At 37.4% G+C, this 288358-nt stretch overlaps 1 protein-coding gene and 1 long non-coding RNA gene across 10 annotated transcripts; one reads left to right on the forward strand and one right to left on the reverse strand.

The window, feature by feature from the left end:
* Positions 1-19711: 19711 nt before the first annotated feature.
* Mef2c (myocyte enhancer factor 2C) lies at positions 19712-164400 on the reverse strand. 9 transcript variants are annotated; one of them, XM_021179835.3, is made up of 11 exons: positions 164042-164400; positions 112943-113135; positions 95411-95614; positions 62592-62729; positions 55058-55244; positions 52852-52899; positions 34224-34396; positions 32561-32584; positions 31547-31676; positions 30836-30971; positions 19712-25033 (listed from the first exon to the last, which is right to left on the reverse strand). In XM_021179835.3, the coding sequence occupies exons 2-11, from the start codon at positions 112994-112996 to the stop codon at positions 24712-24714; spliced, it is 1416 nt and encodes a 471-aa protein (XP_021035494.1). In that variant the 5' UTR covers positions 112997-113135; positions 164042-164400; the 3' UTR covers positions 19712-24711. The 9 variants fall into 9 exon arrangements, with proteins under 9 accessions (XP_021035494.1, XP_029324305.1, XP_029324307.1 ...); XM_085830920.1 differs by lacking the exon at positions 32561-32584 and adding an exon at positions 62790-62933 and having other exon boundaries at positions 19715-25033; positions 164042-164391; XM_021179834.3 differs by lacking the exon at positions 62592-62729 and adding an exon at positions 62790-62933 and having other exon boundaries at positions 19909-25033; positions 164042-164381.
* A 36982-nt stretch (positions 164401-201382) lies between these two features.
* LOC115029094 (uncharacterized) lies at positions 201383-247756 on the forward strand. Its single transcript, XR_003834669.2, has 4 exons — positions 201383-201474; positions 206347-206420; positions 243918-244063; positions 247645-247756. It is a non-coding gene; the product is annotated as an uncharacterized LOC115029094 (long non-coding RNA).
* Positions 247757-288358: the final 40602 nt, after the last annotated feature.

A 288358-nucleotide genomic window follows, 5' to 3' on the forward strand; every position in this document is an offset into this window, starting at 1 on the left:
GCTGCCAGACGCTTTCCACTCGGCCCCAGGTGGGCATCTAAGCCACTGACCCCACTTGATGGGGGCTGTGGGGGGGAGGGGCAGCCCCTGAAACCAAGGGGCCCTAGGGCAACAGGAGAGAGGGCTTAGGGAGAGAGGTTCCCACACAGGCGAGAGTCTGTGCAGCAGGCCATGATGTACAGAGACTGTCTACAGTTTTAGAGCTTTATTGTAGAAAGGCAGGGAGGAAGGGAGAAAGTAAAAGAGAGAGAGAGAAGAAAGGCTAGAGAAAAGACTGAGTAAGAGAGTGAGAGGAGAGGAGAAGACAGAGAGAGCAAGTGAGCAAGAGGAATGAGAGGAATAAGAGTGAGGAGGGGCCCAACAGCCCCTCTTATAGTGCTGCTTTATCTTATTGTTGCTAGGTAACTGGGGAGGAGTTTAGCCTGAAGGTCAGAAGCTTTGGACATTACCTACATGACTTCTAACCATGCTTCTCCTGTGGGGTGTGGTGAGCGGTAACTTTGACAGAAGACAGAGTTCCAGGAGACATGAAAGAACTCCTTCCGTCATATGTAGGTGAATTATCACCACTGGATTCCAGGAATCAACATCTCAGCTCGACTGGAGACCAGACTGTCTGTGTATAGCCCAATGCCCCACAGCTATGAACATAGTGGAGCATGTTTCCTTATTACATGTTGGAGCCTCTTTTGACTATATGCCCAGAAGTGGTATTGCTGGGTCCTCAGGTAGTACTGTGTCCAATTTTCTTTTTTTTTTTTTCTTTTTTTTTTTTTTTGTTTTTTCGAGACAGGGTTTCTCTGTATATCCCTGGCTGTCCTGGAACTCACTTTGTAGACCAGGCTGGCCTCGAACTCAGAAATCCACCTGCCTCTGCCTCCCGAGTGCTGGGATTAAAGGCATGCGCCACCACGCCCGGTGTCCAATTTGTGTCCAATTTTCTGAGGAACTACCAGACTGATTTCCAGAGGAGTTGTACCAGTTTGCAATCCCACCAACAAAGGAAGAGTGTTCCTCTTTCTCCATATCCTCATCAGCATCTGCTATCACCTGAGTTTTTGATCTTAGTCATTCTGACTGGTGTGAGGTGGAATCTCACGGTTGTTTTGACTTGCATTTCCCTGATGACTAAGGATGTTGAACATTTCTTTAGTTGCTTCTCCACCATTTGAATTTTCTCAGTTGAGAATTCTCTGTTTAGCTCTGTTCTCCATTTTAAAATAGGGTTATTTGGTTTTCTGGAGTCTAACTTCTTGAGTTCTTGGTATATATTGGATATTAGCACTCTATGCGATGTGAGATTGGTAAAGATCTTTTCCCAATCTGTGAATTGCCATTTTGTCCTATTGACAGTGTCCTTTGCCTTACAGAACCTTTGCAATTTTATGAGGTCCCATTTGTCAAATCTTGATCTTAGAACATAAGCCATTGGTGTTCTGTTCAGGAACATTTCTCCTGTGCACATGTGTTCGAGACTTTTCCCCAATTTCTCTTCTATTAGATTCAGTGTATCTGGTTTTATGTGGAGGCCCTTGATCCACTTGGACTTGGGCTTTGTACAGAGAGATAATAATGGGTCAGTTTGCATTCTTCTACATGTTGACTGCCTGTTGAACTAGCACCATTTGTTGAAAATGCTGTCTTTTTTTCCACTGGATGGCTTCAGCTCCTTTGTCAAAGATCAAGTGAACATAGGTGTATGGGTTTATTTCTGGGTCTATTCTGGGTTCTATTCCATTGATCTACCTGTTTGTCACTATATAGTACCAGGCAATTTTTATCATTATTGCTCTGTAGTAAACCTTGAGGCCAGGGATGGTGATTATCCCAGAAGTTCTTTTATTGTTGAGAATAGTTTTCACTATCCTGTTTTTTTTTTTTTTTGTTATTCCAAATAAATTTGAGAATTGCTCTTTCTAACTCTATGAAGAATTAAGTTGGAATTTTGATGGGGATTGCCAGAAAACATTGATACAACAGTCAAAGAAAATGTAAAATGCAAAAAGCTCCTAACCCAAAACATCCAGAAAATCCAGTACACAACGAGAAGACCAAAGCTAAGGATAATAGGTATAGTAGAGAGTGAAGATTCCCAACTGAAAGGGCCAACAAAATTATAGAAGAAAACCTCCCTAACCTAAAGAAAGATATGCACATAAAAAGAAGCCTGCAGAACTCCAAATAGATTGGGCCAGAAAAGAAATTCCTCACATCATATAATAGTCAAATCACCAAATGCACAAAACAAAGAAAGCAGTAAGGGGAAAAGGTCAAGTAACATACAAAGGCAGACTTACCAGAATTACACTAGACTTTTCTCCAGAGACTATGAAAGCTAGAAGATTCTGGGCATACAGACCCTAAGAGAACACAAATGCCAGTCCAAATTACTATACCCAGCAAAACTCTCCATTACCATAGATGGAGAAACCAAGATATTCCATGACAAAACCAAATTTACACAATATCTTTCCACAAGTACAGCCCTACAAAGATAATAGATGGAAAATGCCAACACAAGGAGGGAAATTACACCCTAGATAAAACAAGAAAGGAATCTTCTTTTAAAAAACCCACAAGATGATAGCCACACAAACATAAAAATAATATAAAAAGTAACATGAAGCAACAATCACTATTTCTTATTATCTCTGAACATCAGTGGACTCAATTCCCCAATAAAAAGATATAGACTAACAGACTGGACACAGCATTTTGCTGCAAACAGGAAACATACGTCAGTGTCGAAGACAAACACTACCTCAGAGTAAAGGACTGGAAAACCATTTTCCAAAATTGTCCCAAGAAACAAGCCATTATCATAGACTTTAAACCAAAAGATACCAACGTAACTCTTATAAGCACAACATTTAGTTGGAGCTGGCTTACAGGTTCAGAGGTTTAATCCATTATCATTAAGGCAGGAACATTTCAGCATCCAGGCAGGCATGGTACAGGAGGAGTGGAGATTTCTACCTCTTCATCTGAAGTCAGATAGCAGAATAATGGATTCTAGGAAGCTAGGGTGAGGGTCTTAAAGGCTACATCCACAGTGACACAGCTACTCCAACAGGGCCACACTTTCTAATAGTGCCACTCCCTGAACAGAGCATATATAAACTATCACAGTATCTGAATTCAAAATCTAAAATGTAAAAGAAAAATAAAACCCAATCACATAGCCACTAGCAAACATAGGGTAGTAATAATTCCTTAGTCTTATGTCATTTTCTTGAAAAAAGTCAACATTTAATTGAAATAAATAATATAGTCAGCTGTAGTTTACATGAAAACTTTCGATGCTAAAACCTATTTATCTGTTGAAGAGATACATTTTCATCTCTGCTTTCAGTCACAAAGACACTCAGTTATCTGAGGAAGTAGTAAAACCTTCCTCAACTTTTTGCGTTAGTTTGGTCCTCTATTTTGAATTTATGCATTTTCTGATGAAAAAATAAGAAAGTTATCAGGCCATTATATTAAATCCTTAAAATTCTCCATTGAATAATATTCTAGAAGAAAACTACAAAAGAACACATGAGTATGCACATTCATTTGTTTGCTGTTCTCATTTCATGTTTCGATGTATGGGTGGTAACCTTTATAAACATGCAAGCTAGCCAGTACCTGGCCTTCAACTTCTCACACATGAACATGTTAGATATTTTTTTAAAATACACGGAAGAACCTGGAAGTGGAAACATCTGGTTTCTTTGGAATGTCAGTTATTTATGTTAAATGATGTTTTGCTGGGGAACACAGGTGAAAGGATCTTTTGCTAAAACAGACACATGAAAAGACTCCTGCTGCTTAGAAGAAACATAAGTACGTCCCTACAAACAATGGGACCTCGGACACTGATTGGTTTGCTTTGTCTTGCTATTCTTCCCTGACACTAATGTCGTGCATGTGTTCCACAATCTTACATTGCATTGCTAAGCCCTGCTTGTGGTGATGCCATGGAGAGAAACTCACCATTCTCTTGTGAGGTTCCTCTGACTTTTTGCCACTTCCATGGCCTGGGGCTGGTTGGTGAGCCCATTTTTGGTTTCTTCTGGATTGAACTTCCCTTGCTGGCTCCTGTGTGGTTACAGAAGCTGCTGATGTGTATTGAGTGTTTGCTCCTGGAATGAACTGCTGATAACTGGGTAATGGAAGTTTGACTCACTCCAAAGATCTATTTGTAAACAAGTCTACGTCCCCCATGTCCTAATTACTTTTATTTTCTACTACCTCTGGTGGGTGGTGGGCTAGAGGCGAGGGTGAACGTTTATTAATGTAGGTTTGAAAAAAAATAGTATGCTTACAGAACCCTGTCTCAGAAAACAAAACAAAGAAGCCAACAAACAACAAATCAACATATGAACTATGGTTGCATTCTGCTTGTATGTTTGAATTCTTACAGCTGTGGTATACAAACATTGTTAAGACTAGCAGAGACTCCCTCAGAGCAGTTCTGGATGGGACTCAATAAAGTCAATTATCTGCTGCTCTTTTAAAAGGCAGTGGTACACACCTTTATTTTATTTTATTTTATTTTAATTTTGTTTTTATTCTTTATTTTTTATTAAACTAATAAAATTTATTTTAAAATATACAACTCAGTATTGACATTTTTAAGTCATCAAAATTGTTTACAATAGTTAAATGCCTCTTAAATATGCATGATAGCTTCTGAAACTAAAAGTAATATGTACTCAACCAGTTTTTAAAATCTATTTGGAACATTAAACATGATAGAAGTAGAAAAAAAAATCTCTTATGAAGTCCTCTATGAAAGGAAATTGTGACAGGTTCCTGATTATACAGAAACCATTCCATCTCCAAGGGAGAATCCTTAGAGTAACGGAGGCTTCATAGAATGAATTGAGCAGTGTTCCTTCTGTTTTTATTTTGAGGAATAGTCTGAAGAGTATTGATATTAGGTCCTCTTTGAAGGTCTGACAGAATTTTGCACTAAAACCATCTGGTCTTGGTCTTCTTTTGGTTAGGAGACTTTTAATGACTGCTTTTATTTCTGTAGGGATTATGGGAGTGTTTAGATTGTTTATTTGATCCTGATTAAACTTTGGTATTTGGTATCTGTTTAGAAAATTCTCCATTTCATCTTGATTTTCCAGTTTTGTTGAGTATAGGCTTTTGTAGTAGGATCTGATGATTTTTTGGGCATTTCTTCTGTTTCTATTGTTATGTCTCCCTTTTAATTTCTGATTTTGTTAACTTAGATACTGTTTCTGTGCCCTCTGGTTAGTCTGGCTAAGGGTTTATCTATCTTTGATTTTCTCAAAGAACCAGCTCCTGGTGAAGGACCTCCACATAAAACCAGATATATTGAAACTAATAGAAAAGAAAGTGGGGGAAGAGCCTTGAAATGTGGACTATCATAGCAATGATTATAATTTCTTTTTCTTTTTCAGTTTGTCACCCTGCATTTATTCTTGGAATCCTGTTGTCTCTCACAAAGGTCTGATGCTTAGGGCATTGAATACAGACCAGGAGTCAGTAAAAGCATATCTTACCTAAGGTTTAGAACTATTGTCTAAGGGAAGGATGATAACTTCTTGTGCAGGTCATTGTGGTTATGGGTCCTAAATAGAATTTCCCAGGCTTTCATTGAAAATAAACAATTGTTACTTCCCATTGTATACCATCAACTCCCAATGCAGCTAGGAAGCTAGGCCCATACATACATTTAGGGAAAGCTGTGTGAAGAAGGTCTGACTGAGTTATTAATTTTGCTTCATGTGGCAGAGTTCAAGATAGCAAGGCATCCAAAAGATGACTGCTACATTTCTCATGTAAAGTCAAATGATTTTTTTTTCTTGAAAGTTTAATAATTTATATAATACATACTGATCATGGACATCTATCAATACTATGGGTCATATTCATCTACCAATACCTCCCTCATCTGTGCTCCTGTTTCATATCCCCATCAACTTCCTCTTTTTCTTGTTTTAATTTTATTTATTTATTTATTTATTTATTTATTTATTTATTTATTTGAGGGAGAGTCTCACCTTGTAGCCCTTACCATCCTGGGACTTAAGTTATAGACTAGGCTGGCTTTGAACTCACAGAGACTTGCTTGCCATTGTTTCCTAAGTGCTGGTATTTCAGTTTTATATCCTCTTTAAAAATTTTTTGGATGATTTTTACCTTTGATGACTATGAAGTTCTCCTCCTTGTCTTTTTTGATAACTTTGGGTTGGAAGTTGATTTTATTCAATATTAGCATGGCTACTCCAGCTTGTTTCTTAAGACCATTTCCTTGGAAAATTGTTTTTCAGCCCTTTACTCTGAGATAGTGTATGTCTTTGTCTCTGAGGTGGGTTTCCTGTATGTAGCAAAATGTTGGGTCCTGTTTATGTACCCAGTCTGTTAGTCTATGTCTTTTTATTGGAGAATTGAGTCCATTGATATTATGAGATATTAAGGAAAAGTAATTGTTATTTCCTGTTATTTTTGTTGTTAGAGTTGGGATTCTGTTCTTGCAGCTATCTTCTTTTGTCTATTCTCCAAATGCAAGGGCATTCACAACCATTAAAGAAACTTTAGTAAAGCTCAAAAGACACATTGCACCTCACACAATAATAGTGGGAGACTTTAACACCACACTCTCATCAACGGACAGGTCCTGGAAACAGAAACTAAACAGAGACACAGTGAAACTAACAGAAGTTATGAAACAAATGTATTTAACCGATATCTATGGAACATTTTATCCTAAAACAAAAGGATATACCTTCTTCTCAGCACCTGATGGTACCTTCTCCCAAACTGACCATATAATCGGTCACAAAACAGGCCTCAACAGATACAAAAATATTGAAATTGTCCCATGCATCCTATCAGATCACCACGAACTAAGGCTGATCTTCAATAACAACATAAATAATAGAAAGCCATCATTGATGTGGAAGCTGAACAACACTCTACTCAATGATAACTTGGTCAAGGAAGAAATAAAGAAAGAAATTAAAGACTTTTTAGAGTTTAATGAAAATGAAATCACAATATACCCATACTTATGGTACACAATGAAAACAGTCCTAAGAGGAAAACTCATAGCTTTGAGTGACATCAAAAAGAAACTAGAGAGAGCACACACTAGCAGCTTGACAGCACACCTAAAAGTTCTAAAACAAAAGGAAGCAAATTCACCCAAGAGGAGTAGATGGCAGGAAATAAGCAAACTCAGGGCTGAAATCAACCAAGTAGACACAAAAAGAACTATACAAAAATCAACCAAACCAGGAGCTGGTTTTTTGAGAAAATCAGCAAGAGAGATAAACCCTTAGCCAGACTAACTGGAAGGCACAGGGACAGTATCCTACTTAACAAAATCAGAAATGAAAAGGGAGACATAACAACAGAACCTGAGGAAATCCAAAGCATCATCAGATCCTACTACAAAAGGCTACACTCAACAAAACTGGGAAACCTGGATGAAATGGAGAATTTTCTAGACAAATACCAGGTACCAAAGTTAAATAACAGATTAACGATCTAAACAGCCCCATATCCCCTACAGAAGTAGAAGCAGTCATTAATAGTCTCCCAACCAAAAAAGCCCCAGACCAGATTGGGTTTATGGCACAGTTCTATCAGACCTTCAAAGAAGACCTAATTCCATTTCTCCTCAAACTATTTCACAAAATAGAAACAGAAGCTACCTAATTAGGTAACAGAAGCCACCTAATTAGGTAACAGAAGCTACCTAATTTATTCTATGAAGCCACAAGTACTCTGATACCTAAACCAAATAAAGACCCAACAAAGAAAGAGAACTTCAGACCAATTTGCTTATGAATATCGATGCAAAAATACTCAATAAAATTCTCACAAACTGAATCTAAGAACACATCAAAAGGATCATCCTTGGGAGGCAGAGGCAGGCGGATTTCTGAGTTCGCGGCCAATCTGGTCTTTAAAGTGAGTTCCAGGACAGCCAGAGCTATACAGAGAAACCCTGTCTCAAAAAAAAACAAAAAAAGAAAGAAAAAAAGAAAAAGGATCATCAATCATGATCAAGTAGGCGTCATCCCAGGGATGCAGGGATGGTTTAATATACAGAAACCCACCGATGTAATCCACTAATCCACTATATAAACAAACTCAAAGACAAAACCCACCTGATCATCTTGTTAGATGCTGAGAAAGCATTTGACAAAATCCAACACCCATTCATGATAAAAGTCTTGGAAAGATCAGGAATTCAAGACCCATACCTAAGCATAATAAAAGCAATATATAGCACACTAGTAACCAACATCAAACTAAATGGAGAGAAACTTGAAGCAATCTCACTAAAATCAGGTATTAGACAAGGCTGCCCACTTTCTCCCTACCTATTCAATGTAATAAGTGAAGTCCTAGCCAGAGCAATTAGACAACAAAAGGAGGTCAAGGGGATACAAATTGGAAAGGAAGAAGTCAAAATATCACTATTTGCAGATGATATGATAGTATATATAAGTGACCCTAAAAATTCCACCAGAGAACTCCTAAACCTGATAAACAGCTTTAGTGCAGTAGCTGGATATAAAATTAATTCAAACAAATCAGTGGCCTTTCTCTACACAAAGGATAAACAGGATGAGAAAGAAATTAGGGAAACAACACCCTTCAAAATAGTCACAAATAATATAAAATACCTTGGTGTGATTCTAACTAAGGAAGTGAAAGATCTGTATGATAAGAACTTCAAGTCTCTGAAGAAAGAAATTGAAGAAGATCTCAGAAGATGCAAAGATCTCTCATGCTTATGGATTGGCAGAATTAAAATAGTGAAAATGGCATTCTACAGATTCAATGCAATCCCCATCAAAATTACAGCTCAGTTCGTCACAGAGTTAGAAAGAGCAATTTGCAAATTCATCTGGAATAACAAAAATCCTAGGATAGCAAAAACTATTCTCAACAATAAAAGAACCTCTGGTGAAATCACCATGTCTGACCTCAAGCAGTACTACAGAGCAATTGTGATTAAGAACTGCATGGTGCTGGTACAGCAACAGACAGGTAGGTCAATGGAATAGAATTGAAGACACAGAAATGAACCCACACACCTATGGTCACTTGATCTTTGACAAGGGAGCAAAAACCATCCAATGGGAAAAAGACAGCATTTCCAACAAATGGTGCTGGCACAACTGGCCGTTATCATGTAGAAGAATGCGAATTGATCCATTCTTATCTCCTTGTACAAAGCTCAGGTCTAAGGATCAAATAATTCCACATAATACCAGAGACACTGAAACTTATAGAGGAGAAAGTGGCAAAAAGCCTGGAAGATATGGGCACAGAGGAAAAATTCCTGAACAGAACAGCAATGGCTTGTGCTCTAAGATCAAGAATCAACAAATGGGACCTCATAAAATTGCAAAGCTTTTGTAAGACAAAAGATACTGTCAGTAAGACAAAAAGGCCACCAACAGATTGGGAAAAGATCTTTACCAATCCTAAATCTGATAGGGGACTAACATCTAATATATACAAAGAACTCAAGAAGCTGGATTCCAGGAAATCAAATAACCCTATTAAAATTGGGGTACAGAGCTAAACAAAGAATTCGCAATTGAGGAATACTGAATGGCTGAGAAGCACCCGAAAAAATGTTCAACATCCTCAGTCATCAGGGAAATGCAAATGAAAACAACCCTGAGATTCCAACTCACACCAGTCAGAATGGCTAAGATTAAAAATTCAAGTGACAGCAGATGCTGGCGAGCATGTGGAGAAAGAGGAACACTCCTCCATTGCTGGTGGGATTGCAAGCTTGTACAACCACTCTGGAAATCAGTCTGATGGTTCCTCAGAAAATTGGACATAGCATTACCTGAAGACCCAGGTATACTACTCCTGGGCATATATCCAAAAGATGCCCCAACATATAATAAGGACACATTAACCACTAAGTTCACAGAAGCCTTATTTATAATAGCCAGAAGCTGGAAAGAACCCAGATGTCCCTCAACAGAGGAATGGATATAGAAAATGTGGTACATTTACACAATGGAGTACTACTCAGCTATTAAAAACAATGAATTTATGAAATTCTTATTTAAATGCATGTATCTGGAGGATATCATCCTGAGTGAGGTAACCCAATCACAAAAGAACACACATGATATGCCCTCACTGATAAGTGGATATTAGCCCAGAAACTTAGAATATCTAAGATACAATCTGCAGAACACATGAACTCAAGAAGAACAAAGATCAAAGTGTGAATACTTCGTTCCTTCTTATAATAGGGAACAAAATACCCATGGAAGGAGTACAGAGACAAAGCGGAGCAGAGCCTGAAGGAACTATGATACAGAAACTGCCCTACTTGGAGATCCACCCCATAAACAACTACAAAATCTAGACACTAGGCAGATGCCAACAAGAGCCTGCTGACAGGAGCCTAATATAGCTGTCTCCTGCAAGGCTCTGCCAGTGCCTGGCAAATACAGAAGTGGATGCTCACAGTCATCCATTTGATGGATCACCAGGTCCCCAATGAAGAAGCCCAGCGAGCTGAAGGGATCTGAAGCCCCATAGGAGGAACATCAATATGAACTAACCAGTACCCTAAGAGCTCCTTGGAACTATACCACCAATCAAAGAAAACACATGGTGGAACTTGTGGCTCTAGCTATATATGTAGCAGAGATTGGCTTTGTCAGTCATCAATGGGAGGAGAGGCTCTTGGTCCTATGGAGGCTCTATGCCTCAGTATAGGGGGATGCCAGGATCAGGAATGGGAGTGGGTGGTTTGGGGAGCAGGGGGAGGGGGGAGGGTATAGGGGATTTTCAGAGGGGAAACTATGAAAGGGGATAACATTTGAAATGTAAATAAAGAAAATGTCTAATAAAATATTTTTTATTAATCACAAGCCCAGTTAATGTTGCCCATATGCATGAGGAAATTTGTGGTGACCCTCTGGTTAGGGGTAAGTCATCCTCTAGGGTCTAAGATTTTTTACAGTGGCTATGTTTCCAAAGGAGAGTGACTTCTTACCCAATTTCCAGCGTCCTATAACTCTTCCAGTATGGGTGGAATCTCTGGGACACTTTGTAGATCCATCCCAGAATTCTGACTGGTTTTTATCTTGTTCAGGTTTGGTGCAGGTAACAGCATGCCATGTCTAGAAGTCATCACTTCACAGCTTTCTTTCCATTTGTTGGCTCTTACATTCTTTCTGCTCCCTTCTTCTACATGTATTTGCCCAACTGAGCAAAATCCTCAGGACACAGATTTCTTTTTTTTTTTTTTTTTTTTTTTTTTTCGAGACAGGGTTTCTCTGTATAGCTCTGGCTGTCCTGGAACTCACTTTGTAGACCAGGCTGGCCTTGAACTCAGAAATCCGCCTGCCTCTGCCTCCCGAGTGCTGGGATTAAAGGCGTGCGCCACCACGCCCAGCCAGGACACAGATTTCAAACACTAATCTTTTGATTGGCATCCCGTTTTTACTTCACATACTATAAATGGCACTGTGAAAATTTATGACATGATTTTCTTTTTAAAATTTCTTATTCATTGAATTTGGCTTCTAACAAATTTTCCACACATTTTAGATACATTTCATTCTCCAGGTGTACACAATGCTCTTCATCACTCTCAATCCCTTTTAGTTCTGTCCCACTTCCCTCTTCCTACAAATTCCTTCCTCTCCCCCACATTTGTTTTGTGATGCGCCGAGTTTAGCCAGGGTTCTCTAACTCTGAACCCATAGTCACTTTGAAAGCCCTGATCAGGGGTGTTAATACTTTATAAAAAAAATGCATGATGTAATTTAAAAATAATTAAAGATTCAAATGTCAACTCTCTCCTAACTCAAGTGTATTTTCCTCTATTGATCATGTGTGCTTTCGCCCTGAAGTTCATATCCTCATGAAACCCTACTGGTAGTTTCAGAGTACCTAAGTAGGTAGATCATGGACTTAATTTCACTAAGTGAGATGCCACTCAATCTGCACCCGAGCCTTTTACTTTCACCTGTGCTTTCCTCTACTTAACCCTTATAGATAGGTGGATGGATGACCAACCTTGTAAGAAAGTGGATGAGTAGAACTGGCTGCAATGACTGTCACTTTTGCTATTGCACATATTGAAGCTTTACTTAATTTTTCTGGGAAGAAAAATAAGTGGCCTTTTATTTTTTGTGACAATCTACAGGCAAAGTTAAGAATCCTCACTTTATCATTCTCTTTTATATTTTGAAGTTTAACATCATATTGCACAAGAGTTGATAAGAGTATGGTATAAGGGCTTCGATAGCACAGTATTCAGTATTCACTCAGTATCCTGGAGCAAACAATACCACTGTTCCTGAAGTAGCTGATTGATTTGATGTGTGTCAATACAAGATGCATCACTCTCAATGCAATCATACTAATTTATTTGTGTTAGTGTGTCTGATAATTTGACTGGGAATAAACTGACATACTTTATTAGTGGTAAAATAATAAGACAGCAGTGGAAAGGGACTATTTCCAAAGCATTTATGAAAATTGTCTCTCATTTTCAGAGAATGTTTTTTTTATTGGTGTATATGAATTGTGTGAAGAGTTTCACTATGACGTTTCTATACATTCATATAATATACTATGATTTTAACCACGCTGCTTATTATTCTTTTTTGTATTCTTCTTTCCACACTTTTGTAGTTCTCCCTTTTTTGTCATTCTTTCCACATTCTTTACATTTTGTCAACTTCCAAACATGCTTGAGAGCATCTGCTACTTTTGGAGGGATGTGGCAGAGGCTTGTGGTGGCTTTTCATGTAACATAATGATCTCCATTAATCCCTTTGATACCAAGTGAGATCATTTCTTTTTTTAAATTTATAAATTTCATATGCTGTTCTAGACCAGAGGGCTCACTTCATGAATGCTTTTAAACTTATTCTTTAAATTTTATTCTTTATGTGAATGGGTGTTTGTCAGCACATATGTATATGTATCACATGTGTATCTGGTGCCCACAGTGCCCAGGTGGAGATAGAATCCTCTGTAACTGAAGTTAGACAAATGGACTCGTGTCTCTACCTGCATATGTAGCAGAGGATGGCCTAGTTGGCCACCAATGGAAGGAGAGGCCTTTGGTCTTGCGAAGATTCTATGCCCCAGTATAGGGGAATGCCAGTTCCAGGAAGTGGGAGTGGGTGGTTTGGGAGCAGGGATTGGGGGGGGGAATAGAAGATTTTCAGAGAGGAAACTAGGAAAATTGAAATGTAAAGAAAGAAAATATTTAACACATTTGAAATGTAAATAAAGAAAATATCGAATAAAAAAAAAGTCATGTGGGCGCTGAAAATCAAACTCAGGTCCTCTGGAAAAATAGCCAGTGCTTTTGGCTACTGAACTATCTCTTCAGCCTTGAATTTTTTTAACAACTTTTTATTAGATATTTTCTTCATTTACAATTCAAATGCTATCCCGAAAGTCCCATATACCCTCCCCACCCCCCTGCTCCCCAACCCATCCACTCCCACTTCTTGGCTCTGGTGTTCCCCTGTACTGGGGCATATAAACTTTGCAAGACCAAGGGCCTCTCCTACCAATGATGGCCGATTAGGCCATCTTCTGCTACATATGCAGCTAGAGACACGAGCTCAGGAGGTACTGGTTAGTTCATATTGCTGTTCCTCCTATAAGGTTGCAGACCACTTCAGCTCCTTGGGTACTTTCTCTAGCTCCTCCATTGGGGGCCCTGTGTTACATACAATAGATTACTGTGAGCATTCACTTCTGTATTTTTCTTGCATGTTTTTAACTGAGGAGAATCATAGAGATAAAAGCATAGATCTTAAATATGCAATTAAGTAAATAAAGAGTTTCTTTCTGCATTTTCTGCACAATTCTTTGTCCACAGGCATCCACTACTCCAATGGCTGTAAATACAGATTAGATTTGTGTGCTCTTGAGCTTGAACAAAGTGAACCATGAAGTGCATTCTCACAGTACCTGGATCCCTTTGCTCACTCAACAGAGTTCTAATACAAACTAAATATGTGACATATCTTTAAAAATTCATTTTATGTATATGAGTATTCTGTAGCTGTCTTCAGAAACACTAGAAGAGGGTATGGATCCCATTACAGATGATTGTAAAACACCATGTCGTTGCTCAGAATTGAACTCAAAACTCATGGGAATAGGAGTCAGTGCTCTTAACTGCTAAGCTATCTCTCCAGCCCCAAAGTGAGTGAGTTTTAATAATTATAATCAGAATTTGTACCCTCATTGGTTATATTCTGGCATATGCAACTAGTCTTATATAAAATTCTAAATTCTATTCTTTGTATACAAATTTTTAATTTTGTAAAATTATAAATCAGAAGTACAGTGAAATATGTCTCCTATATTTTGAATCTATATTTCACAGTAAGTTCTCTTTTAAAAATGTACTTGTTTGTTTGTTTGTTTGTTTGTTTTAAGACAGTTTTTCTGTGTAGTCTTGGGTGTCCTGGAATACTTGCCTTTGATTCCCAAGTGTTGCAATTAAAGGCTTGTACCACCTCTGCATGGCAACTTCTTTTATAGTTCATAAAATGTGTTATTAAAGGAAAGAAAAGTCAAGGCTTTAGCAAATTAGGTGAAGTTTAAGGTTTGATGCACATATTAAAGAAGATACTGTAGAGAACATACTATTAGAAAAATGCAAAGAATTTTTATGAGCTTTTTTTAAATACTCAAACTCAAAGACACATACGGTAACAAGCTGATCTTTCAGGGAAGAGGAGATAAATGTAGAATTCTGAAGCAAAGAAGGTATATTTTGATTTGGTCACGTATGGTCTTTAGTATATTCTAAAGGTCAAGTTTTGCACACACTACGTGCAGAAACCAGGTCAGACATAGAGGCCAGGACAATGCTTAAGAACCAAACTCATTTTTGAGCCTTCTAATCTTACTTTGAAAATGTAACATGCAAACTGTGAAGTATCAGAGAGTAACATCATCTCTCTTACTATTTTATCTGATGACAAGGACATATAAGTTGAAGAAGATGACATATTTTAATGCTCAAATAGTAGAACTCAGTGGGTTACCTACAGGAGTAGGTTGCAAAGACAACAAAAAAGACAGCTGTAAGTTCAACAGAAATCTAGCTAAGGTCTGTATGTTTTAAATTCTTAATATCAATCAATTAATATTATTAATAGAGGGTGAATTGATTCTTGAGTAATGGAAGTAATTAAACCTCATAGGATGAGTTCTGAATCCAGGTTTTTAAAATGCAGAGAGGTGATTGGGAAATATTTGTGATTTCATCAGAAGAGATTGATTAACTGAGGCTCTTGGATCCACTGCTGTAGTCAGTGAAAAACTCAAACCCCAGTCTTACGGTTGGAGGTCTGACCAATCTCAGATGACAGCTGAAGCCTTGGTCTTTTGAGATTTTAGGAGGCAAGCAAGCCATCCATTGTGAGCTTTGCTCCAAGCACAGCACCTCCCAACGCCCTTTTCCAGTGTGAGGAGAGCTTTCACTGGATGAGATAATTTGTGGCTATTGGGAAAACTATTTTTCTCCCTTAAACTGGAAGCCTTTTCTGAAACTAAGCAGCATATTCACACAGTGGAAGAAACGAAAGCTCCATTTAACAGTGAACACCATCAATCTCTCTACCCACTTTTCCCCGCCACTTTGGTAACCACTGCCTAGTCTCCTTGTGTATCTTCCTAACGTTTCTTTATGTAATAGTTTTCCTTCTCCCGTTTCTTGCCTATAATGCAATATGTATATATATATATATATATATATATATATATAGCTTCAATGTGCCAGATATGTTGCAGCCAATTTATAATCCCAGCACTAGGGAGGCAGGAGAATCTCTAAGTTTGAGGCCAGTTTTGGTCTACAAATCAAGTTGTAGGACAACCAGGGCTACATAGAGAAACCCTGTCTTGAAAAACAAAACAAACAAACAAGCAAAAACCACATCTAGCAATGTGTTTTCGTAATTTTTCATGTCAACTTATAGAAGTTTCATCTTTTTTTCTCACTGCAGATTATTCCATCATATAGATACATCATTAATATATGCCAGCATTCCTCTATAGCCTGGCCCCTTCCTTATACTCTGATAAAAATTAGTACATGTTCAAACTTTAGGATACAAAGTGGTTTGTGTCTTTAAGTAGGATTCTTATGTGTAAACAGCAAAACTCATAGAATATTTATGTAACAAATTCTTAAGGACATAATTTTCTTTCTAAAAGGTTGCTTCTAGAAATGATTTTGTGTATGTAATGCATTTAGCATCAGTGGCAAAGATGACAGCATGACTTTCTCCATGAGCATAAGGATTACATCTTGAGCATCACTATAGCAAGGGCCTACAAAATTGTCTTTGTAGAATGAATGTAGTATCCCTAAGGAAATAAAAAGAGCACACTGTATTCATCTTGGGAAATTCCAACTATGCTCTCCACTGGGCTTTGGAGTGTAATTAAGCAATATATAGGAAGAGGAAAGACCCTGAACTTTATAGTAATTAGCTCTTATCATGACCTCACTTGAGCATCAGAGTGAGCCACGTGAGTCAGTGACAGGAAATCAATGTAGTAATTGATTGTATTAATTTAGTATGACTTCACTTGTCAGGAACAAAGTTGGTATGACTTTCAATCAGGGTGTGGGAATATTGCACAGTATAACTGTGTACCAAGGGAAATTCAGGTTGGGTCCATTGCACAGAAAATAGATGGTACATGTAAATGTCTTCTTGTTACCCAGCAGCTTCTCTTTTGCTTTCCCAGGTTGTCATTGCCACTGTAACGGTGAAGACAGCCTTGTTTTCTTTTTTATAGAAGGGAGGGCCAGACAGGGGATATGACGAGGGTCCTAAGCCCCTCACTGACTTTGTAGGATCTGAAAAAGCTCTCTCCTAGTTACTATTTATCTGGGAGTTGTCTCTCTACTCCTCACCATTCCTTCCGTTTCAACCTGGTGTTTGCAATGAAGGTTCTCATCATCCCCATTTGTCCAAGGACAAAAATTAGCTGCTAGGCATGGGCACATCAGGGCTGTGGGTCATGAATACAGATGTTATGGAACTGACAATGACCTTGAGGCCAAGGCTGTGTCAAAATCAGAAACTAAGTGTTAGGCCTCCAACTATGACCTTCAAGCTTTTTCTTAACCTTTACTTCTTAATCAAAGGTGCCCAGGAAAGCACCTATAATGGGAAGATTAAAGAGTAGCCTCATTTTGGGTGATGAAAATATTTATTTCAGGAAGTAGAGAGACAGTCCTGAGAAATACAGAATGAGAATGGAGATTACCTTAGTTTTTTTTTTTTACCACAACAACTGATTACAAGTCCCTCTGTAAAGGTAACCCAGAAGAAAATGCCATAGTAAATTTTGAAGAAAATTGAAAAAAAATATTTTAAATTTACAAAATAAAAATTCAGATATTCTGTGCTGGATATACTTCCATAGACAATACTAATAACTGTATTTAACCACGATAGCCCAAGTCATTGACAGAGAAATTCCATCTAGTCTGCACTTTGGGGGCACATGGTACAAGCTTCTATCCATTGGTAAGGATGGCTTCTGTTTGTCTTGTTTTCTGTCTCCTATGCTATATACACTGCTTAGACATGATCTGATGTGTAAAATGTCCTTCCTTTGGTCCTTGAGATTGCTAGCCACTCAAACTATCTTTCTGTTTTGGTTTATTTTTGAGACTGGGTCTCTCTTTGTAACACTGTGCTGGAATTTGCTATATAGACCAGGTTAGTATCGAACTAACATAGATCCACCTGCTTCTCTCTTGTGAGTGCTGGGATTATGCTAGCTTTTACTTTAGCTACTAAAACTTTTTAGTTTAATTCATATTTGCTGCTTCAAATTTGGTAATACCTGCCAGATAATCTCATTTGGTCTTCTTGTCTCCCACAACAGTTTGTCCAAATGGCTATCTTAGCTATTCCCCACGAAAGCAAAGTGCTTCTTGTTATCTTCTTTGTCTGCGGCCCCCATAAAGTCCTGAATGTTGTTGTTGTGTGTAATATTTTCTTATATCCTCTCTGACCTTGGCAGTTTCTGTTTTTCTTTTGTCTGACTGCTTATTCTTGAAGTGTTCACTGTTTATTTTCATCTCTGCAGATCTTGTCTCTTCTACTTCCTCCCCTAGGCTCCTTCCATTCCTCTGCCTTCTCCTGGACAAGCTCACTCACTGGTATGGCTTTGCTATTACACCTTCTGGTAACAACCAAAATGTTATCTTCAACATTAACTGAGTTTAAGCTTGTGTTTATAATATTCTCATGGATCTAAATCAAAGTCAACATGCTGGAGTAACTATAGTCTTATGAAGCAATGACTTGTGTTTTCAAGATCACCAGGATCCTAATCATTTAAAGCTTAATATTGTAAACTTTTATAATTCTTAATGTAACATGGACCAACCATTATCTAACCATTTGCTGATTTCTCAAAATTCTTTTTTATAAATTAACTGATTTTCTTTTTTTTCCTCTTTTTCTTTTTTGAGACAGGGTCTTACTATGTAACCCTGGCTGGCCTGGAAATAACTATAAGTAGATCAGACTGGCCCCAGACTCACAGTTGTTTCTGACTCGGAGTGTTGGACTTTAAAGGCATAGACCTCTACACCACTAGTTAACTGGTTTCTTAAGTACACAGGTATGATCTAATCAAGTGCTCAGCCAGTTCTTCCACTATTATCTCTCATCTCTGTTTTTATCCATTTTATTTTATTTTATCTATTTTATTGAAATAGAAGGGGCTACAATTCCTGAGTATTTGCATCTGCTCTTTCTCCCAAGTATCTCTGTGTATGCTGCTCCTTCCTGAAGGCTTTCCTTATCATAACAGCAGAGCCCAGTGGAAAGTGAAAATGTGGGGGTTCTTGTAGTAAAAGCAGAAAAAGTATCTCCCTTTAAAGGTATTTAACCCTTTGCCCTTGTGTCTCTTTGGCTTACAGAAATATTCTACTGTTTCACTGCACTTTGCCTATAGAACACAAGCTCACAGACAACATTATTATGTTCCATGGAGGTGAGAACAGAACACTAGTGTCAACCCAGGGCAGGGCTATGGGCCACAAAGTCAGCTTGCTTGGTCCTTTTGAGCCTTTCTTAACCCTGATCATCGCCCAAAAGGAAAGGCAAGGCTGTGCTAGCCAAGCAGATTTTAAAGTCTGCACACTCTGGGCCTGTTCTTTGCTGTACTCACAAGATGGCCAAAGTCTCTGAAGACTCTTCTGACAGCTTTCAAGCTCTCATTAGTTCATGAGTTTCCTGAAACAGGGACTGCATACTCATGCAACTTGGAAGTTACCACAGAAGTCACAGATAATTATTGCTTAATAAACCATTGCTGGAAATCAATTAAAGGGAAAAATTATACATCCAAAGCCATGTGCAAAGTCTCCAGGATGCACTTTCATTTTTCAGACCAAGAATTATTGCTGATGTAAAGTCCAAATCATCTAACTGCCTGGTAGCATTGCCCTTTTCTTCCTGTTAGTTTTCTGTATCAGTTCATATTCATTTCTTAAAGACACTCATATAAGAAATTAAAATTGGATTATGGTAATGTATATAATGTATAGTTTTAACAATGTATGTATGACTCTGCTGTTTAAATATCAAATATTTAGATAAAGACCTATGTTTCCAACTTTAAAAAAATATTTATTTAGTTAATGTAAGTGAGTAACTATAGCTATCTTCAGACACACCAGAAGAGGGCATCTGTCCCATTACAGAGGGTTGTGAGCCACCATGTGGTTGCTGGGAATTGAACTCTGGACCTCTGGAAGAGCAGTCAGTGCTTCTAACCACTGAGCCATCTCTCCAGCCCACTTCCAACTTTTTAAAACAAACATTTTGATTAAAAAAAGAAAGGCTTCTGAAAACACTTTCTATACGTTTTAGTTAAAACAATGATTTATTTCACTGGAGTGCTTCTCATGAAGAACCTGGCAAGTTTTGTCAATAGACAAGCAAAGATCTTCATGGAGCTGCTTGGAGAAAGAAGCTGAACTAGTCTGTAAAGAGCTTCAACTTCCCAAACTGGCTGAATATTATCTTAAGAACTGTTACCCAATTCACACCTTCCCACACATACCCATCTTTCCATACATTTTGAGCTGAAAACTGAGAAAGCTCATTTGTACTTGGGGGAAAAACTGCTTTAAAAAACATGATAAAGTGGAATAAATTTAAACAGCAAAACATTAATTAAAAAAAAAAACGCACCACAGACACTGTATCACTAAGAAAGCCAGTAACTTTACTGAATTGTCTGCAAAATACAAATTATACCTTATTTCCAGCAGGAGAAACTTTTGAAAATTTCCCACTTGAATTCACTACAGACAGCTGAATTTAAGTCCCTTGAGATACACACGTGTGGTTAGCTTAGGTATACCATCTTGTCATCTAGTGGCGACAAAGTCCAGCTTATGCCGCTGTGAGCCTCTATTTGAATACTTGTTGCAAATGCTTGTATGCCCTCATTTACAAGCTATTTTAATTGTCATTGAATGGAAACAAGTCCCCAGAAAAGGAAAAGGAAGAAAAACGATACGGCAAACCATCTGAAGCAATCCAAGCTTCATGCCTGCAGTGACCCTTGTCTGTTTACTTCAAGGGTACACTGTTGCATTCAAACCACAACGAGAATCCAACACTTAGCAAAACCTCTCTGAATTAAACTGAGGTATCAATCAATTTGAGGTATGGACAGGGAAGGCAAAATGCAATACCCGATTATGAATGACCAAATGGACAAATTTAATGCAGTAGATATGCGGCTTGGATTGCTCCACATCTTTGGTTAAAACATAGTAAGAAAAGCCTTTAATTACATCTGTAGTCTGAAGCATTCTAACAGACACCAGCATTCAAGCAATCTTCAAAATATCTCTAGTGGCAGGAAATTAACGCCATACAACTGACGACACCGTAGCAGATGGCAGAGGCGAGAACAGATGAAGTACGCCATGCTTAGGCAACAGCCTTTATTGAAGGTTCAAGTGGCTTCTTCTTTAAAGTAAATTTTTAAAAGAAAGAAATACAAAGCATTTAGTTTTCGAAGGGACAAAAAAGGGGGGATCAAGGGAGCAAAATGCTATCTCAGAAAGGGTGAGTGTGTCGATAAACAAATACATAGAAGTGAGAGAGGGCAGACACGCTTTTTAAAAGTGTATTGGAATTTGCTCTGAAATTCCCATGTTAGTTAACCTTTCAATAATGTAAAGATGACAGGCATTTTCATATTCATCATTACAAAACATTAAATTCCACCTTTGGGAAAAAATAAGCAATTTTACTAAAAAACACAAGTTTAAAAAGGTTGAAATCAACAGCCTCCACACATCAATGTGCACAGTCCACAGGCTGCATGGCTTGCGCCTGCTGCTCACCATTATCAGAATTTCTCAGCTCACCGTTACTAAAACTCTTTTAAAATAGGGTTCGGTATAACAATACTTGCAGTCATGTAAAATGCCATTTACGGTCCTCCTACTTGCAATGATGACTGTTGTTTAATATGCTACTCTAGGCCAGGTAATGTAAAATAACGATCCCCCAGAGCTCTGCCCTAGACGTCTCAATACAAAGAACTTTGTGTGATCAAAACCCATACTAGATTTGTAAATACAATAAATGGTGAGTTACAGAAAAGGCAGGGGCAAAGACAAGACAGTGCCTGGTGATAGAACGTGACTGGTCACAATAAAAATTGTGCTTCTCATTAAATCATCTCTACAAGTCTCAGATTGTCCCTTCGCTATCTGCTACGACAGTAGTGGGAACCAGGTGACTGGCATCCATTTTTTCAAGTGAGTCTGTTCTTCTTGAGTTTGTAAAAAAACAAAAACAAAAACAAAAAAAACCCAAAAAACCCCACAAAACCTATTGTCAGAACTGCTATAAAGAGAGGAGGCCTCTGCTGGCACATGAGTTCACTCTAGCTTCAGCATTACACACTTACACTCGCTTTGTTGCGGAGGCAAATGACAGCTAAAAATTTAATATGGCTATTTCTTCATATTTTATATGACCCTTTCCTACCCACTGGTAAGATTCTATTGATCTTGATGAACAAATGCACTTTGAAAGGACAAGGAACATTTGTGATATGCTTGCATATTTAACACACATTTAATAATAAACATGAATTCTCAGGATGGAATCAAGTCTGGAGTGAAATAATGGCTGATTTTCTTTATCACTTTATGTGCATGTTTGAATGTACACATGACCATGCAAACAGATGTGCAGGTAAGCATGTTTGTAAGGATGGTTTCCTGTTTTGCTTCTGCCTAAATACTCATCTTCATGTTCCATTGATACCTTTAGTAGTAGAATATATGTGAAATGGTTGATGTCTTTATTTTGTTTTTAATATATAAAACATTACTACAAGGCAGGCTAGCATTCTATACGGATACCACCAAAGGTGCATTGTGGTCTAATTCTGGATTGCAGATCAAGTTAAGAAAAATATAGCCTCGTTAATAAGGTCTTTTGGCTTCTGCCACCCAGCGGCAGCCTTTTACAGTGAGAAACATGTAGCAACTATGCAGGTAAAGGGGAAAAAACTGGATAAGCACGTCCTACCCTTGACCTGGCAGGACTAATGTTACTGCATTCTTTGTTCTGTATGCCAGGATTAATGACAGGATGATCGACAGATCTTCACATTCCAAGAGAAGGGAATCATTCCTAGCCTGAAATATCACTTCAACACTATATATTGACTCTTTATGGCACTCACTTTTAAAGGGGCCTGAAAATTAATCCCTTACACAAGAATATTAGACAAGAGTTAAATTATCTTGAAAATTAAAAAAAAGAGGGGGACATAGAGAAAGGTTTCTTTTAAAGTGGGATTTCTTGAAATGGCTGTTAAATTTCTTTATTGAAGAAAAAATAGGTGACATACATGCTTTATGCAGAAGTGACATTTGGGGGTCCTGACACATCAGGCTGTTCAACAGTCCTATACTGCTGACAACATTGTTATGGGTCAGTTAAAATCATGAAGGTGGACGCCAAGTAACTATCCTTTAACTGTTTTCTTCCTCTCCAGCACCCAGTCTTTCACCTTGTTCTCCTCCAGAACTCTGTAACTTATCCATGAAGTAAAGCAGGCCAGTCGCCCCCAGGACCCAGCTTGCAGGACTTAGGCTCCAACACAGCTTCTTACTCTGGGCATATTTCTAAAAAACATCAAACTCAAGGCTGAAAATGAACTATGTAAATTTAGAATATGGGCAAGTTAGGATACAAACTTACAGAATTCCAAGATGTGTGGTGAAATGGAGGGATCTGAAAGGGGCCCTGCTTTTGATAAAATGAAAAGAAACCAACAAAAGAAAACAAAACCAAAAAAACAAAAACAAAAATAGTTTGAAAGAAACCAATTAGTATATACAATGGATGTCAGTTGACCCAATAGTTTGCTGACGTTTTAAAAACAATTTAGGATGTTGCAATGTAATATGTTCTAACCCCACAGCTTATCCTTTTGACAGCTGACCTTGAACTTATAAAATGTATGCAGAGTAAAAGAAATCAGAAAGAAAATAGTTACTCAAATGTGCAACTGCACAAATATACCCCCCTCCCGCTATTAAGAAAACAAACTTCTGCCATTACCATAATATTATATATATTAGAAAGCTATACACAAGCATGTTAATTTCACAGATTTTTAAAAGATTCTTAATATTTTATATAATTAGAAATACACATTTCAAAAACAAAACTTCTACAAAGAGAAAACAGTTATCTTGGTTAGCAAAGCATGGAGATCCTCATGGCTTAGGGTAGTGCTTTCTATACAAAAAGTCCTTGGTGGGTTTTTACAGGACTGTTTAAAATATTAGCGAAGCTATTGAGGGAAAAACACATTTTGGCTTAAGTAAACTACAAAAAGCCACAAATGCTTTGCAAACTCTTTCTTACCTTTTATATGAAAATAAGCAAAATGTAATGTACATATTTTTATATTTTTATTTAATAAGAGATGCAGACCCAGATTTATTTAATTAAATATGTTAGCTCTCAAACGCCACACTTTTTTTCCTTTCCTTTTCTTTCCTTTCCTTTTCTTTCCTTTCCTTTCTTCTCTTTTCTTTTAAGGTAGGTATGGTCCTCTCTGAATGGTTTCTGATCCTTTTGAATGAGTGCCGTACGCCAATGATATGCCTGCAGGTTTGTGAGCGTGCTTGGATGTTAGGTGACCGGCATGTTCCTACAGTTACCGTTGGTCACCACTTGCCGGGTCTGTCCAAACTTCTATACATTTTTCTATATGTTGCATAACAGCTGCTCTCTCTTTCAGTAAAGATCTGCCGCTTTTGGCAAATGTTTCCTTTTGTCTATTTACATGTAAATAACGTTGAACCTGCAACATGACACTATCTATTGTAACATACATTTTGCAAAGGGTCACAACAGTGAAAAGAAGTTAGCCTTAAAATCTATTTTGTACAAGTGTTCTGTTGTACAACTCAAGTGCTAAGCGTATCTCAGCATTTCTGTTTATCTTTATACTGTATCACTGAGGCAATTTAAAAGTACTTTTACAAAACAGAGTACCTGACTTTTTTTTTTTCCACACACGGCACATATAATGCATATCGACCCCCCCTTCCCCATTAAGGTATAGCACACACACACACTGCAAGAAAAAAAAAACTATTAAGTAATAATGTGATCATGTTGCCCATCCTTCAGAGAGTCGCATGCGCTTGACTGAGGGACTTTCCCTTTCGTCCGGCGAAGGTCTGGTGAGTCCAATGGGGGAGTGGAATTCGTTCCGGTGATCCTCTCGGTCGCTCCCATCATAGGAACTGCTACAGCTGCTCAAGCTGTCAACAGGAGATCTCCCCGCCTCGTGGCGCGTGTGTTGTGGGTATCTCGAAGGGGTGGTGGTACGGTCTCTAGGAGGAGAAACAGGTTCTGACTTGATGTTGAGGCTTTGAGTAGAAGGCAGGGAGAGATTTGAACTCTGAGATAAATGAGTGCTAGTGCAAGCTCTGTAGGAGGAAAGGAAACCCAGTTACAGATGGAGGAGGCCTGCAGGCCCCGGAACTCACATTACAAACACATCAGCTTAAAGACTTGCATAGACTCTAGTGCATGCCCCGCGTGAGTGCAGCTAGGCACTAGGGGCAGCACAGCCTAGAGCCATGGAGAATGTCTGTGCCTGGTGGTAAACACACTATTTAACTGGCCCAGGCCTCAGGAATCATCTCCAGCTCCTAAGAGACTCTGTAACTGTATAGATTACCTTTTCATAAAGGATTAAGACATGGTACAACAGTCGTTCTGTGTTCACGGAATTTTCCCCTATACTATTTCCAACCCTTAATTTTCTGAACCTGGGAAGATGGTGTTTGATTTTTGAATGGGACTTTTTTTTTTTTTTTACCAATGCCTGTATTTGAGATTATTTTAAAAAACGTGTCATTTAAAAAAATTTCTCTCCCTTCAACCAATATGCCCATATAAATGGAGATAGATACTACTAAGGGAAAGCAAACAGCTTGAACCTCAAATGAACAGAACACATCAAACACTGTATAATTATATATAACTGATGAAAAGTTTGGGAGGGGGAAGGCGGAGGGAAAAGACTGAATATTATTTGCAGAAAATTTAAAAACTGGTTTAAAATCGTTTCACTAAAACTGATCCCTAGCTGGATTTTCTCTATCCTTTGCAGCTGTGTCTGCAGTTCACAATTCCTTTAATCTTAACATGGCTAAGCAGCAGTAACAATGGGTGCTTAAGGTAACACTTCTCTTATTTATAACTAATATTAACGGGTGAATCTGTTGTTACTGAAGGAAAGAGTGTGGCAAAGAAGGATGGAGTGTGCCATTGATCTTCACTGAATGAGCGTGCTCTCTGGGAGACTTAGGACAACCCTTAACCTAAGAGAAAATCATTAAGCCATTAAGTGTGGGTTGGCGTTCAGTGACTGTGATCAGGGTGAACCGTGCTCTGTCGCTGTCATCAGTGCTGAGATTTTTTTGCGTGCTTGTTTGTTTTGTTTTGTTATTGCTTCCTGATCGCACTGACATGCACATCTAGTCAATCTGATCCAATTGTACTGTCAAGAAAGTACTGCCGTCTCTTTAATTGTGGGATATTCACAGAAAATAATTATATGTACAGAGACACCAGCTTTAAACAAAAGGAAGCAAGCCTACCTATTAATGTATGCAATTATGCAGCTCTCTAACAGAGAAAACTACGTGTGGGCAAGTGTCTTTCTGAACAGCGAGACAAGGAGAGTGTATTTTAGAGACAACAGTGGAATAACTTGGGTCTGGCCTTTTGGGAGATGTGACACAGGGTTAAGATGTACAGAGATAGAAAATTAGTCAGAAACGAATTTATCTTTGAGTAATATTTTATACAAAAGCACCACCTACTGGTGAGGAATGACTCTCCCCTTGTTAGTGGATGCAGTAACATGGAGGACATTAGAGAGGGGGCTCTGTACTGCTTTAAGAGCCCTTCTTTTTTAGGCAGTCTGAGCTCAGCTATAGATGTCAATCACAGTGCACATGGTTTTCAAACTCTGTTTATTCGTGGAACTACTTATCTGAAGCTTACTATTTTAGTCTATATTAGATCTCTGATTTTTCTAAGACTTTTAATTAAACTGTCTTTAAATAAAGATTATATTAAGATGGGCGACAGGAAAACACCTGTATTTCAAAGGCTTCATAATGGTGGACTATTTTATTCTGGTTCAAAGTTACTTAATGATTCATTTTGATGTTTGAGGAAATCCTCTTTTGATTTCAGGAAGAAAGAGTTTTCCTGGCTCTGGGTAAGAAAAGCCATTCACTAACATTTAATTAAGTGCTTCTGCTGTGGATCATACAAGAGCTTAATAGTAAATGCAAATTAAGAGCCTTGAAATGACACAGCATATCAATAAATACTTTTCTTCACTCTTCAACATTTAGCTTCTATTTCTCTAAATACAGTAGAATGGGAAACTAGTGAGTTGGGTTACATAGGTAACTTGTCTATATAAATTAATTTAAAGGTAGTATAGACAATATGATGTGCCTTTAATGTTACCAGAAACATGAATTATCCTTCTATTTGTTTCAGTTCCCAATATCACTGGTCATGCAGAAGTTTCATTGCATCTTGCTCCCCACAAAAGATAGAGTATGTATTTGTTGATAACTTTTTTCCATGACTGAAACAACTTATCTGGTGGTGGGATTTCACTTGACAGTACACATGTACACAAGCTGAGCTGGGTAGCTGTTGGAATTAAGTCTGCAGCACAGAACTCTATATGGTGTCTCCATCTCAACTTCATTTCACTTTACTACAGTCCGCAGCATAGACTGGCTAATCTCTGCTATCAGAGGTACTTTCTTGCCAAGAGAAGGCAGCTTTAATACTACTTAACTGAATATATGCTAGCTTGTTCTTGGGAACAAAATATAGCCGTAGATAATTGTGAGACTACAGGTGTGAGTGACTGAGAAAGAGGTAGGAGGAGGGGCGGGGTCAGGCACTCGGGTAATTTGTCAGGCCCTCTGAGCTACTTCTAATCCACTATACAGGATTTTAAGCCGAGAAAGCTACCCTTCCTTCAAATTTCTCAGAGATAAAGTGTGAATAGTTTTATTTAAGTTCCTGTCACTCTGCACCCCAATAAAATCAGGTTTTCTTACTAGACTTATCTTTTCCCTATCTGTGAGGCAAGAGGCTCATTACATATACCAGTCTGGCCTCAAACGTTTAATCCTCCTGTCTCAGCCTCCTAAGTGCTGAGATGATAGGTGTGCATATAGCACTCAATTCAATCCTTTTTTTTTTTAAAAAGAGATCGATTTGTTTTATTTATGTGTATATGCATGTGTGTCTGTATGAGCATATGTGTGCAGGTGCCTGAGGAGGTCAGGAGAAGGTGTTAGATTCTCCAGAGCTACAGTTACAGGCATTTGTGAACCACCTGACATGGCTGCTGAGGCTTCTGCCTGACTAGTAAACACTTTTAGTTGCTGAGACACCACCTGCTCAGGCAATGCAGTCCTGGCTGGCCTGGTACTTACTATATAAGGCACTTGGGACCACATCCAGTCCTTGAGACTAACCTTTTAAGAATAACATTTATTCCATGCCTCCTCCACCCCCAACTCCATTTTCAGTATGGATTGAGTCCTGTCATCAACAACAACAAAATGTCCCTTTTCTGGAAAATATTGTCAATAAAAACAAAACAAAACAAAAACACCTAAAAGTCAAGGGTTGTTCCTCTAAAATGTCGAGTTCCCCTCCAGGCATGTCTCATTCTACACAAAATTAACACTGCTTCTCATCTAAACTCACTGGATAAAATGCATGCTGCATAGTTTAAAAAGCCTAGCTTTGAAGACAGTGCTTTAAGGGGCAAAGTGCACATGTTTTTCACAGACAAAGAAGAGTTCTATTATACTTTTGCAATTTGGAGAGAGAATTATAGTAGCCATTTTAGGCTTCTGGGAGGACCGACTTTAGTGGAGCTAAAAATCTCTCCCTTTCTTTGCTTAAACTACAGTTCCTATCCAGAGGACAGGCACTCAGTGCAGGTGTCTGTGGGTGGTTTGACTTGCGAAACATATTAGTCCCTTTCACCATAACTGATCCATTCTCTCGTAAACTAAAGCAGTTTATATACTTTATTTTACAGAAACATTAGAACTTGGGGGTTTTCTACAGAATAGTTTGTAAGGAGATGAGACAGCTTGTCTGAATCCACCTTTAAGGAAGCCACCGTCAGAGAGAACTAGGGAGAACATGTATGGTGACAGAAGAGGTGGTGTTGACAGTGTTTCATTCTGAGATGTAGGGACGTGATGAAGATCAAGTGCACACCGTACACTAAACTCAAACTATGCACACGATGGTTGGCTCTGAAAGAAATGGTAGGAATGGAGTCCTCAGCTACTTCAATTCTAGTTTCTTCTAGTCGGGGTCTCCACTCACTCCCTTTTCATTTAAGCCTTGTAGAAATTATGTTTCCTCCATGTGATAGGTTTTTAAATTGTGGGTATGGTCAAAATAACAAATATGTGTATAACCTCATAACTAAAGATGATCTGGTGTTACAAGCAAAAGAGATGTGGCATTCTAATGAAATGGTGGTACTTAAATGTTTATTGTGTATTTGTTTATTCTGTGTATGTGAGTGCAAGCACCTGAACACCTATAGTAACCGATCCTCTCCTTCCACCACGTGGATCCCAGCAATCCAAGTCAGGTAGGTTGTCATAGTTACTAAGTGAGGTTTGTTGACAAGCAGCTTTAGCCCTTGAGCCACCTGGATGGTGTGATTATAGGGCTTTTTGATATGGATAATGTCTTTCAGGGGAATGGAATTTAGTGCTATGACAGATGAATTTTGTGAAAAATGAGAAATGAACAATTCATTTTCTTACTGACAAGAAGTAGTATAGTATTGTGAATATGTATGTAAACTCCTGTGGATGGTATTTTGAACTTGGTGGCAATTTCCAGGAAAAAAAGTTATTGCAACCAGAATCTACTTACATAATTAGCACTGGAGGGAAAGTTTAAATGTCTTAAAAAGAGAAACTCATTGTATAAAATGTAAAATATGTTAAAACCCTTGATACATCTTCAATGTCAACTCTCTTTCAAGAAAGCACAACCATAATGCAATGTGGATTTGCTTCATTGCACACACAGAAGGCTAGGTTTCCCATGGCAGTGAGTAGTCAGTGAGGTGGCCGTGGCAAGTGCTGACTGCTGAATGGTATCTCAGAACTCTGATCTATGCTCTGCCCATACCAAATGATGTTCAGTGGGAGAGGGGAGACAAAGGGGCAAGAACAGTGAGTGATAGTAATGATTAGTGATGCCTGTTTGCATCACTACCTCCCTAGGCATACAAATACAAGACTAGTTAGTTAATATTACTAATTGGTAACTAAAATGGCTTAGTAGAAAACTGAAAGTGGAGTGAGTACGTAGGATGTTGCTAAAATATGATAATTTATCTTCAAGTAGTTATATTCCACTTTCTTTTGAAGATGAACTGAGTTCTGGAATTATTAGTTCAAATTAAAGTGAGGTGTCTGGTATAACTCTTGTATGAAGGGGTGCCAATTCAGGGCATTTCTGAAAACTGCTCTATAGATAAAGGACAGAAGTCATCTATGACAAAGATATACCTCAAAGCAACCACAAGGGGGCAGAAAGATACATACTTTGACCAGAAAACAACAAAAGTTATTTTTATGCCCAATATTCAGTAATTAGTACTGCATGTGCTAATTAGTATTTGTGCATATATTTTAACACAATGGCTATAACTAGACAACCTATGCTATTATATATGTTACACACATTTAACGCCTGTCTAGAAATTCAATAGTTGATTCTATGTACAGTAGACTCATATTAGAGGAAATCATGTAGTTTGTACTAAATGAGAACCTCAGCTCAAAAATGTAAAAAAAAAAATTTAACTATAAATACTTTCAATTTCCCATAAAAACTTCAGAAACCTCACCCAAACCTCCACTACTGACAGAAGGAGGAGGAAACAGACCCTAGAGTATTACGGAAAGGCTATATATAAAGAGTATGCCTAACTGTTAGCACTTGCCCTTCACCAACAAACACGGGAAGGAATATTTAAGCTACTTGAAATATGTGATCGGAAAGTGGCTTTCCCGGCAATCAAATGTTATGCCCCTTAATGGACTTGAAAGCGCATTGTTGAAGACAGACTTTTATCATGTAAAAGATACAATCTCTGATTATGATATAAAGAAGACATAACTATTGCTTACCCCAACTGACTGAGGGCAGATGGCGGCATGTTATGTAGGTGCTGCTGCTGCCAGCCAGTTACAGAGCCGAGGTGGAGCGCACTGGCAGTGTTGAAGCCAGACAGAGATGACAGATCTGCGCTACTCAGAGAGTACTCTAGATGGGAGCGAAGGAGCGGCAAGGAGAGAGAGAGAGAGACAATTAGAAGACTGTCAAATGGTAAGCAAAATCACACAGATTCAACCTCTAAAACATACTTTGAATCAAAGTTTTTGATTTAGGAAAAGAAGAAAATAAAACACCAGGGATAATTTGAATTTAAAAAGAGAAAGATATTATCCATCTGAGTAAGGATGTCACAATAGAGCCACAGTAATAGATCCTGAAACCTTAGCACATTATGCTAGCTTTGTTTAAAAGTGTAAAGTATCTATATATTTTATGATCTAGAAATAGGTTTTACATCAAAAATCTTCAAGAAAGTGAGTGTTCTAGTACATTAAAGAGATAGTAGCTCAGTTTCTTTGAAATACTGAATTTGATTTGAGTAAATAAAACTTCCCATCACTTAAAAAGGAGCACTGTAGATCACTGAGTAAGACAGAGGTGCTTGTACCATGCATTCTGGACACAGGCCCCACATGAGCTCCCAACAGGGCAAAGAAAATAACTTTTAAAATATGCTTTTTAAAGTGTTTACTGTAATATTTGCACATAGCAAAGCTACTCACCAGTACCATATGTTGTTGAAATGGCTGATGGATATCCTCCCATTCCTTGTCCTGGTAAAGTAGGAGTTGCTACGGAAACCACTGGGGTAGCCAATGACTGAGCCGACTGGGAGTTATTTATCCTTTGATTCTTTTAAAGTAAATAAAAAGACATTATTGGTGGCAGATTTTAAAAAGTTAAAAATATTAGGTCTCACTATTAGTTTTCCACATAAAGAAATAAGTTGGTACAAAGCTCATGAAATTAATCATTTAACATGTGTCTCTATGAACTCTGCCAACCCTATCATTTACAATCCTTCAAGAGACCAGCTGTTGCCATAGTAACCCATTACATCAGTATCTCCTAGGCAACTGAACTAGTAACAAGTACCATAGCTTTATTATGGGTAAAAACAGACTACGTTGAGAACTGATGAAATATGTATACTGTACTGCTATTGTTTCAGTTTTATTCAAATGCAAATTTAAAAATTAAAATCAACCATAGTGGGTTTTTGATCAGTTCTATGTACAGCAGATCTGATAGGTATGATTCAGGCTATGTTATGACCAGCAGGTGGCGCTAGGACCACTTTCTTCTGCTTCGCCTTCCTTGCAAAAGGATGGCAAAGTAGCTAATGCCAGTATTTAACTCCTAATAGCCAGGAGGTAAAAGATGCATGCGCTCAAAATACTGGTATTTTAAATCTTGAAAGAATAAGTGTCTTACTATTTAATAGCTAAAGATGCATTTTTGTGTTTTGGTTTTAGAGGAAGTTCAGTCTTAATATTTAAAACATGGTCTTTAGGTAAAAGGTGGGGACAGAAGAAAAAGGCCTACAAAAACCAGCTATGCTTTCCACAGGCTGTCAATGATCCTAGAAATTAATGGTGTTTAAGCATAATCAGTACCCTCATTTAGTGAGGTAAGTTTTAAAATCTTTCTGTTTGGTCACAGCTAGCACCTTTCACTGAAGTAGTTCTGTTATCTTCCCGAGCATGCCCTTCAAGGGACGCGTCCTTCCCACTTACCAACAGCAGATCCACATCCTCAGACTGAGAGCATGGGGAAGGAGGGAAGGAGTTTATTAATTAGTGTCTGTAAATATTTATAACTGTGAAAATCTTTCTAGCAAAAGGAGATGCATCTTCTGATAGACGCAACAGTTTAAACAGCTTGGCACATGGGATGCCAAAGACAACTGCTTAACAAAGACATTCTTTGTTTCTCTTAGTGAGGTGTTCCTTGTCTCAAACCTGAAGACTGTCTATCTGGTTTGCAGCACAGGTCAGTGTCTCTCTGTTTACTGTTGTGCACCGTACTTTGATAAAAAGATAATAGGAATGTACTTTAAACCCTATTTGCTAGAGGAAAAGGGAGTCATACCTGACGAGAGAGAGAGAGAGAGAGAGAGAGAGAGAGACAGAGAGAGAGAGAGACAGAGAGACAGAGAGACAGAGAGACAGAGAGACAGAGAGACAGAGAGAGAGAGAAGGGGGGATGATCCATGGGAATGTGTCAGTTTTAAGGGATGTGGGATAACTGTGCTGAGAGACACTGTATGCCCTGCCTGACCCACACTCACAACATCACTGTGGGAGGTTTTATTTCTTAGACTCAGGCTTTTCTAAAGGGAATGTCACATGTTATTTGATTTTAGCTAGATGCACAAAATAAATATATAATAAACAATGAGTTCACAGGACTATTTCACTCCTAGGCATGGCACAGAACAGAGAATTCTAAAACAAAGCAAAACAGAAAGAAATGTCTGTGGGATAATTTAAATCTATCTACTAAGTCTTTGTTATATATGTTCTCATTGTTAAGTTTTGCTGATTTGGAGAACACTTTGTCATCTATTGATCTATCTATCTATCTATCTATCTATCTATCATCTATCTATCTATCTATCTATCTATCTATCATCTATCTATCTATCATCTATGTACCTACCTACTACCTATCTTTGTTTTTTAACTTGATACGACAATATTCTTTTCATCTTATGCACAAGTCTCAGAGCAAGAAAATGATACAGCATGAGATTTTATATATGCTTAAATTTACATTTCACATCTATATTTTTACTTAAAAGCATTTTACTACTTGTTTTGGTTTAAAATGTAACATCGGTTCTCAAAATTTCTTGGGTTCTGAGAGTTAGATATTTTCATAAACTACAATAGGCAAAGATTAACTGAGGCAATGCAAAGGCATATGATATATTAGATATTAAAGAAGTGATATGTAAGAAAGGATTCTCAATTAATGTAAGAAACTTCTTTGAGGAATCAGTGAAAGTATTTTTCATTGTCAGTCAGCATCCTGAGAACATAAGTAGCTCAATAATGTAAATATTCTCTCATGAAATACCTCACATAATTATGGAATTCCTATGGAATATGGTTTGATCAGGGTTAGAATTATTTTTCTAAGTATAAACAGACAGTCTTATGAAGGAATGTTTTTTTCTTATTCTAGAAAGACTATCCAGAAGAAGAGCTTATTGGAAATTTTTAATATAGGAAAGGAAAATGCAAAATCAGTGACTACAACCCCATCAGTACGATTAAAACATCCCCAGTCAGTAGTGTTAATCGTCTGGGATGTCCTAAGAAATTCCTATCTAGACAATTAGTAGGTACAGATAAGATATCATCAACATGTATTAAGAACAGAGCTGTGCATTACCACTGATGGCATCGTGTTCTTGCTGCCAGGTGGGATAAGAACGCGGAGATCTGGCTTACGATTATTCATTCCTAGATTCATAGGGGGAGGAGATTTGGCTTGTATATTCTTGTTCAGGTTACCAGGTGAGACCAGCAGGCCTGGTGAGTTCCGGGGGTTGCCGTATCCATTCCCTGTTAACACAAGAGATGACAAAACTCAGGGAGAAATTGAGGCGCATGCATGTTTTTAAAGAACAGCTCATATGAAGATAAAAGGGTACGCCTAGCTGTGAGTCATACAAATCAACACATGAAGGCTGACTGATTTAACCTCTGTGTGAAAGGCAGCTTGCCAGTTAGTTGTTTCATATACCTCCAAAAGGATATTACAACCTTTTTATTTTTATAAGAAAGCAAATCTTTAACTTGATCAGAAATCTGCATATCATATGCTTTTAAAATGTATTATTGTTATCATTTGTTATTATTATTATTTTCTCCTCCCTCCCCCACCCCCGGAAGAGATTCAGACAGCCAGTTCAGGATCTAAGAAAAGCACATAACTGATCCTGCACTTAATTGATGAGTTTGGCGGAGGCTGGCTGGAGTGACTCACTCTTCCAGTTCTTTGGTTTGGGTTTGATTCTGTGTCTGTGTGTCCTCAGATGAAGAAGGGGCAAGGCACCAAGGCTGTAATTTCTAGAGCGGGCGGGCGGGCAGGAGGAGGAGGAAAAGCTGCATGCGCATTTTGCTCTTCAGTCTTCTCCACTCTTAAGTGAACACTCTCTCTCCATGGCCTTTCTTACTTCAAGTTTACTCTCCTCACCAAATTCAGCGCACGGCCTGAAGCCTTGCACACTTCCTGCTCCCGAGAATCTTCAAAAGTGGCAGTCTTCAGGCACAGAAGCCCTGGTGCCTCCAGGCAAGTGCTGACTCATTCCGACACAGGGAGAGTCACTAATCGCTAAGAATTATGGCTCTTCCAGCATCTGATATTTAGCCTCCTACTAACAAAGTAGGTATTTGAAAGCCTCTGTTTCCCACTTTTTTTTTTTTTTAGAATTAAATTTTTTTTATTAGGTATTTTCCTCATTTACATTTCCAATGCTATCCAAAAAGTCCCCAATACACTCCCCCCCACCCACTCCCCTACCCACCCACTCCCACTTTTTGGCCCTGGCCCTGTACTGGGGCATATAAAGTTTGCAAGTCCAATGGGCCTCTCTTTCCAGTGATGGCCGACTAGGCCATCTTTTGATACATATGCAGCTAGAGTCAAGAGTATTTCCCATTTTTAAAACACACTACCCTCACTGATAGAAGCAGCTGAGGCGTTGTTGGAAAGGCATCTTGAAGTGGAGTAGGAGCCAACCTGGGAAGCTATCTGTTGGTTTCCTGAGGGATAATAGGAGAAACCCACTGCTGGATTCAGTAATGCTTCCTAGAAAACTAGCCAGTCGTCTTCCAAGCACCATTAAAGGAGATGGTTAATTTTTATTGTTATAGTCATTATTATCATAATTATAAAACACAACTATCTATTACTCTTAGAAGAAGGAGACCATGTGCTACTCAACAGGAAGGCAAAGGCAGCCTTGGAGGGCTCTGAGATGTCTTTGCAGTTAAGCAGTGCACACTTGTGGAACATACACAAACAAACAAGAAAACCAAGGGCAAAATGGTTGGTTGTAGAATAATATAGATTATACATTATTCAATATCTATGGGAGAAGAGATTACCTAATGCAGGTTTAGGAAGAGGTAGGAACTAATGTGTATTTCAACAAAGGAGAAGAAGAGTTAAGTTAGGCAGCTGACTTGGGTAACTGGGTAAGAGGAGGGCTGAGGGAGGATTTCATCTTTAAGAAAACTGGGAGGGATCTGCTTACAAAGGAGCCAGTGAAAACAGGGTTCTCTTCGTAGGTGCTCTTTGGAGAAGATGGTCAGTGGGGACTTCAAATTTTATGATGATATGTTAGACGTGGAGAGTACCCAGAGTTTCAGAACAGTGATAGAAACTGGTCCCTGAATGGTTAGACATCTACAACACTGGAAAGGGTGGTCTTGGGAAAGCCTATGTGTATGGATCTTTCTTGAGTCTATGGCAATGGCTTCAGAAAGAAAACAAGGAGTTGGGAAGGGAACGCACAAGCATGTTTCAAAGAGATACTTACAGAAATGTTTTGCTATGCCAATGCTAATTGTACGAAGTCATGGTTTCATTATGACATGCTCGCACACTTACACAATGCACTTCAATATATTCACCTTTTCTTGTTCCTTCTACCCCACGTTGGCTCCTTTCTTCCCAAACTGTCCCTCTGGGGACTCTTTGAATTAAAATATATTTGGGTCATGTGGTCCAAAACACACTTGTTCTTCATATCCAATTCATTTACCTGCCTTGTTTCATGAATAAATGAATAGGCTGAATATATAAAAACTCGCAAGGTTCAATCTTGCAACTGGATCATGGTAAAAATTAACAAGTATCTTGAGGCAAAATGAAAATAAAACAAATGAAACATCCCCCAAAACAAGTGCCAACTACAAAGTCGTTGTTTAAGAAATTTGCACCGAATTTGAATACAAATTAGTCTTCTATAATAAAACATCAAGAAAAGTTGCTAAATTATAGCTAGCAAAATATGTCAAACCCCAAATTATCTGTTACAGTTAATTTGGACAGTGTTTGATGGTAAAAGTTCTTACATGAAACAATACATTTGCTCTTTCTCACTAAAAGAAATATAAACAAATTGTATTCTTTAAGAAAGATAATGGGTGAGTTAGGATGCACAGAGGAGTTCTGTGTTTAATGGGTCTCCTTGGAACATTATTTTGTGTTAGGGCCTCTGACAGAATTGTAGAGTCCCTTCACGAAAAGGAAAGGAGGAGACCAAGATATCTGCAGCATGCATTCCAGCCTGCTGAAGTTCCCATGCGCGAGCGCACACACACACACACACACACACACACACACACACACACACACACACACACAGCGACACACATCACAAACATGTTAACCCTCTGTGAGATCTGGTTTAAATAAACCATCAAATGGAAAGTTAGCCAAGTAATTTCAAAAGAAGAAGAAGAAGAAATGTCAGTTAAGCAGTGCAGTGAAGCCTGAACGGATGAGAAACTAAAATCCTGCCTGGGTAGATGCTGATGCTGGTTTGCATGGAGGAGTAATTCTGCTAACAGGAAGTAAAACCACGTCATGACATGTGCTGCCCTAAGATAGGACAAGCACGGGGCCAGTGTGAGAAAGTGGAGAGCTTCACAGAGGCTGTGCAAAAAAGTCTCTTCAAAAACAGTTTCTATGGTAAACTCAGAGACAGTCCAAAAAAAGCCCCAGTCTTTCTGCCCACATTTTAAAACAGCGCTTTGGAGCGGCAGTGAGCAGGGGAAAAGGAAGCACACATACGTGGTTTTCCACTCAGTAAACACCTCAGAAGCAAAAAAAATGGAATCAAAAGCATTCTATGTCTCTCTTGAAATATGTGCTGCTATTTGGAAATTACACCATTTTAGAAGATTAGTTCCATAGTTTTAAGGTGTCATGTACATGTTAACCCTGTGTGAGATCTGGTTTAAATAAACAATCAAACGGAAAATTAGCCAAGTAATTTCAAAAGAAGAAGGGTAAATGGCAGTTAAGCAGTTAAGCATGACATTTTTACACTTATATTTTTGGATCTTAAAATTATTTTTTATGAACAAATAAATGCTATTTTTTATGAGTGAATTTCTGCTATTTTTAGAATATTGTGCCAGCTAGCATTTTGGAGAAGTATAATAACCATTTCTGTTTCCAGCCACCAAATTGTTATTCTTTTGGCATAATATAGATTCAGGAATGTGAGGCTGTGGACCCTAGACCAGTGATATTGAAACCTATCATTTGGAAGTCAATGATGAATGCATGTGTGTGGCTCATTGCTAAGAAGAGCCTGCATTTAAGTTGGCTGGGAAACCACAGCCTCCTTCTCACTCAGAATGCTTTGGCCTGTGTGGAGGCTGAGGGCCCACCTTAAGATAAATTCACCAGAGAGCATGGTCACACTTAACTTCAGGGACCCAGGAGGTGGGAAACACCACTGCTCAACAACCTTCTAATATACAGATTCAACTTTCTTGATGCTATGTTTTAAAATTATACTCTACTTGGACAATTATCAATTTAGACGTGACCGTATGCAGATGTCACATTCTTCTGACCACTTGAAAGGACAAAAATTATAACGTATGGTAAATGGATTTCCTGATTATAGATTATAGGAAAATGAGGTACAGACGGACTTTAGAGTTCAATGAAGCTTTTATAGTTTCATTTGATTAAAAATATTGTTTCTTATGAACCATTTTAGACTTTTATGATGCAGTCACGTGAAGGAAAACAGGTTCTACCTCTGCTCCTACAAGTATCTAATAAACAACAAAAGCAGTGTCAATAGTCAAGATTTCAAATATAGTGGTGATTTTCCCCCACAGTTAACTTAAAAGCACTATTCTGCCTTTTCTACTTCATTTGACTTCACTCACTCCTACTTTAGGAAGCTGTAAATTTAGGGAACACCCTCCTGGCTGCAAACGTTATGAGGCAGGTTCTTGGCTTTGTTGCGCAGTGCTCTGCTGAGCGTCCTCTCCTCTGAGCCCATAGGGCCACAACTTTCTTGGACGTTTAGGCATTAGGAGCCTTGTCATTTATTCTTTGCTTGTTTTAGCTTTCAATTATAAATAAAAGCACATAATATTAATAAGCACAAGGCTGAAGCTAATATTTGGGCTTGTCAATTCGTGCTCTCTTCCTTCCATCTCTACCTTGTACAAGATACCAAATCTTGTCCAAATGTCTTACGAAAAAAAAAAAAAAAAGGCCGGCTTGCATTTTTTATTTTTAACCTTTTTTTTTTTTTTTTAATGTAGGCTTCAATCCCCATTTGACCAAGTCTTTCAAAGTCCTTCAACCATTCTTTATTCGCTGGTTGAAGGACTTCTCTCCATATCCTAATTTCAGCTTCAGGAAAGTCTGAGCTGTATGCAAGCTTCTTTGTACATGTGTGATGTTGGTTAGCACACTTGGGGACATCATTCTGTCTAGTTCTGATTCTCCAAGTACTGTTCAACACAGCTGAATCAGTATCCCTGCCTGTCTCTCATGGCTTTCTATAGACAACTCATGATGTCTAACCTAATTTCCAATGGCCTCCATCAGTCTCACGCCCTCTGAACATGCCTGAGTCTTTCCTCTGTTAGTTCAAGGACTGGCAGTGTTCACTGTCCTGTTTCATTCGAATTTGTCTTTTAAGGAGCAGCTATAGTGGCAACTGTTTCATGGTGCCTTTCAGATAATTTCTGTCTATATTGCACTAACCCTTCTCCAACTTTCTGCTGCAATTAGAGGCAGTGATACTATATGATGGGTCATTTGTGTAACATTTCATATATTGGAGAAACATGCAAAGTAAGCTAGAGGGTTAAAGATTACTCAGAAATGGCACCAACAAGTAAGTTACTAGGGAACAGGAAGTAACAACTGAAGATGCAATAAATGACTTGTTAAACTTAGTCACTGAGGGTCTCTCCTCTCTATGCTACTTGTGAAAATTTTCTATTTAGATCCTCATTATACTTTGGTGGTCTGTACCAATAAAACAAGCTAACAACCATATGGCATGGATTCGCAGAAGCAAGGTGACTATCCATCTGCTGAAGGTCATTGAACCTTCTTGTCAGTTTGTCATGCCCATGATCCATTCTCTAGTGCATGGCAATGTGTACCTTGGGGCAGGATGACCTAAGGTGGGCATTTCCCCCCAAGGAATCAGAGACTTTAAGAGGACTGAGCTTTCCTACTGCCATAGGATCTCTCTTAATGTAACTCTCAAAGATTGTCTTAAGTAAAACTTGGTTAAAAATGGTGGACAGTAATACGGATACATAGCATGTGACTAAAGCAATGCTATTTGTATTCCTGTGATATTTTGTTTCTTGTAAATAAGTTTTTACTATTAAAAATATAAAGGTTTCAGTATCTAACAGAAGAAACATCAACATTAGATGCCCAGTATTTCTTAGTCCTCAATAAAATATGTGCTTGAAAAAAAATGGTGCACAGTGCCCACTAAGGGGATATAAAGTTAGAAGGTTAAGAAAGACTTTTCAGACACAGGGAGCACAAAACCACAAGGTTGCTGGATCCTGACAATTTAAGAAGGAAAGTGTTCTGTGAAGGTAAAATACTGGCTGTTTTAGGATATACAGTTTTCAATATTTGAAAAGGTGGGATTAGTCAATGCCATACCTTGGAACATGTTAACTTCATACTAAACTCTTACTGTCCTATAGGAAATGTGCAGCCAAGGAAAGCTCCTGAGTCATTAGCACTGGAAGCATAACTTGGTGTGTTATGAGACAAATTCTTAAAATGGGTTAGGCTGCTATTCGGGAAGCTGGTGCACAGAACACACTAAACACACAGATGAGAAGAGACAGCAGAGATGGCTGGTTTACTGGCAGTCAGGAGCTGGCTGGCCATGAAGAGAGCCCAAGCCCAAGTAGGTTAACTCAGGTTCTAATGATGCTTAGTTCCTTCAGCCGGAGAGAGCTTCTGCCTTCTCAGTATTGTGAAAGACAAGAGGAGCCTCAGCGTAATGTGAGTCCCAGGCACATTTTGTCAACTGGCCATGCAACAATAGCAACAATAGCAAACACCTCAAAGCTTCATCTGTCAACCATCTGACATCAAGCATACACATTCTCTCCCCACAGCAGTACCAGGTACCCCAAAATTGCCATGTGGCTGGCATGAAAGATGGACAGAAAAGACCATTAGTCCTCACAAGAATAGTCCTGTGAGATGTTAAAAGTATCTTATCATTTGCATAATGAAAAAAGAGCCAAGAACAGGGAGGCTTAATAACCTGCTCAACATCAAAGAACCAACTATCTATGGAGGCATAATGTGAACTCAAGCAGCATGTCCATGCACTGCATAAGCTGCCTTGTTCACTGAAGATCAGGATCTAGATTTGAAAGGCTTTTACATATTGTCTCATTCTGAAGTATTACAAAGGAAGAGAACTGTGAAGAGTGGGGACAGGAGCCTTAGCTGGTCTAAGCCAAAGGAGATGTGGAACTTTGAAGGCCACATTACAGGACACTGCAGATAGAAACAATGATACTGCAGAGGGTAACCTAGGAACAGAACTCTTGCCTGGGATTGGAGAAGCCTTGGGTTCAATCCTTAGCATTGCAAGATAAAAATCAAACAAGGTAAAACAAGGTAAAGCAAACCAAGCCATGTTAAGACTGGTTTGGGAGACAATTTATATAAAGAGACAGAGAATGGCGATGCAGCAAGCTATTTCTGGTCTCCCAGAGAGCACTTACAGTAGACAGGGTATGATGTGTTTAGATGCCAGGTGTGCTGGAGAAGCTACTCGAGTGTATTGTATTGGCGGATGACTAGATATACATTACAATGAGACTTTGTAAACTTTTTATCAAGACTAAAGATATTTACCAATTTACTGTCAATCAAAAGGAGTAGCTCTTATTAGAGCCACTTAATACAACAGAAAAATGTCTAGTATCTTATGGTACCTATTATTAGTTCTTTGAAAACAATTATCAGAATTTAGAATTGTCTTCTGTGGTGATTTGTTAGTAGCATCTGATTTGGGCACGTTTGGGGGAAACTGCCACAGGGAGACAGTAAGATGAACACACCACTAAACATGTCATGGATCGATTTGTTGCCTTCTCCTCTGCTAAGTGTTTAAGCCACTTAGACTTCTTGTAATTTTAATTTGTTTTATGCTGGTGATTGAACCTAAGACCTTCCATATGCTGAGCACATGCTTTTCTACTGAGTTATGCCCATAGCTCCTTAATTTTTCTTTTATTAGAATCATTTTGAAAATACTTTCCATACATTGACTAGTTAAATAGGAGCGGCCATATTTATGCAAACACTTTCACCACCATCAACTCAATTTACATTTGACTTTTTAAAAGTTTTAAGACTGCAAGTTAGCTTTGTAACAATCGGTGGTGCCATTTTACTTCTCAAACCTGCATATATCTTTAAATAATGATCTCAAACTGTATATAGTCAATTTGCAAGGACTACCCCAGAGTTTGCTGACAAGACATTCTTAAACCATTCGTTTGGATTAGGATTTGACTTTCCAGATTGCAGTCATATTACTGTGCGCTGAATTCCTGAACCCCACTAAGAATTTGAAATAAAATGATTTTCAGCTGTTATAAATAAAAATAAGGGTTTTTATTTTAATTAAAAAAAAGAGTTCTTTTTTTATGGAAGGCTCTAAGAGAAGAAACCACCTGGTGACATTTTGGGAATGAAGTCAGGAAATGATGAAAGTTTCAGCCTGCTGTAGATGGATGAACTCAGATCTCTGGTTCTTGTCCTACTAAAGACTCCTAATTACAGAGTCTATCCTCAGAATCCTGTTTCTCCTTTTTCTGGGACTTCTCAGTGAAAGTATAATAGCCTTGGACTGTGAAGAAACTATTGTGAAGTCCTGTTCCCTCAGTGGGTTTCAGTGAACTATGCTGAGATAGACCACCTTGTGGATAGCATATGATCGGAGAGGACTCTGCTTCATTTTGTTAGCTGACGGCCAGTCTTGAGGACACCACATCTAGCCTGCTTGACTTTGATGTGTCTGTTTCATGTTGTGTGTGTGTGTGTGTGTGTGTTTATCTTTAGGGGGCAGAGGCTAACATCATGTTTCTCTCCTTGTTTTAAGAGAGGGTCTCTTACTGAGCCTGGAAACCACTGAGTTGGCTTGTTGCTTAGCCAGGGATCTTCCTGTCTCTGTCATGCAAACACTGGGGTTACAGGCATGCACTTCCAAGGCTGTCCTTCATATAGGTTCTTTAGGTCTGTCTTGGCTTCTCATGTATGGGTACCAAACATTATGTACTGAGACTTTGCCCCAGCACGGCACTGTGTTTTGCTAAACACCTTCTGTGAAATTCCTGGGTTTATCAGTGAAGGAGGGATTAGCTTCCACAGAGCATGTGCTGTTTGTTCAAGATGTTGAAGCAGAAGCACAGGGCTCCTACTTAAACAGAGTGGAGTCGCCAAGGAGAGGGAGTCCATGTCAAAGCATGCCTGTGCTTTCTCCTGTCCTTATCATCATGCAGGCCTTGCTTTGCCACCCAACTTTTTAATGATTGAGGAAACTGAAGTTAAGGAGGCGTCTGCAATCCCTGGGCAGCAAATGTGAGAGCTTTGGTACATATCCAAATGTGGGCCTCCACTGCTTTACTACAAAGGCCAGATGTTTGGAATTTAGCATGCCCTGCATATTTCCCGCATCTCTGAAAAAGCCCTCTTTTGGGAGGTAGAAAGAGGAGGACAATCTGACTTTCCCATGCACTCAGGCTCTCAGAAGATCCTCATGCTCTGACTTACTTGAAGGATAGTTTTTAATGGCATTGCAAAAATGGCATCAAACTTCACTATCTTAAAAAAATTCCATTTAACCATGAATGATAGATTTATGACTCACTTAACTGTTCACTTTTTGAGAATTTTTTTTGGGGCTGTCTCTTTGAAAAAAATGAGGGGGTGTCTTCATTATTGACACAATCGTTCATTCTTTCAGTCATTTTTTCTAAACAAAAATATTGAGACAGTATAAATTAGGGAGAACGTGACAGAAGAGAAGGAATAATGACTTGTGGTTTTAACATTTACACAACTGCTTTGAACACATCCGAAGTTCATAATGTTCAAAGAGAACTGCGTGGCACTGTGCTGGCTGCGCTCGCTCACACGCTGCCTCAGAGTTAGGAATGTACTTGCTTCACCCACACTCTCAAGGATGTAGCCTAGACCTGACATCATGTATATTTAATGAAGTTGCACTTTTTCCTGGTTAGAAATCCAAGGATATGGATAACTGTGACACTAAGTCAACATTTATTAACAAGAACTTACTCTAGCATAGGAAGTGTGTTGGGACTCTGTGCTATCTCATGAGACTGGTTCCTACATCAATCTTGCACAATAAAATATTACACTTTTTAAAGACAAGAATGTCAACTTTAGAGAAGCTTGAATATCAGGTGTTTCCTTGGGTTATTTTTATTATTTTCAATGTATGCCAATGTATGCATATTTTTCCAAAGCAAGTAATTTCCAAGGCAAAACTCTGCTTCATGACCTTATTGTTTTCATTAGATTTAATACTTGTGCTAATTAAAAATTGTTTTTCCATGTTTGCTATGAAAATGAGTACTATCATATTTGAATACGTAAATTAGCCAAAGATAGACTTGCTCCTGCTCCTGTAACAACTGTGTTAGTCCAGCAGGTTCCCCTTCTAGTTCAGAAAAAAAGCAGAATCCATTTTTTGGCATAATGTGGATGAGAAATTCTGAAAGAATGACATCATGCTTAGGAAGACAGTTGAACACTTCAATGCTTGAGTTCAAGCAATTGGAACAGTGTCATCATAAGCAAGCTTATGCATCCTTAGGACCCAGGGACACTTTGATGTGAACTAAAACTGTTGCTCAAGATTTTAGTGTCTCCAGTTCTACAGCCTTAAAATAACTAATGTCTTCCAAACAGGAGGTGCCATGATGGCACACTCATTGAACTGAAATTCAACTGAAATATATTATGTAAGTCTAACTACAAAATCTAAGTTCTTGGAAAAATAAATTTTTCCAAATATAGAAAACTATGCTCTTGGCAGTCTCATAGCCTCCAATGAAGAAGCCCACAGGAGGTAAGGCATTGATTCAAGAGAGGTACGTTTGAGCCACATCCTCCTTTTCAGCAGCTGCTGTCTAGTTATGTGTAATATAAGTTCCTCATGGTCACATATGTGTGTGTGTGTGTGTGTATGCTTGTATGTTTTACTGTGTTATCTACAAATAAAATTTCAGTGGGTAAAAGTGCCTACTGCTAAGCTTGCCAATCTAAGTTCAGTCCCTGGGATCCACATAACTGAAGGAGAGACTCAATTCTTTCGAGTTGTCCTCTGTAAACCAGGCAAGTTCCATGGCATTCCCTTTAATGCACAAGTAAATAAGTAATTGTAACAAAATTTATATAAAAACTAAATACAAGCTATGGAAAACAAACAAACAAACAAATATTATGGTGATGTCATAATAGAGCAGAGAGAACCAGGAAGACAGGGTAGTGGACCAGATAACTTAAAAGGCATTCATGAAAAAGGAAAACTCAGCTTTTAAAACTAGTATTTGGAAGGGCATATTAACTGTTTAACCTTAAAATAAAAATTACCAAAGTTTTATTAGCAGTCACCCTTTTATATCAAATTTATAAGATATGCATGAAGATGTAAATTTTTACATTGTTTTACAAAACATAAATGATATGCGGGTGACTAAAAACACTCTGAAAGCTGAGCAGAGTGCGACATACACATCTGTAGCCACAGCTAATCAGAAAGATCAGAACTGGGAATCACTTCAGTAGGTGAGCTCTGACTCTCCTGGGTAACACTCTAAAACTGCCTCAAGCAAACAAACATAGTTTGGGAAGGTAGAACTACTGATTAAAGAAGGGCTCCAACATCTGCTTGAAGATGCTAGAGCAGTGATTCTCAACCTGTGGGTCATGACTGTGGGGGGTATCTAATAACCCTTTCACAGGGGCCTCCTAAGACTATCAGAAAACACAGATACTTAACATTATGATTTAGCAATAAAAATAACTTTATGGTTGATGGTCACCACAACATGAGAGTCACAGCATGAGGAAGGTTGAGGACTGCTGTTCTAGGAAGCTATACACCAAGAGATTTTCCTTTTCTTTCTATGCAAATCAAACTCCTTAGGTGATAAATGAGAGCCTAGTAATTGAAGGTGGGTCTTATGTGCTGAGATAGCTTGTGCATTTTCTCTCTCTCTTTTTTTTTTAATTTTTTATTTATTTATTTTTGGTTTTGCTGAGTAATTCTTTCTTTCTTTTTTTTATTTTTATTAGGTATTTTCCTCATTTACATTTCCAATGCTATCCAAAAAGTCCCCAATACACTCCCCCCGACCCACTCCCCTACCCACCCACTCCCACTTTTTGGCCCTGGCGTTCCCCTGTACTGGGGCATATAAAGTTTGTGTGTCCAATGGGCCTCTCTTTCCAGTGATGGCCGACTAGGCCATCTTTTGATACATATGCAGCTAGAGTCAAGAGCTCTGGGGTACTGGTTAGTTCATAATGTAGTTCCACCTATAGGGTTGCAGATCCCTTTAGCTCCTTGGGTACTTTCCCTAGCTCTTCCATTGGGGGTCCTGTGATCCATCCAATAGCTGACTGTGAGCATCCACTTCTGTGTTTGCTAGGCCCCGGCATTGTCTCACAAGAGACAGCTATATCTGTCTTTCAGCAAAATCTTGCTAGTGTATGCAATGGTGTCAGCGTTTGGAAGCTGATTATGGGATGGATCCCTGGATATGGCAGTCTTTAGATAGCCCATCCTTTCGTCACAGCTCCAAAGTTTATCTCTGTAACTCTTTCCATGGGTGTTTTGTTCCCAATTCTAAGAAGGGGCACAGTGTCCACACTTTGGTCTTCATTATTCTTGAGTTTCATGCGTTTAACAAATTGTATCTTATATCTTGGGTATCCTAAGTTTTGGGGCTAATATCCACTTATCAGTGAGTACATATTGTGTGAGCCTGCCTTCCTCAGACTAGCCTCAAACCTTGGAGAAGGGTGGCAGGGCTTTGTTTTATATATAAAACTTGTAAGGTATGGTACATGGACAGTGAGACACTGATTTTCCTGGCAGTAATTGTGTATCATGTGTTCTAGATTATCAATTAGCAAACCATGTGTGCCCCCCCTCACTTAATAAATCTTATTAACCTTGGTTAATTTTAGGTTAAAAATAACACTGGTATTTAGTTTCTTAGATAATAATAAAGCAAGGATGTAGGATCTTTATTTATGTTTTGGAAACTTCCAAGGTAAAATTGAAAGTGAATTTAGAGTTTCTTTTTCTTTCTATTCCAGACAATACAAGCTAACAGAATAACAGTTTTATAGCAGAACATAACAATTAGCTCTTTTTTTCCTCATATGCTACCTAATAATATTTCTAAAATACAAAAGTATGGCTGGTAATATACCTCAACCTTCAAAACAAATTGAAATGCAAATTATATACTTATACTAAGATTGGTTTTCTTATTTGAGAGCAATCAGTTGGTATATATATTTTTTCTGGAAACGATGGAATTTGAATTTTGTTGTTGTCGTTGTTGTTGTTTTAAACAAAATGCCAACTTATTAAGCCATCTTTGTCATTTGAAATTTTATTCACTTCATCAATTTTTAAACATGCTTGGGGCAATAAAAGGCCACCTCAGGACTTAAGCACTCCACGTTCATGACTATTCTAAGTCAGTTCTATATTGTAGTGTGTTAATTCTTTTCTTTTCACTGCTGTGTGAAAAACCGTTTTTCAAGAGAGCTTCTCTGTGCAGGCCTGGCTGTCCTGGATCTCACTCTGTGTATAGACCAGGCTGGCCTCAAACTCAGAGATCTGCCTGTCTCTCTGCTACATACATTTTATGAAGTATAAATGTTGGTGATTATGCCCACAAAACATTGTTTGTAATTGGATTATAACAATAACTGTGTCTTAGCTTCATTGTGAGTACTCAGCTTAAGAGGCCTATCTATAGCCTGGAAAGCAGGTCCTGTTATTTGTCTCTCTGCGTATCCATGGCAGTACGTTGCAATCCACATATCTCCACCTATTTAGCTGATGTAAATTAAGCATTCCAGAAGTGGCAGTGCTTGACAACCAAATGCATAAAATAGTAAACAATTGACAATCAAAATAAGGAAACAGCTGTTGGTTTCTTTTTATAAAAAATGATATGTAATTTACAATGAATACCAATTAAAATTATTAACCAATATACATAAATTTTCTTTGTCTTATTGTCAAGTAGCTATGTGGATTATCATATTTTCTTAATTTTTCAAAATGATTTCTGAAGCCCCCCCTTACCCAGATTAAATCTTAATCATGAATCAGTTAGTATGTGAGCCTTCTGCTCTGTAAAATGTACGCATATTAACGAAGTAAAATGAGAAGATATTCATGTGATAGTGCATGATCCAGCACAAGGCACTGCTGTGCTAATGGTTATTTCCATTAAATGTGATGATTACAACAAAACTTCAATGGAACTTGATCTTGCAGTCATCAATAACCACTTAGATTAACATGGTAAGAGCTTTAATGTACAGAGACATGACAAGATGTGATTTTTAAAAGCAGTGACGTCTCATTTTGGTTGTTGAGAGGAAAGAGAAAAGTCGTGGATGACTAGCTGTCAACTGAAAGCCAGAAGTGTCACTGTTACTAATGTATTATAATGACTTGCTGTATATATCTCTTGCATGAACCTCACAAGCCCATTTCACTACTGCTTCGGTACAGCTTGCCTTCCTCTTGGTAATTATTTCAATATAAGCGATGATGAGGGATTCATTGTTTTAAGCAGTGATCTGTGATGGTATGAGGTACCAATCCACATTTTCACTCTCTGCTGCATATTAGTTATTTCTTCCTCCCACACCAAAAGTATCAGAGAATGAAGTAAAACCTTGCTCTCTCAGCCAATGGGGCTCAGCCATTTTATCAACATTCACTTCATATTAAATAAATGCATTTTCGTTTTAAAGAACATATCAAGGGTTTTTGTGTTTAAAGTTACAGTTAATTTAAAGTAGTCTCACTTTTAGTATTACTACTATAGCTCTATATGTCAGAGATTGGTGCTTTTATTCAGTGAACAAACATTTACTGAGCATCTTCTGTGTGCTAGCCATTATGTATTGAGCAGAGACACAGTTAAGATTGGTCTGCCCCAGACATCAGTGTCCAGGAGAGAAATGTGCAGAGGCTGAAATCACAGTGCAAAGAGAGGCATTGAATGTCAGTGCAGGTTGTGGCACAGTGCACAGAAGGCAGGTGCAGGACTCTGCCCAACAGTACACAGGAGCTCAAAGCAAGGAACAGGAGAAAGAGTTAGGAAATTTATGATGTATTGGGAGTGCCACTGCCCAGGACATGACAGCATAGCAAGGCAGTTAGAAAAATAGTTTCTGCTGATGGTCTTCTTGGGTTCTACCTTAGACCATTAACTACCTGCCCCATGCCTTGACTTACCCATCTGTAGAGATGAGATGGCACAATGGGAGCAGCTATTTTAAAAGAAAGCCATGAGGTTGACTGAGGCACTTTCCTCATTTTGTAAAAAAAAAAAATGCCTGTTATGAATTATTCAATTGCTTGTTACTAGTATAGGTGGAGTAGTGATGCTTTGGCTGGCAGTGGCAGAAAAGGATGCCAGCCGGAAAAGTAGGAGGGGTCAAACAGACATAAGTGGTTCAGTTAATCCTCAGAACCTATGCCATAGGCAGACTCCTTATATTTAAAAATAGAGTGACTCGGGCTGGGGTAGGGCTCAGTGGGCAAACTGCTTGCTAAGCATGCCTGACAATCTGAGCGTTGAGGCTTCTGTAATTATATCATGTTCCTGTAGAGAAATGGGAGGCAGACACAGGACGATGTGCTCATGAGCCAGTTAGTTGGATATATATATATATATATATATATATATATATATATATATATATATATATATATATAAAATGTGACATGGAACAGAAAGATGGAAACTCTTGAGAGAGCCTAGGAGCAGTGCTGCTAGTCTGAACCAGGACACCAAGAGGGGAATGGAGAGAGAGGAGCTGTCCTAGGAAGTATCCTGGAAATCCAGTTATTGAGGCTAGGTGGATTGCAGGATAATGGCACAATGGCTCAGAGAGTAGGTGGGAAATGTCTATATGTAAACAAGCTGAGCTGAGAAAGAGAATGCTTGTCTATTTGATTGGAATTGTTCAGGCACACAATAAATGTTACTTCTTCCCCTTGTGAAACTATATCTTTTTTTTTAACTTGTTTTTTTTTTTAAAACAAACAACAGAGTGTAAGAAGTATATAATTTGGTTGCAGTCTTGTCATTTGGGTTTATAGTTTCTAAGTCTGAGATATTGAGTATAAGTGACAATGTCAAACATTTGGAAGCTATCTTTTGGTAATTTTGCTTTAGGTTTCTTCACTGAGAGTGCAGACTTTCTGACTGGCCTTGGTTCCCCTTGGTGCTATGTGATTCTCTGACATCCGTACAGATATATCCAGTCTTGACATATGATACTGGCTGGCATCATACAGAAGGCAGAGATGAGTGAGCTTACAAGCAGGACATGGCTATGCTCAAGATTAAATGGCATCTGCAACAGGTGTCCCTTGGAACCAGGGTCAGACAGGGATTCTTGCTCTGTCTAAAGGAAATTATGAAGTGGTTTTTATGCAATGATGTAGAAACTATGAAAATTATACATGTGTGACTATGACACACCAGAAAATTATATTTAGTAAGAGGCTACAGCTATAGACTTTCCTTTTGCTTCCTTCTCTTTCTGTATCTGTGTGTATGTAATGTATGGATGGATGTTTTTGAGTAGGCATGGTCATGGGGTCAGTGCCACAGCCAATGGTGGGAAAACAACCTTGAGCATCAGTCTGGCCTGAAACAGGGGCTTCACCTGTTGCTCAGTGTTTTATATATATATATATCCAACTAACTGGCTCATGAGCACATCGTCCTGTGTCTGCCTCCCATTTCTCTACAGGAACATGATATAATTACAGAAGCCTCAACGCTCAGATTGTCAGGCATGCTTAGCAAGCAGTTTGCCCACTGAGCCCTACCCCAGCCCAAGTCACTCTATTTTTAAATATAAGGAGTCTGCCTATGGCATAGGTTCTGAGGCAGCAGGATGAATTTGCTTAACTTCGGAGATCTTTTTAATGATTCTACACTCTGTATATGGTAATTTTTATATTTAGAAGACTGAATATCTTCTTTATTCTGAGGGAATGATTACATTTAGTAAGCTGTCAGGCAATTAACCAAAACAGCAAAACTGAACAATCAAACACCTTTTATTTTCAACATTAGATTTTAAAGTATTGTTGCTACTTAATAGTAACAAAAGACCATTTGCATCCCAATTTAGTTACCCAAGTTTTTTTTTTTTTTGTTTGTTTTGTTTTTTACCTACGTTTATGAAACAAAAAATTGAAAAAGTTTTTTATTAACCTTTTACTTCCATTACTGACTGTTCCTTTAATAGTAACCAGAGTGGTTTGCTGAAATGCCAGACAGAGTCATGACAGGGAGACTGCTCTTCTTGGTTATGCTTTGGTCCTGCCCAACCAGTAGGTGAGTGTTGATTACCCAACTAATCCCACCACTGATCGTAACCAATGTGTGGCTAGGATTTCAGTTCAGGAAAAACCTGACTAGACTTGTTTTGGTTCTTGAATTTTGAGCTTACTATTTTCAAAATATTTTCTGAAGAGAAAAAAATTGAATATGACAAATTCATTGTCTAGAAAAATGGTATTGAATCTCTTTACTGGTTTGACTGTACCTAAGTTTTTATAAACTATGTAAAATTGGGAGTTACTGCTACTCATCCTTTCGATTTACTTTCTGTGTCGTTGTGGCACTTTTTCTGCATCATTAACTGAAGCAGTAAAAACACTAATACCCAGAAGAGATACCACCTCCAGCAGATGTATGTATAAAAATGTTTTTATATGCCAATTTTCCTTATCTTCTTTCTTATAATTAGCAGGCTATTATATTTGACCTGAGCAAAATGTTTTAATTAAGCTGTCCATGCATATTTCAATAAACTTGATTTTTTTGACACTTCAAACATAACCTTGTGTCATTCATGCCTGCCTCCTATTTTAAATTTATAGCATGTTCCAGCTGTAGAATTACCATGGTTACTTCTATGCCTCATAGTAAACCAGAGTTGGCACTTAAAAGTCCTGTGCTACATTATGTATTTGCACTGAAAAGAAAATCAACATCTCAATAATTCCAATATTATAAATTTCTTTGCGAATCTGAAGACATATGACACCGGTCAGTGTTGAAGATATCCTAAGAGCTGAAGTTTATTTGAGGGGTTTTGTGGTAGCGTAGTCTACTGATATTCTCTGAGGCATCAGGTTAATGCCAAGTGTGATTTTTATTACCAGTAGTTTTGGATGATTGCAATCTTGTTTCTTTATGTACGCTTCTTTAGAAATACATAGAATATCAGTTTGTTGTGTGGACATCCCTGACTCAATTAGGGACTGATTAAAAGAAAATGTGAGAACCATGGCCTCCATATGGCACTATAGTCTAAGAGTAGTATCAGGGGTTGATCAGAACCTGCACCTCTTTGCAGACCAGCTGAAGTTATTTTAATTTTAGACTTCTTTAAAATATCTAAAATATTTACTGCATAAGCAACACAAATAAATTCCCTTCATTAACAAACTGAACATAACAGTTCCTGTTGATGCTGGCTTTGCCTCCGTTGAGTTTTATTAAGGAAGACTCCAGTTAGTAACTAGTGCTTTTGTAAGTTACTGTTTAACTATTCCCCATTCAGAAAGAACTGTAGAATATCTTGGAAATAACCCAACAGACTGACCCATAACCCATGCTGCAACACCGAGGTCTGCACTTACCTGCACTGGTGCCTGCACCGGATGTAAGGTCTCCACCCATCAGACCACCTATGGAGAAGAGAGGAAGATCAAAAGGAGAAAGGCTAGGGGCCCACAGAACAGAGCAGGAGCCTTCAGCACTCAGCATTTGTCCTCTTCTGAAAGACATCCGTAAAATGTGCTATCTTAGTTGCAGGGCTGACATTTGTTTTATTGTGACATGCTGTGTTCAAATGGTAAAAATACCTTCACTTACTGACATTTTGCAGAGTTTTTTTCTCCACCCCTCACAGGAAAGATTACAATAGAAAAATACTGTCTTACAATAGTCTCTGAATTTTTATTATTTCCAGGTCTGGTTTTCTCCTAAAGAGATACTCCACAGGAAAAAAAAATCTCACTTCATTTCTACCATATGCCTTGATATCCACATATTTGATATCTACATTTTTTCTAAATATATTTTCTAACATTTTTCAATATTAATCAACTAGAAATTTTATTTTCTCATAATTGACCACTATATCTAGCTGAATTTCACTTAATGACACAATGAATAAGTTTTCATTGCCACAGGTTTACAATATACTAATTAATTGTTAATTTAAGAACAACACAAAAATTTGTACTGGCAAGATGGCCCAGCAAGTCATAGCAGTTAACACCAAGCCTGTTGACCTGAATTCCATCCTGGCCCTACCTGGTGGAAGAGAACTGACTTCTTCTCATTGTCCTCTGATTACCTCACAAGGACTCACATGTTACAGTGACAAATAGATAAACAAATGGATAAACACAATAATGGCTATGTTTCTTTGTAAGAATTGTGAATTTTCAGTAAGATTGAAGATAATTATTTAAAAAATTACAGAGAACAAGATCCTGAAAAAATAGTTGAGAATGACATCTAATTGAGATTTCTTAGTTGTTCATAAGCAATACTTAATTGCTATTAATTGTTTCTAGCTATTGAAATCAGAAAAAATGCTTATTATATTTTAAGAAAACGTTTCCTATTTCCCAGCAAATACAGTTTTGAAGACAAAATATCAAATTAAAAAATGAATGAACATGAGTTATCAAATAGGATATTCAAAATTCTAAATATGAACTGAAAGAAATCTATATAACTATTAAAATGTATATTAAAAAATTCAATCATATTATAGAGGAGAGAATGGCACAGTAAAGTCCTTTGAAGATATTTCCCTGGTTCAAGATTTATAAAATCTTCTAGAGGAAAATGTCCTTCCATCAATAAGCCGCTCTTAGTACAGTTAAATGTACCTAAGCTATTGAAAGCACCCTGTGGAGTACTTTCTTTAAACCAGGATGTAAATACACAATAGACTGTTGTATGAGATTTAGAAATACAATTATTTTTGATGCTGCTTCTAGAACTATGAAGGAATGGCTTAGTTATATTCAGTACACACTGAATTAGCTCCCACTGTGAGCTTGGCAAATCAAATGGGCATTCTTCCTTTCAAGGTTCAAGTCCAGTGGAGAAAAGCCATGTATTCAATTCAGGACATCATAACATATTTAGCTGGATTCACATACTAAGAATGTCTGATTTTTTTTCTTCTGAGCAATAATTTCTTGTCTTTAGGTCACTGTGAATTGAACAGCAGCAGGGATACTTTATAATGTTGAGACAAATCTGTGGCTAGTGGGTGTGAGTGCGATGTCCCATCAGCTGCACTTGTCATTAGCTGTGCTTTATTTCATACAACTTATAAATCATGCTAGTGTACTGGTAGCACAAGTCTTTTCTACTGTATATCCTTTCTGGGATAAGTTGTCTTAAACAAATAAACAACCCAAACAATTACAGATAGGGGACAAATGCTGCTGGAGAAGACAGAGGACGGTCTCACAGTGACAGTTTAGTAGGAAGAAGAGAGAAAAGATTCTTTATGCAGAAAAGACTACAACAAAAGTGTGTAGACTAGGTATTTGACACTGTTGGAGAAAGTTAAGTGCTTAAATAGCAACTGGAGGAGAAAATTGACCTCCAGAAAAGACAAAGTGTGGGTTATGAAATGCACCGAAAGATAATCTGAAGAACTCAGGCTGTGTCACAAAGAGTATTTAGTAACGGGTGGATGTTGAGCAACAAAAGAATACAGACAGGAACCAAAGTGCACTTCCTAAATAAGGAAGCTTTCGATAGATGTGGATCCTTCCAACACCTTGTGATCATTAAGTCCTCTTAAGGACCTACCTGTGTTACCTGCACTTGGAGGTCTATGTGTTACACCAGGAGACATACTATTCCTCTGCAGAGACGGGTGGGCCAGTGGCAGAAGATTGGGGTTTCCCAGTGTGCTGACAGGATTGCTGTATACCAAACTGTTATGGCTGGACACTGGGATGGTAACTGGCATCTCAAAGCTGGGAGGTGGAACAGCCTGTGGGGGCAGAAACACAGGGAAAGCCATGGAAGTGAGACAGAAGGATTCAAGGACAGAAAGCATTAACTTCGCCCAGGAAAATTCCAAATTCCAAATCGTGCAGTGTGTAGATTTATGCCCAGGAAGGGGGTCTCAAGATGTGTGATCATAAATTGATTTCTTCCCTGCACTTATAACTCTTTCTCTGCAACCGTTAGGAAACGTTTCATTTTTCTGTGAAACAAAGCCCTTTTTCATTAGACTCCATTGTCTTTAAATTCCATTCTATGAAGTAATAATTATTCATTTGTGATATCTGAATCGGTTGCCAGAAATGACGGTAAGATCAAAGGTACGTGACTGTGATGACTTCACAGAGAAAAGGGGGATTAAAATGCAAAGCTGATCCTTTGGTTTAATTGCTTATTGAAGCATATTTATGCAGAAGTTTAATGATATAAAATCATCTTCAGGCCTGTGAATAGCACATATAGTTTAATTATTATTTTTAAAAATCTGTTTTTTAATCGCAAGTTAAGAGACAATAGGCGTTTTAAGGTACAGGTTTCAGCGGAGTATGTATTATTTAGTAGCTCACATCTTAAAGTGATATCTCAGAAAATATACAATGTTTCACATTTTGCTATATAGGTACTGCCCCTGCCACATGGCAAGATCTATATCTCAAATGAGAGAGTTGGCAAATATTTAGTGAGCTAAAGCTGGGCGGATGTCTAATTAGTGTGATCCAGGTTCCAATTATTGATTTTTGCTATTATTTTGGCAACTTAAGCGAAACTATGTTTTTGTTTCTGCTTTCAGTAACTCATCATAGTTGTAAACACTCTTGTCTTTCTCCTTTTGTCAGCATTACAAGTGAAAATACTGTTCAAAGACATGCCAGAGGACTCATGGTATCATGGCATACAGCCTTTATAATGAAAAATTGTGCTTGTGTGTATATACACACAACAGATTTGTATAAGCCCTCTGAGATTTCCAGTAAGAAGTTGTCCAAGTTTAAATGTGTGTTTATTAGTGGCTCACATGTGGTTTGTTCTTATTGCTTTCATTATTACTAGTTGTTTTCTTTAGAGTTTACTGCAGCTATCTGTGACTGGTTGACTGGCTGGCCTGAATCATACATGTGTCTGCAGTAACTCTGTGTTTATGTTGTTGTTAACTGTAATATGTTGTCTGTTTATGTTTATGCTTTCATAGTCTTCATTTCATGTTTTTATTTTCTTCCATGTTATGAAAATTCTAATACTGGTAAAAGCAGTTCTCTCTGTGTTCTCTCTGTGTAGCCCTGGCAATCCTGGAAGTCTGTAGACCAGGCTGGCCTAGAACTCAGAAATCCACCTGCCTCTGCCTCCCAAGTGCTAGGATTAAAGGCGTTCGCCATCACCTCCCAGCTGACTTTATTGTTTTTCAGGGAAATAAAAATGTTCACATGAATGATAACATGTTTGTCCTTTTGGTCCTTTGTGAAGTGAATACAAAAGAACAGAAAATGATTTTTGGATAAACTCTATAACCAAGAAATAAAAATGCATAGTAATATTAACACATAACCAAAGACTTGTTCAACAAGAAAAATATTAATGTATGCTGCAAGCGTCTGTAGAGTAATAAATATATCCATTCAATGACATGCCACATGAGAATTGAAGTCACCTCTGAAAAGAGTACAGTCATAGTGCTCAGCAGCCTCCACCATTAACAGTCTCCACTGTCAAATCTTTTTTCTCTGCCCTGATCTCCAGATATCTCAACCAGGCCTTCTAGCCACTGGTGCAGGAAGTAGCAGCAACTCAAGTGGAGCAGAGAGGCCAAGTGCCCATTTTGCAGCTGCATCCTTCTTACTAGATTCTTGCAGGGGCTGAGTTCGACCACAGAATGACACCCTTTGAGTGACTCTCATTTGCTGAAACAGGGCTTTCCCTCCTCTAGTGATTTCTTGTTCCTCTTGTGTCCTTAGGCCTGCAGGTAATAGCACCTTGTAGGCACCAAGCACCAGCATACTGTCCTACTCCCTCAGATTTCCTTTAACTTGATCTACATGTGTAGTCCATTTAATGAGCCCTCTTTATCTATATTTTGAATTTGGCACCTGTTTCTGACTATGACCTTGGACCATAATATTAGCTCTGCCGATTTTAAATGGGGACATTTTGAAATTCTGGGTGGGCATGTGAACACCCTCATTCCCAGCAACATCGTGGTGATTCCTGAGGTTGCTTCCCGATAGATCAAGCCACTCTGGGCTTTGCCTTCCTGATTTTTACTTTCAACAGACAACACTGAGAAACTTGATCTTTTCAAAGCTCACATTAGATGACAGTACCCCTCTCTCAAGTTCTCACAAGTGTACCCATTTTACCTAAAGGAAAAACCCCACTTCCTCCAATGGCCTAGAGATTCTTTACCAACCTCCAGTACTTATGCCTGTCAGCCAGCCCTGGCCTACTTTTCTCACTTTTTTTTTTTGAGACAGGGTTTCTCCATAGCCCTGGCTGTCCTGGAACTCACTCTGTAGACCAGGCTGGCCTTGAACTCAGAAATCTGCCTGCCTCTGCCTCCCAAGTGCTGGGATTAAAGATGTGCACCACCACTGCCCAGCACTTTTCTCACTCTTGACCAAATACAATGACTAATCCCAGCACTACATCCAAAACTCTGCTCAAAGTCTGGCCATCTGGAGGGCATCCACCTTGACCCTTTTATTTGATCAGACATCTTGCTAGCTCCTTACACTCACCTTTAGATCTCTTTCTCTTTTATTAAAATCAAAAACAGTTTTGATGTTGGTTGGTAATAGTACTTCCTCAAAGCACTCAAGATGGTTTGCTACAGACAATTCAAAATGTATTCTCCTTATTATAGTATTTGAATCTTTTTCTTTGAAGGGGAATTTTTAAAGTGTACTGCATTAATATAAGAGTGTAAGATTATCATTTCCTGCATATTTTCTATTGAACAGGCTCTAGAGGTGTAATTGACTGACTTGATATAATTTAACTCTGTCAGTATCCCTTCATTGTGCATAATTTTTCTTTTTTCAAAATAGTAAGATTAAAAATGGCCGAACATCAAACTGGTGACTGAATCTGGTTTTGCTCCTAGTTCACTGTGCAATGCAGATTTTTATTTTGGAGCAAATGAAATCTTGTAGTCAGTGATCATATAATTTATACATACACTAGTAAACCTAATGGCCCACACGACTAACAGTTAACTACTACATCTCAGGCTGTGGGGAAGGTCAACTTTAAAAAGTACATTCTTCTGTGTTTATTTAAAAGCCCATATTTTAAAACTACCCTTTGGTTGTAAATGTTTTAATCTGTAATTATCATTCCTACTCAGGCAGCCTCCATTCTCACTGGGTCCCTAAGACTTGCTACAGAACTCATCTCTCCTCATATTAGAGGCACTTTCACAATATAAAACATGTTAATAATTATGCAATGAATGACCAACTAGTTCAGTGCAAGTCAGCAGACTCCTTTTTCCTTCTGAGCATTACCCTGAAGAGTTAATGAGTTTCTAGCACATTGGACCATAATAACTTGAGGAGGATTGCTATAAAATTCATTTGTGATTGGCTAAATGGGAGTCAGGTATATGTTGATACCAGAGCATGTCAAAGAATGGTAATCTAGCAATTGAAGATTATCCTTTCCTCAAGAAATCTCAGCTGCAGCCCCAGTAGTGGAATACCTTGTCACTTAATCAGGAAGCCATTTAATGTCCCCTGACCCTGATCACCTTATCCATGAAAAAATATAGTTGCATAGATAAAGGCACTAAATGTCCCTAAGTACTTGGGAAGCAATGTAGAGGATAGAGCAACATATATTTAGAAGAAATTTGCATTATTCTTTTCCATTTTGACTTTTTAAATTAGGAAGCTTTAAAAGATTTATATAAATTTTTTTTCTGGCTCAAAACCAGAAGCCACCCCTAAAGTTAATTATTGTGTGCCAGTCTCTAAATGTTTAGTAGAATTTGGAGTGATCGCATAAAGTGCTGTAGGTAGGCCTGGCTATCAGGAAGACAAGGGAGCTGGGCTCTTGTTTTTATAGTGAAATACTTGGTGACAGCAGGAAATAATCCCAAGCTCATCTACAGGAGAGGAAGCAGGTGGTCCCTATCCTAAGTGATGCAGGAATGGTGGCTGAGAAGCTCATAGCTGCTGTCTTTGAACAATGATCCTGGTTCTTGAGGTATGATATCCAAGTCAGGAGGACTTGTGAACCCTTGATTTCCCCCAAACTTTCCATGAAGAAAAGTCCAAAAAAAATCAAATAGTATATTTTTGATAAAATATTAATTTTAGTTAATGGTCCATATTTTGTTTACATGAACAACTGAACTGTTTTGCCACTAATTGAACTACTCCTACCAAGCTTCAGAGCTCCTAGTAGAGGAAAAAATATTATACAGGTCTATTGACAAGTGATGACCAATTGCTATTATCTCTGTCTGCTCTTAGCTTCTTAGTGGCTGTAGCACAGATCACGTCTGCCCATCCCTTTATGTCCTCAGTGTCCAGACTTTCAGCCTATCTGAGCTCTTCTGAGAACCTGTTCTTCCTTCCCCTGTATTCGATACCTACACAATTATGTACAAGTGATAATGTGGCCATCCCAACCTAATTTACACTGCTCACTTCTCACCTTAGGCCTCCTGGGACCTTATCCAGTCTGCTACTTTATCATTTCTCATAGTCTCCACCCACCTCCTCTTTCTTGAGCTTTCCTCTTTGGTCCTCCAGATATGAGGTCATTCTTTTCCTTTTTTTAAAGCATTCTTCCTTTGCATATGAATCAAGTCATTTTCAAATTCATTCTACTGCTAATTCTAGGTACATCAATGTTGCTGTCTTCACAGTCTACCCTTCTGAAGAAAATAAAGACATTTCTGTCCATTTGCTCTATCCTCATTTCCTCTCAAGCAATTTTGCTTCTACTTCTGATCCACTTGGGTCTTTTTGCTAATCCCTGGCTCCTCCAATGGGGTTGTTTTTGCCATGATGCCCAGCATTAACTGTAGCAGAACCAGCAGGAGGAACCAATGGTCCACAAGATTCCAAATCACCCATGAATTATTTAATGTAATTGAGGAATATGGGCATAAATTATATTACTCCAACAGGTGACTTCAGTATTAAAATTTCTATTTTAAAAGGGGAACGCTTCACGCTGGTTCTTTGAAAGAGAAAAACAGTCTTGTAATGTTTTGAAAGAGTTGGAGACACTATCTGCACACAAAGGGCAGAGTGTCCTTGCATTGCTGTAAATGTTTTAGTAGCTGCGGAAATGTTCAACAAAATGAACTTCCATCAAGAGAGAGCAATGTGCAAAAAGTTGGCTTTCACTGTGGACACTGAGACACTCTGGAAGACTTGAAGGCTCCATGGCACTGTGAGAGGTCACGTGGCTCCTCTTTCATGCACTGCCCATAAACTCTCATGTGGGTTTCACCTCCAGCCACACATGCTTGTACCTTTTAACATATCATGTATCTTGATTTTGGACTTTATACATGACAGAGTAAAGTATCTCAGGGAATCTAGATGAATAGCACATCTTCTTTCCCTTAAAACGTAGGGAAACAGATCCATATATTCTGACACTTTGGGGGTTCAACTCACCTATGCTGACAGTTATCAGCAATATGGCAGGTGTTTGCCTCTTTCCAATCTGTGCAGAGGATTTCTTTGGTCTCCAGGCACTGAAGGACTTGCCTTACAGTCCTCCCTTTAAACCTTTGCACACACAGCTTTCAAACAGACTTTTTCTATATATAGCAAGAAAACTCAGGGTATACAAACTAGAAGTCAAACCAAAGAAGCAATTTGCTTCTCTTTTCCAGGTAAAATAAATTCTGATGGATATTTTTTTTTTATCATTTAAGAGTTTTGCATAGAGTTAGTAAGCATATACAGAGTTCTTTGATGAGCAAAACACTGTGAACATGCTGTGTGGAACATGGAAGGGTAATGACCTTTAAGACTGGGAGGGGTACATGTGAGGGTTTTGAGGAAGGAAAAAGAAGGGGAAAATGATGTAATTACATTATAATCTCAAGAAAGTATTTAAAGCATGAAACTTTGAAAAAAGTTGTCTCACTGACAGTTTTCCATTTAGCAAACGAAAACAACAACAACAACAACAACAACAAAACCTAAGCATTCATAAGGACAGAGCTAACCAGCCTGATATTTTGGAATATATTTTAAAGGGTTCATTTCAACCAGCGAAGGCTGAGTGTGTGCTGACAGTGGAAATGCTTAATTTACTGTGTGAGTGCAGTGTGGATATGGTTTACAGCTTTTGGCCTTAAACATCTACATGTATAATCAACAAAGCCCATCTTCATGGCAGATCTGCTTGTAGTCCTCAGGATTGGGCTGCTTTGCTAATTTACCAGAAATAACTTTTTTTTGAAAAGGAATTAATTATGTATTGAGAAGCTGATACACAAATTAGGATTCAGGTACTAACATTATTCATAGCATATGAGCCTTGAGTGTAATCTTTTATGCTATAGAATTAACGTTGTTTGATTGTTTGCTGAATGTAACAATAAGTTGGGCATCTTTTCTTTATACATCTGAACCAAAAAACATAATGCATGCAAAGTTACTTTTCATAAATATCTAGCAAGGCATATAATTGATTGTTAGAAAATTTCTTAATTGGTTAAGACGAAATTGAGCCACATGTTAAAGCATAGAAACTGTTGGTATAGGCAAAGCATATAATATTCTGATAAGAGCTTTAAAATCACACAAATGTTGAAGTCTTACCGTTAGGTTTCATGCAGTCTGTTCCCTGCAGCATATTAGCTCTAGCCCTTCAGTGCTACAGCTTCAGTGCTGTAATTGAATTTCATGTGTGTGGGGGAGGGGCTGACATGTCTTTCATAAACTAGCCTTTACTTAAGTGATGTCTGTCAGTGTACAATGGAACAACAGTTCCACTCATGTATCCGGTCTCTGCATACAAAATGTATGCTGAAAGAGATTCTTGTGTTGTTTTAGTGTACTCTGATGCCCTGTGTAACAACTTGATTTTTGCAAAGGTTGTGTAAATTCACGGCATGGCTCATGGATCGTTCTCTTCCTCCTGTGAACTTTTCTACCTCTGAATGAACTTCTCCATGGCAACTCTTTGAGTTGATGCAATTTCAGTATCCCACAGGGGTTGCTTTCTAAATGCACTGCCTGTGGGATGAGATGGCTACTTCATCTGTCTGACTTTGCGATGCTTTCTTAAAGCAAGCCACCATCGAGAGGGTTAAGGGATGTTACTGCAGCAGTTATCAGCAGACCAGCCCTCTACCTTTGGTACTTACAGGAATTTTATGACTCTTGATCATATTATCAAATTCTTCATTAATTTTTTTGTATTTTTCTTCAGTGCGTGGGGTGAGTGCATAAGAGGAGTCAGGATCGGGGCTTTCAGAGCCTTTGTTTTCTTTCTTGTTCAATGCCTGCCAGGTTCAGAGAGATATCAAGAGTAAAAAAAAATGAAGGGTGTTTTGAGTACTTACACACAATCTTTGCCTGCTGATCATTAGATCAATATCTTCGTTAATTTTCCTGTACTTGTCCTCAGACTCAGGGCTGTGACCTACTGAATCGTCTGCATCGGGATCTGGGCTGTCACAGCCATTGAGGCCCTTCTTTCTCAATGTCTGAAATACATAATGTGCAAAGTTCAAACCTAGACAAAGGCTGTAAAAGACATTTAGTGATGTTACAAAAATTGAAACTGTCCAGCATTTCAGACTACTATATATGCTAGATTACGTTTGAGGAAAGAAATCACAAGGAGAGAATGAGCCATTTCAACAGAGTGCTCATCACTAGTTTTTTTTTTAAAAAAGGAACAAGGAGCTATTTTTTTTCAGCCAATTTCAGTCAATGAACAAAGAAAGGTAAAATATCTTGATACAAAACTCAGATAGAAATATATAATGAAAACCAATTACAAGTTACAAAGTGTAATGCGATTCAGTACTCTTTTCCCACAGAAATACAAGCAGTCAGGATGTTGCAAAATCATTTCAGAATTTACGACAAAAAAAGCAGAAATGTTGCAAACATTATCTCTGGATTTAACATAGTGGTTGGAGTTACTATTCCGTCTTGACTCTGGTGCTTGACAGCAAAAGGAGCATTAAAGAAGCCAGTTAATCACCAAGTACTTGGGAGGAAGAAGCTCATTTGGGGGAATTATTTTTGCTTGTTAGAGTTCTGGGGAATCTGTAAGATTCTGTATTGAAATTTCCAATATTGAGAAACTATCTTCCTAAACAAGAGTGGGAAGCAGCTCTGGGATGGCTGAGCTTAGGGCTTCATTATCCTGAGCTGGGTAAGGACGACAGCACTGTATTTAGACAACCAAGTCAGGAGTTATCAAACAGCACAAACTCCTCCTGGTTTCAGGCGAGTACGAATCAGCCTGAGACTCTCCTGACACATGAAAGTGAAGTCAGTGGCTTCGCGCCAGCCTCCTGTCTCCTGATGTAGGTCTGCTCTAGTTTCAGCTGTCACTAAGGGATAAATACCAATAAAACAGTGTAACAGTTTGGAAAACTATGAGTCAGGAGTCCTGAATTTTATTCTTTAGAAAACAAATGTTTTCAACAAAACTATGTACAATCCAATGGACAGAAATAATGTAGATTTGGAGATCATAAAACCCCTGATTAATCATACAACTTGACATATTAATAATTAAGAGATTCACACACTATTTATTTTCTTGGCACTACCAGGTTTGGTTACAAAGATATGTATAGCTATCTTTCTCTTACTAATGGAAAGTCTTCAAATCCATGTTGGATAGAGAACTCAGATACAAATAAAGAAAAAGCCGAAACACCCAGCCAACGGTCTGAAACCTGAGATAATACTGCATCCTTGATTTATACATTTGGGGACAATAGAATGATGTCATTTTCAAGGGAGTATCCAGCTTAAAAATTCAAATCCATTGATTTTTATCAGTGTGCAACAAATATAATGTTACTTAAAATTACTTTCCGAGGCATTGAAGGCTTATACTTAAGACCAAACTGGGAGCTATCATTTCTCAACATCTAGGATGTAGTGCAGCTCTGTAAATATTTATTAATGTTATAGTGGTTTAATATAACAAACATATGGTTACAGCTTATTATGTGGTAAGATGTTTGAATATTAAAATGAATATTTTGACACAAGATGATGAAATATACATTTATAATCTTGAGGAATTTTTAATTGGTGGGGCCACCTGTCCCCTTCTCATGAAATTACAACCATGTATTTTGGTCTAGAACAAGTACTCATTGAGGTTCCCCACAATAACACTAGAATGGACATCACAAAACACTAGGATACTAATTCTAGTTACTAACTTCTTACAGTTTCAACTCATTTGTTAGTATTATCTCAGCCACAAGAGCATTCTACTTGGAGTATTATCGTATGTTTTTGCTTTGGCCTCTATAGGTTCTTGACCTTTAAGGGAACTGAGTGTCTTGCATTACAGTCAACATATCTATATCTAAGTTATATCTATATCTAATCTATAAAACAAAGAATTCACTCACAGGGCTGCGAAATATCTTACTGCCACACAAGCATGAGAATTTAGTTCTTCTATTTCAGACTAATGTAAAAAGCTGGGCTTACAACTCCTAGCCTGGGGTAGAGGGTGGTGGAGACAGGCAGATCCTTGGAGTTAATTGGATAGCTAGTCTATCTGAACAAGTTAGCTTCGACTTCAGTGAGAGACCCTACCTCAAAAATCAAAGGAAGGGAGTAAACTAGAAAGGATATCTACCATCAACCTGTGGCCTCTACATGCTCAAACACATACACACACACACACACACACACACACACACACACACACACACACACACACACACAACCATATAGAACACATATAATACTTCACATACACAACTTAAAAAAGAATTCATGTTCATAAGGAAAAGAAGGTAAGATCAAGAAAGTAGTAGTCTTCAAAAGTAACTTATTTATATTTCTATAAGGTGTATTAAGATAGTCTTATGAAAACCTTTAACTTAAAAACTCCATATGATGTTAAATTAGAGTCTTAATAGACAGTAGATTTTTTTCAATGTGTATTTTACCCAAAAAATCTTATTGTAAAAAGTATCGTTGTTTTGATATGCAGATTTCTGACAACAGAACGAAAGGGTTAGAAGAGGCCTACCAACTGTCATTACAATCCATCTGGCACATACATGTGTGCTAAATATTCTCACAAAGCTTTTGGGTGGGTAGATACTGTGGCTTATAAAAATTCAAACACACTGCTTTTATTTCACTGAAATCCCTCTAAAAATGTTAACTCATTCTCTCTCACAAGTGTTTCACTACAAGTTTAGGAAATCTTATGACAAATTTCAAACCAGTACTGCCAAGCATTGTCCCTGAGCTTTGGTCACTGCTTGGGAACAAGCTGTGGCGAACGTTTTCCTGTCAAAATCTTTTGGATTTTAAGAAAGAAGGAACACAGACTCATCTCTTGCATTCACGTTCACTGGCAGCAGTTCATTTTACACTAGTATAGATCAAATTGAAATGCTAAGGAATTAAGTTTGGGGAAAACTCTAGGGATAAAAATATGAATAAAATAGCTATACTTCCTAGAAATATTACTTTGAGACAGAGTTTCATGTAGTCAAGGCTCTACCTTCCAAATGTTAGGGTTTCAGGCATGCATTATTACTTTTGGTTGGTACTATGTTATCAATCAAACTCAGGGCTTTGTGTTTGTGAGGCAAGCCCTCTACCAACCAATCTATGCTTGCATTCCTTGGCATCAAATTTAAGTCAAGAGCGGAAAGGTCACCTGGTTATCAAAACACTTAGTTCATAGAGTGAGAAACCAAAAAAAAAAAAAAAAAAATCACTAGTCACTTTGTACCTGAAGCAGGATGGGAATTATTGAATGCAAACAAAGCTGCTGGCATGGTACTGTAATGAGCAGGAGAAAGCAGTGGCTGGTTCTCTCCCAATACGTTCTTGTGTTGGGTGACATTATCTTGTAACAAATATGACTGGTATGGAAGTAATGATTTAAGCTAAATTGTGTTATTTAAAAAAGAGCTTTTTTTTTGAGATCCAGAAACACAAAATCTGAGAGTGAATTAATACCGAGTCCTAAATTCCCATAATCACATAACCAGAGCACTGGAAAAATTGTTCAAAAATATTATCCTCAGCTGAGTGCTTGCATAACATATTTCTGCCAAGAACAAATGATTATGGTGGAATTATAAAGCTTGGAAAATGGAATTGGTGGCACCGACTCGAATGCCATAGTGTGAATGCAGAACCAGAGGAACAGTTTTATCTTTATTATATTAAAATCTACAGCTGTTTAATGATGACAAAGGAACTACTGTTAGCTCTAGCCAAGTCTGTCTATTCATAATAATGAATAGTCAATATGAACTAAGGGGCTTACTAAATGGATTTGAAGCATATTCCTTTAGGACTTTTCTAGCAAAATCAGGCTCTCTGCTATTGGCCTTGAAAATGTCTCTGATATTTTTATCTCTGGCATCTCTGTTTAGGTTATGTAGGTGCCCAGACAGCTATTCTACAGATGAAGTTGTATGTATGGTGTCCCTCAGATGAAGATACTTTGAAGCAATCTTTTCCTGTGTGTTCTGAGAAGGCAAGGAAGCTATCTACGAAAAAACAACTTCTCTCACAACATATCTAAAGAAACTTTACCCCCATAGCACTCTGCAAGTCTTCAGTGAGACTGTATACTGAAGCTAGCTTGCCACAGAAGAGTGACACCTTTGGGCTAGATCAATTGACTGCAGAGGCTTCTGGGGGCATATGCACATAGTAGTGATTGTCATACTGTGAGCACAGTGCAGGCACTTTTAGAGAAGCAATTAGATTGACAGAAGGTGTCATATTCCACACAATAGATGGGAGAAGTCCAGGCAGGTAATCCAAGCATCATTTGGAATCTCTGCTCCCAGACATGTGGACATATGGACCTGCATTACTGCATTTGTTCACCGGGAAATCCTGAAATATGTATAAACTGATGATGGTAGATGACAGGTGCTTCAAAAATTCTAATGAAATCGATGTAGGGTAACAGATTCTATTTCATTACCAAAAGGAATGTAAATGAAAAAGAATGCCACATGGAGTCTTATGTCTTGTCTTATGCATTAGGTAATCAACTAGGTAATCTCTTTCCTATGAAATGATTTAAACAGACTTTTCCTTTTTAGCTATGTATTTTTTTACATTCTAGTTTTCTTTTTTTTTAAAAAAAAAACTCTTCTCAGTACAAAAGAGGTAACTAAATTATGAGTCCTTTTCGATTCTGTGAGACTATGTATCTCATCTTAAGGCTATTTAATTAAAATTCAACATTTTTCTCCAAAGAATTAGTATCTCATATTAAAAGCTTCAAACCAGCCAATTTCTCTTCGTGTATGTAGTTTCTGTCCTGAATAACGTATATTTTCATTGTCTTCTTACTTTTATCTGTGCCTAACTATACAGCTGAAATTTAAAACCCTTTTGTGAAAACCCCCAAATTACTCCCATTAATCTTTGTTCCAATCCAAATAATCATGCTCCCTTGCATAACGGGTATTCCCTAACTTTGGAGGGTTCGTGTGTCAAGAACACATGCAGGAATTATTACAGAACACATGCAGGAATTATTACCGTTAGCTGCATGTATGTTGTATTCACACAAAAAGCAAGAAAGAAAATTCATGCACTTAGGAAAGGCAGCTTGCTTTCTTCTGGTCTTACATCTCCTGGGCTTGACTTTAGCAGCTGAGGAGGACACACATGTGCAGGACACACTCCATGGGCTCTGGCACGAGAAACCATGTCAGTAGGTAGAGCAGTGTGTAGTGACCACTGTATGCAGGGACTCCTAACACTGGTTCAGGCCATGTCGTCTGGGACTGACCATCCTAAGATGCTCCTTTAAATACGGAATTAGGAATAGAAAATCTGAACAAAAGTATAATGCGTATTCCATTTATGATTTCTAACAGAGTTCTTGGACAGGGCAAGACTAAGTGCCGAGGAATTTCTCTACAGGTTTTAATAGTCAAATCTGTAAGCAGTCTCTAGACTACATTTATGTGTACCACAATTCTTTTTTGTTCTTATTCCAGAAATGAAAAAGATACAATAATATACTGTGAGTTTAGTAAATCAGCACTTTTGTCTTTATTGGGCAAGTGAATCATGTATAAGAAAAATTAACTCATAAAGTACCTATCTGTGTTAAAAGTCTAAAAACATTCAAATATAAAACTATTACATGGTTTATGTCTAGATTAATATTCATTCTAAGCATATCTTTCCTTCTGCTGATGAAAGGTGTGTGTGTGTGTGTGCGCGCGCACGCACACACAAAAATATACATACAATTGGCTGCCAGTGTATTTGTTGTTGGGGTCTCTATTGATTTCTGGCCTGACCAGTTTGTATTGGATGACCAATAAGGGGCTCATCCCCAGGAGAGGCTAACTCTTCTACTTGCACTAGTTACTAGTTGCCTATAGCTCTTTGTCTAGGGGTGGAACTCCTTGCGATTTTCTCTCTTCCACATTAGCATGCTGTTATGACTGTTATTCTCCATTGTTTATACTGCCATTTCTAGGAGAGACTGTTAACAGTAAACTTCCTGGTATGTTCACATTTACAGTGTTTCAGCTCTCAACTCTATGATGTTCCCTGGGTCATAAAGGCAGGAGCTGTGATGTAGATATATCCACTGTGGCTGGGCTCTCTCCTAGCCATTGATCTCTGCATTGTTCTCAGTTGCAGAAGAACACATGACTGTAACTTCAGATCCATGGGATCTGATACCACCGGCCTCTGCTGAACTCCACACTCAAATGCACGGATCTCCAGGCTCCAAGTACATATAACTAAAAAATAAATAAAGCCTGAAAAAAGATATTGGCATTGAAGGTGTTGTTTTTTTTTCAGTAAGTTATTTTTCAGTAACGCAGAAAACATCAATTAAAGATATGAATGGCTCCAATGCAACAAAATATCACCACTTGTTTTCTATTGATCACAGATTATTTCACATAAGCATAAAGTACCTATGACAGCTCATAGAATTATTCGGACTGCAGTGTGGGTGAGCCCAGAGGTCATCTGGGTCTCCTCCTGCTCTCAGAAGGTGCAGAAGCAGTGGCAGATCCAATCCCTCCAGTGGGGCTTGAGGAGGAAGTCAGTAAGTTGTCAGTCTGTCTTCCTCCCAAACACAGCTGGTATGCCATCTTGCCTGGACTTTTTACTCCTCCCATCACACAGCTCCAGCATTTTTTTTTTTTTACCACCCATGCACAAACTTTATTATGCACATTTACTGTTGAATCCTTAATTACTCATTATTCATCATTTATGAGTTTGTCTCCTTGGGTGCATTAAGGGGCTTAAGAGGCCCTTAACAAAAGCTTTTTCTGGTTTTGTTTTGTTTTGTGTGTTTTGTTTATAAATTAAGCACATAGCAGTCTGACATATTTTAGTGCTCAACTCAACAAGTGCTACAGAGCTGAAAGAAAGACACCTTTCCTCTTGTTAACGTTTTCTGGGGTCTCCCAATTGAACTGAATTTGTCTGACTGTGAAGCAGAGACAGCAGCAGGATCTAGACCACTTAATGTCTGCTTGCTAACTGCTACTCTGTCTTGGGTGTTGTCTCTGGTCCTCCAGATGTAAGATGGTTTTCTGATTATAGTGCTCAAATTGTTGCCTGCTTTCTTGCTCTTCCTGGGAGCTTCTTATAGCACAGGCCTGTTAACTTGTTATCCTGTATTGCCAGGATGTAGCATGGGACTTGGGATATGGCAACAACCATAAGTGGTTGAGACATAATCAAGAGACTGAAATGGATACACAGAGCAGGAAAGAACTGTCTGTCAGGAGGAGGAAGCTCAGGCTCACTGCCAGGTAATCGTTATGGGAATTTCTCTCTTCTTACTATTTTATTTACTACTTTATGTAATTTTTAAAACTTACCATCGTAATATTTTTTTAAGTAACTACTACAGATTTGTTATTTTTGTAGTTTTAAAGTAAGAAAACGACATGGGGCTGCTCATAATTCATAATTTGAAGTTCCTTTATAATTCAGAAGTTTAATCTCATAGCTTAAAAATGAGTGGATTGATATAAACTTAAGCCTCAGGATAGGTGATCATGCTACATTGACGAGTGAGGGAAGTTGTGGGTATATAATTTCTATGAGGCAAAAGGACAGTGAGAATGAATTCATCATAGCAAAGGGAGAAAGGAAGATGTATTTTAAGCAGAATGTAAATTACAGAAAAGCACAAAAATACGGAAGGGAAGAGCAAGGGGAAATGTTTGTGAATATGCACATGTACACAGCATGTTGCCACACTCTTGAGCATAGCTCATCTTTATCTAGATGTGACAAAAAACGCTCTGTAGTCCCTGATTCTTCTAGGCTCTGGGATTAGCCTTATTTTGAAAACATCTTAACTTGGGGGAGAATTTGCCAACATGAGTGATTCTAGAGCAAATCAGATGGTGTAGACTTCCTCAGGACTGACTGGCAGTGCTTAAGTCCTTAAGGGTCTTTCCACCACAACTCTTCTGGAACCCAGACATCATGTGTCTGGGATAGAACAGTGCTGAATTGGGAAGTCTGGCACACTTCATCCATGAAGCTTTCTGACATCCTGAATCCAGCATCAATTTGAAGCTAAATACAGGAAACATGCTATGTCTAATGTTCATAAAGTAAGTCAAATTCAGGAAGAACCAGAATAATAGCTGATGTTGATTTCTCAAAAAAGGAAGAAGAAGGAGGAAGAGAGGGAAGAGGTGGAAGAGGAGGAAGAGGGTGAGGATGAGGAAGGAGAGGACTAGGAGGAGGAGGAGGAGGAGGAGGAGGAGGAGGAAGAAGAAGAAGAAGAAGAAGAAGAAGAAGAAGAAGAAGAAGAAGAAGAAGAAGAAGAAGAAGAAGAAGAAGAAAGCAAGCCAGAATGAATTCAACAATTGAGAAAGAGAGGAAAGGAATAAATTAACAAAGATCAGGAAGCAGGTTTTGTGAGAGTATGAAACGTGATTGTAGCTTCACGTATGAATCTTTTTAGACTGTGGCACTTCCGCTGCAAATCTGTTACAGGGGAAAAGGCTGAATCCAAAGTCACTGGAAGCTTTAAAAATAATTCTTCAGAGCATCTTCTCTTATAAACTATTCATATTTCATACTAACAAAAGTAGATGCATATGCTATCTTCAGTAACTGCAGTAATTTCTAACGTTTACTTTTGTTTCCTCATAGTTTCTTGTCTATTGTGATTCTTCCATTCATATGTAGGGTCACTGCATGAGCTCATTTGAGACGACAGTGGACTATATCCTACTCTTTCTTGCCTGGCAGTGCAACTAGGCTGTCAGTCACTATTGGTCCCACTTTCTCCTGGACTTAGGAGATTTCTGTATATTTCTCTTCCTATTTTATTCCTTGATTCCAGCTCCTCTCTTATTCCAGTCCCCTCTCAGAAAGTGTTACAACTTAGTTCTCTGAGGCAGAAGCCCAGAAATCATCCTCCATTTCATCACCTCCTCTCATCTGTTGCTCATCTTCCTTTTCTGTCTCCTTCCTCAGTCTGTTTGGTTTCTGACCCCACTTTCCACATACGCCTCCTTTATACATCAGGCAGGGTCTAATTAAAATGAAAACCTGATTGCATCATAGCTGCTTTTATAAACCATGGTGGCCACCAACAGCTGTGTCACACACAAGCCTGTACAGCACACTCTCCTGCTGCTTCTCCCCTTTAGTCCTTCCCTCATTTTCCAGAGCACTGTTTTCACCAAAGGAGAATCTTCTTATCATTTCCCATGTTTGTAGGAAGATCCAAACACTCTTGATCTATGCCTTTCGTTCCTGTCTGTGATTTCTTTGCTTACTTTTCCTCTCTGCTTTGCAGACCTTAGTCAACTTAGAATTGCTAATTGGATATATATATATATTTTTTGCACCAGAGATGTATTTTTGTGGCTGCTTCTACCAGTTTACCACAAGGAGAACAAAAATCAAAGTATGCAACAGGTATCTTTATACCTTTACTTTTGTTTTCCCTGGGAATAAACATTTCCCTGATATACATTGAAAACTCTCTGTTGGTTGGATTTCTGGTCTACTTCTAGCTTGTTGGAAAGGCAGAGGATTCATAGACTTTTCTATGAAGCAACAAGAATAAAGATGTGAAGCTAGTCGTGGATTCACTGGTATCTTAGAAAATTTGTTAATACCCCAGAAAGAGACATAAAGCTTTATTTCTAAGGTATTGAGAGACTCCTAAGATGTAGAGGTAACTCCTAAGATAGCGTTTCCTTGCCAAAAACTCTAGTCTCTGTGAAGGCAGAAGAGAATTAAGAACTCTAATGGGCTTGCTTGACTCTGGCCCATTTTTCCTCACCCAATGGGAAATCCCTCTCTGCCCTTCATCTACAGCATAGGTTTTTAGGTCTCCAGTTACAGGCTCAATATGAGCTGCTAATAGACCTCAATCTGGGACAGAAATGAATTATTCCTCAATTTCTTTTCCATTCCTTGAGTTCTTCACTGGTGGCCATGGAAGAGACAAGAATCTGAAGACAGTCAGCATTCACTTACATCTCTTCCTCCTGCCACTTGAACATTTATCACTTCAGAAATTAGCCTATTTCCCATCAAGTGGCCACAATCTATTGTGGATGGCCCTGGGGCTGTTGGCATTTTGATGTTTATTCTGTTTTCCCAGGAGGGGTTGTCTGGAATGAGGAATGAGTCACTCAGGTGACTTCTTGTGAACCTTCCCCTAGTTAATAAAGGAACCAGTCACTTGGCAAGTAGGCAGGACTTCCAGGTTGGAGAGAGGAAGAGAGGAGGCAGGAGAGAGATAGGGGCTTTTGGATAGGGACAGTGAGAGGACAAGATGTACCTACGAGTGTCTCCTGGTTTAGATGGCAAATTCACTAGGAATCTACTAGGATTCACCACCAGAGGATTTAGATTTAATATGGCTTACAAGATTAGGATTCTAGTTGTTGCGCCCAGTGATTGAGTTACCAGTGTTTCTGAACTAAGTTTGTGTGGTGTTTTCCTTCACATGCCAGCTCGACGGGGTTCAAGAGAAAAAGGTATGGTGGCAAAGGGCGGGTTTGCCTGTTGTGCACCATAAGGGTCATGGGAGTTTTGAAGCACGGGACTGGCATGGTAGCGACTCCCCAGTAGAAATTTAGTGAGCTGGGTGGAGAAATTTCAGAGCTCTGAGTCAGAGAGTCTCCATGAGATGAGGACAGGCAGGCCATTGCCCACCAGAGCCTGGCTGGCCAGCCTGTTGGGGCCTCGCTGACAATAGCATGGATTCTTTTTTATTATTTTCCTCAACAACAATCCATTCCTTGTATAATTCTTTGGATATTCTACAGTCATTTGATGGCAAAAATAGGAAAGGACTTTTATGTAACATCTTTCCAGTGAGTACAGCCTGAAGACTTTGCAGGTTCTAATTCTCAGTCTGAAATGTAACATTCCAGAGATGTGCATTTACCATGGTACGCACAAACTAGCAATGGCACCCCCATTCCCTGACATGTTAGAGAGTAAGAAAAGTCTGAGGACTATGCAGCGTCACTGGGGTGCTTTAAGGAGAGCCTGTCAGTCAGCCATTGTGGATGTCCAGGGAAGGAAATCTGCATGTGTGAGAATAAGCTTCCATGACAGAGAACATTCTTTATGTCTGCAACCTGGTTTTGTCCAGCATACGGATGCCATTCAACAAGCACTGTTTTTAATAATGGGATCTAAGGCTTCGGGAACAGTGGCTCTTTTTTAAAGTGGAATTACAATATGACCTGAAAACCCATAGTGAGTAGCTATTAAATATGAATGCAGGTTATCCATTGCAATGGCCACTGTAGAACTCTGGGATTCCCATCCCATATAAAAGTTAAAATAGAAAAGGATGAACAGAGTATGGTGGACTTCATAGAGGGCATGAAATGGAGTTCAGTGGTGGAGTAGTTGATCAACTTTATACGGCCCCTGGAAAAATAGTTATTAAACCTCTTTTATGTATTTCTAAAATTGCATACTTTTATTTCATATCTGTATGCTGTCTCTATTATTGATCATATCTCAGTTTTTATTTTTTTAGATTGTAAAATTAATGCAGACAGGATGTCTCTTGAGGACTTTCTGGTCCTGGCAGTTAGCAGAGTGTCTGACAGTAGGATGTTGCTACAAATCAGTTAACTCTTCTGGACAGGAGTTGTATAGGAGAAAAGTGCTAACGACAGCCTGGTGCCATACAGCATGAAGCCTCAGACAGGCTAAGAAACAGTTATGGCTAGAAACCCCACTTCCTTCCCATACATGTGGAGTTTTCCTTACAGAAGTAATGTTACATGTCAAAGGTCAGCAGCCTTGGTCTTTGGTTGCATCACCACCACACCCAATATAAAAATCATTCATGGGACTTTGTTCATGTAATATTAGTTTTCTCACCTTATTCCCTGATATACCGTCTTTTTTTTAAAACAGGGCTTAACTTGTAATGAGTTGCTCATGGTTGGCTAGCTAGGCCAGTTAGCCAGGTAGACTGAATACACTGGACTTCAGGAGACCTTCTATGAGCAGGAAACCAGAGAGGCCAGCTAGAAGTCAGAGCAAAAGATTGTGCACAGGTTCAGGATCAGAGGGTCAGCTTGGAAATAGAGATTTAGGTTTATAGGGTATTGTCAATGGTGAATGAATAGAAATCCATTCCATTTATCCACGCTGATATTAGGCGGGAAGGAATTCCTAAGGACAGGGACTCTGAAAAGCAAAGGTCCCCCTTTCTTTCCTGTAGTTAAGTTTATACTGGTGTCTATATCTTCCCTTCCCTATCAAAATGTAAAACAGTGTCTGGACTCACAAGAACGTTAGAGTCTTTACTGTACAGCTTTATCTCATCACCACAGATTATGTGGATCAAGAATAGGTGCTGGATTTTCTTCAACGGTCTTGAGTAGGTATCTAGTAGAAAGAAGTGTTACACGCTTCTAGTATTTAATGGTCAAAAAAAGGTGTTTTAAAATAAATATGCTGCAAACCTTTCCACAGCATGCTTAGTCTCAGTCTTGCATTGGAGGTCGGGCTGCACCTGCCAAGCACATCAGCACTGTCCCCATCTCCGTGCAATCCTATCATTACTCTTCCCACTGTACGGCCACCAACCTCCTACCCACTCCTCATTCCGAACCCAGCTTCCAGAGAGCACAGCTGTGCCTTTTAACTGATTTCCTCATACCTGGGAAAGAACAGAGTCCTTAGAATTTCATGAGCTAATGTAGATTTTGAATCCATTAATCAAAAGGTCACTATTTGCTTTCTTAACAATATAATTATTTCCATCTGCCACTAGCTAAATAACTGAACAGGGCTTCTAGGACCAACATCAAAAGTGCCAGTAGCATTTCTGAATTAGGACTCTCAGCTCAGCTTTCCACTGGGACATGCCCTGAGGTTGGCTGGATCATTTGTTATTTGGAGGCTCCTGTCTCTTAGATTCATACTCCAGTTCCTGTTATTTTTACAGTATTAATGTGGAGAGCCAGTTTTTATTAGCATAGGCAGTTATAAATTGAGTATAAGGATTAGAATAAATAGGATGAAGTAATAGAACAAAAGAGTCGGAAAACATCTAATGAAGTCATTGTAGAAACTTGGAGCTTTTCTTGTAGATAAAATATTTATAAATGGAGCACATTTCATAGAAAAGTGATTTGGAAAGCCTGGTAGTATCACTAATATATTCTGAGCAAGACCTATACAGGCTAAATCATTGTTATTCATTTATGAACAAGCGTAAAAATTTCTAACTTGATACTTTAAGAATCAAGATAGATAGATATCTATATTTGCAAAGATTCCAAAACTTTTAACAAATCACAGTTGATAAAATTACATTTCCATGATGTCATATTCTATACAAACAGTAAGACTAAGGTTTCATTCAGTTACTTTCATCTTGAATGGATGCTCCAAGAGTCAGAAAGATCACTGAAGACTTCACTGGAGAAAGGTGTAGAGAGAGAACATTGAAGAAAAGGAATAATGACAGTGCAGATTACAAAGAACATGACGATAGACACAGAGGCAGGCAGACAGACTTTGGGTGGGAGAGAAGGAAAGAATGAATGGCAGTGTTGTAGTGTTGTCAAAAACAGGCAAGGCCAAGATAATGAGGCCACAAAGCACTGGTAAGTGTGTCAGTCAGCTTCTGGTCCTGTTAACTTTGCACTTTAAGATCTAACATACAGCTTTATCACAAGCCACTGTGACCTTCACATGGGCAGTGGCTCAATATGATCTCTATCTAACTCACAGCAACTAAGTGGAGGCTGTCAGTCATAGCCTACTCTGTCCTCTGGCCCAAGATGGCCTTCTCTGAGGAGTTTCCAGGAATTAGGTTTCTCATTCTTATCGGCTTCAGTTGCTTGTTTTCATCACAATAGCTTCAGTTGTCCATGGAAATGTTCTGCAACCTGACTTTTAAGCTTGACATTTCAATTTTTATAGCTTATGAAATCTTAGTGATTTTTATTAGTCTATTGGTGAATCTAAAAATATTCATTTGCACAATCATTTCTTCCATATACTTTAACAGGTAATCATGAAAATATTTTTTCTTCTGTTCACAAAGAGGAAACTAAATCAATCTTCCTTCACTATCAAAAAATTAATCTTAATATTTTAATTGAATGTATTTCTCAGCAATAAAACCGACCATTTGTGGAGCAATTATCTTTGTCAAGAGTTTACCATGCATCCTTGCATCCTTGCATGGATACACACACACACACACACACACACACACACACACACACTATATATATATATATATATATATATATATATACATATATACATATACACACAATATATATACTATATATACATATATATATAGTATATATATAGTGTGTGTGTGTGTGTGTGTATATATCCACGTATCTACTATGATTGCCATTCCATGGATGCCAATGGTTTAGGAAAAAAAATCCTAAGATAGTTACTATAGAAGCAAGTTTATGTACTGTGTGTGAACTACACTGCTTACTTCCAAGGATTTAGTAAGGTATTTGTTTTAGAACTGTGCTGTTTCTGCCAGATTGTCTCTTAATAAAGATTTCCTAGGGACAGGGAACATAGTTCATTGGTAGAGTGTATTCCTAGTATATGCAAGAACCTACCTGGGTTGAGTTTTTTAAGCACACAAAACCATGAAAATCATATCTATGTAACTTTTGACCAGTTTGCCTGATAATTTTTTCCACCAAGGGCAATATCTATAATAAAATGTATTTTCTAACATGTAATCTTTTTTTTTTTTTTTTTTTTTTTTTGGTTTTTCGAGGCAGGGTTTCTCTGTGTAGCCTTGGCTGTCCTGGAACTCACTCTGTAGACCAGGCTGGCCTCGAACTCAGAAATCCGCCTGACTCTGCCTCCCGAGTGCTGGGATTAAAGGCGTGCGCCACCACGCCCGGCTGTAATCTTATCTATAGTATTTCCTCATTGATACTCCAGTGACCACTGGATAGAGAGGACAGCCCCTTCTCTGGCAGCTAGGTAGTATCTCTCTGGTTGAAAGGAAGGGACAGAAAGATTGTATTTTTTTTCACCTCCTGAGGCCGAGAGGGAGTGTGGTCTAAGACACATAGGCTGACCTGGGGGCATCCACGGGCAGAGCTATTGCGATTAGTAAGATGCTCCTTGTAAGAATCCCAGTTCTCAGTTACTCAGAAAAACACGCTTTAATTATTTATTTTGTGAGAATCTACACTTTTGAGATTAAGTCAACTGCCCAGCTCTTTGTTTCTGATTGCCCGGACAGGTGAGGGGTGGGAAGACGTGGGTGTGGAAGAAAAAGTATATACTTTTATGAACAAACGAATAATGGTCTCTGTACGTGCTGTGGGTCTTGTAGAAAACTTGCATGCATCTTAAGGATTCCTTTCCTATCCACAGCTACACGAGCTGCTTCTTTCCCCCATTTTAACACAGACACAAGTAATGCTGTTTTAATTTATAGGCCGGGTGATAGGAAATGTAAAGGAATCCAGTGTAAAACTTCTCAATTTTCTTTAACAGCTATGAGGAAGACAGGGGGAAAAAATAAAATCTTAAGTGAAAATTTCCCAAAGTTGCAAGGAAAAGGGGAGGGACTATTATTACAGAAGAGCTTCAAGAACCACAGACTTGGGCTTTCACATCTTGTCAGAAAATCTGCACTGTTGGTAAAGCCTGGGGACCTGACTCAGCAGAGAAATGCCACCCACAGTCTCCCGACTGTCTCTGCAGTTGTGAACTCTGTTTTCTCTGGAGGCTTACCACAGCACACTCAATACCCATGTCTCTCAGATGGAAAACTGGATTTTGTGAAAACGGAAATAAAGTCATGTTGTATAATATTTAAAGGCATTTCTCGTAGCCATGCTTGGAGTTCTGCATGGACTTTAACATCAGTTCTCTGTTGGACAAATAGCACTAACTAACCACTTAACAGTTTCACAATGCTCAAACTTGCCGTCACCATGGCTTTGAATAACATCTCGCTTCTTTTTAAAGATCACAGTTGAAAGATGAGAGGAAACAGCACCATTAAAAGAGGAAGTAAAATTGCAGTTCAAAGCCTGTTTCCATGAGGTAATGTGCATTATTGACCAATCATCAAAGAGGCCCCATCTATACTGAAATGAAGCATGAGGTGACAGCAGGTGGCAGGGGGCAGTCAGAAGCCTCTTCCCAGCCCTTGTGCATTAGTTATTGCTGAGGCCAAAGGGTTAGAGAAAGATCAATGAAGGTTTGTTGATCTGACACAGGAACCTGTGCTTAGGGAAATGGAAGCTGTGCATCTGAGTTCCTCTGCTGGGACTGCAGGTTTCACCCCTTTATGAAAGCCACAGCAGCGGATAGTGGCAGCAGCAGCCCCCTCTTTTCCCCTCACCTCCCTCTCCCCCCTCTCTCCTTAGATCTCCGTCTCTTGTGCATGTGTGGATCTCTAGCAGGAAGTTAAAACTTTTGAAATAATTTTCTGAATTATTTCTGTGTAGATGTATTTCCATACAGCTATTATTGAAGGAAACATTTCCATTTAGAAATTAGAACCCCAGGAAAGTCAGTTTTTTTCCCCTACATTAGTTTGCTTGCAAACTGAATGGTGGATTCTAATGACACACAGATTTTGTCCTCTAATCAGAACCTACCAATTTATTATCATACAATTTGCTACTATTTTCTCTAATATAAGTAGAATTTCTCCTGTTCACAGAAACTCGCTTATGGAAGGTGTTGAACTGTTTTGCTGGATTTTTGATGACTTGTTTTCTGGTTGCTAACAACTAGTGCCTTGGTCTGGGGGCCAGTGGTCAAATGTAGGCTTCAGAACGACTTGTTTGCTGCACCTCCAATCAGAGAAAGATTCCTTCCCCATCACGGTTCACCCACACTGTCCTTACAGAGCAAACTAGGTGTGCTTCAGAGTAAACATCAGTGGCTTAGAAATGCTATTTCCCCCAGTGGCAATATACATTGTGGGTGTGTGACTGGAATATTTAAAACACCTGCTGTCCTGGAACTGAGCCAAATGTATAATACATTAGCAAATGCTTGGCTCCCTTCCAGCAGCATGGATCATACTGCCACCAAAATACTGAGGGAGTTGGCACAGAGACACTTAAAAGTTTCACTAGAAGCAATTTAGGACACGCATGTATTTTTATCATTAGCAGGATCACCACACTAAACACCTCTGACTGGTTAGTATTATAATGAAATTAATTATTTTCGAGTCAGAAAGGAACCAACAGCAGAGGAGAAGAACTCTTTGTTAGATTGCTGATTACCTTCTCAGTCTTTTAAAGCTCAGTGTCTTCACACTCCACCCCTCTCACACACAAGGCTTTTTCTCAGAGGCACACAGTTAAGAAGGCAAACCGCACACTGAATTAGAACCCTAACAAAGTTTGCTAATAGAAACTGGGATAGGTACCCTGTTTGATGGAATCCTTATTTCCCTTCAACATTATTTTGATGTTTCTTAACAGGATTAGTTTTCCATTTGTGCATATTTTCTCAGTATAAAAAAAATCAGTAGACTGTCAGAAGAACTTCATTAAATACCATTTATCCCTCTATCATGTAAAGTACTTCACAAAATGACTTCACTCCCTATGCTGAGGACTCATTCCTCTCAGGTCCTTAAACACAGTAGGGCAGGCACACTCTGACCCTTAGCTTATAAAATGATTTTTAAGTTGTAAAAACGAAATATACTGCAGAGTTCAGTACTTAGAAGGGGTGTCGGGGGTTATGTGTGAGTGTTTGTGTGTGTGTAAAGTGTATGTGTGTGTGTGTTCAATGTTTTAAAACTTGCCTAACAGGGAGCAGCAAGAAAAGAAATGGTGTGGCATGAAGATAACACACCCTACTTGTGCTAATGGCCATGTACATTACTTCTTGATGTTCACAGTAAGACCAAACACGAGGTTACAATTTAAAAAGCTGAATTTTAGAGGAGTTTTGAAACATGCCCAAGGTTGCAGTTTATACAAGTATGGAAACGTGGTTTGTGAGTCTCCAGTTTGTGTCTGCCACGTTAGCCAGTGCAGTAGTGAGAAAGCTGGGCTTTCAGGCTTCCGACTTTCTACAGTATATAGAAAGCTTAAGGGTATACATTTTTGATACTTTATGTGTACAGAGTCCTGATCTGTTTGTGTAGTCATTAAAATTGCATATTCTTAGGAAACTCCAAGTTCTTCAATTTTATGTACAGATTCTCATATTGCTTTAAATATGTGACCTCAGTTTCTATAATTTTTAGTATACTGCATATAATAAATATTACCCAGAGAAATGCATGTGTATATTATCAGTGTAAATTGAAATCACATGCATTTAAAAATGTCTTATGTACAATCACAGATATTTACACGGTCACTGAAACAGCTTGTAATGCACAAACATGCACTCTCACACACACAAGAAAAGCTTTTGGGTTTTCTAAAAACATACACGTACACTATTTATACAAATTAAAATAGGTTAGCACTTTAAAAATTTCTACTCTTTCTATTTTGAGATAGCTAATTTTACTCAAAACTTTGCCAGGTTTTCTTTCCTGCTATTCTCCAGCTTGAGTCCATCGTGTCTTTTTCATCACATATGCTATGTGATGTTTTTATCACATATAATTCCACACTGAGCAATTAGTGTTTCTTGGGTCTGGCTCTTCTCTCTTAACTACCTCACTGCCCTTTTCCTACCCCTCCCTGTATGTTCATGTTGTGTCATTATTAACATGCTAGTACTTTTCAGCTTTGCCCCCTTCTCACGTTGCTCTGAATCAGCTCATCTTTTGAACGATCTCCCTTACAGCCTTTAAAGCTCCTTTCAGAATTTTACTTTTTTGAACCTACAATGATAGTACATAATACTTTTAGGGTTGAATATTCTGCTTCCTACTAGTATTCGTCTGTCCCATATACCACCATCATTACGATCTTCATTATAAATTTTAGTATGGGCCAGACATCTGTTCCAAGTCTTCAAAATGTTCTTACTTGTCACAGCAGTTATATACTCGTTATTATTACTAATCCTATTTGCAAAGTTGACCTTGAGACACAGAACATAAATAATCTCAGGGACAAAGTGTTAGTCATACAGCAGAGAGAAGCAGACAACTCAGGTACTTTCAGAGCTGCTGCTCTCTGACATACGCTCTGCTGCCCTCGTTAGACACCCCGCACACTGTCTCTCTAAACTGTCTAAACTAGTTGGTTCACTTGCATTTTCTATATTAGCTAGATGGTTGGAAGAGTCAGAGATCATGTTTTACACACTTTTCTCTCTCTCTTTCCTAGTGTTGCTGAGTTCTGTACATAGTTGTAATTCAATAATTATTGCTTGAATAAAAAAAATCTACAGTCAAAAATAAAAATTTAAACATAAAGACCAAAAGGTCACTTTTATATTTGATAATAAAATGTAACTACCATCCTGACTGAATTAGTAATCCACAAAATATATCCAATTTAATGCTATTATCCTCAATCAAAATGGCCTTATTGCTTTCTTTACTACTGTAGTTAACAGTACTTTATTGTCCTTAGAAGCATCTGATATGCACATACACACAAAAGTGGAATTTATCTTGTCCAAACCAACTTGCTTGTTTTATTTTGACTTCTATTATAGATAAATAGTCCTGAAGTTGTTTCAAGTCCCTACAGATTAGGAGGTAGTCAAATCGATAACAACTACATAATACATAAAGGATGGATGCAAATTTTATAGCGAAGAAATTAATAATTAATTTGTATCTGTTTACTGTAACAAAAATTTGTTGTCAGCTCTTTCTGGTTTAACAATGCTTGAGTTAAGGTTGATAAATTATATATGAAAATATGACTGTTTAAGGGCAAAATGACTCTAACATAATTATACTTTGAGATGTTTATGAATGTCATATAACCTATTGTATGTAGAAACTCGGACACAGTTCTTTCTGTATGCTAGCATAGTGAATATATGCTATCTAACAATATTAAATTTTTTATGTCAACAATTAAAAAGACAATATTTTGCATTGAGAAGACTGTTTTATAGTGAAAAAAAGATACTATAATATCGAAGACAACCATTGCCAAAGTTGAGTGAATAATGACAATTTTGTTTTAAAGTATACACGTCAAAAGCTTTGTCCCTAGAACACAGCTCTGAGTGGCTCACTATCTAGGTTGAAAATGGTTATGCAGGATTGTGTGTCCTATTTTTCCATGCCTGCAGTAAAGATACAATATGGGAATTCAGCTTGGTAATTACTAATACACCACACAGACACAATTACACCCTGTGTGCTGCATAAAGGAATCACTTGTGGTCTGCATCCATTACAAAGAGCGGTAGGGGGCCAAGAGGGAAACCGACAAAATGCTTTACAAGACGGAAGGAGACCAGAAGAGTCAATGTACACAGATACAAGGACCTTGATTCTTCTAGCAATGATTTAAGTTTCTTTCCATCCATTAGTTTCCTTTGTCTCTGGAGTCCTTAGCTGCATTACAGGAACTGAAAATAACAACGCTCAGACCCATACAACTCCTGACCTGCACTGACATTTCCACACCCTGTTGCTATGTTTGACCTGATTATTTAGATTACTTAACCAAAAGAAAATGATGTGTGAGTGTGTGTGTGTGTGTGTGTGTGTGTGTAACCACCACAGCAAAAACTGTCTATGTATCTGTGTAAAAAATGGGTTATTCAGAATGCCAGTTTATGCCAGTTTTTAAAACAGAAAGCCGTCTTCTAAAGGATTTTTTTTTGAGATGGTTTTTATTCCATTTTAAGAATTAAAAGGAAAAAAAAAACCTGCTTGGGTGTAGACAGCTTTAAGAAAGTGGTTAAATAAGGGATCTATTCCGCCAAGACTGTCCTTGCACTAAGGGCCTAAGGCCAATGCGTCAGCTGCTGCTCTGCAGCCACACTGAGTCACACAAGTAATCTCTTTCTGAGAAACTTGAAAGTTTTGGGTTTAATTGCAAGCAGCAAGTAGGTTTTTTTTTTTTTTTTTTTTTATAACAGAGTTTCCTGTTAATTATTACATGATGTACATAATTTTCCAACATTTTCATTTAAGAATCTTTTTTTTCTTAAAAAAGAAAGCCTTACAATTATGAAATTTTAAGACCTTACAAAAGTTACTTATGGCAGTTTGTCAGGTTCTGTGAAACAAAGCCTTGTCTTTCAGAAAATGTTTACAATCTATGAAGGGGAAAAAAACTATCCTGGGGCTAAAATGTTTACTGGCACCTCGAAGTCTGAAGAGAGAGTCCAGCCTGTGGTTTCTGGAGGGCACTTTATCATGGCCTGTGTTCTCAAAGGTTTCTCTGAATGAATAGAACTGGATTACTCAGCCCTCTGTTCCACGCCTATTCCTCTCCATTTTCTTTGGCACGACTGAGAGCCAGGCTATTTTTAGTTAAGCAGTTTTCTATTTTTAGACAACTGCCAGTTAGAAGACATTTGTTAGGAAAAAATTAAACACACACACACAGACAGACACACACACTCACACACACGCACGCACACACACTCGCGCGCGCACACACACACACACACACACACACTCACACACACAGAGGAGGGAAGGACGCCTCTCCCCACATATTGTGAAGCAGCCTTCAACCTGTATCTCCAGGCATTTCAGCTGCTTTCAATCTTGGAAAAATAAAGAAAAATTCAGAGTTCAGGGTTTTAAAAATAAACCTACCCTCTGGCTAACAGACCATAATACAACAAGCTGTTACTATGTGAAGCATTGACTATAGAAATCAAGAACACTCTCCAATGATTAAACTGAGAGAAAAAGTTGAAGAGCATGAGGTTATAGGAATGTTACACGAGTATGTAACAATTTTCCAGCCCCTTAGCCAAAGTATCCTGTTTTAGAATTAGGGGGTGGGGACTCCTCTGTCAAGGCTGTGGGATAGAACTTTAAAGTGGAACTTTGAAATCAAACTTTATGAAGATATCTGCAGCATTTTGCTAATATATTTTGTGTTTTTTCCCCTAAAATTATAACCACTTGTTTACAAAGAAACTCTATATTTAAAAAATCAAACCCAATGGGAAATCAGACTCCAATATATCCATACCATAGATAAACCTGGTCTGTACATACATTTTATGACTCTATCATTGCATTTACATATTCTTTAATATTTAAATATATATTGAAAAATCTATAGGTCCTTAATCTTATTTTTACTTTAAATGGCAATAAATACTTACACACATCGATGTATTCCACTCATCATTGAAAGGTCACTCTTTCATTTAAAAATCTACCATGAGGGGCTGGAAAAATGGGTCAATCAACAATTAAGAGCACATAGTGCTTTTAAAGGGACTCATTTTTGGTTTCCAGCTGCCATATCTGGTGGCTCAGAACTTCCGGTAACTCCTGCTCTATGAGCTCCATCATAAGCCATACCATACCATACCATACCACACCATACCATACCATACCATACCATATCATACCATACCATACCATACACAAGTGATCAAGAAAATACAAACCTTTAAAAATTCACTATGACATGCCTTTGGGTGCTTGAAGTTGTAATTTCCTTTTCCTTGGATAACCCACACTATGGGCAGTGGGACTTCCCTAGAGTGTGAATCCACACTGGGCTTCAGGGTAGTTACAGTTGCATCTCCAGCAGCCGGCAGGATGCTTGGCAGTCAGACTCAGCATCACCATTACCACTGGATGAAACAGCAAAAGCTATATATGTTTTGTCCACTCTGGACTATCTGTTCTGGGTTGGGGAACAGTGAACCTGGCACAATCATTTCATTTCTCAGGGCACTTAGCACCATGCTTTGCACATTTATTTTCTAAGTATTTGTGAAAAATAAACATTATATTGACTTTTGTTTAAATTTCTTAATTTCTGTGAAATGGTGGCTATTTATGGAAAATATATTATTTATTAAATTATACATTTATTAGCATAAAATAGACATCTTCAAGTTAAGAACTTGTTTCTCTTTGCTATCTTATTTTTTTCATTCTCTGCACTTCTTCCTTGGCTTTCAAAGTATAAACAACTTTCATAACTAAACAGCTTACAATAGGCTCTGACATCTTTTACAGCCCATAATCCTAATTAGAGGCCCAGGAGAAACTTCAATAGAAACAATACCAACTCACATTACATAATTTGTCAGCAGGCAGACAATGGGTGTGTTATGTTACTGTAACAGTGTTTTGGGGTGCTGGAAATGAAACCAGCCACCTCCCATCATAGGCATATATTCTAACACTGAACTACATCCCCTTGAAATTAATTTTAAATTTTATCTTTAATCCCAATTTGTGGGGCTTTAGAATTTATATTTCTGAAAGTTCAAATTAAATGATGACATTTCATTAAAATGCTCTCAGTACAAAAATGACCATTTAACTTCTGCTTTTTTTTAAATATGAAAGGAACTCAGCACAGTCATAGCTAAGGAGAACCAATCACTGGAATCTGGAGATTCATGTCCTTCATTAGGTGGTGTCCAACCCATGATACCAGCTATCTCAATGGACAAGAGTGTTCGGCTCACCAGTACACTTCATACTGTAAATAGAAACCCTTGACAATGCATGGCTATGTATGAAGTTACAGCTGCATTGGTTCTTGATACTCTGAAATACATTTGGATAGTAAGAGAGAAGATCTGAACCTTCACTTAATATCAATGTATATGAGTATATAAGGTTGGTGGCTCCATTTACTGACCAATGTTGACTTATTTCAGCTTCTATAAAATGTGGTTCTATTATTCAGGATAATTCATGTGACAAGAATGACTCCTTTATCATCATAACATAAGAGCTAAATATAAAATTTATTAAAATATATATACATTAGAACAGAAGATATAGCTAAGGAGGGGAGTACTTTTCGAGAAAAATCAAAACTTGGGGTTGGACTTCATCACTACTCTGTCTATCTATCTATCTATCTATCTATCTATCTATCTATCTATCTATCTATCTATCTATCTATCTGTGTGTGTATCTTTATCTCTCTATATATCTATATATACATATGTATATATAGGTGTATATATATGTGTGTGTGTCTATCTATCTATCTATGTATCATCTATCTATCTATCTATCTATCTATCTATCTATCTATCTATCTATCAATCAAAAGTACTGTGTTTCAGAAACTGAAAAAATAAAATAGATCACTTTTCAGTTACTAGCTATTCCTAGGCTCATTGTCACCTCAGTTTTCCTCTCTATGAAATGGTCTCCTTTGCTATTATAAGGATATGGCATTTGGTTATAAGTAAGGGAGGATTTGTATGTTGTTTTGAAAAATACAGCACACAATTCAGAAACTGAGGTGGTGCCATAATTGACATATATATATATATATATATATATATATATATATATATATATATATATGGTTTTTTGTAGTATTTTTGTGAGAACAAACAAACATTCATTTACAGATGCTGTTTATAATGCTTCCTCCCTCAGAACAGCAGCCCTGAGTAGTTACTGAGTTTATTTACTGAAACATAGAGATAAGATATTTAATTGATATGAAGAGGCTTTCAGAATCTAATTAACCTCCCAGTTAGTCATTAACTCTATGACCTTTACAGATAATTGACAGAAAGTTTCTTTTCCTTATTCAGTTCCTCTATGAAGTGGCTGAATTTCAGGGTAACAGGAGGCATGCTGTGAACAGCAATGAGATGTAACTGGATAACATGGCAAATAGGTAGCTACTGTATTAGAAATACATTGTGACAAGTAGGTAGCTACTGTATCAGAAATACAGTGTTCTGTAACATAATTTACCCATGTACTCTGTTCTGTGTACATGCACCACTAATGTAATATAGTTCTTTCAGTGATTGAGCTTCATGGTCATATTCAGACTGTTCTAAGGATTCTCATGACCATAAGGACAGTAAAGTCCGTGGCAGATGTTCTACTGCCCTTCTGACTCACCCCAACTAAGAAAATTATACTTCCCCAGCAGCTTTGGACTTGGGCTCAGAAACTTCCTCCTCACCTGCTCTAGAAAGCCACTACCAAATGACTGGTCACAGGAGAAGGGAGCCTAGTGTGATGACCAAATGCCCTGCTTGCCTCAAGTGTGGCTTGCCTGCCAAGTCATATTGGGTGTTAACAATTGTACTTCCTAAAGAAAACCAACTCTTGCCTGGAAGAATTAGTATTTTTGACTATCAGTTTAAGGAAATATTACTGGTATTATGCTAAGAATCTATTTTGTGATATGACCCTGACCTGTAAAACTACAAAGAAGAAATAATGTACAGTCAAAGTTTCAAATTCCATTCAGAAGACAGCGAGTGGTCACAAAGACCAGCATCAACGAGAAGCATGCCAGGAATACATAGTCTATGTCACACATAGACTCACCACACTGGAATCAACACTTTAGGAAGACACCACCAGGAATGCAAGATTCGGCCAGAGGCAATTTGTCCCACTGATCCTTCTCCCTAAATTCAGGTAAGGGCCCTGAAACATATTCTTCCCCAGGAATCAATGGACGTTGGCATAGAAAACATACTTTTCTCCAGTACTAGTAACAATATTCCTCTTAGGTTTCCTGTGCCCTTTATATCTTAGTCTGAATCTACACCTACATCTTCATCTACCTATTTGTGTACACACACACATCTGGGTGTACATTTGTGTGTCAATGTCTGTGTGTAGGGTACACAGTGCGTTGTATGTATGGAAGGATGGAAGTAAGTCTTGCCTGTTTTTTGGAACAAGGTTTTACACTGGGCTTTGGGTCTTGCTGATTAACAGTTTTGTTAGGCAGAAGCTGGAGGGATTCTCAGCTGCTTTGGGATCTCCAGTGTGGGAATGTGCACGGGTGCTGAGGATTGATGGAGGGTGCTCATTCTTGCACAGCAGACAGGGCTTCCTTCTCAGTGCAAGTTTTGCTTTCTGACAGAACAATGACATTTCTTCACTCCAAGTTCATTTGAAAAGTCACTTTAACTAGTAGAACAGATGAAACTAAAACAAAAAGGAAGTCTCCATAGACTTTATTTAGACTATAATGTGCATCAATAAGTTGATGTTTATTGAGTGCCGATGGTGTCCTATTGTCATTTCCTTCAGTCAAATAAAAACTAGTTGTAATTTAAAAAACAAAGCAAAACAAACAAAAACCCACAACTTCTTCAGCAACACAATGCATGTGCTAAAATAAACGATGCAGTTCTAAGAAGCACCATTAACTTTTATTCTAATTTTAGGTAGAACTGAGAATTGTCTCAGAACTTCACTTCTGAATTTCAGTATAGATTGAGTAACACATTTGAGAAAAATGTTCTACCCTTTAATATGTCACATGACAGTTTTAAAATTCAAGCAGATTCCTTTATATGCCTGGTATCAACAGCTAGCCTACTCTCTTTGGTTCAAACAGGTTGTAATCATCAAATCCTACCTGCTACAAAATATGCAAAATCACCAAAATGGATGATTCTGATCTAGGCTAGGCATTTTTCTCCCTTTTTCCCTAATTGTTAAGAGAAAAAAATATATGAGGACTTTGGTTTGCTGTAGTTCAGCAAGGCACCATTGAAAAGGTAATTATGAGGAATGGTGATGACTAATCCTGATGAAGTTAGTCCTGGAAAAAGGCTGTGCTTTCAAATGTGTGGCCCTGTCTGCTCTCACTGCTAAGGACTCTCCGATGACCCCATCCATAATATTGATGCTGTTAAAGCCACCAGAGCTGGGGAGTAAGGGAGAGTACAAGAAGCCCAGCTTTACTGCCTCATGCATAGAACTTGAGCAATTGAACGTGTACATTATTCTTTTTCAGCAATGATTGCTTGCTTAATAAATGAGATGCAAAGCAGATTTTTATGTTTATAAAATATATGCAAATGAAATAAAAGCATCATTTTAGAAAGAAATGGCTTTTAAAAATTGGTGTATAAAAACCATTATAGTATAGTTTTAAGAAATATGAATATATCAAAATTGTAGTATGACTTATTAGGACAAATGCAAATACAATTTATAGGTTTGGTGAATTTTTAAAAGATATATAAAAACAAAGGTGAAAATCTGCAAAATCCTTTACAAAATTCAGTTTATTCCTTTTTCCTTGGAAAGCTCAATATAGAATGTTTAAATATGTATGAGATATGCTAATATTTTGTTAATAATTCAAATAATCTATTGAAAACAAGTCTATACTTGATTTAACATAGGGAAGCAGAGGTCTCCTGAGTCCTTAGCCATATGAACTATTTCAATTATGTGTTATGGTAAATCTATGGAATATTTATAATGTAAATCATGGACATTATTTCTTTAAGTCTCCTCCTAAAGAGGACTTTTTCAACAAAAATTACTAATCACAAAGTTAGGCAGTAGTCCAATGTTGCATCAAAAAAGTGGTACCATGGAGATCTACCAGCTCTCCCTGAGACAAAGATTTACCTAGCACCAAAACTCCGCCCCCATGGTTAGTGGCCCTCTATGGTCTAGACCACTTGCAGGTGTGTTTTAACCAGACAGTGGGGTTACTGATTGACTGTGGTTGCTGGCCTGAGGTAAGTTGGGTGTTTAGTTTTTACTAAGTATTGAGTTCCAAACTGGTATCTTTTTAAACAAAGTTTCACACTCTGTATTCTAAAGCTATGCTGCTGGAAAGTTTGCCACTATTGAAATGTACCCCTCATATATCAATTTGAAGAATGAAGTTATGATGAATTATAGGATTTATCTTGGGGTTACTCTGAGGGTACTATTAGTTAAAACACTCCCTCTTCACATTTCAGTTAGACCAGTGTGGTCTCACTGACCTTTTGTGAAAACCAATGGCTGAGGATCTTCCCTGTTCAGTGAGTAGCCACGAGCCCACATATGGCCACAGAACACTGGAAATGTGGCTAGTGCTACTGAGGAAATGAATCATAAATTTCACCGAGTGCTATTTCATTTCAATGTGAAGAACCCCATGCGGCTAGTGGTTGACACAGAAGAAGTGACAGATGTAGATAGTGTCATAAATTAATCAAATTTGAAATTTTCATATAGGATACTGTATTTATATTATTCCTCTCCTCCTTTTCTTTTCTCTAACTCATCCTATGACACCCTCTCCCCTGTAAAATTTACTGCAAACTGTGTGTGGGAGGTGAATATATGTTGTGTGTCCTAAGCACGGGATGGGAAGGGGCAGGGTCAACTGAATTACAAGCAAAGGCAGAAGGGAAATAAACGACAGGGCCACCTGGCCTGGTGAGCCACTTTCAGAACTAAGAGCTCTTGAGGTACGTTGGTCATATTCGCACATCACAGGTTCCATGGCATGTAGCACACAGCAGGAATTCAACAAATCTGTGTTAGGTGAATGATTGAAGAAATGAAAATCTAGAAACTACTAAAGTCAGTATACAGGCTTTTTCTGCTAAGTACTTGTGTATAAGTACATACAAAGTATTTTATAAATCTATATTTTATAACTAGAAGTTATACTGGTTTGGCTGTAATAGAGGGTCAAGTGAAACAGTTTTCACATTTTACACCAAATCTCAAATTCTGTAATACTTCTATGTAAAGAGGTTCTAATTCTACTTCTTTTGCATTTCTTCAACAACAAATTGTACTGGCTGATCTTAAGCCCTCTCCAAGAGCACTGAGACTGTGTATAACCTTCCCGTAGTACTATGAGGCAACGAAGGTTAAAAGCTATTTTAAGGCCTTGTGAGTCCTAATTTAGGCCTTAACACTTACTGCACTTAATGGGCAAGGAAACATTTCTTATGCAACAATGGCTTCTAGGTTATCTTTAAATCCAACAGGAATAGGGTGTCAGAAAATACAATTTCAGTTAAATTTTCCCTCTGTTTCTTTTTCACATTCACACACACACACACACACTCACGAGAGAGAGAGAGAGAGAGAGAGAGAGAGAGAGAGAGAGAGAGAGAGAGAGAGAGAGAGAGAGAGAGAATCTTCTACTGATACATTTGTTACTCGAGAATTTTTTTTCATTTTGTTCCTACTTACACATTATAGCCTGACTTGTGGTCCAGACTGGATGACCATTCCACAGACCATCTGAATGGTGAGAGGCTCCATTGGCCAGCTGCTAAGAACACCTACCCTTGGGCTTCATGTTTAGTAGACATGATGTGGACATGGGGTAATGGTTAGTCTTGGTCACTGTTACTGCACAGATCACTTGCACTATACTTCAGGACCCACATACTGTCATGTAGTGAGGTTGAACTGTTAGTTTCCACCACCTTCCTTTCAGGGGCTTATGTGGTATTTATGGGCTATTGCTCCTTTGTCTTCCAATTGTTCCCAAGCCGGTTTTTGTAACTGTGTTTTACAACTTTCACAGGAATGCCTGCCCGATTCTGCCCAGAACGCAGCATTATTGTCCTGGACACTAGCATCTACACCCTGCAGGCCATTCTCAAACATTCAACACACCATTTTTCAGGAATATAGCCAGAGAGAAACTTCCACAGTTATGGGACAAGTGCTAACTTGGTAGTCCCTTTATACTACCTGAATTTCAGAGCCCTGTAAGCTAGCACTTGGGTAAATATCTAGTTATGTGCCATGGGGCCAAACAAAGTGGACTTTCTTCAAAGGAACGATTTTAAAGGCAATAGCTGTTTTTGTTTCTTTTTTAAACAATGGATTACAATTTTAACACATTTACTAAATCTGGCATATTTATATAGTGTATCTAAACAGATATTCAAGCTGCATTATGATACAATGGAGGAAAAAAAAACCTATTTCAGCCTATCTGTTAAGCCTTTGTGTGTCTCTGTGCCATTGTAACAGTAGTGCTAATTATCAAGCAAAGACATGGTAATTACACAGAGCTTTCTGCTAAAAGGAGAAATCTCTTTTCAACACCCACGCACTGAGACTTTCCTGTGACCCTATAACTCTACTCTGGTGTGGCCCAGGAATCTGCACTCCAGTCTCTATGCTAGCAATCATAACATTCTCTCTCTCCCCAACCTTTTCTTCCTGCAAGTAAACTGTTTGTAGAGGCTTAAGGGAGAGAGATAATGGTCCAAATGGGAAATGTAAAACTAATGACCCTTTATGGAACATATTATGCTCCTCATTAAACTTACTCAGTTAAATGTATTCCATTAAATTAAAATAAATAAGATTCAAAATTTTACCCAGGAGTAGTAAACTATCTCCACTTTAAGCTTTCTGTTAGACCTATTCTAAAAGAGAATTCTCCCAGCTGCAAATTCTGAGTACCTACTGTAATTGATATACCACTACAATAACTTGAAACCTAGTGTGTCTAATTACTTGAGGGAACATGTCATCTATATATACTTTCCACTCAAATTTCTTACCTCAAGAACTCTTATTTCAATGTTCCATATTTTTAAAAGTGGCATACATGATAGTGATATAAATTTTTTTTTCTGTTTGAGCCTCTGCCTTACAATTTTCTCCATCAACTGTTATTTCTAAGACAGAGGAGGGCTGAATTGTGAGGAATGTTACAGAAACGATCAACCTGGTCACACTTACAATGTGTTACAGTTACTTATTGTATGCACTCAAAATACTGAGACACAAACTCTAGATTTTTCCAGAGAGTTAGAACCCAGAGTGATCCAGAGCTTTGATATAGTGATATCAAATGGAAGATAATGGAGCTAGAGCTTTACTCTGGGTCTTCAGTGTTTCTTTCTATAAACTATATTGTCACAGAAGATGTTCAAAGTCTTGTGAAGTATTAGAATTGAGACTCAGAGTACCCCTTATGCATAGACGCTGTACCCACTGATTGTAATCTTCAAGCCTCCTTTATTTTTTCAGATGAGAAACCTTCAGCTGGAGAGAAAGCCATCTTCATACTTACCATGATACTGCAAATCTCTGACTTTTGACCCACTGTTCATATCAGAGCCTTTTAAAAAAATCTAACTCTCAGATGTGCATCTATACAAGACTATGAAAATATCATATAGAAGGTGAAATTTGAAGTCACCTTAAGACATATAGCACCCTCCTCTGCAGAACTCCATATATAAATCTTCAAGATTTTAAACCTTGAAAGCAAAACTTAAATGCAAACATAATTTTCTAATCCCTCTAAAATAGCTCTACTGTTTCAGAGCATATGAAGGACTATCTAGTCCAAGGACATCAAGTGCAATCAGATTTTAACTTAGTTTGTTATCTGGCATATTTGTTGTTATAGCTGTGGTATGAGATAAGGTTTGAAGCATATAGTACATACACACAAAAGCCCTTGAAGTGTCACAACTAACTAGTTCCTTCATATTTGGTTTTGCATTTTCAATATGTGGTCATGAAAAGAACTTTCCTAAAAGGCAGGTAAATTTTATTACTAGTCTTAAGTTTGAGGATCCCATCAAGTGGGTGGCACAGACTCCTAGCCACCATAAGCAAACATGACATGCTGTGAATTTAAACTGAAATTGTTTGTTTGTTCTTATTAGGCAAAGCGACAGAATGAAAATTTAAAACCAATAAATTCAATGCCTTCAAAAACTTCAAATAAAAGGAAAGAAACCAGAATTTGTCTTAAATAATTAATTATGAGAGAGGGTGTAATAAAAAGAAGGGTTTGTAGGAGGTTTGTGTATTTGCTTGGAATTAGGGTTGGACCCTTTGGACAGAGGTCTACCTGTGGGAATGGTCTGGGCTCTGGAAATCCAACTGTGGACTTCATGCTTCTGAACCATTTACTCTCTTCCAGCTCTGAGAAAGTCAGTGCAAATCTACTACTTGTCCCAAGAAAGGACAGGAAATGCAAAAATGAGGCAGAGAGAAAATTTCTCTTTTCCTTTTAGTGGCGGAGCCATTGCTCACAAGGAGGCACCATTTAAATAGGACACATGTTGAAAATACATTAGAAGGTTCACTGAGATTGTATGGCCCTTTACCCATCTAGAACATCTCCGTTCATGTGTATTAACAGTGTTCAATGCTATAATGATATCATTTTGAGGAAAAGCAGTATTTTTATAACTAGCTGTCAGAGAGAGAGAGAGAGAGAGAGAGAGAGAGAGAGAGAGAGAGAGAGAGAGAGAGAGAGAGAGAGAGAGAATGAGTTAGAAAGAGGTGACATACATAATAAGGTTCAAATGAGGTCACCTGAAAAATGTTTTGATTATGCTGGAGAAGCTGTTATACACTTAATATGAATTATAAGTACGGATGACACAGCAGCTGGTCACAGTTCCCAACTCACAGGTCCTGATACACAATGGAGGATGGTGCTGACTCGTCCAAGAGGCACCATTGATCTGACACTGGACCTTGATTTCTAGATCCCATATGGGTCATCACTTTGCCACTTTTGATTCTCCTTTTGGGAGGAGTAACCAGCATGTTGCAGTCATAGATGGGGTAAACACCCCAAGCACAGGCACAGGACTAGGAACGTAGGAAAAGCATGTATTGGGCCCACAGCAGAAAGCCCGGGCTCATGGCATGCTTGCTCACCTCCACAATGTCTGAGTTCGTCCGGCTCTCGTGCGGCTCGTTGTACTCTGTGTACTTGAGCAACACCTTATCCATGTCAGTGCTGGCGTACTGGAACAGCTTGTTGGTGCTGTTGAAGATGATCAGTGCAATCTCACAGTCACACAGCACGCTCAGCTCATAAGCCTTCTTCATCAATCCAAATTTCCTCTTCGTAAAAGTCACCTGGAAGAAGAACACCTTTTTAAAGACAAAAACCGTACTCGTATGTGGTGCATGTATTCACACTACTATTTTTTCCTTTGCAAAACAATGGTGTAGAGCTGCCAGAGTCTTGGGTGCTAACACATTCAAAGACAAAGCAAATGATGATCTGAACTGATTTCTGCCTACAACTTGAAAATATGTGATTGCTAGCTAGTGGTAGACAGGGAAACTGGAGATGTAAGATTTAACTCAGGGCATTCAAATGAAGGTGAAGGAAGAAACAATCTTGTTTCTTCAAAACTTTCAGCTTCTTCAACTTCAACATGTTTAACAGTTTTCCCAATTATAAACCTAGAGTTTGATTTGTTTTTTAATTACTTGAAGACTAGCCATGACATTATAAACCTAATATTTTAGATCTGTGTGAAAACAACACACACACAAAACTGGTTACTCTTGTGCCACTTAATTGACAACCCTTGCAGCTTGTGGGTACAACTCTCAGCCAGTTTACTCTCTCTCTAGAAACTTGGCTGGGCATTGGGGAACTACTGTTAGGATTTTGGTTTCATTCTCCTGTTTCTGATTTTCCTCTCTAAGGTTAGTAACTGCTATTTTTGACCATTTTTCTTCTAGTCTAATCTATGACCAAGTCCCATAATCCCTTTCCTACAAGTCCCATATTTGTCAGGTTCACACTTGTCTACTTCCCAGGCAGCCCAACCATTCATATCCTTATCAAGTCACCCCGGGCAGCCCAGCAGCTTCCTGGCCTGGATGCTCTCCCTGCCTGGAATCATTGTCTCTTCTATTCATCTTATTCTGTGCACACGCTTTTCCCTCAGGAACTGCCCCCTGAGGCTCCTGTTTCCAGTTCTGCATTCACTTCACTTGCCAGTCCCAGTAAATGAACATATTCCACACTTGCAATTTCAGTGTACTTTAAATGTTAGCTTGTCCTGGCCAATCCACCCAACAGCATGAACAACATTAACTACAAACCCATATATGGTCTGGTGTTTGCAAGCAAGCATTATGTAGTGTATCATTCCAAGAAAAGACTTCCAAGATCTGTCCTAGTGTCTCACAGATTTAGTAGGAAGGCAGACTGTTGTATCAAAGGCTCAGAAACCTTTTAAATTACAACCGGCTTCCCCAACTAATGGCTGACAGTATTATGTCCTTATTTATTTATTATTTATTTATTTTAAGGAATACATACATTTTTGAGGCTCATACTTTGGAAGTCTGACTGGTTTATTTAGCATATATTTTCTTTAAACACAGTGGATCTTACACAGGGTAGTTCACTTATTACTGCCACTTAATTGTAACTCTTAAATCTAGATCTCCATTCTTTTCTCTCCCCCCCTTTAATTCCAGAAAACCATTGAACGATCTCCAGTGATTATCAAAAGCTCCAAACCCTTGCTCCAGTGTTCACTCTAAGATCTCCTTCTTCCATATTGCCCATCTTGTCAAAAGCTAAGCATCCCTACAAGTGAGAACTAATAAAATGCACGTCTCAGTGTCATAGAGAGTCTCCAAACTGTTTGAGAATGCTGCTTTTCCTGGTGAGAGAAGGATCAGCTATCCTAACTCACTGACTATCGTTCAGTGCACATAGTACTTTTACTGCAGCCCACATTAACCCAGATAATTTCTATTCAGATGTTATCTACATTTTAGTCTGGGCAACTTTGCTTCCAAGCAGCTATCACTGCCTTAGCATCTGTGGTGGTGGCGGCGGTGGTGGTGGTTCTACTGCTTTTCTTTCATTCTTTATTTCTTTCTTTGTTTCTTTCTTTGTTTCTTTCTTTGTTTCTTTCTTTGTTTCTTTCTTTGTTTCTTTGTTTCTTTGTTTCTTTCTTTCTTTCTTTCTTTCTTTCTTTCTTTCTTTCTTTCTTTCTTTCTTTCTTTCTTTCTTCCTTTCTTCCTTCCTTCCTTCCTTCCTTCCTTTCTTCCTTCCTTCCTTCCTTCCTTCCTTCCTTCCTTCCTTCCTTCCTTCCTTCCTTCCTCCTTCCTTCCTTCCTTCCTTCCTTCCTTTCTTTCTTTCTTTCTTTCTTTCTTTCTTTCTTTCTTTCTTTCTTTCTTTCTTTCTTTCTTTCTTTCTTTCTTTCTTTCTTTCTGTTTTTTCGAGACAGGGTTTCGCTGTGTAGCCCTTGCCATCCTGGAACTCACTTTGTAGACCAGGCTGGCCTCGATCTCAGAAATCAGCCTGCCTCTGATCAAGTTAGCTAGCATTTTATTTTCATATCTGGCTATCATTTCTTCAGGAACTTTTATTCTCATTCATTCAGATGAACTATGACAATAAGGATGGGCTGATGGCTTTCTTATTGGAATTGATAAATAACTATTATTAATTATATTTAAGTATTCAAAATATATTTTAACATTTCTTCGAGATGCAATTTAAACATAAATATAACTGCATACTTGTCTTATTTAGTGAAATAGGCTAAAATATATTAAATACAGAAGCTCTGATATAAAATAGTCACACATAAGTGGAACCACTTTTAATCAGATTTCATAACCACAAACTATAGGTGAAATGTCTCAATTCAGTATGGTTTCTGCTGTACTCAAACCTCAGAATTTCGCACATTATAACACTCATCATCAAAGTATATGCAGGACAGAAATGTCACTAAATCCACTACTTGTGTTTACTCTTAGCTGCTTCTCAACTTTTTTGTAACCCAATAGGTTGCTGGATAATGCATACTTATTTAATAATACCTGTCAAAAGAGTCAGTGCATATAGCTTCTTTTCATTCAAACTGCAATCTGAAAGGATGACTGTATTAACGCAGTTAAGAAAATACCTTCAAACCCTACTCTTAATTGCTCTAAATTTAATTCTGTATTATGTTCATATTCCTCATGCATACTCAAAATGTATTTTATAATGCTTTTTATCATTGTTCATAGTTAGATAAAATTGTTTTTAAGCATTAAGCTTTCCAAAGAGATCTGAGATATTACTCTTCATTTAAAATATGCCACTCAGTGACAAAGATTGCAATTCAGAGCTCTTATGCTTAAATATAATAATGTAATGATTACATTTTTCATAATCTGACAATAGTTTATAATGGGGACAAGTCCATATTCCTATCTGAATAGCATACTTTGAACCTTAGGTGATACAGAACACTGCTTTTACAGAGGTTAAGTAAATGATGTTCTTTCCGGGTGTTTACTTCAATCGGGGTGCATTGAGAGAAGAATAAAGCCAGTATTATTTGAATGGGCACTGTAATTCAACATCTAGTTTTCAGAATTAAAGAGGTTTGGTAAATACATTTGCATTAAAAGAAGAAATACACTGTAAGTACTGACCATTTTATCTTACCATTGAAGCTTTCCATAGCCCTACATGCAATGACGATGATGTATGAAGCTATTTCAATATTAGGTTTTATAATAACCCTAAATTTTAAGTCCTAGCAAATGTACATATATCACATATTTTATGACAACCATATTAAGGAGAGATGAGAAATTGAAGTTGGAATCTGAAATTGAAAAGAGTCATATTTGTTGAATACAGCTTTATATAATCCATTTGTAAAGGAATTAATGAAAATCTTGTGAGGCAGTTTTTCCTGAAGACTTTCTACACAACCAATGTTATGAGGTGCAAGATCTACTGAGTATTCTTAAATCTTTTCCATGTAACTCATTTGTGCTGGATGCTATAGCTTCTATTACATAAAATAGTATTTGTTTAGCTCATGTCATGTCACTGTGGCTGGAGAAGAGCATCATCCAATGCCTTAATGCTTAACAGAACCTTCTTTCTCAAGAACAACAGCCAGGATTGGACCAAGACTTCTCTTTTTCCCATCATGCCTAATGATTTGGAGTGGCATTATTATCTAATAGTTGTACTTTAGCTTTTGTTTTCAGATCAAAAGTGAAAAAGACTGAAAAATAAAAATGATGATAAATCAATTGAAGTGATCATGAACTAAAGTTTACTTTCCTGGCATTAATTCTTAGATTGTACTTGGTCAGAACTGTTTGTGATGCTATGACCTTTCCCTTTCTTTGTGGCCATTAGCAGCCTCTCACCAGGTAAGGCTTAGTTTAAAACATAACTTCCAAGATGTTTTCATGGGGGTACTCAGAAGCAAGTCCCTCCTCATCTTAGCTTTCAGTATTGTTTCATTAGCTGATGGATGAGACATGGTCTCTATGTATCCCATGTTGGCACTGGGCCTTCTTTTTCAGCCTCTTAATTGCTGGGGTTACAGGTGTGTATCACTACAAACTGTTTCCTCCAATAACTTGTTGTATAAGCCTTTATTTCCTAAAGTATTCTTATATCACAGAGTTGATTGCTGATGAATCTGTCTTTCTTGCTGCTTTTTAATTCTGTAAGATCCCAGAGCAGCCTTCACACAACAAACTTGTGGGTACATAATGACTAGTTGTTGAATATAGATCGCAGAATAGGAATACTCTATTTAAAAAAAACTTTGACTTCCTCAATATAATTTTCTGTAAAAAGTAGAAACTTTCTTTACTTGTCTTTTGGTAATTTAACCTCTTAAAGGTGAGAGATTCTGGATATAAAGAAAGCAATTAGAATATTTTGAAATTTACCCTATGGAAAGCAGAGAATGTCCAGAACAGGATACATATGTATAGATGCTCCAGGCTTCAAGAAAAGTTCAATGGAAAGTATTTTTGAATCTGTGCCTGGATGATGCATCATGAGGGGTGGAGAAGTGTGAAGATAGAAGTTTATTTTTATAGTTGCAGGCACAGAGAGAAAAAGGAAGATCGAAAGATGGGGTGGAAGGAGATGACTCAGTCCATAAATTGCCCACTGTGCAAACATAGGAACCTATGTTTGGGTCCCCAGCATCCACTTCAAGGCAGATGCGGTACTCAATAATGACCAGGGCTAGAGATTGAGGGTACAGTCAAGTGGATCTCCAAAGCTTACTGGCCAGACAGCCTAACTAACCACTGAGCTACAGGTTCAGAGAGAGATCCTGTCTTAAGAAAATGAGGTGGAGAGGGACAGAAGAAGTCAAAAAAAGAGCCTCTGCATGCATACATACACTTACACATACAAACACACATTTCTACTTACCTCCTCATACATAGAGGAGGCTCAGCATTTGGGATGATTATGTTTATCAGCCAAATATTCTTTGCACCATCTGATGAGTTCTGACTTTAAAAAAAAAAGGCGTTTCCTCCTTTTTAAAAAAAGATTTATTTATTTATTTACATATTTAATATGTATGGATACACTGTAGCTCTTTTCAGACAACCCAAAGAAGCCATTGGATTCCCTTATATGGTTGTTAGCCACCATGTGGTTGCTGGGAATTGAACTAAGGATCTCTGAAAGAACAGTTAGTGCTCTTAACCACCGAGCCAGTTCTCTATCCCCAAGTTCTGACTTTTAAGACACATATATTTGTGCATTTGAGGATGGTTGACCGTAACTGGCTGAAGAAACACACTGAAAAGAAGAACTAATTAATGGCAGCTAAGTGCGAAAAAGTCTGTAGAAGTCACTTTCTGCTCCCAAGAAACACTTTTAACATGGGTTTAGGTGAAAACTAGGCATGCTAGTTAGATCTGCATGTAACATGAATATGGAGAGCAGAGCTATGAAGAAGTGTCGGAGTCTGTAGCTTCTGTCAACATTAAGAAGTTGAGTCATGAATGAGCTGATCAAACAGGTGATTTGGAAATTTGCACTCACAATATTTTTTTAAAACAAACTTTCTAAACCTAAAAAATATGGTAGATGGTTTGGGGGAAAGGATCTAAGTTTAAGATGTTCTACAGTGGGAATAAATTATCTTTACAGCTCCTTCTGTTAGTCAGGGTAATCTTTGGTGACTATGTCAGGTGTCATAAGTTATATTGTAGAAAGACGTAGACAGAATCAGACCATTGATAGGATGACAGAGAAACTGATGAGGGGTCTGAGAATAATTCTAGGGGGAGCCATTGAAGACGGAATTTGCTGCTTTTAACAGTCCATATTCAGAATGTTAACAGTCATACAGTAGTCATTTTCCCAGGCCTGAAGCTTCATGCACATGATGAGGTGTGTGTATTATGTCTTACTCTAGAACGTATTCTAGTGTATAATGAATATCATCCACTCAAGAAAAAGAAAACCTGATAGCGAGAGAGAATAGTGGAGCGTATCTTACTGCCTTTATTTTAGATCTTGTTCTACAGCTGGATGTTGGGGTCAACAGAATATATTTCTAAGGTAACAAGGAACTTGCCCTACAGCTCTTTCTATAGCTTTTACACCTTCAACCTCTATGGCTAGATGGTATTGACTTTTAGGTAGCAAAGAATATGATTAATTAGTAATAAAGTTCAAAGCAAGTACCCTCTCTTACAATTTTACACTATGTATAATATCTTATGATTTAGTAAATCAATGTCATCAATTTATCACAATTATCACCTATAAATTTTATATACCAAGAAGTAAAACATCATTGTGATTTTTGTGGTTAGGACCCATCCACTTGTGTTAACACTACCCACATATGTTTTTTAAAGTGTCTCAACTGCATCACAGCGTTCCTTGAAAGCTGGAACCCTCTTCTATTCATCATTTTAATTTAAAGTCCAAAAATAATAACTGACTAAATATTTATTTCATGAATGGACAGATGAATGGAGAAATTGTGCATGCTCTATAGAGTGGAATTTCAAAATAAACTCTTGTATATGTTAAGACTAAGTTTAAAGAAAGCTACCATCAACCGGAGACATGTTCACATAGGTGTTCTATGCTTTTGTCATTTTGACAGATTGTAAAAATATACATCCCATGAAGTTGAGCTGAAGAGAAAAACTTAATGGTGCCACAACCTGTTTGAGTTTGTGTTTAAAATTAGAGCATATTGTAATTGTCTTAGGCAGGAACAGTGGCTCTGGTATGTTTTTTTAGGATGGTCAAAGACTTTCTACTAAGCTGTTTTACAACACTCAATAGTACCTCCAAAGACTGTAGTTGGTAGTCTGTCATCCCCCCTTTTCAGATGAATACTATATATACAGAGGTAAATGGCCTTATGTAAAGCTATACAACTAGACCCTAGATGAGCCAGAAATAATGTCTTTTCCACACACAATGCATGTTTCTCTAGTCAGCATGCTTTCCTTCTTGTAAGTTACTAAGCCCTGAGCAGACACTTCCATGGCTCAGGTACAGGCCAGTGTTAGCTGGGGTGTACACTTACTTTTTTTTTGTTTGCTTTTGTAGCCACCTGACCCTTTTCCTGAGAACAGCACCCTAAGGGAGAGCATTAATTTAGGTAAAGGTAGCTTCTAGGGTTAAAGTAAATAAAATAATGCTACTAAGATTCATTTGAGAGCCAGTGGTTTCTATTTCCACCAACAAACCAGGGATGCTTTTGTGTGGTTCTGTAGCCCCGGCTACCCTTAGACACTCAAGCCATTCCCACGAAAGCTGGTGAGAACCACACACAGGCATGAGTAGGCACGGATTATTTCTGTATTTATAGATGTTTCAGTTTCCCAAAATGGGAAGTACTTTGGCTGGAAGCAGACACAGGTCTGCTCACAGCTAGAATAAAAAGAATGGAACTCCGATTTCCACACAGACATTGCTACACAGGCAGTTCCAACACCACATTTTAAAATTCCAGGACAGGATTTTCTGTGTAGTTGCTTTGGAGGAAGGGAAATTAGTTTGGCTTACTGGGTCACAAAAGGGTATTTTGGAATCTGTTTTCCTCCATATCCTTGCTCCACATTCTTCACATTCCTAGCCACCCCTGAAGAACCTACCTCTGTATTAACAATGGGAATCCCTGTACCCTACTGGAAAAAAAATCCTAAAGAAATTAAGGTGATGAGCCTTTCAAACAGTAGCTACTACACTCCTAAGAACACCAAGACCAAAACCTTGAAGATTTCAGACTACCTTTAAGAGAAGCCACATTAATTTTGTTTAGAGTCTGAAACCACAGTATTTGAGGCCTAATTCTAAAGAAATGTTTTTGTATTCAATGAATGGAGGGGTGTGATTCTTAACCCATCCACCCTCCCCCCATTCCATTTTCCTTCCTCTTGCCTTCTCCCCGTTTTCTCTCTTCCTCTCCTTTTCTCTCTTCCTCCCTCCCCTCTCTTCCTCTCTTTTCTCTCCCTCTCTCCTTTTCCCTCTCTCTTTCTCCCTCTCTACCACTCTTTCTCTCCCTCCCTCTTTCCTATTCTTTTTCTTTCTCCCTGCCTCCCTCTTTCTCTCCCTCTCTCCTTCTCTCTCTCTTTCTCTCCCTCACCCATCTCTGTGTCTTTCTTTTTCTGTCTCTTTATTCTTGTCTTCTATTTTCCCAGAACTGGCATAAAAACAGAGGTTTCTGTAGATGGTTAAGTAATCTACCCCCGAGTGACTGGATTCTAAAGCCATCATTTTAATCCATAAAGTAATTGTCATTTGTTTTCAAATATGCTGGAACTAATACACCAATGTTCTTCCATTCTGCCACACCTAGAATTACATACATAACTTCTTTATGTGAACGCATTTTAAACCTCAGTCTCCTTATTACCCCTCGGTCACCACGATGATCTCCAGTTTTCTAAGCTGAGGCAGATGAGGGAGTAAGGAGTGACAGGAGGAACAGCTCCTGGAGACAATGTGCTTTGTAATAATCCATGAGCCACTAGGTCTTCCCATGTGTTTAAAGGGTTAGGGATAGAGTCAAGACTCTGTAACAACAATCTCTAATTGTAAAAAGGGTAATGGCCTTCTAAATGCTCCAGGATGCCTCCCTTGTTCCTGTCAGTAAGTAATGGCACAACTGTCCTGAGTATTCCTCTTTAGTTTTCTTTTGTATAATTCAGTCTGTCCTTAGAAAGGCTATGAGTGCTAGGCCTGATGATTACTCTCAGTGGGAGGAGGCCGTGCCACTAGAGAGTTGTGTTCTAGACAAGCGCTCCTTTATACAATGAAGGGGCCTGCCATGCTAAATGAAAGGCTCTTTAAAGAGCAGTGCGGGGCTCTTTTAAGCAGACTGCTACCATGTGCTTGTAACCCTCCAGCACAACTTGCGACCAAGAGACAGCAGTGTGTTCTGCTGCAAAGGAAACCATTGTCCTCCTTAGCCTCCAGCAAACTGAGCCATGTTTCAGTGAAATACAGGAGCATTGCCACAGGATGTGTAAGCATCAGTCTCTAACTTTCTCAACACAATAAACTTGTTAAAATGAGGGCCTCGGAAAATAGAACTCTATCAGCCCCTTACCCTAAGTCAACATACAAAATTTCTAAACAAAAATTTAAACCGTGTGCTTTGCATGGTATTTTGGGGGTGAATAATAAATAGGAGATTGTATCACAGACAAGGGAGTGTCCATTGAAGAGTTTGGGCTTTCAAAGTTGTTTCTGTGGATTTCTGATAATTTGATTATGTAAGGACAGGGGAAGCCAGTGTCCATCATTTAGTTTGTCATGGTTTAAGAGTGGCCCTTGCAAAATCTGGTAATGCTTTACCTTCTAAAAGAGAATTCTATCCCGTGACATTTTAAACACACTTGTACGGGCTCTTCAGGTCTGATTGGCTTCTTTCTTTCTTTCTTTCTTTCTTTCTTTCTTTCTTTCTTTCTTTCTTTCTTTCTTTCTTTCTTTCTTTCTCTCTCTCTCTCTTTCTTTCTCTCTCTCTTTCTTTCTTTCTCTCTCTCTCTCTTTCTTTCTTTCTTTCTTTCTCTCTCTTTCTTTCTCTCTCTCTTTCTCTCTTTCTTTCTTTCTTTCTTTCTTTCTTTCTCCATTTCTTCCTTTCTTCCTTTCTTCATTTCTTTCTCTCTTTCTTTTCTTCTTTCTTTCTTTTTTATCAAACTAATACAATTTATTTTAAAATATACAATTCAGTATTGACATTTTTCAAGTCAACAAAATAATTTATAATAGTTAAATGCCTCTTAAATGTACATGATACCTTCTGAAACTAAAACTAATATGCACTCAACCAATTTTAAAAATCTATTTTGGATATTAAACATGATAGAAGTAGAAGAAAATAGCTCACTTTTCTTTAAGTACAGTCTCTACAGTGGTTACAGGCTGCTCCTCCACACCTTCATTTACTAAATATACTAATTTCATGTGGAGAAGAATCAGATAAGACAAATTAGTATCTGGAAGTCCAAAGCATGTTTACTAGTTCAACATGGTCAAAACATACCTAAGTTAAAGGTCAAAGAATCCTACACTCCCTGCTGAGCTAACTCAGGAAGCACATTTGTCTACGCTTTCCTGTCATAACAGGAAGAGGGTGACTTCTTCCTTCCCACAGTGGCTTCAGTTTTAGCTCCCAACTCCAATAGTTTCTCCCTCAGGGCCTTCCAAATCAATCCTTGCAAGACAGAAGGCAGGAGGCTGCCTCAGCTGTAGTTTCCAAACAGTTACATTTGTTGAAATGTTATTTAAATGTTAGTGATTTCTTAAGCTAAACTGTTCCAATTTAAAATTAAAAGTCGAATTTCCAAACATCTAAATTGGTTTCTCTTATTCCCATTAATGGTCTAACATATTTCAAGAGAAACACAAGTACACACTGCAAATAGGGAATTTTTAATCCTCCATTTAATTATGTTATTTATTTTATTTTTCATACTTGCTATTATGTTTGGAAAAAATATATAGTTTCCAAATGTTTTTCAAAAAGTATAATGGGTTATAAACTTTAGAATAATGCTTTCACCATAAGTTTGAAAGTATTCCATTTTAAATGAATAACATAATGCAAAAGGGAGTTTTGACTGCAAAGGGCAAGGTTTGAAAACATTTACCAGTGTTTCTTTTAATTCAGTGTATGGAAAACTTTCTTACTTTATGTGGTCTACTTGTAATGTTCATATCCCTACTGTTGGTCCTCAGTAAAGCTACTTCACATGTGATGTGTGCTTGTGCATTTGAAGGGGAAAATGTTGTGAGCACATGTTCACAGAGCCAAAGAGGGCATTTTCTGTCTATTTTCAACAAAAAAAGTTGAAAGTTTTGAGATACAGGAAAATATTCTTACAAATTTTAGGTTGTTTATCTTTGAATAGAAATTATGTCAGAATCATAAATTAGAACAGAGCCAATAACATAACCCGAGCATGTAGAGAAAGCACTTATTTCTTTCATGAAGAATACTTGGCCCTTTCTAAGAGAGTTTTAACCTCTCTTGGATTTCCTATCAGAGGAAACCTAATGAATGTGTTTAGCAGTTGGGGCAATTCTTTTCTGGCCACAGGGAGCAGATTTAGCTGACATAAATAGAAAAAAGGACACCCTTATGGGATGGATATGTGTGTGCTGTGTGTCAACTCCATGATTCAGAGACCACTTGTCAACAATTTTTCTAATTGCTAAAACAAAATGAACTGGCATCGTTTTAATCACACACAAGCACCCTGACAACTCCACATTACTTTTTTCTATTTATTAAAATAATTTCCAAAGTATAACAAACACCATTTTCTCTGCTTCTGGTTTTCCTTGCTGCTAATCTCTTCAATAATAAATAATTTCAAATCTAAAGACTTTCCATCATGACTTTAAGATTAGTTAGTAAAAGAATGAGGATGCATAGTAGAACTGTCCATTAGATATTCCCAGTATTGAATCAACTGAGAAATCTGTGTCTTAACAACCCTAGGATACTCCCATATTTCATTTATATAGAATGACCTGAACATGATTTTTGTACAAGTTCAGGGAAAATTATAATCTGTTAAAATATGTTATTAAGGAAAAAAATAAAATGACCAACATTATGAGGTTATATACAAACTTACTTTGACTAAGACAGAAAACTCATCTTTAAAAAAAAAAAAAAGAAAACTCTTTTTTTTTTCATTGAACCTCCTATTCACAAGATCTGTAGCAGGGTCAAGATTCCTCCATCAAAGAAGGTATCTCAGTGGTAGTGTCTCAGCTAAAACTGGCAAGTATGAACATTCTGTTTCTGGAGACGCGGAAGGAAGTGCCTTTGACAATGGGCCTGCAGAACTCTGCTCTCCATGGCAGATGACAGAATTCACCAAGAGCTTATTTTGTCAAATCAAGTAATTTGCATTTCTTAAATATCTAGTTTTCTACATTTGAAGACTGAATTGGTCACAACTTCATCAAACTTTATTTAAGTAATTAGATATAATCTCCAAATTTAGAATTGTGAACGACTCTTTTTTATTTGTTCAAATTCTGGATACTATCTTGAAGGGAAATTGCACTGAAAATACCTGTGTAACTTGAGCTAAAATGTAAAGAACTGAATATAGGTAAAAGGAAGCTTATTTTTGAGTCATCTGAGGGAATTGCAATTTTTTTATTCTTTAGTTCAACACAAATAATCAGATTTAGCTGATAAAGCCTCAGGGTATACAAACTATTAGAGATGACATCTATAGTGAACATACTTCTGCAGGCCTTTCCTTAGATGTTACATGCGAAGAAACATCTAGAAACCCAAGAGGAAGGAATGCTAGAAAATTTAATTGCTATGAACTCTGAATTATTTTAATTTGTAAGAGGATTCTCTTGACTAAAATGGGAATGTTACTGATTGTCTTTAATTTGCGTTCAAGTTATCACATTGATAATTATGTAGAATTTACTTTGCGGGCAAAAAACAAATAGCCAGATCTGAAGGAACAAAGGAAAGTTACAGGCATATATATGTATAGGTGCAGGTGTAGGTTTAGGTATAGGCATAGGTTCAGGTGTAGGCACAAGTGTAGGCATAGATGCAGGTTTGGTGTTGGTGTATGTATAGAAAGTGTATGTGCTGTTTTAGGTCCTAGATCCTAAGTGTACTATCTGCAAATACTTCCCTCTTGTAGTTATTCATTTATTTAGATGTTGTTTTGTAACAAGTTGCATGAATATATTGGAATTTAATTATCTTAGCCGTTTTAAGGTAGGGAAAATGAAAAATTCAGTACAAAAATCTGAGCGAATAGGTTTAGGATTACTTAGCATTCTGAGTATATATATATCTTCCTGATCGAACAGGCTTCTAATTATATCTTGTTTATAAAATTGAAACATATAATAAACCAATTAGAAGTCCAATTGTTTCAAGCACTAACTAAAGAATGTGTAAAACATGAAAAAGGCCAAGGCTCTATGATTGCCTAATCATTAAGGGTCAAGGATAAACAAGGAAACAAGAAGATGGAGAGACTGGAGATTGAAATATTAGTTACCATAAGCTTGGAGGTAGAAGTGATAAAACGATGAAAGGTATTTTAAAAAGAATTTGGTCAGTAACATACATTTGAAAATAATCCCACATGTACAGGATCTAGGACTCTCTTTCCAACCTCCCTGTCGCAAGGCATGCATTGTTCATGTCTCGTGTGCTCTTCCTTCCCTGTCCACAGGCCATCCTTTCTGCAGCAGCACTGTTCTGGATGATTCTCTAGCCGATTCTCAGCAAGGGGGCTTCTTTGTGTTCCTGCTCTACTTTGTGCCACCCCCTCCTGACATTCTTTTATGGTAGAACTGCTCAAAGTGAAAGGCCAACAACTTTTGCTAGAAATCACAGGGACTATAAGATACAATGGCTCCAAGAGTGTGGTTTGCAACTGGAGAAGCTGATCTGGGCATTCACTGAGCACTTACATCCTGGGCACTTCATATACATGGCTTCATATCTTAGCACTGTAAAGGGCGTGTGTGTGTGTGTGTGTGTGACTATTTTTAATCTTCACTCTACCAATGAGGTTCAGAGAGGTTAAATAAGTTGCTGAAGAGTTATCCTATTTTAGTGTAGTGTAATGTACTACAGTATCTATTAAATCAAGGTAACATATAGAGCTGGAACTATAAATAGGTTTATATATCTCTAAAACGTGAACTCTTACCTATCTCTTATGGGTTCCAATATGAAATGACTGGAAAAGGAGATGAAGTAAATTCTTGGTCTTTTAGCCATTAAATTATGCTAGGTGCAGCATAGCATCATTGAAAGAAGCATGTTTTTGTTTTGAAAAGGAGTAATTTGAAACTAGACTAGATCTTTGGCATTTTTTACCCTTTGTTGTAAGATCTTGACCAGTTACTCTTAAGTGAAGCAGACTCTCTAAGCATTTTAGGATGTTGTTCAACACAATGTGGAATCCTTTATAACTCTAAAGCCACACACCAGGCTCAAATCTTATTAAGTGTGTTCTGAATTTTCAGCCAAGCTTTTTTCTATCTCAAGCCTTGGAAATTCTATTTCCTCTAGAATGCTGTAGTTCCCATATTTTTACCTGCTTAGAGAGGTCATTCTCCAAGCTTGAGTGGTAAATACAGCACCCCCTGGCTGTTCTTTCATAGTGCTTTGATAGTTTCATTCTCAGGCCATAAATGACATTTTTGTTCTGTATTTCCATAGTTCTTGTCTATTTCAGTCCACCAGAAGTCTATAAACTGTGGTCCACTAGACAATTGTATTTCACATTTGTTTTGTCAGTAAAGCTTTCTTACTGACTATAGACACACATCTACTGTCTCTGGCTGCATTCAGAGCACCTATGAAGAGCTCCACAGCTGAGTCAGACAGCACAATGCAAACAGTATTTGCTACCTGGTGGTTTACAGAACACTTCGCTTGTCCATGAATGAGACTGTTATTCACTAGGAAGAATTTTCTTTTGGGCAGGGTGCAGTCAAATAATACTTGTTGATTTAATAAATAAATAACCTCTAACTATAAAATAGAATCCTATTTTAAGGATTAAATGGAATAATTTACATGTCATCATTGGAAAATAGTTGGTAATGACTTTCAACAAGCTGTCTGAGTGTATCTGTAAGATAAAATGACAATTCGTGAGTTTGTTGTACATATTAACATAAACTTAATGAAGACTAAGAAATTGGCTTTATAAAAGTAGAAACTGAAAAATGTAAAGTAAAAATATGTGAAATTTTATCCGTATTACACTACTGTATGTTTCTAACTTGGAGCTTTAGCCATTGTTTCCTTGTTATAAATGAGACAATGAAGGTAGAACTGTGTATAAATGACTATTCTGTCTTCTGATGAGTTATCTTTCTTAAACACAATGTGTTAATAAGTTCTATGGTATTTCGGGGCTTACTTTGGGTTAGCATTTCTTTTTCTTCATAGGCCCACATTATTCTGTATGTGGTCAAATACACAAATGCAAAGGCAGAAAAAAAACTGTGTTCACTGCTTTCAAGAAGAAACAGCAGCTAGCCTCTGTGTGAGGTCCTACTAGGCCACCCCAGTCAGGCAGCTTCAGAAAGAGCTAAGCTGGTGACATTCTTCTTTTCAATATGTGAACACATAATTTAAAGGATGCCCAGGTTAGGAGCTCCTCCACACATTCGCTGGTTTTGATTATCAGAAGTGACCTATATACTTCATTCTCTTATCCAAGTGGTTCTTTGGACAATTTGCACAGAAAATGTGAGGTAAGCAAGACAAACATTATCATAAATGACAGCTCTTTAAAATAGTCAATAGTCATCCTGGACAACTACTGAAGCATAGCTTAAACCACAGTAATATTATTGTTACTAATTTTCTTCAATGGTATTGAATTAAAAAGCCTACTGAACACACAGGCTGAGAAAAATAATAAATTGACTCTACATCCTATATAATAAAGGAAACGATCCTTAGTACTTTTTAAAAGTACCAAGTCAGCGTAAGCTGAATTTAAATATTATTTCCACTTCTTAAAATTATTGTGACCTTTTAATACAGGTAAGAGTATCTACAAACATAGATCAAGACAACTACATGCAAACTTTTAAACTTGCTCTCTCAAGAGTATGATGTGACAAATTTTGTATCTCTATAGATGCTTTGTTTCCTTAAAAAGCACAGCAAAGTCCACACAATCCAACCCCCATAGTTTTCCTTCTGTCTTTATAAGTAAAAAAAGATATAATGAATCTCACGAAGCTAAAAAATAGATCATATTATTATTAAATTAGAAATGATAATTCATCTATTTTTTATACCTCAACCCAAGCAGATTGTTTCCAACAACAATGCTCCCATAGTCAATGTAAGTGATGTTCAATATTTCAGTCTTAATTTAAGATCCCAGCTATACATGAATGAAAATAGTGGAATCCCTCATGAATCTTATATTTTTCATCCTTTAACTCAAAATTAAGCTCAAAGCAATTCAAGTCCTGTGGATCTTTGAAATACACTCATTTCTGAAAACGTCTAATCTTAAAAAACAAAAACAGGCAAATCTTAGTTCTTAAAAGCTCACTGGCTTTTTGTAAAGAGCCATCAGTAAACATAATGAAATAAACAACAATTCCTATTCATTCTAATTTATGAGTGTAAAAGCATTTGTGTTTTAAATGGAATCTATTCTCATGCCACACAAGGGTAAACAGGGACTAAATAGAAGGTGAGTGTCCGACTTAGAGTGTGGGGAACTATTTCCAAAGCTATATTTAATATTATGGACCATAAATAGGTTAGAGTGAGAGTCTGTCCTCTCTTAGGGCCAAGGAACAGGTTCCATTGTCTGCATGCCACTTTGTGTACCCAGGTAGACTGATTCCTCTTAAGGATTGACACCTGATATTCAACAGAAAGATGTGTCTAAACCTGCTAGTCACCCTCACATAGCCAGGCTACTCTTTCCAGAATAAAGACAGTGACTCAGACTGTAAGAACTCATAATGCATAATGCAGGTTCATAGCACAGGACTGAACATTTGATATTTGAGGTCTTCAAAACTGGTTGTGTCTTATAGACATGATCATTGGAGGTGTAGAAAAGAAAAGATAGTACCAGGCTTATAAAATTCAGGAATAAGAGAAAACACATGTTAACAGGAAGTTCTTGTCTCTATGTTTTACACAACTGCTAGCTCATGTAAAAGTTCTGCTGTTGTCAGGAGAGTCTGGAAATGTTTGGCTTTACTTCAAACTCTCTTTTGTGATGAGAAGAAAGCCGGCCCCTTCTCAGAGAGAGGATATTTAAGCTATATTATAAACTTTTAAGTGGATGACCACAAAAGGCCCAGTTCCCATGCATGTAAGCCTATCTTTGTTTGATGATGCGTGCAGTGTAGCAATTCTACGCTTATTAACTCCTAATTATTAAGCTATTCATGTCATACAAATACAGCTCCCACTTAAAGGTCTTGAGGCAGTGGAAAGTGAGCAATCACGAATCTTTAAAACATATTTCTAACAGTTAAAGTTCTCTTCCCTGCTTTGTTCCAAAGAGATGAAAATCAACAGTTAAACTGGATACATTGAGCTCACAGAGTCCAACATGATTTTAGTGCCTTGAATATATGTGTGGAACAGATACGAAGGGATACTCCACACTCACCTGTCTGTTACGCTCATCCATAATCCTCGTGATCTGAATCTTTTTTCTCCCCATAGTCCCCGTGTTTCTTCTCTCTCTCGTCCCTGAAATTATGTATTTTTTCCTTCCTTTTCTTTCTCTTTCCTGCTTCCTTCAAACAAGTTTCCTTCTTCAGCACGTGCGCAGCTCAGTTCCCAAATCCCTGCATTCGTTCCTGCTGAACAAAAACGAAAAGTTAAACAATTCTTCCACAGCAAGCCAGTTTCCTAGATTCATCAGGGAAATAAACTTCACAAAACAATAAAATGAGTAAAAATAACTCTTTCTAAGAGCACGTGGCACATCGCACACTGGAGCTTACCGCACAGGGCGCTTTGCTTTTATAATTAAAATAATCTTATAAGTAATTTAAGAAGTCATTTAAATGATGAAAACTGTGTTTTAAAACCCAACACTTGAAATGAACTGTATTTTTGTAAAGAGCTTCTTAATATGTTTTAATGAAATTAGGTGACAATTTTCACCCTTCTGTTATGAAAAATTACCCAAATCAGAGAGTTAATGAACCTTTATATACCTGTGTATGCTAAGTAGGGCATCTAATTCATTTCTGAATGGAAAACAATCTCGTGTTTTGACAGCAGAGGTGATAACGCCCCTAGTTATGCAAATAAGATGGACGATTATGGAAGTGCTCTTTGATATATGTAAATGTCAACTAATTTAAAACTAAATCCTTTAATCTTATTTTACGAAGATCACTGCCAGGAGAGCACAGGAAAAGTAATATGGGGTGTTTCATCTTATGTTTAAGCATCGGTTAGCTGTGAGAGCACTTCCTCCTGAAGCTCTTAAACTCTTCATTAGAACAATCCTCGCGAATGATGGTCACTGGTAAGAAATATGTGGTGCAAAAAACTAAGGTTATTATCTCATTTGTAACTATATGCTTTTTAATAATAGACCACAGCCCTCTAAATTTAAATGTTTAAAAGAGACATATCATATCTCCTTAGGGAGTCAGACACAAAATTACAGAACCTTGATATTATATACCAGAGAGCTCTAGGTCATGAATTAAAATTAAAATAATGATTATCAATTACATGGCAAACCCATAGAGCACAGAATATTAAAAGTCTATATTTTACTCTGTTTAAAATTATATCTAAAAATATTTGCACATAATGAAAGTGAATTGCTATGAATTGGAAGTTAACTAGGTAGGAAGCTTTCCACAGGCTTGTTTCATTTGCAAGCAGCGGCTTCAATTATTTTGTCTCTCTTATGTCAGAGGATATAACTACTTTACACACTGCTCAGAATTTCCCTCTTGACTCTGACAGTGGACCTGAAAAATTCCCACATGTATTATGTAACGCTAAGCCACTGTCCTGACTACTTAATAGATTATTTGGCTCTAGTTCAAGGTTCTTGGAAGAGAAAAGGCTGTTAGATACTTGGTCTGACCTTCAGCTGACTTTCAATTTCTTTATTCTTGGTTACCTTGAGTAAATTTTTAAAAATATAAGTTTAGGTAATTATCTAATTGCAGAGGTTATTATGATATAATTAGTTCTGGTGGATTAAGCACTGCTTAATCACTAAGACTATCCACTCTCCTTTACCCAATGTCCTTCTCCGAAACTGCAGCTCAGTTTGGCCTCACGGCATACACGTGTGAGTTTCACCATGATTACGACGTGCTTGTCAAAGATTATGACTCCAGCCACAGTTTTCCATGTTAGCAGCAGTCTCAAAGTTTTTAAGTTATATGAACAACACACACTAAGTCACTCACAAGGCAAAGACACTACTATAAGACACCAAGATCATATAGATAAAGAATTTGCAAAGCACACACATGATGTATTCAACATTGTTAAATAGTCCACCCATTTAGTCTTAGAAATGGTCTTAAACAGCATACAAGTGGGAATCTTTTCTGCATTTACTATAGTCTTACCCAAGAAGCAAGCAGCAGCCCAGACTGGTATTTCCCATGCATGTGTAATACCCCAATGAGATAAGAAGGCTTTCTCCACCATGAAAAACAAAAACAAACAAAAACAAAAAACAAAAAAAAAGAAAAGAAAAAAACAAAAAAACCAACCAACCAAACAGACAAATAAAACAATCCATGAATCTCAAGTCAAAGTATATGGGAACATCTTCCCTTCCTTTCTCTTAGCTGAGACCTGTGGCACTATCGGCTTACCGGACTATGCCTGCCTAAGCGCTTACTCACTTTGGGTGGAAGGTCAGGGTGAACAGATTAGAGCATAGTGGCTCAGCAGGGAGGTCACCGTCTACAGACCTTGATTCAAAATACATGTAACAAAGCAAGTAGGGAGACACCCCTGAAGAAGAGTATCGTTAGAGAACAAGAGCTCCTGCCTGGCCTCTGAAAGCAAAAGAGCCCCTTCAATCACCATCTGGCATTTCTGAACTTTGAAACCAGACACTGTGTTTAGAAGAAGCCAAGGAAAGTGTTTGATTTTTTAATTCTTAAAACACAATGAGGAAAAAAAAATTAGAACTCCATAAGCAAATATATTAGCATGCTTGTATGTGCAAATATGAACACACACATGAAATGATCCGTGAAAATATCATTGAAAATAGTCTCCGTTTTGAAATATGGCCAGGTAGTGGAGAGAGATGGAAATTTAAACCTAATTGGACTTTTATTTTGTTTTCTGCATAAGGACAATGCTCAATTCAGTAGCTGAAGTGTTGCCTCCTGAAGTTCATAAAATGTAGATGTGTATAAAGTCCACACAAATAGATAGCAACAGATCAGCGGTGTCCTCACATTTCAAGGCCATCAGGAAAAATTCAAAGAATTAGGAATGTCAGCACCGGTGCATAACTTTTGCTTAATTTCTGCTTTTTAGTATAAATATTTATTAACCTAATTTTTATACATAAACTATACTCCATGGTTTGTTTCAAGTATTATTTTCATGAGGGCTGGAGAAAGAGATTATTATTACTGTAGTAACCTATTCGGTGGTTTTGCAGGCATGTGAAAAGAAAGATTATTAGTAATTAAACTACATATAGTAGAGTTCAGTCAGACTGAGAACTTTCATTATGTACAATCAACCACAGGCTTCGTCTGGATACTACAGTTCTCACATGAAGGAACCATTCTTGGAAAATGACAGCTACATGTAAACAATCAAAACTTTGAACACGAAGGGAAGAAAAAGAACACTGTACGGAGTTACAGTCGTCTGCACTTTTTCTTCCTTTGCCAACTTAAATAAAAAAGTAAAGTCAGTCTGCTTACTAAAAGGGGAACTTCAGTATGGCAGGCTTCTGTTCACTTTGAGTTTGGCATAAGCCGACAGACGAAGGCAAAGTGTTCTGAGACCTGCTCAGAGAAGAATGTCTCCAGGACAGCTAAAGACCATTCTCCTGCAGGATCCCTCATTTACAAACAAGCGAGTTTGATTGACACACACCTCCCCTCCCTTCCTCCTCCCACTCTTTCTGGCCCTCCTTCCCTTCAGCAAATCCCTCCTAGTAACAGAGAAGAATCTTGACAGAATGGCAGGAAACACGCACAGACTGGCCAGGGAAGGATATGATGTCAGCAACCGCGAACAATAAAAGGTGTAAAGGTGCTTCCTTCCCTAAACTGCTCCACAAGTGTAAAATGGGAACCAAAACTCTCCACTTCCTTCTCTGAGCAGAGCGGGCTGAGTGTGCTCGGCAGCACACCCCACACACAGGCCCTGGAGTGCTGGTTCAGATAAAGGGCAGTGAGGGAAAAGGCAGATGGGAGGCACACAATTTCTCATTTCTGTCCTCCAAACACCTGAGAAAAGGCCATTCTGGTTCTGGGTTAATGGTTTGTTATGATCACCTTAAGGTATAAATATGAGAAATTAAACAGACTGAAATGGACTTGGGTGAAACAGCAGACACCGCTCCCTCATCATCTCCCATGCCTTACCGAAAATTACATTATCCAGAAAATGGCACTACATATTCTGAATTTACTTTTTGAAGCAAATGAAGATTTTTGTACAAAGAAAACAAGTGAATTATAACTTCTGCGAGAGAACTTAATCATGACAGCAGTAAACAAATGTTTGTTAGTAATATACATCGATTACATATTTCATCTCACATTGCAAAGGAGAGATCAAGTAGTGAGGAAATCATTCTTGTTATTGGGGCTCCTTAAAATTTCAATTCTAAATCAAAGTCACTAATGAAAACTTTCAGTCGATGGTGAAACTATTTTCATCTCGTCACCGACGCTTGGCTCCTCTCACATGGTAATGGAAGTCTACCCTAAAGTTTCTGTAGGAAGAAAACCACATAGCAACGAAGTCTGAGTCATCCACAAATTTCAATCGTCTTCCCACAACACTTTGATTTAGAAATTAAACATAACCTTGAGTTACATGTTTTGATCGTAGATTGAGACTCCCATGCCACATTAAAAGATGTGGGAAGAAATTAATTCTCTGCTGCTAAAATTACCTTTGTAAGGCATGTATTTTGTTTCAATGAGCACAGGACAGTCACTTAAATAAAAACAGCCCAAAGAGGTTTAAGCATTAGAATGTATAATGTCAAATCTGCAAGGAGAGAATTATTTCTTTTATCTGGATTGGCAAATAATGTTTCCTCTGGCTCACATTTGCATCATCATGAGCATCCTCAGAAAACCTTGCTTTGTTAAACTCAAGGCTGCAAATTAGGTACACTGTATCACCCAAGAAATAGTATTATTAAATAAATGAAAGTCCCATGTACAGCCAAAGGCCAAAGTGATATATGCCCTGCCTCTGAATGCCTGTGTTTGTCACCGAGTCAAGTGATTCAGCTATTCACTACCTTTCAAGGGAAAGCTTTGCTCATTACTTGCATTTAGATGCATTAAACTTTCTACTTTATGGTTTGTTTGAAAGACATATGAGGCGTGCAATTATGCTTTGGTTAAAAAGAACTAGCAGAACATACCTATTTTCCCTTAAGAGCTTCAAATGAAATAACCCAATTATTATTCTTAGCAGTGCTTGCCGGTGTGATGAGAAATAGTTTTCTGGTCTTGAAAATCACTGCATTTTTCTCTAAGTTTATCATATATTTTTACAGACTAGAGTGCAGTCGGCTTCCAAGCCACATAGCTGAGGCTCATCCTGAGAACATAAAAGGGCTATTCCCTTGAAGAGCATTTCCCAATTGATTGAGTTTAGTATCAATATGATGGATCCTGAATAACCTTCAAGTCTCAGTACCACAGTGTTATACAGGCAAAAAGCAAATAGAATTGCTTAAAAAAATTCTGACTCCATTGTCCTTCTTCCTACCACAGGGCATTTGCATATGCAATTCCTTCTGTCTGGAATGTTTTCTCCCTTCTGTGTGCTCAATGTCTTCCTTCTGTCTCAGTTGCAGATTCCTAGGGAAGCACCTCCCTTAGACAACGCTCAGAGCTCTAAGTCCCTCTCCTTTATAGCACTCACCATGGGGTGGGGGGAACCAAATGTCTCTAGTGCCAGGATCTATCCTGGCATCAGGTAAACAGTGGGACTAATAATTACCAGTTGGTTAACTGTACACTTTTTGTCAAGGCTTGTATATCTCATCTGAGGTATTTACTAGCTATTTTTAATAATTAGTCCTAAGGACTTTTTTCTCATATTTTGCTTATACAGAAACAATTTGGTAACCTAGGTTAATCCTTTATCGTGGTATACAGTATCTTGTCGGTAGAATGAAAATAATTCACGCAGAAGTGAAAGCTGAATGAGTCTGTGCATTAAGAAATGGGTATTTCAGGTAACTGCAGCCTGATGATCAAACTTCTCACTTAGACTTTTGGTTTCCTACCTGAAACTTGAAACATGTTTGCATTTGAAAGACAGATGGTTATAGCCTCATTACATATGATACTAGAGGAATGGTGCCGTGTATGGTGGTGCCAGGAATGTGGATTGCCTACACTTGTATGTTGGCTTTCATGTATATATTATGGAGTAAAGTTAGTAATGATGTCATCCCTATATAGACAACATGGAGACCTCACTTACATTGTTAACAATAAGCATTAGATGAAGGAACATGTCATACAAATTAAGGACTTTCTCATAAGTACCAGCCAGAGAAGAGCTTCAGGCTGCAAGAGAAGAAATGACTAGGGAAATACATCAATTTCCCAGTGACCACAGCTGCTGGAAACTCTATGTGAGTGTTTCTAGTCCTACTTTAGTATCTTTCCCCAAGGACAAAAGGAGATGAAATGTATGTCAGAAATATAATAAGGCTAAAATGGAGCTCATTTTGAAAACCCTTGCAATTAATTTAATAAGTGGGCTTAACCTGCCACTGTCTTTTAAATAAATCACTGTATTTACACAACTCTAGAATTTAGGAGCAACATACCTCCAGACAACTGCACAGCATTACAAACAATTTGACAAACATAAGGAATCACAGATTCCCTGTCACAGTTACCCATGCCATAGTCTGCCTTGGACATTTTCCCCCACTGTAGTTAAAACGGCATCCTGCATTCTCCAAGCCAAAATAAACTCCAAATGGTCTAAATGTGTCAAAAGCCTCATACTCCTCCATGGCACGACAGATTTCAGGATTTCTATATCAGGCTATATAGATGATGTAGGCTTCTATCACGTCTTTGTTCTTATAAACGCACCCAGCCCTTGCCGCCACACGTTTGCTGGGTCCAGTTAGGGCTGTGTAAGGTTTCCCATGAAGGTAAAGCTGGTTTGTATTTAGCACAAAGCAAGAGCTACTATGGATCATCACACATTAGGTTCTGTATTCCAGCTGTAACCACTGATAAGCACATGCAGTTGGAGTGTTTGCTGCTGTTACTGAACAAAGCAAGTCAAGCACTATGCTTTACCAGCAGCAAGACTGAATTGTCAGCTTCCCAAGTAAGGTCAGCTCAAAGTGACACACATTGCTAACATACAGTTTTGTCTTATTAGGGTAAAAATAAAATTCCAAAGCATATTATTTTCTTTTAAAAATTATTTTTCTTAGTCTTTAGCCTAGTATATTTAATGCTTAAGATGGAAATACCATATAAATGTTTTCTTCTTGTGAGCATGTATGTTAGGCACATTTTTCAGATTTATTGATATTCGTGTGTGTGTGTGTGTGTCTGTTTGTGTGTGTGTCTGTGTAGCATGTGGAAGAACACAAGTTTGTCTTTTAGAAGATGCAGATAAAACAGTGAGTGCATTTTAAAACACCTCAGTAACCTCATCAGTAAATAACCAGTAAATAATAGACATGAGTGGTTAACAAGATATTCTAAGTGAAGATCATATTCCCTTCCATTAAATAATCAAAATTATGTCCTTAAAATAATTTGTTATTCCCGTTACTTACTTTCTCAAATTGTTCAACACTTAAAGATGACCTTACAAAGGGAAGTCACACTATTTTTCAGTGCATGTTCTTGTTGTTTATTAAGTACTTGGTAAATCATATGGTATTTAAACTGAATGTCACCTAATTTTAATTTGTAATTAAACCTTAGACAATTGTTAAAGTTTAGAGGCTAATATGTATGGTTTTCAAACTTCCATAAAGGTCCTGTAAAATATAGATGATATTTGTGGTAATATTATATATCGCTCAATGTGGAATTTAGTGATTCATCAATTTTTCTCTGTCTCTTCATCTCCTTTACAGCGTTCTAATCAACTTAATTAAGGTCTGGCTCATCTGAAGTGCCCGATGACAATTTGTTTAACTGTACCCCACTGTGGTCTTCTATTAAATCTGATCTTCTGACAGCAATCATTAAATGATCCCAACTGGCCCCAATTAAGCCACATGGCTCACGGGCTTCCTAACAGCCAAGCTCTGTTTCATTTACACATTGTTCTTTACCTTGGTTTATTTTCTTAAAGCCAATTAAGTATGTGTCTTATCAAGTGGAACTAAATTTCTGTGTGTAAGTTGGCTCAAGATGGAGTGTGTGGATTGACTTTGCAGTCCCACTGTTGCAGGACCACACAGGGCTTGCAAACCCAACCTCCCTTGGTGTGATAGTGCTAATGACAAGGACATTTTGAGATTACTTACTTGTGCTGAAGATGACTCTCCACTCACATTCTCAAAATAATATGCACCTTAATACAAGTCTAACTAATATTAACCAATTATAGCTTTTCACTTGCATCTGTATTTGCAAGTTGGGACTGACTCTATTTTTAATCATTTAAAAGCATTTAAAAGTAGCAAATTTTACTTCTTTTTTTTTTTTTTTAAGCAATAGCAATCACTTCTGAAGTTAACCTCTCCTACCCTTAATTTCTTCTCTAATTTTTTCACATATGCTTAGTGTAAGCCTTGTACTGACGTTCCCAGGCAGTAGCAGGTAGCCTCAGGAATTAGAGCTCATTGGCTGTGTATTACCCCAGGGAAATAGCTGATTAAAAACAGCCTCCCGAGGAGAGCAGTGCCTAGTCACATTTGGCTCTGTTAACATCTGGCTCATCTTATCTAAACTCCTGATGCCTATATGGAAATCGACCTCTGGCTTTGGTTTGAAGAACTGCAGTTTATCTAGAGCCCCTTACATGACATGTTGAGGCAGAAAACACTTAAATGAATCCCAATACTACTGATGTTTGACGCAGGCACTGAAGACCTTAATCAATTACCTTGACTAATTTCCCATGATTATACACAAACACACTGCGTTTTTGTATCTGTTCTAATTATAGCTCTCACTGATCATCTGTTGGTATTTGATACAAGCTATCTGTCACAGCTATCAGAGCAGATGGAGTAGAACATTTCTGTTCATCTGAATCATACATTAAACATTGACAGTAGGACAGAAAGCTGAAAAGGCTGTTATACATCTTCTAGGATGTTAACCTCGATGAACATGTCTTGTTTTCATTACCTGGCTGATCATGTAATATTGAAGAGGAAAAAGAATATAATGAACAACAAATTTTCTAACATTCCAACGTATTTGTCAACATCTAGAGAAACATTTACTTCCAATGTCTTTATAACAGCGGACTCTCTACCTCATCATCCTCTCAGATAACTCGCTTCCCTCAAAGAGGAACATTCAAAATGTCTGCTGCCACATGCTGTTCGTGTAGAAAGTACCAGTCAGATTTACAACTGACTGACTTAAAAGGTGGAAGAAATGTTCTGAAATCTCAGTAAAGCAAAGCAGCCGCTGGGATGTTGTATTATGAAATATTCCTCACTGTATTATAGTAATCTCCAATAAGATTTGATGTTAATTTTAGAGCATGTGTCTGCTAAAAAGGGCAAACCCTGCAACAGATTTAGTACAAAGAAGCTGAAAATATCCTGTGGAAAAAAAAATCTGTAGCAAAATCAACCAGCTCCAATCCTGCCATTACTCAGCACTGCAGTGACGTGCGGATGTTTGTAGTGGTTTGAGGAGCCAGCAGGGGTGGAAACTTGACGTACTCGACTCCAACATGATTGCAATTGAACCTCATCAAAGTAAGAGCTCATAATTTGTCACAGAAAACAGCCAATTAACATATGTTAGAAAAAGGCTTCATAAAGATAATATATGATTAAAGACCCAGCACAGCTGTTGAAACTCAAAACTATGCATTTAAAAAAGAAATCTCAGCCCAAGCTTCCGTATGGTTAAACTGATAATGGCTACTATGATTTTTTTTCCCAAGTAGAAAAATATAATTACAGTGCTTCTTATAAGTTTGGGGTTGTGGCAAGGGAGAACTGGGTACCGTGGCGGTATTTACCACGCCTTACTCAGTTCTATAAATAGTTGGAGCCCTTGCCAGCACTCTGTAGTTACTTTGTTATAGAGCTATTTTAAAACACAGACCTTCATTGTGAGCTAAATGGCCTTCAGGATGCACTTTGTAGTCAGTGCATTCCTCTCCCAACTGTATCCTTCCTTTATCTGTGCAAGACTCCAGGACAACCAGATTCTCCACACTGCAAAACATGCCAGGGCTGTGTAGCACACAGATTTAGCACTAGAGAACGCTTGTCAGGGATAGGGGGATCAGGCAAGGGTGGCAGCAAACTTCAGAAATAAGATTAAGGTGCAGCAGGCCTCTTCCAGGAGGATGGAGTTCCAGCTCTCAGCCATCGATTTGGAGAAGGCTCATCGCTGTCACATATTTGGTACAGTCCGATAGCACATTTTAAACGAGGCTTGAGCTTGGATTATATTTAAAAACAAAATCAAATTCTAGCTTCATTGTTATCATGCAAGGAATACCATGGGCCAAACTCATGGCTCTTACAAATATAGAAAAATCTCTGTTTGTTAGTGAGAGAGAGACAGGGGGGGGGAGGGAGAGGGAGAGGGAGAGGGAGAGAGAGAGAGAGAGAGAGAGAGAGAGAGAGAGAGAGAGAGATATGAATCATGATAGCTCAATGCCGGAGACATCACTAGGAACGCAACAGAGAAGCTTATACACTCCTGCAACAAGTGTCAATACAGGAGCTCAAACACTGATGATTTAGGTAGTGAACCTCGATGGAGAAAATGCTATAAAACAGCAGGCCAGGGGTGAGTTGTTACAGAATCAAGGAGGTGGGCATTTACTTAACAGCCTAATAGGGCAGTGTTACTTTAGAAGACACCAGGAAGATGTAAACCACCTGTAGAGACGTGTTAGGACAACGAACACTCCTATCCTCTCCTGTCACAGTCCTGAGTTTGGCAAACTCAGTTAAATTACAGTACCCTAACCTTTGATATTCTCATCTGAAAAGTGGAAATAATAATGCAGTTGTTCTATTACGTAAAATACAGCGATGCTCATTTGTAAAAAATTCATTTGAATAAAATTCAATTTAATACATTTGTTGTTTAAACTTCTTTTTTATCATAATGGTATATAATCTATAAAAAATACTTTTAAAGCTTTCACAAAACAATGTGAACTCAAAGGCCTCTAAATTGGCACCAATTGAATTTAACAATACATCTTTCTTCAATATACAGTTATTTTGTGAAAATACTGTCAACTGGTTGAAATTGTACCTGGGAGCATCGTTCATTGTTCAGTTGTGGATAGCACCATGACTGCCTGACGATATACTCAAGATTGCTACAAATTCAAATTCCAGTATTGTATAAAGACCTGTTTTGAGACAGGGTTTCTCTGTATAGCCCTGGCTGTCCTGGGACTCACTTTGTAGATCAGGCTGGCCTCGAACTCAGAAATCTGCATGTCTCTGCCTCCCGGGCGCTGGGATTAAAGGCGTGCGCCACCACGCCCGGTGTATAAATCCTCTTCTACATCACTGGTGTAAGTCAGTCATTTGCTCACTTGGTTTCTTCTCTCTCTCAAAAGACCTAACATGACACAATCAGCAGTTCTGATTGCGATCTCAGTAATATCTGAAAATCTCAGTGTTTCCTGTATTTGAAACGCTCATGTATCTACGTGTAGTCCATCTAATGAGAGGTGTTACATAGCCTACAGCCAAACAGATTAATTTCCAATTGAAAATGAAAAGACAAATTGAATTATCCACTATTTTTTTAAATTGATGCATTTTTATAGAAAAAAAACCAAATTGAAAAATTATGTCTTTATAAGTATGAAGTTAGAGTAGAAGACATATGATTCACTTTAATTTAAAAAAATTGCGACACAGAGACGACCCAAAAAGAACTATATAATTTTAAGAGATGGAGATAAAATTTTCCTTTACAGTGTAGTGTCAGAGAAAGTAAAGTATACATTTTTTACTGTTCCCTTTTTCTCAATTTTTAGAAGTAGTTGCACAAACTTGATCCTTTATAATAAGCCACTTTCTTCTTTTTTTTTTAATCTCATTAACACAATGAGTTTCAAAGTAAGTTATACGATTTGCCATGTAGCCTAAATTAATACTTCTTTATAAAGCCAAGGTTTCTAAAGCAGAACCACAAGCTTAGAATTATTTAAGAGACAGAACTGTGTTGTTTTCTCCCGCCCGTCTTTGTCCTTACTGCTAACCGATATTTTACATTGCGTTTTCTCCTCTCTTCCCGATGTACTAAGATGCCCTTTATGTGATACCTACATCGGCCTCCAAAACCTAGTCATGACTGCGGACTAAACAAGGCTCCAAAACCTAGTCATGACTGCGGACTAAACAAGGCGTTTCTGCAAAAATAGTTTCTTCTCCACTGAGGCAACTCCACTCCAGGTTTTCTCATTTCATCACCTTCCTTTTTATTCTTTTGCACATAAAACTGAGGGGAATATGGCAAGTTAAGCTGTCAAAGAACTAGGAATAGAGGTGTCCTCAGAAAAGCGAAATGCTTCCTCTATAATATCCAGGCGGGGTAAGGTAAGCGCACTGCAGAGGAAAGGCGCCTGGGCCAGAGCTGAGCTGAGACGGCTCCTGGAGCCCAAGGCCTGGCAGGAGGCTCCTTATCTCTGCATGTCTACACATTCTGTCCTGGGCTGTTTTCAAGGATAGATCAAGTCATCCTTGGCAGATAATACTAAATGGAAAGTATTACAGTACTTCCCCCTATAGATAAAGTTCTGTTAGTAGAGATCAGACATTACTAAATGGTGCTGTTACTTCAGCCTGATTTTTTTCTAATTTGGAATTTAAAAGAAAATCTTCAGAAGTATAGGCAAATTCATGACTGTCCCTGGAGATCTCTTTTCATACACTTCCCGAAGTGGATTCCAAAGATGACCTATCTAATTTCTATGTCCTGAATCTCAGAGTACAGAACATTTTCCAATGCATTTGGGTAATCCTCTGATAACAGTATCTCTACAGAAAGGCAAGCCTCTGAGAGCTCACAAATTGATCCTCACAGCTCAAGGATAGCATGCTAGTATTTATCACAGTGAAGACATGCAGAAAGAGCTGGGGACTCTTCTAGTTTTAAAAAAAAAGCACATGTTTGAGATAGGTATAGGAAATTAGCTGCTTATTTAAGCCAGAAGTATGAATAGATACTTAGCAATCAAAGAATGTAATTTGTCCCTGAAGCCCAAAAACCTGCAGGCAAAGCAGTAGAAATGGAGGATGACAGAACTATCAGAGTACACGTGGCTTCTGCTTCCCACTTGCTGCAGGCCTGTCAGCCAGGCAGCAACATCAAGTATCATATACAGGCACACAGGCCAAGCTAAGTTCTGTTTCTAAGGTACCTTTCAAGTTCCTAAGTGGTACAAAGTCAAAAGCCGTGTAACCCCTGAGGTTGGTTTGAAGAAGGCTGACAGTAAGTTTTAATTTCTGGAAAAATCTCTGTTTTCTTACCTACATCTCTCCCAGTCGCTGTTGGATACAAGCTATAATATTCTTCTATTTTCAAGTTGTTACCTCAGAGTTTATACATTTATCAATTTCTTTGGGATTCTAGGTGTTTCAGTGCTCAGAGTCTTATTTTTTTTCTAGCACTTTTACACTAACATTATTTTAGAGGTAATTTTATGGCTTTATAATACATATACCTAATAGAAATATTAGCTAAAAACAGTTAGCATACAGAATAATATGCCATGTCAGGGTTTCTCTGTGTATCCCTGGCTGCTCTGCTGTCCTGGATCTCACTATGTAGACTAAGCCTGCCTCTGCCTTTCAAGTGTTGAGGTTAAATACATATAGTAAATGTTATTGAATTTCACATACTTTGGTGCTTTATACAGTTCATTGCAAATTGTATATTATGTAGTTTTGTGTTATCAGGGACTGTAGAGAAGGAGGCAGCAAGGTTTTGTATATTTTCAGCATGTATCAGACTATTTTCACAGGCAGACCACTACACGTGGTAATACAATAAACATATACATATTCATTCATATATTTATACATGATATTAAAGACAACAGTGGGTCAGAGCCATTTTAAAACTCCATAGATGGTACTAGTATATTATATCCAAGACTGAATTTAATGTAAAAATGTCACTTGAAAGATCAAAATGCTCATGTGTTTATTCCCTGCAGTCTAAGAGAGCTTTAAGTGAACAAGAAATCTCTTAATTTTTAGGTGGGAAAGAATGGCCCGGGTGGCAAAAACTGTCTTCAAAGTAAAAGAAACTTTGTAATAATATTCTTATCACAATTTGCAAAACACATGAAACTCAAGAAGAATGAAGACCAAAGTGTGGACACTTTGCCCCTTAGAATTGGAAACAAAACATCCATGGAAGGAGTTACAGAGACAAAGTTTGGAGCTGAGACCAAAGGATGGACCATCTAAAGACTGCCATACCCAGGGATCCATCCCATAGTCAGCTTCCAAACGCTGACACCATTGCATACACTAGCAAGATTTTGCTGAAAGGACCCAGATATAGCTGTCTCTTGTGAGGCTATGCCAGGGCCTGGCAAACATAGAAGTGGATGCTCACAGTCAGCTATTGGATGGATCACAGGGCCCCCAATGGAGGAGCTAGAGAAAGTACCCAAGGAGCTAAAGGGGTCTGCAACCCTATAGGTGGAACAACAATATGAACTGCCCAGTACCCCCAGAGCTCGTGTCTCTAGCTGCATATGTATCAGAAGATGGCCTAGTCGGCCATCAGTGGAAAGAGAGGCCCATTGGTCTTGCAAACTTTATATGCCTCAGTACAGGGGAACGCCAGAGCCAAGAAGTGGGAGTGGGTGGGTAGGGGAGTAGGGGGAGGGTATGGGGGACTTTTGGGATAGCATTGGAAATGTAAATGAAGAAATTACCTAATAAAAAATTTCCTAGGTTCCTAAAAAAAAAAAATATTTGTATCAGTATCCCTGGCCTATGGATGTATTTAGAGAAAAGGGTGTTTCAGAGGGGAAACAGTGACAAATTAATTACCCCTAGACACAAGGAAATGGACATTGTCTGTCTTAAACAACTAGTTGACATAGTCTAGTTGACATTGTCTTAAACAACTAGTTGACATAGTAGTTAATTGCTCACATCCCTGAGGACTCTAAAATTCAAGATTATACAAAGAGTTTATCTTTTTCATGCTATAAACTAGAGAAATAATAAATACGGTAACACTTAGGAATTCCTTTGTAAAAATTAGTTGATAGGATTTCCTAAATCACTAGGGAGAATTTCAACACAGGCTTAGCATTTCTTTTGTCTTAAAATTGATCTTTACATAAAAGAATAATTTACCAAGCAAGAAAAGATTTTAAAATAAGAAGGGCTGTTCTTTCTTCATAGTGGAAATGCATAGATCTGTATTTCTATTAAGCTCAGGTGAGCATTGTCATTCTGGGTTAATATTGGCAGTGGCTGGACTCACTCATATCATCATTCCCACCTTTAGATAATACCATAGAGAAATTATTTCACAAGGATTTTGCCTCTCCTATTTTAAGGGCTTCCGGAAAAGGAGCACCACGGCTTCCTCAGTAAACTATTTTGATATTTCACAGCTCTGACCCAGGACATTCTTCCCCTCAGCTAATCCCTCACAGAATACCTTGCCTTGGCTCTTCTTTCCTGCTCCCTGCACCACAACACTCAGCAGACAGGCCCTTCTTCCCTAAACTTGAAGTCTGGATTGAATTTCATGTATTCTGTTAATTTTTCCTTACTTGAGGTTTTCCTCTCATTGTCAAAGCTCTTCGTTTCAAATTATATTCTTGCTTTTAGCTCTAGAATCCAAAAATATACATAGTCATAAAGAATAAAAGTCTAACCTGGGTGTGGTGGTGCATGCTTGTAATTCCAGTGTTTCAGGGGGTGGAGGCCTGAAGTCTGAGGCCAGCTGAGGCTACACAGCAACAGTCGCAACACTCCCCAAACTCACATGTACACAAACTCAAAGCACCAATTTATTGTCTCACCTCTCTTAAGTTTGCATCTTTTCTTCTGCCACACAGCTTCTTTCATCCTATCTTTCCAAACACTCAAATTGCACAGGATTCTTTAGCCATTTAATGTTACCCCCGGAAGTTCTGATTTCACTATTTCTGTAGCTCCCATTAAAATTTGTGTGTTTGGGAGGGTATCTTTTTTTTTTTTGTTAGTTTGTTTTTTTATACTGATGGATGAGTTTGCCATCCCGGACAAAATTAAGAATCTTGGAGAACTGAGATTATATCTATTATCTTTTCTCTATACTTTATTATTAATAAGGAGAAAAATTTCCCACTGGTCAGTTATTATTACTAAACAATGCTGAATTCATTTGTGTTCATGCAGTGACTGCTATAGGATGGATATTACACAGACTGGATTTAGAACAGGAAAGAAGAGAGTTAATGAATGTAGTTCCCAGTGTCATCTCTCAATCTCTTGACAAAAAATAAGATATACTATGCTATGTTCGTTGCATACTAGATTTTATTTTAAAAATTCTTAAGCCTGGAGCTTGTGGACTTGTAGTAGGCCTAATAGCAAACATTCCAGCGATAAAATAACCTTAAGGAAACATGTCCGGGGGGGAAGGAGTTCCGTGAGATCTTCATGTCTTACTGTCACTTGCTTCTGAACACTTCTCACACTATATGAGATTTCATGTGGCCACAGACACAAGTTCATATCACTGATCAATAAAGGTAAAAAATCAAACCAAAGCAATGTTTATTCATTCCTTAATTCAGTGATAATTTTAAACATAATACCTGTTCCAGGGATTGTTCAGTGTGATATGTGACAACCGAATCAGCAAAGGTTTCTGCTCTCATATAATTAATTCACATAGTCTCTGTGCTGCCAACGTTCGTCTTCCCGTCTGTTTTAAAGGAGGGCACACTATGTATTGCCAGTACTTGGGGTGAAAGTAGGCACACACACATGCATGTGCACACAGCATACACACGCATGCAAAGTGCATGTGTCTATATGTATGTATCTCCATTTCCCTTCTCTTTATCTGAGTTCAATCCTTTACCATTTCTTAAAACATTCATTTTCCCTCCACTTTAATTCTTGCCTTTCTTGCAGTTCTTTTTACTTCCACTCTCCATCCAGATTCATCTCTGTTAGCCCAACAGCTTTCTTCTTTGTAATGCTTCTAATAGAAATGGAAGTGTCCTCTGTTCTCTTGTGCCATTTTTTATGTCCCACACTAACTTTTCTAAGGGGTTCTTGAAATATTCCTGAATTGTATGACGTTTCTTCTGGTAAAATACACCTTTACTGTAGCTAAATTCTTCAGATCTTTAATTGGTGCTTGTACTTGGAGCCCAAAAATACTATGAATCCTTGGCCAATCACCAGGTTTGATAAAAACAAAACAAAACAAAACAAAACAAAACAAAACAAAACAAAACAAAACAAAAACCTTACTACTGAAAACTTTTGTCTCAAATTCATTGAAAGAGAGAAAAACTAATCCCTCAAGAAACATGATGTGATATCATGTTTCTTGATGCTGAGTAGCTGAGTGATCTGTGACAGTCGTATTTAGATATTTCTATTACATTCAGATGAGAACTAGTGATCAATGACTATCATAGAATAAAAGACAGTGGATTGCAAAGGAGTGCAATTTCAGACATCAATCATATAAGAAATAAAGTAAAGATACACAATAAGAAAATCCTTTCTTGAGCATTTGTGAATACAGAATAAGCAGTAAAATTACAGTAAATAAAGAAGTGGGAAACAGTGATGATTTCTTTCTCACAATTTCAGTTTTCATTAAATATGTTGGAAAAATTCTCAGGAGGATAAAACAGTGAGATAAAACAGAAAACAACTGTGTAGCTAGGTGCTTGTCAGAATGTCAGATATCTAGTAAAATTTCCATGTTATGTATGGAAGTCTAAATAGTAGCAATCATTTCAGAAAAGGTGATATTCCAAGTTAGGATCTCAATTGAATCCAATAAGTAAGTAATAAGTAGTTGACTTACTTTTCACCCCTTTAAATCTGTGAAATGCCCTCATTTCTTGTGGCTACATACATGGAAGAATGTGTGTGTATGAAATATATAGAATCAAAGTGACAACATTTTTAGTCTCCTTAAGGGAATGGTATGGAGTTAAATAAAAAAATTTCTTGCATTATTAAATATTCTTTTCCTTTTCCAGAAAAGTTCTTGACATTATTGGTGTGTAGACTTCTTACAGTGAAGTGTCTAGACCCGAGTGCACACTGATGATGCTTACGTACAATGTCGTTCACCTGTTCTGCCTCAGGAAGGGCGATGGAGACAGAGCATACCAGAATTTCATGAGCTCCCAATCTACAGGGGTTGGGATACTGTTTACCTCATGTAGCTCTGAGCTCAACTCATTAAAATTTGTATGCAATATTTTGTGAAATTTCGGCCATTTGTTCCTTTCCCCCTTCCCCTCCCCCATCTCTGTAAACAACCTGAACAGGATTCCCATTTGGGTTTCTTGTTCCATTGGCCATTTTCAGTTTCTTAAATCTTTAAGTTTATTCTGTGCTCACACAGCCAAACACAAACAGGTTCACTCCCTTTTCAAATACAACATATGTATATACAATCTAACTTCTATAACAACCCCCTCTTTCCCAAGAAAAATCCTATATTTTAGAATTAAGCTAATCAAGAAAGTACAGTCTATTTCATGAATTCTGTTGACATGCTGCAAAAAAATCAATTATCAGGCAGAAATTTATGTTATGCAATTACAATACAGCTGTGATTTTCATAATTCTGAAATTCAGTTTGGAAATCTAATATTTTTGTAAGACTCCATTTCTCTATTACCAGTTATGAGGTATTAACTAGGTAATGTATATGTTTCTAAGTAAAGATGTCGTCATGATTTATGACCTGCCACCCAAAAACCGCATCTTTTAGCATTATGTTAAGAAATCCAAGTTCAGATTAAAAACAGGGTGAAGGAAGAATAATAAAATTTGGCATCGCTCTGCCCCTAATCTGTGCTTGATAGTTTATTTCTGTGAAATAGTTGTTCCTCATCATGGTTGTAGCAGTCACACTGTCTGAGCATGTCCTTTGGAAACTCTTTTTATTATTTCTATTAGCTATGATATCTGGGTAGATTCATACTGTCATTGCATTTTATTTAGCATATTTTTGTGGAGGAAGTAGAAGCAAAGAAAAACATATGCAACCTGTCCAACTTTCCATAAGGAACACTAAAATCTGCCTCTTGAGGTGGCAGAGGCTGACCCCAAGGCTCTCAGTTCTTGCCCGCTGTGCTGCCGCAAGTTATAAAGATGTGCATTGTTCTGAAGAGAAATTTCCACAATGTGGTACTTGTCAGGTAAAAGTTATGTGTCAAAGGTCCTTGTCAGGTAAAAGTGAAGGGTATGAAATTCAAGTAAATCTACAATCTGCGCTTCTATCTGAAAGGAAAACTAGAAGTTTGACTTGCAGTTTATGAGGGATTTCTATATAGTTTCTTTCTGATGTATTTTTGAAATTGGATTCAACTCCTGTCTTATTTGTATCTTAAATAGAAAACACCCCCCTTAAAAAAAGGAAATGCAGCTTTTTCTATGGTTTAAATGAAATACCTTAACACAATACGAGCTCTTCTGAGCTTCTTCTTTCCTGGGGTTATGATTTTAAGTGTTATAGGTATGGAGTCGTCTCCCAGGCTTTTGTTTTTAGGGCAGGGTCATGCTTTGTAGTTCAGGCTAGCCTTAACATCATTGTGCAAACCAAGCTGGCCTCCTCCTGCTTTTGCCTTCTGAGTACTAGGATTACAGCCATGCACCTTCATTCTAGCTAGTGTTATAGACTCTTAATCATTACTCACTTGCAGTAAAATCCAGGGATAAAATACCTTCAACTTTCAGTGTCTTTCATAGCAATTTAAGCATAACAAGAAACTGCATATACAGACCAGTTTCACAGAGGATGATAACCAAGAGCTACATCCATTCATACACTTCTTCCTATGCCATAAATAATGCTCGAGGGAACTCTGTATGAAAATAAATCGTATGGTGCACTTGAAATGACCCACTAGTTGGCAGCATCACTCTGATACATGAAATACTAAAACACATCCATGACTAGTAACTCTGCTTTAATGGTGCCAATTGATTAATTTGGAAATCATGCCAAAGTTTGGAATGAACGATTATTCTCCAGTGCAGTAACACCTGTAAGTGTTATTGTAAATAGCTGGTTCAAAGTACCAGAAGACCACCATAACTCAGGAAGAAGTCATTTTTAAATGGAACCTCACTAGCGGGAAATATTCTCCCTTCATAGTCACCGATTATTTCATGACAGAAATATGATTCACAAACAATTATATGCAAGAAACCATAACCTGCTCAAAGTCTGTTTCCTTAAATCAACCTTAAAATGTAGGCCTTTCAGTAGTGACCTTTTACTAAGCTGTGTATTACAGACAATATAAAATGATGACAATGTCATTCATTGCTTAATATTTTATGCATCACAGTTCTCTGCAACGTGATACATTCATCTGATACAGAAGCTATGCAACGATGAATTTATATATTTTATTTCAATTATCTCAGAAGTTGTGGGAAAAATACATCTGTATCATTTAAATCCTGTAGTGATTATTTGTGTTGTCATGATGTATGTGCATGTGTGCCTACCTATCTGTATATACACAGAATGTGTACACATGTATTATCCTCAGAAAAATTTCCATCAGTTTTGAAAAAGGAGTTTTGCTGGCCTGGAGCCAACCCTGTCTGTCCAGCAGACCCAAGATCTGTCTGTCTGCATTTGTATCCCAGGATTGGGTTTTCAAACCAGAGAGAGTTTACATGTGTGGTATGGCTCAAAGTTAGGTCCTCAGGATTGTGAAACTAGTGACTCACTGGGGGACCCATCTTCCTAGTCCTTGCTGTTGAGAATTTTTATCATGTGAAAGCTAAATTTTCAATAATAATTTCTTTATTATATCAAATTATGAGTCTATGTCCTCTGCACATGTGCTTCCTGATCCTTAGAATTTTGACTCTGATGGGCATAATAGTATTTGGCTGCAGATACATAACTATAATAAAAATAAAATTAGCCTTGACTCTTTCAGAAAGTGCTATTGAATACAAATGGCAGTTCCCCACCAGAAGAGGCTATTTGAGAGGGCAAAAGGAAATAGGAAATAAGTATGAGGATAACTATAAATATTTGTTTTAGAACTAAAGAAGACAATTAAGCAGTAAAGTTCTTAAAAGCACCCACTTCGCCTTCAGCACAGGAGAGGTATCATTCAAATATAGTTCATCTCCCCTCCAACACACACACACACACACACACACACACACACACACACACACACACACACACAAAGGAGACTGTTTGTGATGCTGCCAAGGTCACTGCCAACTTATATTGATGGCCATGATGGGTGCATGTCAGTCACATGAGCTAAAGATGCCATGCTCATCGTTCTCTCCTGCATGATGACCAGCTCCATAATGTACACTGACAAATCTAGGTGAACGAAGGTGTCTTTTAAAACTACCCACCACTCCTCTATTTTAATTGTCACAAACACTTGCAATCTATTTAGTCTGGTGGGAAAGAGGATTTTAAATACTATATTTTAAAGATATAAACTATATTTGAAAAGGGCACTTTGATTCCAAAAGGGAATTAGATGTGAATGAATTGTGAACTTTCCTTCAAATGCACATTTGCTTACATTGATGCAAAGGCACAAAATATTTTTAAATATGGGAATGGCTTTTTTTTTTAATCTAGAAAATGTCATTGGAACACAGAGTTAGTAACAGAATGATTTACTATTCAGTACTTAAGCTCTATTGCAGATTTGTAATTTTCATTTATCAATATTATTCATCATTTACAGAAGAAATTTGAGCATGTAGGCATATTGGCTTCTGAATTCATTTACTGACTAGAGTGTAACAGACATGTTTATATTCTTAGAGTAAAAATAGATGAACACATCTCCTTTTCAGGGCTTATTCTTGAGTGGAATAAATGGCTCCATCAAAGAATAAATAGTATTCTAGTATGTTATAATATGACATCTTAGTAAGAGATATGACTTTTAAAAAGTTAGTTTCAGCCATGAAATAGCAACTTAAGCCTGGTCTTGAGATTAGTAATTTATTTAAAATATTTGGAGGATTGGCAGCTTTCATTCTGGATTTGATATTGGAACTCAGCTGCTTTGTTCCACATACATTCACTAAAACCATGATGGAGTTGACTGGGAAGGGACTCAGTCGTGAAAGGGCCCTGCATACATCAGCTGACCCAGGCAGTATGTTATAACTATATTCAGAAGAAAGATGAAGCAAGATGAGTGCAGCAACAGTTCTCCATGCCAAATTTCCCTGTTACCACTTTCCTCTTTCTTATTTAGTATTTCATTTCTAAAACAAATGTGCTTTAAAAATAATCTCAGGATAGACCTCTAGTTAGAATGCTAGCAAGATTCTGTGAGATCCAATTAGTTAGAAGACATGATCAGATGACATCTGCAGCTCACATAAGAGCACTATTTCTACTCGGCTTATTATCTACATTCACACCCGCTCCCTTTATGGTAAAGATTTGGATTTCACATGCATTAGGAAAGAGTTGTTCAAATCTGGTTTGGATACAAATAATTATTATCTAAATTACAAAACGTAGATTCAAGTAAATCCCACTTTCAAAGTACATGGGTAAGAACGTGTCTCAGAGATAACCCCTCATTTTACAAACTTAAAATGATTAGCTAGTATGAGCCACAGAGTGGTACAACTAAGAAGTCCATATAGAAGACCCCACAAAAGAGTTTTATTCTTGTAGCATCAAACTTTTACAAAGACAGAATAATTTGCCTTTAATATGGAATTTCCAAAGAGGTGGTTGACATGATCTGACTGACTTAAAGCCAATAGTCTGTGTTGTTAGACAAACTTCTGTTTTTAAAGGCAAGGTAGAGAGGATGGCTCAGGCTGGCCACAGTTCACAGTCTCCCCTTTTCACCTTCCAGAATGAACCAAATCTGCCTCAATACAAAACAAAGGGATCTCTACAAATTTAGCAGAATGAGTCCAGCTTTCTACTTTTGTAGCAGCTCTTACCATGTGGAATACAGAGTGATTTTAAGTGAATGAAAAGCTCCATTTAATGTAAAATCTATACTTGTCCACCTCTCCCCACAGTAAGGATAATTGCTACCTTTGGATGGTCATCTAGATCTAACACATGTATGCTTTCAGGCATGAAAGATGTGTCCATTGTACACTGATTTAGGGAACAAGCTGATGACAAATACAAGATTAGAATCTGGTTAAAAATTGACATTACTTGTGATAAAAGTCCTGCTCACTGTGTCAAAAGCTGTGAGAAAAACTTGCCTAAGAGAATCTCGGTGTCAGGATATTGGTCACTCCTGTGCATCATTATGATCCCTACTGTGTGTAGAGCAAAGACTGTAAGACTTGTTTGATAAAAATAAATACATAACGGGGTCATGTGTATGTAGCAAATATTTTAAGATGGTTATTAGATAGGCTAATACAAAAATGTTTCCAAGTCAAAATCTATAACAATAAATATGTTAATTTACTTAATATATTTCTAATGTTTAATTTTATGTCAGTAAACTTCAAGGCTGACCCCTCTCATCCAAGTCTTGTTTGATATTCCAGAAAGATGAATTTACAATTTCCTTCCAAAAGTTGCTTATCACTGTGGCTAGAAACGACTGACAGACAGCTCAGCCGTGATAGTCACTTGCTGTTCTTCTAGAGATCAAGGTTCACATGGTGGTTCACAACCAAGCATAACTGCAGTTCCAGAGAGTCCAGTGTCCTCTTCTGGCCTCCACAGATAAGAGATATGCATTTGGTGCAAGACATGCATGCAAATCAAACATCCATAGATAGGAAATAAAAATAAATATCAAAAAAGAAATTGCTTACTCTTAATCAACATTTCAAAACTTGGAAAATCCAGAAATAAGTAAATCTTCTATTCTATAGTACCATCTTTAAATATTTTAACCAAAACCACTAAAAACCACTATAAACACTCTTTAAATCTTTGGAAATATAAAATAAAAATGTAAATTTGTCTTTAATGTCTTTAATTGATTATTCTGGTAATTGTAGATGTATTTATTAGAACTTTCTCACAAAAGACAAATAGGAAGGATTCTGATTATTAAGGATACCTAGCTTAACCCTTGCTGTATATGGTGAGTTGTACTGTGCTTGCAGGCTCCCTGAATCCCCATAAGACCCTGGTGTACATCATGTGCACTTTATAGAGCAGGAAGCTTCAGCAAAGAGAATTTCCCTTTTCTTTTGGCGATGAGAAGTATGAATCTCTAGAGCTGGAAACTAATAGTTCATTCCAGTGTGTGCTGTTTGTTCTGATAAAGAGAATCCAACATCAACTATCTATTGATTTATGAACACACATGCAGAAGAAGGTAAGATTGTTTGGAAGAGAGGCTGCAGATATAGCTCAATGGTCAAGAGCACTGGTTATTCTTCTAGAGGACCCTGGCTGAGTCCCATGTAGCTACATAGGAGCTCCCAACTGTACCTTCAGTTTCAGAGTATCTAATATTTTCTTCTGGCCTCAGAGTGCTCTGCATGCACGTGGTTCATAGATATGCATTCAGACAAAACTCTCTCTCTCTCTCTCTCTCTCTCTCTATATATATATATATATATATATATATATATATTTTTTTTTTTTCATTTTGTTGCTGTGATGCACCACTGCATTATTTAGTCTTCTACTGATGCCCATCAGCCTCAATCAGTACTCAATACAAACTCCATAACCTCACTCTGTATGAACAACTTATGCTGGATTTTTACAGCATAAATATATATATTTTACATATATATATATATATATGTGTGTGTGTGTGTGTGTGTGTGTGTGTGTAATCTCAAAACCAAAAAGCATTAAGAAAGGCTTAGTAACAGAGCAGCCTTTGGTGCTACGGGTCCTCTAGAGCTCATGGACACCATGTAGCATTATGTGGGTCTACAGGCACATACCTTCTGTCCAACATGGAGACTCTAGACCTCATGCACACCCTATGACTAATATTAGTGATGTTCATTTTTTCAAAACAAAGATATGTATATAGAAGGAATAACTTATCTAAAGCATTTGCCCACTAAGAAGCCATTTTTTTCATTTTGTTGCTGTGATGCACCACTGCATTATTTAGTCTTCTACTGATGCCCATCAGCCTCAATCAGTACTCAATACAAACTCCATAACCTCACTCTGTATGAACAACTTATGCTGGATTTTTACAGATTTTATGGATTTTCTTGGTATAAACAACTATTGCTAGGATTGATTAAATTTCTCTGTTGTAAATTTTACCTGCTAATTGATTATAGTTGAAAATTTTCTACAATCCTAAGCATTTCTACAAACCATTATTTTAAAAACTATTTCCATTCTGGATAACCACTTGGGAAGTTTAAAGTATAAAACCTATATATTTAGCAATGTAAACATATATATTTCATACTTTTAAATAACTTAAGAAATTTACATATATGTGAATAGAATATAATGTTTGCCACATGTTCCTGAAATTATGAAATCTATTTTAGGCACTTCAAGAAGACTAAAGCATTAATTACACTAAAATGTACTGATGATTATTTCTTGAAATTTTGTAATGCAATCAATACAATCAGTCTCAGTCCATAAATGCTTTAAGTATCGTTAATAAAAGCAAGCTATCAAAATACATTTACAGTTTAGGTTGTAACATCCCATAATAACAAATGGGAATTAAATCACTGAAAGTGAAGCATGGGCACTGAAATATATGGAATATTCTGCATTTCTGAGAATTATAAAGATAAAAATAGCTTGAACTGCTATCATATTTGATATAAAACTATGGCTAAAACAATCTCAGGTCTTTATATTAAAGTGTATGTTCAACACTGGTTAACAGTTAAGAATTCACATCCCTTTTCTTTAAACTTTAAATTATTTCTGCATAGATTGGTAATTTTAAAGCTATTTTTATTAACAGATACAAGAAAATACAGGTCTAGATGCATCAGTAGCCGAGATGGAAGTTGAAATATAGAGCAGGAATGACCAGCTAATGAAAATAAAATCAGACTTTAAAGTCGATTTCTATACAAGATAGTTCATGGCAATGCTCGCTTCATTTAAATTCTGGATTAAAGTATTTAACAAAGAGTTTAATGTAATCATTTAATTTCTCAAATGATAATGAGAATGTATTGTGTTCGTAAGCAGTAGGCAGCAATATCTACTGGGTAACAGCTTTTCTAGGCTGGAGTTGTTCCTTGTGAACAAGAGACAAATTCCGAGCAGGTACTTTTGTACATGAGGTAACTAATTCCCAGTAGGAGCACTAAGAAGAAATGTGCTGTTAGTTCCATAATATCCATATATGTAAGTCAATGCTTTCAAAATAGAAGTAAGTAAGTATAAATGAAAGCAGGTGACTAGAGACTGCCTGAATAAATGAAATTAAAAAAATCAAGTGATGATAATTTTAGAGAACAATATCATTAAAACAAATATGTCATGAAGATGGGAAGATTTCTAGTAAAGTCTTCATGATTTAATTATCATTTTGAGTTTTCTTCTTACCATCTGCTGATGCTAAGAGTGGAATAAGTAAAAGGCATATTTTACAAAGGGCTTACAAGAGATACAAGTCCTTTTTCTATGTATTGGAATTTTTATGGTCTTATAGGAATAATTTAGATGATTATCACATGGAAAGATTTGACAAAGCTTAAGCTCCCATTGGAGCAATGGACATTCCTTCAAATGCATCTATGTTTGTACCTATCTATGTATCTAAATATCTATGTACCTATGTATGTATGTACGTATACATACGTACATATGTATGTATGTATCTATCAAATGATTCATCATTCAATTATCTCATGACTCTTACTAGTGACATAAACAAATTTTATGGTAATTTACATGTTTTAAGCAGTAGAAATTTTGAGAAAAGTAAAATAATAATTCAAGAAATGTGTAGAAGCATTATCTACCCACCACATGATAATACACTAATTAGCAGCATTTTGTAGGCAGAGGAGAACCACATTTTGTTGTAGTGAATGATTATTTATAAAGCTCTACTCTCCACGCGTCTATGATATGACATAGACTTTATTGCTACAAGTTCCTAGAGCAATGACGCAAAAATCCTTTAGCCTGTCAGGTGTTTAGCGATGGTGCAAAAAGCAGCTGTTTAGTTGAGAGAATACTTATTCGGCAGTTTGTATACCCAAATAGAAAAATAAATACAATTCGGTACTCTAAAGAGCTGACATTTTGTCATACTGAGAAAGAAACTTTAAATACTAATTTTAATACTAGTTAAAACCCAGTAAACACCATATATGCACAAAATCTCGCGGAAGTTAGATGTGGGAAGGCCAACTCCACAGGGAAATGCTCATGCAGTGATGACTTCAACTGCTCTTCCAAGCTTCTCTATTTTGAAATAGGACAATTATTATCCTTCATTCATTTGCCTCAACAATTATGGAAAAACTATTATGCATAACAGACTCAAAGATGAAATGCAATATACTCCCAAGCTCAAAGAGCCTGAAATACAATATGGGTTAAGAACAATATTCAGTATACTGTATTTTCATTTTATAGTGCTATTGTACATACACCATTTCATTAATGCTTAGGTATCATGGTTACTGAAGTTACAAGCCTTGACATTATTTCTATTTTGATATGAAAAGGGGTTTGCAACGAATCATATCTGTCTTTAGGGCTTTTCTTTTGTGCTGTAAAGAACCGAGATTCATTCTAATTTTAGTATCTATGTGAATACACTGAAGCATTCTAGAGTAGTTATGAACCACTCCCCCAAGTGACTCAAGGAGCAGGAAGGAACTGAGTCTGGTGGGAGGATCCTGGGAAGAATTGTTGCCTGGTGCTGTCCTTGTTGATAAATTCTGAGGACCACATGGATTAAAATGAACTGTTGAAATTCTTCTTCAGATTTCTGACCCATTTTTAAATTATGTTTAAAAATGAAATGCAGAAGACTTTATAGGAATTTAAAATATTTCCAGGCATCAAGTTTTTTTCTTTTTTCTTTTTCTTTCTTTTTGGTTTTTTGGTTTTTCGAGACAGGGTTTCTCTGTGTAGCCCTGGTTGTACTGGAACTCACTTTGTAGACCAGGCTGGCCTTGAACTAAGAAATCCACCTGCCTCTGCCTCCCGCGTGCTGGGATTAAAGGCGTGCGCCACCACGCCCGGCCATCAAGTTTTTTCTTAATAATCCAAAATTATTTTATTTTTGATACAAATTTCTTTATATTTCAGGAAAAACACCTTCACAGTTCTTAGGATAAAGGTACACACAGTTACAAAATTATACATTTCCGTTTTTATAATTGTGTGTTTTACACTAGCTTTTCATGGTTGGGTTTTCAGTACAAAGGGATAAAATACGCTGGTGTGATAAGCATCTTAAAGTCCAGTTAATAGTAATGTGCTGCCCCTCACATGCATGTCCATCCCTTTCAGTCAGATTCCCTGTGAAGTAGCTGAGCTCATGTTCAGATGGTTCAAGCAATATAGTGCAGAGAAAGAAGTCTCAAAGATTCATTAAAAACAAGTTAATTAAACATTATTAAGAATGTTTTGGTTAAATACATGGAGTGCTGTTTTTAGACTCATAAGCTATCCAACAAAATACTCTTTTCCTATTAACTTAATTTCAGAAAATGGAGAGATTTCTTGATAATAAAATCCAACTTGTGAATAACTAAATCATGTCAACTCAATATAAACATATCTACCCCTGGCAAGTTAGAATCTGCTCAGTCTCCCAGCTATTGTTTTATATATGCAATACTCGAATCACTCCATACTTGTGCAAATCACTCCATACACACACCAATCACTTCACACTAACCTCTCATAAGAGTTTCTAAATCAAATCTCCCCAGAAGCCCGGTTTTCTCTCATTCAATTCAATTCAAGTCACCGGTAGTCATATCTATGGAGCCAAGTCACCTTCCTAAGTATTTCTGGAGACGAGGGTGAATAATAACACATAGATCTTAGAAAGAGGGGATCACAATTTATTTGCTCACTCATTTATTAAGTGTTTATTAACCATGTACATGGAAGAGTTTAAATTTAGGAACTATAGGCAATGGGTCTTAAAGTGTGCCTGGAATATTATGAAGGAGTACTCCAGGGCACAAGCAAGGAAGCGAATGGAGCCAATCAAGTTGTCTGATGATGAGTCTGTTCCATTCTGTCTAGCACATGCTCACTCCATTACTAGTCTTCTCATCTCCTCTTTAAGTGTCTGCTCAGTTAGCTCTCGAGAAAGGCCTCCTCATCATGTGTCTGTCAGGCCAACTAGAGATAAGCAGTAAACATTTAGAGTATCAAGCACTATACATTTGCACTGAGAAACAGGAACAGCTCAGTGAGATGACACTGTAAGTCAGAAAACTGATTCCCTCAGTAGCCATGCTTAGATTCTGGTGGCCATTCCCATTACCTGAACATGAGACAGGATGCTCCGGTGGGAGTGTGATATTAAGAAATATGTTCTCTGAAGCTGCCTTCTGAGTTTGGGGTGCCACGGGGTATACTTTGGAAATCTAGAAACTTATCTCTTTCTAACCATTCACATTTCCAGAGAGATCTCTGGCTAATAGTACCTGGGAAAGCAAAGTCAATCAATACATTCAGCTATTTGTATTACTGAACGAGTATGGCCTTATACTAATCTTTGATCTTTTATCTGAGGTATACATTAGGTTTCTATGGACACAGTTCATATCATCTATTTAAAAATTGTACCCAAAAAGCTGTCTCAGTATCTCTTCCCTGCCATTGGATCCTATCCCCTCTACTTGGTCTGCCTGGTTGGATCTCAGTGGGACAGGATATGTCTAGTCCTTCTAGGACTAGATGTCCCAGAGTGTGATGGTACCCCAGGTGATTTCCCTTCTGTGAGGGGAAGGGGAGGGGCAGTGATGGGGGATTTGTAAGGGTGAGACTAGGAGGAGGAGGAAGGAAAGGAGGAGGAGGAGGAGGAAGAGGAGGAGGAGGAGGAGGAGGAGGAGAAGGCTGTGATTGGAAGGTAAAGTGAATAAAGATAATAATAAATAAACTTTCCCCAAGGAAAATAAATTCTGTATTTCCTACCTTAATTGTAATATACTTTTAGATACAATATATTTGTCATTTGAGCTGTGCTGATATTACTGGGCACAAAGTGACACAATATAGTCTATGAGCCATACTAGGGACACCAAAAATGACAGCACATGATATTCTCAAATAGCCCTTAGACCTGTCTTGAATATGTAAGGCTGGCTTTCCAGAACCCTCAAGCAGTACAAACCAGGCTTTTAATTTCTGATTTTCAAGAATATAGAACGGGCATATAAGGAGACCAGAGGATAATGTTATTTACACATTTCACTACCACTCTAAATAACTGTGACTTCAGTGTTCTCTACGGACAAGCTGTAGCTTACTTCTTCAATCTCCTGCCCAATCCCTCAGCTCAGCGAACAGCAGGTGGAAGGTTACATAACTATGGATATGTTATTCTATGAAAAGCCTGCAATGGAAACTTTACTGACAATCAATCATATACATTGGTAATTTGTCCTCAGACAGGAAAACTCTTTGTTGATACACCACAGATATGGGTTTTCAGATACAAAGGTTGCTCCTTTAGGAATAAGTCCAAAAAAATTAAATAAATAAAAATAAATAAAATTTAAAAAAACACCCAAAACCAAAAATCAACAACAACAACAAAAATTCTGAGAGGCAATGCTATGACACAGTTTTGTAAACCTTATAGATCTTAGAATTTTGTTAAAAATCTTCTGCAAATAGAAAAAAAATGTGAATTCCCTGAATATAATGGAAATATAGTTTTCAATGATGGCCAAAGCAACACTATAATGATGACTTTAAAATACCAGTGGAATGTTGTGTTCTGTAAGTAGGAAATAAGGGTTCCTTTTACAAAACAGAAGAAACCTTGCATTTTACATTGGGCCCAACATTTACATGGGCCCAACATTCCCATGCTTTGAAGTACTTGTTGGATGAATGGAGAGCCTCCTGACTCTCTCTACCGTCGCATCCCAGCAGATAGGCAAGGCATAAGGGAATGAGCTATGTAGGTGTTTCTACTTCCTTTTCCTTTGGGGATAAAAATAGGTCTTTGCCAGAGTTGTCCAACAGAGCAACATTGCCTGCTACTGCTGTGCTCTACTGTCTGTCCTTAGTTCCTTTGCCATTTTGTTACACTAGCAGCATAAAGCAGAATGAAATGTGGTTTTTTTTTTTGTTTGTTTAGTTTTTAGAAATTTCCAAATTACAGGATGTTTGTTTGTATTTTTCAAAACCCGTGGTCTACTGCATACCTTCCAGACACAGCCTCGGGTCACAGTCTGTACAGCTAGGCTGGACAGTTAGATTCAGACAGCAGAACAGGCCTGCTCAGCAGAGCCAGCAGCAGCCCACGATCTGGAGACATCAGTTTTACCATGTGCGTGACAACAAGAAGATCCACAACAACCCTGCAAGACTACAATTTAAGTAGAGCTTCCAATTTGCTGTGGTTGGCATGACCTAATTTTGGCTAAAAAGGTACAGTGTTTTTTAGCCCCCCTCTCCCTTTCTGGGTTTCACTTACTATACAATGAAGAGAGAAAAAAAATATGTTCGCAAAGGGATTCTTAGTCTCTTTTTAAAGGAAGTTTTGGGAATTTAACAACTGTTGGCCTCTGGCTAATCCCCAAGCTAAAGTCTTTTTCCAGCTTCGCCTACATCTTGACCCCTCATGGCAAATATTTTAGGCAGTCTATTTATAAAGTTCATCACTTCCCCTGTTACTTCATCTTCAGAAATGCCAATAATTTAAAATCTAGAATGGGGCAGCTGGTCTCATAAACTTGGGAAGGGAAGATTCTATGGAAGAGGTAATTCTGTTATAAATTAAGAAGTCATTTTATTTTCTTCCAAATTCTGCAGTTAGAGGGAAGTAATACTGTTGTCCCAACTTACCACTTTACCGTTCAAAGATGCTTCAACATTTTATCATCTTTTGAAAGTACATTAAGAATAGTTCTTAACTTTGGCTTTGTATTTTAGTTTCTTTGGTCACTTTTAAAAATAGTATCTATCAATCAGTGATTTTTTCAATCGCTGACTTATCAATCAGAATTGTAGTTGCTGGTATCCAGGTACTGATAGTTTTTAAGAACTCCAAGATATTGAAACATGAACCTAGATCTGAAATGTTTTGTATTAAACTTGTTCAGAAAGGTAACACCTCATGACACATATGATTTTTCAGTGTCACACTGGACTTGGAAAGTTATTAGCTTATTTACTTATGAACTGATTCACCTGGAAAATTTTTTCACCTTTTTCATGAGATGAGAGAAAATGTCCATCTGAAGAGTGTCAACCGACTTGCAAGTTACAATCATGGAAAGCCCCGACCTTCTTAGCTCTAAGCATGTCTTTTTATGGTAATACTTTCTATAGCAGAATAAAACATTTTTCTATGTAAAATTATGTCTATATTTTTATTGTCATATCTTTTCATTCTATATACACAGTATAATTGTGTTTGTATGTGTATATACTTTGTATTTATATTTGCTAATGTGTACTAAGCAAGTCCGGTTCCCACTATTCTTTGTATCTTTTAAGGCCAAAATTTGCACTTAAAGATTTATTCCCTTCTACCAAGTCCATCATCGCTGCCTAAATAGCACATAACAAGAATGACACAAATAGACAAGCTAACAGGGAGGGGGAAAGCTCATGAGGACTTAACTCCAGGCAAAGGACTGAAGGTAACTAAAGGAACGCTGAGAGCAAGAGATAGAGTCTTCCACAAGGAAGAACAATCCATTATTCCATACCATATGGACAGAGCTGAGAACACACAAACAAGTTATAATGCACAGAGTGAACACAGTGTATTTCTACCTTTGGAAATATGAAATATATAATGGTTTAATCATATAAATTAATAAGGAAAGATAAAAAGCCATGAATTTGAAAGATAGCAAGAGCATGTATATGGGAGATTTTATAGGGAAAAAAAGGGGAAAGGGAATTATATAATTATATTATAATTTTGAAACAAGTTAAAAAAGAATATCTAAAAGTAAGAAATTGAATCAGCTCTCAAAAAGACATATTGCCTCCTACTAGCGTACCTTTAAGGGCTCCTTTAACATATACAAGATTCTTTCCCTAAAGATAAGATATCGTTTTAGTACTTTATTTATTTTTATTTTATGTTTTTTTTTTTTTAGATCAAGAAGGAAAAAGGAAAATGTTGGCCGAAGGGTTTTTTTTTTTTAAATTACTTTTTGTATGAGATAAAAGTTGAGTTCCTTTGTATAAAGGATTCTTGGGGCATCTCTCTGTTGGTGCTTTTCTCTCTTTTTCATAACCTGCTCTATATCCTTTGACAAAGCAGGGGATTGCAGAGGAGGACCAGGCTCAGGCACCCTTCCTTTCAGCTGTGTCTAGGAACTAGGGCAGGAGTGGGAGGATAGGAGCCAGTCCTCCAAGTTATCTCGAGATCCCCAACAGGGAGGGTTTTGTGGCATACCAGAGAATAGAAAGGGATTAGCCACGCTTGTCCTACTTCTGGCCCATCTTCACAGCTTCATTAGTTCCCTGAAACTCAAAAGAAACTAACGTCATTAGATCTGAACAGCTCCACCATCTTCTGACTGTACTGACACATTAAATATGAAGAGTTGGTGTTCATGAGCAAGAGCTGGAGAATACAATGTAGGGACAGAGCCCAAACTACTGTGTTTATTTGTTTCTATAACTTTCAGAATGTCTCCATTTTAAGTTGCATGCCCAAGTTTTAAAATCCATATTTATCATTTAACTAGGAATTCTTAAGCTAGTCTTTACATAAAAACCATCCAAGCAGCTTAAAAACCACAATGCCCAGATGGTAGTGCAACTTAATCCAAATCTGGAGGTGGGATCTGGGTATCATGTTTTTGAAAAGCTTCTCATCTAGTCAGGATTGAGACCTTACTATCTAAATTAATTATAAAAAGACAACTTCATGTTCTCTCTACTTTCTTAGCATACACTCAAGATCAACTCTATCACACAAATTTTGAATGAGTCTGTTTATAACAAATTGTGTGTTGATTTTAGTCCTTGGATGATTAGCTTTTTTGAAAACTCTTTTAAAATGTGTTAACCCATAACAGTCTTGCTCTGGAACTATTACTAATAACTTTAGTGTAACAATCTTTGTCAGAATTATCCTGTAACTATGACTGCCCCCTCAAGCTTTCAGTAATTTAAAGCCTTTACGATATATTTAGAAATCAAATAAATTCTAAAAATAAAGTCAATGATCCATGGAATCTTAAGAGTATGTGTTGTAATTGGAAGGCTCTAAGAGAGGAAGTCAAAGCATTGAGTTTGAGTTGTGTTAGGAAACAGAGGCAGCTACTTGCCTTAGTTGTCTTTCTGTAATGAGTGAGCACTGACCATTAATAGTGACTAACACAGAGAAGACCAAATCCCCCTGACAGCCGGCACCAGAGTGATGGAGCGAGCTACTTATTTCTGTAGAACATTAGTCCCAAATAATACGCAACACCCATATCTTCAAAAGACATTAATAACAATAACTTTTTTTAAATACAGAGAACATAGGGTTTTTTTCCCCTGTTTTCTTGTAAAACTATCAATCACTTCTTTCTCTTCAAAACAGAAACAAAGCAGAAGCAAATGCATTTATTAACGTGAGCTGTGAAGACCTAGCAGGCAACCCATGACATTAAAAAATATTGTAGCTATTAATTCTGAAGTCCTAAGCGCGTACATTGGGTAATTCAGAAATATCTGAGTCCCACTGACCTCCATGGGACTCTGTCCTCACTTCCATTCTACACTATGGCAATATTTTTGTGAGAAACTGTTCCTTAGAGAAAAGAAAGTTCATACTGTTTGCTAACAGTAAAAAATTACCAAAAAACATGTTCCTTTTCCACTTTAAAAGCTCCTTTACTCAACCCAGCAAGTTTTACTTCATGTAAAACTTAAAGTCCACATTTGGTGAATAAACAATATATATTAATTTTTAAATATAAGAAATCCTAAGCTGTCACTATTTGTTTCAAATCTACCACTGGTTTCAGGATTTGTTTTTTCTTTTTAAACTACAAAGATACATTTAGAACATGTGTTTGAATTTGAATTACCCAGAATAGGCACCATACCATTCAATTAACTAAATAATACCCTGAAATTCATTTAATATCCAGCATAGACTTTGTCTAATATCTCAAATCCTTAAATAAATAAAAAGTATTAAATTACAATAATTTTTGAAAGTGATGTTTAGAAAGGGAACAGTTCAAGAGATGAAAAGCAAAACAGAAATCAGTAGACTATGATGAACAGCTACATGTTCACACATCAATGAGGCTCATACTGTAACCGGAAAGTACATTTCACACACAGTAATCAGAGATTGCTTGCACAAAGAGGTCTGTCAGTAAAAATGCTCTTCATTCAGTTTATCAATATAAAACTGTATGTCAGACAAATATTTGTTTCTCTTCTGTTTAGAAAGCTCACAGGCATATGTCTTCTGCTTTTGTGGAATGACTAAATAGCTTTCCCTAACCAGCCATAAAAAATTCAGACGTAACCAATGAGATCCTCTTTCTTTCCTAGGAGGTATGATGTATGTAGGATCTTGCTTAACTCAGTATGTACAATAATGGGCTCTGGAGACTCCATGATTGGAGACTCATATGCTGACCTTACTAGATAACCTTAGTAAACTACTTGAAAAGGTCATGGACCAGTTTCTTCACCTGTAATATGTTAAAGGTAGCAATATGGAAGAACATATTAAGTTTTGAAGAATAAATAAGGCAACAAACTTACAGAGTTTTAAGATCTTAGAACAGTACTTAAGAGTAAGTTCTCCAAAACTGTTGGCCATTATGTTTACTACCAACAACAACTGTAGTACATAGTTCCTGTAAAGAACGATGCAAAATGGTTGACACAGTCTAAACATTACAGGAGCTATTAGAGATACGTCGGCTAGTGAGTGGAGAAAAAGAGAATCAGAATTCCTAAGTCATAGTTGAAAGTATCAATTACATTTATAGATGAGTCCTCCTTTATACAAGCCAACAAGGACTGAAAACCAACTGGGCAGCATATGCCAGTACAGATGGAAAAAGAATACAACTGTCTTGAAATTCTCTATAGAGAGCTTAGTGCCAAGCTTTCTGGTCACTGCTGTCCAGCCTTTTACCTGCAACAAGAGGCTTTGGTGTGCTTGTGCAGGGACAGAGACTGAAGACTTTCTTACGCTATGAATAATACATATGACAGGGACAGTTTTACAAAATGATCTATCTTTGCTCTAAAAAGACCCATGACTAAGCAAATGCAAATGAAGTATCACTTCTTAACCACGAAGAAAGGTGTCCCTCTACCTGCTGGAAGGACCATCTTCCCACTCTTGTTTAATAGCTGAGTGCCCATCTTTGTTGGAATTTGAAACAACTAACAGGACTCAGTTCTTAAGATGAAATGTTTCCAAAGCTCATCTCAGTAACAAGAAAGTCATTTACATTGGAAAGTATACTTGCTTTAGTTTTAAAAAATCAAGTTAGATTGGAAATCGGATTACTTCTTTAGAAGGAAGGCATTAATTTTTTTTAAAAGAAAGGCTTATCTTTTGGGGGGAATCTAGTGTTTCACTGGGCAAAACCTATTTGTGGATATTCAACTTGTGTGAATCAAGCTAAAGGGAGGAAACTTTGTCATCCTAATGACATTTAAGATTGTTTCTATGCTGTAAGTGATATGTAGAAGATTTTAGGATTAACAATTCAGGATGCCTAAATTCACACATGGAGTTTTGTCTCGAAATCTTGTATTTCATACAAGATTAAAGACTGTAATTACCCTGGCTTCACATGACCCCCTCCTCAACACCAGCCGTGGTTAGCCTCATTTGGTCCCCAAACTGAAAACAGTTCTCCACCTGACTTTCAGCAGGAAAAGAGAAAGGAAAGGAGGGTGGGGCAGGGCATTCCATGGGACTCAGCCAAATGCCTCTTATTAGTTCATCTATGATTCTCAGCTCTTTGTGCCAATGCACATATCAAAGCCACCAAACCCCAAGAAATACAGGTACCCACAAATTAGAATGTGAGATCATATGACATATAAAATTATGAATAAATTAAAATGTTGGAAATAAAAAGAATAAAACCTAGAATTAATTGTTCTTTATTCTCCTCTTCCTTCCCCTTTCACTCCCCCCCCATCGCCTTCCCTCTCCTCTCATCAGTTGGCTTGCTATGTAGCCCACACTAACCTTGAACATGATCCTTTTTCCTCACCTCTGAATAGCATACATGTGTTACTGTACCCAGGTTTTATGACTCAGCTTAAATATGTGTGCTATGCTCATCAAAAACATTATAAAATCCATTTATGATAGGCATGCGTAAATCAACATTTAAGTATAGAATAGTAGGATTCCTTTTACTTTAAGAATTAAGAAAACGTAGCAGTTGTCTGGTTTAACTCTATAGAGATAATTTAGCAATTAATTTGTATGCTGTAATAGCAGTGCCAATGAGTTCCAACTGTAAGATATTTTCTTCTTCTTAATATGTGCAGAACTGTTTTAAAACATAATTTATAATGCAAGAGTTTTCTATGGAATGGTATCAACTTTTTAATATAAGGACTTCTGACACTTGAAGTATACTTCATAAAGTTTTCTGTCGGAGAAATCCAAAGGTAGCTTTTCTAAATATGTATTTTATCAACGATCATTTATATTATCATTTCTTTATAAGTTTTGAATCTATATTTTTAGGTCATCTGATTTAAACTTTCACTGAGAAAGTTTGAGTTCCCTGAGATTTTAGTTGTTACCCAAGTCAGAAAATTGTTTTAATAACTTAAAATTAGCATTCAAGCAATGTGTGATACTTTCATTCTGAAAGATATTTAATAACACAAAAATCTCAACAAAATACAAATATTGTTCAGTAACTATTTGCATATGAATATGCATGCAGTATTATACATAAAACTTAAAGTACTGTTACATAATTAAGTTTATTAACTTAGGGATGTATGTACTGTCCATTAAGAATTCATATGAAGGCAAAAAAATTATTTTAAATGAAGATAACATAAACCTAAAATTTGTATTGATATTTAATGAGAATAAAGAAACATATTGAACAAGAATTTCACTCAGAAAAAATTACTTGTTGAATTTAAAATGTGAATATATGGAAAACAGAATATCCCAATGTTCTTTGAAAGGTGATTGTCTCTATAAAGCATGGGATTGTATTTGATAGTTTAACTACTTTGGGATTAACATAAGAATGGTGTCTATTAGACTAAACAGTTGCTATTTATGACCATCTTTTTATTATTATATCAGAGAACAATTTAAACAAAGCTATGACTTGGTGGAATAGTAGGCTGAAGTCTAGCTTGATAGTAAGTTTATATTTAATTATGCAGGAAATAATCATAATTTGAAATTTGATAATTTTATCAAAACCATCTTGGATTTATTTGAAATACTCTCATAAAAATTCGCTCTTAAATTTAACCACTAAAGACAGTTTTGAACTTCTAAGATTTTATTTTTAATAAAAAGTAAATATTTGGTCAAGAATATCTGAAAGCAAGCTTTTAGTCTAGTATAAAAGTTTCTTGGAAATCTTAGGGATGGGGACGAAGAAAGTAGGGCAATGCATATATTCTCAGTTACTCTTTAAAACCTGCAAAAGTGACTGCAGTGGCATGTTCTGACACATTCTTTTCATAAACCAAACCCTGTTAGTGACAGCGGAACAGATTGTGTGCATCTGCTGGGAACGAGCCAGATGACAGTGGAAAAACGCACATGGATACCTTGGCACAGCAAATAAAAAATGGAGAAAAAAAAGAGCTGGAAGAGAAACTGCTCAACTTTAATTGAAACATTCTTTCCAGCATGATGAACATCGTCCAACCACTTCTTGTAGCCTGTCAATTTTACATGTAAGAATGCATTTTAAAAGAGTCCTTTGTAACTCAGCGCTGTTGTGTCCTCTCTTAGCACTGAATGTTGACTCTGGCAGTGGAATATTTATTAAAATTATCTCAAATGTAATAAGCACAAGTGTTGACAAAGACACCGAGTGGTTTGGTACAAGCTCACTAAACTTCAAAAAAAAATTCTTTCAGGTTCAAGTGAAAATTTAACTATCTGAGTTAAATTTTCAAATTGTGTATTATTCTGCCAAGTGCCAAGGATGCGTCAATTCAAACTCTGTTAATGTGACTATTGTAAGTGGCGCTTGTGTTCAATAATGCTGTAATATTTCATTTTATGGTGATCACCCACAGTATTGTTCAAACAGTTGGCTCAATAGCAGAATAGAGGTCTATACATACAAACAAATGTGTTGCTATAAATCATATATGGAAGTTCTCTTGGATGCTCTGATTACAATGAAAATTTATTCTATACAGTATACAATGCAAATTTTAAACTGGAGACAAAGTTGTTTAATAGATTAGGAGTCTGACTGAAGCAGCTGCAGTCAAAAAAAATCCTGGTGATTAACAGCCATTTTCCAGTAATCATAACCCTGGAAAGGGCTACTAAGCAGGGGGAGGGGGTTGCAGATGGGAATAATTCTCTAAGCCCATATGCCTTAGAGGGCTCCATCATCTTCATGCAGACTTATTATTATTATTATTATTTTTAAATTAAAGCTTTTAGAAGCGTCCTTGATTGCAGTGTTGGGAGCTGTCCATGCTGTTTTACCACAGGGAAGTCCACTCGGCAAGTATTCCTTGCGCTGAGCACTCTTTTATCCAGGCATTAAAACAAGGTTAGAAAAGAAAGCTGAAATGCAAGGTGCACACCAGAGGCTCATTATTCAAAAGCAGGAGAACTATTTCAAGCAGACATAACTCCCCAGGTTGTATACCCTGCAAAGCTTTGTCAACATTACCTACTATCAAAATATGATTTTTTTTTGAGAAATTAAGTGAATACAAAAACAACCAAAAGAAGAAAACTGGTTTCTTGTACCAGAAATAGTCCAAGTTTTATCAAATTTTTCTGAATGTGTCTTATATAGGTCAAATGCTAAAGTCATGAGCAAAATTTTGCATTTTTCTATGCTTTATTCTTCTCATATGAATGAAAATACCTACATTGAGTCTATTTGTTCACTGCCCAAGGTAGGTAAACTATAGTCAGAGTTAATAATTACTCACACAATTAAGGGTAGTAAAAATATATTTACTTATTTTATTAACTCTTCAAAGAAAAGTACATTTTATCTTTATGGTTATATATCTCAAGCTCTTACTGAGCAGGTTCCATACAATGGTTGTTATAGGTAAGCATGCTTGCGCACCAACATAAGATGTCTACAATATCACTCATTCTTCACAGGTAATTCTATTACCACATACAACCAAATTGTGAAATAAGAAATGAACAAGATGAACTAATAGACCCCACAAAGGGCAGTACAAATTAAACAAATGAAAGATTTCAAAAGTTCTTAGAGCCTGTTGTCACAAAGGGCTTCCAATTCTGTGCATCTGTCTCTTTTCCTGAACTGAAACCCCAATGAAACTATTATTGTTAAACAATAATCCACCTAAAGTCAAAACTTACAGTAAATTACTTTTAAAAGTCAAGGATGCAATTATTCTTATTTCTGTAGTCCTATTTCTAATTTTGAAAGTAACATCTGATCTATAAAGGTTTTGCTTTGCTTGGAGAAAGATACACAGTATTTAGTAATCATTAAAATTGACCTAACAGCATCATGACATGAGATTTGACCTGATGGTGACCCAATTGTAATGGTCTAAATATATTAAAGAAAAAATTATTTATCCAAGTATTGTTAAGTGATCATCATTAGTCAGAAATAAAATTGTTAAAATTGAGTGGAATTACAGCAATTTAATAATTACTAGGTATTCATTAGATGCCGGCATAATGATTTTCTTTATACTTAACCTTCAGAAAAACTTGAAGAGGTGGCTAGTATCACAACCTATTTTACAGATGCTGGTCTGAGGTTTTCTGGAGGTTAAATAACCTGTCTTCGACCACAGGTCAATAAACTGATGGTTAGATTTTGAGCCCAGTTGGATCTCCCCCCCCCCCCATGATCATGCTCCACATTTTATAGGCTTACAATGTATATAATAACATAAGCATGGACGATCAAGACACAGCAAATGAATGGGGCAATAGGTTCTTTAAACTCTTTGTGTTCGCTGAAATGATTTTCTATTTCTTTCAGATTCCATTCTCACCCTCTCATGCTTTGTGTCTCTCATGTATTCTGCTATTTTCATCTCCACTCACCACTCCATAAACACATGTATGCTCATGTGTAAACACACACACACACTCATACACACACACTCATTCACACATGCATGTGCACACTTCATAGAGTCAGACAGACTCCGTAATATTGTTTAGGTTATTCCATAAATGTACCATCTTCCGAGAGCTCACGAGGCTGTTCTTGTTGATGTGGCTGTGCTATCTATCCACTGACTTAAAAGTCACAGCAGCTCCTTACAAAGACACAATCTGTAGTCCTTACACTTTCAAGATCAATGCTAGGAGCTCTTTTGTGACATGATAGTATCCTATGTTGAACCACACAGATCTCTGAAGTGTAAGCAATTGAAACACAAAACAATTCTACAGTCACCCAAGTGTAGACAAAGAAAATTAGAAGTGCATGCTTTTACAATATCAAATCATGTATATGTATATGTATCAATACATCAATCAATTTGTATCTGTCTGTCTATCTATCTATCTATCTATCTATCTATCTATCTATCTATCTATCTACCTACCTATCTATAAGAAGAAAGGTCAGATGGAAGTCCAAATAAATATATTTAAAAGGGATAAAGATGAAGCCAAGAATCCTTAAGACTGTTTCTTTTGAGTTATTAAATGAAAGAAGAGAGGGAGACAGCTCACATAGTGCTGTCTCTGTCTCTGTCTCTGTCTCTGTCTCTGTCTCTCTCTGTCTCTCTCTGTCTCTCTCTGTCTCTCTCTCTCTCTGTGTCTCTGTGTCTCTCTGTCTCTGTCTGTCTGTCTGTCTGTCTGTCTGTCTGTCTGTCTCTCTCTCTCATTCCTTCCATCCAGATTGAGCAACATTACCAGTCTGGACCAATAAAGCCATAAGAAGATAGTGCTAGGGACTGAGAAACTCAAGCGAGTCGTTGGAAGTCTATTCAAGTCACTGTGGAGATTGCTTTTAGTTTGTGTAAAGGGAGAAAAGTGCAAATGTGCAAGGGAAATGTAGGCAACAATATTTCTTTAACCACTAAACTATACCAACTTTAAGTAGCTTTCAATAAATCCCGTAATTGAAGTCATGCACACTCACTTTTTTAAACTGCTAATTTTGCTGCTTTCACGTTGGAAAAGTAATTCAGATGGAATTAGTTCTGGTTTTTATATATTTTGACTTATTAACAGTTAACAAAGCAGGGAGAAAAGGGCTACATCCCTGACCACAGAAACCTTTACTAAGTCGTCTCTCAGATGGAAGTCAGACACCCTGAAGAAGTTGTTAGTTAACGAAGTTTAAAATGCTTGATGGGGCAAACTACCTATTAGGTGCAACTTCAAGAGATTCAGGCTTTAAACTGAAGAATAGTTTGTATAATATTTAAATATCAAGGTAGTGTATTTTCCATTTAAAATTCCCACACTTGAAACTTGACAGTGGGTAGAACAATGCTTATTGGAGGTGTGATTTAGACTCTTATCATTTTGCACTATGCCAAGAAAACAAATCTCATTCTAAGTTTTAAAATTAAAGCAAAATCAAAGGCTCACATAATATTTAATGGAATGTCTAAATTATTCTCCTGTCTATATTTACAACATATACATCAAATTTCAATATTTTTTTCTCTCTTGGTAGATAGCACTAGCCTGCAGGTATTCTCATGACATTCCTTTTACATTTTCTAAAGAGATATATTATATTACTTTTTTAATACTTTGTTATAAAAATATACGTACTGGTATTGACAGATAGATAGTTGCCCTTGACATTTAAATGAAATTTAAAATAATCCATTTTATCGATTTTAAAGGAACATAAAGTTATATTTACTTTTGGGGGTGTTTAGTAAATGGTATTTAGGTAATTAATAATTGGTTTAGTTTGTTACTAAGACTTACATTCTGTAAGGACATTGTGAAAGCAATAATTTAGTTTAAAAATAAAGGTGGAACAAATATTTATTATGTAGAAACACTTTTTCCTGAAGGTCCCATTTAATATATTTCCAAAGGTGAAGGCTAGTTTTAGAAAGGTGTGCTGGCAATAATCAGACCCCACCTCTTACAAATAAGTGCCCACTGCCCTGGCAGCCAGAAATTATTTTTAATAGGATTTAAAATAAAAAAGCTCATTGGTAAAGGTTCAAAGTGTAACTAGCAATTACAAGCTACTTTTAAACATTTGTTACTTTACATGCCAAAGAGAAGTAGACGTTTCAGATCACAATTCCACGTGCAAGGATAAAAATGCAGATGTTTAGAAATCAGCTTACTTCACGTAGTAATAATCAAGTCACTCTCATGTTTTCTCTCAAATTACTCTGTAATTTGACCTAATAATTATTAAAAATGTGAATGCTTATCAATAAAAAAAAATCACGGTAGAACCATATATTGTGATGGAGCATCTATTTTCTGTGATAGGCAGAAAAAAAAACCCACCTTTGATGTTAATTTGCATCACAAAATGATCTGGCCTATCTGCAATATAATGCATAAGTTTCAGTGAAAAGAAACCATTATATTTTTTCTTTGTGCGACAACAAAAAGCGCCACAGATATATGATCAGGCCTTCATGTACTCTGTAGGTAGGGGGTGGGTAGGTAGTCAGTCCCATTTAATAACTCACACCTATTGTTTGATTCATTTTAAACCACTATATAGGAAGAAAAAGGAAACATAGTGAATCCAGTTTGCAGTTCGAGCCTTAGAGATTTAAGAGGCAGACTTTCAAGTTGAAGAAGGGAAACACTGTGCCTTTCCTTTCCCAAAGCCTCTGCTCAGGAAGGAGGCCCTCTGCTGCTCAGCCTATGCTGAAGGCGAAGGACATTGCTTAGGGCTGAAATCACTCTGAGAAGGGGAGGGAAGTTTATGATGTGATGCTCTGCACAGTGTCTGGTTGGCAGCCAGCAAGTTTTCATTTTGTAGCCCGCTGCCAGTACCTGCCCTGCATACACAAGAATAAAAATAAGCTCTACCCCAGGAACTATGGGCATGTTAAAAAGAATTAAAAGAGTTTATTTCTCTTTATCCTGAGTGTAACTACCATCTTCTTCTTCTTCTTCTTTTTTGTAAGAAAGAGTTGAAACCACAGTAACTGCGAGCTTCCTTTTTAAATTCCCCAAACTACCTTCCCACAAAGCCATTTAAGTCGAATTGTACATTTACAGACTCACCTACATGAAAGGTGTAACTTAAAACATCTGCTTTGACACATATGTTTTGTTCTGATATAAAAAGTGTGGTAATTTGAAAAAATACAGGACCATTATATTCTTAAAATATGTGTTCTTCTGTGTGTGCTCATTCATTAAAGAGACTGTTGACTGCAATTAGGTAGTCCGTCCTATAAAGCCTTCCTTGTGTGATCAGGATTTATAAAAATAAAATGTCCAGTGAATATTTCAACTAAATAACCACATCTTCAAAATTACTATAAAGAGATCCCAAGCCTTCAAGTTCCATTAAAAACATCATGGCTTTTAATACACCTTATGCAGGGTCAACAATTAACTATGATCTAAGAACTGAAAGTCAACTTTATTACCCTACTAGGCAAATTTCCTTATATTTATATTGACAAATCTGCTGTCTAATTTCATAAAAACTGAGCAAATTTAAGCCAAAGATGTCGATATTTGGGATTTGGGGAATGGTTGTGTTCTCTTGCTATCATTTTAGCTTATTTTAAAAATATGCTGGTTTTGGTTGTTTTTCTTTCAAGCAGTTTACATCCTCGAACAAAGAACCGTATCTAACACTTTTAAAATTCAACAGGCTAGAAATTCACAGCATCTATAAGCAACGTATGCACGCATCTTCATATGCATCTTATCTATTACAAGGTGCAGGAAGAAAACCAAGAGACTCTCAGGATAAGTTAAAAAAAATCAGGTTCCCACTAGGGACTGCTTCAAAGCCCGCTTCCTCCAGTCACTCACACAAGTTGAAGGGACTTTATTTAAACCATTGCTTGAAGCCTTGCACGGCCATTCAATAAGCAGGCTGAACACCATTGCTCCATTCATTTCAATTTTTTTTTGCATTAAGAATTAATAAAGTCTCTCAAAGGTGTCCCTTCTTAAATAGTACTGATTTCTACAGATTTTCTTTGTAATAAGTTTACTGCCTTTATTTCTTGTCATGACATTGATTTCCTGTAAAATGCCCTCAAAAAATTCTTTTTATGTGCACTCTGAATTTTATTTATACCAACTATATTTTAAAATAAAACAAGTAGAAATATATAGCAGATACATTGTAGTGAAAGCTACAATTGTCACTAGCCCAATGAGGCTAGTCCATGGGTTTACATAACAGGTAACATAAACTCCTTTCTTAGCATGAATATGCCTTCTCTTTGTGCAGTGAGAGCAAGAAAGTACAAAATAACATCACATCAGATTGTTCTTTCGATATTCTTATATTTAACTGTAGTATTCTTTGTCATATGCTACCTCCATAGCCTCACAATGGGGTTGGAAAATGTATGTGTATAACACCTTTGATTTCTATATCTTAATGCTATAAACAATGTGAAGTTTTCAAAATTATCTCAATGTACTATATAGTTGTGAGCACAAATTACTATAAATGTGATTTCTTTGTTTCTTTGCTCTGTTTTGTTTTATGGTCCGTTTTCAGCACTGAGTATTAAGCGGCAGACAGGAGCTGTTTTTCAGAGGGAAAACTCTTTATGGTTTGCTTCGCTTACTAACTAGAACAGATCATTACAAATCATTCTGTTTCTTATGGGCCAGTCTCTTATATACTACAGATTTGCTTCAGCTCTCCAGGGGAAGAAATGCGGCTCCTGTGGGAAAGGCCCACCCCTTCCTAGATGTTTGCTTCCTTAAACGAAAGGAACACACCCCTTACATTCTTTGAAATTTGTCCAAGACGAGAATTGTAATGGCACTGTATCATGGACTAACTTAGGACAAAATAATCAATAGGCAAATTTTGCTAATATTCTGTGTACTTTTTAATCAGGGCTGGCTATTTCACACCCTACCACGTGTCTCTTTCTGTCTGTCTCCCTCTGTCTCTCTCTTTGTGTCTCTTCCTCTGTCTCTGTCTCTCTGCTTCTCTCTCTCTCTCTCTCTCTCTCTCTCTCTCTCTCTGTCTGTCTCTCCCTCCCTCCTCCTACACTCTTCTGCCCCCCTCCCCCCATGTAAGTGTAACAACTAATTAAGCTCAGGTCTAACATATGCACTTGAATCCTCAGAACACTGTATTAGTGAAAGTCAAGAATGTGATATGCACTGAGACAACCCAGGAGGCCCAGAGATGTTAAAATCTTTTGCACTTGAATTTGGAACTATTAGGAGAATGTCCCCTTTCATAACTATACTAAAGAAATAATTATAAAATCAAATGGCAATTGTCTTAGGTAGGATCAGAGTTGCAGGAAGTCACAGATATGCAAGCATGTCACTCACTGCTATGGGGCTAAGGACATAAACCTTGCAGTAAAATTGATGTCCACTAGTGTCTACCACATGAGAGTGCCCTGTGGGTCCTGAGAACTTATGTTCTAGTAAAACCTCTTTCCACTACATAGAGACATTTTCCCCCAATCAAGTTTTTCTTTTGCTATTTTATAAGTAACACTTATCTTTCCCTTCCCTTTATTTTTTTAACCTTTGAAATGCAATATTCACATAGAAATTTGCATCTGTGAAGGCACGCAGTTAACAAAACTTGTTAACTCTTGAGGGGGTCTTCTTAAATGAAAAGATAAGCTCTTTTAACCATTTCTCATCGGCCATTCAATGATGAACTCTATCTAATTTCCAGGTCTACAAAATGGAAGATCTGCTATTTTTCATTTGCAATAATAGTGAATATAAGGAAGGATGATATGAATTTCAACCGAAGGTATAAACTTATTACTCTTAGCAGAATATTGTTAAAGTCGAAGTAAACCTTCATACCATAAATCCACAGATGAAACATCTCATTCACTATAAAGTATTCTATCTTATTATAGTAACGCACAGAAAATTAAACACATAAATATGAATTTTATGTATCACAGAAGATGCAGGCAGTGAAAGTGCAATGTTTACAGTTATGGATGACTCATTAGCGCTTTATTGTGGGAGACACTAGGAGGCATCAGTAGGGTAAAAAAGGACTTCAATTTTAAAAGAAGCAAGAAATTACTGTGGTGTTGGGTGTTTAGGAAGTTTGAGTTTTAAAAATGCTACAGGTAAAACAAAACTATTCTCTAACAAAGTCTCCACGTATTATATTTTCATAAAGAATGATGTTTAAGTAACATTCATAAAATAAACATATATATATATATGTCTCATTTACCAATAAAACCTATCATGATATGTTTTGAATGCATTGAATCATAACTATGTAACTACTCATCTTGAAGAATACACCTGGTAACAGAACAACATACAGGATATTGTCAATTATGTATTTTCTGCTTAATTTTTCAATACCATAAAGATATATTAATTTTGGCAAATCTACTCTGCATTCTACACAACACTTCTGAAAATGCTTAATTCCTTTAAGCTTTATGGTAACCACTTCACACAAACTGACAAACTGATATCTGCTCAAAGAGAGTTGATGGAACTTCAAATTTAAGCAATGAAAAAAACACTACTGAGCGCCTATTATTTGAAAACTGAGTTTTCCGCTGTTTAAGTGGCTCTTTATAATGACGAAGCAACAGGGTCGTGGCATAGTTATCTAGCAATCATTTCGAATCAGAGTGTCTTGCCGTTCCTCAGCAATCAGCCTTTATCTTTGCTCTATCAGAATAACATGTGAACTGTGTAATCTGCCTTTTGTAAGGTGTAGAGCGCTGTTGCTTTGGTTTTGTGACTTGCCTCTGTAATCTGGTTTGATTTCTTAAAGGTGACAAATCCCAGTGACGAGTCAAGCTCTACTGAATGCAGGAACAACCATGAGTCTGTGAATTAAGGCACAGTGCTGAGCATGAAATCCCAGTCAGCTCTTCTTCATATGTTACACTCACTAAGCATCGTCGATAAAGCCTTTCATTTGGTCCAAACCATCACTATATATGTGTAAAAGGAATATACATGCTTTTTAAGTGTAGATATTCATTTGGGAGGCATTATTCTAAAAGCTGTTATTTTTAAAAAGTTAAAAATTAATCAGCAATCCTTCTTCAGTCCATGCTGTGAGGTTGTGACCTTTAACTACACACTAAATTTCTCCATGTTGCTTGGAATCATGTCCTGAAAACCTTAGCTCTCTGTTTAATAACTATTTTTGTTATATAATACAATTATTACTGTGTAGATATTTCCCCATTTTTGTCCCTTTCTGAAATTCATAGACTCAAAAAATATATTGCACAGAGTTGGAAAATAAAACCCACAAAATATACTACAATAATTAGAAGAAAGTTTTAAAAGATAATGCTTACATTTGCCAAAGTGTTATTTAGCATGGTTCTCTATTAAAGAAATCTAAATACAATGAATAATTTATTAGAAAGACATAATTATATGCCGTTCAACTTAGGCACTGAGCAAGGTGAAGGCCAGAGAAACACTAAAAAATATTTGAAAACTATAGAATATATTGTTTTTTTTTTAGGATTCAATTTTCAGGAATCATTAGATAGTTATTTTTTTATTAGAATGAGTAGATTTCTACAAAATTAACTTGTTTATAAAGCAAAAAATAAAGAACATTATAACAACTCTTGGTTACTGAAGTTTGCTGTGGTTAATTAGTATCTCTGCTTGGGAAAGTTAATGCTCACGATTACATACTTTAAAAATATGACTAACTTTGAAAGGGTGGAAAGTTGCTTATTATGACATGGTCATTTGTTATTTCCACCAATACCAAAAACATTTATATTAAATTAATAGCACACCTTAATATTACCCTTCAATGTATTCACATGCACAGCAACTAAGATGTAAATAGCGTCGTGAATGAATGAAGTAAAACACTGCTTCTAATAAGGAGTGTGAGAACTGTATAACACATTCCCAAACTGTGAATCATAGTAATAAGAAGAGCATTTTTTAAAAAATAAAGTTCAGCACAATTTGAAGTAAAGATAACTGCCAACTACTGGCCCTTTAACTTGGGTACCAATTTCTTTTTTAATTATATGTTACGTATGTGTCAATGAATACTTTTAGAATAAAGATCAGAATCCGATACAGGATTAAATGTATTATCCTTTAAATAGTACAAAACCTCATTGATTTCAGGAATTTTTTTCCCACTTGTGATGGGACTTAAGGACAACCCATTTTACCTGCCATGCACTTGCATTAGGGCTACCTTTAAATTCAATAATTAATATGCTTATACTAGATGATCATAATGTGGGGTTTATTGCCTGCAGTTTTGTAATTGACTCAATAGTTGCACAAACATACCATTGGTGCCATACTTACACATATTGAACTACTTATAAGACTAGCCAAACTGACATCATTTTTAAAATTAAATGAGAAATTTTATCTATAAATTGAAAATCGGTATGGCTCCAAGGTTAAGTGTGGCTCACAGGTGGTCACATTTCAAGTCCTAGCATATCTCTAGGGGAGGGGGATTATTATGCCCCACACAAACATTTTTACTCTGCAACACAATTCCATTGCAAGGTGCCTGTGGAGGGAGCCGGGTCACTCTTCTGGAAAGGCATGGAAATGCGACTGGAGTTTTCTTTACAGCACTTAGAGAACACATACAGTCACTAAAGCATTTCATAAGGCAGTTACCCTTAGAGTTTCTATCACATTAACAATTGTAAAATGCACTTTGTATCAAAGCAATTCTCCACCAAGGACCAGTTAAAGAACTGGCAAAGAGCCTGATTCTCCATACACTGTCAGCATTTACATACTGAGTGTTTTATACAGAAGACATCCGTTTCAAAAATGTGAGGGAAAAGGTTCATAACCATAGCATCTAGAACAGGACAAAATGGCTCAGACATAACAATTTCCTTAAGAATTGGTAGCCTTGCTCTGGAAAGGAAGTCACATTAGCACTGCACTCAAACACTTGCATAATACACAATAATACAATAAGCAATGTGCTCCGTAACTATAGACTTCCTTTACGGCCAACTTTGTCACTTAGTTTAGTAACTTTCATCCAAAGTCCAAAGAGAAGGCAGGCTAAGTGACTTAGTTTTGTTTGTTTTTAAATAGCTTAATATTTCCCTTGATCTAAACAACAGTGCACATGCTGAAATGCAAACATGAACTGTGCAATGCACAGACTACCATGGCCAGGGCAACTGCTTCTGGTCCCCACCAATTAAACTCTTTCAAGCCTGCACTTTGGTGAGGGAAGAGGATGCACAAAAGGTAGCCTCTGGCAGACAGCCCTGCTTTAGCTTAAAGTCATCCCAAGGACTAGTGGCTCAGAATCCAAACCCAGGGCAAATCAGTCTTTGGGGTAACTCCTAGGAGCATCTTTCCACAGTGAACTAAGAGCTAAATTTTAAGACAGCTACTTCAAGGTCACAGAACAGTCTGTGAAATACTAAAATACACTAGTATCCGCGTTCTCCACCCTATCAAACATGCTAATGACAGGAACTAACTTCTTGAAACTTTAAACAAACTGATGTGACAGGAACAGTCAGATGTGATTTCAATAGCAGATGGCAAACGGATACTACTATCTAAAAAGTTACTTTCAGACACACACAAGGAAATCGTAGAATCTAAAGAAAGAATGCACAACAAGCCTTAACTTAAGCCTTCCAGAAAGGAGTTGGATAGACCCAGTGCCTGGAAGAGATTGGTGCAGATTTCAGAGACAATACACAAGCTATTTCTATTCTTTTGGAGAAATGTCAGAGGTACTTACATGAAGGAAGACACGACCAGATTAGTCCTTGGAATATTTTCCTTTCTTAAAAGAGAGGAGGAGAAAGAAAAAAAATAACAATAATCTTTACTTTGTCCAGCCTTGAAGTGCTTCTCCACCTGATTCAAAGCTGCAGGCACGGCGACCCACACAGAACCTTCAAAGTCAATCCAATAGCAGCCCGAAGATGTCTGGGTGTACTCGTGTGCTCAAGTGTCTGTGACTGCGAGGCGAGCGAGCAGAGAGCTGGAGACGAAGTGTGCGTGTGTGCGCGCGCGAGAGGGGGGCAAGGGGGAGGCGCGCGCGGGCTTGCGCATTCGCGCGCGCACCGAAGCCGCTGGAAGAGGAGGAGGAGAAAGAGGAGGAGGAGAAAGAGGAGGAGGAGAAAGAGGAGGAGGAGAAAGAGGAGGAGGAGGAAGGTGGAGGAAGTGAAGGAGGAGGTGGAAGAGGAGGAGAAAGTGGTTCTCTGTGGCCGGTGGGATTAAAAGTAACCAGACTCGTCCAGAAAACTGTGTCCAGGAAGGAAGTGACTGGAGACGAATGGGAAAAGGAGAGCAGCTCATAGCCTTAGATAGGTCGTGTAAAAGAGCGGGGGGGGGGGGGGCGGCGGGGGGGGGAATGTAAGGATACTGGGAGGGGACGCGGGGGCGGCAAGCAAGACGGAGCACACGGGGCTGGGGTTCTAAGCAGCACGTACGCTCCGGTGCTACCCCTGTCCCCCAACTCATTTTATTCTTGCCTTTGCCTGGCGCTGCTTTTTCCTTTCCGTTTCTCTATCCCAACCAGCCCAAACCGTTGCCTCTCCTCCCGAGCTGGGGAAATCATCAGTTTCACTCTTGCAAAAGGGGGGCGGGACTAGAACCTCGCAACATTTTAATAAAACAAACATACTGCAGCTCCCTCCTCACCCCTCCAGTCTCAACTAGATTGATAAATTACTCCACTACACTACTTTAATTATGTATATGGTATGCAGAATAAATCACTGAACATCAGTACCTCAATCAAGCACTTTTAAATGATAATTGCATCTTGGTGAATCAATCTTTCCATTCCTGACATTTTGCTAATTTTAGTTTTACGGTGGGGTAATGGCACATGCCATACGCAAACCTAATGACAATTCTTTATTGCATGAAAGGGAAGACAACACGGGGAGCGGCGGCTCCCTGCCTCTCTCCCCGCCGCTACAGAGGACGCTCGGCTCCTGCGCGCTCGCTCCCCCGGGGAGGCTGCAAGCCAGCTAGCAGGAAAGTCCTTCTGAAGTCGAGATCTTCCTTCTGACCAATAGGAGCGCGACCCTAAGAGCTGCTCTACTGACTCCCCCATCCCCCGCCCCCATTGGATTCTCAGTAGCCACTTCATCCTTGCTCTGGTCCGCGCGCGCCTCCGTTACTCACGCGTAAAAGCCACGATCCAGGATGTCTGCAAGCCTCGATCCCAGCGTGCGCTTCCTGCCTGCCCAGAATGTATAAAGCTTTTGGCCTTGAGAGTCAGGAGGGCTAGGCTAGAAAGTGAGCCGAAAGGATCCTCCAATGTTAGTTATAAATTAAATACAAGTTTTTGAAATCTCGACTTTATCCCCGGGCCATTAACTTTCGAATCAATCTGGACAAATTTACCGAGAGGGCAGCTTCCTCGGAGAATGCCCCCTCCTTCCCTCCACACCTTACTGGACTTTATCCAGGTCATTAGCAAGTAAACCAAAAACAACTTCCCGAATGCATTAGGCTCCCCTGACCGATAGATAGCGGGTGACTTCACTTATCCTGAAGAGTTTCAGCTGCACAGGAAGCAGGAGCAGAGACTGATAAGAATACTTAGGTTAAGGTTTAAGCCTGTCGAATACTTTTCCATAGTAAAAATATAGGTTCACAAAGAATTGATACTTAGGAAAAAAAAAGGTACTAGATATCCCGACCACACCTAAAAAGCTAAAGATTAAATATATCAACTATATACAAGTCAACCCTATGCATCCTCAAAATAGAGAAAGATTGCATGCCAGGAGTACTGTAGCTTGTGTAAAATATGAACATTTCATTTTTAATATTATGATTAGAGGAAGAGAAAGTTCACAGAGTACCATAATGTAGAAGATACAAGAGTAGACAATAGTCGCCCATAGAAATATCTAGCTAATTAAAAATATTTTCGAAAGTATATGTTTAACCCAGTAACTGGCTGAATTTCCCGGGAAGCTCTTCAGTAGGCCTGCAGAGTACTATTTTAATGCAGAGGGACACTGTGCTTCAAAAAAGCCTCCTGCCTCATTGTGCTGTTTGAAGTTAGTAGCTTCTATCAGAGCAGTGGACTCAACGTTTAAGCACCCTCCAAAGTCTTCATTTGAAAGCAAAAAGTTGATTTTACAGGCAAGTTAAACTACATGGGAACAATCTCCAAACCTCTGGCTCCTTACCACTGAGACTATTAATTAGTACTGCGATTTTATTACAGGAAAGCATGACAAGCTGTCACAGAGCACAAGCTTTGTGACATAGTGGGTTTTTTGTTTGTTCTGCTTTTGAAAATGGTATCTATGCTATATTGTATTTGCTCCTCTTTCACATAGCAAGTGTGACTACCATGAGTTTATATAAACAGAACGGCATGTTTAGAGGTACAAGCTCTGAACTTAGACATGCTGCAAGCTAAAGCATACCTAGATATGGTGATATAAATGAAAATTTAGATTATTTTTAAGGTTTACAAAGATCCTCACAGAGCAAACTATAAGAAGGACCAAGGGAACTTATTGTCAAAGTGCTTTAAATGAGTATAATGAACTATCATGGCCTATGTTACATGACAGAGTTGATATAGCCAATACATGAATTCAATCATGCTCTTCTCCTTAATTATAGACAAAGTTTCTACTTACCACAGCACACTTCAGTTTTGATTTATTTTTCCTTCAAAGGGAAACTTTTATTTTTCCCCACCAAGTGTCAAAGAATTGTTTAGTAATAAACATTGTAACAAATCCATATTTATCAACAATAGTGTAAACATTTAAAAGTATGTCCAGTCCAGGTGAGGATGATTTGAAACTTTGGGTCTGGAATGTATTACAGCTGGCCTTTGAAAAGATAAGATTTTCCCCCTTTGTATATTTAGCTTCTTAATGATGTGTGAGCAAAGTTTAGTGTCAGTTTTCCTCACAAACCTTGTAGCTGAAGTGGAAAATAAATAAATAAACAAACAAACAAACAAACAAATAAATAAATAATTTAGTAGTAATCCATGAGATTGCTAATCCAGAGTGTGTTGTATATTTGTCTTTAAATAATGCCAGACACACATTATCTGTTTACTTTTATTTACCTAAACTGGTGATCCTTGCTACCTAATGATATTCATTTTCTTGTGTAGGAAGTATTTTGATCTAGGTGTTGAGAGACTTAGAATTCTCTATCCAGTTTGGGATTTGTGGTTGTAGATGTGACTCTGTGGCAGAGCACAAATAACGTTTTTTTACTTATGGTTTGATAGTTTACATTGAAAACACTAAAAGTGTCTTCCTAATAGATAAATCCTTTCTAGGCCTCGGTTTCCTAGTTTGCATGAGCTCTCCAATTTTGTTCTATGCTTGAAAATAATCATAATTATTATACCCTTTATATCAGTGGGGAGTGAAGCTAAGGATTTAATAAAAGGAAACTTTCCTTTAATAAAGAAGATGAAGTGATGGCTAGAATTGACCTGCCATTAAACCACCTTTCTCTTTATCTCCCTCTCCCCGCCCCCTCTCTCTCTCTTTTTCTCACTCACTTACTTCCTCTCTCTCGCCTTCTCCCCTTCTCTCCCCCTATCTCTCTGAATGTGTGTAATCACAAATATTCCTTTCATTAATTATTATAAGTGCTTAATTTTAAATATAAATAAACATTAGTTATCTCATCCAAGGATTTATTTCACAATGCATTTAGACACCTGAAGTTACAGAGAGCATGGTGATTGATTGTTTCAGCTCAAAGCTAACATTCCAATTTCTGTTTTGAGCCATCTTACTTCAGCTCCCTTTCTTCTGCCTCCCTACATTAAAGCAGCAGTCTACGAAAGCCCTATGCACTGGGTCTGCCTGCTTTTAAGCCTGGCCCACGCTGGGTGTAGCTCTTGAAGTGAGCTTTAAAAAATTATTTTAAAGTGAGCTGGGGCGGTTGCCACAGCAACCTACCCTGAGATGAAGAAAGGATATAGATTAATCTACCCCTCAAGATTATTCAAGTGTATAGTATTTGTTCTTCAGCCAGAATACTTTCATCATAAATATAATTGAACATGAAAATTTAGAAAAATAAAAATCTGAAAAACATGGTAAGATTCAAATTCCACAATGTAAAAGATATTTTAACCTCTTTGTAGTTTGTCCTAGGATGATGCACGTGGCCACCTAGGAATCAGCTTAATTGTAGTAGACACTTGCAAAGGTGGCCCTTGGAAGGTGTTAGGAGCTCTGAGCAACCAACATGCCACAGCACTGCACATATCATAAAGAAGAGCATGGCCATGTAACTGTATCACTGTCACACATGCCAACATTTTAAATAAATACTTCAAGACAAAGAAACTGGTGGCTTTCCTTTTGTGGTAAGTTTGTGGCAGACGATAAATGTGAACACTCACCCTCTGCACTTCTTCACTGCCACAGCCATTGGCCTTCCACGCTTCACTTCATCTCTCCAGAGGTTACTTCACAGTTTTCAATGCTTTTGTTGGCACCTTAAAAGTGTGTAAGTATATTAAAAAAAAGTAGTTATCTTCTTTAAAGCTGACATTAGATTCGGGTAGATGTGGTTTAAAACTTCTAAAGTGGCAACACTTATTATTTTAAAACCCAAATAATGATCAATTGTAATAGTGCGTATAATTTAAAAAGTAATAGTGCACATTTTTTATATTTCACAGATTCACGAGGTACAGCGTTATTCCAAGCTGACCACACAGCGTGCTGAGTGAATTGCTAAAGAATCTGTACTCTACAAAGGATTTGTTATACCAAGGAAAGATTTCATTGTAGGGTTCATTTCCTACATAGGGAGCCTAGCCTTATCTTTACATTTCTACCTTTAATTTTTTTATATCCGAATAAAAATTACAAGAAAAAAGTAAAGTAAAATTCATCATTACTCACACTAGTAAAATTTGTCAAACGGGGAGGTATTTGGAATAATATCTAAGTAATAATTTGTAATAATGTCTAAACTTTTTCAGCAAAAGGCTCATTTTACGTATTGCTTAAAGGCCCACTTAAAATGCTTTGGGATTGTCAGGCAGTCCTGGCACATGCCTTTCATCCCAGCCCTCGGGAGACAGAGGCAGGTTGATTTCTGAGTTCGAAGCCAGTCTGTTCTACAGTATGAGTTCCAGGACAGCCAGGGCTATAACAAAGAAACCCTGTCTCGAAAACTTTGGGATTAATGATGTGGCTTCATCAATGTATACGAAATCTATTAGTACCAGCACCTTTTCTTTCCAAGCAGTCTTTAGTTGTGTAGAGCATAGAAACGCGCTCCTGTGTTCTAATCTCTGTCTCAGACTAGGTTTCCATGACTTTTGTACACACATGAATATTTCCTTGGCTTTAAAGTAGGACTAGTACCCCACCCCACCCCTCAAGGACCAACCATGGCTCAGCAGAAAAAGGACCAATATCAGTTTTCCCAGTCATCTGGGCAGGACTGTTCATAATGAGGAGTCATTTAGAAAACCTCCTCATCTGGGTTGCCATCCTTATAATTTATTTTTGATTATATTGTGTCAGTGTCAGAGAAATAAAGAATCTGGGCAGTATTTGTTTTAGGGTTATGGGAACTGAACTTACATCCTTCAAGCTCAGGCCCACCATGCCTAAATCTCAACTTGGTCTGGTACTCACACCCAAGTTTTCTGACACATCCTTTTCTCTCAGTTCTTGCTTGGTTTTAATGTATATTATTAAGTTGGAATCACGATATATCTCCTAGGACCTCTTAACCTTACTCTTCATGAAATAAAGTCTGTAATAAACTATCTAACACCCCCTTCCAAATTCTCCTCTACAAAGTATGATACATTTTTTCCTTCTTCTTCCCTTCTATCAGTAAGTACAAATAAGACTTGATTGGTAATTTGCTTATAAGTGTGCGGCTGACTCAAACGCATCTATGGGGACAGCTAAATTTAATGGGACTTTACATCTTCTCTTCCCATTGTTAAATGCTTATTGAAACACTGGTTCTACTCCATTTCATATCACAGGAGACCTGAAATTTAAGGCGTAGATTTCTCCCTTTAACCCTTTCTTCTAGAGACCTTACTAGGTCGGTGCTCTTTTCATTTTAACAGATCATAACCAGGGGATGCGATGGAAGTTTGGGGTTAAAATTTTCCTCTGTCATTTGGTACCCAATTCTTTGTTTGTGAAGCAGAGGGGCTGGGATTCAGTCCGCAGGGCCCCATAAAGAGCAGACAAGGGACGCCTCTGGTTTCAGCAGCTCACTCGGCTGAGTTATTGATTGCAGGCAGAAGCAATCCCACTGTCTGATTTGTGTTGAAAGCTGACCCGCTGGCTGGGCGGACTGGAGAGGCACAACGGCTGCAACGTCACCCAATTACTGCTGGTCCTCCCCTCCGACATGGCTCTCCCCTCCTAGCTGCTCTTCTCCGTGGGTCGCAACTTCCTCCCACCCACTTTTCTCCGGCAGACGGAGCTGAGGGGGTGGGGACTCTTTACCCGGCTAGTTTCTAGAGCTCCCAGGCTGCTAGTGTGTGTGTGTGTGTGTGTGTGTGTGTGTGTGTGTTGAGGGTAGAGAGGGGCCGCTGCGTGTGCCACGTGAGTGAGCCTCGGGACGGGTGGAGGAGGCCAGACCTGCGGCCAGACCTGCCGGGGCGGGCCTGGGTGCGCAAGGGCATGATGTCTTCAACAGCGGGACAGGAAAGGGTGTGCCGGCCTGCTTTCGGCTTGAGAGTCTTGGTTTGGGAGAAAGAGACTGGTGGTGTGCTGATAAAGATGGAGCGTGATGGGCTCCAGAGAATGGAGGAGGGCTCAAAGGCAGTGGGTGTGCTTTGAAAACGCGCGGTGGTGGCGCTGGTGGAGTTTCTAGGAGGGTCTGTTTTTTAGGATCCCAAGAACCATTCTTCCCAGGAACTGGAGATGAGCTTTGAGAAATCTCCATAAACATCGGGGGTCTGGAAAAGGAACCCACCACCCACACACAGCTTACAAAGTGCTGGCATGAGGTCTGCGAGGTCTGCGTTTCTGGCTACCTGGTGCATTATAAGCACTTTGCAATCAGGAAGAAAATGAGGGGCTTTGGGCAGGTCCAAACTCCCTGTCCTATAGCATCTTGGATTTGTAACAACTCTTATAGACTAATAGGAAAAGGATCATGGCCCCAAATTAGCTTTAAACTCTAATTAAACCCCTAGGTTCTCAGAAATATTTTTAAAAACTTAAAGCCAACCACTAACTCCAGAAGGTAAGCTATCTCAGTGAGTATATGCAGGTCGTGGTATATTAAAGATCACAAGGTAGAAAGAGAACTAGGAGGCTAAGGAAAATTCACAGCAAACCCGAATGAGAAAACTTCCTTTCCTCTTGCACAACTTTCTTTTGTTACCACTTGGAAACAGTGTTGGGATATTGTGCAAAAATAACCATCAGGAGGTGCAGAATCTTGTGAGGTCCTTTGCTTGTCTAGGGTACTGAACCAAAGAGAGCAAATGTAGTAGAGAGGATACATGAATGGTTTAGATCACAGGGCTCTACACCTCTAACCCAAAGGTGTATGTTCCCTACAAATAGGATAGATGCTAGACTAACACTTGGCCTTTCAAGTGACTCAAAACTAAAAAAAAAATATTCCTTCAATCACATTGTCCATATTTTAACTGCTAAATAGGCCTGTGTGAGTAGTGGGACCTCTGAGGTAGGGAGATATTAAATATGCCTTTTATTACATGGAGTCATACTGGAGAGTTCTGCCGTACTTTTAAGGGAAAAATATTCGCTTAAAACTGCGTTATGTTATGTTCTAGGATCGTCTGCATTTCTATGGAAGTACATTGCATCACATTGGCAGCAGCGTGAAAAGTTTTAAAGTCTGAATTTTAGTGTCTTGCCTGCTGAGAAAGATACTGGGAAATACCCAGTACATGTACCTTTTTTTGTTGCTTTTCAATAAGGTAGGTGGGTCAAACTCAGAAGGCCTAAGTGATCCACATCTCTAAATTTGGAAAGAAGCTTAAGTCTTCTGATGGGTTCAATATCTTTTCTGTTAGCCAGGACATCTTGGCTGGCTTGGCCAGGGAAACTGACTGTACTAGAAGGTGCCTTGATAGCTTTTAGGTAGGTTTTTTTTTTTTTTTATAAGAGAGAATGCCTCTAAGCATTCACCCTAGAGAAAATTGCATTTCATAAAGGATAAGCTGCATGAGGACTAACACTGTCTCCCAAACTTAACCTGCATGATTGATAGTGTCAGACAGCCACATAATGTTTCTGCAAAGAGAACAATTGAGATATAATACTGTGTTTACTTGTACTTAAAACTTATGCAGAACTAGCATGATGCTTTTAAAATAAATGGTAAGCAATATAAAAGTACAAGAAAAAGGTGTTATCTGAGCTGAGACTTGCTAGCCAACTATAATCCTCTTCATATTTGGTAAAATTATCTAATTCACTGACTTCACAAGGGAGGGATTTGGTCTGAAATGTTAATAATGTAGACAATGAAATTACAATGAATACTACATAAGATGGGTAGTAAACAACCAGTGCTATCAGAGTTTAGACTGAGCATAAACTTTGGGACTTCAATAAGTTGCTAGGGGATTCATTTTGCTGTATCTGTTCTTTACAATTTTTATTGTTAGCTGATGTGAATGTTCATATTAATTCTGCCCATTTATGGTATATTTATGGTAATTAACCCTTAATGAAGATGATCTCTGTTCACATCAGCATATTCACTGATGGAAAATAATGCTAAAATGATAATTCTTTTGAACATTGGACTGATCCATACTTGAGTTAAAATCTATGTCTCATGTCAATTTACCGTTTGCTCATGTTTGAAAGGATTCTTGGCATACTACCTGAAATCTAAGATGCTATATGAAAATGCCTCAGTGCTCTGCAGACAATGAAAGTCTCAGCTTCTCCATAGCTGCTCAGCTTCTCCATAGCGTACAAGTGAAAAGGCTGATGGGACTCTGAAGAGAATATAGCCAAATGCCAACGGAGGGAACACAGGCTAACTGATCACTCACACCCCAAGCTTCTCGCTCGGTGACTTGGTTTCCTCAGGTGTACTCCACATGTGGACTCTAGTGTGATGTCATCCATGCTTTGCTATGAGGAATGAATGAGCTGCTTGACAAAGAACAGGGCTGAGAAAACAAACTGCAGTAATTCTGTGAGAACAATTCTCACTTCCACACTTCCAAGCCCCTACTCACTCCTGTAGTGGCTGTCATAGAAAAGTAAGTGGGTCATCAGAGACGTGAGGATTGATTCAGGATGAGAACAGGTCTGGAATTTTACCTTTGAAGAATTGGAAATCTCTTTAGATTTAAAATCCTGTTTTCCTGGGTCAGGTTGACTTTTTCACAGGTGTGTGGTCTCCAGGCTACTTTTAGCCCTCGTGGCGGCTGCTCTCTGCTTGTTAGCTGCCTTGTGGCTGAAAATGCACCAGATGCTCCAAGCCCATCCTTTTCACCCCAGTTGACCTTTGGAATGCAGTTGTCGGCCAAGAAGACACTGATATCCCCAGTCTCCTGCTAGCAGATTCTTTAGGGCAGTGGCTGCTCAGATAGTCTCCTGATGTCATTGCAAATGTCTGATGGCCATCTATGGCAACTAGACTGGGCACAGGCCTCCTGGGAAGGGGGAACTCATGGAATGCCTAATGTAGCATTCTGTTCAAGAAGGATCTAAGGGCAGTATTCTGTTCTGCTGCATGTGTGCTAGATATCACTTCTGCATTGCACTATACAATATGAAAAACAAGGCCTCTTTGGACTGTTAGTAATGTCTGGGGTGGGACAATCATTTGGCTATTGGTATAAGTACATATTACAGAAAAACCCGAATCAGTACATTAAAGAATTTCTTATGAAGTGTTCATGGTAACATTTTTATTAAGAGAAAAGGAGTCTAGAAAGAAGTGGCTAGCATGATGAACTGTGTTCCCTCTACCTTTTTATGTAATTTTGAATGATTGTTATATTTATAAATGAGAGTATATATTATTTTAAAATATCTTATTTTTAACCTAAAAATTTAAGTTAAGCAGAGTAATTTAAAAAACTTAAATATTTTTGTTAAGATGGAAAGAAATATGCAAAATATCTGTTTCCCTTACGTGTCAGTTCTATGTAGATTATAACTAGGTATATACATAATTGTCCTAATATTCTCACTTCCTAGAAAGAAGGAAATTTTTCATTGCTTTGGATGAAAGTTTCCAAAATTTTTTGGAATACAGTGATAATGAAGACTAAAATGTCAACAACAGAAAGAAAATAAATGTAAATCAGTGGCTAACAACAGTCTTCTTGTTAGTTTCTTCTTTGAGCCAAAGACCCAAACCAATAGACTTGACTTGCCTTTGCTTTATTTAGATTTGAGTCTTTCAAAGCAATTGTATTTATAATCTAGGTGTAATACTTGAGATATATACTTAAAAATTCAATATTTTTAGTATGTATATAAAATAAGTAGGTTCAAAATAATTATTTTTATGACCACTTGCTACATTTTAGATTGCACAATTACTCTATAAATGTTATTACTTTTATCCAGACTACAGCCTTTTAGAGTGCTTTTATTATTATCTCTATCTGATAGATTTTAAGAACAAAAATGTAAAGTAATGCCTTACTTTGTCTGCTCAGATCGTCCATAAATGTCAAAGGACATGAAACCAGACTTATTCACTTCCAAAACTCTGTTCTTAACTATGATACTTTTGGACAATCAAATTCAGTAGGGATAATAATGCAACTGGAATAAACTTCTGAAAAATATAATCATACAACTGGAATAAACTTCTGAAAAATACATCTACTCGCAGGTTATCTGCTTCCCAGTGGCTACTCCCAGGCACTCACAGGTATTTTTGCTTGAGTCCGTTAGAGGTCTCCTTAGAACTTTGCTTTGTATTCTTTAGAAGCGTCTCTGTGCTAAAGAATCAGTGTTGTTACTGCTGACTTTTGTTGTTGTTGTTGTTGGTAAAAGTAAATCTAAAGCACATGTTTTAAATAAGGTGAAAACTAGGATTTGATTATAAAGCCTCAAATGTTTGACATTTGGACAATTAGCAGACATTGAACTACAGATAGAAAAGAACAATTTCGAGCTTCTTTCTGGTAGGAATGTATAGCCTTTGAAGACAAAGGTTTGATGTGCAGCATTGGCCAAGTCTGGAAGTCAGTGCTACTAATCGATAGGTATATATTATGGGAGAGAGCCAAAGGCAGAGAAAGGTAAACCTGACAGGAGATTGAACCCAGATTTACCAGAGAAGATGGTCCTACCCCTAACAGTTTGCTGAAAGAAGGATGTGAAATTTTACTTTTGTCTGGCCTATAGAAAATGTCCAATAAAGTATTCCACATTTTTATTTCATCTTCAACTATCTCTCATGCCCCTTAGAAACATATTACTACCAGGTACTTAATAATATTTAAAACATGTACTCTTTTCTCTCAGGTTTTGTACTTTCACTATGTCATTTCATGATTTCATTTGATATTTAAAATAAAATATATTTATGCTAGTATGTTGATTAAATCAGCACATACTACACTAAGGTAAGTCATATTTTATGGGTGGTAATTTATATTAGCCTTGTCAGTGCTCTGGAGAATATAATTTTCTTTTATATTCATACTACATTTTATCAGATTCACATAAGTGAGGGTATGCTTGCCCAGAGTAAGGATCTATGATTGCGTATTTTGGTTATCTCAGAAATCTTGTTAAGTTGCTTAATGAGTGAATAGCATTGTATTTAGACATAGGAGTCTGCACATAAGTGCACAGGATGAGTCATTTTCTACAACTCTGAGGTTTTTTTTTTTTTTGGCTCCTATGAAGTCAGAGATCTCTCCTGTGTCCCAGTAGCCATGTGATGTCACTGAGACTTGTCCTGCAGTCGTGTAACATCACCAAGGCTTGCCCACTTATGCCCTTCCCTTCATTCACGTTCAACTTGCCCTTCTTTCACCTTGGAGCGCTCATCTCACCCAGTAGCACTTTTAAAATCAATAACAGCTCCATTGTGAGTGTCTCTACTTCTTTTTGCCTTCTACTGATGTGACTTACAAGGTCCTTTCATCCTCAGCAGCTGGGTAAGCCCCAGAATTCCCATGGATTATATTTTATCAGAATCTGCTGCTTCCACTGCCTTATCCACAACACACTATCAACAAATTACCTCTTTAAGTGAATATTTTTAAACTTTTAAGAGAAAAAAAAACCTGTTATAATGTAAAGGGTCTCGAGCAGTCCATACATTTCCTGCTGTGTTTCTAAAGGGGCTTTTATGGCCTCAACACCATTCCATTGACAACCACTTAATAGTACACAAGGAAGTAAGGGCAAATGCACAGGAAGGACTTGAGGAAAAATTTTATTGCTTCTGAAAATGTTAGGTTGGAAGATGAGCTCTCTGCCAGCTCCTTGAAAACCCATGCACTTGCCCTTCAGATTCTTTAAATTCCCATCATGTTTGCTTCTCTCTCTCTCCATATATATATATATATATATATATATATATATATATATATATGATACACCAACTAAATAAAAAATTGTGTGTCCTTTGTGTTATAGCTTCGATGTTCTCATTTAGCTTACTGCATATATATTCCCTTTTATTAAAAGTCATTAGATGTAAAATTATTAGTTACTCAGTAATTTCTTGAAGGGAATTAAAGAACCTTCCATAATAAGCACTTTTTCTTGAACAGAGGGCATACTGTTTAGGAGCGCTGAAAGGTCAAAGGGCAACATTTGTTATGCCTTATCTCTATCTTCTCTATAAAAATCACAATTAGATAACTTTTTGTCAAAATAAGATAAAAATGGAATAAAATAAAAATGAAGACAAAATATTCTCCAACTTTGTGTGGTCACATAATATGAATGACTGGAGAGATTTTTACCAGGCCAGTGAGTTTTGTAGTAATAACCATCTTTCTGAGGGGACTGGAAAGAAGAGGGCTTGTCTTGTGTCAAAAATTTCATGAGAAATTTTTGCAACATTTTTTTTTTCTCTTGACCTCTTTAGCAATAGTCAGTCACCTGATGGCTCCCGTCTTCTACTTTCTCTTCTTTTCCTTTCCTCCTCCACTTCATCCCTTCTATTCTTTTTATTTCATCCTTCATTTTCAGTTATAAATTTCTTCTCAGTTGTCAGTACAAGGGTCCTTTCATATTAATGACCAATTACCTTTTCTGTGTAGATTTATTTTTATTTTAGAACTGTGGGATATTTCTAATAATTTTTTCAAGTCTTTTTAAACCACCACAGATTAAATTCCCCAACAAAGATCTTATACTGAAAATATTGTTATATAACTTATGTGATATTTTACTTATTCATCACTATAATGATGATTCATAATGAACAAAAATGGTTTGTTTCATATATTGTCTGTGGAAGATTTATATTTACCATTCATATGTTCCTAACTCAGTCTTACATAGCTTTGAGAGTCTAGTCTATGTAGCCTATGGATATAAAACAATTCACCCAGAAGAAAATTAAGCCCACTGCTTCTCCAGATCGGCAGTAAGCATTCTTAGAGTGTTCATTGTCTGCTGTATTTTGCTAAAATAACTTTCCTGAAGAGTTAGTTGAAGCCATTTTGTCTTACTTAAAACTATATTATTTAGTGTCTTAAATTAGTATAAGACTTGAATAAGATCAAGACTTTGCTCATTTGAGGGATATTTAGCATTTGCCAATTCAAATAAAAAGGTGAATGAATTACATTAAGCATTGTAGCATTCAATATATTAGACAATGATTAAAAACAAAAGGAACATTTCTAGCCATAGCCATATGTACTCTTAGTCTCTCAGGATATGGGCTCACACTACTTGCGTTTTCTAGCTCTTTGGGAGGTAAGAACTAATGTTGCACTCAGAAGGTTTGAGAGGATAATTGCAAGCAAGGGTGAAAGACCTCAGAATCAATAAGAGTTAAACCCTGGCTATCTGAACCACTCCTTGTCCATGAACCCACCATCTCTGAAAGCTGCATTTGAAAATTGATTTAATAACCAAAACAACAACAACAATAAAACAAAAACAAACTTGAGACTGTCTCATTGTATAGCTCTGACTGTCCTATAGCTTGTTATGTAGAACAGATTGTTCTTATACTTGTAGAGATCTGCCTCAGCCTTCAGTGTGCAGCTGGGAACTGTCATTCATGCTTTAGGAATCTTCATTTTAAATGGCTCCTTAGAGATCAAGTATGATGTCATTGGCCTATAATCCAAGCAGTTGGAAGGCTGAGGCATGAGTATTGCTTGAATTGGAGGCCAGTCTGGACTGCAAGATTCTCAAAAAGAAAAGAAAAATGGAAGAAAGGAAAGGAGGGAGGAAGAGAGGGAGAAAGGGAGGCTAGTCACTTACATTTTGTTATATGCTCTTGCCTTCTGGCAAGAGTACTATAAGATCTGTGGAGTCTTTTGTTTGTTTGTTCTTGTTTTTGTTTTTCGAGACAGGGTTTCTCTGTGCAGCCCTGGCTGTCCTGGAACACACTTTGTAGACCAGGCTGGCCTCGAACTCAGAAATCTGCTTGCCTCTGCCTCCTGAGTGCTGGGATTAAAGGCATGCACCACCACTCCTGGCCTGTGAAGTCTTTCTAATGCTATAGCTTCTCCTTCTCTCTGTTACTTTTTTTCTTTCAAGCGATCCCAACAATTGCATGAACTCCTTTTAACATAATAAGGACAAGAGTTTAAGCTAAATGAATTGTTTCAAGACCCAGTTTTGCTCAGATTGTACACAAACAAAAAGACACACTACACATAACATCCTCATTGAAGACTGCTCAATAAAAGGTGATTAGGCAAGATGGGGAATTTACATGAATGATTTTTATTTTCTGAAATATAATTCTCTTTTCCTCTTCTTTGTTTCCCTTCAACTCTTACATAAAGCCCTCACTCTCAATTTCATGGCCTCTTTTTCTTTAATTATCGTTGCATGAATATATGTAAATGTACACATACACACACACACACGCACCCCCACTGTCTTCCTAAATGTAACCCGCCTCAGACTATATGTGACTTGTGTGTATGTCTCAGGGATGACCTCTTGGTATCATCTGGGGACCTAAATTACTTAATTTGTGGTTCATTTTAAAATATATCTGAGTAAAAACCTTATTCTTTGATGGAGTCCTGAACCCTTAGAAAAACCTGTAAAGTGGGCATCAAATGGAGGGATATTTAATATTAGAGGTGGAGCACAGATGTGATTGTAACTGTGACTGCCAGTCACATGAGCCTAAACTCACTGCAGATAAGGCTAGCAATTGTCTCATTGACTTGAGTAGAGGGGCCTGACAGGAAGGAGACTTTCAGATGTTCTTAAGAATTTAGTAATTGGATTTGCCTGCCCAGAAATCAGAAAACTCCTTCGCAACATTCCCATCTCCTGGAATTGGTTGCTCAAGCCTTTAAACTCTCTCCATACATAACTGCTGTCTATCCAGGCCCTCTTCATATCTAACTGCTGCTCTTCGTGCAGGTATCTTTAGTGTTTCAGAATAGGACATCTTTGACGTAATGTCTTTTTGTTTTTATCTGACAAAGCAAGCATTATCATGTTGGCTTATGGCAATTATGTGTCACAACAATTTTTACTTAAATTGTTCCTTCCATTTCTCAAAACTGAAAATATGAAATGTTCATTGGATTTTCACCCAGTTCAGCTATGGGAATACCTACTGAACCTTAGAGTTCCATGTAGTGATGTAATGTTGAGGTGTGTCCTTTCCTGTAATGAAACCAAAGTCCTCTCCTATGTGCTTACTCAGAAATGCTCTACAGAATGGTTCTGTTTCACCATTTAATTTCCCAGCTCCACACCAGTCTGAGATTTCCTTCATTTGGGGGACTCACAGCAATTTCGAGAAGACAGGCCAGGCCATTGCAGCTAGAAATGCAACAATGGTCCAGAGTTCTTTTGGGACACCTCCCATGAAGCAGAGAGAATACTGCCTTGGTTAGCTGAAGTGTCTTGTCTTGTGGTTTGTATATTACTATCCCCAAAGCCCCAATCCACATAGCTGTGTGACAGAGATTAGTGATTTCTTTTTGGTCACAATAGTACATAGAAGAAACAGGGGCTAGGGCTCTCATCCTTGGACTCCTGCCAGGGTGGGTGGTCTTTGAACCATACTCATCAGCTCAGGAGAAATACTTGTGATCCTTTAGAAGCAGACAAGGGACAGCTCACTTTCCTTAAAACTCTTTGAGATGCAAGAGAATGACTAAGTTTCTTTGTCCATCCTGTAATTTTATGTATTTTGTTTTGATGCCCCTATTTTCCACAAATAAGAACATAGCTGGAGATGGTTATATTTACTTCTCTGCTGATTAATTTGCTTTGCAAATGATTTGCATGCTGATATTGCATATTGTCAAATGATCTGCTGAACAATGCCTGATGTTACTTTGGACTAAATGTAATATAATGAGAAAATAACATTTATAAATTTGGTATGAAATTTAGTTGTTAAGTGGCAATATTAGTCATAGAACTATTGATTACTTTAAAACAATCTTTTGGATAGAATAGCAGCCACCATTTTTATCAATATATCATATCAATATTTTAAGTTTCTCTCCTGTTTTGTTTTGGTAATTTGTCTGTGTAATAAAGCTTCACTTCTTACCTGCAAGATCTGCTCTAAAGGCCAAGGATAAGATATATTCCTTGAAAATCAGAAAGTTGTATTTTAATCTGAACAATTTCCTTTCTAGAGGGCAGAAAATGAGAGTTTATTTGAATATTGATATTCTTAATCTTGATTGAACCTATTTATTGTACAGGATTATCAACAGATATATCAATAGTAGTTGATATAATCAATAACATTTGAATTGATGTCAAATACATATATTAATAAAATGCTACTGAATATTATGGGTTCTGAGCTTTCTAAGACACACAAATGAAGCCTTTGGACTACACTTTGGTTTGTTTATTAGCATACACACATCAAGTTAGTTAATTGTTGAATCAGCTTTTTAGTATATTTTGCATTATATACTATCTATCTATCTATCTATCTATCTATCTATCTATCTATCTATGGTTATGTTCTGGTATATTTAGTACTTTTAATTGTTCTCTAAACTTTCAGAAAGATAAGGCTAAATTTTTGATTTCTATATTAATTTTCCAAAGCATATGATTGTGATTTTTAAAAATTATGTTATTTAAAATACATTTGTATTTTCATTGTATAAATCAATTTAAATGATAAAGAAGTTCCAAAACAGTTCAAAATGGGCACATTTCAATTATTCTTAATGCTTTACTATCATTTAATATGTTCTGGTAAGCAAATATATTCTTGTATAGGTATTGTATAGTGACTGAAAAGGTTTTGAAAGCAGCTCTACACGTGCACCTTTTCACGTGATATATTTCATCTGTCAGTTTGATTGTCCATATTACTGAAGTCAAAGAAAACTGAATATGGGCCTGAGAGACAACTCAAATCTGGGTCTACCTACTCACACCAGAGACTTTGAGTTAGGTTCAGTTTTATTCTTCTATAGAATTACTTTAAAATGAGAAGTTGGAGCTTCAAAGCCTCCCTCATGTAGCTTTTAAGGATTTCACGAACTCAAGATTAATCAGATTCAAGGACAGCTACCTAAGACACCACTGCCTGGGTGCTTAGTATTTTGATCAGTGTGAACATGTGTCTGACAATTCCTTTAAGGAAATTAACTTTCTCTACATATGAAACATGTATAGACATGAAAAGAAATTAAACAAGTAAGAAGGGATGAAAATGAGTCCATGAGGGAAGATGGATGCTAGACAGAAGCCACAGGTTTCCTTCTATTTGTCTTGTCCATAGTTTAGTTATTCTGATTTGTAAACTTACTGGCACCAGGTATTATCAACAGGGTGAGCAACATGCAATTTTTATCTTTATTAAATTACATCTGGCCTGTGGACAGATGACAGTTGTCAGTCAGGTGTCTGGTCAATGAGGAGGTACATATAAAGCTGCCAAAATAGTTTTTGCTTCTTGGAATACTTACAAATAAACGATTTTACATGGAAACTCTGTTGCATTAGATTGACTAGATGGCTAGTAACCACACAGTTCATTAATAATTGTTAATTAATAGAAGAATCAACAGCTTTCTTATGAATACAGAATATGAACAAAAAATCTTTTGAGTGGCTCTCTGAATCAGGAGAATGATTAAATCCCCACCCCTGAAATAATTATCTTTATGTTATGAAGATATATTTCAAGTAATCTTTTAAAGTGCAGGGCAGATCTGACTCGGTATCATTTTAAGCTGAGATTTCTCACTAAGGCTTATTAAAGAAACCAGTTTGTATACATCGGAAGAGTTGGAGTGAGTATTTTGTGAACTAGTATTGAAGATTTAGTATGAAAGAAAAACATATCACTGCGTGGAAACAGGGAATTAAGGCCTCTGATAATTCAAAAAAATGTGGAATTTTTAGACCAAGTCTGAATTCCTGGCACAATGAAAATGGTACATTTTTAGAAATTTTGTATAATTAGACTCTACCTAACATCTTAATGTAGGTTCCACTACCCAGTTGACAGTCATAACCAATAGTTTGGCAGGAGTTTTTATGTTGTTTTATTGCTGTTGCAGTGTTTATTAATGAGAGTATGATAAATTTAGCCAAAACTAATACACATGAAAACTTAATAAGTGTAATTCCAAAGTAGACCCAAGAGCTTATGATTTGTAAAAAACAATTTTCTTCTCCAAAAGCAAGTGTGCTGGTTCTTTAAGAACAGAGGATTTAACAAACCAGAAAAATATCTTGCTTCACATGTCTTATTCTTCAAGAGACTGATGAACGTTTTTGAAAATTTCGTATATCTGGTAATTTCCATCTCAGAATCAGCAATAAGTCTGACAATGCATCTGTGAAAAGAGCAGTGAAGCCCTATGCAAAGCCTTAAGTAAAGATGTTTGATAATCTGGAGATCATTATACACTCCATCCTTTATAATAAATAGTAAACTGGAGTTTCAGTGTTTTAAAAATACATATTTCAGAAATGCATGTAGATGGGACTACTATTTTGAGTGTTAGATTTTAGGTTAGAGACCATTTTTGGTCATTAAAAATATTTTTTCATGTTTTCAAAGGGAAATTAAGTCTCTTTAAGAAAATATCCATAAGTTTATATTATGTCCAAACCACACTTAATTTAAAAATATTTTAGATAAGATGGTCATTAACAAAAGTCAGATTTTATATTTTTCCCACTTTACAAATATGTATTAAACATGTAGATTGGAAATTATTTATGGCGCCATCAGAGTAAAACATTTGCTTCATAGTCTTAGTCATTTATTTTTGTAGAAGCTTTTCTCTTCTTAAGTACCAATCCTACCCCCCACAGCCCAGAAAATTGATTTTAATGCATAATAATTTATAGCATTCTTGATCAATGTATGCCGTTGTGTCTTTTACATTCATTAGCCCATGTTGTTTGTGAATATGGAATTTACTTATTAAAATGGTTTCATATGTTTGCTATGTATAGTCCCTAGCTTTGAGCTGCTTCCTTGCTTAAATAAATGTTTTCAATTTGCTATAATACAACAATGTGTAGAGAAATGCTGTGAAGCACAGTTAAAAGAATGAGTCCTTGAAATAGAATCACTTTTTAAAAATATGTCCTAACATGTGCTCTCATTTTTCCTTCTTTTGCATTAATTAAAATTCTGTTCTGAAAAAATATTTTTACCAAACTTTTGAATTCACAAAATAAAAAAATACTAAGTTATGTATACGTACTAATTTTGGAAATAAGTGATGTAAAAACATGCTTTATTATTTCCTTGATCATCTATTCTAAAGATTTTATTCTTTAAAAAAAATCCCTGTTAAAAATGAGAAAATGTTGTTCCTTTTAATTATTAATTATTCTGTTCACTTAGATGTTTTAAAGGCACATTAGGTAAAATTAACTTTGTATTTTAATCATCTTCTTATAATGTGTACACTCTTAATAGCACATGGGATTTTTGAGGAAAGCATGTGCCATTTCACAATTTAATTTTGTAAATTCATTGGAAAATCACATTTTATTCAAAGAAGATTAGAACTAGATAAAAATGAAACTAAAATGCTATTGTGTAATCTCATGTAATAAGTGTGATGAACTCGTTATTCTCACACACATTTAAATAGTAGTCAGAAAGTAATATTAACTCTATAATTTTTTTTTTTTTACAAAATGCTCATTTTGTTATCTCAAAACCCATCAAATGTTGTTGGCATTGTTTTGTGCACCTAGCAACCCCACTGTTGGGGAAGTTGGCTCCATTACCAGCTCACTCATCAGCCTTGTGAACAGAGGTACCCCAGCAGTGTCTCCTCTAAGATAACGAAATAAACTTTTAGAGATTAAAAAAAGTACATATTTTTTGGCAATTGAAACTCACCAGTGCCTTTCTGCTTCTCCAGGAAGTTGTTCCCGTCAGCACCTGCTGAGGGCTTTGTTGTCCAAACTCTGACAGGTAAAAAAATTCCTGTAGAATAAAGCCAGACCAGCTGGCTTTGAAGAGAAACCCCCCAGTTTGGGCTGCGCTCGCCTCCTCTCCTTTTCTATGAACACCGAAGCTTTGCCCCCTTGATCGTCAAGCGGTGAGATGCGTGATCCCTCTGCACAAGTGTCTGGCAGGCCAGGGTGCACCTGTTCATGTCACTCTGGAGTAAATTTAGCTGTAAAGGTATCATTGACAACCAGACCTTTGTCAGTGCTGGCAAAAGAACACAGAACTGCTCTCTCCCCACCCCAAGCCTCTACACTGTTAGTTCCAATGGAAAATATCCAATCGGAAGTCTATCCAAAATCATTCCTAAAAAATGAAATTGCTTTCATATGGTATAAAAAGTTAAGTTTCCTCATTTCACACAGGCTTTAAAATTACATTTCCAAGAATAATCTTGGAACAAGACAAGTTTTTGTTCAATTAATTGTGGCTGGAAACTTTTTAATGGAAACATAGCACACACTTGCTTCATTTCAGGTTATTAAACTGTGTTAAGCACTGTAGTTATTTGCCATTCTTTGCCGCAGCTCATTTGCTTTTTTCAATCCAAAGAAATATTAGAAGGTTAAAACTTATCACATAGGAGGGATTAATCATGCTCCCAAATTAGAAAGCTTGTAACTCTAAGAGACTCGGTGTCAAAACTGGATGGTCATGACACTTAAACGATTGGGAATCCACAATGCTACTGTACCATTTAAAATGGAAACTCACGTCTGTGGAGATCCTTGATGTGTGACCCTGATTTAGCTGGTATTCCTTAATGACTGGTTAAGGTAAGGACCTTTACATTTATTAGCAGGTGAATTTTTAGACGGAATTCTTTTTTAGATAAGTAAATTCAGTTGGAAGAAAAAGATAGGCAGGCGGTATTCATTGATGTATCTGGCACAAATTTAACAGTCCAACTCTAGAAAGCACGCTAAGGAGTATGTTACGACAAAATCTTGTAAGACTCCACTTTGACAGTCATGATTTCTTAAGTGAAGTTAACGGGAGTTGCGTAAAGTACCTGTTCTACCATAATATTGCTGTTTACAGTGCTTGGGTGTGATGAGAGAAAGAAACTGGGTCAAAATAAAAATGCTTTGTAGAATAAACAAGGTTCCTATTTACTTACTATGTCTAAACAGCCACTCAACAAGCCTCATTTCCCTGCAGGGCTCCACTTTCAGATAAAACATAGACCTGAATGGCATCACCCAGTATCCAGGGAAACCATGCAAGCACCTCTCTCACTGTGTACTTCTCTTATTCAGAGTTTAAAAGCTAGCTGAGTACTGAATAAGTGAGTGTTTTTATTTAATAATTATACGGGTGGGACTTTTTGGGAGCTTGCTAAAAAGAAACAGGTCTTTCTTTGTTATGTGCGTCATAACAAAACCCTTAGGTTTCCTCATATTTCATAAAACTATGTGTTTAGTCCCAACCTCTCCATCAGTTCTTATTCTTATGTACAAAACAGCTACTCACAATCTTAATGAACTGAGTTTCAAACTTCTACATCACACACCAGTATTTGTTAGGCCACTTTTCAAAGGCCTTGTGTCAGGAGCAGTTACCTAAGTGTAGAGAAACATTCTCAAATTTTAAAACTGAGAAAAGTTTATGGTACTATTTCATTGGTGAATATTGCTAGCTATTTAGTTGGCTTCAGTCTTGGTTGAGGAGTGAGCGATTGAATGAAATGAGCTTATGTTTTAACTGCAGCAAAGAATCTTGAAAATAAGTGCCATTACCACAACACAACTTTGTATTTGGGGAAATAGCAGGAAGTTAGTATACCTTTACTTCTCTCCTTCAATCCTTCCCTCCATCCCTCCCTCCTTCTTCCTCTTTCTCCCTCCTTCACTCTCTCTTTCCCTCTCTCCATCCCTTTCTACTTCTCCCTTCTTCCCTTCATCCCTCCTTCCCTCCTTCTCTCCCTCCCTTCTCCTCTTTTTCCCTCTTTCTCTTCTGACCTTCTGCCCTCCTCCATCCCTCTTTTCCTTTTTCTCTCCCTTATTTCTTCCCTCCCTCCCTCCCTCCCTCCCTCCCTCCCTCCCTCCCTCCCTCCCTCCCTCCCTCCCTCCCTCCCTCCCTCCCTTCTTTTCTCCCTCTCTCCTTCCCTTCCTTTCTCCCTCTCTCCCTTTGTTCTTCCTCTGTCTTCTAGCTTTCTCCCCAGCCCCCCCGCACGTTTTTCTTTTTCTTGACATACACTTTTGTACATAACATACTGTACTAATTCATTTCTTAGGAGCTGTGAAATCTATTGGGGACATTTAATTCCCAAACAATAGGTATGTTGTTACTCTGGAGCAAGAGACATTTCTAAAATACCTGAAAAGAAAATGAAAATTCTACTAAACATTCCCTTGTATGGGTTTCACTTTGTGAAAAATTATATTTATATTGAAAATAATCACTGAAAAAAATAAAATAAGCTGTTTGTTTTAAAAATCAAATCACTTTCAGTATGACATACTATATATTATGTTCATATAATCTTCATGAAAATACTTAAAACCTAAAATGATTTGTAATTATAGAATTATTTGTTGTCTCTTAGATCGGCTATACAACTCATCTAAATACAGATACACTACTTTTAAATCAAGGCTTTTGGGAGGTCCTTTAAATGCACGTGGTTTAGCCTCATGGTTGAGTTTTTCAAACTATTTTCATTTAGTTTTGAGAGGGGTGTTTAGTTCATCATATAATTATATAATTATACTATTTATGCATTTTTATCTATTTATATGTAACAAAATTTACCTTTCTGAATTAAGAAACATCTGCTGTAGCAAAAGGAAATTAGAAGTTTGCAGAGACCTGAAGACCCTGAACCTGTAAAAACAGATGTTAGTTACTTGTGCTAGTGACAAATTTTCAAGTACAAACCCTGAGGTCTGAGGTTGATGTCTAAAACAGAAACCCTTGTTGTAAAATAAGCTTGGGCTACTGTTGAGTAAAGAGTGAGGCAGACAAAGATTAGCCTCGATCGTGGTCCTGAACAAAACAAACCTGCTGAACACTTGCTGATATCATAGTTCCTTTTCTGGAGGCGAAGGAATGTTCAAGATTCAGTCCCAGGCAAAGAAGAGAAAGCGCACCAGCACTGAGAGGCTGTGCAGGTAACTTTAACTCTGTGTCAGAATATATGTATTCCTATACTCATATCTCAATAGTCAAGGAGACTCAGAGATAAAGAACACACATCTGGTATTTCCTGTTCCTCAGTAGTGGTCTCACTACTGTGAGCCAACACTGTTAATCAATAGAAAGTTCTGTGGTAGTGTAAATACTTAGTATCTTCACTTTCTAATATGGTAGCCACCAGCCACATATGGTTATGGAACAGGGAAAGTGAGGTTTGAATTGAGTTTATTGCTATTAGGAAGTCCCCCTGACTAGTAGCCACAAAATTGGACAGTACAGTTCTGGTTCAGATCATATAAAATGCATGCCAAACACCAGGAACCATGACTAAAATAATTAAGGACTAAGGGGAAAATATACCCTGACAAAATAGTTGAATTAAAAATATATTATCAGGTGACTGGTTAAATTTCAAGGATTAGTATTTTTTTTCATGAGAAGGTATAATACTCATTTGTGAAGATTTTTAAAGATCTATTCATAGTTTATCATATTATAATTTGCCACTTACTTAAATATTTACATCAGCATTCTAGCAAAACTTCTTTATAACATTTTATAGAGATGAATGTTTTTAATATTGTTGATGGAAAGACATGATAATATTGCTTTATAAGCCTGGGGTAGCAGATTTTAAAATGACCATAATGAACACTATTATATCAGAAAGATACCCTAATGAACGTTCAAACAGTGGTGATAAACATTTAGAAAATTTCCTTTAGAATTTCTGCATTATATCCTTGCAAAGAATCTCATATATGTGACCAGCATACAAAGGTGATCCCTGCCTACTTCCATGGCTGATTCTGCTCTCCAAGCACACAACAAGGTTTAAATCTCCATGGCCTTTTAGGCATTCTGTGAAAATGAGATATACAAATGTTTATTAATAATTCTAATATGATAATATTATAGACAAAGTAATTGCAAGCTTGTATTTCATATCTGAAATTCATATAGATTTAAAACAATCTGTCAACTTACTGCACGATTGCTTGATATTTGTAGGATCATAAAACATATTTTAAAATCTTAGACTTAACAGTCATCCTCTCAGAGATCACGTGGTTTGACTTGGGTCATGTCCTTTGGGGTTGATGAGATCAGAAGAGAAACTTTTCAAGCAAAATTCCAGAGGCCTTCCCACCGCAAAACAAATAGATTAGGTAGAAACCATACTTCTAATAAACTATTTGACTTTGAAAACATTTCCTTCCTTCATTTGACCTTTTCTTGTGTGCAGCATGTGCACATGCATATGGAGGCTCAAAGCCGTCATCTTCCTTGAGTTTTCATTTTACTTGTGGAAGCTGGATCATTCCCAAAGAAATCATTAGTTTAGGCAAGTGTGCACAAACAGTGGCCCAGGAGCCCATCTCCACCTCCAGGGTATTTCTATGACAAGAGGCTGCCACACCTCCTGACATTTTTTTGTAGGCTCTGGAGATCTGAACTTTGAACCCACATAAAGGAATACAAAGGACCTTTGGACCTTTCTGCCTGGGTAAGTGCTTTATCCATTAAATCACCTCCCCAGTCCTCAAAACATTTGTGACTATTTCCAAAGATCTTTTATCCTAATGTCAAAACCCAAAGCTAAAATGTATGAGTTGGAAGTGAAGGGGAGACCAGGAAACTGTCAAGAAAGTCGAGAATGGAAAATTAATTTCAACAAATAATATTTACAAGGATACCTTCGAATAGCATGCATAATCTCTACTGGCTTCTTATAAACCAGACCTTATTTTTTTAAAAAAAGACAGATAATGACCATATATATAATGTTTTTATAATTGTGTCATTGCCTGTTCTTCGGTGCCCTCAGTTTCCTCACCAAAGACCTATTCTTATTTGTAGTCATTGCTCAGTGTGGACAAAGTATGGTCTCTGAAGGAAATACGTTTTTAATATTCTAGTAAAATTTCTTATCTAAGTCTCAAAAGTCTGAAAGAATTGTTTTCATTGAGAAACATGTGTAGTAGTGGCTTCTGATTCCTTAATGGTCTCCCCAATTTGTCATGTACTTATTTACACAGGAATATCATTTTTCCTTTTTATTATGACAATCCCAAGAATACTAACAATTAGAGATATTGTGTAATGAGCTTGAGGAAACTGTGTCATTTGTCTTCATCAATTATCAGCTTATATTTTGTTTCATTATTCTCAGTTTAACATTCTATATCCACCATAAATTGTTTTGAAGCTGATCTCAAGTATAACATACTTTTATTTGGTAATAATTTAGCAAGCAAGCCTTTTAATGATTAACACATTTTCAGCTATAAAAGTTAACCATATCAAAAAAAAAGTTGGCTCCACCTGAGAACCAACATATTCTCAAATATGTTATACTAATTTTCACATCTGCCTTTGTCTCATGAGTTTTTGTCTTTTCCACTATTTAAAACAAAGCTCTCTATCTTTGTTGGGTCTTTTTGTGGTTTAGGTATCAGAGTAATTGTGACTTCATAGAATGAGTTGGGTAGGGTACCTTCTGTTTCTATTTTGTGGTATAGTTTGTGAAGAACTGGGATTAGATCTTCTTTGAAGGTCTGATAGAACTCTGCACTAAACCCATCTGGTCCTGGGCTTTTTTTGGTTGGGAGACTATTAATGACTGCTTCCATTTCTTTAGGGGATATAGGACAGTTTAGATCATTAATCTGATCTTGATTTAACTTTGGTACCTGGTATCTGTCTAGGAACTTCTCCATTTCATCCAGGTTCTCCAGTTTTGTTGAGTATAGCCTTTTGTAGAAGGATCTGATGGTGTTTTGGATTTCTTCAGGATCTGTCGTTATGTCTCCCTTTTCATTTCTGATTTTGTTAGTTAGAATGCTTTCCCTGTGCCCTTTAGTGAGTCTGGCTAAGGGTTTATCTATCTTGTTGTTTTTCTCAAAGAACCAGCTCCTCGATTGGTTGATTCTTTGAATAGTTCTTCTTGTTGCCACTTGGTTGATTTTGCCCCTGAGTTTGATTATTTCCTGCTGTCTACTCCTCTTGGGTGAATTTGCTTCCTTTTGTTCTAGAGCTTTTAGGTGTGTTGTCAAGCTGCTAATGTGTGCTCTCTCTAGTTTCTTTTTGGAGGCACTCAGAGCTATGAGTTTTCCTCTTAGAAATGCTTTCATTGTGTCCCATAAGTTTGGGTATGTTGTGGCTTCATTTTCATTAAACTCCAAAAAGTCCTTAATTTCTTTCTTTATTCCTTCCTTGACCAAGGTATCATTGAGAAGAGTGTTGTTCAGTTTCCACCTGAATGTTGGCTTTCTATTATTTATTTTGTTAATGAATATCAGCCTTAGTCCATGGTGATCTGATAGGATGCATGGGACAATTTCAATATTTTTGTATATGTTGAGGCTTGTTCATGTTCTTCTTTTACCCTCATCCTCCCTTCTCCCACACAAATCCCTCCCTTCCTCTGCCTCCTGAGATTATTTTCTTCCCCATTCTAAGTGGGATTGAAATATCCTCACTTGGGCATTTCTGTTTGTTGCGCTTCTTATAGTCTGTGAGTTGTATAATCAGTATTCTGTACTTTTTGGCTTATAACCATTCATCAATGAATATGAACCATGCATGTCTTTGGGGTCTTGAGTACCTCACTCGAGATGATATTTTCTAGTTCCATTCATTTGCCTTCAAAACTCATCGTGTCCTCATTTTTTTAAATAGCTGAATAGTATTCTATTGTGTACATTGACCACATTTTTCTGTATCTGTTTTTTGGTTGAGGGACATCTGGGTGGTTTTTGGCTTCTGGCTATTACAAATAAAGCTGCTATGAACATAGTGGAGCAAGTGTCCTTGTGGTATGGTGGGACATCTTTTGCCCAAGAGTGATACAATTGGGTCTTCAGATAGAACTATTTCAAATGTACTAAGGAAGCAGCAGATTGATGTCTAGAGAACCAGTTTGCAATACCGCCAACAATGGAGGAGTATCTTTCTCCATATCTTCACCAGCATGTTCTGTCACTTGAGATTTTGATCTTAGCCATTCTGACTGGTGTGAGGTGGAATCTCAGGGTCATTTTGATTTGTATTTCCCTGATGACTAAGGATGTTGAACATCTTTGTCTAGTGCTTCTCAGCCATGTGAGATTCTTCTGTTGTCAATTCTCTGTTTAGCTTTGCACTCCATTTTTATTTATTTATTTATTTTATTTTTTATTTTTGGTTTTTTTGAGACAGGGTTTCTCTGTATAGCTCTGGCTGTCCTGGAACTCACTTTGTAGACCAGGCTGGCCTCGAACTCAGAAATCCGCCTGCCTCTGCCTCCCGAGTGCTGGGATTAAAGGCGTGTACCACCACGCCCGGCACTCCATTTTTAAATTGGGTAATTTGCTTCTTGGAGCTGAACTTCCTAAGTTCTTTATGCATTTTGGATATTAGGCCTCTGTCAGATGTAGGGTTAGTGAAGATTTTTTTTTTCTAATCTGCAGGTTGCCAATTTGTCCTATTAATGGTGTCTTTTGCCTTACAGAAATTTTTTAGTTTCATGAAGTTCCATTTATAAATTGTCGATCATAGAGTCTGGCCCATTGGAGTTCTGTTTTGGAGTTTTCTCCAGTGCCCATGTGTTCGATGCTTTTTTTACTTTCTCCTCTATTAGAGTTGGTGTATCTAGTTTACTGTGTTTCTTCATCTACTTGGACTTGAACTTTATACAAGGTGATAAATATGGGTCTATTTTCATTCTTCTATAGACAGACCACCAGTTAGACCAACACATTTATTGAAGATTCTTTTTTTCCACTGTATATTTTTAGCTTCTTCATCTTGTATTTGTTGAGTCTTGTTTTGTGTCTTATTATATGGTCAGTTTTGGAGAAGATTCCACAAGGTGCTAAGAAGAAGGTATATTCTCTTGTTTTGGGGTGATATGTTCTGTAAATATCTGTTAAATCTATTCAGTTTGTAAGGTCTATTTGTTTCACTGTCTATGTTTAGTTTCTGTTTCAATGACTGATCCACTGGTGAGTGTGGGGTGTTGAAATCTCCCACTATTAATGTGTGAAGCTCAGTGTCTGTTTTGAGCTTTAGTAAACTTTCTTTTATGAATATGGGTACCCTTTTATTTGGGGCATAGATTTTCAGAATCTATGAGACTTCCTGTTGGTGGATTTTTCCTTTAAGAAATATGAAGTGTCCTTTCCCTTCTTGTTTGATAACTTTTCAAAGTCTTTTTTATCAGATATTAGAATGGCAACTCCAGCTTGTTTCTTGGGACCATTTGCTTGCAAAACTTTTTTTCCAGCCTTGTACTCTGAGATAGTGTCTCTCTTTGTCATTGATGTGTGTTTCTTATATGCAGAAAAATGCTGGATTCTGTTTATGTATCCAATCTGTTAGCCTGTGCCTTTTTATTGAGGGACTAAGTCTATTGATGTTGAGAGATATTAAAGACAGATGATGGTCAGTTCCTGTTATTTTTGTTGCTGGAGTTGGTATTATGTGTGCATGTGATTCTTTTCTTTTGGTTTTGTTGTGGATGATTATTTTCCTGTTTTATTTTCCTTTGGTGTAGATACTCTCCTTGTGTTGGTGTTTTCCTTCTAGTATCCTCTGTAGGGTTGGATTAGTAGAAAGATATTGTTTAAATTTGGTTTGTCAAGGAATATCTTGGTTTCTCCATCTATGGTAATTGAGATTTTTGCTGGGTATAGTATTCTGGACTGGCATTTGTGTTCTCTTAGGGTTCAGATGACAGGTCTGATGTTTTAAAAGTTTCTACAACTTTAGTATTACCACACAGGAGACAAGCTTCAGATACTGGAATCTCCAGAAAAGAATGCATATAATAGAATAAATCTTTCTATTTCCAAGTCAAAACACTTTATCTCTGCTTTTTTAATTTAAAAATATTTATCTGCTTTATTTTTGAGATTATAATTGCACCTTTTCTTCCTTTACCTCCCCACCTCCAAACCATCCCATGTACCTCTTCTTGCTCTTATTCAAATCCACGACCCTTAAATTTCCCTTCAGGTCATGTGTTTCTGTATAAGAAAGCTGTAGTCTCAGCAATAGACTAGCACAATTGTTAAGTTTACTGTTGTCTCGCAACAGAAAATGCTGAGCTATGGTTATCAATGTCTCAGTATCCATGAAATCATAAGAAAATAAATAGTAAGTTTACAGGAGGCTTGTGTTCTGACAATATGATCAAATGCAAATTCAGAGAAGCACGCTCTTTTTTGATCCTGCTCTGCCACCATCATGCTCAGACATACCTTGACTCCCTGCTGCTTAGCAATGGCCTTTGTGTGTGGAGATGAACATACACATGACATGTATTTGTACTTATGTTACCATTGGTATATTAGCTGATTTTAATTGGCTGACAGAATGTCACATATTTTAAGTTTTCTTTAGTTATGAGTGTTTCTTTTCTTTCCAGAATCTTCAGATATAATATATTATATCTGAATGATGTAGAAGATGTTTGTTTTGGTTTTGTTGGTATTAGTAGCAATCAATGGAAAATACACTCAATATAAATTATGCTCTCATCAAACTGTGATAACTCAGTTGTCTTCCAGATTTTATTAGACTTTATCTACCTTTCAAAATTCCACTAATACACGGGTTTATAACATGCAGGCTAAGAATTGGATCTTCTCTTCCCCAAGATACAGCTACTGTGGGGTTGGGAATGGTATGTGAGTTTGTGCCTTTGTGAGGCAGGTCAACTAATTGATTGTTTTGAATATAGTTTGGATATGTTGGGGAGACTTGTGCCTGGCTAAAAGTTCCAAAACTACCTCCAAACATATCTAAACTGTACAGCAGATGATGTTCCAGGCAAAATGGTTTTACTCTCGTGCCATTGCTCATTCACATCTGGAATCTTGGAGTCTGTCTCTATGATCTCTTTCTACTTTGTGCTGTGTCAGATCATGAGATTAAATCTAATAAATACCACCACTTGCCTCTTCCCTGAGTATCACAGTTAGTGGCTTCAACCTTTGTTAGATTTGATGCCTTATGACTTAGATTTGTTTGGTTGGAACCAGTTCCTCCATACCCTTTGTGTATTCCTTTGCTTGCCAGCTCTCTCTTTGGATGACAGCTATGGGTAGTGTCAGATCTGCATTTGTGATGACAAATGTACATGTTGGAGTTGCCTAATATCCATTTTTCCTCTCACTTATAACAAGGAGAAGGACCTCAGACAAAATAAGTCTTTAAACTCTGAAACATGGTATCTCAGTAGTTGTGTTGTGCAAAAATCTCATTCAATCAATAATTTACAGCTCAGCAATCTTTTCATTTTTGTATTTTATATAATAATATCATGAAAGCAAAGGGCAAAATCAAGAGATAGAAAAAGATAAAAGTGATCTAGGAAACTAAGACCGTCCCCAAAGTGAAGCAGTTGAATTGACTTTTCTGAACTTTGAGCTCCCACTTCATGCCAATCAGAGAAAAGGGGTGGCATATGTAATGGTGTCTCCTGCAGAACCACAGTGTGTGGTAACAGATCCCAATTTACCTTGAGCTTTGCTTTTGCTCTTCCTAACTTTGTGGTATCATACATGAAGAGGCCTATAACATAAAATGGTGTATCAGAATCACATTAGAATATCATCATATGCTCTGAATATTTACTTTTACAAGGGTATACTTAAAAACTATTGTCCTTAGCAGTGCCTTCTAGCTATAACTGTCCAATAGAAATACAAACATAAGCCACAAAAAATTAAAAAGTCCAGTATCCACAATGAAATGCAAAGAGATGGATAGAGTAATATGTTTTCTGTTCAATATATCAAAATACTTTTAGATTAATAGTCAAAATAAATTTGTTAAAATTATTTTACAAGCATTTTACTGATGGTATGAAGCCCCACATACATTTTGCACTTATAGCAGAGCTCAATTTGGACAAGTCACATTTTCAGTGGTCTTAGATGTCTGACTGACAGGGCACAGTAGTCTTGAACAGTGTGGTAAATGTGTGGAGGTTAGAAGGAAAACTCCGGTTTATTGTAATATCTCCCAGATACTTTTAATAACAACAATCTTTAACTATAATTGCCATCAAGAACCATGAAAGGAACAATTTTTCTTGTTCCTTCTACTGGGTGGCCACTAATTCACAAATTATCATTTTGCATCCCCAAAGGTAATTTGATAAAAACAAATGGACTAATTGTCCCCCAGAGAGCAAGAAACTTACTGTGGAGGTGTTAGTAAATGCACTAGTATATGCTATCTGCAGAGATCTTGAGGTGTCCTAATAACACCTACTTTCTCTATGACCTTGAAGACTTTTCCCCTTGCGGTTCCAATGGGAAATGGATTGAGTGCTTTCATGATTGTCCTGAGTGTTTGACATACATGCACTTGATATTCTTACATCCTTGCCAAGGGCCAAGACTGTCCTTTTCTTTAGCTCTTCCACGGGGATAAAGTCGAGTGTAGTTAGTAATGCTCATTAAAGCAAGATGGTTATGCCTGTGTCTCTGGGTTCAGATCTGGAAATCAAGAACACATGTTTTAAATCTTTTGGCAGTTTTCAAAATTGCCAACATAGTGTGTGCTACTTAGTTAGAGCTTAACGAGTTCTTGTTGACTAGATCTGAGACTTATCAATCTCTCAGATCTTAATCTCAAACTAAATGTAACAAACTGTTAAATTTCAAAAATGATAAGTAACCATTTTTCTGGAGTAATACATGAAACTATATCTACCAGTATACTTGTTTATCTTCAAGTGGCTTTAGAATTGATGAATGCCACCACTTTTTGTTTAATACCAAGAAAGTGTGTTTATTTTACCAAGAAAATTCAGATTTGTGCCAAAGTGGTAGATTTCAACATCACAAAGATTCCAATTGCATATAGATATTTGAATAATTTGATTGCTTTCTTTCAGCACACTGGGCTTGTCTGAGAATTAAGTCATTGTATCAAGCATGGGCTATAAAAAGAAGTGTGATTTCCAAGTTGTTTACATTTTAGCTAGAAAGGTCCAGCCAAGCAGGTAAAGATTTAATAATATCCAACTTTTAACTTGTTTCCTTTTGAATGACCAGTAAGTCTATTTAGAGTAAATGTGTAGATAGTAGTTTGTTATTTTTTAAAAGTTATGCTATTTGGCATTTATAGCATTTTATTTATTTCCTTGATTGATTAATTGCAGTTAAATTACCTTAGTATGCTAGAACAGATTTTGACATAAGATTAAATGGCATAAAGCATAACTAATGTGCTCTAGTGGCATGCTCTGTATTAAAGCATGCAATTTATACACACAATTCATCAGGAAATTTTGCAGCTACAGTGATTTAAAGACTTAAATATTGAAACTCCCCACTTCTCCTGTGTTAGGGAGGGGCAGGGGTTTTATGATTGAGATTATTACTTCCGAATGTGCTGACCTAACTGATTGACTGTAGTGATGTGGCTTGAAAGTTCAAACTCAAGGTGTGCACTTATTTCAGTCAGCTTATTCTGAATGTTTAAATAAGAAATCCTATTTCTGGGTATTCTGAATAACTTGTTCTACATTTATTCCTAATAGTGAGCATTTGGACTAATGATGGATTACTAATGAGCATGTAAATGTACCACCTGATTACATTAATATATGATCTTCCATGACGAGGTCTGAAATGAACATTCCTAATATGTATTTCTTTTCCCCAAATGGCAGTGTGGTGTATACTGAGCAGGAATGAGACAAGGGTGTTTTTAAGAGCCACTGATTTAGTCAATTATCAAAAATCACATTATAATAAATGCTATTCTAAGATTTTTGATTAACCTTTAAATAAATGTTACTTTGAAAAAAAAATCTGCCAAATGTGTTAATGATAAATTGTGAAGTGGTAGTAATTGCAAGTATGGTTTTATAGATAATATAGTTAATTGATACCACCCTCTCAAATATAGATAGCACGTCAGCTGCTGTGTGATAGCAATGGTGTCTGTAGCAGTTTTAATGCATAGAGGATAACATGAGTTAAATGGGAACTTTGAGTGCCCTGCCAGGGTCGTGCTCTTATGGAATTTGATGCCCATGGCCAAGTAAATTTTTAATGACACATAGTCACTACACACCTTTCAGCCTTCAGGAGAGGTAAGTGTACATTGATCTGTTCTAATCAGCCTTGCAGAGCACTTCAGACATCCCTTCAGGAACATAATTATTTAGTAAAATGGAGCCACTTTTTTTTTCACAAGCTCAGCACTTGATCCTTGGATGACTACATTGTTTTCTTCTGCCGTATTTTTCTTTAGTCAGGTCTCATGTCTCGTGTTCATCCTTGTCTTTGTTTGGCAATGTAGTATCAGTGAAGCTGAATTAAAAGTAAGCAAAATTAAGGGATGGCCCGATTATGAAGTTCATTGCTATTCTAAGAAGCCCATAGCACTCACATCCATTCTTCCCTAATGTATAGGGTGCTGACTCTATACAACTGCTTGGAAAGGCATTAAGGACACACAAGCAATTCTGTTGAGGTGTGCAATGGAATGCATTTATGTTTGGCAATAAAGGTGACTCTAGAAAACCTGAATTGCAAAACCAGGTAGTCAAAATGGCTTAAGATGGGAACATTCATGGATTGACACATTTTTGTTTTGTTTTGGTTTGGTTTTAGTTCTATTTTCAGAATTTAGCTTTTAATCTGTGTTTAGGCTACAGAATAAAGAGTCCAAATTTTTTTCATCTTTGTAATAAAACAAATATTTTTTGTAATATTGATACACTTTGGAGGTAGAGGCATTTTTATTTATTTTTATTTTATTTTTTTTGAGTATGTAAAGTAAGCACAGGCGTTATTTATTTTTTGTTTTGTTTTTATTTTTTCTTTTTTTATTAGATATTTCTTTATTTACATTTTAAATGTTATCCCACTTCCTAGTCTCCCCTCTGAAAATTCCCTATCCTTTCCCCCCTCCCCCTGCTCCCCAACCCATCGACTCCTGCTTCCTGGCCCAGGCATTCCCCTATACTGGGGCAGAGAACCTTCACAGGACCAAGGGCTTCTCCAACTAGGCCATCCTCTGCTACAAATGCATCTAGAGCCACGAGTCTCTCTGTGTGTTTTCTTTGATTGGTGGTTTAGTCCCAGGGAGCTCTGGGGGTACTGGTTAGTTCATATTGTTGTTCCTCCTAGGGGACTGCAAACTCCTTCAGCTCCTTGGGTACTTTATCTAGCTCCTTCATTGGGGGCCCTGTGTTCCGTCTAATGGATGACTGTGAACATCCACTTCTATATTGGCCAGGCACTGGCAGAGCGTCTCATGGCTAAAATATCCATGGGTATTTTGTTGGTGTCTGTAAGTGTCTTTTGCCTTACAGAAGCTTTGACATTTTTGAGGTCCCGTTTGTTGATGCTCGATCTTACAGCACAAGCCATTGCTGTTCTGTTCAGGAATTTTTCCCCTTTGCCCATATATTCAAGGCTCTTTTCCACTATCTCCTCTGTAAGTTTCAGTGTCTCTGGTTTTATGTGGAGTTCATTGATCCACTTAGACTTGAGCTTTGTACAAGGAGATAAGAATGGATCAATTCACATTCTTCTACATGCTAACACCGCCAGTTGAGCAAGCACCATTTGTTGAAAATGCTGTCTTCTTTCCAGTGGATGGTTTCAGCTCCTTTGTCAAGGATCAAGTGACCATAGGTGTGTGGGTTCATTACTGGGTCTTCAATTCTATTCAATTGATCTACTTGTCTGTGACTGTACCAGTACGATGCAGCATTTTTTTTTTATCACAATTGTTCTGTAGTACAGCTTAATGTCAGGCATGGTGATTCTACCAGAGGTTCTTTTATTGTTGAGAATAGTTTTTGCTATCCTAGGTTTCTTGTTATTCTAGATGAATTTGCAAACTGCCCTTTCTAACTCTGTGAAGAATTGAGTTGTAATTTTGATGGGGATTGCATTGAATCTGTAGATTGCTTTCGGCAAGATAGCCATTTTTACTATATTAATCCTGTCAATCAATGAGCATGGGAGATCTTTCCATCTTCTGAGATCTTGGATTTCTTTCTTCAGAGACTTGAAGTTCTTATCATATAGAACTTTCACTCCCTTAGAGTCACACCAAGGTATTTTATATTATTTGTGACTATTTTGAAGGGTATTGCTTCCCTAATTTCTTTCTCAGCCTGTTTATACTTTGTATAGAGAAAGGCCACTGATTTGTTTGAGTTAATTTCATATCCAGCTACTTCACTGAAATTGTTTATCAGGTTTAGGAGTTCTCTGGTGGAATTTTTGGGGTCACTTATATATACTATCATATAATCTGCAAATAGTGATATTTTGACTTCTTCCTTTCTAATTTGTATCCCCTTGACCTCCTTTTCTTGTATAATTGCTCTGGCTAGGACTTCGAGTACTATATTGAAAAGGTAGGGAGAAAGTGGGGAGCAGTGTCTAGTCCCTGATTTTAGTGGGATTGCTTCAAGTTTCTTTCCATTTAGTTTGATGTTGGATACTGGTGTGCTGTGTATTGCCTTTATTATATTTAGGTATGGGCCTTGGATTCCTGAGCTTTTCAAGACTTTTATCATGAACCGGTATTAGATTTTGTCAAATGCTTTCTTAGCATCTAATGAGATGGCCATGTGCTTTTTGTCTTTGAGTTTGTTTATATAGTGGATTACGTTGATGGATTTCTGTGTAGTGAACCATCCTTGCATCCCTGGGATGAAATCTACTTGATCATGATGAATGATCATTTTGAGGTGTTCTTGGATTCAGTTTGCAAGGATTTTTTATTGAGTAATTTTGCATTGATATTTATAAGGGAAATTGATCTGAAGTTCTCTTTCTTTGTTGGGTCTTTGTGTGTGGTTTAGACATCAGAGTAGTTGTGGCTTCATAGAATGAATTGGGTATAGTACCTTCTGTTTCTATTTTGTGGAATAGTTTGAGGAGTATTGGAATTAGGTCCTCTTTGAAGGTCTGTATTTTTAAAATACAGATGCTTCTTACAATATGGAGTTGTTCAATTACAAGTAGGAAGCAGAACATATGGTCTTTGATCATTTATCACCAAGCAGCTCTACAGCCAGGGCTGCACAGAGGTACAAGTGTCCCTTGACTGAAGTGGACCACAAATTACTGAGTGCAATTACTGCTAAGAAAAGTAAACAAACACAGGTCTCTGGAATGCTGTTGGTCTGGAATTGGATGAGAGTATCTGGAGTTGCCCTATTGTACAGAACAATTAGGGTATTTGATCAACAAATGTCCACTGTATCTGCATTTGATCCTCAACATTGGGAAAACAGAGATTATTGTCTTTGGATATTGATATAGATTATGAAATATCTCAATAAACCATGGAACTTTGCTCAAGTATTATTGTATGATTAGGTATTAGTAACTCTTTGTGGACAGCAGGTTTTGAATGTGGAGTGAACTGAGAAGAAGAGCAGAGAGAAGCTGACATCACTGGAGGCTGAGGAAGGAGGAAGATATTGGAGGATTAGAAGACTACAAGGTATGATTGATGTCTCCTGTAAGGCAGATGCTTATCCTGATAGTGGAGTTACTCGGTTATAAGTAGGATGTAGAATGTATGGCATAAAGCCTACATTGCTGATTAGAGCTATAGCCAGAATTATACTGGAAATTTTGTTTTAAAAGTCACATTTTCTAAATAATGTTTTAAAATATCTTTCAGAAATCTTTATTGAAAACTGAACATATTTTCAGTGCACAGAGCAGGAGGGAGTCATGACGGCAGTGTGCCTTAGCTTTCCTTCCAGTCTGTTCTTATGGACCTAACTTCATGGATGGTTAATAGGAAAGTAGTTTCAAGTGAAAGGGATATTTTCATGGTTTTCCTTGAAGGGGCTGAATACTTTCAGAAGTATCTTAAAAACTTTGAGAGCTTCAGTATAGGAGATACAAGATGGATCATACATACATTTCTGAGTCTGGTAGCAGTGCTTTCAGAGAAAGAAGGTTATTGTAGGGAGTCAATGTCTGGCTCACAAACATGGAACTAAGCTTATACTTGTAAGAAGCCAGCTGCTTTCCCCACTGCTAGGCCCCAGTCTCCTTCCCAGCTCAGCCCATCTCCCAGCTCCTCCCATCTCCTTGCTCTGTCCATCTCCCTGGTCTGCCCATCTCTGCACAGAGAGGTAACAAATCCTCTCTCTGGTGTTACTGTCCTCTGCACTTACCACAACTCCACTCTCATCTCAAGTCACTGTTGTTTATTCTTGTCCATATTGCTCTCCAGGAGACCTTGTGGCAGTCTGTGTCTGTTAATTTATTTAAAAACAAAATTAGATGGTTTATATAAGTTAATTAGATTTATAAATATATGAGTGATTCATTATTTTAATAGCTGTCATTGTTTGGGTATGGTAATAAAGGAATGGAGACAAATCTGTGTGTCTGATTATACTTCTTATAAATAATTATTAAATGTCGGCCATGAAACAGCTCTTTGATTCTCATATCAGAGTTCTTGACTCTTATCTGACAAACTAATTTGAATATACTTTTTGAAGACTAAATACGTGTTTTTCTGTACTGTACAATCCCCATAGTGTGAAGGGAGACTGAAAGTCACCAATACTTATGTTTGTTGGGTGACTGTGTTTGTATATGTAAGGGGGATCTTAACTTTTGTTCTTCACATTCTTTAGAGGATCAATACCATACTCAGATTGTTCAGCTTACATGACTTTCTGGTGTTGCAACATGTTTTATGATCTTTGAACATTTTAATTTAATAGCTTGTATTTGGTTTTGCAATGAAGCTAATGAATTAATTAAAGTACTTTTTTTTTGAGAATACGCACAAACACACTTAATTTAAGGGAACAAAGTAGATGAGTGATTTGAACTATTCCAAGGTATGCTCATTTAGGACATCTCCAGTTTATAAACCCTGGAAGGAAAAGGAAGTAACATTTATGAAAATGCATTGGGAATTCTACTGTTTGTGGTAGAGTCATTGGGCAGGAAATGAATCTTCAGAAAATATCTGGTACCTACTTAACTAAAAGGGACCTTGATCTTTGTGAGGTTCAAGATCTTGCCTGGATTCATGAGTGAGTCCACAGGGGCTACAGTGCTCTTGCTTGGACTTGTCTCTTTATTTTCAGGGTTGAATGGGTTTGACATTCTCTTAGGGTTTCTATTGTTACAACGAACCACCCTGACTACAAAACCAGTTGGGAAAGAAGGAGGATATTTGGCTTACAGTTCCACATCATAGTCTATCATTTAAGGAAGCCAGGACAGGAACTCAAATAAGGCACAAACCTGGATCCAGGAGCTGATGCAGAGGTCAAGAGGGATGCTACTTATTGGCTTGCTCCCCATGCTTTACTCACCCTGCTTCCTTATAAAAATGAGGGCTACCAGCCTAGGGGTGGCCCCACAATAGGCTGGGCCCTTTTTTATCAACCATTAATTGAGAAAATACCCTACAGCTGGATCATATGTAAGCATTTTCTCAATTGAGAATCCTTCCTTTCAGATAACTCGAGCTTGTGTCAAGTTGACATAAAACTATCCACACAGGTACAGTGTCATGTTACCCTCTGCAACCCTTCAGTCCTTCTAATGAAACTTAAATTCATGTGGAAGAAATTTTCTTTGCATGGATTTATTTTCAAAAAGTATTACAGTGGTCTTGTAGTTCTACTGGGTAGAAGTTTATTGACTTAAGAAAAATTAAGGAGTTAGTTAAGCCCTCAATGGACTAGCTGCATTTGCAATTTAAAGAGACAAGCAGGCTTGTTCAGGAAACTTTTCCTAGCGTAGTTCACTAGCATCCCAGGCAGCTCTCTTTAAGGAAGCAGGTTATGGCTGTTCCAGCAGGCTGTGCATGGTGTTTTTCTTCTCTGTAAACTCAGGAGATTGGCATTACTCCGCAGTCGTGTCACAGCCCGCAGTCATTTAATGCCTCTTCTTGTGAGGCCAGGATTCCACGCCCAAGTGCATTTAGTAGGTCAGTACAGTAATTTTAAATGTCTTTCTTTCAATCTTTTGCCATCTTCAATTATACCTTTCCACCCTACCATTTGTGTAATTTTCTTCTGTCTGAAGTCTCTTTACTGTTGTTCTCTATTGCACAGCATGACAAATTACCCATCAAGCCATATCTTTTCAGCCCAGAAATGCGAAATAACACGGAGTCATGGCATTATCGCATGTTGTGCACTTTATTTCCTCACAGTTCATTCAAGTGTGTCACTTTATTTTCCTGGCTTCCTTTTGTCATCATGGAGATTAACCATTTTATCCTTCCTAAACTTTTGAAACAATTAGAATTTCATAAGAGTAGGAACAGGGAGTGAACATTTGCTCAGTCATATACAAGCTATACTTTTCACATTATCACTGGCAAAATTAAAGTCATGAATCCTGCATCCTTTTTGAAGGAGAGACTTTAGGGCTTATTATACAGCTGAATAACCCTGGCTCTGGACGTGAGAATTATTTGAGACTGTGGCCACCAAGCACATTAACTGTAAGAAACTGTTTAGTCTGACACTGAGTACCTGATTCCTAAGTTCCCCTGGGAATTAGGAAGCTCTCAGGGACCCCTGTGTTCTGTACACACAATTTTTTCCCTCTTAGCTTCAGCTAAATACCAATAGTGTACAGTGTGCAATGAGATACAATAGACATCGCAAGTGCGTGCTCCAAAATCAATTGGTATTGATGCTCTAATCAGCAAGGCTGCAGCTGGGATGTAGACACACCACTGGAAATGGTGATTAAGAATGTATTCAAAAGCGTTTTAAAAACACCATGACATTTAGCAATCCTTTCAAATAGATTGCTCTTTTGCCAAGATAGTAAGTGATTTGGGTAGCCAGTGGTAAATGTAGATTCTGCTACATTAATTTACAAGATACTTTATGGCAATATATTTTTGCATATGTCCTAACTTTTCTTTTAAATTATGTAAGTATCATGTATAAGTCTTGTAAGTGTCAGGAGAAGACACTCACATAGAAGAACCATGGGTAAACAAAAAGTCCACAGTGATTTTGCCACATTCACTGGAAAACCAGCCACACAATGACTACAAGGAGAATATGAAAGAAAGGCCAGAGGAAGGAAGGCTGGGTCCAGATCAGCTTAGCCTGAAAGCTCACCGGGTGAAGAGGTGGAGGGAAAAAGAGGAAGGGGGAAAATAGAAAGGAAAGGGGGAAGGGAAGAATAGCCAGAAAGGAGAAAGGCAGTCAGAATCACTGGATAGCAATGAGGACTTTGAATAATTGTGCTTGTAGAATTAGAATTTCCTACCTATTAGCAAGTAATTAGCTGAAAGTATTAGCAAGAGATTTATTTTTTAAAAAGCACAGGGAGAAAAAGAGGCTTAGGCATGTGTTTATAAGATTATGTGTAGCTGAGATTCATGTGTGTTCTCCCCACTAGCACATTTACAGTGTACTGAAAATATACCTATTGAAAGGTATATACATGTTTTATCAGCTTTTTAAAAAAATAATAAGCCAGCTATTTAAACCACAGTACAGAGATCTCTCTTTCTTATTTATATGTATCCATTAAACATAACTATACACTAATCTTAAAATACTCTAGGATAGCTAGACGATGGGAGACCAAAGCTACAGAAGACAAGTGTCCTTAAGAACTAATCAGAGAAAAGGCAGGCTGCTGATACCCTGCCTAGGGTTTATCCAGGTCAACTGTCAGGCAGAGGAAGAAAAGACTGCAAGCATTTGACAATGTTTTTTTTTTTTTTCTTCTTGCCGTAAACTACATCATATTTTCTTATACATAGTTTTCACAAGTTTTGACAATTTTAATCTTTTGAGAAAATGGAAAGAATTTTGAAGAATGAAAGAGGAATTAGGAACAAAAAGAATAATGAAACTTCAGAGAACATCCTAAGCTTCAGACAACTTCATGAAATTTTCCACGTGAAACGAGCTGCAGTTCAAACGGGACAGGAATTATTTCAATACTTGTCTTAGGGAAAAATGAGCCTCAAAAGTAGACAAAGTGGCTCTGGCGTTTTGATCGCTGGGACTCTATCGTTCAGGTCAGCAGCAACTAGCCACATCAGGCTATTAAGTGCTGGAAATGTTCCTAGTCCTATTTGCAGTGTGCTGCAAGTGTGAAAACCACAGCAGATCTCAAAGATATAATGCAAATAAAAGGAATGTAAACTATGCCATTATTACATTTTAAAACTAATTACATTATGGATACATTGGGTTAAATAAGATACTTTGCTGAAATTAATTTCATCTGCTTCCATTTACTTTTCAACATGGTTACCAGGAGAATTAAAATGACTTTTGCATTTTGCATTTAGAGGTTGCATTTGATTTATATAGCTACGTGGAGTGTGCCATCTCTTCTTTTTCAGAAAACAAATAAATAAAAAGAACAAAGGAAGATCTGTGTACGAAAAGTTTGAAGCAAAGTATGTGAACATCCATGGTAAGGGTGCCTCTCCATTTTATTGATCATGTTCAATTCCATTAATAAAGCATCAATCCATACCAAACATTAACAGTAGCGTTTGTGAAGGTATTCTAGATGTTATGTGGAGCCGAGGTTTGAGATTCAGAGCAGAGCGTTCTCAAACCAGATCCTCATGGATAGAGAAGCTCTAAGACAGAAGTCTTAGACATTAGACATTGGCAACGCTGCTCTAGGAGCCACAAATGTGGTAGATGAGAACCTGAGACTTTTTTGGCTGGATTCATATTTGGTGTCAAGTATTCAAGGGCATTTTGTAATTTGCACAGAAGGAATATTTGTGGGCTGTGATATAAACATATTCAAAAGGACTCCACCCATGAGTTGAGACCTTTGGCTGAGGACATAGGAAGAAACCATATTAAGGAATAGTTTTATGAGAGAAGTATCTTAAAGTAGGAACCAGGACACAATGAAAAAGACATGCCTGAGAGTATCTGTGCTTCTCACTTGAAAGGAACATTGCTCAACAGCACTCATGTGCAGTAACTTAGGGATAATTTATTAAAGCCACTTCTATGAGCTCTATGGAAATACAACTCCATTCTTGGGGAAACAAATGAACCTATTATTTCACTGAGAACACCTCTCATTAGTACTACAGTTTTGACTCAGGAAATATTAATATTTCTATAGTAACAGCTTTGAAATTTAAAAAGCAACAAAGGAAACTTGAAAGATGAGTGTAATTTTTCAAGATTTGAGCCAAAATGTAGGGGGCACACATTTGTATGGTGTATGAAATGGATTTTTACTTGAAAAAAAATTCTAGTTCTAGTAGAAATGTGTCAGTTTGAAATTAATAACTGTTTTCCTTTGGTGCAGCCTGTGTAAAGAAACCGCTCCACTTCTGAACAGTTTCCCTTCCTTCCCAGATACATGGAAATTCACGACTGTTGCTGACAAACAAAATACCACAAGATTTGTCATACAAATCACATTATAAGAGGTTCCAAAATCTTGACAACGTTGACAGTTGTTTTCAGCAAATGGCTGCTTTCCTCTGCACTGTCAATGTTGATGTCCTTCTGCACATGTAAAAGAGCAATGTGATTAAGGCAAGCTTGTCCACGCTCTATCTGAGCCAAGTTTCCCGTCTCTGCGAGGCACTGAGAGATTGCTCAGCTGTTGTAGATAAGGCAGGAATAGCTAGCAGATTTCTGCCATTTAAAAAAAAAAGAAACCCAACGTTCTTTGGGCATGCATTTCTGTAGGAATTCACCAACATCTGCTGCTGACCCAAAGTTTCCTATAGAAGTAGCACATTTAATTTGTATAAGCAATTCACAATGATATTAGTCAAAATCCATCTCCTTACAAAAATGATGAGGTCTGTTCACCAAAAGGAGATAGGTTGAAGCTGATTAAGTGTTTATTCTTGAAGTTGTTATTGGAGCTTCAGGCCTCATAACTGTTTGGCCCATCCTAAATTTATTTTCTGTGCATTCTCTAAATTATATTTTACAAGAGAAACTTTTTAGAGAAAGAATAAAGAGCTATGAGATCTTGGTGATTCCACAGAAGGCCTACATTTCACACTTATCTTTTTTTTATAGGCTCTCTGAAACTGTTTGATTTTTGGAAGCTAATTTATTCTGGAAGAATTTTGTAGTTGAATTTTAGTGTGATTTAAAATTGTCATATGTGCCATCCTCAAAAGAACATGCAAGATTTAGGTATCTCTTGTTGTCAGGGTAACTTTGAGAATCTGTAATTTCTTTGATTTTTGGACAGTAGCTTGTCTACCATTTTATTTACCAGTGCTGATTTAGAGAATCTACTCTCTGTCTGTATTTGACTTTGTTTCTTTTGAAATATGAGCAGAGTTCAGATAAAAATAAAGAACTAGTTATTCTGGAGAAGTTGAACCTGCCCCATGGTACAGCATGTGTTGCTTGATTCATCTATTCTCACTCACGGTCACCATCTAGTACAGCTGCATGCATTAACTGTCTGGCTTCTCTTTGAAAATCTTAAGCCACATTCTTGGGAACAGTTGCTTCGTGTTGGTTGAAATTCTCAGTGGCACTTTTTTCCATTCACAGGAGCCAACAGCCTCCAAAGCAGACACATAGTTTCCAAGAACTCAGGCATAGTTCATGATTCCTGAATTTCAAATATTTCTTGTAGGAATTGGAATACCATGTACAATGTCTAAAACCTTTGCATTGGGAATTATAATAAAACTGCACATTTATATTGTCAAGTCAGCATACCTGATTTTAAATATTTTCATTCTTATGTCTAGCAGAGGGACAGTTTGAAAACTCACTCATAAAAAATTAATCCAATGGCTGTGAGCAAGCAATTATTTAAAGACATTAGCTTTCAGAAACATCAGAAGGAAAGGGACTGTGAATGGAATTATTGTATGCTTTTACAGAACAGCTCTGTGTTGTCTCATCCAGATTCATAATTTCCTGTGCACCTTTAAGGTTTTCTAAAAATATAGCAATTGAAAGCTCGAATTTTAGGTCCCAAATTACTGCCTTTCAGATCCATTGAGACATCTCAAAAATGGGTCAAGGTAACAATGCATAATTGGTAAGTTAACAAAAGTAACTAATGGAAATAAAATGAGAGTCAATATAATTGTGATAACCTGTAACACCTGTCTTTTTCAATGTCAACCACACCACAAGGCTGCAAGAACTATTATCTTTATTTTTATGTAGTTAGCAGAGTAGAGGGAAGAGATTTCATATATAGTGTTCAGATCTTCTGACTAAAGCTACTGCTTTAAAAAATACGTAGCATCTAATAACAAAGACTCAAAGTAAATTTGAAAACCAAACTCTATACCAGTAAAGGAGAGTATTCAGTCCTGAAACCATGCATGAACTCTCATTTTCTTGCTGCTAACTTTTATTTCACAAAAGTTCCTCAGATTTTAATTTTGTAAAGTATTATTAGGACCATATTGACAAGACTGTTGAAATGGAAATATACTTGAATTTGGGTGGTAATACTTAATTTACAATATTTGTGCTGTTCTAGGCTCCAATCTTTTTGTTGGTATTGTTTTCAACTCCAGAAGCACAAAATCTGCCAAAACCCTGACATTTCTGCCATCAGTATCTCCTTTGTGTCAATTCATTTGTTGATAGTATATGCCACTAAGTACATATGTCAATAGTGATACACAAAAGCAAAGAGTGAGAAAATCAACTATTACTCATATATTTAATTTTAAAAGAAATGTGTGTCTCTCGGTGTATGTTTTAATAACCAAATTCCTCAATAAATATTTTGAATTTAATTGCTCCCACAATTACTCTTTATAGCTGAGGATGGATAAGGTGTCCCTCATGGAGTTTTGTGAACATCAGAAATGTTATCTTGCAAACAGTTTAAAAAATAAGATTTCTCTGCAAGTCAAAATGACTCTGAGATTCCATCTTACACTTGTCATAATGGCTATGATAAAAAACTCAAGTGAAAGCACATGCTGGTGAGGATGTAGAGTAAAGGAACACTCCTCTATTTCTAGTGGGAGTTGAAACTTGGACAATAACTTTGGAACTAAATTAGAAGTTTCTTAGAAAACTGAGAATAATTCTATCTCAAGATCCAGCTATACCTGCCCTGGGCATCTACCTTAAAGATGCTCCACCATCCCACATATACATGTTCCACTATGTTCACAGCAGCTTTTTTTTTTCACAATAGCCAGAAACTGGAAACAATAGAAGAATTTATAAAGAAAATTTATACAAAGGAACACTACTCAGCAATTAAAAACAAAGACATCATAGTACTTGTAGGCAAATGAATGAAACTAGAAAATATCAACCTGAGTGAGGTAACTCAGACCCAGAAAGACAAAGATGGTATGTACACACTTATAAGTGAAAAAAAGCCATAAAGTTCAGCTACAGCCCACAAACTCAAAGAACCTAATTAACAAGGGGGACCTCAGGGAGGATGCTTGAATCTCACTTAGTGGGGGAATAAAATATACGAGGGGGAAGATTGAGGGGAAACTGAATGGAAGGTAGGTGAGTAAGGAATCTGGAGGGATCAAGGGTTGGGAGGACTGAGGGAGAGAGAAGTAGAATCTGTGTCTGGGGTACGAGCTAGAAACCTAAGACAGTGGAAAGTCCCAGAAATCTATGAGGGTGAATTTAGCTAAGACTCCTAGCAGTAGGGGCTATGGAACCTGAAAAGGCCACCTAGAATAACCAGGCAGGACTTCCATTGGAGGAATGGAGCTGCCAACTCAGTCACAAAAACCTTTAACCCACATTTTTTCTGTCTACAACATGTGCAGTGCTAAAGAGGGAGCAGAAACTGAGGGAATATCTGACAAATGACTGGCCCACCTTGAGACCCATCTTGAGGCTAGGAGCAAGAACCCATCCCTGACACCCTAAATGCTATTCTTCTATACTTTCAGACAGGAGCCTAATATAATTGTCATTTGAGAGGATCACCCAGCAACTGATGGAAACATATGCAGACCAACAGCCAAACATAAGGCTAAGCTTGGGAAACCTTGTGGAAGAGGGGGAAAATATTGAAGAATCCAGTGAGCTCAAGGACATCACAACAAAATCTACAGAGTCAGCTAATCTGATAACCCACAGAGGCTCACTGAGACTGAACTTCCAACCAGAGAGCATCCATGGGATGAAACTAGACCCCCTTACACATGTGTAACAGAGGTCCAGCTTGGTTCTCATGTGGGACCACTAACAGCAGACGGAGCGGTACCTCTGACACTCTGTTGCCTTCCATTGGATCCCATTGCTTTGTCTAGGCTCAACAGAATTAGATTCACCTACTCTTATTGCAACTTGGGAGGCCTCCTATTCTATGAGGAGAATGGGCCAGGGAGACTGGGGAGGTGAGGGAAAAAGCAAGAGACTGGTCGAAGAGGAGGGAGAGGAAACTTTATCAGGATGTAAAGCAAATAAATAAACCGAATCATGAAAAACATAGTATTTCTCATTAGCCCATCCTCTCAGCCTTCATACTTGACTTTGTTAGTGACTGGTTCTCTTACTTTCCATTGTGCTCTTGCTTTCATGTGATGCTCAGTATTGCAGCCATGATCACTGCTTATCACGTCACACTTAATAAAGAAGAGCTCATTCAAAAGCAAGGAAGACACAAGTCACAAAGAAGATGCAAAACCACAGGCCATCATTTTTTTTTTTGAATTGTAGTTGGAAAGGGAAATGAACACTATGATGCCACATAAGAAATGGTCAGCATTCCAAACAATCACACCTTATGTGGGAACCAAGAAAGAGCCAAAGGAACCTAGAAACACAGAGGGGAAAAGTCCATTGTGTTAATAATAGTAAATGGATCTGTTATCCTTAGATATAGGCAGAGCTAGTTCATTTTTTTTAATTAGGTATTTATTTCATTTACATTTCCAATGCTATCCCAAAAGTCCCCCACACGCTCCCCCACCCACTCCCCCACCCACCCACTCCTACTTCTTGGCCCTGGTGTTCCCTTGTACTGAGGCATATAAAGTTTGCACGACCAGTGGGTCTCTCTTTCCACTGATGGCTGACTAGGCCATCTTCTGATACATATGCAGCTAGAGACACGAGCTCCAGGGGTACTGGTTAGTTCATATTGTTGTTCCAGACCAAGGCAACTCTTAAAAGAACAACATTTCATTGGGGCTTGCTTACAGGTTCAGAGGTTCAGTCCATAATCATCAAGGCAGGAACATGGCAGCATCTAGGCAGGTATGGTGCAGGAGGAGGTGAGAGTTCTACATTTTTTTTTTAAGTGGGAAAATGTTTTTTTTTTTAATTTTTTTAATTTTTATTACATATTTTCCTCAGTTACATTTCCAATGCTAACCCAAAAGTCCCCCATAACGCCCCCACTTCCCTACCCACCCATTCCCATTCTTTTGGCCCTGGCATTCCCCTATATTGGGGCATATAAAGTTTGCAAGTCCAATGGGCCTCTATTTCCAGTGATGGCCGATTAGGCCATCTTTCGATACATATGCAGTTAGAGACAAGAGCTCCAGGGTTCTGGTTAGTACATCATGTTGTTCCAACAATAGGGTTGCAGATCCCTTTAGCTCCTTGGGTACTTTCTCTAGCTTCTCCATTGGGAGCCCTGTGATACATCCAATAGCTGACTGTGAACATCCACTCCTGTGTTTCTGTTTCCATGATCTGTCCATTGGTGAAAGTGGTGTGTTGAAGTCTCCCACTGTTATTGTATGAGGTGCAATTGTGCTTTGAGATTTACTAAAGTTTCTTTAATGAATGTGGCTGCCTTTGTATTTGGAGCATAGATATTCAGGATTGATAGTTCCTCTTGGAAGATTTTACCTTTGATGAGTATGAAGTGTCCCTCTCTGTCTTTTTTAATGACTTTGGGTTGGAAGTCAATCTTATCAGATATTAGAATGGCTACTCCAGCTTGTTTCTTCATACCATTTGCTTGGAAAATTGTTTTCCAGCCTTTCATTCTGAGGTAGTGTCTATCTTTTTTTCTGAGATGAGTTTCCTGTAAGCAGCAAAATGTTGGGTCTTGTTTGTGTAGCCAGTTTGTTAGTCTATGTCTTTTTATCGGGGAGTTGAGTCCATTGATATTAAGAGATATTAAGGAAAAGTAATTGTTGTTTCCTGTTATTTTTGTTGTTAAAGTTGGCATTTTGTTCTTGTGGCTGTCTTCTTTTAGGTTTGTTGAGGGATTACCTTCTTGTTGTTTCTAGGGCGTGGTTCCTGTCCTTGTATTGGTTTTTTTCTGTTATTATCCTTTGAAGGGCTGGATTCGTGGAGAGATAATGTGTGAATTTGGTTTTGTCGTGGAATACTTTGGTTTCTCCATCTATGTTAATTGAGAGTTTGGCTGGGTATAGTAGCCTGGGCTGGAGTTTGTGTTCTTTTAGTGTCTGTATAACATCCGTCCAGGATCTTCTGGCTTTCATATTCTCTGGTGAGAAATCTGGTGTAATTCTGATAGGCTTGCCTTTATATGTTACTTGGCCTTTTTCTCTTACTGCTTTTAGTATTCTATCTTTATTTAGAGCATTTGTTGTTCTGATTATTATGTGTCGGGAGGTATTTCTTTTCTGGTCCAGTCTATTTGGAGTTCTGTAGGCTTCTTGTATGTTCATGGGCATCTCTTTCTTTAGATTTGGGAAGTTTTCTTCTATAATTTTGTTGAAGATGTTTGTTGGTCCTTTGAGTTGAAAATCTTCATTCTCATCCACTCCTATTATCCGTAGGTTTGGTCTTCTCATTGTGTCCTGTATTTCTTGGATGTTTTGATTTAGGATCTTTTTGCATTTTCCATTTTCCTTGATTGTTGTGCAGATGTTCTCTATGGAATCTTCTGCACCTGAGATTCTCTCTTCCATCTCTTGTATTCTGTTGCTGATGCTGGTATCTATGGTTCCAGATTTCTTTCCTAGGGTTTCTATCTCCAGTGTTGCCTCATTTTGGGTTTTCTTTATTGTGTCTACTTCCCTTTTTAGGTCTAGTATGGTTTTGTTCATTTCCATCATCTGTTTGGATGTGTTTTCCTGTTTTTCTGTAAGGACTTCTACCTGTTTGATTATGTTATCCTGTTTTTCTTTAAGGATTTGTAACTCTTTAGCAGTGTTCTCCTGCAATTCTTTAAGGGATTTTTGTGCTTCCTCTTTACTGTCTTCTACCTGTTTACCAGTGTTCCTTTGTATTTCTTTAAGTGTGTTATTAAAGTCCTTCTTGAAGTCCTCTACCATCATCATGAGATATGCTTTTAGATCCGTGTCTAGCTTTTCCGGTGTGTTGGGGTGCCCTGGACTGGGCGAAGTGGGAGTGTTGGGTTCTGATGATGGTGAGTGGTCTTGGTTTCTGTTAGTAAGATTATTACGTTTACCTTTCGCCATCTGGTAATCTCTGGGGTTAGTTGTTGTCATTGTCACTGTTTAAAGATTGGAGCAGAAGCTGTGTTCCACTCACCAGCAGTCTCAAAATCCTGTGGCGGGGGTCGTGGTTAGCTGGCGGGTGTCAGCCGACTCTGTGCTCTAGCTACCCTGGTGCTTTTCTGACCGGAGAGGCTTGTGGCCCTATTTAGGCCGGATTTCTGCCTCCCCAACCAAAGCACGTGTGATTGGACTGGAGCAGAAGCTGGGTTCCACTCACCAGCAGTCTCAAAATCCTGTGGCGGAGGTCGTGGGTAGCTGGCGGGTGTCAGCCGACCCTGCGCTCTAGCTACCCCGGTGCTGTTCTGGCCGGAAGAGCGCTAGTTCAATTTTGTTTTACATATAGTTCCAGCAAAATTTTGTTTATTTATATATTATCTGGAGATTAAAAGGAAAAAGTTCTTTACATTTGTTGTCACAGGACTTGAAGAAAATAAATCAGAAAACCAACAAAATAGCTAATGGTTATATAATTTCAGAGAAAATATTATTTTATAGGAGGCTTAACTTCTTTATGGTATATTTCAACATAACATTTAAATCGAGCTAGTTGATTTATACATTAGGTACCAATCCTACCATGCATCTTTCCCCTCCTTTCCTACTTCCTCAGAAAACCTTCTAAGTCTCCACATTTGTTCGTCAAACATTGGTTCCTTAGTGCTTGTTTGTTAAACACACCTGATACCATTCTTTCTATCAAGCTCTATGACCTTTAGAGTAAACTCATATGAAGACCTAAGCACAGGACCAGGATATCATCTTGTAAATGAATATATCTCTTTCAAGCCCTTTGTAATAGCTTCTACCTGTCCCAAATAGCAAAGAAAAACTGCATGTGAATGCCAAAGGGACTCAATAGTTTCTTACATAGCTCCAAGATAAATCCAATTTTAACCTGACTTCTTTCTACACTCTCTGCTTAGTTGATTGTACTGCTTGCCTGGCCAGACAACTGTTTGTACCTGGTTTGGGACCAGAGGCACTTCTACCAGGAACTTTCTGCCACTAACAAATTCTAGGAAATCTGTTCATGGAATTGCTAGAATAGCAATAGCTATAGGACTTTGGAAAAGCATCCAAAACTATCGCAGAAGTTAAGCAATTTTCACAGAGGTTTTGTCCTTCACTCTATGAATTACACAAGCAAATTTTCCCTATCTATAGAATGGCTTTTCTTTTAAGAAATAGTGTGTTGTGACTTCCATGATTTATCTCATGAATTGTCTTAACTCTCTGCAAGCAGAATTATTCAGTGTGAAATGCATTCCTCCATATTGGCTGTGCCACCCAAATGAAGGTTATTCTTGAGCCTTTGGCTTGTGTTGTGTTGTTTTGCTGACTATGAATTTCTAAGCAATAAAGTTACTAATCCCACTTTGTGATAATTTACTATTATATTCCATATATCTGCTTTAGATCAAGTTCTTGCAGTAGAGCTTAGGCACTTTAATAGGCATTCCTGCTTGCTTAGATACAATTAGATCACGTTGCTTAATTAGTAAGATGTGCATGGTCATGAAGGAAGGCACACTTCCCACAATTTCTTTCTCCATTCCCAGAAAGTTGCATCATGAACTTACTTTTGAAAAGCCATGGTGCCATGCTCTGTGTATTATTTATTGTCACTTAACAACTCCATGAAGTAGGCAATTAAAAATTGATTCATCCTAATGGAACTCTATGGTTCATTTTGTTTGTAAGAACCATCTTGAAAGTCCAGTCATTTCTACCATCATGGCTGTCTTGAGAACTGTGCCTAGAGTGGTGGCATATTTGAAACTCCATGGGAGCTAAACAAGGCTCTCATTATTTGTGAACTTTCTGAAATCCCTGTAGCTATTTCTTAGGGTCTTAGGGAGTTTTTATTCTTCAGCAAGATTGCAATACTTCCTTGAGAAGATACAAACAAGCATCTCTATATCTTTGCTCCAGAACGAGTCTGGGTTCCAAGCCAACATTTGCTTGCAGTAGAATAGGTGACTCTAAGACAGTTAGTTGTATAATGAAAATTTTCTCACAACGTGAGATCACTCCTGACTCTCTGTACCAGTTGTAGGAAGTCCGTTCACTGGGGAGTCTCTTTCTTCCCAGTTATTGCCCACTTCATTTATAGGTTTGGCAAACCATGTAATCTTCTAAACCTTACAAGCGTGATCAGTTTCCAACCCTAGCCTTTTCAGTTTCATTTACTTCCTGAGTTTTACCAGCCTTCTTTCAGGAAAGAATGTTTTAATTTGGAGGGAATAACTGCACAACACTGCACACTATTTTTTCCCTGCTATTATATTCTTCTTGTCTACTGAACATTTCCCTGAGCTTTGGAGTGGGTGGTATAGATGTTTCATCGTATTCTTCCATCTTTGGCTGTATACATCAAGCCACTATGCCATAGCAACAGCCGATTATTATCAGGATCTTGGCCCTTTATAAGTCTCTATGTTATTCTTCCCTTTAGAAAAGAACTATGTCTTTAAGACTGACCAGGCCTGACATCAGAATAATGCATGGGCACAAAACGTGTTTAGATGGTAATTTGATGAACACACCATACATATCCATTTGACAAAATCACATAGATGGCCTCCTCACTGGTGCATATGACCTTCCAAATCACAGGCTTTTATCCTGGCTTATAGTATCAGGTATGAGTGAACTTCTGTGAAGTTTGTTTTAAAGATGGCTAAAAGGCAGTTTAATGCTCCTGAAACTCACATGCTACAAATTGTGCCAGTGAACACATTTTGCCCACCATGTTCATATTATAGCATATAAGGTCTATATATAAGAAAGGCTGTTTGGGTAAATTATCTGTATGTTGCTCTCTGACATTATGAAAGCCAGAAAACAGGAAGTGAGCTTCCATCTCAAGTCCAGCCTGATTCCTCCATGTCCTGCAATCTAAGAACATTGTATCTTCAGCAAAAGGCACTTTACTGTTTACTTCATGCATGCAAGCAACAGAAATAGCAGTAGCCTGATTGTTGGGGGACCTCAGTGTCCTCCTTGTTTAACAAGTCATACTTGGGTAGTTCACCTCCGTTATTGGGATTTCCAACCAACCACCTTATGGTTCCTAGAAGTGCTTTTTCATATTCACAGAGTGTCTCTTAAATGCCATAGTTGCTCTCTTTCCAGATTCTTGAAAATATTCAAGGGTTAGCATTGTTTAAAGAAACCTTTTAACAGAGAGAGGCAGTATCTCTAAAGGTCTATCACTGTCCTCTGTCAGCAAGGGTCTGTTTGTCTTAGATGGTTAAAGGGATACAAAAGGATGAAATAAGAACCAATATCACATAAAAGACCCCATAATTTGCTTTAACTGCCTCATCAAAAGAATAATGTTGGACACAACAACATGGACTGGAAATCTTACTGTGTGAAGTCTTTTATAACCCACATTCATTTTCTTCTGTGATTCATTCAGCTTAGGTACTACTGCTCTCAAATGAATGGGAATCTGCCTATTCTTGGCACACTCTTTGTTGGGTAAGCTTGTGTTGCTTTGTCTAGGTTGGGCTCAGGGGGTACAAGAACGTGCTCTAGCATACTGTGGCCACTGATGTTTCTGACAGGCTCTGGTCAACACCATGCCTCTTATGTGAGCAACTTCTACCTCAATTATCTTTCCTTAAAGAGAGAAATGCATGACACATACTCTGGGAGGTTACTGCCCACTCCAAGATCAAGCTTTATCTTCTTCACATGCACTGTTTTATCATTTATGGTTTCCATGAACTGTTGTTCAGACACTGAAGTCCTTATTCTGCATTGATGTTGGATCCATTTATCATTTCTATCCCTTTTCACCTGGGTTCCAGGTTTTGTTTCCTGGGAAGTGACCATTAGCTCAGCTCTAATTTGCATTTTCTTTTCCAACATCTTGCCAGATAAAACAAACAAACAAACAAACAAACAAACAAACAAACAAACAAACAAACCTCCAACTCATCCTGCTTTCTAGTGCTTCCTGAAAAGTCAGAAGCTAACACAACAGACAGTTCCTTCATGCTTTTTTGTCTTGGTCATTCCACCCTACATGGGGAAGTGATTTCTGGGAAAACACTGAAGCATTAGTTTTGTCTCTCACTGACCTCAACAAAGGCCATACAGATGATGCCATACTTTGTTTACAGTCCTCTCCCACATGAGCTTCTTATAGAGATTGTAGCATATTTTCTAGTTTTTATATGCTTTTGGAGACATTTTTGTACTTATATGGTGAACCTTCTTCTTCAAGGAGGCATGTTACCCCATATAGGTAACCTCTGAAGGCATTCTCCTCTCAGAAGACTTAGTATTTGGTTATATGTCCTAGGATACATTTTAAGGAACGTATGATGTAGTGTAGGAACACAACATCAAGGAGACATACCATCCCACATGAGGAAAGGCTGCCATACAAATATTACCCTTACCCACTGATCAGTCTCTATTTCCTGTGTCAGCATCCATTGCCTAGGTCCTACATCCATGCCTCTCAAGTCATCAATTGGTTCTATTTGTGGTCATTTCAGTGGTAATTATGTTATGTGACTTCATGGGAAGGCTTAAACAAACATATATTCATGCAGGTAGGGGCACTGATGATTAAGGACATTAGTCCAGTTTAATGATCCCCTGAGCTTATTCAGATTACTTTTAGGAGTATAATGAAGAGTTACTGACATGAGCATGGAAGACTCAAACAGTTAAGTCGTTGAGAAGTGCAGCCTAGAATGAGTGATGATTTATGAGAAGGGGCATCCCTTCCTGAGGCTACCTGAAAAATGTCTATCTAGGAAGTTCAGCCTGTATGCATATCTCATTTCATGGTCATTGTTTACTGCTTTTAGAACCTTGTGAGGGGGTCTATTATCTTATAATTTGTTGAGACTTTGAAAAGGCTTTCTGACTTTGCTTACTTCTTGTTTCTTATGAGCCTCTTTCCTTCCTCCATGAAGAAATTTTTTATTTTGGGAGAATAGCTACATAGTCAATGAAAATACTGGCTTCAGAGATGACATTCTTCACTGTCCAATTTTATATACAACTGAGTAAGCTCAGTGAAGCAGGATACAAATGTGTTGCCTGGAAGTGTCAATGAAAGGTAGAAAATAAAAATTTGAAAGTGAGCACTTGATGATATAATGTTCATAGTCAAAGCTCTAAAAATGTCTAAAACCCAGTTTTTTGATTAATTTGCTGATTTTGAGTAGAGACAACTTTACTTTTAAAGTGATATGGAGATCAACTATGAGCAGTTGAAAAGTAAAATGTCATTCCTATCAAGACAAGGTCTAGAGCATATGGATTTACTCTACATCCCAATCACTGCTCCCTATCACCTCCTCCCAGAATTCCTCCCCCACCCTTCTGCTTCTCCTCTGAGAGGGTAGAGACCCCTCTGAGTATCCTCCCACCCTGACATATCAAGTCTCTGCAGAGCTAGGTGCATCCTTTCCCACTGAGGCCAGAAAAGGCAGCTTGGCTAGAAGAATATATCCCACAGTCAGGCAACAGCTCTTGGGATAGCCCCAGCTCTAGTTGAAGAAGGAGCCGCAGGTGCAGGGCCTAGGTCTAGACTGTATATGCTCTTTAGAAAAGTTGGGGGAATAATTGAGGGTTCTGAAGGGGATAGGAACTGCAGAGGAAGACCAACAGTGTCAACAAACTGGGATCTTTGGAACTTTCAGAGACTTAACTGCCAACCAAAACGTAAACAACTGAAACTTATCTACAGGTTCTCTTCAACTGCCTCTGCTGAAATACCAGTGACATTATTCAGAGACATAAAGAAATGTATGAATGCAATGAAAAGTATCCCTAATAGCCAAAGTAATCTTGAACAACAACAACAAACATGTAGGTGACATTATATCTGATTTTAATATGCACTACAAAAACTGTTACCATGAAAGCTGACATAAAAATAGGTACCTATAATAATGGAAAACAGAGGGATCCTAAAACTGGACCCATATAGACCACTGAAATTCTACAGAGATGCTAAGAACACAATAAAGAGAGAAGAGCCTTCATTAAATAGTGCTGGGAAAATTGAAAATTAACTTGCCGAAGAATGAATTCAACACTTCTACATATACACAATGGGAGACTGTTCTGTTACGTATGGACTAACAGAGGTAGAAATGGAAACCATTATGTAAGTAGTAAGCCAGGCTAAAAAGTACAAATATGGCATGATCTCATTCACACATGGAATTTAAAATTTCTTTTGTACAGAAGTTTGAAAGGTTGTTACCAGAGAGTGTGGTAAAGAATGGAGAGAGTAGTGATGGTTGATCAAGAATTCTAGGTTAAGTTTAGATGAATTAAGAAATTCTAATGTTAGCACATGGTAGGCTGACTACCAATAACAATGTACTACTGTATGCTTCAAAGAGCTAGAAGAAAGAGTTCTGAATGTTTTCAGTATAAGGTCTGATCAGCATTTAACAAGATAAATATATCTAACCCAATAAAAAGCATATGTGTGTAAAACATCACAGAGCTACCAGCAAATATTACATGTTTATTTTATTGGGCGTCAGTTAAATAGTTACTTAAAACTTTAAGTGATTATTTACTAACTGCAAGATGATCCGATGGAAAAACGTTCTTGTCCCCAAGCCTGACAACCTGAATTCTCTCTCTTGACCCACATTATGGATAGAAGGAGCCAGCTCCCTCAAGTTCTCTCTCCTCTGACTTCTGCTTGCATGCTATGTCACACCCTCACCAAATAAACAAACATAAAATTTGATGCCATATTCCTACAATTTCTTTATTGGAGTAATATGAAAATATTACTAATTCTAATATTGAAAGTAGGTGCCTTCATTGCCATGTTTTATAATGCGGCTTTCAGCCCTAAATTCTTCAGTAGCTATCTGTATTTCTTTCTTAGAAAATATCTCGGAATGTTTGCTTCTGCCTCTCGTTAGAATGGTGGTATTGAATTGACAGCTTATCTCTGTGGTTGGCAGTGTGGTGACCTTGATCAGAGGAGCTGATCCCAGCAAGATAACCATGCAGAAAAATGTGTTTTCATTTTGGCAGGAGCTTAAGATCTAATTATATTTGGCTCAGCATATAACATTGCATATAACACATGTGCACATATGCACGTAACAATGTCCTACCTTTGTTTTATTGTTATTTCTAAATCTTAAAACGTGATTATTTTATACTACTTAAATTCCGTGTCAAAAAATGAACTTCATAGAAACTAAGTAGACTGGGGAGTCTTAATTTTAAATAGCATTATTATATGTATTTTATTTTTTTAATAAAAGAGTATTTCTATTTCTCTAATAACTGTAATAGCTAAAAATGTGAAGATTAGAATTTCAATAAATAAAAGTTAAAAAATTTAAAAAATAAATTAATTTATAATTATATTTAATTTCATAAAGTACTGATGAAAATTAAGTATTTTGCTATGTGTTTTGTGATAGGGAAATACAGTTTAAGAAATTAATTATTGGACTTGTTTGCTCATAGATATCATAGAATCCTAGAACTTGTGACTCTTAACAATTTAATAACTGCAGTAGAATGTAAAAATAAATATTAAAGAGGATGTATTATGTATAAACCTACTGATAATCTATGACATTTTCATTTTCATAATGAATCTCCAACAAAGAATACTTGCTAAATAGTTAAGGAGTTGGCTCAGTCAGTGTCAAGTCTTAAACATTGAAGGCTGCTGTCAAATATATAGAATGCAAATACTTTGTTTTGGAATATAAGCTTTGGGTAAGTCACAGGAGTCAGCTTTGTTATTTTGCACAAATGAAACAAGAAACAATCCAAGAGAGCAGCCCATTGAGGCAAATGGTGGCACATAGAGCAGAGATTGCAAGTGTTTAGGACAAGTTTTCTTCTAGGAATCTCCTATAGCTCCAACTTACATGGAACTGAATTATGTCTACCCATTTCCTTTAAACAGAATGCCTCAGAGCCATGTGTGGTGCATGACATGAAGTTTCTCTGTGTGCTTTCCCATCAGATATAGACGATTAAGGTTCCTTAGCCCTATGAAGGGTAGATGGATGCACCAGTGTAGGGAAATCGAGGTCAGGGTGGTGGGAGGTGGGAGGTGGGAGTGGATGGGTCGGTGGAGGAACACCCTCATAGAAGCATGGGTAGGGCGGATGTGATAGGGTGTTTCTGGGAGGGAGGGAAACCGGGAAAGGGGATGGGATAACATTTGAAATGTAAATAAAGAAAATATACAACAACAACAACAAAAGGTTCCCTCGAAGTAAGACAGAATGTGTTTCAAAGAAGGGAGCATTTGCTTGCAGTGGCTTGCATGACTCACTCATGTTGCAGGGGATAATTTCCCTGCAAGCACTGAGAGTTTTGTTATTTTCTTTTGGGAGAAGGAATAGAGGGGTTTATTTTAGGTCCTAGGAAAGGGATCATTAGTGGGAATTCAGCAAGAAAACTACCCAAGATGTGACCTGGACTCATTCATATTCTTCAGATGCTACTTCAAAATATAATTACCCTTGAAATCTTAGAGCTTTTTCCCCTTCTCTTCTTCCTTTCTTTGAAGGTGAAGGAAACACTTAAAATAATGACTAGGGACAGTAGTATTTATAGACTGCGATTGTCTGCCAGTCCTTCTTCTCATCCTAAAATAAACAGATGACCATATGTAAAGTCACCACTGAAATGCTCAGAGAATTTTCGATCTTTTATGTTTAGAATGCTCATAGCATCATCATCAAAACCAAAAACAACAAACAAACAAACAAACAAACAAACAAGAGAAACAACAAACCCACCCCCCCTCAAAACACACAAAAAAAACCAGTGTTACCACCCTTAGTCTCTATCGTAAGTCCACGAAAGTCAGCCTAAAACCTAGGCTGCATCATGTATTTCTGTCTTCTAGTCACAAAACTTACATTTGAGTGTTGTACACATGGAGAATCAGGCCTTTTGGTGCCTAGATTGTACATGAAACGCTTGGATCACTTGGAGCCCAACTGGCATCTCAGAACATTCCAAGTTTTACGGCCCCCTGAAGAGCTCTGACCTGTTGCCCAGAGTCAGGCTCCATATCAAAAGAAGTGTCTTGTTTTTACCAGTCTGCTCTGTTCTCCTTTCCTACCTCCACAGTGCAGCTTGGGGTTTGCACTCTCATGTCAGTACACTTGCAGCTGTCTAGGGCACTGCTTTACTGCCCATTGTGGAATGCATGCCGAATACAAACCATCATGATATGAAATAGGCAATCTTGTGTGCTTTTCAGGCTACTCAGATGTTCAAACACATATAACTAACCATCAATATAGGAAATTCTCCTCTAAGCAGTTAGCCTATTCCAGTTTGTGACTTTTCAACTTGGAGAATGATCCTTCTTTCTCTCTGTGTGCCATTCAGAACAACTTCTCCTTTATTGCATTTAGAATGGTGTAGCTGAAAGGCAATAAGGGACAGCAATATCATAGAGTGGTTCACATTACACTGAATTTTATTGTAGCCTGACATTGGGAGTGAACCTTTGGAATCTTTGAACGCAGCATAAAGGCAAAGCCTGGTTTTTAATGGACTAGAGAAAAATATTCTGACATAGTGATAAGTGAGGTGACTTCTAGAAATCATGACTTGGAAGCACTTTCTGAACAAAAGCTATTTCTGTTGTCCCAATTCACAGGATGATATTAAAACAGCCTGATATGGGCCAGAGCTCCTAAATCCCACCTCCTAAGGACAGGGATTCATTTTAAAAGAAATACTGTGATCTATAACCCTCCTGAATTCCAGATGAAAACACTTGTCTTCCATTTTTCTCCGGTTCTTCTCCTAAACGGTTACTTCAAAGCTATTAACTATTTGGTGCTGTTACCATACTCACTTTAATCTTTTTGCTTTCTAATTGTAAAGTGAACACACATTGTTCATTTATAATGGCTTTATAAATGTCTTAATTATCTTTATTTTTCCAAAACAACACACCTTCTTGTTCATAATTTTCTGCCCCAGATATACTTAGAGTTATATGTTCTTTAAAAGAAACTATTTTAAAGAATGAATGTATATGTATTTTTAAACTACTATGAAAATATTGGATTGAATAGTGTCCTTCTCTCAGATTATTATGGGTTAAATTAGACGGGAACACACTTGATGTGCCTGAGCACTGCTATTTAATTAATACAAACCAAACCATTTTTCCCTCTTTTTTCCTGTCTTCTTGGCCACTTCTGTGCCCTTTTCTACATGTTTCCCCAACTAACCTTTTCTGTTGTTATGCCTGGCACATAGTAGGTCCAGAGTCAATATTTGTGTGTGTGAATGAATGAATGAAAGAAAGACTCTAAGGCTACAAGAGCTTCTTGGTTCACTTAAGTCCACTGGCTTTCAGCAGCATTCAGTGTATAAACTGGATGTGTTGTTGACAACTTTCTTCACTCTTTGTGTGCATAAGCTAAGAATAAATAGCACTGAGGGGAAGGGAGTGCTTCACTCGCTGGGTGACTTACACCATCATAAACTCACCAAAGTGTACCACACAGAGCCAGTGATCACAGAAGGCCGGCAGCCCAGGCCCTGTCATTAAATATAGAAGCCCGTCTTCACTCTTTTTGTCCAAACAGACTCTATGTATTTTGGAAATTTCCACCAAGTTTCCTCTGTGTCGCTCCTTTTCTCAGGATGCTTAGATGAGTGTTTCACAAGAGTGAATATGGTCAGGGAACCTGTAAAGTGATGTATGTACATTCTGTCATGTAAGAACTGCGTGGTGTTAATGCTTCTTAATCATGCCTATGTCTGTGAAAATTGTTTTCCATAACAGTCTTCCAGTGAGTTTTCTGTTTGAAACCATTAGGTTTTTGGAATGATCGTACCAAGTACAAAGCATGTTCAATTTGTACTCACAGTGCCAAGAGATCGCAACCTTTGAGGTTTTTTGGTAAGATTTGAACTTAGCAACTATATGACAGCAACTACATGTACTGATTAGAATGGATAACTTACCATGCTCTGACTTTTACCTGAGTACCAATGTCAGTCATGTAGTAGCTTGTTAGAATAATACTAAGAATTATTGGAAATGTTTCACATTCAAATTCCTGTTGCTTTTATTGGTGAGTCACCATGCATGCATGTGTATGTGCTCGTGCATATACATGAGAACACATACATGTGGGTATCAGGTACTGCTTTGTTTTGAGGTGTTTAGTGTATAAGACCATGTGTCCAGTACTGAAATTTTTTCATTATTTTTAAACTTAAAATTTCAGTAAGTTGTTGTTCAAGTGATAGTTAAGTTATTAAGTTCTAGAGTGATTAAAATCCCTAGGATTGAAATAATTAGGGCCATAGTCTTTAGAAGTCATGGTATTGTGAGAATTTGAATGCTAGTTGGTAGGATATTATATGAAATGAAGAATCCTGCTAGGATGCTTCCAAATGCTAGACATTTCTTCAAAGGCAGAAACATGCTGAGATGTAACAGTGAAAGCTGTTGTCATAAATCACAGTCTGATCAATCTTTCCCCTTTTGAGTAGCATTGTATGTTCAGGGAAATTGTTGTAAAGGTGATAACATCCATGGCTTTTCTACAATAGTGTATACTAATCTGTACTAGTGAGAATAAACTTATGCTCCTTGTTACCCAAGAAAGCTAAGGGTATTCAGGTTATTGCTTTTATTCAGAAAACAATAAGCATGTGTGAAAGTTTTCTGGGTTTTGTAAAATATAGTTTAATGTAAGATTAAATTTCAGAAGCTTAAGATATAAATTAGTGTCAAAATTGAAATGTTTTTCAATGGAAAATTCATTGCTAGTCAACTTGAATTTCTGTTTCAATGTGTATATTTTGACTTTTTGATATAGGCTAGAGGTGGTCAGGCATGCACTTTTTAATAACTCCTTACTTACTTGAAGTTTCTGAATTGCAATTCTCTGGCAGACAATATAAGGGACGTAAATAGCTGCTTTCCAGCCAGAATCATATCAATCCATGTTAGCATAGACTCTTTATAGATTTAGATCTCCATTTCTGTCTCAGAGCAGACTGGAGAAAGAATGTGAAATGCTACTGGACACAGATACAGCAATAGCAAATCTCACCCAAGACTCCTGCACAGAAAGAGAAAGCAAGAAAGCAAGATGCAGGCATGTGGTACAGGATATCCACAGTAACACATGGTAGAAAAGGCAATTTTACCTTTTACACCTTATATTTGTAGACGTAGGGATATATACATCTTAGAAACAAGTAGAAATGGTTAAATTAAACATCTTTATTAGAGAAAATTCAGATCTGGGAACGGATCACTAAAGCAATAGTTCTGTATTTGTAATGTAAGGCTGTTTTTAGCCATTCTGAAAAGATGACTTTCTTCATGTTTATTTTCCATAGAGTCTATGGCTTTTCTAGACTGAATCTTAAGATGTGTTAAACATATAAGTCAAAAGCATTGCTGATAGTTTGTAAAAGAACGAGAGTAGAAAAATGTACAAATTTGGCATCTATGAAAATAGACAATAATCCCACAAAATATAAACACATTGATACTGTGGTCACTATGATTCTGATGGTATAATATAGGTAAAGTTTTATTAAAATACTGCAACAGGAAAGCATAGCTTCTGAAGGGAGAGTTCAGGGACTCTGTGAGTATAAAGTCAGGATTTTGATGTTTCCCTGACAGAAGTTACTATGTATATAATATTTTAAGATATAGGGTTTATTTATTTTTTCTTTCCATATGACAAGAGCCATCTTTAGTTCTAATGTTTTCATAAGGTGAGGAAGAAATTAGAATTGATCCAAGGAAAACTACAATTCAACAACATGACATTTTCACTCTTTTTTCAAATCTTTGCAGTTTTGGAAACTGTTAAGTACTTTTGCAAACAAACTAGCCCTACCAGTTCATGGAGTAGTGGAAATCAAAGAGATAGAAGGAACCACAAAAGGCTCTCTCCTTTTCCTTTTCTTCAGATCTGGGCATGGGTTGCTGTGGTCAAAGTGTTGTAAAAGGGTTTTATCGAAACTATTCTATGTTTGCTTCCCAATAGAGAATTCAATTAATGTGAGTAACATCACAATAGCAAAATAAAAAAATATAGAAAAATTTTGGATAACCTGCAAAGGGTATCACATGGAGAATGTACCAAGGATCATAAAAACCTTGCATACTCAGTCCCTCAAGTTTATCATCTTTGTAAGCCCTTTGTAGTGCCAAATCACTGGTCTTATGGACTGTGCAGAAATTGGCTATCAAGAGGTTTTCCTAAAGCAAACTGATGCTGTCAGTCCATGCTATTCAGTCTGTGTTTGAATTCACTGTCAAATGGCATGATATTTTTATGGTTTTGAAAAAAAGTCTATTGAGAAGGCAACTGCATAGTAGGCTACCCTCCCAGCTTGACCCCATCTTAAGATTTTTATTGCCTGAACTGGCACCAAAGAAACTTCTTGAAAATAACACATTCCTTGTCCATTCAGTGGTTAATGATGCTTAAAAAAATCAGTTTGCGACTGTGACCTAAATCATGCCAGAAGCTATAAAGTCATGGGTCTCTTTAAGTTTGAATATGGCCCACATGCTTTACACCACTACACTGACCCCATAATACTGTTGATTCGTGTGTACACACTCACACACATGCACTCATACACATGCACACACACACCACGCACTCACACACACTCATACACATGCACAAGCACACACTCATACACACAGGCACTCACACACACTCACACACATGTACAAACACACACACACACACACACACATACACACAAACACACACTAAATGACTCGATAAAATGAAATGGTATTTTTCAGACTTCCATGTTAAAGAAAAGGTTCATGAAAGAGATGTAAGTGAATTTTAAGCCAAACATTTGTTTGGCTTTGCTGCAGCAGGCTGAAGGAATGTAAACTTTTTTTTTTCAATGACTTCAGCTCCTAATTTGAAAGCTAGGATTTTTAGGAGTGAGCAAGAGACTATATTTGGCCAAAAAATTCTGCTGGCTTTACTTAGCCAATCTGCACATTCAAAACAATACTTCTTTATCAAAAAAACAATAGTCTGTTTTATTCACAGCACATGTAGAAGTTGGAACATTGACCAAATTCCACTTTCTTCTCTTGTAGTGTGTCTGTAACCAGCTAATGAGCTGCAACAGAGCCTGGCCTTCATTTTCAGCAAATTAAGTTCATCCCCACAGGAATTGTGGTCTGGCTGTGGCACCAGTCCTAGGTATGGGTGGGATTTGTTTCTTCTACCAGTTGTAGGTTAGCCACATGGGTACGTGCTGTCGCACCACACAACAGAATCTTCTCTATAATAGCCAGTCTAAGTAGCCCTCTACCCCACAAAAGCAGATCCCATTTAATTTACTTTGTGTTTACAGCACTCCCTCTTAAACCGCATCATTGGCATGGCCTGATGTTTATACAACTTTTTATTTTAAACTATTTATTTAGAGTTGAGGCCTCAGTAGTACTCCCTGTCAGATTCACTGAGCATGCTCAGCTTCTGAATTTTGAATGCAAGTTGGGAAGAGTGATGTGGGTCTGTGGGATTTTTTTTCTCGGGGTGCACTAAAGGACCAAAGGAAGGTTTTACGTGTGCTGGTAGAATTTGCAAGACAAACTGCTGCTAGGAAATTTAACACTCATGAATGGTGAACAGTCTCTGCCTATTGTATCTCCACATGCTTTGACAAAAGATTTTAAAATCAGATTTGAAACATTAAAACTTTAATTCAAGCTGGAATAAGTGTTGCTCCAGACCGTTGTAACATACAAAGATGCTCCAATTGTTGGAATGGAAGTTAGTAGTCAAATAGATACTTGTTAAAGAACATAGGAGAAAATTCATAATTTTCTGCCTGACTTCTGTTTTGGGGCTTTACTCCATGCTTTGTTTTTCATAACCTCACGGTGTTCATTTTAACTTTTAGCACAAGAACAGTGCTATAATATTTAAATAGGTCCTTTGTGTATATGTTACAGTTGTTAGCTTAGTGTTTTTGTGGGACTCCTAACGGTCAGATGGGGTGTGTCTCTGACTCTTTGTCTGCTATTGGGACTCTTTTTTTCCTACTGAGTTGCCTTGTCTAGCCTAGATATGAGGGCTTTTTGCCTTATCTTGTATCTTGCTTTGTCCTGTTCAGTTCTTATCTTTTGGAGGCCTGCTCTGTTTTTTCTGAAGTGGAGGAGGGGAATTGGATCTGGTGGTGAGGGAATATTGTTGCAGGGAGTTGGGAGGTGAAATTTTAATCCAGCAACATGTCTGCTCTGGCAAAGGATCCCATCCAAAGACTTTCTAGGTCTATGTAATCCAATTGAAATACAGACACACCACATACCTTTAATCCCTCTGGTTTGAATACACACATGCCCATAGGACAAACTTTCAATCTCAAACAAGGCACATAAGTTTGGTTTGGAGGTAGAAGGAAGCAGCCATGTTTTAAAGTTACTTCTAATTGAGGGGCATAAAAAACGAATGACAGAATGAGCCAGAGAGAGGATAAGGCCAACTTATATGAGAAAGAATGCAGGCATAGGTGAAGATGGAATGAACCAGAGAAAGAGAAGGGGATCCAGAAGATAAGAACACATTGCAAGAGTTAATTTGAGGCCAAATAGCAATTCAGTGAGAAGCTGAGAGAAGCCAGTTTGAATCAGCCAGCTTAGAGAGAAGTTTTGGCTAGAACAACTGAGTTGCTACAGCCAGAAAGAGTTAGGACGGAGAAATGGTGAGCTTAATCATCAGTAAGCCTCTAAAATGACAATTACACCTGGGTAAAAATAGTTAATTTTACACTCTCCTCAGTCAAGGCCTGGCAAAATTGTCATTAGTTCATAAAATGGTAGAGTGCTGGGAAAGAAGAGATTGTAGATGCTAGCAACTGTTTGGCCAGGATTCAAGATGATGCATGAACAGCGAGGCAGCAGAGAAACATCTGAGGATGCTGAAACCCCAGCTATATGAGCACAGGACCCAGAGATTCTCCCTTAACCACATGTGCACATGGAGATGAACACAAAATGGGTGAGAATGCTGGTAGGATGTTGATGATAAGTCAGGATTCTCTCCCCTCCCCTTCCCTTCCCCCCTCCCCTCCCCTCTTCTTCTCTCCCCTCTTCTCCTCTCCTCTCCTCTTTTCCTACTCTCTTCTTTTTCCAGTCCCTGTTATGAGAGGCAACCAATTGGAAAGTAGACTAAAAGGAGGCCTTATTTCTGCCATGATGTGAATGGGGATTCCAAATAAACATAAATGCACTGTTACAGGAGAAAAAAAGTGAAATTATCTGTGTTTTGGACATCTGTGTCTGATGGCATTAGCTTTTAGTACAGAAAGAGAGAATCATTCTTTCCTCTTCAGGTTCCAGTATCATAGATATGGCACATAGTAGGTATGCAACAAACAGTTGTTCATAGGTATGCAACAAACAGTTGTTCACAGAATGAATAAATATTGTAGAATAATGTTTCATGCTGACTGCTCCAGATCTTTGATCTGTTGGGTCACATTAAAAATGTCCTGCCTTACTGTTGCCTGCTGCATGCCAGCTTGGCCTGTTTACCCTGTGGTTTCCCACATTCCAAATAGTGCAGTTTGCTTGAAATTATACTTCAGCATTTTCTGGAGTGTTTCTTCTGCCCACCCTTCTTGCAGCAACTCGACTTTAGTTCCTTGTGGGCCAGCTGCTGCAATAGCTTGCTGTCACTAAGCCTAGACATGTATCCACCCCAGAGGGGTTAAGGGAGACCACATCAATGCTGGAGACCTGGCTGTCTTCCAGCACTGCACTGTGGGTCATTCTAGTTTGTGCTTTGGTGAGGTCTATTTTCCCCAATGCCTTTCAGTTGTGAAGGGAGAGGGGGGCTAAGATGGAGTACTACAAAACAGAAACAGAAACAGAAAGCTCAACGTGTGGGTAGAAAATTCCCCCTTTCCTATTGAGCAGAGGAGACCCATTCAGAGGATGTTCCACTTATATTTCCCTTCTGCATTAACTTCTTCCCAAAGTTTTCTGCGGCGGACACCTGTAAACCAGATGGGTTATCCACTGACATACTGAACTATATAAAACCTGAAAAGACATGATTGTGTCTCCTTCTTGTAAAGACATCTGCTGTTGTGGATGGCTGAGATCTCAGAAACTATTCTGTGAAGGTAATATTTGGTATTTCTGAGATCTAAAAGGCCTCACATACTTTAACATTAAACAATTTAAACACCAACATCATTTAAATGACTTTATACATAAGATTGAAATACATAAAGAAGTATAAATTTCCCTCCTTCTTATTTTTGTGTTCTCCCATATATATGTTCATATATTTTGGTTGCAAGTAACAGGAAATATAATTCAAACTGATTTAGCAAGCTGAAAATGCCCTGAAAATGACACACGGTACCGTGGACAGGGAGCAGTGTGATGCGAGAGAGTGATAGGCAGTACAGTGGACAAGAAGCAGTGTGATGGGACAGAGTGACAGGTGGTACAGTGGACAGGGAGCAGTGTGATGGGACAGAGTGACAGGTGGTACAGTGGACAGGGAACACTGTGATGGGAGAGTGTGTTAGGCAATACAGTGGACAGGGAGCAGTGTGATGGGAGAAAGTGATAGGCAGTGCAGTGGACAAGAAGCAGTGTGATGGGAGAGAGTGACAGGTGGTACAGTGGACAGGGAGCAGTGTGATGGGACAGAGTGACAGGTGGTACAGTGGACAGGGAACACTGTGATGGGAGAGTGTGTTAGGCAATACAGTGGACAGGGAGCACTGTGATGGGAAAGAGTAACAGGTGGTGCAGTGGACAGGGAGCACTATGATGGGAGAGAATGGCTAGCAGTACAGTGGACAGGGAGCAGTGTGATAGGGCAGTGCAAACTCTTGCCTTTTTCTCTCCTCTCTGCCTCCTAGAGCTTCCACCAAAACCCCCAAAAATGATGACAAGCAGCTTATTCCAGTTTCCTAAATGAATTAGGAAATTATTTATTGTTATTTTTTAAACTACTTTTTAGTTGACATTGAATAACATCATTTTTCTTCTTTTTACACAGTCCTTCCCACATTCAAGTCAATATCCTCTTTTACTTTGATTATTATTGTGATACACACACACACACACGCACACACACACACACACACACACACACACACACGGCATGCTAAAGTATACATAACCTGATTAGTCTATGTTTTGCCTTTTTTGTTTATATGGATTCAAGGCTAAACATTTTTCAATGGACAATCAATAAGGGAACTCACCATTGAGAGAAACTAACTCTCCTTCTACCAGAACTCATCAGTTGCTTTATAGTTCTCTGTCTAGTGTTGAAACTCCACAAAAACTATCCCCCCTCTATTAACATGTCCATTGTATTGCCATTGACCCAGTCTGGAAAGAAAACTTTTTTCTGCCTGATTTCAGAAAAGCAAAAGAAGAATTATTAATATAAGGTTAATGCACTGGAGAGAAACATGTGGATGTAAGGGTGCCTCCTTTCACAGAATTATCCCATGATTCATGTGCTAGGGTGGTAAATTCACACATATAATGGCAAGATGGCAGGTCCATCTATGGGAAACAATTTGAGGCTGAGAACTTCATCATGAAGCACACAGGTTGTGGCATCTTGTCTATGGCAAATGCTGAACCAAACACATGTGGGTCCCAGTTTTTTATCTGCATTGTCAAGACTGAGCAGCTGAAGGTAGTCTTTGGGAAGGTGACAGAAGGCATGAGCATCATGGAGTCTATGGAGCATTTCGGAATGGAAAGAGCAGCAAGAAGATCACTATTTTCAACTGTCGACAAATTCTTTTGACCTATGGGTTCTGTAGCTCAGGAGAGCATCCCCATTCCATCTGCTACCAATACTCTGTAACCTCTGCTATCATTGAATTCTTTGGATTCTATATTATCCTTATTCCTTTTCAAGGGTAGCTGGATTGCAGTTAAGATTATGTTTATTAATAAAAACTAAATAGGAAAAAAATAAAGTTAATAGTTTTAAATTTTTGAGGTAATGGCTACAAAAGCCAGTATCTTCTTTTCCATTTGCAGAACATAAAGGTTAAAGTTAAAAATTTAGCTGAAGATAGATTTATTCCAGGTTCTTCTAACTTTTATCTTTTTCTCTGTTTGATTCATCTTTATTCTAATTTATTTTAAATCCATCATGATATAGAGTTAAGTACTTTAAATTGTTTCATATTTCTTATAGAAGTTACTCAAAAGAGGGAGATAGGGAGTCAGAAAAGCAAATATGTTGAAAAGAAATTTAAAAGAGGACTTTGTGTGTGTGTATCTATGTGTTTGTGTGTTGTGTGTGTGTGTATGTGTGTATGTGTATGTGTGCGTATGTGTTTCTGGTGGGTGTAGCTATGATATTTGTGATGTGGACATGTGTAAGTATGGTATATGTAGTCCATAAGAGGGCTTTGGGTATCTTCTCTCCTTTTCTGCCTATTCCTTTTAAGGAAGAGTCTTTCTTGAACCTGGAGCTCACATGTTTATTTTTGTTTCCTTGTTTTGTTTTCATGGCTACACTGGGCAGTAGCAATCCCCAAGGATCTTCTTGAAGTTGGAGTTAAAGGCATGCAGAGAGCACTCAGCTTATTTTATGCTTGTTGGGATCTAAACTCTGGTCCTTGTGCTTGCTATGTAAGCATTCTCAGCTGTTGAGCATTCTCCTGACACAAGAGGTTTAGTATTGCTTGACTATTCCAGAAGTTTCAGGTCATGGTCTGTTGTTTTCATTTGAGAACAGAGTGAGGCATAACAGCATGGTGGGCACCTTGTACTCCAGAAAAACTATGGCATCTGTGACATCAGGAAAAGCCCCAACATATACTTCAAGAAGACAGTCCCAACAACTTATTTCTTCAAATTAGAGCCCACCTCCTAAAAATGTTACCTCCCTCAAATAGTATCAGCAGGGCAGCTGATGGCCTTTGGAAGATCCAGAGGCAAAGAGTAAGGTTGGTTATTAGTTTATAAAATGCCCTTAACTTTATTTAAAGAATCTTACTTTTTCTTCAAATAACTATGGGGGATAATAGTATTGTTATTTGCAGACAAACCAAACCAAACCAAACCAAACCAAACCAAACCAAACCAAACCAAACCAAACCAAACCACCAACTATCCAAAAACAAATTAAGAAAGAATAGAAGGTCACAGGAGAGACAGACACATGGGTAAAGTTCAATGATATAAACATGTATAAAATGTAATTATGAAGCCCACTATTTTGTGTCCTAATCATAACATAAAATTATACTTCTACCTTATACATACATGAAAAAGCAAAGCCTATTAACAGTGTCATCATGTACAGAAAATTTGAGTTGCAAAAGTTCATCTGATTGTAGCCAGGTGCCATGTAGTGATCTTACAGGTGAGAAAGATTTGTCTAGGCGATTGGGGTGTTTTCACTGCAGAAACTTTATTTGTTGTGTTAGTTATGGAACATTGACTTCATGAACACAGCAACTGGGATGTCCCTTGAAAACAGTTCCATTATTTTGTCTATAACTATTCTGGTTCTCTTATAAATTTAGAGTCCCATGCATTTTAAAATCCAATCCAATTCAATAATTAAAGCCATCCTTTTAGGTAATGCTGTCTGTTTAGGAAAACACGCTTAGTCTCCCAGATTTTTCAGCCTTCTGTCCACTTCTGGGCTCTCCTTCAAGTTAGTGTCTAGTTATTTTACAGACTTAAGGGTGGTAGGGAAGAGCTGGCATTACTGGGTGTTGAGTTCTACTGATCCTCGTGGATTCATGATGATATCCCTTGTCTACTGGGTTTGTAGGTACTAGAGATGAGGTTGACATCTGCTCTCTTGGTTTGATCTGCTTGCCAGGAAAATAGCCTGGTTGGGGCTACAAAAGTCCAATCTCTGATTTATTTTCCCGTACCTACTAGTGGAAGCCCAAACTGGGTCTCTTCCACGGAGGTCTTTTGTTTGCCAAGTCTCAACACAGCTGCCTCCTTGGGACTGAGAGCAGGGTGCTATGGAAACTACTTGTTTTTATCTATGCCATACTGAAACCAAGGAAAGTCTAGGAAAGCCATTGCATGCTGTGTAGGTAGTTCTAGCCTATTTCCTTCTTAATTCAGATGCAGAAGTTGAATTTGTACTTCTCTTGGGCCTCTTCCCACCCAACCACTAAGAAGAGAAAAGAAAAAAGGGGAGTGGGAAACTGAGACACAGTCTCAAAAATGCCCAATCCAGAATGGATCCTCTGACTCTAAACTAAGCCCTCCCATGATGTTTGAACAAGTATGTGACCTAGAGAGCTCACAGGTAGAAGGGACTCTGCTTTTATAATGAGAGACAGATGGCTAAATTGTCCATGATTAATTCATGTAATAGAAAGTAGGTTCTAAAAGCATTTAGCAAATCTGATTATTCTACACAGAGCTTTACTTTTGAGCCAAATGCTTATCTTTTCCTGATCTAGGGCAGCAAGATTTCTGTATTGGCCTTAGCAAAATGAAATGTGATTTAGGGAATGTTTTGAGATACATTGGTTTAGTATGTGCGAATTAACACTCCCTGTATAGTTCAAAGTCTGGAAACGTGTGGCTGAATGTGCAGTTTGTATTCCGTCTCCTGGTGAGGTTAACATGAGAACCACTCCTAATACACTTTGTCTAGCAAGTAGCAAAGGTGGGAAGCTGGGTTTGCTGTGAACTAAAAGTGGATAAAAACTAGTAGATTATATTTAGTATCCAGTCTGTGAAAAGGGAGAAGTAATTACAAACAAAAATCAGGCAAACACTTCTTTTATCAATAAAGAATGAATTAACCAACCTGTGACATTTGCAGTGCAGTGTTTCTGTGCAGTTTAAACTGACATTTTAAAGAAACTATTTCCTGGGTGTTTTGTAAAAGAAAAAGTATTAATAAATTTTATTTTACAAATGCTCTGGCGTTCTCTTTTGCTTGTTAGCAAATGAATTCACCTCCTCTATATTTCTTTTCCAGTTAGACTTCATACTAAAGGGCCTTTTCGAACAGAAATGAGAATTAAACTATGAAAATATAAAAATATATCTAGGCAATCATGGTTTTTAAGCCATACGGATGATTGTAAGTCCTGGGTTAGACCTCGAAGTAAACACTGTTCTACCATGTTAGTACCACCACTATGTCTCACGAAAGCTTTTATTCTTTTTAAATTTTGAGCCAAATTTTCTCCCAAATCCCAAATTCATGATAAAAAGAATCCCCGTTTGCAATTTCCAAACCAACACACATATAGTAGACGACTTCTGGATCTGTGTTCATTCAGAGATTGATGCACCTAATGCTCAAGAGACTGGAGGTTCCAGGGAGTTTAGTGGTCAGGTGGGGTGGGGAGTAGGGGCATCTACTTGGAGACAGGTGGGATGGGAAGGAGGTGTGGGATGTGGAGCAGTTGGAGGGTGGACAGGGGGACGGGAAATGGAATATGGAGTGTAAAAATTGAATTAAAAATAAAAAATAAAATAATAAAAAAGAATCCCATATAATGACCACATTTTTCTAAGACAGTCTCTGTAATTATGGGCACATGAGTTTGTGTTAGTGAAAAGTGTGTATTTGGAATTGAGGCTGGAGCTTTCCTTGGCAGTTTATAGAACAGATAAAAACAACTTTCCCCTTTCTCTCCTGTGCGCACAGAGCACAGTGATTCCCAAACCTTCTTTGTGAATTTAAAGATAATGTATAGAAAACTGGAATTCCTTCTTATTCCCCATCGTTAGTATTTATATTGTATTACTCATAGAAGTTAGAGATTGCTATCAGATTTAGTTGTGTTTCGTGAAAGTTAAAATTTTCTCTTCTTGCTTAAAAACCTAGAAATTCAGATGAAATGAAGTGCAAAAACCTTTTGTGTGTGTGGCTTAATTCACAGAAAGCATTAAATGAAATAAAAATTTAAATATAATTTTAAGACGCTTCTTCCAGCAGACACTTAGGTGGTACTTCTGGGAAGCAGTCTGAATTGAGGAATTTGGCATGATTTTGAATAGTGGGCAAAAGCATATTTAAATTATATTAAATATGTAGGAGTAATTTTAATATAGGAAATATATTTTGTCATAATTTCTAGAGCTTTTTATTATTTCTACTTTTGGAAAATGGAATTTGGTTGATTTTTTGCCCAGAAAAATATTATTCTTTTTAATGAAAAATCGAGTTTATAACTGAAATTTCTAGTCATTATACCAGGATAGCAATGAGGTCCTCTGACTCTCCCTGCCTTTGTGAGAGAACAGACAACTTAGCAACCTATCACAAATGCAGAGCACTGTTGCTTTCTTCTTAGTACATATTAGTGTAACTATTACATTAAATATGTTTGTAATGTGTACATATGTGTAGATATACACGCAAATATATATTTGACAATTAATAGTGTAACTATATTAGTACATATTAGCATAACTCAACTAGCCATTGCTTTCTTCTGTTAGTGTTTCTGTGTGAAAACAGCAGCCAGCTGAAAACGAAGCTCTCCACCCTTTGCACTGTCTTTCAGAGGCCTCACTGCCACTTAGGTAACATGATTTCTAATATGTCTCTAGGACTGTGGAGAGAAACTGGCTTTGTAGAATGTGTACATTTGAACATCATGGAGGAATAAATATCTTTCCCTTGCAATTCAAATTGTATCCAGTGATACTATTTTTATGCCTCTTACTAGGAAATGAAATACCTCTAAATTTAGTGCTTTGGAATTTTCTTTCCACTAAAATTTTCTTCAGATCCGTGAGCACCATAGTAACAGCTCTGTGAGATGATTCTTCATTACGATTGGCCGATCGGAGCTTCACTCAAGACAGCTCCTTTGGGATGACTGAAACTAAAAATTGATTCTGATAACATTAGAACAAATTTAAAGACAAAATGATGAAAACATCAGGGAAAGCGTGCATGCTGTGGACAAATATTACTCCCCTTTAAGAAAGATTTTGTTTTATCGATTTCTTCTACATAAAAGCTAGAATGTATTTAGGAAAATTTAAATTTCTTTGGTTATTTCATAGATTGTTAGGATTTTTCCCTTCTAAAAAATTAATTTTTGATAAGAAACATGAAAAATTTCGGTTGAATTTATTTATGGCCTACATAAAGATGTTAGTATCCTTTATAATATTTTTTAAAAAAATGTAATTCTAAGTAATATGGGTGTGAAAAACAACTGCAAGTAATCTTGACTCTAGCTGCATATGTATCAAAAGATGGCCTAGTCGGCCGTCACTGGAAAGAGAGGCCCATTGGACATGCAAACTTTATATGCCCCAGTACAGGGGAACGCCAGGGCCAAAAAAATGGGAATGGGGGGGGTAGGGAAATGGGGGAGAGGGGGGAGGGTATGGGGGAGTTTTGGGATAGCATTGGAAATGTAATTGAGGAAAAGATGTAATAAAAAAATTCCATTAAAAAAAAAGAAAAGACAATAATCAATAATTTTTTGTAGGAAATATCTTCATTAAAATAAAACAGTCCACTAGATTGAGCTCAGACCATTTGAGAAAGGAGCCCCTGAATAAATCAGGTTGATAACTGATTAGCAGAGCATGTAATTGGTCATTTTACACATGTGCCAAATTTCTTTACATAAATCTTACCTTTAAAATGTTCAAAGGAAAATTTATTTTGGGCACATTGTCCATGAGTATCAGTTGACATTTATACAGTGCACAGAATTTATAGTGTGGGTTAGGATGTTGGCCATAATTCCAGGCCAATAGTTTGTAAAGGGAAGATTCCATTTTGTACTGTTTATAAAATGTTACTCTGCAGTTCTGTGCTCCAAGACTAACAAAATCTATCCAAGTATACTCTAGCACTGCAGTTTAACTTACTGCATTCATTAAGAGAGGCTAAGATTGTCCTAATTATATGTTATCAACAATTAAGAAATAGATCACACACCACAGACTGGCTAAAACATTGTGTATTCTTGGCTGGTTGCCAGCAGAGGTGTCACGTTCCATTCTACCTTGTCATCAGCCACATTCCTGCTTCTGCAGAGCAAGTAGCAGCTGCATTAGACAAAATAACTCAACTTTTTACATGTGCTTTTTCTTTAGGAAAGAGCTCACACTGAACTGCATTTTTGCAGTGATTAGTACTACACCTGAGAGAATTTGTGAGGAACAAAAATGTATTCTATTCAAATAGAAATTTTCACTGATATAATCTTTCATGGTTTTCAAATGCGTTTGTCTCATCAAAATAATGGTTTTACTTTTCATGCTGAAACTATTGCCAAATGGAATCTGTGGGCCCAAAGCACTCTTTACTTGTTCGGCAATGATTTTCCTATACCTCAAATTACATAACTTTACGGGTGCTCTGTTTTAAAGGAAAACAATCTTTATTGATCCAAGCAGTCAGAATTAATTGTGAATCTCTGATCTTAAAACTCCTGGCAAAATCCTTTTATTCAGAACACCCATATGCCAGATGTCCAACACTTCACGAATCCTTGTGGGAATGATTGGGTTTTCAAACACTCTGATTGTTCAATCTACTGCGGCTTCTGAAAGCAGAGTTTCAACAAGGAGTTTGCCTGAACAGAAACAGCAAATTTATGAAAAGCTAGATTTGACCTGGCTTTTGCTTCAGTTGTCATCTTTGTTCCTGATAAAGTCAAAATGGATTTTAGAAGTTTCTCTCCTTTCCTTGTGTTTGACCAGGAGACCTTGGTGCAGCAGGTGTGTGCTGCTGCAGAATGAGAGTGATGTTGCTGGGGTAGGATGCTGAGTCAATAAACTCTGACAGCCAAAGGCTATTTGTTCCTCAAATGCTTTCTGAAAATATGGAAAACTATATCTCATAGGAAGAAAGGGTCTTAAACTTCTCCACAGAGGATGGATACATGAGAACACGTGTTGTATGTTATCAGTTGACTTGAACCTTGAAAGCTTTACTGGCTCCTGTATGAATCAAAATTGAGGTCATATGAACTCCTTAATTAAGAGATATCAAAAAGATTCAAGAGAACCACACAAAATCTCTAGTACGCATGTAAACCACCTTAGGCCATTGTGTACTATTTCTTACTGAGGCAATAGTTTTTCCATTCTTGCTTTATAGGAGAATATCTTTGCTGCATTTGTAACCCATAGATATCTGCTATTCTCTAAAACAAATCATTTGGAATGTTAATGACCTTTGATTTCATACTGGATTCTTTGATTTCATTTGGAAATCTTGAGTGATATCTCAATAAATACCTCTAGACATTCTGGTAAATTCCATTAGGGACTATCTAGTCTGTTGTCGGTAGCCATACCAACACCGCAGCTAAAGAACTAGCCACAGAACCCATTGTCTTTCACACTTTCTTCTTATGTCCTTGCTGTTTCTTCTCCTTTCGCCCTTTCTTCTTCCTTTGTTTCTCCTTCTTATCTTACAATGTGCTTCTCCTCTTTGCCTTTGGTTTAATATGACACACTAGACTACTGTAAGATACTCAATTATAAATGATCAATTCCTCGGGCCATTATTTAATCTAGCCATGGCGCAGCAATGCATTGGTAATGTGTTTGCTAGTTTGAGTCATTACACGGATCAGTATCTATACCCAACAACTTCTTGGTGATGAAGGACTTTTATTTGGCTTTCTTTCTCTTTACATTACCTGGTTACCCATATATACTGTCTACTTTTGTTTTTGTTTTTGTTTTTTTACATCCAGGATGCTTTTCAGAAATATATCCAACAGTTTTTGATTTGTTCAATAGTTTTTTTTTTCATTATTGATTTTGTTTAAGCTTATCCTTATTAAAAATAACTCACCACTTCTCTTTTGACCTGCAGTTGATTTTCATATATCTTTTCTCTCTTGAGAATAGCTTTTACTTTACCTTGCTAGCTTTCTTCTATACTTTAGTAGTATTTAATACTATAACTTAAGTTCAGCCTAAATTGCTGGGACAGCCGCTTTTGTCAAAGTCCCCTACACTTTGCTGACCACATCTCTGACTGACAGGGTGTGATACCATCAGGTCTTCCAAGAGAATTGCTTCCAGTGGAAACACTGGAATAACATTGTTGAGCTATAATTTGTGATCAAACAAGATAATTCTTTGAAGCCACTTTTACCATATCACTTTAAGTTAATAAAATTCTGAAGCTCAAAACTAATACATCTCATATTAAGACTGCATGTAAACACATGACTCTAACATTAATAGAAAGAAGTCTGTGTAGACATCTGTGAAAACATAGTAGACTTAATCTTCCATGTTTTTGAATACTCAAGGGAAGGAATTGTTGTTGTTGTTGTTATTGTTGTTGTTAGACTCTTGTCTATAGATGCGTAGCTTTTACATTTACTGAATTATTTGGGCTAAGTACCATTTTTCCATTACCATGGCCCTCGAACACAAATGCATACAATTAGCATATTAGGAGTATATTGGAAAATATATTTGGTATATGCATCATTGGGAGAAAAAGAATTTCAATCATAAGAGAGGTTATTTACTTTTGTTTCAAAATATACAGTGCCAGACCCAAAGCTGAATCCATTAGTGTTGCAAACAGTTCTATCCTTTACTTGAGAGCCCAGCAATTCCATTTGCCACTTCTATTCTTCTCCATTTCATTAGCAAACCCCTATATAGTAAAAATGTTTGCAGGAAGTGTATAGAAGTTCCATGGGACATGCCTGACAGCCTAGAGTAAATGCCTGGGAAACAGGGAGCCCCCTTTACACTCTGAAGCCAGTAGGACAAATCACTGAAATCCTCTTAGATATTAAAAGGGAATATCCTGAGATATTCTGAAATCTCAAAAGGACTAACAAAGTTCATTCCATTTGTCATTGAAATTTGACAGTGATGTAGAACAAAACCTTTCCACAGGCTGCACCGAAATCCTTTTGCAACAAAGAAATTAGGTCAGCAGAAATTTAGGTCAACACCTTACAGATATGTCCTCATGCCTGAAAGAAGCCAGGAGAATGTAAAATATAACATACAGGAAGGTATTTGTTTTTGTATTTAATTCAATAGGTGGTACCTTCCAAAGCATACTGTGATATAAATGCAGCTATGATTCAGCAAAAAGGCAATTGCCTTTTACCTCACTAGAGTTGCTCCTGATAAATCTGAAAGCAATAACTGAAGTACTTCTAGCTGAGCCTGACTGACCCAGTTTAATCATGCAATTCAGGAAATACTTATCAAGTCTACATTATATGCAATGAGTCTATTAGATAATGAAATGTTATGAAGATTAATAAGCATCCACCTTCTACCTCTCCCTTTGATGACTAAGAACCTTATAAGCCCAAGGAAGAGGAGAAGGCTGGATGTAAATGAAAATGCAATATTACCCAGTCATTGACCACACAGTGAATGAACTCCTACTGTGTGTCACAGGATGAGAATTAATACACACGATGTAAATCAATTGGACTTACATACATCCAAAACAGTTGGATGTAGAGGAGTAGGATATCAGGGCAGTTTGAGGTGGGCAAGAAAGAAACTTTTCTTGAAAGGGGGTATGTTAACTCAATTTTAAATGAATTTAATTTCAACAGATGGTGATCTATAACAGGTCCCTGAGTGGAAGTTGTGGGAAGAAAGACACAGTTGGTACCTAGAGGCAGGAAATGAGTTGAAGCAGCTCTGCTTGAGAACTTTAGGGCAAGATAGTTGTATATTCAAAGACAAAAAGAGGCAGACAGATTGTGTTGTACTTGAAAAATAATACATGGTCCATGTGACAATAAATATTAAGCATGGAGACAGAAGCTGAAGTGTTGATATTCCTTGATGTATAATAAGATTACATCCCCAAATAGTTATTGGTATGTACTTTAAGTTGACAATAGGATGGAAATGTATTTGATATACTATCCCCCTGAACATTTTGCCTTATAGAGTAGAGGCTATTCATACCTGTAGTTACATGGCCAGCGAGGACTTCAGTTCTGCTGTAGAAGTCTAGCCCGCCGGGAAGGTTGAAGTTTAAAGGATGCTTTCATGGAAAATCTGGAAAATTGTAAAATGAACCATCAAAATTAGGGAACCTCTGTAGTTAAAATGTTTGGAATTTTTGGTAGCTATACCTTGAACATTGGCTTTAGGATTGTGATGAGGCCAGTGAAAGGGACTGTGATGACTTAGAATACTCCATTCACATAGATGAATAAAGCATAACACTGTGAAGTGTTAAACTGTATCTGCTGCTCAAGGATGTCTCTAGATGTAAAGGGGTCTGGTTGACATCTATATATTTACAGTGTATTATGTTTTTTAAGATACAAGGAATTTTACTACATTTTTTTAAAAAAGGAGTCTAACTCATGTTTAGCCATTTTAGACAAAAACTTAAATGAGAAATAGAAAAAAAATCTTAAGTGTTTTTTTGTTTTGTTTTGTTTTTTTAATTTTCACTGGTTATGAGACCACCTTCTCACTACATACATCAGCAAGCAAAGTTTGCTTTCAGCAGTGGAAATTTCATTATCACATCTAATTCTGGTTTGGTAGCACATTAAACTTTCAAGCAGTTAATGACTCTGGTTTTCTTTCTGTTCAGCTTTACCCTTCATAAAAGCACCGGTAAACGGAAAGAAATGACAGTGAGACTGAATTATGAACTTTAAAGAGTTGAGAACAAGTCATTGCCTGTACTGTGAGAGCTGCTTGCTTTGCTCTGGATTAACTGTCTGCAATAGGTCATCGGTGAGTCCTGTGTACCCTGGCGAAGATCATTGTAAGAGACAGGCTGAGGAACTCTGCAAGAGGAGGCAGGGGACTCAGGAATGAAAACCTCTTAGATACCCAAACTGCCTTCAAAAAATGACTCAATTCCTATATGCATTATCATTATTTTCTAGATATCATAATTTTGACAAAAAATAAAATAGTGTGTGCATACATGCTTTTACGTTTGGGAAATGTCCATATTATTGTTCAAAGAATGTAAACACAAAATTCATGTATTGACAGAAGGTAGAATTGGTTGATTGCTTCTTCCTGCAAGGTATATGCTTCTATTCTTCTCTTTTAGATGAAACCAAGGCTCTGAGAAGTCAGGTAATTTGTAGGACAGATATATCTAAAGTAAGTTTTTTAAAAGCAACGAAATAGTAAAATATTAAGACTGACCTCACTGTGTCCTGTTGTAGTTTGCTTTTTAGTGACAAACACAAGGACCAAAGCAACTTGAGGATAGAAGTGGATGTTTCATCTTTCAACTTGCAGGTTCATTCATTATTGAGGGGAGTCAGAGGAAGACATTAAAGCAGAACTTGAAAGAGAAGCAACAGAGGAATGCTGCTTATGAATTCACTCACTGGCTTGTGCTCATCCACCTTTCTTATACAGCCCAGGTTCAGCTTATATATGACACTACACATAGTGAGATGGGCTGGTCTTCACAAACCAATCAGCAATCAAGACAGTTCCCTACACACATGGACACAGGCTAATCTGATCTGAAAAATCCCTCAGCTGAGACCCTCCTCCTTCTCACACACAAGACTATTGATTATGGCAATATGACAGTAAAATTAGTGAGTAGATATTCTAAAGTCGAAGGTTCACTTGCTCTCCTGCTTCCTTCTTTGCCTTCCTCAGCCTGTCTATCATAGTCAAAGGTTTTACCAAGAACACACAACAAAACGAGCAAAAACTGACTTCGGAATGTTTATAGGGATACTACATAGCCCAAATGAAGACCAATGTAAGTAAAAATATAAAGCTAGATGTGAGTTTAATAACAATGATGACTAAATTTCTTAGCAGTTATACTCAAGGAGGATAAAAGTAGTCAGTGTACAAGCTGCTAATCTAACAATTATCCCCAAATAACAACATAAAGTATGTTTCATATGATGGCCTATGTTAGCACATGTGGTACAGGTTTCTGATGGCCTGGTTTAATTTCTTGCTTTATGTACAGGTTTGTACAGACACCTCAGTGTGAACAGATCATTGAAGTTCAGAATGAATATTTAGTCTCGGGAGAACTGGTCTTTAATCTTTTTGTCATGACTATCATGTGAGCGAGCTGATTAAATACATCTACTGAGAATCTTACATTTCGCTCATGTCAGGGCCACATATGCATTGTGTCTGGCCCTACATAGGAGTGTTTTTCTAGAATACTGTCTTCTCTCTTTAGATTTGACTGTCAGGATTTGTTTATTATTATCAACATTATCCATGAAAAACAAACCTCTTTCTGCATACTCATAAATGTCAACCACTTTACAACTCTAAATGGCTTATTTAGACCTTTCCATATTTTATAAATGGTCCCTGTGCAGTTGGGACACTTGTCATTACAGAGAAATCCCATGTCATTTTTTTTTTTTTTTTTTTTTGGTTAGTTGAGGTGACTCACGGTGACCAATCATTAGGGAAGAGCTTGCAAGAAAAGCATGCTATAGGAAATAGAAAATCATGGTTCAAGTCCCCCCATACAGGGTTTAAAAAGAGCTCAGACTTGCTTTTAATCTTAAAAGAGGAACCTCTGCTTTATTTGGTTGGATTGTGCGTAATAGTAGTGCAGCAGAACTTAAGACTGCCTTGAGAGAGGTACGCTACAGTGAACGATACTGATAGAAAAATTGCTTTTCTTCTTTATTAAAGATAATTAAATATAAACTTGCTGTTAGGAAAGCCATGTACACAATGACTTTGGCTAGGATTTGTTTGTAAAGAAATATAGTCCATTTAGCAAAACAGAAAGAGGTATCAACATTGTCTTATATCCATTCTAAATCTAACCTTCTCCTGTATGTTAGAGAATGAGGCTTCATAAAAACAGCTAAGTAAAGTAGGTCAGAGATAGCAAGGTGGCAATTAAAATGACTATGTCAATTATTTGCTTAAGTTATTTTCTAATATTTCACACTGTAGGATCTTTTATATAGAACTCCCATTTTATTCTATTATAGAAAGAAAACTATTTCTCAATGTAAAAAAAAAAACTATTATAGAATCCTTTAAAAGATGATGAATGGGAAAAATTAGAAAAAGAAATAAGGAAAAAATACCATAAAGCTCTCATTTAGAATTATCTCCAATTAAATTATCAAGTAGTAGTTGGTTTGCTAAAGAACATTAATATGTTAAAAGAGAACTTTGTGTCCTTCAAGTTTCTCTTCTCTCTGGCTGGGTAATGTGCTTCTTCCAATGGCCGGTTTTCTGATACACTTTATACTTCTGATGTTTCTACTGTTACATAGCCTAGATTAGCCTACTAATTTCAAAATACGTAACTATCACATGTGCTAGGATACCAAGCCTACGCAAGCAGAGATTGTTACAAATGATATGACCAGGGCACCCTGCCTACTTAGCTGCCCTATCTGCTCCTTATACCTGATCCTATGAATCATCCTAAAAAAAAAAAAAAAAACATGCACTTTGAATGTACTACTGCACCCTAAAATAGGTTATTTTCTGCTTTCTAGTGCTAGTAACTCTCTTCATGGTTTTTTGGATCAAGTTCACATGAGATAATCAAAACCCATTTGGCAATGGAAATCATTAGGTAGAAGGTTCAAAACATGAAAAGACTGACAAAAATCCCAGACTCAAGTTATGGTGTACTAAGGTTCATTGGTGTGTAGTTTCTAAAATTTGTCAAGGCAAGTATATTTGGCCAGCTTTCACTCTGCACAGTGATGCTTGACTTTGTCTACTTTAAGAGGAAAGTCATATTCAGGGCACCAAGCTGGGATGAGAGGTGCTGGTTCTTACAGTGTGGATCCTGTGGAGTCTTCCCTGCATGGAGAGAGCAAGGTCAGACCCAGGGCTGCTTTCTGGATGAGGTTGCAGCTGAGTCTTGGTCTAACATCTTAGGTTCTGTGGGATAAAAGTGATGGGTCATGTGGGGAGAAGGAAGGTGTCCTAGACAAGGTGGTCCTTGAGGTATTCCCAGAGGGAGAATCCCAGCAAATGCCACAAGCCCATTCTTCCACTACTTCGTGAACATGCTTAGTTTAGGAAGGAATTCTGAAAGCTCATAACACCCAGCGCCTTTTATTTGTCAATTCCATTGTATAGTAGATCTTCAGCTAGAGCAGCATCAAGGTTGCTTAGTGATCTGATTGCATGTGATTTATATATTTAATTAACCTGAAAGAACAGGATTTTATAGTGTTTGCTATTAAAAATAGATGCTATCCTTAGAAAAACAAGCTGTTTCCTTTCAGACATAATTTATAACCAGAATCTTGGATTACTACAGAAATTTCCTTTTGTGTAAATTGACTGAAATCGATATTACAATGACCTTTTTTTTTAAACAGGAGTTTTCCGGACCTACACTTTGTTCACACGAGGCAGAAGCTGTGGGTCTTCTGTCACATGTAGAATTTGAGGTCCTTTTGAAAGCATAAGTAGAAGATTCAAATTATTTTACAACTGGTGAGTCATAAATTCTCTTTGCACATCCATGCTCCTTTACTGTGCTAACTCTGAACTGTGGGAGAAATTAATGAAGCATTAGCTCCATGCTTCTGTAGCAAAGCAAGCCAGGAAAGGCTGCAACTACCAGTCCAGGCCACCCAAGCCCTCTGTTTCAGGCTGCTATGTTATTTACTAAATGTCACCCTGTGCCTCAGGGTCCTTCTGTATTTATGCTCACAGTGATAAAAAGTGGAATTCTCAGTAAGCTGTGTCCATAGTAGGCAGAAAGAATAAGGAGAAGAAAAGTGGCCAGTGTCTGAACTAGGTGTGATGGCCCCATGCAGCTGCTGCTGCTTGCCTTTTATTGGTATTGACACTGGAGAGTCAATGTTCAGGTAGAGTGGGAAGCACAGGTCTAAGCTCATCACAGTGTAATCCCCTACAGTACTGCAGTCTTTCGGCATGGCAGGAAGAGTCAATGAAAATTAGGGAGACAAATGATCATCTCCATTACAAGTCTTAGCATAGCCAACAAATTCAGATCAGAGCTTCCTATAAAACAACTAAAAGCCCATGTCAAAAAGACAATGCTTGCAGGGGAGTTAGACTCATTGTTTAGCTTTATTACGCTGTGATGGTCTCTCACCTATTTTTTGGCTGACTTCATCTGAACTGCTTGCTATAAGGTCACTAAATAAAATCTAGAGCAGCCATTAGAAGAAGGTTCTATTCCCAACCCTGCTATGTTATGACCTACAGTAAATTTATCTGGATTTTAGACAGACTATATTAGTAAATTGTAGTTGTGCCCCTAAAGCTGTGAAGCTTTTTGTTAATAGAGTTGGTGCTGTGTGATGCTTGCACTGACAGACTGAAAGCATTGCAAGTAAATGTGGCAGTGGCAGTTCTGAAGGCTAGATACACTCAAAGACATTCTGAGCATCTTTCTGACTATGACATTTCATGCATCATCATTAAGGCAGAGACTGGACCTAATTGTTCGGAGAAACCATATGGTACCATTTAGGATAACTCTAGTCATTGATGTAGCTATATATGAAACAGACTTTCAAAATATTGTCCTCTTTTGCTTCATCATATAAATTATTATTCCTTTCTTATTTATTTATTTGCATGAGGCTTTGTTTTGTTTCTCACATTCCTCTCAAAACATGGAAATGGTGTGAGGCTCTTGGGAAATTCTCAGAAGTTTACAATTTCAATTTTTGCATTCTTTTCCCAGTTGTCTTTGGCTTCCAATGTGGATATTTAGCTTTTAAAAAACCTACCTAATTCATAAATCACTTTTTTGCAACCCTACATATAGACTATGAGGAGAGTGACAATGTTCTGCTTCAAAGGTGATAACAAGAGGCGATCAGTGAAGTATCAAATATGACTTGAAAAACAAAAGAGCTGAGAGACACCCACAACTGGGCATGTGGATTGAGCACTAGATGGGTGATTGGCCATATCCCGACACTCCAGCAAACATCCAACCACATAAAAGACCAGGGACTACAGTTTTGTTCTGTTTATTATATAAAGAAAGAATTGAATTTCCAATCACTCTATAAAGAGGTAAAAATATCCTGATTTATTGCATTGTTTCAGCCTTTTATATAGGGAGGTTTTATGAATAAAGGACATTTGCGAATGAATATAGAACATGCAGAGCATTCACATTTTGGGGGATTTGAACCCAATGGAGTACTTACAAACTGTACATATTTCTAGCACACCAGTTAAGCTCACCAAAAATGGTTTTTAATTTTAGCCTAATGTACATAAAATTTGAAACAAAAAATTTTAAGTTTTTTTCACCTCAAATTTGCTTGCTAAATCAAGACTTAATGAAATATTTCCTTTTTCTGACATTACAAGTTTTAGAGTTAATACTTTAAATATCTCAAAGATTTCACAACTGATTTAGAAGCTAAAATGACTGCATTTTAATGGCCATTTGCATAAGAAAGCATATTGGAGAACTTTGGTTTTCATTGCTGAACCAAAAAAAGCCCCATATGCTTGCCTGGTTATTACAACCCATTATTTGGAGTGTCTGGCACTCATATCAATGTATATGTTTTAGCCATTCATTGTTTTGAGATTTATTTATTATTATTTTATGTGTGTGAGCCTTTGTCTCAATTTATATCTGAGCAACATGTGCATGCAATGCCTAAGGGTGTTAGAAGAGGGTGTCAGATCCTTGTGACTAGAATTACAGTCAGTTGTGAGCCACCATGTGGTGCTAGGAATTGAACCCTGGTCTTCTGGAAGAATAGCCAGTGTTCTCAGTCACTGAGAAATCTTTCAAGCTTCTGGTCATTCATTTTTGAAATAGAGGTAGAAGGAGATGGGAAGATGGCTCAGTTGGTAAAATGTAAACGTGAGGATATTCATTAGGTATTCAGTACTCACACACACAGACATATAAAAGCTGGGTGTGACAACACATGCCTATAGTCACAGTGCTGTTGAAGGAGACAGACGGATCTCTGGGCTTGCCCAGGTAGTCTGTGTTGGTGAGCTCAAGGTTCAGTGACAGACCTTGTTTCATAAGGAATGGGAAGAACACTTGCCATTGTACTTTGGCATCTACATACTTGTACACATATGCTCACATACACAAAGGAAATATTTCTTTAACATGTACAAAGAGTAAAGACTTGAAAGATATTCATTATTTGGTTGTTTCAATTACAGTGAAACAGATCTGTCAATAGTTTGTATCTTCCTTTCTGTTTGAAAAAACATGGCGTGTAATGCTATCACATTGCCATAGGAAAAGTACCTAAGTATATTTATCAAAAATAATTTTCCCGCATGAAATGATGACAAAGTACTTTATAATATCACATTCAAAACTGTGTAGCTACCTATGAATTTTCTAGAGATTAGCAGACCAGATGAAAAGCCCATAGACCACAATGCTTCTCTGGGTATACTCTCCACAGTGTAGCCTCTGCTACTCCTGTGCTCTGTTCTCGTGCTTTGGGACAGTTAGCCAATGAATAAAGCCCTGGCTTTCTCAGTTTCTTTTGCTCCAGGTTTCCCAGTAAACAGACAGTTTTCTTTTCCTCTCACTCCCCTCCCCCCCCTTTTTTTTCTAAAAATGTTTTTCTCAGTTCTTTGAGAATTTGAACAACACATTTTGAACCTGATCTTCCTACTCTGCCAAGGTACACTCTGTTTCCCTACCCATCCACATTTGTGTTGACTTTTTGAATCCATCATGTAAAGTTTGTTGCCTAGTCTTTGTGATGCATGACCTTCACTCAAAAGTGGTCTCTCCAACAGGAGCAACACCATTAAAAACTATGATTATGCCTCTCCCAGCAGCTATCCACTGCCAAAACTCTTTAGCAAAGGGTAGACTTCATGCCCATTCCCTCTCTGGAATTTTGTTCAGCTGGTCTTGGGTCTGTTGTGACAACCACTGTGGACTCATTGTGCAGATGCCCTGCGGTGTTCAGAACAGCGTTTCCTTAAAGTCATCCACGGCCTATGGCTATTACAGTCGTTCTGCCCCTCTTTCTCTATGATCCCTGAGCAAGAGGTGAAGAGGTATGCTATAGTGACTTGTTTTGACTGAATATTCTCAAGTTTCTGAATTTTCATCTCGATCAATTGTAGGTCTCTGTGTTAATTGATATGCACTGCCAGAAGAAGCTTTTTCTGATAAGGGTTGATAGATATATTAATCTATGATATAAGGATAGATCATAAGGAGCTTGCTTAAAGTGATGACCCTTTCTTTTTTTATTAGATATTTTCTTTATTTACATTTCAAATGTTATCCCCTTTCCTGGTTTCCCCTCTGAAAACCCTCTCCTTCTAGTCCCTCCGCCTCCTCCTGCTCAGCAACCCACCTTCTTTAGTGAAATGGTGGGCATAGGGTTTCTCCTAGGACCTAAGACCTGCTTACCTCCAGGTTTTCGTCCTTAATAAAAGTGCAAGTTGAGGGGCAGTGGTGATGGCCGCCTTTAATCCCAGCACTTGGGAGGCAGAGGCAGGCAGATTTCTGGTTCGAGGCCAGCCTGGTCTACAGAGTGAGTTCCAGGACAGCCAGGGCTACACAGAGAAACCCTGTCTGGAAACAAAACAAAACAAAACAAAACAAAACAAAACAAAACAAAACAAAACAAAGCAAAGCAAAGCAAAGCAAAGCAAAGCAAAGCAAAGCAAAGCAAAGCAAAGCAAAGCAAAGCAAAGCAAAGCAAAGCAAAACAAAACAAAACAAACCTAACCAAAACAAAACAAAACAAGTACAAGGACATATCTTGCTGATATTGGATATCATTTGCCAACAACTCTAGATGATGTAATCCAATTTTAGCACCTATCTATTCATTCATTCATTCATTCATTCATTTATTAGTTTTTAGTGTCTAGTAGAGGTATTGTTACCCCTTCATAGAATAACTCCATTTAAATACTATATACATATACACATACATATATATCTATATGTGTATATTTTAGGATATATTCTACCATATTTCTATTTTTTTTTAAATTCAGGACTAAATCAAAAGCAATTGAAACTTTTAAAGCAAATTTAACAATGGGTGATAATTCAAGCTCTATTAGCTAGGTTTACGGCTAAAAGCTACAGAGAATCTGGAATTGGCAAGAGTTTAGGTTACTGCTAGCTGTTTATTATGTCTGTGATCATATGGTGAGAATATGCAATTTAGAGTGAAAATGTATATGGTCCTCCAAGGCCTAGGAGGAAAAGATTCATAACCATTTAAGTAAGAAGTGTGTTTTAGTCAATTTTTAAGAGCGATTTCAGCTTGGCCCAAACTGACCCCATCATTTTCTTTCCCAAACATATTCGTTTGCCTGGTTCCTTATCTCACCTTAACTATGACAACCCATTAGCTGATTCCTCCAGCTTCTTTACACTTTGGCCTAAATGATTTTTCTGAAACTTCAATTTGATCAAGACTCCCACTTCCTAAAATTTCTGAAGTTTACTTTCATCACCTTCAGGGTGAAAATTTAAACACTGTCTCTGAGACTGCTGACCCCCAAGCCTCACTCCCAGGCTCTAGCTACCTGAAGCCTGATGCTTCACGTACTCAGCATTTGTGCTTCAACATCTGTGGTTTATGTGGATTATGCTACAGAAAAGTTGAACTTAATGCTTCCTACTCTGTCTTATTTTAAGGAAATTAAGAGAATCTAAGAATATCCCAAGGGTGTATTTTTTTTTTTACAAATGATTGGATAAGAAATTAAAAAACAAGTAATATTTTGGGGGAGGGTTGGCTGATAATTCTTATTTATTTTTTCAATATTATAAGTACATCATTTACCCTACCTCTTTTCCTTCTTATTTACACCATCTTGGTCTTTTTCAAATTCATGGCCTCCTTTTTTCTTTAATTGCTGTTATGTACATATATGATTTTTAATATTTGCACACATATTGTCTGTATTTCCTATAAGTCAAAAGCTACCATTAATACCAGTTATTTAATAGTTTTCTAATAGTTTCTCCATATCTGAGAATGCCTTTGGAGAATATAGCCATATGAAAAAATTGAATAGAATTTAAGAATTACTAAAATTCAAATAACCATCAAACCAAGATGTCTTACTGACATCTTCTAATTCTCTTTCAATTCTCAATAGGATTGAAGATCATGTTATGACCATGAGCCCAGGGAACTCTTACGACCCCTCAGTTTATATCACATAAACACAGATCTTAATTTATAGCAACTTCCATCCAAACTGCGTCATCCACTTTCTCCAGTTAGTCAAAGGACTGTTCAGCAACTTTTTATTTTAAACCTGAAAAATCGAGGTTCACTAAGCCTCTTAAATCACTTTGCTGAACCTTAATTATGGCCAGTAAAAGCCATCATACAATGGAAACAAATTTATCTTGGTTCAGGCATCCTTCATTCAGGTCTAAAAGCTTTCAGTCACAATATCACAGAACTAATCACTTAGTTCGGTAAAGGTAAGTGATGAAGAGATAATTTTAGATCAATGTTATAAATGCCAATGTATATGCATGGCTCGAAACAAATTTGCATTAGTCAGGTTATGGAATGGGGGAAGCAAGAAATATCTTACATAAGATGCCAGTGTCTCAAACAGGTGTGCAAAGAACAAGCTGGAATTCTGCAAACAGCTGAAGTAAAGGTAGGAATCTAGGAAAACTAGAGAGCACATTAGGGTCAGCAGTAGGACATGATGTACTACAGTTGTAACTGAAAAGCACAAGATTAAAAAGAAGGCAGTATGATGGAGGGAGAACAGAGAACAAAAGCAGAGGGAAGACTGTAATTTTGACCCTAGATTAAATTATTTAACAACATTGATTTACTAGAATCCAGTAGAACATTCAGTATTGCAGCTTTTATGGTCAGAATTAGTTTTAGTATGAAGGATGGATTAGCAGGATATGAATGAAGGGGCATTGTGGACTAAAGTGGCACTTGCCAGTCCCTCTGTGGTCTGACAAGGGCTTTCAAAACCCAGTGCACAATGTTATTTTGTTTTGTCATTTCCTCTAGACTTTTAAATAGCTTCTTAAAGCAAAGGTGTGACCTTTTAACGTTTCTTTCCCTGGTGCTTAGAATCCCATTTCACATATAGTAAATTTGTGAAGCACAAGAAAAGTTTTCTTAAAGTATGTTAGGGAAGCTATCTAAATAAGCTAAACAAGCAGGAGGAGCTGAGTTCATTTCCCCAAAGACAGGATATAATTTAAATACAAGTAACATAATATGGGCTCATCAGGTTATATTTAGAAATGTATATGAGAATACACATGTAATAACTATTCAAAGGAAGGAGGCAGGCATATGAGAAGGTTTGAAGGGAGAAAAGAAAAGGGGGAAATGATCTAATTAAATTATAATACCGGAATTAAACATCAATAAGAACATTAAAGCCAGGTGTGGTGGTATGTGTATCCCAGAGCTGAAGAGGCAGAGGTAAGCAGGTCTTTCAGGTTTAGTGACCAGATCATCTAATTTACCCAGTGAACACTTGGTCAATGAGTGAATCTGTCTCAAAAACCATTGTAAATGGCTCCTGAGAATACATGCATGTGCACTCTTATCTATATGTAAGCACACATGAGCATGTAACACATGCATGCTATTTATGAAGATAACTTTTGTCTATGTGTATGTTATAATTGTTGAAGTGATTTAATTCTGAGTCCTAATGAACAAATTCAGAGTATAATTTTTGTTTTAAGTAATTGATTTATTTTTATATCCTGACCACAGTTTTTCCTCCCTCCTCTTCTCTCAGTCCTTCCCACCCACCTCCTCTACCCCCATCCATTCCTCCCCTTTCTCTTCAGAAAAGGGGAGGTCTCCAATGAATATCAACCTGCCTTGAAATATTAAGTTGTAGTAAGGTTAGGTGTATCTTCTACTATCCAGGCTAGAAAAGACATCCCAGTATGGGGGAAGGGTCTTAAAGATAGGCAAGAGAGTCAGAGACAGCCCCCGCTCCTGCTTTAAGGAGTCCCACATGAAGACCAAGCTGCACAGCTGTTACATATGTGGAGAGGACCTAGGGTGGTCTCATGTATGCTCCCTGTATGGCAGTGGGCCTTTATAGTGCAAAGTTAATTGATTCTGTAGGTTTTCTTGTGACTCCTACAATTCCCCCTTTCTGCAGAATTCCCTAAGCTCCACCTAATGTTTGGCTGTTGATCTGCATCTGATATTATAAGTTGTTGGGTGAATCCTCTCTGATAATGACTATGCTAGGCTCCTGCCTTCAATTGTAACAGAACATTGTTAATAGAATCAGGGGTGGGCTTCCTCATACTGGTGGATCTCAAACTGGACCAGTTATTGATTGGCCATTCTCTCAATTATTCCTCTTTATTCCTGAACACATTTTATATACTAAAAATTGTAGGTTTTTTGTTTGTTTGTTTGTTGGTTTGTTTGCTGGTTGGTGTTCCATTCCCTCCACTGGAAGTCTAGCCAGGTTACAGGAGATGGCTGATATCTCCTATATGGTTCAGGCTCTATATCCTCCATTGCTAGGAATCTTACATTGGGTTACCCTTATAGATTCCTGGGAGTTCCCATTGTCTTAGCTTTCTATCTTGTCCCAGAGATCACTCCCCGACCCAATTCCAATTCTCTATATCAGTACTCTCTCCCTCTACTTTCTCCCACCTGATCTCTCCTGTTTACATCCCCACACCTACTCCCATCCATTCCCCCACAGGGTTTATTCTATTTCCCTTTCTCAGTGAGATTCATGTGTTGCTTCATTGAGCCACAGATAATGCTTTTTTTCTGTGAAAATACTTATTGTTAAAGTTTCTTTATGCTATTTGATATGTATATTTATGTATATTTATAATATGTATATTTATAAGTACATAGATGATGAAACAGACAAATTAGTGTTTAACTTCAAAATAAAATGACCCACTGTTTCTCTGTGGGCCAACTGTGCACTAGTTTGTTTTTCCATCACAGTAACAAGAAGTATGTACTGTCATCTCATTTCTGGTATATGAAATAGCATGCACAATTACTTTGTATGAACAGCTAGAAAATAATGAATCCAGTTCCTGCTTTTGGATTAGATTCTGATCTATCTTGAGTAGATATCTAAAGTGAATTCTCCAGCATTTCCATTAGTTTTTTAGACAATAAAATAAGACTCTGATCATTAAATAATCTCACTTCAGTCATGAACGCTACTAGGTCCAAGAAGTAATCAGTAGTCCTAATTTATTATCAAGAGAGCATCTATCATTCCCATCTTGGTTCTGATGCATGTAGGTATACATGTGTATTGTCTGTGTGTGTTGTAAATACTCATTAATGTGAATGATGTGCATGAGTGAATGTGAAATCAGAGGGTGGTATTACATGCCTATCTCTGTTGTTCTCCATCTTATTATTCATCCATTTATTTACTTCTGGTACAGCACTTTAAATGGAACCCATAGCTCACTGATTCAGTCAGACTAACTAACGAGATCCAGCATTCTAATTATGTTCTCTCCTGTTAGAGTTGCAGGTACAGACTGCCATAGCCAACTTTTACACACATTCAGAGGATCTGGTGTCATGTTATTATGCTTGTGCTGCAAGCTCTTTACCTACTGTCGGAGTCACCTCCCCAGTCAGTTTCACTAACAGTTGGAGAAGGCACAGATACTGAGGGGAAGGTTTTCTTATGACATGTATGTACTGATCAGACAAATAGGTCACTTCTGTGTCCATTGATCAGATAAATGAGTCTTCCTTTGATTTTTAGGGGTCATTTAAAACTTAGAATCTCTCTGTATCTTATTATTTTGAAAAATGAGATGTATCACTTTAAAGTTGAATAAAACTAATTGTGGTAAATAATTAGTAAATAATTATGTAAGTAAATAATTATGGTAAATAATTATGATAAATAAAACTAATTATGTTTCATGGTAAATTTGAGTGCTTATTTATATTTGAGGGTATTGTAAGTGCAGCAGTGTTAATATACAGCAACATTGCTCATCATTTAAAAATGTGAAAAGACACAGAAATACATTAGATCAATGATGGCTCACCATTTCCTAAATGCTGAGGCCAGCCTATATACTTGAGGCATATAAAATTAAGACATATTGAACATGTTCAATCTTCTTAGAACGATCAATCTAGCAAAAGAATCATATACTAATGGATGTTCAAAAGGGATCAAAATATATTTATTGTCACTATAGAAAAATCTACAAAGACTAAAGACAGAGGAAGTCTGAATAAACATCTAAATTTAATCAAGAAAGGTATTGCAAAGTACATTTGAACTGTATCGTGAATGAAGATAGGATATTTCTAAAGAGGAAGGAGGTTAGAGCTTTTCAAATCATAATAGATTAAACAATAATAAGAAAAGGGGGCTTCGATGATGTGAAATTATAAAGAAACAGGTATGCCTGACACACCAGATTAATGTATCTATAAGATGTTGCAGAAAAGTTCACAAATAATTTGCATTGTGTCAAACATTTCTAACTTTTTTCTACAGGCCATAGGAAGTTACAGCTATTTATTATCATTTTTTTTTGTTTTAATGTATTTAAAAGATTATACACATATAGACACATATTAAAGGTGATAATGTATTTTTAAATTATTATTATTTTTAATTAATTAATTATTACCAATTCACTTTACATTTTGTTCACTGCCTTTCTCCCTGTCACAACTTCCCACAGTTCTTCCTCCTTTGAGTGGGTAGGGGCCTCTTTATTATCCCTCCACCCTGGCACTTCAAGCCTCTGTGAAGCTAGATGCTTCATCTTCCACTGAGGCTGGTGTGTCAGCCCAGCTAGAAGAACATATACCAAATGCAGTTAACAGTTTTTGAGACAACCCCCACTCCAGTTGTTCCAGACCCACATGAAGACCCAGCTGCACATTGTTACATATGTATGGGGAAGCCAAGGTTGAGCCCATGTATGTTCTTTGGTTGGTAGTTTAGTTTCTGAGAGCCCCAAGGATCCAGGTTAGTTGATTCTGTTGGTCTTTCTGTGGAGTTCCTAACCCTTTAGGGACCCACAATCCTTCCTCCTGTTCTTCTGTAAGAGTTCCCAAGCTCCAGCCACTCTTTGGCTGTGTGTTTCTGTATCTGTCTAAGTCATTTGGTTGGTGGAGCATCTTAGAGGACAACTATGACAGGCTCCTTTTGGCAAGCATAATAGAGTATCATTAATAGTGTCAGGGATTGGTGTTTGCCAATAGGATGGGTCTCAGTTTGGACTGGTTATTGGTTGGCAATTCCCATATTCTCTGCTCCATCCCCAATCCCTGCATGTTTTATAGACAGGGTAAGTTTGGGTCAAAAGTCCTGTGGGTGGGTTGGTGTTTCTATTACTCCACTGGGGTTCCTGCCTGACTTTGACTTCTTATTAATTGAGAATTTAATACAATATATTTTGGACATGTTACACTTCTTCAAACAACTTCTCCCAGATTCTCCCTTTTTTCTTTCCAACACATTTTTTGTTTTCGTTTTTTGTTTAACCCATCACATCCAAATTGTGCTACATCTATTTGTAGATGTGTTAGCACTCACTGGGGTAAGGTGACCCATCAGAGATCATGCATGTAAAAAGACCTGCTGTTCTCTTTCCAAGAGAATCAAATACGAAATAAATCTCAGCTAGAGGTGGCACTTCATACCCATTTCTCTTATCCATGCTGGGATTTAATCTGGCTAGAGCCTGCACAAATCTTGTGCACACTGTCAAGATGTCAGTTCCTGATTCTGCACAGGCCCTGGACATCCGGCCACTTTCTCGGCCAGAGGATAGGGGTCCACCTGGCCTGAGAACGCTTGGCCTGAGCATCGGCTGCAGACATCTTGGTTCCAAGACTCCTCTGAGAGTATTCTGCACAGGTGAGAGTGTAGAATACAGAAGCTAACAGCTTCTGGGACAGGCCAGCTTCAGGACAGGTCCTGTTTTAGGCCTTCGTCTTTGGCCAGGAGGGAGGTCCTAAGGCCAGATATCTGTGCACCTTTCCTGTAAGAGGAGAGCTTGCCTGTGGAGAGTGCTCTGACCACTGAAACTCAGAGGAAAGAGCTAGTCTCCCAGGTCTGCTGATAGAGGCTAACAGAATCACCTGAGGAACAAGCTCTAACCAGAGACAACTATAACAACTAGCTCCAGAGATTACCAGATGGCGAAGGGCAAACGTAAGAATCCTACTAACAGAAATCAAGACCACTCACCATCATCAGAACGCAGCACGCCCACCCCACCTAGTCCTGGGTACCCCAACACAACCGAAAAGCTAGACTGGGATTTAAAAGCATATCTCATGATGATGGTAGAGGACATCAAGAAGGACTTTAATAACTCACTTAAAGAAATACAGGAGAACACTGCTAAAGAGTTACAAGTCCTTAAAGAAAAACAGGAAAACACAACCAAACAGGTAGAAGTCCTTAAAGAAAAACAGGAAAACACAACCAAACAGGTAGAAGTCCTTAAAGAAAAACAGGAAAACACATCCAAACAGGTGATGGAAATGAACAAAACCATACTACACCTAAAAAGGGAAGTAAACACAATAAAGAAAACCCAAAGTGAGGCAACGCTGGAGATAGAAACCCTAGGAAAGAAATCCAGAACCAGAATCAGCAACAGAATACAAGAGATGGAAGAGAGAATCTCAGGTGCAGAAGATTCCATAGAGAACATTGGCACATCAAAGAAAATACAAAACACAAAAGAATCCTAACTCAACACATCCAGGAAATACAGGACACAATGAGAAGACCAAACCTACGGATAATAATGATGAGAATGAAGATTTTCAACTTAAAGGGCCAGCAAATATCTTCAACAAAATTATAGAAAAAAACTTCCCAAACCTAAAGAAAGACATGCCCATGATAATACAAGAAGCCTACAGAACTCCAAATAGTCTGGACCAGAAAAGAAATTCCTCCAGACACATAATAATCAGAACAACAAATGAACTAAATAAAAATAGAATATTAAAAGCAGTAAGGGAGAAAGGTCAAGTAACATATAAAAGCAGGCCTATCAGAATTACACCAGACTTTTCACCAGAGACTATGAAAGGAAGAAAAGCCCGGACAGATGTTATACAGACACTAAGAGAACACAAATGCCAGCCCAGGCTACTATACTCGGCCAAACTCTCAATTACCATAGATGGAGAAACCAAAGTATTCCACGACAAAACCAAATTCACACATTACCTTTCCACGAATCCAGCCCTTCAAAGGATAATAACAGAAAAAAACCAATACAAGGACTGGAACTTCGCCCTAGAAAAAACAAGAAAGTAATCCCTCAACAAACCAAAAAGAAGACTGCCACAAGAACAGAATGCCAACTCTAACAACAAAAATAAAAGGAAGCAATAATTACTTTTCCTTAATATCTCTTAATATGAATGGACTCAATTCCCCAATAAAAAGACATAGACTAACAGACTGGCTACACAAACAGGACCCAACATTCTGCTGCTTACAGGAAACCCATCTCAGGGAAAAAGACAGACACTACCTCAGAGTGAAAGGCTGGAAAACAATTTTCCAAGCAATGGTCTGAAGAAACAAGCTGGAATAGCCATTCTAATATCGAATAAAATCGACTTCCAACCCAAAGTTATCAAAAGGACAAGGAGGGACACTTCATACTCATCAAAGGTAAAATCCTCCAAGAGGAACTCTCAATTCTGAATATCTATGCTCCAAATGCAAGGGCAGCCACATTCATTAAAGACACTTTAGTAAAGCTCAAAGCACACATTGCACCTCACACAATAATAGTGGGAGACTTCAACACACCACTTTCATCAATGGATAGATCATGGAAACAGAAACTAAACAGGGACACAGTGAAACTAACAGAAGTTATGAAACAAATGGACTTAACAGATATCTACAGAACATTTTATGCGAAAACAAAAGGATATACCTTCTTCTTAGCACCTCATGGGACCTTCTCCAAAATTGACCATATAATTGGTCACAAAACAGGCCTCAACAGATACTAAAATATTGAAATTGTCCTATGCATCCTATCAGACCACCATGGACTAAGGTTGATCTTCAATAACAACATAAATAATGGAAAGTCAAAATTCACGTGGAAACTGAACAACACACTTCTTAATGATACCTTGGTCAAGGAAGGAATGATAAAAGAAATTAAAGACTTTTTAGAGTTTAATGAAAATGAAGCCACAACATACCCAAACCTATGGGACACAATGAAAGCATTCCTAAGAGGGAAACTCATAGCTCTGAGTGCCTCCAAAAAGAAACTGGAGAGAGCACACACTAGCAGCTTGACAGCACATCTAAAAGGTCTAGAAAAAAAGAAAGAAAATTCACCCAAGAGGAGTAGACAGCAGGAAATAATCAAACTCAGGGGTGAAATAAACCAAGTTGAAACAAGAAGAACTATTCAAAGAATTAACCAAACGTGGAGTTGGTTCTTTGAGAAAATCAACAAGATAGATAAACCCTTAGCTAGACTCACTAGAGGGCACAGGGACAACATCCTAATTAACAAAATCAGAAATGAAAAGGGAGACATAACAACAGATCCTGAAGAAATCCAAAACACCATCAGATCCTTCTACAAAAGGCTATACTTAACAAAACTGGAAAACCTGGATGAAATGGACAAATTTCTAGACAGATACCAGGTACCAAAGTTAAATCAGGATCAAGTTAAAGATCTAAACAGTCCCATGTCCCCAAAAGAAATAGAAGCAGTCATTAATAGTCTCCCAGCCAAAAAATGCCCAGGACCAGATGGGTTTAGTGCAGAGTTCTACCAGACCTTCAAAGAAGATCTAATTCCAGTTCTGCACAAACTATTCCACAAAATAGAAGTAGAAGGAACTTTACTCAACTCATTCTATGAAGCCACAGTTACTCTAATACCTAAAACACAGAAAGATCCAACAAAGATAGAGAACTTCAGACCAATTTCCTTATGAATATAGATGCAAAAATCCTCAATAAAATTCTCTCTAACCAAATCCAAGAACACATTAAAGCAATCATCCATCCTGACCAAGTAGGGTTTATTCCAGGGATGCAGGGATGGTTTAATATATGGAAATACATCAACATAATCTATTATGTAAACAAACTCAAAGACAAAAACCACATGATCATCTCATTAGATGCGGAAAAAGCATTCCTCAAGATCCAATACCCATTCATGATAAAAGTCTTGGAAAGATCAGGAATTCAAGGCCCATACCTAACAATGCTTAAAGCAATCTACAGCAAACCAGTAGCCAACATCAAAGTAAATGGTGAGAAGCTTGAAGCAATCCCACTAAAATCAGGGACTAGACAAGGCTGTCCACTCTCTCCATACCTATTCAACATTATACTTGAAGTCCTAGCCAGAGCAATTAGACAACAAAAGGAGATCAAGGGGATACAAATTGGAAAAGATGAAGTCAAAATATCACTTTTTGCAGATGATATGATAGTATATATAAGTGACCCTAAAAATTCCACCAGAGAACTCCTAAACCTGATAAACAGCTTCAGTGAGGTAGCTGGATATAAAATTAACTCAAACAAGTCAATGGCCTTTCTCTACACCAAGAATAAACAGGCTGAGAAAGAAATTAGGGAAACAACACCCTTTTCAATAGTCACAAATGATATAAAATATCTTGGCTTGACTCTAACTAAGGAAGTGAAAGATCTGTAGGATAAAAACTTCAAGTCTCTGAAGAAAGAAATTATAGAAGATCTCAGAAGATGGAAAGATCTCCCATGCTCATGGATTGGCAGGATCAACATTGTAAAAATGGCTATCTTGCCAAAAGCAATCTACAGATTCAATGCAATCCCCATCAAAATTCCAACTCAATTCTTCAACGAATTAGAAAGAGCAATCTGCAATAACAAAAAACCTAGGATTGCAAAAACTCTTCTCAAGGATAAAAGAACCTCTGGTGGAATCACCATGCCTGACCTAAAGCTTTACTACAGAGCAATTGTGACAAAAACTGCATGGTACTGGTATAGTGACAGACAAGTAGACCAACGGAATAGAATTGAAGACCCAGAAATGAACCCACACATCTATGGTCACTTGATCTTCAACAAGGGAGCTAAAACCATCCAGTGGAAGAAAGACAGTATTTTTAACAAATGGTGCTGGCACAACTGGTTGTTATCATGTAGAAGAATGTGAATTGATCCATTCCTATCTCCTTGTACTAAGGTCAAATCTAAGTGGATCAAGGAATTTCACATAAAACCAGAGACACTGAAACTTATAGAGGAGAAAGTGGGGAAAAGCCTTGAAGATATGGGCACAGGGGAAAAATTCTTGAATAGAACAGCATTGGCTTGCGCTGTAAGATCGAGAATTGACAAATAGGGACTCATGAAACTGCAAAGGTTCTGCAAGGCAAAAGACACCGTCAATAAGACAAAAAGACCACCAACAGATTGGGGAAGGATCTTTACCTATACTAAATTAGATAGGGGACTAATATTCAATATATATAAAGAACTCAAGAAGGTGGACTCCAGAAAATCAAATAACCCCATTAAAAATGGGGCTCAGAGCTAAACAATGAATTCTCACCTGAGGAATACCGAATGGTTGAGAAGCACCTGAAAAAATGTTCAACATCCTTAATCATCAGAGAAATGCAAATCAAAACAACCCTGAGATTTCATCTCACACCAGTCAGAATGGCTAAGATCAAAAATTCAGGTGACAGCAGATGCTGGCGAGGATGTGGAGAAAGAGGAACACTCGTACATTGTTGGTGGGATTGCAAGCTTATACAACCACTCTGGAAAGCAGTCTGGTGGTTCCTCAGAAAATTGGACATAGTACTACCGGAGGATCCTGCAATACCAATTCTGGGCATATATCCAGATGATGTTCCAACCGGTAAGAAGGACACATGCTCCACTATGTTCATAGCAGCCTTATTTATAATAGCCAGAAGCTGGAAAGAACCCAGATGCCCCTCAACAGAGGAATGGATACAAAAAAATGTGGTACATTTACACAATGGAGTACTACTCAGCTATTAAAAAGAAAGAATTTATGAAATTCCTAGGCAAATGGTTGGACCTGGAGGGCATCATCCTGAGTGAGGTAACACAATCACAAAAGAACTCAAATGATATGTACTCACTGATAAGTGGATATTAGCCCAAAAACTTAGGATACCCAAGATATAAGATACAATTTGCAAAACACGTGAAACTGTAGAAGAACGAAGACCAAAGTGTGGACACTTTGCTCCTTCTTAGAATTGGGAACAAAACACCCATGGAAGGAGTTACAGAGACAAATTTTGGAGCTGAGACAAAAGGATGGACCATCTAGAGACTGCCATATCCAGGGATCCATCCCATAATTAGCCTCTAAACGATGACACCATTGCATACACTAGCAAGCGTTGGCTGAAAGGACCCTGATATAGCTGTCTCTTGCGAGAATAGGCCGGGGCCTAGCAAACACATAAGTGGATGCACACAGTCAGCTATTGGATGGATCACAGGGCCCCCAATAGAGGAGCTAGAGAAAGTATCCAAGGAGCTAAAGAGATCTGCATCCCTGTAGGTGCAACATTATGAACTAACCAGTTCCCCGGAGCTGTTGACTCTAGCTGCATATGTATCAAAAGATGGCCTTGTAGGCCATTACTGGAAAGAGAGGCCCATTGGACATGCAAACTTTATATGCCCCAGTACAGGGGAACGCCAGGGCCAAAAAGTGGGAGTGGGTGGATAGGGGAGTGGGTGGGAGGGTATGGAGGACTTTTGCTATAGCATTGGAAATGTAAATGAGGAAAATACCTAATAAAAAGTAAAAAAATAAATAAAATTGGCTTTAGACGAAAAAAAAAAAAAGGTGTCAGTTCCTATGTGCAACAATCCAGTTGTGCCTGTAAAACACTGTTTTCTAGTAGTCATTTACTACCTCTGGCTCTTATGTTTCTGTCTCCTCTTCTATGATGATCTTCAGAGAAGAGTGGACGTAATATAGATGTTCTATTTGGGGCTGACCATTCCTCAGTCTTCTATTCTCTGCAATGTGGTCAATTGTGGGTCTCTGCTAATTTACATCTACTGCCAAAAGAGATTTCTCTGATAAGGGCCTAGATCTGTAGTAATCTATGGATATAGGGATGAGTCAGCAGGATCAAGATTCAGTTAAATATTATGTCTATCCAATGAAGTAATAGTAGATTCTCCCTTAAAACATATAACCTGTCTAGCATAGGTTCTGGGTCATGATAACAGTTGCAGGTATGGGTTTGTTTTATGAAGCAGACCTTAAATATAATGAGAAAGACGTTGATTACACTCATGACATTCAAGCCACAATTAGGCACAGCTCAGAAGACTCATCATTATTGTAGCTCTCAGGGGTCACAGTTTAGCGTGGTTTATGATTGGTCTTCTGTGGTTGTATACACAGCACATTTCAGCAATTCAACAGCTAGTCAGTAGAGACGAAGCTTCCAGGTGAGTACCAGTTTGATTTATCCAGGTTTTTTGAGTCAGGATATGGTGTCTTCAGCAACATGATCATACACTGAAGTTCTGGAAGATAACAAAAACTATCACCATAGTCTATAATGTTTGGGGGCTAGGGGACCTCACTGGCCAGCAGGTCCAAAACAGGTAATAAATCACTGGCATTGGACTTTATGATGGCTTATGGTATTTAATAAGGGAATTGCTGCCATTTAACGAGTTTGTCCATTTAAACTTTCTTATGTATATATTTTTTAATCATAGTAGGTTTTTATTTGATTTTTACAAAAGGTCAAAGTGACATAGAGAGGCATATTTTTCTCCTTTTAAAAAATTAAAAGGCTCTTCAGTATGTCTCTGTTTTGTCTTTCATTTTTCTCCTTTTCTGTATTTTTCTTCTTCAACTCATAATACCTCTTATTTTACTTTCTTTGTTTCATTATGGGTTCTATGATAACATTCAAATATGCAGTGTAACTTGCATTTAATATTCACAGCAGTTATCAACATTGTTTGCTTCACAAAGTATGTCAGAATTAAAAAAATGCATTTTTTTAAGTGCATTTTGCTTTTTCTTTAATCAACTATTAGAACAAATATTCTGAAATCAGTAAGTTGGTTTATTATGGGCTTTTTGGTTTATTTATTTATTTGCTTCTGAAAATTGCACCCACAGTTTCATGCATAGAAGAATTAGCCCTGAAGGCTTTAAAATAGGATATTAAAATGACTCTGAAATTTGATCATGAATGTTAGATCATATAAGGTTGGAGATGTCAGATTTAAAATAGGTAGAAACTGGAGAAGCGGGAGAAGGAGGAGGAGGAAGAGGAGGAGGAGGAGGACAATGACAAGGACAAGGAGGAGGAGGATAAACTGAAGGGATAGCCTCAGCCAGTGCCAACAACTTTAGCAAGGATAAGTCTCTAGTATCTAAAACTCCCAAATAATCAGTGAATTACCATTCAAAAGGTTTCAATAAAATTGTAACATCCATTACTGTTTAAAAATTGGACATTTTAGATTCTTTGGATATACAGTTTAGATAACATAAAGATGAGGGGTGTGAAAAAGGACAATTTTAGAAAGATAGCATTTCCCATCTCATCAGTTCCAATGCTTGCCCTGGAAGAAGAACTGAGTATGATCTGAAATAGGTTTTGTACTGTCTTGAAAATAATAATTAATTGAAAGTATGTCCAATTAGCCTAGGTGCTTTAACAAGCTCCTTCATGTACATGTAGATTTCTCCACATTCTCAAGTATTCTTTATATTTCCCTATAAAGTGCTCCGACTTTAGTCCAATTTGTTTTGAAAGACAAATGTCTAAGTCCATTCTGAGTTTAGTTTGAAGTTCTGCCGACCTTGTCTTTCCCAGCAACACTGTCATCTTCTTTTAGGTTGCTCAGTATAGGACATGATTACTCTACTTTTTTACTCATAGTGCACTTCGTGTGAACAGCTTAGTACCCAGTATACATTAAAGTATATATTTGTAAATGTCTTGCCAATATCTCAATGGGGTGAATATTTCTTTGAAGTACCCTTATATTTATTTTTATTTTACATGAATGAGTGTTTTGCTTTCATGTATATGTGTGAGCCACATGTGTGGTTATGGCAGTGTTATGGAGTCCAGAAGAGGTTGGTTGATACCTAGTAGTAGAGCTACAGACAATTGTGAGCTACCATTGTGGGTGATGAAAAACAAACCAGATCTGCAAAACTACCAGGTTCCCTTAACCACTTAGCCATCTCTCCAAACTCCTGGGAAAAGGTTGCATTGGAACATTTAATGTATTATTAGCAATTTTTCCAGACAACTCTGGTCATTCTGCAAATATTTGTTACAGTTATGAGAGCGACAACAAAATCTCTTTCAAAGTCCTGCAGCCTGGTAACATTTTTCAACCTGTGTGTAATGGTAAAATGTCTCAAATTCTAAAATTTTAATTGTTTTGAAAATTAATTTGAAGGTGAAAAATTTAAAAGAGCAAAAGTAGAATATCCATTGCTAGAACAAATAGTAGATGATTTTCCCCATGAATACCACCACTACAGATCTATTATAAATCTGATGTGCATTCATTTTTTCTTGTTTTTTAAATTCTCAGCACATTTCTACTATATTTATAGCCTTTTCTTTAAAAATTTTGTATCACTATACTTATCATTTTCAGATCCCCCTTTCAATCAGAATTATCTTGAGATTTAACCATGGAAGAATAAACCCTATTTTAGTTGGACAAGTATTACTGCAGGGACTAAATAAGCTTTTGTTTTCATGGTTCAAAGGTTGTTCCCTGTTGCCACTATGGGACCTTTGTTTGCATACCTTTCAAAATCAGGACAGAAATCTCTAATTCTTCCTATGGTGGTATTTAGAAGTGGAGCCAGTTTTTTCGATGTAATTAGATTCAGATGAGGCCATGTGGATAGTACCCTCTTGTTGGGATTAACATGCTTGTACAAAAGATAAGAAAACCCTTCCACCTTTTCCTCTATCCTTCCCAACCCCCACTTCCTTCCCAATTTCTCTACAAGAGAAGGTTACATGAACACACAGTGAGGTGTTAACTATCTATAAGCCATAAAGAAGGCCTTCATTTAAAATCAAATCCAGATAATGACTTAGTAGTTTTTCCAGCCCCTAGAACTCTTTTAAAAAAGTAAATGTCTGCTATTTGGCCCACCCAGTCTGTAGCAATTTATTAACCAGAACGAGATAAATAAACTAGAAAGTAGAGTGTCTTTATCAAAGAATGTACCCATTTCCATCAAGAGTTTAATTATGTACTTCGATTTATTTCTCTAAATGTCTCTTCCTCTACTAGAATGCTTGTTATTTGATGCTGCCTTTAAGATCTAGATCTGAAATAAAATAAATAAATAAATAATGAAGGGAGAATTGGAACTCACCAGAGAAAGAATGTATAATGTTGCCATTTCATGATTTATTTCCAACATACTAGAAATATTTCAGTGTGCTGGATGGTGTAAGTATTATGATTTGATATCCTTATAGTCAGTATTTATTAGTGCTCAAGTATTTCAGAGCATAAGTTGGTGAGGGAAAAAGCTATATTAAAAGCAGAGATTATTTTAGTGTGAAATAGTCTTTGCTCTGTACCACCTAGTGAACTGAACTACAGAGTGTGTAAAAGACCATATTAGAAAAAGAACATCCAGGTGCAGCTAAGAGTACAAGCTGCTCTTCCAGAGGACCTGGGTTCAATTCCCAGCACCGACGTGGCAGGCAGCTTGCCACTGTCTGTTTGTTATTCCTGCTACAGGAATTCTGACATCTTCATACAGACCAGAAACACATGCAAGAAAAAAACCCACTAATTCACACGAAAAAAGTAAATAATTCTCAAAAATGAAAAGAGAAAGAACATTCACAATTGCATGGGTTCACACCTAAGCAGAATCTTTTGGTGGAAAGGAACAGGGGTAGTCTGAAATGTGTTGAACAATCCTTTAAATAATAATTAAGTTCACCATAAGTGGAACCTTTGTTTGAGAGAGAAAAATTTGTTTAAATGAAACAAAATGAGCCTGGAGAGAATATGAGAATTGCAGGGTGGTCCATATAAAATAATGGATTGCTATAAATCTAAGTGGGATATTTCCTTTTTCCTTTCTTTTCTTTTCTTTTCTTTTCTTTTCTTTTCTTTTCTTTTCTTTTCTTTTCTTTTCTTTTCTTTTCTTTTCTTTTCTTTCTTTCTTTCTTTCTTTCTTTCTTTCTTTCTTTCTTTCTTTCTTCTTTCTTTCTTTTTCTTTCTACATAAAACCTGGAAAAAATTACTGAAATTCAAAAAGTAGAATAGTTCTCCGTTCATTTTCTGTTTCCTGTAGAGTTTTGTGATTTTTTTACTTTATATTTTAGAGAAGTTTCATGAATGACAAAGAAAAAAAGGAAAGACAGAAGAAAAGAGAAGGAAGGAAGCTTGTAGTTTTGACATTGGAATGAAATGATTACATCCATGATCAGTTCATTAATTTCTTTCATTAAGTTTATTAAGCATCATGGATTTCATCGCACATATTAGGAAAATTCAGATAATGGCACATGTCTTACAAGATGAAGATGACATGAGGAGGTCTGTATGACTTGTGCTCCCAATGCAGTAGATTATTTAACTATGAATTTTATATTATGTAGAATTTATAAATACATACTTCTCAGAAACTATAGGACTAAAATAAAATATTTTCTAAAATATCCATAATGTATGAAATCTGATGTCTAGCCCCAAATTGTAGTGTTTAATCAAAACATAAATAAAATTTCCCCTTGGAATCATTCTGTTCTGTTCAGATTCTGTACAGATTAAGAAGCAGTGCATCTTTGCTGTAATGATGTTATGTTCTTTCCCTATATTCTCATAATTGAGAGGAATCATCAACCTGGTACAATATATATAAGCATCAACCATGGTCAGTGAACTGTCCAAGAACTGGCATATAGCCATAAAAATTAGACAATATTTCCATTTTCTTAGAGTTTGTATTCTCATTTAGTAGAAAAAAGTGAAAGAATCAGAATGGGAAAAATATAGTCAGGAAATATAGACAATTATTTAAAATTCCATGTAAAGAGACTAGTCAAGATACTTCTCTAGGGCCTAGCCTGAACCAATCGACACACTTGCTCAACTGCTTTTCTGTCCCAAACTTCTCTTTCCATATCAAACTTAGAACTAAGAAAAGAATTCCACATGATCAGATTTCATCACAAGCATATAAACAACATGAGAGATCAAGCCACTATAATCTTTCCAAAATCTATCACACAGTAGAATTGTTTGTTAATAAGAATTACCTAGATGAACATTATAACATAATGTATTTAAATAATATCACAAACATCATCAATGAATTCATGGAGTTTTAGAAGACAAAGAGAAACAGATCATTAAAATCAAGAGAAAAACGAACCCTTAGGAGAATAAGTGCCTTAGAGATTCCAAATAAACACAAACATGATGCTTATGTTAATGACAAAGGTAGTCAAGGTTTGAGAACAAATTCCAACAAGGAGATAGCATTTGGAAGGAATGCAGCTGACATAAAGAAGGAATTGAAACGGCCAGGATCTCAACTAGAAAACTCAAAAGAAAGACTTTCAGGTCGAATGAATCTAACATAAGATAGAATATCAGAATAGAGCACTTGATCTACGTCAATTAAAAAGAAATATGAAAAATTTTAAATGTACAGAAAAAACATACATCAAATTAATTGTTTAAACTATTGTTATAAAATATTATTATCCTTAACATATATATTTGTGTGTGTGTATAAAACTCATATATAACAAAACATGAGTGACTAGACTTTAAGGGACCGGTTATCATAATTCAATTAATAGTAGGTGATTTTAGTGCCCCATTTTTCCACTTGACAGGTCATCTGATCAAAAGCAAACAGAAACATCAGAATTAATTGCCATCGTACATTTTTCTCAAAACTACACAGAAGATTTCCTATAATAGACCACATCCTGGGATACAAAACAAAATCCTTACAAATTCAAAAATATTGAAATTGCTCTACTGAAATAGGGGTACAAAGTTTGTGGAAGTAAGCAGTTAATATCTGATTTGATTGGAGGCTCACTCTATGACATAGAACCTATACCCACGATTGCTTGGGTGACCCAGACCTGAGACTAGATAAAGAAAGGATCAGTGTATAATCAAATACTACTGTTTTCAGAAAAAAGTAAAAAAGTAACACTAAAATGACTCCTAATGGTATTCTGCTTTACTCAATAGATCATTCCCTTGCTCAGAGATCATAAGAGATCCTTCCTCCTTCTGCAGATGGGAGCAAATGCAGAGACCCACAGACAGGCATTATGCAGAGAGCCAGAGACATTTGGAATTCTCCATTCTATTTCTCCTTTCAGGCCTCAGGGAATCCCAGGAAGAGAGAGAAGGGAGACTGTAAGGCAAAGGCAAGACAGGATGGAGTCCTTGGGCTGAAAGGAAAATTGGATACATGCCTCCATTGCTAACTGAGAAGGCATCTCCAGTCCATAGCCACTTGCAAATGAAAATCTACTTTCCTCTAAGGGAGCCTCATTGGGGAAATCAACTACTTTTAAGTATAAGTTGCATGCCCAGCAGTAGGTGACCAACAGAAAATGAACCACACAGGATCATTTTAAGTTTCTAGTCTATTATGGCTCCTTCTTTTAAAAAATATTTTTGTAACATATAAGAAATATGCATAAAATAAGAAAAATTCTGGAACTAGCCCAAAATAAAAACACAACATAGAAAACCTCTGAAATAACAATAAAAGCAGACCTGAGGGAAATACATAGCTTTAAGTGTCGACATTTAAAAAAATCAGAAAAAAAAACCCACAAATAACTTAATAATGCAACTAAAAACTGTGGAAAAGCAAGAATAAACTAAATCCAAACTGAGTTGATTGCAAAAAGTAATATAAATTAAATCAGAAATCAATGAAATAGAAAGAAGGAAACACTGCAAAGAATCATTAAAGGCTAAGAGCTGCTTCTCTGAGAGATAAGCCTGTCAACATTGGCTCAACTAATCAACAGGAAGAGCTATAACAGAATCAGAAAGGAACAGGGAAACACGACAAAGAATATTAAATTAGAACATATAAGGGCCTACTTTTAAAACTTGCATTCCAAAAAGGTGGAAAAAAACCTAAAAGAAATGAAGAAATTCCTAGAATTAGATAAACCACTGAAATCAGAATTTGCTCTGAGGTTGTGTCTTCTGGAAATCTCTCCAACATGAAGTCTCTCTAATATGAATGCCCAAATATGAGCTGAGCAAACACAGCAATAATGAATATGTCAAAAGAGATGGGAAAAGTCCAAAAGGTTTCAAGCTGGTACAAAACTACAGACAACCAAGGAATGTTGAGGGTGGGAGAATAGCCTTCTTCAGGGAAGAACATGCCAATTGATTATCTAATACCAAATGGACAACCTTGAAAACATATATTTTTGTACAGACTGAGCAGGTTACATTTAGGAATTTGTATGTATATACAGGTATGCTTATAACCATAATTAATGAAAAAGAGGACATTAATTTAAAAGAGAGCACAAGTGAGGTTGAGGAAAGGAAAGGGAAGGTGTTATATTGTTATATTTCAAAAAAGAAAAGAAGTAATTTAAAAAAAAAATCTGTGATTTTTCTGCCTCCTGCACTTGTCACTAGGCCAGTGGCTTGCTGCCTTGCCCCTTGCTATGATGGACTCTTACTCTCCCTGAACCATCAGCAAGATTAAACTTTTCTTTCATAAAAACGTAAAAAATAAAAAGAAGAAGTTGGGGTGGGGGTTAATCACTCTTTAGGGCAGCCTTACTGCCCAAAAGTATTTGGCAAACAAAATGAATGCAATGTTATTTTTCTAGATTTTTGATCTCATTTTTTGTTGGTTGGGTATTTTTTAATCATATTGGGTTTTTTTTTTTGTAGATTTTGATTTCTGTTTTTGTGAGGTATCTGTGTGTTTATGTGTTCTTTGTTTTTTGTTTGTTTTTATTCATTTTTTAAAGCAAAGGATGAGGAATATAAAGTGCAGTTGGTATGGAGATGAGGAGGAATCGGGAAAGAGAAAAATGATAACATTGTATGATTTTTTTTCAATAAAAGAGACTAGAGAAGTGGAGATAAACTCGAGGAATAGGAAGACTTCTTTTTTACAATGATATTAACACATTATTGTATTGCTATGGAACTTGTTTGAGAGTATAATGGATGGTATGGACATTAGAAGAGTAGACTAGATATGAGTCTTATAGCATGTAGTTGAGAAAAGATGGTACGGTGTACAAAAGTAGCTGCATTGGCCTTAGATATAGGAATTTATACTGATAGTCACCATGTATGAATGTTGGGGTATAAGAATACAGGAAGGTAAAGAGATGCAGTTTGGTCAGATGCAGATAGGAAGCACCTATCCATTCATTCATATCACAGATATTTACTGAGTGACAATGTTCTTGGAGGTTTTTCTCAGTATTGGTGAATAATTAGAACCACAACACTTACTGACTTCTGTATTTTGTTTCTAGTGAAAGGTGCAACTGAATAGAAGAACATAACTTACATACTCTGACATATTACCATTGAAATTATTACAACCTGCATTTAAAACTTTCCAATAATTTTAGACACATTTTCACTGCAAGTACTATAAGTTTTAGATCACCAAGTAAATTGTGTAGAGGAAAAAAATATGTTGTTCAAAATAGTTCCTAGACAACATTATTGCAGGAGGGATTTGTACTTATGAACGGCCTTCTTCTGAATCCGGTACTTCTGAATCCAAGGTACTCATGGAATTCTAGAGACTCATAGGAAACACGTTGCTTCAGCTCAGAAGTGAAATACAAGAACAGGAGAAAAAGCAGCAGTTCAGGAGAACTAGGAACAAAGTTTCAAAGTAACACATGTAAGATATACTTAACCTGACGAGCTGTTTGACATATTTTTTCCTCTTCACTTTTTAACATGCTGGATAAAATATAGATTTGTTTGGGTTAAAAATGAAAATAACTCTTTACATTAGCAAGGTCAGAATACTCAGCAAAAACAAAGCATGTTGAAAATCCTGAATATTGGGATAGAAATAGCCTGCAGTGAGAAGCCCGAGGTCATGGAGTCTGTGCTCAATTCTGTTACAGTTCTATGTTTAAGATAGCACCAATCTAAGTTCATCGGCTCTTAACTTCCTTCATTGCAGAATGTGGCTTTAAAATATGCCTTTTCTACTTCAAAAGCCATTAACTTAAACCACAAAGATGAATATGTGATAGACATAAAAATATATGCGTAGTTTCAGTCAAAGAACTTATCTAATAGCTTATGAGACATGAGATTGGGGCCAATGTGGAGAGGATTCTCTGGTTCTAAGACCCAAGCAAAGGATAACATACAATGTACTGTACGCGAGGACGCTCCACTGTCCGTGAGGATGCTCAGCTTCAGCGAAGAAGGCAGACAAATGCTTGGACAATAACTTCCATTCTCAAGTCAGCTTTAGCATTCATTTTAACCCCGAGTTCAGAGGAGAGTTGAAAAGAAAACGTCTCTCCAAACAATTCAACCATGGGACCCATGTTTTGTCTTCTTCTGGAAACTGCTTTCCTTTGAATTACTTCATTTGCCTGCCTTGCAGGTCGCCTAAAACGGGGACAAATATCCCAGTGGTCCATTCCCAATTTCTTGGGGGGAAAAGGAAAAGCTAAGTAATGAGCTCCCCGCGTCCCCATTTGATTTTTGAAGGGTGTAAGTTAGAGCATAGCGGTACATTTAAAGATTACAAATGGCGTTTACAAATGAGCTTGCTGCCAAAGTTGCTTATAGTTTAACATATCTAGTGCTTTTCTGCTCAGCACCTTATGTTATGAAGGAAGTTGAAAAACAGAACTAGTACTTTAACGCTGATACGTCATATGATGTGTTTGCTAAATACGCATTCTTTTGGCTTCTTTGTCATGACATAATTTAGAAGCATCCACAGTGATGGAAACCTTTTGAGCTATATTAGTTAAATGACAGAGCATCTACAGTGTTATATCTACAGCAATGTATTATAATAGAGGGGAAAATGCCTGAGCAGCAGGGAGCCTTTAATAGAGAACTCCACAGGCCACTTAAATAGTGTAATCTGAGTTTCAAGTGGAGCATTCTAAAGAAACTCTATGAACCTTGCTTTGGGGCTTCAGAGACTTGCCACGATACCGAGGACAAAGCTCTGCTCTGGATCTACCTGCACGGAAACGCTCATGCTGCTCTTCTACAAAGCCAGGTGGGATCATTTCTCTAGGAAACATCAATTACCTCTGCTTTTGCTCAGAAATGGTACAGTTATTTTTAGATGTATTTTCCACCAGTCTACAAAGTATTACAATTGCCATAACATATTGGATAGTGTCACAATGGTGTGAGAATCTCAGAGCAAAGTAAGCCCGCTCTATGCTTCTGACATATGCATGTTTGCGAACCAGGAGGGTGATATGTCATAAAGTGCTTTGAACAGTTATCCAGCATCAGCATCCCTGGGAAATGAGTCACTTTGATTTCTATAGATTTTAAATATAATTAAATTCACAGGGTCCCAATCTCCTCTGAGATCAGCATCTGGTGTTTAAGGTTTGAAATCGTCTTATCTGAATATAATGAGTCAGGTCCTTCTAGGGAACTAACCAAATCACTGCTACCAAGTCAAGACCTTTGGAAGTTGTATGAATGCAGCCGAGGCTTCATAAATTATACTCCACTGATATGACTTCAACTGTTACTTAATTTACATCTGGCAATGGCTCTGGGTGTATGGGGAATCTAGCTTGTCATAATCTGGTTACTGGTTCTGATACAATACATATGTTTAGTCAATATATTTGAAATAAAGTGCTTTAATACATAGAAACAATTGAAATCATGTGAAAATAAAGTTTTATTTATTTATTTATTTATTTATTTATTTATTTATTTATTGGTTTTACAGTATTTGCAGTTGAACTTGGGGTCTTGCGTATGCAATGTAAGTGTTCTATACCCCTCAAACTTTTTTAAGATTTTTTTTTTACCTTATTTGATTTTGTGACTGGCTACAATTAAGTTCATTAAGTTGCCAGGGATAGTGTTGTTGTTGTTGTTGTTTCTGCTGTTGTTGCCCTAGAAAGTTTTATCAGAGACTTATTACAATGTCTCTGGCATTGGTGTATATATAAAACGACATATCTTTTGAAAGTTATTTCCTTTAATATTTTGAGATAAATTCCATTATGTACCACTTCCCTTTCTTTTCTCTGAACTCTCCCATACATCTTTCCTTGGTTTCTTTCAAATTTATGGCTTTGTGAATAGTGTTGTTAAATGCATATGTGTGTGTGTATGTATGTATGTATGTATGTATGCATAGATGTATGTATACATATATTCCTAAATACATAAATTCAGTCTCTTCAGTCTATATGTTACTTGTTTGCAGGCCTGACATTTAGTAGCAGATAACCAATTGGTGTGCTCTTCCCTGAAAAGACTACTTCTCTGACTCTCAGCATCCTTTAGTTTTCTATAGCTTTTTGTACAAGGTTGAGCCCTTCTCACCCTTTACCCACAAAATTTTGCATATTTATTATTGCTGTATTTATCCAGCTCATCTTAGGCAGTCATGTTGGTAAGACTTTATGACTGAGCTTCTAACATATCTGGGAGACACAGTCTCACAGCAAACTCCCTGATCCTCTGACTCATACAATCTTTCTGCCCTCTCCTCCCCACTGTTCCCTGAGCCTTATGTATTGAAACTGTTTTGTGCGCATGCCCACTGGGATTGGGATCTACAACTCTGCATTTTGATTGGATGTGTCTTTCTGCTGTGGTCTTTTTCAAGGAGAAGTTTGCATAAGGTGGGGTGAGAACTATACCATCTGTGAGATTAAGAACACAGATTAAAGAGTGGCTGGGGACCATGTTGGTTTAGTGAAGGGATTGCTGTGAGCTAGGACTTCTGTAGGCCTGGAGAGTTGATTGCCAACTCAAGTTTCTGTTGCCAAGCTTGAGTCTTGTTGTGTGGGTCTGAAGTCCAATACTGACATTTAAAAAGAACCTAAGTTTTATGTTTATATCAGTGTTAATACAGAAAATGAATGTTATGCATTATTTAAAAAGAATACCTGCACCTCTCTGATATTCATGTCACTGAGCTGTCTCATCAGCACAGTTTCCATTTTTAACACAGAAATCTGCTTTAAGAGATGAAAAACTTGCTGTAACTCTCCAAACCAGTTGGGATAAATAAATATGTATATATAACTTATCAAATAAATGCACTTACTTTAACTCACTCAACAGGGGATTTTAAAGTACCTAAGTCAAAAGTCTAAATCTTAGATTCTGAAGACAGCACCAGAAAATGCAAAGGTTGGTATCAAATGCCCTTTAATTCACAGAGACTGTTTTTCTTTTAGATGTTGGGGGTTGTGTGTATTTACTAGTCTGGCTTAAACCCTTCAAGAAGTTCTCATTACCACTGTCTGGATTTGGGACATTTCAGCTCTTAGACTGCAGAGTATCATCTGATTGTTGTCATCTCAGGGAAAAACAAAGTCAGAAAAGTGACTTTATGGCATCCATTTGAGATGTGCTAATGTTAACTTGTATCAAAATAATTTTGTTCCTCATACTTTCTTCTTCTTCTTCTTCTTCTTCTTCTTCTTCTTCTTCTTCTTCTTCTTCTTCTTCTTCTTCTTCTTCTTCTTCTTCTTCTTCTTCTTCTTCTTCCTTCCTTCCTTTCTTTCTTTCTTTCGCTGATGCTGCTTCTCCTCATTCTCTCTCTCTCTCTGTGCATTTTGAGACAGGATTTCTTGCATAGATCTGGCCGTCCTAGAACTAGCTTTATGGCTGGATTGGGACCCTCAGAGATCTGCCTGTTATTGCCTCCTTAGTGTTGGGATTAAATAATGTACTGATGCCCCTCTGGAATACATCACAGCTTCTTGCTGGAGGGATAATCTTTAGTATCATTTGAGTATAAACTAGAGAGATACTTTGAGTATCATGTAAACAGATTCTATAATAGCTATTACATCATCTTTGCTCTTTAGATCTACAGCCTAAGATACAGCCCTAGGAGGGATTACCTAGATTAGTTTAGCCTGGGGTGATTATCTGGATTATTTTCGTTGATGTCATGAGAACCATCTTCACCGTGAGTGGTATCATGGGCTGGGCTTCTCAACTGACTACAGAAGAGTAAGTGAGCTAAGCGTCAGCATGTACTACTCTCCTCTGATTGTGGATGCAGTGTGACCAGCAGGCTCAAGACCTGGCTAACAAGACTTTGTCACTGTGACAAGATGTCATGCTTCCTGAAAAGGTCAGTCAAACAAACCATTCCTCTCTTCAGTTGCTTCCTCTCAGGTATTTACTCTTATCAATTAGAAAAGCACTAACATAAATTCTAAACGAGAATCACGGAAGTGTTTGTATGGTGTGAATGAAAAGGAATTACACAAAAATGTAAAGTGTCAAGATAGCTGATGTGGAACCCTGACACTCTGGCTTGGAGTGGAGTGTCCAGTGTCAGTGTGTGCAAAATTTGAGGGCATCCATCAGGAATATTTAGCTCTTAGTGATTCTGGAAGCCAAAAAATTTACAGAAGTTTAATACCTCAAATGTCTTGAATCAATGATTTGAACTCCTTAAGGAAACTTGGATTTCACAAGTACCTGAGAAAAACACATGTCATGGTCTCTGTATTTTCTTCAGTCACCTGGAAGCCAGAACCGTTGCTCTTTATGTCTGATTCATGAGTAAGTGGAACAATGGGAAACATACACAGATTTCTTTATATTTGTGTTCAGGAAACATTACCACTAGAAAAGTTTAGATATGACATTTACTAGATAAAGAACTAAAGGGCTTACATTAGGAAAAACAAATTTGGATATGTCTTGTTTTCCCTGGTTATCCCATAATTCTGTTTTCCAACTAACTTCCATGACTTAGGACAAAAATTCATAAATCTTCCAAGTAAGACTATTAATTTTGAACATTTAAGATAATATACTTAATGTCAAAGACCATAAACATAAAATATATATGTTATATATAAACTACATATTAACATATATGTTAATATGAGCTACAATTTGTTATGTTTTGGATAAAATCTCCAACTTGCAGCTGACCTCGGGCTTGGAACTTACTGTGTCCAAGCTGGACTTGAAATTGCAGAATTTTACTTGAGCCTCAAGCTCCCAAGTGCTAGAGTTATAGGTATAAGCCACTGGGATGGCCTGGTTGCTCCTATTTTAAGACTTTATAGAAGTAAATATAGGCCAATAAAAAGCACTAATTGGAGAAAATCATTCATAATAAATTAATTAAAAGTACATAACTGTGGATGTATGTCTATGCATGCACATTCATGGGATAAATAACACCAAAATGTAGATTTCCCAGTTCTTTTGCCTTATCTCACATTAGTAATTGAAGCCTGCAGTTTATAGGCACGTTTCCATATGAGATAGAGCCAATAAGAACTAAAACTAGAGGAGAAATGTGAGTTATGTCTGCATCAACACAGGGATTTAGCACCAGTCTTAGCATCCTGAAATTGTTACCCCCTTGGATAGGTTTGTGTCTTAATGATATGAACTGTAGCTATCTCTTGCCATAGTATGCCCTTTCCACCATGAATCACAGGCCAATGCTGCCATGGAAATCTACCTAGTAGATTGCTTTCTTGCAGTTACCTGTAACCCTTCCCACTACTGAACCTGAGCTCTGTCAAACAGCTTCAGAATCCCTTTCTAATTAACAGCAGTTAGGACTGCATCAGATATTGCAATCCCTTCTTAAACATAACTTATGAATCTTATGAAGGTAGATTAAAAGTTAGGTTAATTTTCTTAGTCTTGATGTTACCTGCATCCAACAGACAATAGTTTTCATATTAATCCACCTTTGATATGCCTGGGACAAGAATGGATTCCACAGATGTGACAAAACCAACAGTAAGCAGGATGCACTTTGACTTCCATGGTAAGTTTTTCACTTGCATAATTTGGATCACTATTTCTTTGTTAAGCCATTGTTCTGCTTGTAAAGTTTAATTTCTAAGGACTGCTGAGAAAGCGATGCTTTTACTTAACTATCTGAGTACCAGCAGGATCAGATGATGTTCAATAGGCAAGATCTTTATACAGATATAATAAAAACAACAAATAATAAGTATTTCATGATACTACATCCCTAATTAAAACAGTGGCCATTTTTAACAAGTTTTTGCTTTTTTCTTCTCTGGAGAAAAGCAAGGTGTTATCTCAAATGCCTAGACCTGCATATCTTCTATATAACTTTTATCTGAACAAAGACCAATTAAATAGATAGCTGCTTTCATAATTAACACACATATACTATAGAAGAATCCTATATTTTAGACTGGTAGTAATACTTTATCTTTACCAACGGCCCAGTTCATTTTTTGTATAAATACGTATATGAAAGAATGAATCATCTGAATGTTATAAAATTACTACCTCTTAATCCAATTTAGTGGTAACCCTAGAGCATTTGTTTTAATTGAGATACACCTCTTTCACTGTAGAGATTTTATATATATATATATATATATATATATATATATATATACATATATATATACATATATATACATACATATATATCAAATGAAATATATAAATATTATATATATATATATATATAATGAAAAGCATGTTCTATACTAATAAAAACATTAGAACCTACTTATGTGTGTCTGTAGTGCTGGGTGTCCAGTAGAGAGCACACGCCTAGTACTCATGAGGCCCTCGGTTTACTACATAACACTTCAAAAAATAAAATAAAACCACTGACTATGTTAAATGCTTGGTTGAGTAATAATACTTTCACATCTCTAAAATTTAGTTAACTTTTGGAAATAAAGCTGTAAGACTATTGTTATTTTAATTTTGGGTCATGTATTTGACATCATTGATAAATAATGTGTAATTCTGCAGTTATTCCAATGAGGATTGACAATGATGGTTGTATAATATTTTTGCAAGATTTTAGAAATTGATCCCAATTCTGGGAGAACAGGAGTATGTGAATATTAAAACAGTTTGCTTTGCTAAACAAAAAGCCAAACCAAACTAAACCAAACCAAACCAAACCAAACCAAACCAACCAACCAAACAAAACCAAAAGAAAACAACAACAAAGCAAAGCAAAACAAAACAACCACAAAAACAGGATTATGGAAACATAGGAGCCCAAACAATATTTTTTAAAACAAAAATTAAATGTAATTGACCTTAGCTTGAAATATCCCATAAGACTTATGCTTTATCTTTATTTTTTAAACCCTTTAGCTGAGTTTAACATTGGGATTTTGTTATAAGCTTGTATTTGTTTCTTTTTTTTGGGGGGGGGGTGAAGTCTGATTTGAGAGTTTTGTTTTATTGTGAAGGGATGCAGTTTATAGATTCTCTTAGTATTTAAATGTTTTTCCATTCTTACAGTTGATTCATGAGTGTAGCATTTCATTAAGTAGTCTTTACTTTTTGTTACTTCCTATGGGAATGGGTTTCTAGACTAGGGAACAGAATGTGACATGAAACTTATGTCATGTCTCTCCTCTCCTGGTACTCTTGATGTACCACCAGAGAAGGATGAGAGGAGAAACTTAATTTAATGAAAACAGTGGACTGTTTCCTTTCTCCTGAGTTCCTAGACATCCCAAAATCTATTCCAAGCAAAAAAGACCAACGGATAAGGAAAGCAGAGAGGACTCTAGGGAGCGTGTCCACGTTGCCTAGTTACTCTTCTGATCTGCATGAACCTGAGTCTAGTTTACAACTTTACACAGATGTGGTATTAAGTTTTACTGTTTTTTTTTTTCCCTTGTCAACTTTACTTTTCTTGATTCTTCCCTGAAGGTCACCCTAGACACACAGGACAATGGAACATTTATCAGTTGTGTCTGTTTTTTTGCTACATTTTCACATGGTGACCTTGAAGGGTGGCCTAGCTTGACTGAGGAGAGCGTTTTGAGAGGTACTTGTGTGGAGTGGGGACTGGTATAGAGATGGGCAAACAGCAGCTCAAATTCTGCTCCCCATCCTCATTGTTCTCTATTGATACTTCATTGCAATGACCTTTCCTACCTGGTTTATAGTTATAGAACAGATTCCTATTCCTATAGAGGAGGGCAGGACAAGAGTGTTTAAAATGACAGAAAGTGAGTAAAAGCATGACATTTGTAAATGTAGGCACTTTGAATGCCACCATATTGTCCTTATATTCTTGGTTCTCTATTTAGTCCTTCAGTCAGTGAGTGTATCAATGGAAGAGGCTTAACAATGCCTTTAGGTTGTGTAAACTATACTGTATCCCAGAAGGAAGTAGATAAAGATTTTCTTTTAAAAACTGGAACAATACTCCTGTCCTAAATTAGGATGTGACTGCACATAGCCAGTAAATTAACTGTATTGTGTGATTGCCGTTGTCTGTTATTTGTTTTTTAAGACAATTGCCCCTGCTCCCCTACCCACCCACTCCCATTTTTTGGCCCTGGCATTCCCATGTACTGGGGCATATAAAGTTTGCCAGACCAAGGGGCCTCTCTTCCCAGTGTTGCCTGACTAGTCCATCTTCTGATACATATGCATCTAGAGACATGAGCTCTGGGGGTACTGGTTAGTTCATATTGTTGTTCCACCTATAGGATTGCAGACCCCTTCAGTTCCTTAGGTACTTTCTCTAGCTCCTCCATTGGGGGCCCTGTGTTCCATCCAATAGATGACTGTGAGCATCCACTTCTGTATTTGCCAGGCACTGGCATAGCCTCACAAGAGATAGCTATATCAGGGTCCTTTCAGCAAAATCTTGCTGGAATATGCAATAGTGTCTGCATTTGGTGGTTGATTATGGGATGGATCCCTGGGTGGGGCAGTCTCTGGATGATCCATCCTTTCATCTTAGCTCCAAACGTCTCTGTAACTCCTTCCATGAGTATTTTGTTTCCTATTCTAAGGAGGAATGAAGTATCCACACATTGGTATTCCTTCCTCTTGATTTTCTTGTGTTTTGCAAATTGTATCTTGGGTATTCTAAGTTTCTGGGCTAATATCCACTTACCAGTGAATGCATATCAAGTGACGTCTTTTGTGATTGGGTTACCTCACTCATGATATCCTCCAGATACATCCATTTGCCCAAGAATTTCATAAATTCATTGTTTTTAATAGTTGAGTAGTACTCCATTGTGTAAATGTACCATATTTTCTGTATCCATTCCTCTGTTGAGGGATATCTGGGTTCTTTCCAGCTTCTGGCTACTATAAATAAGGCTGCTATGAACATAGTGGAGCATGTGCCCTTATCACCAGTTGGAACATCTTCTGGGTATATGCCCAGGAGAGATATTGCTGGATCTTCCTGTAGTACTATGTCCAATTTTCTGAGGATCCATCAGACTGACTTCCAGAATGGTTGTATAAGCTTGCAATCCCACCAGAAATGGAGGAGTGTTTCTCTTTCTCCACATCCTCGCCATCATCTGCTGTCACCTGAATTTTTAATCTTAGCCATTCTGACTGGTATGAGGTGGAATCTCAGGGTTGTTTTGATTTGCATTTCCCTGATGATTAAGGATGTTGAACATTTTTTTTTTCAGGTGCTTCTCAGTCCTTCGCTATTCCTCAGTTGAGAATTCTTTGCTTAGCTCTGTACCCAATTTTTACTGGAGTTATTTGACTTTCTGGAGTCCATCTTCTTGAGTTCTTCATATAATTGGATATTAGTCCCCTATCAGATTTAGGGTTGGTAAAGATCCTTTCCCAATATGTTGGTGGCTTCTTTGTCTTATTGACAGTGTCTTTTGCCTTGCAGAAGCTTTGCAATTTTATGAGGTACCATTTGTCCGTTCTCGATCTTACAGCACAAGCCATTGTTGTTCTGTTCAGGAATTTCCCCCTGTGCCAATATCTTCTAGGCTTTTCCCCACTTTCTCCTCTATAAGTTTCAGTGTCTCTGCTCATCCTCAACTATGTGCCACCCTCTAAACAAGGCAGCAGGTACAGAATCAAAAACAAGGCAATGGTCCTCCTCATCCCATACTGACTCAATTAGATGTTAGCTGAGAACCATTTAAGGCAAGAACACAATTAGATGACAAAGGATAGCAGGCAAAATAAAAGTTTGGAGTGCTCCTGTGACTTCAGTGCCAGAAGCCCTGGGTTTCACTTTTGATTTGTGGTATGCATCACCCTCACTTTGACTTAATGTGCCAATCCCTTGTATTATTTTCATTAGTTTAGGATTATTTTGTTATTTCCTAATAAGTACATTCACTATGAATTCTTGTTCTCCACACAGAATTCTGTGTTTTTTATTAGTGTGGGTGTATTCTTGGAAAAGCTTTTGTGGTTCACTATTTAGGAGACGTTATGTTTCCAGACTACTGGCTGAATACCCAAGAAATATCCACCATTGTTGATACCCTAGCAAAACACACACTGTTGGGTCTCATTGCTTAAATATTCCCACTTCTAAAATTACCACTACACCATTGGGGGTGAATGAATACACGATTACAATTTCAATTTGACAGTTTTAAAGGAAATGGCATGGGGATTTAATTAGACCCTCTCCATGTGCTTCATTGATTCTCAGATGGGTTTTCATTCTAGCATAAGCAGATGTGGATTTTAACATGGAAGTTAGGTTTTCTTATACCTCGGCTGGCTTTTAAATGCGCATAGGAACAAATAGTGCCTGGATAGCCGACCCTCAAAGGAAACTGGTGTCAAGATGCTAGGAAGTAGTTCTAGTTTTAATCTTTCTCCCTTTGTGAAATAAGATGCTTGAAACTATCAAGAAAATAAGGACTGCCTTGGAGCATGGCTTTTATGATACAGAATAAAAGGGAAATGAAGCTATAGTCAAATATTTTTGTTTTGAGCAATAGCAGAATCTTTCTGAATTTACTAAAAAAAGAAATATTATAATTCTATATTTTGGGGTTAGATAAATTGATCACTTCACATAGATATGAAGCTTTTATTAAAATAAAATACTGAATCTGGGTATGCTGGGATTTTGAATACCAGCTCTTTTGAAGCAGTACAGGTCAATCTCTGTGAGTTCAATGCCAGCTTGTTCTACAGAGAGAATTGCAGGCTAGTCAGAGTCATAAAATGAGACTGTCTCAAACAACAACTAAAAATTTTTGTATTTATTAAGAGTAAAATATTTTATAATTGTTTTAAGTTTTTTGAAATGTATTTCCTCTCAAAGTGTAATTTGTTCTTAGGTTAGAAGTTGTCAAGTCCTACTATTTATCCCAGTAAATAGGTGCTTGAGATATTTAGAAGCTGATTTTGGATATAAAACAGTAGCAATAACTGCCTGGAGCTGAGCACAGATGTCTGAGAGGCCAATGCCCCACCTGTTTCACTCATTGTGTCATTAGGACTGTCACCACATACTCCATGTATATTCTAAAGAAATAGCATGTGACACCTGTTTAATATAAGTCACCAGGTTCTCCACAATAGAATCTTTGCAAAGGTTTTCTTGTACTTTCACTGACTCCATTCTCTCTATGCTCATACATTTTCTTCCTCCTCCTTCCATTGCCCTTCTCTTATTCTCTTTTTTCTTATTCTCTAATTGTATTTCCTTTCATTCAGACATTTATTATCTATCATCTCTCTGTTAGTCTATCTATCTATCTATCTATCTATCTATCTATCTATCTATCTATCTTACTTTGTAGCACAAGATATTCAATCCAAGTCCTTTCACATGTAGCCAGATTCTGTACTTTTGATCTTCAGGCTTCACCATGAGCCCCCATGCATGGTACTCATCCCATATACTCTATCCATGTACACATCTCTCAATTTCATGTGTTTAAATATAAGTGCTTCTCACTATGGACTTGAGCTTTTGTTGACCACCTCTGAATTATGCAGGCATGATAATGTTGTTTAATAGGGAAGTGGCCTTCACTCTTTTGCATTGAATTGGACAGGGCAGATACTAATACAACCAAATAAGTATGTCATGAAGAATGATACGAAAGTAACTTGCAAGAACCACTCTTTCTTAAAAGCATATTTTGATAGGAACAAAATGGGTGACTACTGACTATCTAGAATGGTGGAGATGAAAAAATTGATGTTTCTGAAAACAATTCTCACCCTTAGCATTCATTATGTTGCCTTAACAGTGTCTCATAGGCACACAGTCTTAAGTAACTTTGATTGTTTTTTTCTGTTTCCTATATAAAATTTGTGATGATGTTCAGTGAATGAATAGGGGTTAGATAGGAAATATCCAGTCTTGACCAGGTGAGAAGCAACATTTGCAAGTTTGTTTTACACCCTCATAGAATCTGAGCATGGGGATGTGTACTTGCAATTACAGTGCTCCAGATGTCATGGCAGAAGAATTATCTTGAATCCCAGGCCAGACTGAGACCCTGCCTCAGAGCCAACTTATTAAACCAAAACCTGAACTCTTTCTTTGGCTGTTTAAAACATGAATATTTACTGTGCATATTCTCAGATATGACATGGATATTGTATAAACATTATCTACACTCAGTGATGAGAGAACTGGCAAGACTAAGCAGCAATCTTCTAGTAGAAATGAGCCCTGATTTCTCTAAAGATTGCTGTGCAGGTACTAGTAACTTAGAACTACAGCATTTCATTCATGTTTCTGAAAGTGGCTGGACAATGAAAGTCCTTGCCAAACTCAGAATTCTGTCACTAATTAACTGGGCAACCTTTGACAAGGCATAGAACTCTCTTTTTTTGGATTTAATTCTTGTGAGCTATTAGAACCATTTAACTGAGTCGTGTTAGGAAAGAAGTTTAGCTGGGAAGCCTTCCCAGAATGACACAAAGCTGGACACATACAACCTTTCATTGAGAAAGTCTTCTTCAGTTATCTCCACTTTAATTACAGGTATTAACTTATCTTTCATGAATCTGGTGATTGACATAATGGGAATATGATCTTAAGATCTCTAAAACACTTTGAACCACCTGGAAACTACATAGAAGTACACATATGTGCACACACACTACACCACACACACACACACACACACACACACACACACACAGTGTTCTTATAAATAACAAACAAAATCTCTCTCCCATGCAGATACCAAATTTAGCCTTGAAAAGCATCCTATATGCTCTCAAGCATATATATAGTGTCCAATATCTAAGTTTACTGCCATACTACAATGTTATTCTTGTTTATTCTCATTTGTAAAGGTTTTTATATTAAAGAAAACCTTAAAGATGTATGGGACAATATTAAGGATTGTCTTAGGGTTTCTATTGCTATAACAAAACACCATGACTGAAAAGCAAGTTGGGGAGGAAAGGGTTTATTGGGCTTATATTTCCGCACTGATTTTTATTACTGAAGGAATTGAAGACAGGAACTCAAACAGGGCTGGATTCTGGAGGCAGGAGCGGATGCAGAGGCCATTGAGGCAGGGCTGGATTCTGGAGGCAGGAGCTGATGCAGAGGCCACTGAGGCATGCTGCTTACTGGTTTGCTTTATGTGGCTTGCTCAGCCTGCTTTCTTATGGATCCTAGAACCACCCACTATGGGGCCTATTGATGAGTAATTGTGAAAATATATCATACCTGGACCTCATGAAGGAATTTCCTCAACTGAGGCTCCTTTTTCTCTTATGAATTTAGCTTGTGTTGACACACAAAACCATCTAGTACAACAATCAACCTCAAAATGATTTTAGTCTGTTAATGTATGGCCTAATATTTGTTGATGAACCACATTATGAATTTTTTCATTACTGAAAAATTTCTTGTCTGACATTCACCATTGATTAAGCAATACTCTCGGAAAAAGAGGATACAACATATTGAAAGTAGGCCTTGTTTAAAAGTTATTCACTTACATGGAACTCATGCTTGTAAAAAATATGGCTCTCTTGAATATCAAGGCATTATGATAAATCACTAGTAGGGAGACAATGTATTTGCAATATGATCAGGACATCCGGGATTTTCCCAGA

The sequence above is a fragment of the Mus caroli genome, unplaced genomic scaffold (assembly GCF_978045245.1).
Source record: "Mus caroli unplaced genomic scaffold, Mus_caroli_1 scaffold_15, whole genome shotgun sequence".
Taxonomy (NCBI): domain Eukaryota; kingdom Metazoa; phylum Chordata; class Mammalia; order Rodentia; family Muridae; genus Mus; species Mus caroli.

Bases quoted from the DNA above. Each gene is read 5' to 3' on its own strand.
- Mef2c (XM_085830920.1), bottom strand. From the start codon at position 112,996: ATGGGGAGAAAAAAGATTCAGATCACGAGGATTATGGATGAGCGTAAC. The intron at 31,677-34,223 runs GTAATGCACAGC...TTACTTTAAAAG, and splicing joins AGAACACGATGCCATCAGTG to AATCAAAGGATAAATAACTC. The intron at 30,972-31,546 runs GTGAGTAGCTTT...GCTCCCATCTAG, and splicing joins TTCAACAACATATGGTACTG to AGTACTCTCTGAGTAGCGCA.